Source organism: Carassius auratus, chromosome 28 (genome assembly GCF_003368295.1).
Source record: "Carassius auratus strain Wakin chromosome 28, ASM336829v1, whole genome shotgun sequence".
Taxonomy (NCBI): Eukaryota; Metazoa; Chordata; class Actinopteri; order Cypriniformes; family Cyprinidae; genus Carassius; species Carassius auratus.
In genome coordinates this window covers 6,809,881-7,098,238 of record NC_039270.1, presented here as the reverse complement: position 1 = coordinate 7,098,238, position 288,358 = coordinate 6,809,881, and the positions used below count along the sequence as shown (strand labels likewise).

The window sequence follows — 288,358 nt, the reverse complement described above, 5'->3', positions numbered from 1 at the left end:
AGTATAGGAACCAATTCTCAGTATTATCTGGTTACTTAAAAGAATGCCTATTATTAACATATTTACTGCTTATAAGCACATATAAAGCACATATTCTGCATGACCATATTCTACCCAATACCTAAACTAAACAACTACCTTACTAACTATTAGTAAGCAGGAAATTAGAAATTTCAGTAACACTTTAGTCTAGGGTCCTATTCACACTGATAACTAGCTGCTTATTAGCATGTCTATTATTAACATATTGGCTGTTTATTAGTGCTTATAAAGTACATATAATGCATGACATCCATAATCCTACCCAATTCCCTAAACTTAACAACTACCTTATAAACTATAAGTAAGCATCAAATAAGGAGTTAATTGAGGTAAAAGTTATAGTTAATGGTTAGTTAATAGTGAGAATTGGACCCTAAAATAAAGTGTGATCGAAAGTTCATTTAAACAAAAGTCGGCAAAAGTTATTATTACTTCTCTTTTTTTTTTGACAATAATAACAATTTCCAGTTTAAAATGCATTTCCAAATTCTTTAAAATGTAATATTTTTATAATTGTTGGTTATGTATTGTTTAGAAAAAAAGGTAAAAGGGCAATATGGGACATATCATAACACCAGTATTATGATAAAACTCTAATAAATTATCTACAGTAAATGAACATCTGATCGCCTCCATGTATAACCGTTATCAGAAAATGACTTCTTTTTTTTTTGTCAGTGGGGAGCTAATCTAGTGTGATAAAGCAAGGAGCTTCTAAACGAATGCTATAAAGACCACTTGCTTGTCTGATATGAGGCATATTAGACATAAACTGAGGGAGCGATAATGAATCTCAGCATACAATCCCATGATCCAGCGCAGCTTCCAGAAAAATTGACCTCAGTCATTAGCCACCTGGTGCTAACTCTTCCTATGTAATTAACTGCAGTTTATTTGCCCATTTTGTGTTCCTCACCAACTCTGGGCTACTTTCCACATTCCCTCCCACTGCTCAAGTAATTGACTGTGTTGCAGTTGTAATGGGCAGCAATACAAAGCATTTTATCTTGGGAATTTCCCATGGTTCCATCCTAGAGAAAATATATCTGTTTATTATTTAATCATAATCCGAAAGCAGAGGCTAAACCAAACTTGTAAATTTTCAAATCATAATCATGATATTAGCAACATTAGTGATATCAGTCTGTTCAGAGAGATGTGAAAACCAATGACATTTGGGGCCCTATCTTGCACCCAGCGCAATTGACTTTGTACACCGACGCATGTGTCATTCCTATTTTGCACCCGCGCAAAGCGCGCTTTTCCCTCCACAGAGGCACGTCGCTAAACTAGTGAATGAACTTGCGCTCTCTGGGCGGTTCAGCGCAAAAAAAGAGGCGTGTTCCTGCGCAAACAATCCCTGGTGCTATTTTGCTGTTCCATTAAACAATTGCGCCACTGACCAGAAAAAACCTAGTCTAAAGTCAGTGGCGCGTTGCGCGCTGTCCATTATGCTATTTTAAGGGCGCATGCTTGACCATAATGTATATAGCGTGCACAACGCGCATACACTTTGCTCATATAATCTACACAGATTTTATTAAGATTCATAAATTGTTACACTAAAAAAATATTAACACATGAGATTACGGAAATCATTGTGGTGTGCCACGAAGATGTGAAAAAATAGGCATAAATCTAGCTTACAAATTATTCAGGCTAATTGTAGTAATTAAGGATCAGACCCGTTTGCCCAATAGTGGCAAGACATATATGTATATAAGGACATCTGACAAATTGGTTTGTCCGTCAAGAACCAGGAAAAAAAATCGATGAAACAGTTGTGGCTATTTCCTCCCACGCCTGTTTAACCGACGCTATTTTGGGTGGGTTTCTCCCATCCCCATACAACACAACTTCTCTGTCTTTCACTGCTTTTACAAGAACATCAGTCTCCTGGCTGTGAACCGCTCCTGGCGTGCGCCTGGTAAATACGCCATAATAATAGCAATCCATAATGGAACTTGCGCGCCTGCTTTTAAAGGGAATGTTGGATGACGCTCTAATTGGTTTATTTCACGTTACGCCCAAACCACACCTATGAATAATGAAGCTACTTCAGACCCACCCATTTTATATTTGCGCCGGGCGCAAGAGCCACTTATCCCGCCGGGAAAATAGCAACAGCGCCGAGACCCGCCCACAAACTTACTTGCGCTTCGCGCTTTGACACTTGCGTTTCAGATCGTTAAAATAGGGCCCTTGATGTCATTAGATTTAAGAAATACAGTAGAGGCCACATTTTTATGGAATAAAATTCAGACCTAAATTTGATCTGTTTGCCACATAAAGCTATTTTATAGCCAGTGTTGTTACTTTAAACTACGAAGAGAAGAGAAGAGAAGAGAAGAGAAGAGAAGAGAAGAGAAGAGAAATTAAAAATATTAGATTAAACACTTGAACTTTAAATAAAAACTAGAAGTTAACTGAAATAAATAATATTATTCTTGAATTTGTTTTCATTACTAAATTGCAAATACTTAAAATGAATCTAAACAGAAATATACAAAATAAAATGAGAAAAGCACATAACAAAATAAATAAATTAATACATAGATTAATAAATGAAACGAAAACAGAAAATATAAAAAGAAAAGTCTATTTGGAATTTTAATAAATACTTTAGATTTACAATTTGTATATGTATGTATATCTCTCACTGCAAAACATGTTTTCCACAGAAGAAAGAAACCCATTTGGGTTTTAAGCAACATAAAGGTGAGCAAATGATGACAGAATTTCAATTCCTGCGTAAACTATTCCTTTAACGAAGATTTATGTGGCTTTTAGTCCCTGCAAGTGTCCCTTTGTCTGGGTAACAAATGGATAGAGTCATCTAAGAAAACACTAATAAAATACCTTCGCAAAGATGAATGTGCTCTTCACAGTGGCACAAGTTACCCCTCCCACAAAAAAAGGCTCATTTTAAAACCAAAGGAGACAATAACAAAAATGGTAGGTTGCTGCATGAATCATTTGAACAGCAGCAGTGGCAGCTTAACATTTGGCTTACTGGAAAAAGACCAAGGATCAACACTCATAAACCTGTGTTGATGCACATTAGTTGTTAACACATGTCTTCTGTAATTTAGCCCCTGCCAAGGCTCTGGTATAATCGATCCTCTCATTATGAAGGTCTAAAGTTTGGTTTGGTCCACCTCCAACGTGCTGTTGAGAAAGGAGGTGTCACCGTGTGACCCCCCATCTGCCTAAAGACAAATTAAGCCATTGATTTTCCTTTTTGTACCTCAACTGCTATTGATTGCACTGTGTCGTCTAAAATTACCCGAGCTGACATCGTATCCATTTCCACTAGTCAATCTGAGACAGAAAGCCGCCTTTCCTATTCACATACACATATATAAACACATGCAGGGATCATGTAGCACTGTGTTCCACATTTCACTGGTGGATGATGTACGTGACAAACAAAGCGCCTGAAAGCTGCAGGATGCTTTAAAATGCTGCTGCATAATAAGAGACAGCCGGGGTATATAAAGCACACATCAGTCATACAGAAACAACTGCGAGCTGTGTGTATTAAGCATTGGTATTGCTGTACAGCCCTTGTTCTTGCTGCTCAATTGAAGGTCTGGATCATTTAACTGAAGGAAATATGACTTCATGTGATGATTTTTCTCAGGTGCTGTTATCTACTAATGAATCCCCACCTCACTGCTTATTAAACGTGGAGGTAAATACAATCTGTTCTGCATTTGTTTAATCTCCTGCAGAAAGTCTTGTTCATATATTCACTGTGAAGCCGTTGTGTGACTCCCAGCACCATGCACACATGAAGACACTGCAGTGTTTAGTTAGGAGCAGAACCACATGGAATCTGTGCCTGCAGATTTGGAGGGAACTGGAATGTTTGTCATTCACAAAGTTCTACACCCCCATCCCCCTCCCCCCCCACACTCTCAGGTAAGTTTCATTATGCTTTTAGGATATAATAATATCCTAAAATAGAAACTTTTTCTGCAGATTTCTTCCCAAAAATAAATCTAAAAATATGGCCACGCTTAACAATAAACTCCTAATCCACTGCTTATTAATAGTTAGTAAGGTAGTTGGCTTAGGTATTGGGTAGGATTATGGATGCAGAATATGGTCATGCAGACTATGTGCTTTATAAGTGCTTCTAAACAGCCAATATGTTAATAATAGTTATGCTAATAAGCAAAGAGTTAATAGTAAGAATTGGTCCTTAAACTAAAGTGTTACCAAAAATGTCGGAGAGTACTAGTGACAATGCATCTATTTTGAATGCTTACAATTTAATACGACACATATAAAAATAAAAAATAAAAAAAAACTACTTCACATTTACTGATAATGTACTACCAGTATTAGTAAACTGGACTATCACCATTTCAAAGTCGGAAGTACTTCTCATCACCAGAAATTCCCATATTAATAATTTCTGCTACATTGCAGTATTTGTCTTTTGTTTCGGCATCTGTGCAAATGTGCCTTTTCCACCAGACACCAGAAGGGGCTTTTATAGCTCATGCTTTGTGTTCTGTAATAATTGGTAATCTCACCCACGCTCCCTTGACTGCCAATTAGGGCTCAGCCTCAACTGGGTCTATTTACCCAAAGTGCTTTTGGCTGAAGACGTCTCCTTATAATGCATTACAGAAGCCGAGCTCCGATCCACAGTCTCCCTACACACTGAGCACTGTAGATATCCTGTAGAAACTCATAATTCAAGGGATCAATATATCTACATACTGTAACTACCAGATAATATAATTGTATGTGGCACAAGGATCTCAATTAGAGTGACATGATTTAAATACGTATATTTACACTATGCACAACCACTAAAACTTAAAACACCAAAATTAACTCAAAGCATAGTGACGAACAGCAACTAATTATTATTATTACTATTTTTAATTGGTTCATTCACGTGAATTGTTGGTATTGTCCAAATAAACCAATTCACATCATTAGCTAATCCCCATGCCATTCCAAACTTGTGTAATTACTTCTTCTGTGGAACAAAATAGATGATATTTTAATGTTAGAGGTCTGTTCACTCCAAATAAAGGTTTTAATCCATGTTCTTGTTCTCGGTTCTAATCGTGTTTACTTGTATACACAAAACCGATTGAAAAGCAATGAGTACTGAAAAGATCTCAGCTGTTTGGAAGACAAAGTGTGTCGGTTTGCGTTCATATGGAACATAATTGTGTTCCAGAGCAGAACGAAAAAGCTGACAAGGCTTATAAAACAACAAGAAATTCTTCGATTTTCCTCTGTTGTAAGTGGCGAGGCTGGGCTGCTTACAGGTTATTGGTGTGAAGGACCTTGGACACACAAGTAATGAGTAGATATCCAACACTGCAGCCACCCTCTCACTCATTATCCATTTTATTCCATCCCAAACTGCATCAGTTCCAGTCCCTAGCAAAATTTGCTCCATCTTCGATAGAGTGGGCAGCAGGGGATCTTAGCAAACACAACATCCTTCTAAAAAGACTTTAATATAAAAGCTTCTTTCTTCAATAACGGAAATACAGTATCACTTATCTGATTTGCAGAAGCGTGCACAAACTTTTGTCCGATAAAATGCTCCCAAGGATGAAAATGTTCCTTTTGATGGAACATCAATGCAACTTTCCATGCTGTAACTATGCCATGTAGGTATAAAACTTAGAACTTAGAACTTAGAACTTCCAGTTTCATAATCTTAAAGTCAGTGGGGTTTCTGAACAGGTTTTTGGGTTAAATTCCTGACATAAGGTCTGTGGTGAACTCAAGCTCAAGATATTTCATGTTTTATTCAATAAAATACATCAGCAAGACCCTTTTGATTTTTTTTAAGCTTTTACTTCTCTTAAAAGAGGTGGTGGCAAACAAGTGGCTTAATGGGAATACATTAAACGTCAACAAGTCCACCAGATTAAATCATCCACTCAACAGTCCACTTTCACAGCCTTGTTGTGTTTATAATCACGCACTCGCAAACTCTTCTAACGCAAACGTCATTGAAACTGTTGGTGTTTAGATTTTCTTTAATCTGGCAATTGTATTATTTAGGCTTTAAAATTGATAAAGGTTTTTGATAAACTTGCAAGAATCATAAACATTTGTTGGTCACAGAGCTTATTTTCTGCAATCATCTAAAAGATCCTATTGTTTTTGGTCGAGAGAACCAGGATGATGCTAACTTTGCAGTTTGGCCTACAAAAATACATCATCACTGCCACGCTCTATACCTTTACATGAACAAAAAAAGAAATCCATTCATTTCACATGGCCTTTAAATAATCTTTAATTCTCATCTAAAAAGCCGTGTTCTGTCATCATCCAAACTCTCAACAAATTACCACCGCCGATCAATTCCACTTTAATCGCCTTGAGAATTCTGAGAATCCATCAAGCGGGTCTTTGAAGCTCAAGGTGTTAGAAGCATCAGCAAAACAGGTGAAAACATCACAGGCACGAGGAGGAACAATGCCGTTGAGTGTAGGCGAAGATTCTGTAACATGCATTAAACTCCATGGGGACTATGTTTTCATCAGATGTCAAGGTTTGAAATTGTTGATTCAAAGTCACTGAATAGGGCATAATCATCAAGGACAGATATACAGATAACAATACCTTCATATAACCCAACATTTCTTCTCTATGAATGGGGATGGATGTGTTTTGTTACTTTTTTGTTGCATGATTTCTTTAGCCAGGAAACAATTGCTCAAATGCTGTATTAAGGAAAATTCACCTGAATAATATATTTTTGGTAGTTGCCTACCCTTTTGTCACTTTGAATATGTTTTACTTCTTTATTCTGTGGAACATAAAAGGAAAAATACTGAAAAATGTTCTCTTTAGCTTTTGTTCACCTGAGAAGAGACAATGCCAGCCCTGAAACCACATCCAGAACTATCAAACTTCGAGTAAGTTTTATTGCAGCATTAAGAATAATTGCTACCTCTTGAATTGGTTTTTCCATACAATTCTGCAATATGCACATTAACTGACACTGATAAGCTACTACTAAATGTATTGTAGAAACTGAATTTTCTGTAAAGTTGCTTTGCAGTGATTTGTATTGTGAAAAGCGCTAGACAATTAAATTTGACTTATGTGCAATAGAATAAAATTATACAGGTTTGAAAAAAACATGACAGAATTTAAATACTACACCTTTACCAGCAGAAACGTTAGCCGATAAGGGGTTAACAAATACTAGTAGAAACACTGAGTGCTTGTTATGTTATAAACACACACATTCAAATGCATGCACACACATTGTCACCCTTGATTCACTGTGACTGCAGGGCCATTAGGGAACCAAAGCAGATATTAAGGAGGCCACATAATAAGTGCATGTTTTCTCATATCTTTATAAAGTACTCAAAGAGATTAAACAGCCATTGCAAAGTGAAGGGCAATGAGGTTGCCTGGAGTGTGAAGACTCACAGCATAGCAGGCAGTACAGAGGAACAGCTCCCTCTAGTGTAAAACTGCACATCAGCACTGAGAAATACAAGGCCTTGGGTCAAATACAGACACGGTCAAACATATAATGCAGTCAAAGTGCGGTCATAAAACTTTGTTGTTGCTTTTTTAAAGCATTGCTTCATCTGAACATTTCTTATTGTCCATCTAGTCAGAGACTGGGACTGGCGACTATTGATTTGGGATTTACTCTCAAGTCTGACTCTTAAATTGCCGGCTCATACAACAGCAGACAGGAGTGCATTAAATAATGTCAGTCAGTCTCTGAAAAACTGTCAAGCGCGTGTCCTCTAACCTGCAATAGCCTCAATAATACCTGTGACTGTAGCGGAAGATGAAAAGAGATATTTCAAGACACTGCTATTATATGGACACATCTGTTTAGTTTCCATGTTTTCATTAACAGAAGTTTTATATTTATTCTCCAACCACACAATATCCCAATTTCTGATATTTTTTTGTGATCTGGGTGTTGATGATAGCATCTGTGATTGAGATGTTGACTGTGTTTGTGTTCACACTGTTCAGTCAGATGTAACTGTCAATTTAAAGATTGATTGCATTTATGGTGGATTTTTTGTCCCACTAAACGCATACAGTTGCAACTATTAGCTAAGTTTAGTAAGCCAAAAGTCAAATCTCTATAACATACTCAATATGACTCACATCACTCAAAATTAATCTATGGGATTTTTTACCCTTTTTATAATTTGGAAGCTAAGAACCTGTTTAATCATAACAGTAAACCTTAATTTTATTAATCATAATAGGACACCTTTAGCAAGCGGTGTGATTAGAAACATAACTTACGTCGGTTTCATAAACAGTGAATTTTGAACTGACAAGAAAGAAACAAAATGTGCTCGTAGCTACACTTTGTCAAATTATATTATGTAATGTTGTTTTTTGTACAGTTTATGGTCATTCCGAGAAAAAATTCTATTGCTTACCTCACAAACACAATCAGTTTTCTTTAAAACAGTTGAATGAAACAGCGAAAATTACAGCAAATTAAATGTCACCAAACTTTACCTTACACAATTTAAACATTCTGAACACTTCTATCGAGTGTTGTAACTTAAGTTTCAAGGGACTTGCACCCAATTGCTATACCAGCTACCGAGCGTGTTTACCAAGTCTGGTTAAGTGATGCAAACATCCAAATGTATTTTCATTTTCTAGTCACACTATATGATACATGCTTTAAGGTCAGAACATAGAATTTGTGCAAGGAGCAATGCAAGTATAAGTAAAAATAAGACATTAATTGATAATATGCCAGTATAAAAGTAGAAGAAATACACGTTTTATTGCCACTAGTGTTCATTTCAGCTGGAAAACACAACACATTTTTACGTACCGGTGTTCTGTCGATTTGTCCTACGCTGTCAGATTTTCCTACCTCCAACTAAAACAGTGGGTATACAATTCAAAAACGAAAAATACTACTGTAAAGTTATGGTTTATTAACGTCTACACCTACCACAACTCTAATCCTACCATTACAGTACTGCAAATACAGTAATTATGTGTTATATTCGCGGTTGTAGCTAGAAGGGATAGAGCTACAGGAAACCAACAATAAATGCGTTTTATTAAAGTCTACACCTAGGCCAACCCTAAACATACCCTTACAGTAAAGCAGATACATTAAATATCGTTGGTTAGCATGAGAAAATGGATGCAATATTGATGTGCGCGTGCGCAGTAAACCCGGGTAGGGAAATATGACGGGTATGATAAAATGTCAGGACACCGGTATAGTGTTTTTTTTGGAGTTTTATTGGGGTTTCAATAATGCAATAATGTGGCTCATTGGAAAAGGCTTGTTGCAGTGTTATTAATGACAGTTCTCAAATATAGCGTTGCTATAATTACACATTTTATCAACATAAATCCATATATATATAATTTAAGATATCAGTATTAATATCAATATCTGTGACATTGGCAGTTGGATCAATAGAATAGTGGTAAACTCACACCACTGGTTGAGCCAGTCTTGCTGTGTCAGGCTTATCTGGATCACTGTCAGTGTTACATTTGTTTATTATCACCCCAAAAAAGTCAGACAGCAGTATTCTGCTGCAGTCTGCGGATATAGTAAGAGTCTCAACTCTTTTCTCATACAAAAGACTAATCAGATCAGACCCCTGCCATGCATCATCCATCGGTATAAAAGGCAAAAGCAACATATCTTACACATCTCACGAATACAGCAAAGAGAATCATCCTCATTCACTTTGACCTTGGTTCCTCTCAACAAGTACACGTTTCAGTGAGAGCACTAAAGAGATTGACTGAAGAAACTAATTGGTTCTGCGTTACTTTCACTGACCTCGATGGGACTATTTTCTCAGTGGTTGGTGTTTGAAATGACTCCACTTTAAAGGTCTGTAATTGAGTTCTACCTGTGGCGGCGTGACAGCGAGAATAAAGCCACATGTGGTAAAGTACCCAGTGCTGAACGCTAAAACCGTATTATTTCCCCCCATCAAAACAAGGCACAGTAACTTAAGTCTGTCAACTTATGAAAAAACAAAGAAAGTGGATTCAGAGAGTGACAGGATGGCTAATATGCCAATGCACTGAAAATTGCTAGTGAAAACAAAGTCGCCTTCTCTTTACCTGAATACAAAGTCTCACTGCTATATGGACCATTCTTCAATCGATTGAAAACCACCACGCATCCAACCTACAATCATGAAACGGGTGAAATTACACAATTAAATACATTCAGTCTTGTCCAGACCACCTGTCAATGCTCACCGCTTTTTTCCTCTGGCTTCCACTGTTTTTCAGGACTATTTCAGACCTCCAGTGGCGGACACCGAATGACCTCATGTTGTGCAGTCAGGGTTGTTAGAGCTCTGGTTTCTTCAGGCTCTAGCACATTTCCTCATTAGTGGAAGTGCAGGAGATTCACAGTGACTGTGGAGTGTGTGACACTGCTGCCCACCGCCGGCCCGAGACCTCGGGTCGGGGCAGAGCTCATCAGAACCTCTGCGGGAAACAGTATCAGGTCGATGCTCTGAGAGTGAAGCATGTGGGTCATGGTGAAGGGTGCAGTGTGGGCAAGAGCATGGCAGGACTGTGTAACTGAGCAAAAATCATCCCAAGTGTTGTGAATATTCAGAGGAAGCAAACGTGTAGTACAACACACACAGAAGCTCACGTATCACCCAGAAACCCCTATTAATGTCCAGCTGGAACCAGTGAATCTCAATTAGAGGGAATAATGCTTTTTGTTAAAAAACAGCCGCTGCTTTTACTGCAGAGCATACCCATAATGCATCATGTTCTGTAAGTGCAATTGATTTATCCTGCTCTGGAGAGAGAGGGAACACAGATAAACCAAGAGGCAAGTTCATAACAGGGTGATATTTCACCTGATCACAAACAATTGGACACTGGCTGAGATGGCCAAGGCTAACATGTTTTAAAAAAAAATAATAATAATTTTGCAAGAAGAAAGAGTTATTGTGCTTGTTTGTTTAAAAAAAAACTCTCCCTGACTCTTTCTTCCTTAGCAAACCTCACTAATGAGATTTGCGGGAGTGAAAAATAAAATGATTCGCACACGATGATGTAACGTCAGCTTTTACAATCAATGTTCTGCTAAAAGCATCACGTACAATCAGCCAGCAAACTGGGGGATAAAAGAGAACTCTGTGGCCCACGAAAGATTATTCTGATTATCACACAACATGGCAGATTCATTGTCACCTGCAGCTTTGTGAGACTGAACTGAAATATTTCCACCTTGACTGAGAGATGCTATCTCCTTGTCTTCATCTTGTAATTTCCACACAGGTTAACTCCTTTAAATAAGAGGTACAAGGTTGGATGCACGCACAGAGTGATCTAAAAGAGGAATTATGGGTGACGAAGATGGTCAAATGGAAATGAGAGTGATTAAACAAAGCGATCACTTTAATGGCTGAACTCAGTGGAGATCAAGAAGAGTATTGTGTGATCAATGCCAAACCAAATCTATCTTTTGCCAACACACTGGCTGCATCCGAAATCATATGCATATAATCGTATGCATCACTATTATGTAGTATGCGAAAAACGGCATGTGTAAAAAAATAAAAAACAGACAAACACAGTTTAACAGTATTAATAAAATAATAGGTGAAAATGTGTATGGTATGTACGATCGAACGACATATCTAAAAGATATTTTTACAATCCCATGAACCCACAGCAGAAGATTTGTGAATGACAGTGAAGCAATGCAACAGAAACTAGCAGGACAATGACAATATGTTGTATCTATCTAGTATATTTTGATTGCATTCATACTACACACCCATTCATACAACTGACTTTTTTAACTGTTGGGAAGTAATTAAAAGATGTACGTAGTACGTACTCATAGAATATGCTATTTCAGATGCAACCCAAGTGATTTATGCAAGACACATTACACCACACCTAACGACAGTAGGTTTGTCAGGAATTCTAAAATTTGAACAGGTCTTGTCTTTTGTTACTGAAAGTAAAGGAGGCAGCAGCATCATTATCATCTCTGAGGGTGTTCTCACACTAGAGACGTCATCATGAGATCCAAAAATGAACCGACAGAATTTTTTTTTCACCTTTTTTACACTTTTATGTGGGACTGAAATGTCAATTGAAAAGGCTTTTAATACTTATTTTTTTGTTTTGTGATTGTACTGAATAGAATAAGTTATAGTATATCCCCCTTGCCCCTTCCCATTACTGTATTATCGTTTAAAAAACATGATCAGTATTTTTTTGTCAATGCTGTAAATTCCCAACAATGTCTCCAATAAACTTGAATAAGTGACTCGTGTCCTCTGTGCCATTGCTTGTCATCATTACTTTTGAACAGACCCTGAAACATGCTAAGTGTAAAAACACCACAAAAGCAAAAATGGCTCTTGCTTTAAAGGCCATGGCAGGCAACACAGAAAAAGTCAATGTGTCACCAATCACAGGGAGCCAATAATGCAAATGTCAACAGGCCCCTAAGCAGCCTCGTGTGAAGTCATCTGACTGATTGGCAAACTCAATACTTTAGACAGACAGATGGCACAAGTGATACTCAGTCACTTCTATTCTATATCAGGGAGAGGATAATATCATGGCAAATCAATAAGAGGATGTTCTAATGGTACTTAAATATTTGGGCGTTTTTAACCTAGCTGAATCTCACTTTGACCAGAGAAAGCATAACAAGGACACTTTTCAAGACAAACATGCTGGACTGAAAACTTTACTTATTAATTTGTTTTCCTGAAAAATCTTTTTTCCTTAGTATAATATCATCCCCTACTTTCACATAGTTATACGAACACACACTCAATCTTCCCTGCTTATCCATTCAGAGAACGAGCTACAATCCCAACACACTGGAGTCCTTGGAGAAGAATTCATTTAGGAGGGCATGAAATAAGAAATTTCATCGCTTGACTGGCCACAAGGCACAATCCAATCACAGCACACATTAAGAGTAATGTGGAGTTATGCAGATGAGACGACCTTTCCCGTCAACCCCGCGGCTGGGTGGTGAGCCGCCTCTACGGCAGCAACAGATACAGATTTGCATGTAGAAAAAGTCGACACAGAGATGCCTGAAACTCCACTCATTTTAAAATGCAAGGCCAGAGCATGCGGCCATATAGAAACAATGCATCTAGTGTTAATAATAACACAATAGTGGTAGCCTGAGCACTTGCCAAAGATATGCATATAATTGCATCAACTGTGAGGTAAATGTCACTTCACTACAAAACACTCATACCTTTTGTAGTCCCTACTATTGCATGGCCAATAAAAATTCTCGTTTTATGTGAAAACTTTCCCAAAGTGTTTGATGTTCTGTGTAAACCCACATAAAACTAGAGGTTTCGTTTACCTTACCTTTGTTAAAAAAGAAACGATCACATCAAATAACACTCTACAATTAAAATTATAATCAGTAGTTAGTATGTTTGTTAAAATGAGTGTAAAGTGCAACTAAAGATTAAAACAGTGCTTTAATGTTAAATGTGCACTCATTAAACATGTGCTTATACTGCAAATGTGTTAAGAAACAGTTAATGTTAATTTGATTATTATTATAATATCTGCAAGTGTCTACAACCTTTTCAGGATATGCTATGTCACTACGTCACTTAAATCTAGACATTCTTCATGACTTCAAAGCTTTGAGACCATCTGTTAATGTGACTACACATTTCAACTCCTCAACACTTTTAGGAAACAAAGATTTCCAACAAAACTAAACCAAATTAAGAGGCGCTTAAACTCATTGTGTTAGTTGACCCAAAACCTTTTCTAATTTTTCACCCTCACATCATTCCATATCCAACCATAAGCCCTTCGTTTATCTTCAAAACACAGGAAATGTTTCCTCAATTTAAAGTCAATTCAAAAACACATTGTGCAAGCTCAGTAACAAAATACAAGATGATGGAGTCAAATTTAATGTAAATGAAAAGAAATACAGGTTATGAGAATTGTTTACATAATATGCCTTAAATAAGATTCTTTACAAAGACAACTTTCGATTTTACCCAATAGCAAACGTGTGGCAAAATTCATACGGTGTAAACTGGTTTTAGGATTTTGCCTGTACAGTACCTTCAGTTTTTTCTCAGGTAACAGAGCTGTGGCATTTCCCAACACTATTGCTCCCTCTGAGTCTCTCAGAAGCCTCCACAGCCAATCAACATGTTCAGATTGACATTGCAAACTGTTACATCTGTCCCAACCTCAAGCCTTGCCACATGACTCACAAGAAAAAATGAAAAGTACAATTTCTTTCCATGCCTTCTCATCGCTCCCTCATTCTTAACAACCACTTCAAAGCAACTTTGACGGCTATCTCTCTCTCTCTGTCCTCTCTTCTCATAAGCCATGAGAGGTGTTGCTCATCAGAAGGTGTTGAAATGTATTATTGAAATGATTTGGAGTGGGGCACGCAGACGTTGACCTCACTTCGGCGGGGTGAACTTAGGGCATGGCTGAGTGCACACAGCACACCTACACAGCTGCCATCAATATTTAAACCTGCAAATATCTCTTTGGCTAAATTCACAAAGTAATTATTAACAGCTTTGACTTCTGGTATTCATGTTAGCTCTGAAAAACTTTTTAGAAAATATTTATTCAATTTTAAAGAAAAAAAATCTTAATGTATAAGGTGTTACTTTTAAATAAAACTAAACTTTTTTTTACATCATAAATACTGTACATGTCAAGGTACACATAATACACATTTTGGTGTATAAATATATACACTCACCTAAAGGATTAGTAGGATCACCATACTAATACTGTGTTTGACCCCCTTTTGCATTCAGAACTTACTTCTACGTGGCATTGATTCAACAAGGTGCTGAAAGCTTTCTTTAGAAATGTTGGCCCATATTGATAGGATAGCATCTTGCAGTTGATGGAGATTTGTGGGATGCACATCCAAGGCACGAAGCTCCCGTTCCACCACATCCCAAAGATGCTCTATTGGGTTGAGATCTGGTGACTGTGGGGGGCATTTTAGTAAAGTGAACTCATTGTCACGTTCAAGAAACCAATTTGAAATGATTCAAGCTTTGTGACATGGTGCATTATCCTGCTGGAAGTAGCCATCAGAGGATGGCTACATGGTGGTCATAAAGGGATGGACATGGTCAGAAACAATGCTCAGGTAGGCCGTGGCATTTAAACGATGCTTAGATCATTCCTATCAAATAGGAGTTTTTCTGTCATCATTGCTCTGACTTCTTCGTCCTCTGTACCACTTACAGGCGAGGTCCCTCAAAGGTCTATTCTCTGACCTATTTTATTATCATTATATATTTTACCTTTATGATCAATCTTTCGTAAACATTAAATTGCTTTCCATTTTTATGCTGATGACACACAACTTTATATGCCCTTTAAGATAAATGATGGAAATCCCCTTGATTCTCCTATGAAATATTTAATTGAGGTTAAAACCTGGTTGTCGTAAAATTTTTATTTACATTTTAATGAGAGTAAAACTGAGCTTGTCTGGTTTGGGGATCCTGCCCAACTGAAATTTTTTAAATAAAGTTTCTTTCACTTACGAATGTTGGCAAAGGTTACGTCGTTTCTGTCTTTTAGTCATCTTGAAAAGGCGATACATGCCTTTATTATGGTGAGACTTGATTATTGTAATTGTTTGTGGGTGGGTGTCTGCCAGTCTGCTTTAAACAGATTACAATTAGTTCAGAATGCAGCTGTGGTGGTCTTGACAGAGACTCTTAAGCGATACCATATATATCTCCTATTCTGTCTTCAATGGGCTGGTTGCCAGTCAAGTTTAGGATTGATTTGAAATGATTAATTTTGTTTATAAATTAAGTCTCCAAATGGGTTGGCACCGTCTTATTTGTCAGATCGTTTACAGGTGTATAAGCCCTTTAGGTGTTTAAGATCTTCTGGTCAATCTGCTTTAATTGTACAAAAGACTAGGTGTAAGCAAAGGGGCGATCGGGCCTTTGCAGTTGCCAATACAAAGCGTTGGAATAGGCTTCCACCTCATATTAGACATGCTCCAACTCTAGATGTTTTTAAGTATCTTTCCTTAGCATTTGTGCCAGCAAATGAAATTATTTGACTTTGCAAGGATGAAACAAGCTCTGAGTCACTAATTTAAAAAAAATGCATGGATGGAGTTTTGAAATTGCTTTGAATTGGTGGACAAAGATTTTTTTTTTTCAATATTAATCAACAGTGAATTCTTATTTTTAACCAACTATGCATGAAAGTCACTACATTTAGCACATTAAAACAAAACAGATAACCACATTCAGTTCCTTAGTGAACGTGGCCTTGGATAAATAAAAGGGTAAACATATTCACAGGTTGTTGAAAAATTATTATTTGCACAATCATAATAATCAAAGAAAGAGGTCATTTAAGTTTACAGTAATTTTCTGAGGTGGTCTTATGAAAAAGTGTTTGGATCGCAGAATGTTGTTTTACAAGACGCTTGATGGAATATTTTCTCCCCTGGAGACTAGGTTGTCCTTGGCAGTAACTTCATCCTGAGCGTAATCCACTCTGCTCAAATCAATACATCTGTGTGGATGTGTATCCGGGCCTCTCAACTCATCTTTGCACAATTTACAGACAGATACACAAGTGCATGTACAGACATGCACAGATTTACACGCTCACACCTGTCTCTGAGTCTCCAAAGCCGCTCAGTGATGCTGGCTTGACTACAAACCACTAACTGAAGAAGACCTGCATAGACCCTGTCAGTCAGAGTAATGGGAGCTGATTAGGCATAAAAAGATCTACTTACAGTGGGAGGAATTCACTCTGAATAGACAGTATGTTTAATATGGAGTGAACTGATAAAAGTCTGTAAGGGACAGACGTACAATTGTGACAATTGTTCAGCAGGTGATACATTACAAAGTGTCTAAAAAGCCCCAATATATTTACAAAGAAAATTAATTGTAAGTATATCCTTCAATCAGGGGTAAAAAGCAGTTTTAATAAAAATTCATAATTATTGTATGCTATGTTGTATTGTATGGGGGTGTATGACGGCGCTGAATACCCTCAAATGAAATCAATTAAAAGAGCTGACGAACTATCTAGCGTTGAGCAATGTAGCCAATCAAAGACATATCTGGTTTCTTCAAAGCAATGGGCAATCAGAAACCTTAGAGTTTTCAGAATTCACTCACAAATGAAAGCTCCGGAGAGTTGCATGCTCGAGAATTATCTAGTGAATAACTAAGTGCAGATGCGACGTAAATAATGTTTCAAAATGGACATTTCAAGTGACATGAAAAAAAAAAAGAAAGAAAACTTAAATGAACATTAGAAACGCATCACGCACATTTCTGGTTAAAAAGAAAAGGCCATCAACTGACACTTAAAATGGGAAGCATCGTCATTCAAATCAGCATAAGGAAAAATCTAAGTTCCAGTTTAGTAAAATAAGGCAACCTCTTTAAATTATTCTTCACTGCACTGTATTGACAAAATGGATTGCAATATGATAGCACATTGTTTTGATGGATATGCTACATCCAAAAAAAAAAAAAAAAAAAAAAGTCCCACTATTTTCCATAGTATTTTTCCCATACTACAAAAGGCCATAGAACAATTTTTTTAATTAGTTGCAAAATCAACATTTTTTCATTTAGTTTAAATTGATGCTAGATGCATTAATAATGTAAATAATACTTTAATAAATACACAAATACAAATAACAAAAACACAACAAAATGACTTTCTAGGGCTGCACATTTAATCATATTATGTTTGCCACAATAACGTTATCGTTCAAAGCGGCAGTTAATCATTTAAAGTCCGCTTACGTTATTCTGCATAATTAAGATGCTTTTTTTTTTCTTTCTACCTGTTATCTTAAGGGTTTTTCCCATTATTCAACAAATATTTTTTTCCACGACTGCCTACAATAGTTGAAAAAGACTAAAGACAATTGGCCTGAGAACAATTTGCTTCAACTGTAATTATTTTCACACAATTTATGGTTATTTTCAAGAATATGCTGCAGAAACCGAGGGGGGGGGGAAATCTGCCTAAAAACTAAACCTCACCACTGTAAATAAATCACTTCAGAATGTACTCCAGAATATCCTCTCTCTTCTTGGCCCCTTCTCTATTAGTCCAAATGCATGAAACAGCCCAGCCATGCATGGAATGAATTCTGTAATACAAATTGTTGCTGTTACTTACAGCACCTCCAAAAAGAAACAAACATGACAGCGAATAATTGCAAGGCCTTTGAGTGCAATGTACCTGCAAAAGCCACTGCACCTTGAACTGGACTATAAATATGGATAGAGAACAAGAGAAAGATGAGTGAGCAAGACAAGAAATAGAAGGAGGACAGGCCAGCAGCATATTGTATTTAAGAGCCCATTTCCCTGAGTGATTCCATTAAAACTCTCCATCAGGCCAATTACAGCTTGAAGTGAAAAACGTCCTCCCTCATTAGGTACTGATGGGGGGGTGCTTAGTCCAGTCAGTGGTGGAGAAGAGTGTGTGTGTGTGTAAGAAATGAGCAAAAGGGAAATTTGTGTGATAGATGCACTTTGAAGCCAGCAATGACGCCAACACACTAAGGCAGAATGCATTTTTTGTATCCACTGATCATTAGTCCATTGGAAAAACATGTCTAGACTGACCTCAGAGCAAATGGCTAAATGTCTAAAATGTGCTGGAAATGACATATTTCCGGGGCAGCTGCCGGTTGATTTATAATATGACATTTAGTCACTGCTACTTTGCCTTTGGTATCATCAATTTCTCGCTAGTAGTGTTTAATACACCATAGTTAACATCTGACCTTGATAAATTAAACTGCATACAATTTCTTCATCAAACAGTGCGGCTCATGATGTCAATTTGTAGATCGACCTGGAAAGCTAATTCACCATGGGTTCCCACAGGAATTAGGAATGGGGTTTTACAATGTAGCTTTTTTTGATTTATGAATAAAATGAGTCTGAGGTGAACATTAATTTTACAAGTCTTTTATGCAACGTAAATTATGAACAGTTGTACATCAAACAGTGCAGTGTCTGCTTCAAAACTCAAATCCTTGTGGTTGTACTCATGTAGCAACTTGTTAGGAAATGTGTATCCCTATCCCTTCTTTAGCATGAGTGTCAGTGGCCATTTGGTATCAATATAATTTAATTTAGCTTATACAACAAAGTGATTAGTAATACTAATCATTGTCGCTATTCACAAAGAAGAAAAGTGTATTATGATTTTTCGCTGGCCCGATGCACATCAGAACTGGTTCGAACTTTACGCAAGCATTTAAAAAAAAAAGTCACGCTTAAAATAAGATGAAATTATAAACAAATTCCGCATTCTGTTATATATAAATAACAGCTTACCTGCTAGAACAGCTGGAGTCTGTGGAGCTTACTCTCGTTGAACCTTCTCAGTAGAGTATCTTTCCATTCATCCCGAAAATGTCTAGTCAAGTCACTTTCAAATGCCAGTTGCTCTAAATGGGCCTTTCACTGATGTAGCATGCTCCTTTGATTGTCTGTGAACACATTTTTCAGAGTAGAAAATTAGTTTTCGCATGAAGCTGTGGAAGCTCCAAATGTCAACGCATATTTCATTGCAGCGAGTACATTAGGCATAGCTTCAAGCATGGTACTGTATGATGCTCCTGGATTATTTGTGTTAAATTCTCACCACTAGAAATCAATCTAGCCTGTACTTTATGCTGGAATTGTTGGGCCACAACAAATTCTGAATGAATCACTTCCGAATTAGTTAAGTTCATCATATCTTGTACAAGTTGTGCATACAATAAAGTGCTATCAATCTGTGGATCAAAAGTAGAAAGAGCTTTAATTAACTTGCTATTTCTTTCTCCGAAACGCTCCGAGATTTCTGCAAGCACTGTGTACAAAGTACTATAATATAATAGTCTGAGCTCTTCTTGTATTCCCAAATCACCTTGAGCCTGGCCAATGCTTTCCTTCAGCATATATTCTTGAAGGCATTTGTTGATGGCCGGTTTCATTTGGGAGGTCTTGTCATTTCAGTTTTGCCTGCCTTCTCCCACAGCTCTAAGATTCACTGCGCAGTTTTGTAAGGCATTCTGAAGCACATGTAGCTAATTTTATTGCACCTAGAAGGTTCATGACCTCTGACTGCATCAGTTTGATTGGAGCATCAAGCAGCTGTAGAATCTTATAGACCATGTGGGCAATGAAATTGAAGCTCGTCTTTGATAATTCCCTAATCAGGCCAGCTGCTTCCATGCGCATCTCCATCTTGTATCTGCGGTTTCCATTGATCCCGGATAACAATTAAGTAATATCTTGAAAAGAATCGCAGCCCTCTGTACAAGACAGCAATGGTTGGCTTCTTTATGAATTTATAAAGCAAATTACACACATTAAAGAAGTCTTCACACGCAGGCTCTGTGGATATTGCATGAAATACTACAAAATGAAGCTGAAGATTGAAGCATTGCACGTATAGAATCACTCAAATGTATTCCTCAGTTTTTTTTCTGGAAATGTGAAAGACCCTGTTGTACACCTGGCTCAATATTTTAGAAGAACTGACCCCATTCTTTTCAAGCTCTGTAATTATTGCGTTGGTCCAGGTCAGAAGTTTCACATTTCTTGAGAACTGAATGTTGCATTGCATGGTATTGTCTTCATAACACTCCTTAAAGGCTTAGTTCACCCAGAAATTAAAATTAGGCCATAAATTACTCACCATGAAGTCATCGTAGGTGTATATGACTTTCTTTTTTCAGACGAATCCAGTCTGAATTATTTTAAAGATTGTCTTTGATCTTCCCAGCTGTTTGATGCCACTCAGTGGGTGTTGCACTGCATCAGTCTGAAAAAAAAAACAAAAAACACATCCATTAAGAAATAGGTGTCTCGCACAGACTGGATTTGTCAGAAAGAAGAAAGTCATATACAGGCGCTGGTCATATAATTATAATATTATCAAAAAGTTGATTTATTTCACTAGAATGAAAATTAAATGAAATCTTCATCTCCATAAAGTTGGTCAGCAGCAAGAAGCATGAAGTGCTCTAAAACTTCCTGGTATACAGCTGTGTTGACCTTTGACCTCAGAAAACACAGTGGACCAACACCAGCAGATGACATGGCACCTCAAACCATCACTGACTGTGGAAACTTTACACTGGACCTCAAGCAACGTGGATTCTGTGCCTCTCATCTCTACCTTCAGACTCTAGGACCCTGATTTCCAAAAGAAATGCAAAATTTACTTTCGTCGGAGAACATAACTTCTGACCACTCAGCAGTAGTCCAGTCCTTTTTCTCTTCAGACACTTCTGACGCTGTCTGTTGTTCAACAGTGGCTTGACACAAGGAGTGCGACAGCTGAAACCCATGTCTCTCATACGTCTGTGTGTAGTGGTTCTTGAAGCACTGACTCCAGCTGCAGTCCACTCTTTGTGAATCTCCCCCACATTTTTGAATGGGTTTTGTTTCACAATCCTCTCTGGGCTGCAGTTATCCCTATTGCTTGTACACTTTATGTCTACCACATCTTTTCCTTCCCTTCGCCTCTCTATTAATGTGCTTGGACACAGAGCTCTGTGAACAGCCAGCCTCTTTTGCAATGACCTTTTGTGTCTTGCCCTCCTTGTGCAAGGTGTCAATGGTCATCTTTTGGACAACTGTCAGCCGTCTTCCCCATGATTGTGTAGCCTACAGAACTAGACTGAGAGATCATTTAAAGGCCTTTGCAGGTGTTTTGAGTTAATTAGCTGATTATAGTGTGGCCCAGGTGTCTTCAATATTGAACCTTTTCACAATATTGGGATTTTCCTTAGTTGTCAGTTGTAATCATCAAAATTAAAAGAAATAAACTTTTGAAATATATCAGTATGTGTGAAACGAATGAATAGAATATACAAGTTTCACTTTTTGAATGGAATTAGTGAAATAAATCAACTTTTTGGTGATATTCTAATTATATGACCAGCACCTGTACACCTAGGATGACTGCAAGATGAGTAATGCATGGGCTAATTTTCATCCTCAAGCCACCCCTCCTTGATTCCAGGCTTGCATCCAGGTACTCTTCACCTAATGTTTTTATTTTTTGTTCATCGTTAACTAAAACTATAACCAAAAAAAAATAATAATAATAATACTTGAAATAAAATAAACTATAACTGAGAAAAAAAGAAAAAAAAAGCGTTGAGCTTTTATTGCAGCTAGTTGCCATAAACTCATTTTATTTAATTTAAAGAACTAAAATAAAAATAAAACTGTATCAAACTATATAGACACTAAATAAAGATTTTTTTTTAATTATATGAATGATAGTTGTGGACATTCTGGTCATGTAATTTTCTTCTCACACACAAAAAAAAGAGAAATAAGAGATGTTATACATTTTATTCATGAACCAATAAAAATAAATAAATAAATAAATAAATAAATAAATCTTACCATTTCTCATTTCTCCTTATTTAATTATAAAATCAAATGACCAGAAGGTACACAGGCCAGAATAATAAAATATAATTGACACTTGTATATATATATATATATATATATATATATATATATATATATATATATATATATATATATATATATATATATATAAAAAACTAAGTAGAAGAACCCAAGATGGTTCTTCTACTTAAACGCCCTTTCAGGACCTTTATTTTGTTTGTTATTTTTGTTTCCTTTTCCCTTGCAGGTATAAGGATACAAGGACAAATGAAATGTTGAAGGCAAAAGGGCAGGTAGGGGAATCCAGATAAGTACTTCAGATGAGTAGACATGTTGATGTTCACCCAAACTCCAGAAGACATAAAACTTCACCATCCATACACAATGTATCCTTCATTTGGCAAGTATGTGGACTGGAGAAGTAAACAAATGCAAGGTTGGAGAACTAGAGCAACTGCAAAGAGACCTGACAATTGTGATGTGAGTGGTGTCTGTTTATATAGCATGGGGAAATTAGGTGCTCAGTAACAGGTGTGCTGATTAACGACAGGGTGCAGGTGTGAACCAAACAGGCTGCTGGGAAATGTAGTTCTGGGCTGATGACAGCTGGTGAGAGGGCTGGTGACTGAGAGCGTGACAGGTATACATAGGGTGACCATAGGGTGACCATATCCCAGCCAAGATTTTAATAATGCCTAAAATATCCAGGTTTTGGCTATTTGCACTGTGCAGGTCGATCGTTGTGTAACATTCATGAGAGCTATAAAGAGCAGAGCAGAGCAGACGCCTCCTTATGCTTTCGAACCGCTTTCCCTTGTTTGTTCGTTCATTTGACTTGAAGCATTGTGGTGCACTTTGTTTTTGTATTTTTGGGATTTGTGCGCAGCGACGCTTCAAGTCAATCAAATGAACAAACACGTGCTCGTATTTGCATGGCTTTGATCATTCCCTCTAGATCTCACCTTCTCACACGCAGCCCCACGATTGGTCGATTATGTACAATACCTGCATGTTATTGGTCAAACTGCTCTGGATGTTTTAGGCAATTTAAAAATCCTGGCCGGGACATGTCCCGTATTAACGGCACATATGGTCACCCTAGGTATACATCAATTTTCATGATGTTGGGTTAACTTTGCTTTTTGAACTAGAGGGACAAATTTGCTAAAAAAAAGGGGGGAAAAAAAACAAAGAAACAAAAAACACTTTTCCCTTAATAATAGACATAATGAGTGCTTTTTATGTTTTCACTGATGTGCAAACCTGTTCATATATGTTAACATTTAAAAAAGGGTTGCATGACCTTTTAAAGCACTTTGTGTCAGAGCACTACTCTCCATGGAGCACACTTCACTCTGACTTTTATTTTTTGGCGTGAAAGACATCTCAGGTGACGAAAAGTAATATCTGTTCTTGATGAAAAACTCCTCACTATTTCAGTTAGAGGTGATGTGATATCTGAGAGTCCACTGTGCCCTTCAGCAACATACTTTACCCCTGGGCTCTTCAGAGGACTCTTCAATTGGAAGCAATATGTGGTTTATAGCTTGATGCCACAGAAGAGCCCCTTTTCTACTTTTTTTAATATCCAGTTTCTTTATAAAGCCATCTATGTTCTTTAAACAGTTCAGATTAGCATTCATTTGATATAGTGACATGGGGACTCACAATTAGTCTCTAGATAGCAAGCTAATTAATAAGTTAATAGAAGTTCCTTTAATAACTCAATATACTCAATTAACAGAAAAACTAAAAAGCAGAAAAGCCAGAGACTGTGTTGGCTTGTGTAGTAGTGAAAATTCAACAATCCAACTTTTCTCAAGCCAGTCTCTGGCAGCCTAAACAAAGTCTGGAAACTTTTTAAAACTTTAAACATACCCACCGAGTATTAGTCCTGATTTCACAACACCGTAATGGAAAAATAATACGTGAAATCCTTTCAAAATTCGGGTTTGAAAATGTAAAAAAAATTTGAAAATTGCGTCTTGCAAATATAAATGCAGACGTCAAATAGACATCTCCATGTTGTATGTGTCCTATCAGGGAGCCTTTTTCTCAGTTACCCTCTTATTCACCCCTGTTTGAGACCACCTGGAAACAGATGCTGAAGACCGAAGCAGTGAATGTTCTTGGGACAATGAATCACATCTCCTTGTGGGAGATAAGTCCAAAAGTAGAGCCAATGGGAAGATGTTCCAGTTACCTGGGTTAGGAATGTCCATATGTTTTCAGCGTTCTCTTGGGATTGCTGACACATGTCCCAGGAGGAAACCTTGTCCTCGCAAATCCGGTCATGTGCAGGTATTCAACGATAACAGCAGATGATACGAGCATAAACATCCTCTCCCTGGGGGGTAACACCTACACCCTTCAACACTTACTAATATCAGCAGGCTAATAGATGCTAAAGAGCCACATAAGACAGTGGGCTAAAAGGATGAAATGTGTGATTTTCATATGCTAGATTATGGTTATGATTATTATAACAGTTTAAGCATTTTCAGTTTTCCTTTCATTTGTAGGAATGCTACTACTACTTTCACACAAATGTATGCAAAAATATCGTATGACTCCTTGAGACATTTCACTCTGTAATTTACACCTGAATAAAAAAATTTAATAGTAATGATTCAGTTGAAAACACACAGTGCTAAGTTCAAATGAATACTGTTATTCAGCAAGGTTGTATTAAATTGGTCAAAAGGGAGTGTCAAAACTTTTAGCTTTCTAGGTAAAATAAATGCTATTCTTTTGAACTTTCTTTTGATCAAATAGACAACATATTTCAGAAAAATACTGTTTTTGTTGTATATATATATATATATTTGTGATTGAATAAATGCAGCCTTGGTGAACACAAAAGACTTATTTCAAGCCGAAAATAAAAAATAAAATTATGTTTCCCTTATTCATGATGCTTGTCACGAAGCAATAAAAGCCTATTATAGTGCGGTAACAATGAATGGGTACAAGTTTATTCATGAGAAGTTATGAAAGTTATGAAGGTATGAAGTTATGTGTTCAGATTCCTTAGTAATTTTTTTTTTCTATTCTATTTATTCACTGTTCTGTTGACAAGATGCCCCCACCCAAAAATAAATAAATAAAACAAATCTAAATTAATAAGTAATAGCACATCACAGCATATCACAATGCAAAGCATTCCAGACTATTTAAATGGAAAAGCAAGAATAAACCGTGCACACGTCTCCACGTGACAGAACTGGAGAGGCAGGTAGAACTGTTATATGATGAACCTAAATAAAGAAAATCTCAGTTATTAATTTACACTTCTTTTAAAAAATACCGAAGTTACCCAATGGTTTAAGCAGTTTTCAGTCCTTTAACAAAGGGAAATTCATCGTAAAATATCAGTGCTTTATTTAGACACTTGGATGACCGTATTTTAGCACTAATTTGATCCTGTATTAGCAAGAGCTTGCTTAATTAATTTCATCCACCAGGGGGCAGTCCTGCCATATGTTTTTGTGACCTGTAACTTCCTCTAGATAGATAGATAGATAGATAGATAGATAGATAGATAGATAGATAGATAGATAGATAGATAGATAGATAGATAGATAGATAGATAGATAGATAGATAGATAGATAGATAGATAGATAGATAGATAGATAGATAGATAGATAGATAGATGTACTTGGTGGGCTCTTCACCACAGCTGAAGAACTAGGTTAGCAAGAAATCAGCGTTTATGTTAGTCTCATCTTTCAAACTTTGAAACCTCAGAGTGAAAAGTACTGTACACAACTTCTTTGTGGAAGTTCTCAAAGCACAAAGCTGAATCTGAACCCATATCCAGTGCTTAAATAAGTTGTTAAGTCTGTAAGTTTTATTCCGTTTTATTCATTGACAATGAACAGAGCATCCTGTTAGAATATGAATAGTTTATTTCTTCTCGATTTACGTAACAATATCTTTCCCTGAACTTTCCCATCATTCTTTTCGGTTTTCCAATTTCCATCTCTGTTCTGAGTGAAAACTGTTGACATAGTAACTTTACGGAGACACTGGTGTTTCTGAAAAGAAGTCCTTGATGCTCTCCTTTCACGGCAGCGTGACTGTATGCGACTGGAACTTGGCTGTGGTTATTTATGCCAACAGTAATCATTTCAAGGGACTTTGCTGTCTATTAATTTTTACATTCGATTTGGAGGTCAGATCTATTTTAGTTCATTACGTCCATCATGGATTCTAGGCAGGTACATTCAGTTCTAGTCTGTGAGGTTTTTAACAGTATTGCATTTACTCTAGTGAAATTGGCGTATTTAATGTAATCACCCTCAACCTGCAGTGTGTATGCTTTGTGGAGCAGCATTAACAAGCATTAATAGATTTGCTAATTGAATCCTTCCGAGTCCATTGTGGAGAGTTTCTCCTGTTGCAGCGTCTGCTGTGTCTGTATGCTGTGATCACGTGTTGTGAAGAAGTGCACAAATGTTCCCTCTAGCCATGCACACACACAGACAAAACAAAAAAAGGATTAAATCAGCCTGGCATGCTAGTCATAACTAGTTTAAACTGCTTTCAATCTGACCAAACCAGCTGGTTTATAAGGTTTGCCAGCTGATCTCCCTGCTTAATGTGTTCTCTAGTTACTAAATTCAGAGCTAAATGAATAGAAAATGAGTTTATCCGCTTGTCCATTGATTTTCTGAAGCTGTGAGAAATCTTGTGTGTGGAAATAGCGCTGATTAATTAAACAGCCGAATTCAGAACGCTTGGAAAAAGTGTCATGTGAATTACTTTAATGGTGTTTTTTGTCTTTTAGAGCATCACAGCCCAGATCCCTATTCACCTTAATTATAGGAAAAGAATGGCCAGCACACCTTTTTTATTATTTCCCCTTTTTAATTTCACAGAAGTACGGAAGTCATGCCGTTTGCAACAACATGATGTTGAATAAATGATGACAGAATGTTCAGTGGAAGTCAAAAGTAACTAAAACTTTTTGGTTCGTCGAAATATCAGCAGAAGAAAGTCAGTCACACAGGTTTAAAACAGCACAAGGGTATATAAATGACATAATTTTCATTTTTGCTTGCATAAACTCGCTTTAAAAACAAATTACACACAGACACACATGCACACACAAAAAGTTTTTATTACTATTTTTATTATGATATTCTAGTGCCACAATAATAATAATAATAATAATAATAATAATAGTAATAATAAAGATTAAGATAAAATGTGGTGGGGAAAAAAGTAAAAATATTTCAAGAATAAAGTTGAAATTATGAGAATAAGTGGAAATATTTTGAGAGTATAAAGTCAAAATTATGATAATATAGTTTTATTTTGTAATTTTCCTTGAACGTTTATTTCCAAAATACATTTAGCCCTTTTCTATTCTCAAAATATTATGACTGTAATCTTGTAATCGTAAGCCTTTTTTTTACTTAGCACTTAAACGTTAAACATTTGCAATAAGGCCATTTTTATTTGATAAAAATACAGTAAAAACATTCAAATAAAAACAGAATACAATTATTACTGATTCACTATAAAAAGTGAACAATATATTGAGGGTGAGTAAATAATATAAGTAAATATATTATTTACTCACCCTCAAATTGTTCCAAACCTTAATGATGAGATTCTTTCTTCTGCTGTACACAAAAGAAGATATGCTGGTAAACAATAAAGTATAGTATAGTTTTTATTTACTTATTTATTGCATACTATGGAAGTTGAGTCTTTTAATAAAATAAAATCATTATATTTACTAATTAAATACAAATGTGAACCCCACATTTTTTAACCCTAGTGTGTCTTTGTGTATATGTAAATTTCACGTAAACTGTGATTCATTTGTGTTGGCATTTATTGACGTCTGCATGTATCCTCTGCCAAGTGTTTAGTGAGTAGTTGAACACTACCTAGGAACCCTGTGAATCAGATCTGGGCTTACACCGGTTTGAATCCAGCTGCAGAGTCACCTGACCAGCCGTGTCATCCACCTACACGTCCCGGCAAAGTATGTGCTTTGCTCATCATAATCTCTTAATCCAGCCAGCCAGCGCTACACCAGACAGAGAGAGAGAGAGAGAGAGAGAGGGGATGATTGCATGAGACACAAGTACAGGATCCGAGAAAGATGAGATGGAGGATTAAACGGCTCACCTTTATCTTTGTGAATGATTTGTTTACTAAAGTCCGACACACAATGAAGAGAAGCCAAAGAATGCATGAAACAGATCCACTGCTCTCGTTTCTTCAACCCGAGGCTATGTGTAATAATTCAACCATTTGATTTCACAAATCCATAAAACAATTTCTAATATGCATGCTTCTAGCTGGGGGAGATATTGATTTATTGCATTCGACAACAGAAAAACACACATTGAATAATGGATGGATTGCTTTCTACGCACTGTGTGCTGAAGATTCACTCGGTACTTGTGAGGAATTGCTGAGTAACCTCATGGTATTGACCTCGGTCAGTTTGATTCGTCTGCTGTGCGTTAAAGCAATGTTTACACAACGCACACTAACTCCTGAAAGTTTCAAAAGTTTTTTTTTTAAGCTGTGGACACAGGCAATGACGCGCTGGTGAGAAAACAGCTTTGTGTATGACAGGGCTGGAGATGAGGGATAAAGAGAGAGAGAGAGAGAGGGAGAGAGACAGAAAGAGATCAAAGCGCATGAGAGCTAGTCTAGCGATGTATTACGGCCTTCATTCCCCGCCCGAAAATGTTGGGTTGCCATGGAAACGCCTGTTGAAGGAGGCTGCTATGAATCTTTCAGCAACTCTTCGCTCGTGTCTAGCAGAGGAAGAAAGTTGGCATTACTTATTCTGAAAATACACTTGACTCGGCGCCGCTTCCAAAATGTAATAATAATATTATTGTCTCACTCAAGCACTCATGTCAGAAACAGGAGAAATTATAGATACGAGGAGCACAAGATTGAGATGCGAAGAGAGAAAACAAGACCCGAGAGGCTCTTAGCATCGGGCTATGCTAAATGTGAGTGGATGGAGCAAGGACCCTTGAGGTTATGGTGTGCGAACAATACAATTACGAATTTATTACGCCAGCATCTCATGAAGAATCAAGTATGACAGAAACACGAGGTTAAAGCGCAGATTTGATTCAAAGATCTAAAAATAACAACTAAATTGTCATCCTGTTCAGTACTCAAAGCCTCGTTGAGTGTTAATTTGGGATTTTGTGCCCATTCTGTTGTCCTTAAAAGTACAGTTAAAAATAGTAGTATTTTTAAGAAGATCTTGAAGTGTTTTTTTTTTATTTAAAAACATTTTTACCTATCATGTTTCGAACCCCCAACCTTGCGCCTGATAGCGATATATATTATTAAATTTTTTTCCCCACTGAATTATTTTATTATTTTAAAGCAATAAACAGATATATACTGATTCTAAGGAATGAGAACAAAAAGATCTTAAAAATGTGATTTTATGATAGTAAATAGTTTCAGAATAATCTATGATTCTCAGTATGGAAATCATCTTGGTTACCCTTTTCCTTAATGGAGGGAACAGAGACATTGTCGCGTGTACTAAATGCCACAACTGCGTCACGAATCCTCAGGGGGCACAGATGTTGACAAACCAACATGTCACAACAAAATGCACCTCTCCTCCTTGTAACCTTCCAATGCCCAAGACTTAAGACCTCACTCTTCAAATTTTGGGAGAGCCACCATAGAGGCAAAGGTTCCCTCAGCTGGAACCTTTTCCCATAGTTATACTTACCATAATATAACAGCTGAAAAGTCTTGGTTGTAATGTTAGGACAGTGACTATTCCCCCTAGGGAAAAGGCATTATGGAGATCACATCCTACCTGATGGGGAGGTAACATGTGAATATCTACCTATGGACTTACAGAGGAAGGTACTGGGGTGGGCTCAGTGTAAGGGAAGATGTACCAAAACCTGAAGCTATCGACAGAATGTCTGTCTAGGGCAGTGGTTATCATCACAAATTCAAATATGGCCCATCATGCTGAACACAATTTTTTTTTAAAGTTCATTCTTCTGTTCATTTTACATAAAAAAAATGTACTAAACAAATGTAAGTTATAATGTTTTTGTTATGTAAAATAATTGTTCTTCATATATTATTTTCAGACACAAGCAGACCTTTACTCACGTAATTAAAGGGGGGGGTGAAATGCTCGTTTTCACTCAATATCCTGTTAATCTTGAGTACCTATAGAGTAGTACTGCATCCTTCATAACTCCAAAAAGTCTTTATTTTTATTATATTTATAAGAGAAAGATAGTCTGTACCGATTTTTCCCGGAAAAACACGAGCGTCTAGAGGCGTGACGTGTGGGCGGAGCTAAAGAATCACGAGCGCCAGTAGGCTTTTGAGTTGAGAGCATGTGGAAGCTGTGACACAGATCCAGAGGCTGAAATTTAACAAGAGCAGCATCAGCAAAGGCGGTATGCTATGTGGTATGTACTGAAACTGTATTTGGTTAGCGGTTTTGGAAAATGACTAAGTTCCACTTTATGTCGTCTTTTTTTTTTTTTAAGCTGTACATGTGGAAAGTGCAGTTTGATGACAACATCGCATGTTGTTTACTTGATGTGCTTACGCGCTGATAGCTAAGTTAACAACACAGAGATATTTGAAGCAGTTTTACTCACCGCATGTGGTTCCAACACACGATCGTGACCCTTTTCCGTTGGGACTGCATTATCCTTAAGAAATAAACGATGTGCAAATCCGAAATGCAGGGAACAAACAAAAACACTTGCACAACTCCGTTGATGCTCTGTAAAAATAAACTCCATCCACTGGTCCCTTAATGCTGTTTCTCTTTTAGTAATCTGTGCAGGGTTGTCTTGCCCTGGCAACCAAAAACACACTTCTTTTGTGACTTTTCGCGACGCTCTCGCTCTGATCAGTGAAGTCTGTTGTGCTCTCAGTGCTCTGCTATACGGGAGCGCACGCTCTTCCGGCAGAAGTGCCTTAGGACCCATATAAGGAAATTCCGCTCCAACTAACGTCACACAGAGCCATACTCGAAAAAAACTTTCCGAAACTTGTGACAAACCGGAAGAGGTTTTTTTGGAACAGAAATACTCCTTCAAACGTACAACTTAATTTTTGAAACTTTGTCCATGTTTAGCATGGGAATCCAACTCTTTAACAGTGTAAAAAACTGAGTATGCATGAAATAGCATTTCACCCCCCCTTTAAGTTTAGGTATGGGGAAGGGATAAGGGATCTAGAATAAGGTAATACAGAAGAAGGCATTAATATGTGACCCTGGACCACATAATTGTCTTAAGTGTCAATTTTTAGAAACTGAGATTCATACATCATCTGAAAGTTGAATAAATAAGTTTTCCATTGATATATTGTTTGTTATGATGGGACACAATTAGGCCAAGATACAATTATTTGAAAATCTGGAATCTAAGGGTGTAAAAAAACTAAATCTAAATATTGAGAGAATCGCTTTTACAGTTGTCCAAATTAAGACCTTAGCAATGCATATTAATAATCACCAATTAAGTTTTAATGTATTTAAAGTAGGACATTTCTAAAATATCTTGATGGAACATAATCTTTACTTAATATTCTAATCATTTTCGGCATTAAAAAAAAATCTATAATTTTGACCCATTCAATGTATTTTTGGCTATTGTTACAAATATACACCAGCGACTTAAGACTGGTTTTGTGGTCCTGGGTCACATATGTGCTAAGGACTAATAAGATGCTAGTAATATGCATAATAATAACCTACTATAGTAGTTAATAGTGAGAATTGGTCCCTGAAACTGAAGCGTTATCAATATTTAGTATAATAATGTTTGTTAAAATTATGACTATGAGCAAAATAGCTTAGCTATGCTTGCCTTAGCAAATGCCATGGACTATATAAACCTAACGTAGACACCATAATCTTCAGACATCAATAATGTATGGGCTGTAGAGATTTCCCAGCAGAAGCCATCATTGCATTAACTGTCAAATGAATCTTAAAACATGTGCAGTATTTACAAACCGCCTGATGAAACCTGCATGGAGAAAAAGCATAAAGCGGACTGATGCCCTGTGTAATTAAGAGCTAGATACTTTTTGCTATGTTTGTATGCCCCTCTCCAGCAATTATATGACTTAGTTTGATCATATCGCTCTCTGGCTTGATCTTGTATTTCTGTCAGCGCTCTCATTTTTATTTCTCCTCTCCGAAGGAGGGGTGAAGGCTCCAGCTGATTTGGGTGAGGCTTCTTCACAATCTATATTTCAGCACTGCACGGAGCGTGCCGAGTCTCATCCATTCTGGCTAAACAAACAGTGGGGTTGGCTCATTAAGGCACGCTAAGGCTACGCCAGTTTCCATGGTACCTTTAGCATAAATGATTCATCCGAGTCGACTTTTTGAAGTGTCCCTTTAGAGCACCCCCGCTCCGGCTCATCAACTCTAGCCGACATGCTTTAATGACAAAGGGGTTTATAGATGAAACACTCAGAAGTGCAGAAGACCTAAGTCAAGCACCCTGAAATACCAACACTGATGTCATCATCATGAAATGTGGATCTTCGTAGTACTACATCTGAATATAAAGCTTGTGTTATCTTTTTCTGGTCAAAAATATATGACCAGCATGTTGGCGGCTTGAAGTGGAGGCTCTGGATTGGTTTCTTTCTTCGCCTCCTCTGGTGTTCAGTGAGTCTGTGATCGATCTGCACAGAGACACTGATGCAGTTCATATTTCTGGGGCGAAAACCTCAGTCCAGCCTGTTGATTTCCAACCCTGCTCACTTTACACTTGTGATCAAGGTGATGATCCAATCTGAAGTGGTGCTTATTTCTCACCTTCCAGGATATCAGTCTTCAACACCTTTTGCATTGCTGCAAGGCTACCAAGTGTGAAGGCAATATATTTTTCAGAAGGGTTTTCTTAAACCAATATACTAGGGTTAGAGAAATATCTAATCAGTAGACATGTGGTGGATAAGAATTAATTTGTGGATGCCTGATGTAGGCAAAAGGTGACTCAAATAAGAAACTTCACCCACCTGACTTTGATTTTGTTTACACACAGGAAGAAATTTTCACACAATGAAACCTTTCCATACAATAAGATTATGAAGGGCCCGGGGCCTGTCAAGCTGTCAAAGACAGAAATGCACCATGCGAGTGGTCGACATGAAATTACCCTTCTGAAAAGAAGTAGACTTTGGCATGCTTTGAAAAGCTTACTTATAACAGAAAAATATTTTAAGGAAATATAATTTTACAAAATGAATGTCATTTTTTGGAAGCTTTCTTGAGTGTTAATTGCAAATAAATAAAAATGTGTTATAGTTGAGATTTATATCTGTCGGGCCTTTTTAACTCGCTTAAAATAGAGCTTATACAATATTAGGTAACATTTTATTTTGAGGTATCCTTGTTACATATGTTACACACTTTTATTATAACAATAAATTGTGCATAATTACATGTAAGTAACCCTAAGACAAATCCTAACCCTAGCCATATGGTTAGTACATGTAGTTAATTTATTATTATTATTATTATTATTATTATTATTTATAATTATATTACTCAACACTTAAAAGTATAATTACACTGTAATAAGGGCACCTTATAAAAAAAGTGTAACCCAATATTATATATAATTTCATAAGTATTCTATTGCTTGACATACTGTATGGTAAATGTTACTGTTGAATGTACCGGTACTTAAATGAGGTAAGCTGAAAGATACATTAATGACATTTTTTATTGAAACCTGTATGTTATGTATTTAAATGTATTTTTAATTATGTTGCAATTTAAAATATGTCAACTAAAACATAATATTGGATAACATTATAAATCATAATCAAGAATTTTACATAATTTCTTTTTTTAATTGATTTTTTTTTTTTTAAGTCTGATATTATAACTAAGTGGGCTTTGCAAAAGTGTACTTAAATGTTTTAAGAAACAGTATTGAAATGTAAAAAAATGTATTGCATTAAAATTATCTGCAAGTACAGCTTTTAAAAATACCTTTAAGATGTGAAGTACACTACAAGTGCACATTCAATACAGTTATACACAACTTTTTCTTGGGGTGTGCTATATTTTTAGTCCTCTGAAGCCATAGTTTGTTTTATATATATATATATATATATATATATATATATATATATATATATATATATATATATATATATATATATATATATATATATATATATAATAAAAAATCCCACATGACATTGCTCTTGAATCTTATTCACACTTCTGTGATATGATACACTCTCTGAAAAAAGACCTTTGTACCTTATTTACTCCTAAAGGTACATATTATTACCTAAAGGATGCATATAAGTTCCTTAATGGCTTACAAAATGGTACCTATTCGGTTTATAACAGAATGAGAGCAAGAAGATTATTTCATTTTTGAAAACAATTCCTGTATGTATGCTACCGCTTACAGAGGCACTTACAAAATAATGACACCATTTAATCAGACCAGAACTCATCATTTAGTGAATATCTCTGTGTGTGGTGTATCTGAGAGTAAGTTTCATGGCATTGCTTTCAGATATTAAATCTCTGTTTCTAAAGCCACAGCATTAGTTTCTGGCCCAGTGGACTCATAAGGTATGGTAGACTACAGTGTAGATGATATCACACCACAGTGTTGCACAGCCTTCTATTTGTTTCATCAGAGAACTTTTGTAATTTACACTGACTTATGGCTGAACCCTCCACATGGTGCAATATCTTTATGTTCTAGTTTCATGCAGAGGGAGTGAAATGACAGGGAGGCTGGTGGAGAAGAAGGGGGTGTATCCCTGGAGAAGAGCTTTCTGGAAGCCCAACTCATCACTGCAATTAAAAAATAACAGAGAACCGTTTTCCAGGGCGATTATGTAGTATATAATGAGCAATTATGAGGATATGTAAAAACCAAAGCAGACTGCACCACGCAGATGAGTTTCCTTCTTGGGAGAAATAGTTATATGATTTGTTGAGTGTCCTCAAAGAGCCAATGAAACCAAAACTTTTTGTTTTGAGGCCTTGGTTTATGTCAGTTGGCTTTGAGGTAATTTGAGGGATAGCTTTGAGGTTCTGAAGTTGACTAAATGCATTTTTAATGTATACAATTTATAGTCTTTAACTTTTTCAAGAAAAAATGACCAGAAATACTGGTGACTCATGCTGCTGTAATGTTTTGCTGGAGGCAAGGAATGGAAGTTGAGCTGTGGATCTAATTGCAAGCACTTTATTAAGACTTAAGGATCTAAAGGAAAGCAAAACACAGGGAAGACTTTGAAGCAAGGGAAAAGCAAACGTGAAAAAAGTACATCCAATGTAAACACACATGAACTCAACAAGACTAGACAATGAAATCATGAAACAAGGGCTAGGGCCCTCCTGGGAAGTTCGTATTGGGAAACTGGAAAGTCATAATTAAGATGATTTCAGGTGCATTCAAGTCCTTTTGGTCAGAGCAAGATGGCGATGTACCTAGATTGATGTTCTAGATTTTTTAACTCTAGATTTATAAAATGAGTAACCAATCTGCATCAGTTTTTTTATGTTGTTGTTGTTGTTCAATTTACAGAGCCGTCGTAAATTGTTCTATCATAAGTGTACAATGCAATGCTATTACTTTATTAATGAATAATATTAATTAAAACTATGTGTTGTTAATTTATTTTTTATCTTTAAAATGTTTTACTATTAATACAGATACTACATTCATTGCATCTTCCACATTTACTCAGAAATTCGCTGTTTACTGAAAACTTTTCCCAAATAAGGACTTTATGGCGATGTTCATGTGCGTTCAACTCTAAAATATAATATTTCTGACATGGATTGAAAACTTTCTCTTTCCACCTTATTTTGCAATGCAGAAGTAATTTCTGTGAATGTGGAAGACTTGGACCTTACTTATAGGTAAATAACTAAAAGAATAACAAAGAGCTGGAATGAGTTATTTGCTTTTATGAAGTTAGGGTTAGGGTTAGGGTTAGGGTTAGAGTTAGGGTTAAGGTTAGATTAGGATAACGATAAAAAAATATGATAACAAATACCAATATTTGCAGTATCAAACACCATAACATTTTGTACAGCTGTAGATAACTGGAAGTGAATGGCAATGGAAGCCTCACACAGTGAAGTTACAAATGTTCAAACTTGCTCGTACATTGAAAAAACCTACTAAAACATGAAATGAATCAACAGGAAATTACACTGCATGGTCAGAATAGAAGCCTTTGGAATATAACACAGCATGAAACCTGCACTTATGCACTTTCTCATCCTTATGTCATCCCAAACCTCTATGAATTACTTTCTTCTGTGAAACACAAAAGGAAAAATATTAGTTGCTCTTTTCGAAGCAATGTGTCTCCTCATGGGGACAAAGATTGTCAAGCTTCAGAAGGAATGCAAAAGCACCATAATTCATGAAAAAAGCAGCACATGTGAAAAGTATCATTCAGATGTTTGTGTTGGAAAAACTAAATGCAAATAAAGGTATTATATATATATATATATATATATATATATATATATATATATATATATATATATATATATATATATATATATATATATATATATATACGTTATTATATAAATTATATGATAATATATTTTCAATAGGATAGCTGTTAATGCATAAAGGGAAATTTATAGTGATTTATAGCATGCATATATATGCAGTTTACAAGCATCATTTTAGATAAAGAAATTACCTATTACCTTACCTTTCAAGTGCAAATTCAATCTAGTTGAAGTGGCAGGGTTTGACATCTGTGTGGTGCATAGTCCCGAGTGAAGAAAGATGAACTCAAGTGTGTCTTACTTCAAACCCAGAAACAATTCATCCGTTTGCTGGAAAGGAGGAATCCCACCAGCTTTCATCTGGCCTTGAAATCGGTCCTCAAAGCCAGTGTCTTCATTAGCACCCATCCGTTACATCAGCCTTTCAATAAACACGGCCTGCCCTCGAGCTACGGTGGGTTCGTTTCCTGACGCAAAACTCTTAGCATCACAGGGGAAATAAGACATAGTTATGTTTTGTGGAGGAATTATTTTTATATTCACGATTACTCATGCTTATGCAGCACAATTATATTTTTAAATGATTGCTTATGCAACATTTAATCTTACGGTAATTCAGCATTGTTCTGGAAGAAACAAATAAGCTTGAGAAGAAAAAGCATTGTTTGGTAATAATGGACAAGGCACGTCCAGATTTTACTGTTGCTTGAGTTAGATGTGTTCCTAGATCAACATATTTGTTGACCCATGAATAACATTTTAATCCAAAACTTTAGTCTTGACCATATCCCTACACCTAAACCTAACCTTAACCATGAGTTATACCTAAAATAAGAGGAAATGATAGATGAATGACGCTGATGTACAAAACACTGATTGTAAACCTAAACTTATAAACTATACACTGGTTCTTCAAATCTGATTGGTTAATCACAATTGTATTCCAGGGTCAACAAAGATGTTGATCCAGGAATATGTCGCACTTGGTCAAATCAGATTCTGCAATGGACAAGTGTTCAAAAAGTCATGCAGGTCAGGAATAACATTGTGTGATTAAATGATGACAAAATATACCTTTTTGGTGATCTATCCCATTAAAGAACAACATCGAGACAACTTAAATTTGTATTTAATGCAAGCACAGCATCTTTTTGCAGTCTTGTTAGCACACCCCTTTTTTTCAGACTTATTTCACAGCCTTTCTTCTACAGAGGAAGTTGTTGTTCTGCCCCCCCAGAGGCTGCTTTAAAAGCCGAGCTTGCGCGCCTCATCCATTTTTAATGATGCGGCTCTTCCTGTAATTGTGAAGAGGGCGAAAACCACAGGTAGTTTGGCGGTGAGTTTACAGTGGGATGTTGGGATGCAGGTCTGTAGTACTGATTCTGAATCACCTTTGAGAAGATATGAACATAGGTGTAAATCCCAGGGGGGACAGGACCACCCCAAAAATTATGATTAAAAACCACACGGTGTATTGTAAATAACAATGTTTTATCATTTAAATCATTGTTTAAGTAGTAAAACTACACAAACGGGGCAAAAATGCATTTTAAGTTTAGAAAGATTTTTAGTCTCCCCCTCCTTTGCTTCACAGTGCTTGGGGCCAAATGCCTGCTTTGCTCTTTTACGTCACCTACGCACACACAAGTCCAGTGAGAAAGACGTCAATTGACCTCCAGTAAGTAAGGCTGTCAGCTAATTTTATTCACATCGGATGAAGTGATTATTTTCACTAGAAAATTAAAGCTAGATTTTCACTAGAACTAAATTTTCAACAGTGAAGAGGAAAGCCCAATTCCATTGGAAAACCACGGACTTGGCTACACTGTGATGGATAGTAATATCTACAATGGACATGAGTGCTGTCACGGCACGACCACAACAGCTTGAAACAGGAAGACAGGGGCGGGACTTATCACACAGCCCACCCCTTTTTTAAAATAGCCAATAGTGTTCGTTTATACCAGAGATTGGCCTGACCATTCAGTGCCGTTGAGCTCTGTAAAGCCACATTTGACAGGATATGACAACCACAATCACATCCATATTCCACTAACATATAGCATTCTGTGTAGAATTAAAATAGGTCCGATAAGTTTTGTGGTCTATTCCGACGCGCCCATGTGATCTGCTCCATGCTATTGTGCCTCTGGACCGGAGTGGTGGTTAGCATGACAGTGCGAAACCAGACTTATTTTTCCTCATTGGAAAGCGTATTTACACTGTCTGAATCATTCCGTCCCTTGTATAGTGCATTATGTGCCGTTCACCGTACAGAAAATACTAATTCTGTCAAAAAGTGACCGATTACAGCCACGGCTTCAGCATATATTTCAGATTCAAGAGAGCATTTGATTTGACAAAAGATTTGATGAGAAGATAAAGTGCAATGGGATGTCGTGAAAATCTGTGATCCATTTTAGCGGAAGTGAGAGACTGAACGTTTTAAATGCTTATATCTCCTAAATGTGAATTGTGTCATTTTTTTAGAACACACCATCTTATTCATAACCTTAAGGCTAACATATTAATACTAAAACCTAAAAAACTTACATTTTGATTTCATAGGGACTAAGTGAGGAACAGAACAAAATGTGAGCTGTTAACTGATGAACAAATAATTTAATCAGAGTGAAACTGAAAAGAACAGACATTGCTCCTCTCTCATAAACTCTTATGAATCCACATTTGAAAAAATACTTGAAGGGATAGTTCACCAACATTTTTTTAATTCTGTCATGAATTACTCACCCTTATGCTGTTACAAAGCTGTAAGACCTTTGTTCCTCTTTAGATCACAAATTAGTATATTGAAACATAGATGAAATCCAAGAGCTTTCTGACCTTCCATAGAGAGCATTGTAACTGAAATGTCCCCAGATTCAAAAAGGTAGTAAAGACACCAGTAAAACAGTCCATGTGACATCAGTGGTTAAACCATAATTTTACAAAGGGACGAGAATACTTTTTGTGCACAAAGAAAACAAAAACAATGACTTAAAGGGTTAGTTCACCCAGATAGCAAATAACTTACCCTCATGTTGTTTCAAACCCATAAGATCTCAGTTTATCTTCGGAACACAGTTTAAGATATTTTAGATTTAGTCCGAGAGCTCTCACTCCCTCCATTGAAGCTGTGTGTACGTTCTACTGTCCATGTCCAGAAAGGTAAGAAAAACATAATCAAAGTGGTCCGTGTGACATCAGAGGGTCGGTTAGAATTTTTTGAAGCATCAAAAATACATTTTGGTCCAAAAATAGCAAAAACTACGACTTTATTCAGCATTGTCTTCTCTTCCGTGTCTGTTGTGAGAGAGAATTCAAAACAAAGCAGTCTGGATAACCGGTTCGCGAACGAATCATTCAGTTCACCAAATCGAACTGAATCGTTTTAAAAGGTTCGCATCTCTAATACGCATCTAAATCTAAAATATCTTAAACTGTGTTCCAAAGATAAACGGAGGTCTTACGGGTTTGAAACAACATGAGGGTAAGTTATTAATTACATAAATTTGGGTGAACTAACCCTTTAATTCAACAATTATTTTCCTCCAACTAACAGTTTTCCAACGTTATCGAGAGTACCATAACATAAAACATAAAAAAAAAAAATTAACTATCCCTTTAAATTTCATTCTTTTCCTTTCACAAAACTATCTAAAACTAACTTTTCCTTTCACAGAACTAGGGCTTCTGAAGACTACAGATATACAGTTCAGGAATCATATCTGCTTTTAAGATACTTCTGTGGTGTAATTGCAGATTTTTGAACACTTGCCAAAACTCAGCTGGGAATAAAAATGGACTTTGGTATGAAAATAAAATAACTAGTAATTTGCCTGTAATTTTGCCACTTTATTAGGGACTGCATGGTTAATCAAACTGCAGGTATCTCGCATGAGAGATTCAGAGACATGCATCTTGATTTATGAAATGCTCAGTAATTATTTTTAAATGCCCCTATTATGGGAATATGAAAGGTTCATATTTTGGTTTTGGGAGTTCCCAACAATGGGTTGACATGCATGCAAGGTCATAAAACATTTTCATTGTCCTATAATATGCATTCATTTTTAACTTCCTTGCTCAACGGCTCCCCAACGATTCGCTCAGTGATTAATTTTTCCACACTCCTTTGCACGACGTTAATCTGTGGCGATTGGTCTCATTTTCATTTCATCATGCCTGTAATGTCTAAAACAAGGTCATTTTCAGAAAACCATAACAGGGTCACTTTGACAAAATTCACTTTAGTGGAAGATTTGCCATCAAAACTTAACCTAGGACAATGAAATTGCATGAAATATTAAAATTAAAATCTCTTAACTTTTTTCAAGATGTTGGACCATGTATACAGGTACAGTATACTTACAAAAATTTGACTTCCACTTGAGGAATTCTTTTTGTCCCTATGGATTTCTTAGATTTATTTATTTTCCAAGTAAAACCGATTTCTGAAAACGTTTATTTAGAGGAAGAGCATGTCCTTTTTCTCTCCAGGCTGAGATCTGACGCAAGCAGTTTTCAGAAATTTTTTAGGAAGAAGGTTTGCTTTTCATTGAAACATTTAGCCACTTAACCCAGTCGTGTTTGCAATAGAAGTAATATTTAGATTTCACCCTTGAGGACCAAGGACAGATCATGCTGCACTGGATTACGCATTTACAAATTTCAAAGAGATTGCTTTAACATGTATATTTCTTAAACATGAGTTGTTGGAAATGGCTTTTAGCATTGCCTAAAACATTAGGTGGTATAAGGACATTAGACATTAGTGGAAGTACTGTATTCTTAAGCTTTTGACTACTCTAGTGCTCAGTCACGTACTTCGTTTTTCATCATCTTAAATTAACATTTACCCTTGTCCTTTGACTATGACAGCATTGACGAACACGGTTTCTTCATCAGCCTTACCGTCGCTCTCCTCAGTGGGCATCGCAGAGATTAGAGGCCCAGTGATTTATTTATTACTCCTCCATGCTGCATTTAAATAGCAGTAGAAGGAGACAAACATTGTTTTATGTCCATCGTATCTCATTTGGAGTTAATTAATGCTTGTCTGGGGAGACAGGAGGCGGATGAAAAGAAGGCCAGTGTATAATGGGAACCAACCCCGCAGGATAAGTGACTAAAATACAACAGTTTGCATAAATTAATTTTTGTCCTGCTAAAAGAATTTGTTTTGCTCCACCGGGGCGAGCTTGGAGCCATAGGTATGGGTGTATGCATTTCAACGCATGCAAGAAGTCACCCACGAGAACAGCCATCTTGCAAACATTTCACAGCTAAATTGTTAGAATGAGCGCAACTAGAAGTGAAGAAACTTTCAAGTCTCTGGATCTCCATGGAGATTAATAATGCAACAAAGCGGTGAGTGAGTGAGAAAGGCTGGCATACACAGTGGCGCTGCTCAAATGCTTGCTTTAATGGACTTAAGGCTTCTCTCAATGAAGCTAAATGCACACTCTTGTGGAGTCTTGTTCTGTACAATAGATGTACTGTAGATGCACCAGTGCTAACAGGAAAACATTTTCAGAGAATGGATCCTGGTTATGGAGGCTATTATATTTAGAATTTCTATGCTATGGTCTTAGCATCCCAAGCATTTTATCTATGATGTATGAAGATTGCTGTAATTTGTGAATATTGATGCTGCTCCCATTTCATTTTTATATCAAAACAAAAGTTTAGCCCTTGGGCATGTTTTGCATCACCAGAACTCTCCAGAGATTCCTCTTTACATAAGTGGGATCTTCAGATCATCAAACAAAGATATTGGCAGAATAAAAAACGTAATTCAAATGTTTCACCTTTCTCAGAAACTCTCTGAAGGATAAACAGAGAAAACACATTATGAGTGGTTTAATGGAGAACGATCTTGTTCAGATTTGGTAAGCTGGTTCTGTGTAAAAGCTTTGCAACAAGCTGGACACAAACGTCCCCATGTGAAACACTCCAAACCCTTGATTTTGACTGTAAGTTTAGTGCTCATACTGACTACTGGGAAAAGACTGACCAACTTTGGCCAACCGTACTTCATTTATTTACGTGATGTTTTGAGACAACAGGTACATTTGAAATTGAGTATAACCCTGAGATCGAAACAGGGAATAAAAGTGCGCTCAAGGATATCTTGTTTACATGTTCCTGAGTGTCTCAAACAAAACTCTTCAACATCTTTCAAAGATTCAATACCATGAACCTTGCAAGCACTTCATGTACCACGCTGAAATGACCCACATTACTGGTCAGCAGAATATGGTGTGTTTAGGATGCTGGTCCCCGGAATGGGATCCTAGTACACATGCTGGTTTACCCACGATTTGTTTCCAAAATCAATACTAATCAGTAAAGATTGTGTTGCTGGAATAATGTATTTTTGAAGACAAAAACCAGAAAGCAGTTTGAAGTATGCCAAGATACTTCACTTCATTCACTGCTTTAGTTACTTAATTATTGATCCACATCTCAAATACAAAATTTGGGAGGAGCACGTTCAGATAATTAACACAGTTAACACGAGAGTAGCACAATCAGTAATCAACCCAAATAACAAGATAAGAGGTGTGTATATATTCACAGAACACTTACCTCTGTTCCTTGAAATTTTTCCACCATCCCTCTGCCACCCCTTCTTCACACTTACAACTAATTCTGTCCTAAACTGTGTGTGGGGTGGGGGGGGGGGTACTGTTTCCTTAACATTAATAGTTAAATGAGACAACTCAAGCCAGAAATACTCTGTAATGTCTGTATCCGGTGCTCACTTGCCAAGCTGGGTGCTGTAGTGGATATTTGGGTGACCTTGTCGTCAGCATACATCTGACAGTTGACTCCTGGACAGCAATTTGATAGGTCACTTATGTATATTGTAAACAACAGCGGGCCAAGTACAGACCCTTGTGGTACTCCCATGTTGTTGGCATTTCCTTTACATACTAACCTTACTGCATGTTTTACGACGGTACGTATTTTGGTGGTTCAAATTTCACATGTCCAGAAAGTGTTGCTAAGGCCTGGTTCACACGGGACGATTTTAAAATTGTCGGCAGATTTTCCAAACCTGAGAGACCCCACACACGGCGATAAAAAATCACGGGTCTAACAGTTTTGGTCGCTCCGTGTGTGGTGTGCAGCCACACGGCAATATCAACACATCACACACGAACCGATTTGACTCCCGAGCATTCCCAGGTCAGACGGGAAATCTCGCAAAATCCCTCGAGATCAAACGTGACTTTAGAGTAAACAATCATGGCGGACGAAGAGGATGCAGTGGCCATAGTTTGTGCTTTGTTTTTAACGGGAAAAAAAACATAAGAAAAATAAGAAAAGGCGATGGTCAAAGAGGTGGAGACGACGCGAGCATGGACTATACTTGCTATATCATGATATGGAGATAAGTTATTGTTTTATCTCATAGAAATGTTGTTACGTACTACACAGATTAATAACCGTTGAAATAAACGTTCATATATTAGTTTCCATGTACTCTGGTGGACTGCAGTTGTGGATGTAGTTATGCCCATCGACTTTATTTGTATTTGTTATATTATATACGCCGGCTGTTTTGATTTTGTTTCCCGGTACTATCACTGCCTCGTCACCTCGCGTTCTGATTGGCTACACGCCACAGTCCACAGGCTGCGTGATTGTTTGTCCTCGGGGGACACCACACACGAGAAGAAATCGGGCAAAATAAATCCAACATGTTGGATATCCCCGATTTGAGATCGGAGCGGTCCCGACATTCTTCCAAGCAGAGGAGATTAGTCTTAACACACCACACACGGCAGGAATATTTGATCAGATTATTTTACGATAATCGGAGCATCCTAAGATTGTCGGAAGGGCTGAATCGGGGCTAAAATCGGCCCAATTATCCTGCCGTGTGAACCAGACTTAAGTGTTTAATTTTCTATCACACATACACACGAACAACTCAGGCTCATTAGAAATATATGTGCTTGTTGCAATGTTTCTGCAACACTGATATTTTGTGCCTTATTGCAAGTTTTGCATCAGTTTCAAAGTGAAATGTCCAGTCCATAGCGCTCAAACGAGTGTTCATTACGTGACTGTGGCCATGCATTTATTATGTTGGTATAGGGACATATTGTTGCATTTTTATTACACAGCTTCAGGCATGTGTTGTGATGGTTCAGAATTCAAATGTCGAGAGAGAGTCGCTTAAAGGTTAATGATCTATCATTTTAGAAAAAACATTCACCCTACACCAAACCCAATCCTAAACCTACCCTATAGTGTTAACGAATACAACCATGCTATTTTAACTTTCTTCTATGTGGGATTGAGCCATTTTGCCGAAACCATAGTTTCACAGGATTCATACCGAATTACTTTACCTCACAGATGCAAGTGTGTGAGCTACAGAACAAACCTTCTAAGTTAGAAAACCCATACATTTATGGCTCTGGGCTATGATTTGGGCTTCACCAACATTTTTACCAATGGATTATATCCCCCAGATTTATAGGTGGTTATTGCTGGGGTTCAGGATATTACAGGGGACAGCATTGCTTTGACAGGAGTTTCATGCAGACATATGTCCTATTTGTCAACATTAAGGACTGCAACTTTTCCATATTTCACACTAAACCTGAGAGAAAAGATGTAAGCCAAACCAAAGCAGTGACTGGTTTGTACTGTATACGAAGTTGACACGGTCTTCACAAGTGATGCAGACGCTCTCAAGTGGCTTTCAGGCACAGGTTCTTCTGACGGATCCCCACACACTGAGAAGAGTATCAGAACAAATCGAAGTAAAACTAAAACAATATAAAGTGAAATAATGCATGTTAAACAAGTTTGTAAGGAAAGATTGTCACCCAGTTTTAATTTCTTCCCACCATGTTCTACTCCTTAGAAGAAACCTCAGATACATGTGGATTTTGCATGGTTTATACCGGTCCTCCATTGACAGTGCATCAATTCAATCTCCTCTGAACATCAATTCAGTTTCCGTCACAATGGGCAGCCCACCTTTTCTCCAACACTCCCCCTCACATGGAGACAAGACTAAAATAGACTTGAAAAGAGTGATGAGAAAATAGATAGAGCCACATGAAAAAAGAGAAAAACAAAATAGAATTGCGCACGAATGCATCTGTTGTGTACATTTGTGTGTGTACTGAATGTTCAGGGAGAGCGAGGCCTGACGATGCAGTCTTTTGTTGTGTCCTTTTGAGAGTGCTTGGAAAGACCGTCATCTGTGTATAGAGCGGCAGCCAGCGAGAGAGAGGGGACAAAAGGAATGAGATATTATGGCAGCTGGGCCTCAAGGCCTTTGAAGGCTGCTGCATCCACAGACCTGTTCTCTAAACGCACGCTCCAGTTCTGCCAGTCCAGGTCCATTGTCATTCACTACGTACGGCGAGAGGCTGGCACACAGAAAGGCCATCCTAAACCCATGCATTATAAATATACCACAATTTCACACAGTGCTCATTGCAGCCTTAAAACTTCACATTCAACCTTAAATTTATCTCCATATTAATCTGATATGGGGGTAACCTCCAATGAATAAAACAACCATGTGCTGGATAAGTGAACTGGACAAGTCAAATGATACCTTACGCAGAATAATGGTGTAATTGACATTCACATTCAATGGTACCATTTCAATACATGTGTCTGGGTTGACGTCAGTGCTTATTATGTGACACTTTTGATTGTTTTAATTGGATTGTCACTGTGAAAGCTGTTGCTCTGCCTTGATTTTCAAATCTGGGCTTAAATCTGCAACCTTTTGGCTACGAGCCCAGTATTTTAATAATGTTTTTCACATATCATGGCTTGCTCCTTTTGAGGCTTGAACTAGTAACCCTCTAGTTATAGAGTTACGTGAAAACCCAAAAGCCATGGGTTCCCTCAAGAATTTCAACTGTTTTTATTTTATTTTTATTTATTTTTTAATACATGAGTAACTAGTTCTGTGTTAAATACAAATTGCTGATATACTTACAATGAGATGTTGTCCTCTACACTGTAAATTAAACACACATGCTAAAAGTTTTAATTATAAAGCAATAATGCTTATTTTTAACTTTGGAACTGATAAATCTTTATGTTTGTGTTTGGAACTTCTGGTTTGCGAGTGTTTGCGAAACATCTCAGTATCATCAAGTCACATTTACCACAGACCTTGTTTTACTCATGAATTATTAGCACTCTAGTAACTACTATTCATTAAAAAGGGACTCTGATTATGGAATCAGTACATAATATTGCTTAGTCGAATCTGATTCATTCACTATTCGTTTTGTTAGCTAGTTGCTTGATAATTTTTAACACAGGGTTATTTTTCTACCCAACCATTGGATTGAGCTTGTCTCTGACGAAACAACGTAGCCACTGAGTCAGAGCACAGGATTTTTGAGTCCTCCACATGAGAAAGCAGTTCTCATCACCGCTGATTTGGTGCACTTTTTCAGGGAAATAAAGGTACTGTATGTATAGATTTTATTTAATTTATAAAGTCTTTACTGTGCTGTAAATTGTATTATTTTATGCAATGCAACATAGGAAGGAGATGTCAGTCAGCTGTGTCAGCAGCAGTCACTATGCATGATGGAAACTCCTTTTGCCTTGCATAACATAACTAGATTTTATTAGTTCTAATACTGAGTTTAATTTCATTTGATGTTAAAATATGTTCTCTAATGTCAGTACTGTTTGTTTGAGTTAGGCGATTATAGCGATTACAGAGAACACAAACTAAAATGCTACTTTTAAATGTTACATTAATTCATATCTAAAATGCTTGTTAAATGAGTTTAAATGTAAGCAATATTGTAAACTATGCTGTATACTCCCAAATTAATTATATTTGTTTTGCATTTTGTCCACACTTTGTTTGTTTGTTTTTAACTTCCAGTCCATCTTAAAGGTACAGGTTGTAGGAGGTGCCACTAGAGGGCGCGTTACCTAAACAATAACAATCGCGTGGTTTGATGATGCTAAGAAGGATCGCGGAATGATGGAATTTGTTGTCTTCTACCCAACCGCTGACGGCCATTAACCAGATGGAGAGATAAATCATGGATTTAACGCAAGTTCAACGATTTGCGCGAGTAGATTACATACAAAATCAATGCAAAGACGCGATCAGTTGATGGATCAGATGCGTCCTCGCACGGGTCTAGAGACGCGATGCCCCGCGTTTGCCGTGTATGCCCCATAATACTAGTCTTGATGATCGTTATAATAGCATATGTTTTCTGTAAAGATACGAATCAAATCACCTTTCGAGTAAAACACAAGCTAGATCGGCATCTCTTTCTAGATGAAGTTTGTCACAAAGCTACTCCGGCATTTGTCCATGAAACTGTTGTCATGTGGTTTCTACATCAGTAAAGGCAGTAACAAAGGGTAACTAACGTCATTGACAGGCGAATGCACTGCCACGTGTCACTGTTTAGAATGGGAATTTTCTCATGATTTACAAGTAGTTGAAAACATTAAAGATATTGTTAGTAATCAGCTGGACAAAATATATAAAACAAGCCTAGTGGTTTTTGGATATTTTACTGCAAATATCTTACAAATTGTACCTTTAAGCCAGCAATATAATAATGTTTAAACAATATAACTAACATAAATAAAACAACCCAGCATGTTTAAAAAAAAAAAAAAAACTTTACCCCAACCACCTGGGTCAAAATAACCCAGCATGTGTACAGTCCACTCTTTACCAGTGCTGAAGTTGGGTTGATTTTACTCCAGCATTTTTTAGAGTGTATAATTAATTCTAAAGTGAAAGTCATGGTAACCCACTAGGAATGACTTTAGTATTAACAAATTCTTCAGAAGGAATGATGGTTGTGCTTTATTTTACAGTACATGTACTTACCATTTACCTATTGTACCTAAGAAAGTTCTGGTAATATAAGGTAACTACATGGGGTAGGGTTAGGTTTAGGGGTAGGTTCAGGATTTAGTACTAGTTATCACAGAGTTATGGTAATTACTATAATAAGTGCATAGTGTGTACATGGGGAAAAGGACTGTAAAGTAAATTGCTTTTGAGGTTTTTGTAAGGTTCTGGATAGTAATTAGTTCCCATGGATTTGGTAACACTTGAGTCATTATTAGGAGGTTACCATGATCTTGACTTTAGAAAAGTGAACCAAATAATTAGCAATTCCTTTAGAAGGATGTAGCAACACTTGAGTCATTACTATACCAAACCTTCCATACACCTCAAACACTAGCACTGACTTCAGAAAGTGTTTTCATCTTATTCACTTCAGAAATCTGATCCAAATAATTAGTCATTGCTTCTGAAGGATTTGGTAATACTTGAGTCATTATTAGTGGCTTACCATGATCTTCACTTTAGAGCTAATTATACATTTAGCATTATTCAAATTCATTCTGAACCTGTATATAGCAGTTGTTAGTAGTTCTCTGGGACATACTGTATGAAAAAAAGGTAGTTACTGATTAGCTAATATTGAACTACAACTTCCAACTGAGCACTATTACTGCACTTGAGTTTCTTGAGAGTAAATATTAGTTATTAGAATGTTAATAGTGCACTATTTTTTTTTCACCCAGTTATTCATTAATATTAGAACAGTATTCTTAAGTGTTATCAAAATTATATAAATGTATGAAACTCACCAAAATAAGAGAAAGAAAATAATTACTCTTGCAAAGTTTGTACCATATTCTGTTTTGATAAATAATATGATTTTTGTTTTGTTGATAATGGTACTGTCATTAAAAATGTTTTCTTTGAAAGTACAGTACATAAACTAAAAAAAAAAAAAAAAAAAAAAAAAAAACATAAAATCTTAAAGCTTCTTAAACTGCTTGAAGGACATCCCGTAATAATATAATATGGTTTTACAGTATAAAAAACAAATATGGTATTTTATAAAAATATTTTCTTCCAATATGTTGGTTTGATTATAAATATGGTAATTATGGCTAAAGAGGACACTTAAATGATATTAAACATCTTAATCTAACTATGTCATGTCAACAAATGGAAGTCTTTGGAAGCTATTTATTATTAGGCCAATTATTGTGCCTCTATGACTGTAGGGGTGCCTTTTAACTGAAATACCATAATTGTACATATTCAGTCTTTAAATAAAGGTTCCAAAAGTTATTGCAGTTTTTGCAACATTCATTTTTGGTTCCCCAAAGAACATTTGGAACCATAGTTACCAAAAAAAGAACAGTTTATGTTTAAGAAAGTGGATAACAAGCCCTTATTAATTTAGTGCAGAAATGAACAAAGATCAGTCAAGTTCACATGTGCAATAGTGAAACGTGGTTGTTTATGAAAGTGTTGTGGTGTGTTTCTGTGCTATCTAGTAAAATAAAATCATTACAGATTCACTGTGATTCCTATTCAGGCTCACTGAGAGTATGTTGGAGCCAGTAGAGAAGATTCATCCTCTCATTGATCCTGCAGTCAGACTCCCTCAGCACCGAGCTGCTGGATCTGTATTCCGGCTGCCTCTGAGTGACACATCCTGCAGAAAAAAGAGAGAGTCTGAACCCTGTCTGCAAGGCAAAGCGCTGCAGGCATTCTGCGGCTCTGGGCCTTACTGATGAAAGGCGATGAGTAGATTTAGAGAGCACTGACAACACCACAGCAGGACTGCAAAACAATAACCAGTCGCTACAGGACAACTCTGAACTTTCTTGGCAAACAGGTCGTGCCAATGGGGCTATCTTCACAAGCTCTACGACCCACAATGGAGGCATTGCTGCCTTTGGCCAATTTTGGTGCCTTTTAGTCTAAATCAGAGTGAACAGAGTTTGACACTTCTTTTTGGTCTCATATGTGATGAAACCTAGGAGCAAACACACTTAGCAGTTGTTGCACTTCAGCTTGAGGTATTTCAGCACAAAACTCTTAATCAAATACCAGCCACTTCACAACAAGGAATAAATCACAAAAAAAGAACATTTTGTTATTATCTACACCTCTCTCTCTCTCTCTCTCTCTCTCTCTCTCTCTCTATTTATACATATATATCATTAAAGATTCACTTTAAAATACATACAAAATAAGCACAAGAGAGTTCTTACGAAAAACAAAGCTATAATATATATATAGTTATATAAATATATACTGTATGTATGTATGTATATATATATATATATATATATATATATATATATATATATATATATATATACATTTTTAAGAACCCTTTTATGCTTATTTTATATATGCTTTATATATGCTTTTATGCTTATATATATATATATATATATATATATATATATATATATATATATATATTAATGGTCTTTACTCCAGACTTTAGTGTCAAATGATCCATCAGAATTCATTCTAATATGAAACATTTATAATTTTCATTGAGAAAATGTGTTGCTTTTTTGGATGAATAGAGAGTTTACATTTTAAAATCTTTTGCCTCTTCTGGCACTTTTAATCAATTTAATGTATTCTTGCTACATAAAAGTATTACTTTTGTTTTAAAAATGTATGCATGCATATATATAATATTTATACACTGTGCATACATGTTTGTTATCTTTATGAATCAGGTGCAACTGTCCTGTTATCTCCTTTAATAATTTGCCTGATTTGGTTAATTCAGTTCTGAAAAAAAAGCAGACAGTGCAAATAAACAATCCTCTCATTCTTACGCAATTCTAATGCAATTAGTTCTTCATCTCAGTGTGGACCTAACATACCAAAGAAGCTTAACTGATGGTGAGTTTGTAGACAAATGCAGTAATGCTGTGCTAGAGTGTTACAAGACGCTAGAGCGAATCTGGATTTGCCAATGCCAGATGTGGAGTGGTACAGGCGCACATCGTATGCGTGACTCTGCATGGGCGACAGCTGAATGTGTCTCGCTTTGACCACTGCGGTTTAGTTTTTTCCTGTGACCGCTGACAGCGCTGGCTCTGGTGTTTCTGTTAAACAAATGACCAGATTACATAATCAGTCCGCCTTCTCTCGCAGAACCTGGCAGGTGCTGTTTACATGTAGCTGTGAGCGCCACATCAAACCGAAAAGTGCTTTATAGTCATCCTCGGGGGTGGCCAATCTGTCATACTCAATCTGCAGAGCAACCGAGTGGGACAGGAGCGCTGAAGCTCCTATGGCTGTCATCCCTCTGTAATGGTGTCTTCCCAGGCGGCTGCCACAATTCCCTTCGGAAGTGTTCCACACACACCGCATACCAGCACTTTACTATATGCAGGAGATGCTCTTCAGCATACTTTTAAAGTGTATTACAAAAATAATAATATTATAATATATATAATATATAAATAATATAATTTACACTTTGCATTTACATCGTTAAAATAGGGCCCTTAGTGTGAGAGTGGTTTTACATTTACATTTTAGTGTTAAAAACAAACAGGAGAGCCCAGCCAAGATGCTAAAATTTATAAGTAATGTAATGCATTACTTCCCATTTATAATGCAATTGGTTACTTTAATGCAATATTTGAAAGCATCATTTTTAAAAGTAACTTTCCCCAACACCGTTTGCAAGTACAGTTCTACTTTTTAGAATCTGAAGTTCACAACAAGTGCACATTTAAAACAATTAAAGAGCACTTCTTTTTCACAAGGGCAGGGAATCCAGTTCAGATTGCCATCGTTTGACTCATGATGTTTTTGGGGCACCTTATGACTTATGACTTATTACGCGACAAATACATCCAACTGAGTTCTCTAAAAGAGGCCAAAAATCTTCCAAAGCTGGCGTTCGTGGGAATTATATGATAACATTTGGCAACTCTATTTTTGAGGCAATATTCTGTTGATTGTTATTTCTCTCTGTGACCTGCCATCATCTGTTAAGCAGCAGATCAAACACGCGGTATCTCTTGCTGTGCCTTTCAACATCATGATAAGTGTAGCGCACTCTTTTAATGAGTGCTGGTAGATATCTAAATCACAAATAAAAGGTTGACTGATGTCAGAAATGTCAAAACGTATTAAACCGACTTAAAACTGAACATCATTTCCTAGTTAATTGCATTTAAAAGGTCCGAAAGTTGCAATCAGTTTACTGGGTCCCTATCAAGTGTTCACTGCGCCCTATACACTGAGCAGGGCTTATCTGTAGAAGCTTACTTAAGTCAAAAAACAGCTTCGTCTGGACTACCCTGCCACATCATCAGCCACAGACAAGTCTAAATCGCACAGATTAAGGGTTATTAGTAGGATGACATAATGTACTCCTGTATATAAATATAAACAACAGTGTATTCATGGGTATAAATAGATTTAAATAAAACTAGGTGTGTTGTATAAAAATACATATTTCATTTAATATAAAATGTATAATTCATGATACTTGATTGCTCTTAGTTTAAATCAATAAATGAGCTTTAAAATGTTTAAGAAGAAAAGATAAATGTGTGCTGTTGATTTACTATTATATAACCTATAATAATGGCATTGCAATGGTCACATAACTGATGCTCTTTATGCTTGCACACATCTGCCTGTAATCACTCCTGAGGTAATTTAAACTAAATTAAAATGATGTCCACCTTTTTTTTTTACACAACCATCTTCAATTTGTGTAGTTTGCAGACACGCTGCTGAGTAAATGTAGGCCAGAACAAATGCGGGGTTAATCTAACCTGGCAGGCGGGTTTGCTAATTTAATCCAACGGCATGTTTACACGTTAATCCAAAGTAGTAGCTCATATTAAACAGAATTCAGGGTTTGATTTTACCTCATAAAATGATTATGGTTTTCATTTGTCGTGTGGAAAATCTTACAGTTCAAACCGCGGCTTGAAATCACATAGATGACAAAGACAGTTGAGATAAAAATACGATGGCTACCATCAACTCTTTGGTTACACACATTTTTCTTTGTGTTCAAAAGAAGAAAGAAACTCATACAGGTTTGGAATAAGTTGATAGTGAGTAAATTATGACAGAATTTTCATTTTTGGCTGAGCTATATCTTTAATAACCGAAAACAGGACTAGGAACGGGGCTATAGTGCTGGAATATGTGGACAGAAAATCTATAGCGTTCGTACCATATTGACCATTGTAGCTTTATTTAGATGGTAATTGTATCTCATGGGCACATAAGGGATTTTCAGCTTTCGCAGGGTCTAGTCAATGATTTTTCTGCCATCTGAATCAAGAATGTTGGTCTTTTTCTCACACCACCCACGAAAATAAAATTCCCAACCGAATTACCTACTGTTTTTTGACAGTTTTTTAAAGTTTATTTACAAATCATCTTGTAAATCCTTTTTGACCACTGCCAAGCACAGTACAGTATCTTTATTTGCATGCATTTTAAAAATAGACACCGTTATTACTGAAAGAGAATTTAAAGGAAAAATAACTAAAAACATTTTATTATAATTTTGATTATTACAATAACACACATATAAATCAAGTATCGGGTCAAATGTTTAGCTTATGTAAATAAGAGGATGCATTGGCTCGCATTTTTAAAATGACATCCATCATCATGAGATAAAATGCAACACAGAAAACTGTGTCCATATGTTGTTATTGAATAGGCTCTTTAGATTTAGATTCATACACCTATTTATTATTTTACACCGATAAGTACATTAAATATAAATGTATTAACTGTCCAAGCAATGTGCCTGAACATGTGACTGAAGCGCTCGTCCAAATTTGTAGGATCACAAACTCACATCTCCACTGTGGATTTACCTCCACCCAAAAACGAGGAGCAATACCCATTTATTTGTCACAGACGTCCCCCTGAGAAACAATTACCATCCAAATAGTGCTTATGGGATCAACAGTATGAACTGGCCATGCAGTGATTATTTCTGCTGATTAAATTCAGTGCAGTTTCATAAGAATTTAATTGTTGTTTTCAGAGAGTGTTACTCTCTGAATAATAATGATTAGGGCTTTGTTGAAAATTATGGGTAATAAGACATGATCTACAGTAGTTTCAAAGCATTAAAGTATTTTTGTCCTATTGTCTTGCCTTCTGATTTAACACTTTACTTTAAGGACCAATTCTCACTTTTAACTAGTTGCTTATTGAAAAGCATATTAGCTGTTTATTAATACTTATAAACCAAATATTATTACCATATTCTGCATGACCATATTTAAGATGTCTTGAACATACGCCATACCTAAACTTAACAACTACCTTACTAACTATTAATAAGCAGGGAAAAGTCTTAGTTAATAGTGAATATGTGTTCCCTATTCCAAAGTGTTACTGAACTGTTAATATCATATTTTTTTTCTATTAATCTGATCTTGTTTTAAGCAGTTTTTTAGATGTTTGCACTGGAAAACATGATAAATTTGCTGTGTGATCGGTAGAGACACAGAACAGCTCTATCTGACCCCACTCAGTCTCTCATAAACTCATAAATCACTGCACAATTTCACGACAATGAGGTGACTCAGCCTATTTGTCTCAATCGGTGGCCTCGTTGGTTAATGTGAAGTGACACTTCAGCGGAAACAACAGTTCCATTTACCTTGATAAATATAAGATGTGTAAATCGGTTCTTCAGACACGAGGCTCCACTCTGAATAATGCAGGGTATTATCAGGCGCTTATGAAATCTCTGCTTCCCCATTCTGTCACCAAACTGAAATGTGTAGCAGCCTACACAAGGAATTGCGCCCTTGTTTATGCATGTTTAATAATGTATAATGTTTTCGTTTAACCACAACACGTGTTGCGCTATAATGATATTACATTCGGCTTGTGAAATGCGAGTAAATAAAACATGACTGGATTCATTTTGCGTTCACATTACTGGATTGTTTTCTGGATGTGATGCTCATTCCAGAAATATACTGTATGTGTGTTGCCAATATTGTTTGATTTGCATATAAATGCTAAGGGACTGAAAATATGAGCATCCGCAACATAAAAGAATATCAGCATCAATTTTGGATGGCTTCACTGTCTGTTTTGTCCAAGAATTGTCCACTTCTACATGTAGAGCGTCCAACCACAGTTCATTTTTGTCAAGCGATGCCTTTGGACTACAGATCTGATATACATCAGACTGTCCATGAATGTTTAGTGAACTGGAGGTCAAATGTTTAAAAAAAAAGCATGCTCGGTGGTTCCTCATTTAAAAGGGTGATTAAAAATATGTCCCTCGTGCTTCCCAATGCAAGAGCTCATTAAAAGTACATATCGAATTGATGATTAGGTCAACGGACTCCAGGTGACATTGTCATCTCACATTCAAATGTATATTACATATAATGTAAGCATTGGAAAGACTTTCCACTCAACATCAGTGAGTCGGCGGCATTAAATAGTGATATCACACCACACATGAATTTGATTACACGATAATGACCACACGCTCACGCCTCCAGCCTTTACCACCGCCAACACCTAACGCCCAGACATGTGTTGTGTGGGACGCCAGTGCCCGTGTTACTCAATATCTCCACCAACATTGTGTAACAACAAGCTGTTGGGGCCATTGTGAGAGTGTGGAGAAGCTATAAGACCATAATCAGCACCAACTGAACAACACTCTTGAAAACATGCATGTAGCAGTTGCCCATGAAGAAATACTGAAAACACGTGGTCGGCAGTGAGCCGCCACGAGCCCCGAGCGATTATCAGAAGAGGTCTTGTGTAAAAACAGACTGCTGCTGTATATGTCAGACTGATGAATTATTAAAGCGGGAATGGGAAACAAACAGACCTACAAGCACGGACTGATCACAGAGACAAACAGATATGACGAGAAAGTATCTGGAAAGAATTATTGTGTTTTCATAAAAATTATAAACTAGATTTTGACATTCTTTTAGAGAAAATGTCAACCGTGCTTGTTGATGCTAAACGTGCTGCCAGCATATGGAGTTTGCATTCAAGTCAAAACAGCCAATCTATACCTCCATGGTATTGTGGTGCAGAAAGTTTAAGGAGTTGCTGGTTGGTTAATGCTGTTTTCATTGCACCATTTATGCACCATTCATTGCCCCCCTTAGTTACAGTTGTAGTGGACAGCACATTCCAGGGCCTAGTTTATGGCAGGGCCCCTCTCTGATTACAATAGTGGACAAATATTTGCTATATTTTGATTGGATCTTGGTAGACTAACATAAGCAACCTGTCCAACACTATCAGATGAAGTTGCCAGGACAACAGCCAGATACCTCTTAGAGGGCAAAAAGAAGACCTTTGGTACAAAGCCTGGGAAACACAGGACTTCCTATTGGTCAAAATGCAGTTTCTGCCCTTCACCCACCAACAGGCTGTTTCCTAACTGTGCGTTCACACCGCCGGCGTCGAGAGCGTCAAAAATCGCTCTGGCTGCTCTGCTCATGACGCTGCAGAAAGATTTGTGAGCGCTCAGATGCTCTAACATAGATCGAATGCTTATTTTTTATTTAAAGTGGCCGCAAAGCAAACAAGCTTGTTGATCTCGTGCAGACTAACCACAAGTAGAGTAACGTTATAAGTTAACCTCAATAAATGTTGTTGTTGACGAAATATTAAGATCCTTTACTTAAAATGAACAATCTCATACTCCTTGGTCCACGTATCACTTTTAATTGATTTTGTATGTCCCTGTACGCAAACAGGGACAGATCATAGATTATTGCAAACGCGAAACAGTAATAATCAACCTGTCCTCCATTGTGCTTGGGAACTAATGGTCAGAGCTGCGTTCTCTGGAATCCTCTCAAGCGGTGGACTTCTACGTTCCGATTGGTTGCTGCCCAACCGCGTCATAGCTCATTACCATAAAGTTGCCTTGATTTCAACTCTCCTCGACGCTCTCAACGGCCAAGTCGCGCCGCTGCTTGACGCCGGCTTACATTGAAAATGAATGACTTCCGGCCGCTTTGACGCTCTCGACGCCGGCGGTGTGAACGCACAGTAAGGTTTTGTCGTGTAACTGCCATAAAAAGTCCTTAGGACCTCTAGATGAAGCATCAGTGAGTGAAACAAAGAGAGATCACAGAGATCCATCCAAATACATCCACACCTACTCTATGTTCCCTAGCATTAAACTGACGCAAACTACAACACACATATCTTTTATCAGAGAAAGAGTATTGTCAGTGACAGCAACGTGTAGTGCAACATCTTAAACAAACTCAGCTGTTAATGGACAAATGAATGCCAGTCAGTCACAACCTGGAAATGGAGAAGCGCCAGATTGCGATCTCCTCCTCATCGGAAAGAGATAATGGTACTTCCCAAAAGACACTCCTTGTTCTGAGACTCTGGCTCTTAAAGAGAGACTGTAACAGAGTCTCAGTCCTGTAAGGAGAGAGACAATAATAGGTATCCTTGTTCTGAGTCTCAGGCCTGCATGGTAGGAGATATAAACATATCATCCATGTTCCGGCCTGAGTCTCCGGTACGTCTAATGAGACAACTTCTGAGTCTGAGTCCCATTAGAGAAGAGACAGCAACAAACACAACCGTTCTAAGTCTCCAGCCTGCAAGGGAGAGACACTAGCAGATACACTCGTTCTGAGTCTCCCGAGAGACAGAAACATCAACATCTTGAGCCTCTGGCCCATGCAGGAAGAGGCAAAAACAGTCTCCAGCTTGTGAGTCAGCAACAGATATGACCACGTTCTGAGCCCGCAGCCTGTGAGAAGAGAGATAATCTACATTTAGAGTCTGTGTCCAGCGAGACAACAACAGATGCAGCAAGTTCTGAGTCTCCATCCTAGAAAGACAAAGGGAACTGACCAAGTTCTGAGTCTCAGAAGACACACAGACATCTGCAACAAGGTTAAGCTCCGGCGAGCAAACCTACACTTCCAGGTACTTTTGCTTGCATGTTCCAGGCAAGGACCTTCTCCACTTCAAGGCCACATCTGCGTGTTCAAGATTTTAGGACACTATGGTGCTCCAGGAGATCAGCATCCTCCAGCGCTTCGTGTTCACGGCTGTCAAAACGGATTCCTGCTTCCTTCCCCACTGCATTGCTAAAGACGTCTTTACCTCTGGACTGCTCACTCCACCAAAGAGAACGTAACTATCACTCGTCCCAACATCTCCCAGAGACCTTGGCATTGTGGTATATTATCAGTAAATGATTCTCTCTTTTTCATTCATGCTAATCATCAAGTAGTTATTGATTACTCTTGTCTATCTTTTGTTAATAAAATCTATTTTATTACACTTGTGTCTTCCTTTTGTTGATGATTTAGAAAGAGATTCTACAAGATCCCACCAATATTTCTTATGTGATGTACTCATAACAACATTGGTGACGTGAGTACACATCACTACACTATTTCGCCTCCCTAGGTTGGTTAAAGCAAATTGACTGCAACTATAATTTTGCAGTTTTGCATTAATAAAAAAAAGTCTAATACATCATAGTATAAAATCATAGTAAATCATGTTGTACTTAACTGGCACTGCTAATGAATGATTTCAAGAAAGACTATAAGGAGCTGATGCTGTTTAGAGTCTCAGTGCTGTTTAGTTGACTACAGGTCATGACTTGTTGTGTGGACATCAATATTTGATGTAAGCCACAGAGTCAGTGACATAAATGTCAGCACAGATGCCCCTCTGAGGAAGATATTTCACATTTTCAGCATGAGAGTATGAGAAAGGCTGTAGTTTTTGCCTTGTACTCAGAGAAATTGGTAATGCTGAAACTTCTTTATTGACGGCGCACTTCACATCAAAGCATACTGGATGCTGCATGCTTTTGAAATTTCAATTTGATTTCATCCAAGTACTGCTACCTCTCCTGCTATTTTATCTTAGGAACGGAAAACAAGAGTGACAGGTGGATCATGATTATACATTATAGAGAAACGGGATTTATGTTCAAAGCTTTTTTGTCGCATCTGAATCTGCTGTTTTCAACAGAAGAAATAGATATTTGGATAATCTAAGCTATGTGTGTTCTTGAGATAAAATCTTTCTGTGGAGAATACAGGTAATCTTTTGAAGTTGTGTATTTCAGCTGTGTGCTTCATCTGCCTTCCCGCTTCTTTTCCTTCAGTGATTTACTGTGCACAATACTCTGATTTCACAGCAGAGAAAAATCTCTGCGTGGCTCCAGTGGCACCGGTACCTTATAAAATATTGATATCAATTTCTGGGTTGCTTTTGTTGGCCAGTATTCTGACACCATCAGGACATTGTGAAGGGTTGGTTCACCCAAAATGTCAGATCTGTCATTGTTTCTTCACCATCGTGTCATTCTGAACCCATGTGGCTTGCTTTCTTCAGAGGAACGTGTTTAGTTCTCAGTTCTATACTTTCAGACCGTGGGTTTGTCTGGTTATGAGTCAAACGAAAAGCAATAGGAGGGTTCCCAAGTTATGATCCTGCTCATTTCTCCATTGGGAATTAGGGGTTCAAGAGTAAAACTTTCAACACAGACTTACCAAGCTCAGAGTTTAGAGACTGTTCAAGAATTTACTATTCTTCAGAATGTTATCTTTTATGTTAAGCATAAGAAAAAAAAATGATACAGGTTTGAGATCTGAAGGTTGAACTTGAGGTTGAGTAAATGAACACAGAATTTTCATTTTTGGGTGAACCATCTCATTATCATTTGCTTCTTTTTGAAGAAAGAAGAAGAAGAAGAAATTGCAAAATATGTTAGAATAAGGCTTTTATCTAAAATCAAGGATTTTATTTACTGTCACCTTTCTGGTTTGATCAGAAATGTAATTCAAATTGATTGATGGAATGAGATTGTTAGTCAACTATCACGTTCCTTTTTCTTCAGATTTTCAAGTAGCTTCATGCTTCAAATCAATTGATGTGACGCTGGGATTCATCTAGCTGGTGTGGTTCATTACATACAAATGGGAAAATTGCTTCCAGAATCCAGTCCAGTTCAAAAGTAGATGTTCACTACAATTCGATTTTTTGTAAGGATTTAGTAAGAGTATTGTGGTCTGTTTTTAACACAAAGCTGACAAACACTGAAAGAAAATTGTTGTAGAAAGTTTTTTTCTCCTAGAAACTGGTTGTAAATTTCACTAACAATTGCAAAAAAAATAAAAAAATAAAAGTGTTTTCTTGTAAAACATCCTCCATACTTCAAAAACATTTTTACTTCCAACTTTAAATATTAATTGTTTAAACTGTATATTATTAGCAATATAGAACATATGGAGCTTGACAAGCCATGGTCGCTAAATAATTTTTATTTTATTTTTTTTTTATGGAAAAGAGCTGATTGGACATTCTACTAAACTTCTCTTTTTACGTTCAAGGGGGAAAAGAAACAGTCATACAGCATTAAAATCCCTTCATCATCTACTCGCCCTCAGTTTTGGGTTGAATAATTCCTTATTCAATAAGCTCCATAGACTTACACACAGATAAAACATTCAGTAAACTGCATTTTAGATAGATCTGTCCAAATGCTGAGCAAAACAAGATGAGCATGAACTTTATACTCTGGCTTTAAAAGCAGAGGGTGATTAGAGACACACAGACCATAATCCATTTCACAACCCAGGCAGAATATCACAGAGCGTAGAATGAGCTAAGTCAGGGTGACATGAACCCATCATTACAACTGTAGAAGGAAATCAATTTACTCCATCTCTATAAATACATCTCTCTCTTTATCCCTATTTTGTACTGACAACACTGAAGCTACCACTCAAAAGTATATGGTTTTTATAAGAAGTCACTTCTGCTCACTAAGGCTGTCTAAGTTTGATAAAAAATATAGTAAAAATAATAATATAGTGAAATGTTGTATATCAATAAATTAATATATCTAGTGATATCTCTCTGTGGTGCAAAGCTGAATTTGCTACACCTTTACAAGGCGTAAAGGCACCGCCCTTTTCTGGAAAAGGGGTGGAGAGAAGCAGCAGCTCATTTGCATTTAAAGAAACACACATGAAAATAGCATGTTTTTCACATCCACCCAAAAAGTGGCATTTACAGCATGGAATAATAATTCATCAATAATTCATCTGAAACTAGGACTTATATTGCATTTTGTAAAAAGAGTATAACAGAACAGGGCTGAGTCTCCCAAAAGCTTCTTAAGCCTGAGAAGTTCATAAAAACGAGTGTACAACTGATCTTAATATTGCGTTCTGTTTCCCAAAAGCATCGTAACTTAAGTACTTGAAAATCATCGTAGATCTACGAGTGCTCTGGAGAAATCGTAAAGCCCTAAGTGCATCGTAAGAAGACAGCTTTATGTGGTCACCTGCAGGACAATCGGCAGATTACACCTTTAACTTGATACATCTACGAGCCATTCTATAAGGTGACATTTCAGCACTTGACAAACGGATAGCGGCTCCTACGTAGCACTTAAAGCACAGTTACATAACATTGCTTTACATGTATTTTTGGGAAACGCACGTGAAACAATAACGAACGTTCGTAAAATTACTCGTAGAAAATGTTCTTAAGCATTTAGATCGATAATTATCGGGAAACACGGCCCAGGTTGAAAGTCAACTAAATGTGTTTATTTAAATGTAGCTAAAATAAATTGATTGCAACCACTTATATTTAAAAAAAATAATTATAATAAAAAATAGTAAAATCAATTAATTATTATTATTATTATTTTTGTTTTTATTATTATTATTATTATTTTTTTTTTTTTTTTTTTTGCATTCTTGTAGATGGGACAGTAGGTTACTAGCAACGCCAGGTCATGGGGTCAAATCCCAGGGAATGCATGAATTGATTAAATGTATGCTCTGCATGCAATGTCACTTTGGATGAAAGCATCTGTCAAAAGCATATTTGTAGATGTAGATTATTGGAAAAAAGCATTTAAATACACTGTAAATGTAGGCATTCCACAAAATAGCAATGAAGCTTTTTTTTACAATACACTTCTTGTTGGAAAAAAGGGCAAGGCATCTTCTGCTCACTATTGAAAAACTGAAAGAGTTACTTGAGTTGCTACTGTACTTTTAGTTAATTTTTAGCAGTGCATACTACATTGGAAATAGCAAGTATATGCTGTTACGAGCACAGCTTTTTTTTCTCTCTCTCACACACACATGCACTCAAACACATGCACACACACACTCACTTCAACCAAGCTTGACACACTGTGCCCAAAAGCATTGCATCATGTCTTTGTTGAGATATCTGGGTCTCTAATCCAAATCTCACCCAGTGTTTGCAGAGAAGCAGCATCCTCAGGAACTAAAGGGTTATTTGATCTAGTTCTTTCTCAAATAACCCCGAGCAAATTCAAATGTATATTGTAGGAATTCATCTTAACAGCCTCTGTCAAAAGCCCAGAATGAATGTTTGAATACAAATCAGCATCTTTTAACAGCTGAGACTGTCGCTTGAGTATTTACCTAATAAAATTGACAGCACAGCTGCTGGGGAGGATGATTGGCACAAAATTGCAACAGACAGGAGCCCATCAGTGTCTACCTGTCAAAGTTTGGTAGATTTTTTCTCAAGGGGACGCATAGTTCTGCTGTGAGAAATGAGAAAGCATCAGCATGTTGTGTGCATCTGTGAGACCTGAGTCACACTTGTGACGCGGAGCGCTTATGATCATAGGTCGTGACAATACGCACGCGACACCACAGAGCTGTTGTATGACACCGCTGAATGCCAGCAGATTAATGCCGCAGATGTGATGTCAGAGCGAAGACCTTGGGGCCACTTTTGTAGAGATGCATCACTAACTTTAGATGCTATGTGCTTAAGATCGAATTAAATACATTATAAATACATGCAGCTAATCTCAAGCAAACATTAAAGTAATAGCTGGTTTAAATTGCAAATTATATCATCAGACTTGACGAGGCACTATAATTAAATGCCTTGAACATTAATGAAATATAAGAGCTGTTGTGGAGGACAATTTTTTTTGTGAATAATGGGTTACATTTCTTTCTCTTCTAAACACAGATTCATGGTGTGTCTTCAGAAGACTTGGATTGTCACATAAAACCCACATTTATGGCATTTTCATGTCGCTTTTTGCCATTTTTGAGCCAAACTTCTTCAAAATATATTTATTTGTTAACAGGAGAAATTCACACATGAACATAATATTTGTACTTGTAATTAAATAACACATTTTACAAATAAATATAAAGAACAGAACTGAGTTGGTGTAAAAAGTATTTGTACTCAGAAATTGCTAATACATCTCATAAATAGTTAGAATTGAAAATCAGCAGCTAACGCATTGAATTAAACATGAAAGACTGAAAAAGTATTTTCTTGTACATACTCCAACAAACGTTGTATTATTTAACCTCGAAAAGTCAATTTTTCATTTGTCATTGGGGCTAATTCTTACTCATGAATTACAATTAAATGTTGCTGCATTGTGTACATATTTACCCATCTCTGTCAATAATTTAGTTTTGGCACAAGCTGAAAGACTTAGTGTCCTTTTTTGAGGCTTTGGAGAATAAGCCGTGTGAATACTAAGCTTACAGCAGCCACCTGGATCAGAGAGTGAGAGAGAAACTCGAATGTGTTTTCCAATTTGGGTGGAGTCACAGGAGAGGTGGCAGCCACCCGCTGCGTGTGTCTAAACGAACATGGAAGCTGTCACCAAACCTGTGACGCGGGCCGCCCCACACAGTATTACTTCCAGCAACAGGCCATTAAGCCTCTGCCTCTGTAGCCACATAAGAGGAAGACAGCGGCCACATATAAACTAGGTGTGAAAAAAACAACAACAACAACGTCAAAAGTTCATACAGTGGCCCCTAAAAATAATTATAGAATTTCACCCAACAGTACTCAACCTTTATTCTGAGGAACACAAAAAGAGGATATTTTAAATAATCTTCAGGCAGACCTTTTCCATATAATGACAATACACAATGACAAAAAAAAAAAAAAAACTTTGGTCTAACTAACTAACTAACTTACTACATAACTAACTGTAATGATAAAATCTTCCTATTCATCCGGAAGGAGGCGGGAACCGGCGCACAATCAAAACATCATTTTAATATTCAAAATAAACACAAAACAGCGCACCAGCCCCTCGCGGACGACTGGTGCGCGCAAATAAAAACCAAAACATAAAATAAGGCCTGGTCCTCTCTCGTCCTACACGGTCGTCGCTCCAGTTTTATATCCTTCCATCTCCTACGTGGGACTCGAGACCGGCGGTGGGGCGCAGGTGCAGCTCATCTCCAATCACTACACCTGGCCTCACTCCTCGTTCCCACGTCTCTCGGCCCCGACCCACTCGTCACATACCCCCATCACCCCTGGCAGGCCGGACCCTCGAGACTGCACTCTAAATGTTTGAAAATGTTAAAGTTCTTTTTTTTTTTACTCTTTTTTTTTTTTATTCCTAGAAATGCAATATTAATCAAAAGTGTTTATTTTCAAAAGACATAAAAAGTTCACGGAAAGTACATAGATAATGTATTATAAGACCGTGTCATACTTAATCGATATGTTTTCTTGTCACATAAGTCAAAATGTTAATGTGCGTCAATAAAATAATATGTTAGCATTTAACTAGTTATTTTAATGTCTAAATTAGTAATATTATCAACTATACCCTGTAAGTCAAGCTTAAAAATTGCAATAACCACTAGGGGGCTTGAATAAAACTTATTGTGCAAACGTCTTTAAAAATAATTTCAAATGAATGACATTTTATGTCACTTAGCAATTAAAATGACAGTTGATATATATATATTAGTGCTGTCAATCGATTAAAAAAAAAAAACTAATTAATCGCACAATTTTTTAAAATTAATCGCGATTAATCGCGATTAATCGCAATTAAAAGACTGAAACTTTTTGGATATGTAAATGTAAAATGTAAATAATTAATGTAAACTCAAGACAAAGAAACTATTTAAATTCAAAATATGATTGTTTATTGGAATTTTTGTTTAACTTGTAACACAGATTGTCTCATGTAAACAACATACCTGCAATAAACCATCAATATCCTCCAAATTAACTGTTGGCTTGAAAGCCATATTTATTACAGAAATAAAAACACAGGCATGTAAGTACCATTTGAATTTCAAAACAATCAATGCCAATAAAAAACAAAAATGATTTCCATGTTGAATTCTAAGTGGACTGCAAAAAAATTCCAAAGTATAGTCATTGCCAGTGCTTTAAGTGGGCCAGTATGCACCAGTACTCAGTACCGCCACTTCCAAATATAGCTCTTGAGCGTACCGCCACCTCTCCGTTTGCCCAGAACGTGCTTGTAGCGTACCGGTACGCTCATTTGGACGTCTGTTTTAATAGAGGTTTTAATCTTTTACCTGCACTGCCGATTTTCAGAGCGCCCTTCACAATGCAAGCTTCCTAATTCATCCCACCCAGAGCAGAAACTACATTACCCATTCACCCTTAAGTTATACAAGTGAATAGCGCATGTGTCACTCCCAGCTAACAATTTTTGGTTCCCAGAACGTTAGTTTTTGGTTCCCAGAACGTTCTCAGAACGTTAGTTTTTGGTTCCCAGAACGTTATTTTTTATGGTTTGTTTTTGGTTAGCCAGGAAAGTTTTCTTAACGTTCTCAGAACGTTAGTTTTTGGTTCCCAGAACGTTCTCAGAACGTTAGTTTTTGGTTCCCAGAACGTTAGTTTTTGGTTCCCAGAAAGTTTTCTGAATGTTAGTGTTTGGTTCCCAGAACGTTCCCAGAACGTTAGTTTTTATGGTTTGTTTTTAGTTTGCCAGGAAAGTTTTCTTAACGTTCTCAGAACGTTAGTTTTTGGTTCCCAGAATGGTCTCAGAACGTTAGTGTTTGGTTCCCAGAACGTTCTCAGAACGTTAGTTTTTGGTTCCCAGAAAGTTTTCTGAATGTTAGTGTTTGGTTCCCAGAACGTTCCCAGAACGTTAGTTTTTATGGTTTGTTTTTAGTTTGCCAGGAAAGTTTTCTTAACGTTCTCAGAACGTTAGTTTTTGGTTCCCAGAACGTTATTTTTTATGGTTTGTTTTTGGTTTGCCAGGAGTTTTATTAATCCCAGAACGTTATTTCTAGCATTCAACTAACAATTTAATTTACTTTAATAACATACGACTGTATAGAAATAATCAGCTTACAGTCCATTGTTTTGTCATTTTTTAATTGTTGATTAAAAAAATAATAATACAAACACAATCATTGGGTTGTAGGCTGAGCATCACATTCAAAACATGGCAGAAAGCGAAACAAAATCAAACTACTTCAAAAATTGTATTATTAGTGTAATTGTAGATCCTGCACTCTTCCATCTTCACAACAGTCATCTGTAAATATAACAAAGAATAGTAGTATTATAACAAATAAAAGTGATATTCTTGTTTAATTCAGTCATTGCCATTGCCTAGTACCTCAATTATAACGTAATAACAGTTTACCGCTAGATGTCACTGTTGAAGAGGGTATTCAAAGGGGCGTTTGTTGTAAAATATAGATGTCAGCGAGCAGCGAGATAAAAATTAGCGATAGATGCCATTTACACAAAGTAGGCTACATTAACTGCAAATAGCAATTGATTATTTACGCTAAAAGGGTTTTTGCAACAAGGTCGTTTACCTGACTGTCGGACCATTTCCCGCTGACACAGGGACATAATACGTACACTACGTACGCTGGCAGCGATCAACCATGATGAGAGGGAACCCGGCATGTTTGATGAAGAAAGCTGTTCAAAAGCTGTTGCCCAGCTGTTCAACTCAGACACAGAAGATGAGGACTTTGATGGATCTGTGGGAGAAGATTTATTAAAAAATAATGTGAGTGTATTGTTAAATAGTAGAATAAAGTTCAACTAAACTCACTATTTTGAGACTGTGCCTTATAATCCAGTGCAATTTATGGTGCAGAAAATACGGTAGACAGGAGAGTAGATTAACTTCGGTGGACTTAAAATTTGAAAAATGTTGTAAAAAGACGTGTGACATCTTTTATTTTGCGCTTCAATTAAATATGAATCAATCGGTTCATGTGTGCTGCTTGAACTGAGGCACTACAGCGATCTGTAACACATTAAATCAGCACAAAACACTATTTATTGTTTGAATTTCTTAAAAAAGAAAAAAAGAAAAAAGGGGGGCCAAATTTAAAAGCTGAACACTTGTTTCATACCAGAAGTGACCTTCTCTGTCTTCTTCTGTCTGTGTGTTGTCAGTTTCCTCTTTGGTCCACAAAGAAGAACAAGGTGTGTACTGTGAGAGCAGCATGGCTTGTCAGACATAGCTACAGTATTTAAGGAGGGACGCTTGTTTTGCGAAGGGTCAGTTGATTGCTATGATCAAAGCTGATTTTTCAGCATCATTACTTCAGTCTTAAGTGTCATATGATCCTCCAGAAATCATTATAATATGCTGCTCTTTGCCAAATAAACACTTCTGATAAATATGAATGTTAAAAAAACAGCGCTGTTTTATATTTGTGTAAACTGTTTATAACAGCATAGAGTTTATTTATTTATTTTAAAGCTTGATTGTTATATAGACCCCAGACTTCTAAATGGTAATGTAGACTACATTTTTAAAAAAAATTCATATTTTTATTCAGCATGGACACATTAAATTAATCAAAAGTTAGTGTCAAGAAGAATTTTCTATTAGCAAAGAATTCTCTCTCTCTCTCTCTCATATATATATATTGAGCAGCACAACTGTTTTCAACATTGATAATAATCAGAAATGTTTCTTGAGCAGTAAATCATCATATTAAAATGATTTCTGAAGATCATGTGACACTGAAGACTGGAGGAATGATGCTGAAAATACAGCTGCACATCACAGGAATAAGTTACATTTCACCAAAAACTGCTATTTTAAATTGTAATATTATTTCAGAAATTGGTAAGGATAGCATTAGTGTATGTTTGGGGTAATCCTGCTAGTCATATGGATCAGTGTGCCTTGGAGATGTTGTTGGACAGGAGGTTTGCTCATCATGGGATGCAGAAGATCATCAAGCACTAGAAGAATATAGAAATATAACAAGCAATCTGTCACAGAGACAACAATATTCAGTATACAACGACAGTTTTATCTAAATAAACCAAGCAACTAGAAATGTAGAAAATAGAAAGAATATGTATTTAATAAATATCCTGAACAGTTTTTATCAATATTTGTTTATCATTAGACTAGATCAAAATGCGTTTGAACTGTGACTCTAATTTAATGACGTCACTGATTAACGGTAACGTTAGTGTATATTTAGGTTAAATAAATAAAAAAGCCTATTTTCAATCATCCATTGAAAAATGACCAGAAAATATTTTACAGAACTGTCAATGCCTCTCATCTACACATACATGTGTTATTAAAATCCCAAACTCTTCATAAAAGCTTAGTCTATGGAGTTAGCATACATTACCTCCTCTGATAAAGGTTCAGATGCTCACGGACTTGTTCGAAAACACTTAACCATTTCTATGAAGTAAATTCAACAGATGCTGGTCAAATACAAGCAAAAGAGATGTTAGGAACAGTGGCATATGATATTTGTGCAATTTTAATTTACTAAACTTACCGAAATCAGTGAAAACAGCAGCGAGACACGGAGCGTGCAGCTTGCCAGTGTTGTCGACCGCCCGTTTCCATGCCAACTCCCTCCGCTCCAGTGTTTGAATCTGAATGAACGCGCTCCAATGTTCAGCGCGCGCTCATTAAAACACGCAGAATTTACAGTAACACTCAATCCCCGATTAGCTCATTACAAAATCGGCTGTGTGCTCACAGTGTGTGTGTGTGTGTGTTCACTGCGTGTGTGCATTTCGGATGGGTTAAATGCAGAGCACAATCTGAGTATGGGTCACCATACTTGGCTGAATGTCACTTCACTTTCAAATTTGGTTTGTTTTCAGCTGCTATGAAAGGTTACATTTTTAGCGTGTTTTATCAGTTTATTGTAATTTCAAATCGCTTACATTGTATGTCTTATGAATTTCTGCAGCAACTCAGTTAACCAAAAATAACCTGCAGGGAACGTTCTAGAAACGTTCTCTTTAGGTTATAAAAAAAGCCAAAAAAAAAATAACCTGCAGGGAACGTTCTGGGAACATTCTCTTTAGGTTATAAAAAAATGCCAATAAATAACCTGCAGGGAACGTTCTTGGAACGTTCTCTTTAGGTTATAAAAAATTGCCAATAAATAACCTTGAGGGAACGTTCCCAGAACGTTCTCTTTAGGTTATAAAAAATGCCAATAAATAACCTGCAGGGAACGTTCTGGGAACGTTCTCTTTAGGTTATAAAAAAATGCCAATAAATAACCTGCAGGGAACGTTCTGGGAACGTTCTCTTTAGGTTATAAAAAATTGCCAATAAATAACCTTGAGGGAACGTTCCCAGAACGTTCTCTTTAGGTTATAAAAAAATGCCAATAAATAACCTGAAGGGAACGTTCCCAGAACGTTCTCTTTAGGGTACTAAAAAACAACCAATAGAGAACGTTCCCAGAACGTTCTTATTTGGGTCCCCCAAAAAATAACCAAACGGGAACGTTAGGGGAACGTTCTGTGTTAACTGGGCTTTTCCCACTGTTAAGTGTCAACAACTCAACGTGGCCGGAGAAGGTGTGTGAAACTCGTTGTGAGTTATACTAAAGCAAAATCTTGAATATTTATTGTCTGATAAACATTAAAAACTGTCTGCGGAGGTTGAGTCGTCCTGCAGCCCCCGCTGGCTGTTCATTGGCTGCAGCATCTTTTTTTCTAAGTTCTAAAAAAATACCGTAGACGGCAAGGCACAAATTAAGATATTCATTTATCTAATTAATCTATAGCCTATGCACAAAGACAATATGATCTTTTTGTCCCCTTTTTGTTTTAAAGCTTGATGAAGAGAGCGCAAGTTGCTGCAGCTCAGGAGGACAGTGATGCACGCGTACAGGAGTGATTGACAGTTCGCGGCACTGTGTACAAAAAATACTCCACTACACAATTATTTCGTTATTTTCGTTTAAGCTTATTAACAACGTTAGCGTTACAGAAAGGTCTGATTTACGCACTGTTACAGTCACTGTTTTTTTTTTTTTTTTTTTTTTTAAACAATGACATTTGAGTTCATGATTTTAATGTTGCTGTTTCTTGTGGCAGACTAAATGAAGAGTAATGTTTCCTGTGGCAGACTGAAGAGTAATCCGGCAGAGTTTTATACTGGAACTTTCCGTCTAAAAGTCCTTCCTTGGTCTTATCCATATTTCTTTGCACGTTGAACACACATAAGCCACAACTGGAAATAAAAAAAACTGCAACCGCGTTAATTGCGTTATTTTTTTTTAACGCGTTAAATATTTCAAATTAATCGAATGCGTTAACGCGCTAATTTTGACAGCACTAATATATATATATATATACACAATATAAATTGTGATTATTTCATTATTTACAGTGCCAGCCATAGTTTCTGTATAAAGCAAAATGTGCGTCCAAATGCACAATATGTTAGGTTGCCCATACATCCTTCTTTTCCCCAGACATGTCCAGGATGGGATTTCTAAATAGGTCACACTTTCTTTTAATGTCCAATTCACACTATTGACAAAACATTAACCGTGACTTTTACCTCAATAAACTTTTAAGTTGCTGCTTATTGATAGTAAGGTAGTGGTTAAATTGAGCTATTTTAGTTTGACCAACTGCTGTCAATGTGGTTTAACTTGACATATGAATCATGTTTGGACCCAGACATAAGCTGAAGAACGTTATCTCTCCAGAACACGAAGGTTAAATTGGCCAGGAAGCAGTTATTGGCTGAAATTGCATATTATTAAGGAGCACTCTGCATCTGCTTGGCTCACTGTTTGTACAACGCGACATTCACGGGAGGCCAGAAAAAAAGCCACGGCAATATGATTTACAAGCGTGACTCGCATCAAGCGTGAGTAAGTGACGTAGATGCAGCTCAGTCAATCCGCGCGCTTCTCCAGCGGAGCCAAAGTGCGCGCGCCTGAGTCTCTATATTAATCCGGTCCAGCGCCGCTGTCCGTTCAGCACCACCGATTGTGTTAAGAGACATTAAAGCGCTGACATTCGGCATTTAACGCCAGAAACCGCTCTGGAAACCGCTCTTCGCTTGGACAGCTACTTGTTTGTGAGTGATTTTGTTAAAGTGGTGGAGTTAAATGCGTTTGACGCGTCTGTGAGAAGGACTCCAACAGTTTGTTTAACACATTCACTGACTGTGCGAAGAGAGTAGCTCTCGGTTTGTACAAGAAAAATCTTTGGATTTCCTTGCTAACTACAGCTATTCTGTGTTTTCTCGCTCTTGTGCTTGTTTTGAGTGATTTTTATTAGCGCAACGTGGTGGAGCTATATTCGTTTTATTTAAATAACACACTCAAATGTTTTTCTGAAGATCTGATTTTACTGTGGAATATTTTATTGTCTTTTTAGTCTAACTAACCGAAATTTACTCAAGTTTTTAAGAGACACACGGTCGTCATGAGAGCTCTTTTTGTGGCACTGCTGCTTTCATATGCATCGGGGAGCGGAAAAGCGGCTGGCGCGAGCGGCGCGAAGGGAAACCGCTTCGTGTGCACCGCCGTGCCAGCGGGCACCGACCTCAGTTGCCCGGTGGAAACGACCAACCGGGTCCAAAGCACAAGTCCCCAGGAGGAAGAACTGCGGAATACTATCATTCAGCTTCGAGAGACCATCCTGCAGCAGAAGGAAACTATCGTCAGTCAGCAGGGCACCATCAAAGAGCTCAACTCCAAACTCGCGCGCTGCGAGGCGGACGCCAGGTCGCGGGGCAACGCGCGCAGGAAGGATTATAGTAAAAACACGATGGGCGATCTGCCGCGTGACCCCACCGAGACCGTGGAGCAGCTGGGCAAGACCATGCAGAGCCTCAAAGACCGTCTGGAGAACCTGGAGGTGAGAGTTTATGCTGATGAGTGATCACGGGCACTTAAGAGCCATTTGTAATGCTTTAAAGGAAAATAGAGCTCTAATGATCTGTGAAAATTGGTCTTGCTTATTAGTGATGCTTGATTTGCGCCTGTCAAAACAAGGTCATAAGAGCCATGTCACGTAGAGGGGGGGACTTTTTCTGTTTGAAGATGAGAAGTAGTGAGCAGATACAGATTAAGCCGTTATTTTAAATATATACTGGCAGTGCAAAGACCTTTAATCGTCACTTTAAAAAAAATAAAAATTAAGATTTGATGGTTCCACTAAAAGTTATTTATAGTGAAAATTATAAAGTTAGTTCTTAAAATGTCCTTCAAAAAGCGGCTATTTTAAGAAATGTAAACTGAAATGTTCTTTGGGGAACCCAAATGGGTCTTCTGTGGCACTGATGCACAAACCCCATTTTGGAGCCAAGCTGTTTTAGGTGAAATTGCAATCAGTGACCACTGCGTTTTTCAGAGACTCGGTGCAGATACGGCATAGCTGCATAGGAAATACAAAAAGAGCAAATGATACATTCACAGAACTGCTGAAACTAAAATGCACCAGTTGACATGGCTGTTGGAAGATTTTGGTGTATTACTCAACTGACATATCACTTCTCGTTAATAGCCAAGTGGATATGGAATATCACTAATATGGAAAAAATGAATTCATACAAGGATCACTGGATAAAAATTAATAAAAAAAATTCACTCTGGTTGGGTTAAATTAGTTAGTAACAAACCAATTTAATAAAATTACAAACTGAATAACAACCATTTTGATTAAAAACAAATGGACCCAAATGGTGTCTTAAGCTAAATTATTGTGTTTTTTTACAGTGTGCTTATATTTAAAAATGCCTTCTTGTAATTGCATCTGTAACCAATTACTGTAATTACAACTACAGTATAATTTGGTAACACTTCATTGTCCTCATTACACATTTTACATGTACTTACTATTATAACAACAATTAATTATGCATAATTACCTGCAAGTAAGCCAAACCCCTAATCCTAATCATATAGTAAGTACATGTATTAATAAATATTATTCAGTATTAATATGTATAAATACACTTTAAAAAGGAAATCTTCAAATAAAGTGTATCCTATAATATCACTGTTGACTCTTGTTCTTAACCCAACCTTAAACCTACCCATACTAATAAACCTGTCCCTAACATTACATTCTTTACACTTCAATAGTCGAAAGTGTTTTGTAGTACACCACTGAATACAATACGTACATTGTATCTACAATGAAAAGGTGGTAACCTTCCATTTTTAACATAAAGAGATGTTTCTAATTGATTCAACCCATAATAAATAGTTTGTTTGGTATACATTTATATAATTAGGTTGATTCGGTGATCTTACATTTTTACATACATCTAAACATAATTTAATATTAAATATAATTTGATGGAAGTACATAGTAGTTGAAGACACTTAATATAAAGTGGGACCCCCTTAAAGCATTCAACATTAATTCAGCATATCACAAATCCCCAGCAGTTAATTATGAACAATTTCTGGCTATAACAGCAGGAGGCAGATTAATATTTGGTGTCTTTTTGTCCTGCAGCAGCAGCTGCGTGCCAACACAACAGGTGGGATGTTTCCCAATGAGCTGAGAGACCTGCTGAAGCGCCGTCTGACTGACCTGGAGAGCCAGCTGCTGACCAGAGTGGCCGAACTGGAGGAGGAAAAGAGCCAGCTGTACAACGAGACGACCGCTCACCGACAGCGCACCGAGAACACGCTCAACTCACTACTGGAGAGGATCACCGAGCTGGAGAAAAGTAGGGTTGCTATCAGACATGAATTATTCAGTCAGTCATGTCAAATGAAATAGAATCCATCATTTTCTCTCACTGATGTGGTGCCCTACCAGTTCAAAACATCTCTTTTTACCTGCTGTCCCCAGTATGGGATAGGTAGACTAGTCAAAGCCCTTTCTCACTCAATGTAAGCATCATACACTTTGAACTCCACGTGAAACCATCGCAGAAAGCGCCACCGAAGGGCAACGAGCTGGTAAAGAAAGCAAACATGAAATATACACACATTCACAGCAAATTTTTTTTTTTTTTTTGAGCTTAGATGAGAAAAAAGTGCTTCTGATTGTTTTGATATATCACAGAACAAAAGCAGTCCTTGAGGGGGAAAGCAAACTAAACAAACATCGCATGACAGCAAATAAAGGATGAGAAGGTATTGCAGAAAACAAAACAATAAAACAAACAATAAATCATTAATTAAATAAATATCGCTCAACACTTTGAAGTCAGAAAGAGGCTTTAACGGTCTTGAAAGATGTCTTTGTTCTCACCAAGGATGCATTTACTTGATTAAAAATATAGTAATAATGTGAAATGTTATTTCATTTTAAAATAAACTGTTTTCTGTTTTTATTCGTGTGAATAAAATTAAAAATTAAGCTGAATTTTCAGCGTCATTACTCTAGTCTTCAATGTCACATGATTCTTCAGAAATCATTGTAACAAAATTTTACAATTTTAGACGTCACTGAACCTTCTAAATCCAGCCCAGTCTCATAAAAATACGTATCCCTGGGTACGTTTCTGCAAGACCATTTTTATGTACCTCACTTCACGTTTCGCAACAGTTTAAAAGAGAAATGTCCACTGATTGGCGCTAAAACACAGGTTTCATACATGACCCCTGGCACTTTTGATTACGTTAATCTAGTTACGTATTGCTGTGTTTTTATTATGTTGCTTCTGGTACGTATTGCGGCAGTTCAGAATTCAAATATCCGGGGACCGTCGCTAAAATGTATGCCCTACACCAAACCCAACCCTAAACCTACCCGATAGTGTTAACAAATGCAAAACTGATATAAAAACGCATTTGTTTATATCGTTTCAACTAACTTATATGCAGATTTGAACGGCTTTGTCAAACTGTGGTTACATGGGATTCGAACTGGAGCTCCTCGCCTCTGAAGTCCATCTCCGAACTCCGTGAGCTACCGAACAAACCTACCGCCTCTGAAAACCCATAGATATAAAGCTGGATATGTGCGATATCAATGTTCAGAAGCATTAGTTTTCAAATCTCCCAGCATATTAACATTGTTTTGAAGTCGCTACATGATATTCTTCAAGTAATTCTGCGAAAAATACGCTTTATTAATTGAAACTCTGTAAATTTGTCTGAAAAGGAATAAAAGGTGTCAGAGTTTTACTGCCTCTAGTGTTCATTTCTTTTGGAAACTGCAGTGATACATACTTATTGGTACATATTTTGTGTCTTGCTAAAATGTGCACTCAGGTACGTTTATGCAATGAGCCCGGGTAGTCTAAATCCCATATGTGGGACCGTACTCCCAAGGGCACAGAAATAAAAATGGCACACGTGGGACCGTACCGGTCAAAGGGTTAAAATGTCACAGAGCATTACTCTTATAGCACCTCTCAATGCATATTACACTCAGAACTGCAGTGACGCATACAAAAGCGACGTCACATAAAACACACCATATATACATTCATCTGTTCCAGAGAAAAAAAACGAACACTCTTTTAGCATCACTCAGTGGACATTTCACATCAAATATGTCACGAAACATACATGGCGCTACGTATTTCTCATATTTTACGAAAAAGTTCCCACACGTAAGTTTTTGCTATAAAGTCAATTTGTAACTGTCACTTTAACTTAAGTTAATGCTTCCTTAATGAATCAAGGTATTATTATTGTTGTTATTATTATTATTATTTGAATCTTACTGATCCCAACATTTTGAATGGTTATATAGTATAAACTAAAAAAACATGGGTAAATCTCAATTTAGGTGCAAAGACATGGGGAGCCTTCATGGCAAAGGCAGCATGGAATCCATCATGCAGATTGCTTGTAAATCATTGGCTGCTCTTTGAAAGGTCACTGTGGAACTGTAAACACTTGACCAGCGCTCAACACAGCGTCAGGGGAAACCTTTAGCTAATGCTTCACTGCATAAACTTCAATGCATTGGGCCAATTTTATGTTTAAAGATGAAACAAAGCTACCACTATGGCAGAATGTGTTGCCTGTGGCAGATTTAGTTTTGTGTGAGAATATCTGCATGTAAATGAACTGGCTATTTACAGTCATTTGATTGGCTTTACCGCTCCTTTTGGTCTTTTGGATATGGGATTTATGCAGCCCCCATCTGTTAGCACTGGATGGACAAATTTGTGCTGTTGTATTCAGAATGCAAACCTCTCCCTTGATTCTCTTCGCAGGTAACAGTGCATTCAAATCTCCAGAGGACTTTAAGGTATCTCTGCCTCTGCGCACCAACTACCTGTACGGCCGCATCAAAAAGAGCTTGCCAGAGATGTACGCCTTCACTGTGTGTATGTGGCTCAAGTCCAGTGCCAGTCCTGGAATCGGAACCCCGTTCTCTTACGGCGTCCCGGGACAAGCCAATGAGATTGTGCTGATAGAGTGGGGAAACAGCCCCATGGAGCTGCTCGTCAATGATAAAGTGAGTGAGACTTTATGAGATACAGCAAAGCTATTTGTGTTTTTATTCATTGTGTTTCTTTGGAATAATTATCAGATTTCCCCCTAGTACTGAATAACAGTCTCGTTAAATGAATAATTGTTTTGTTGACAATTAATACAAGCCTGGCATTATATCGTAAGTGCTTTTGTCTTAAAAATAGCACTCGTCTAAATATGATTCATAGAAAAATATGCTAGTTCATTTTAAATGGTCCCCAAAGGTTTGTTAAATAAAAGGTTTTCAGAGCCTGATTTTTATTTTAATACAAATTACACGAAGGGGCTTGAAGATCAAATACTAATTAATTAAACTGCCATGTGGTGTGAGATGTTAAATTTCATCTAATACTACTTTAAACAGCATTGTATCAAGTGGATAATTGTTGTGTAGTTTTCTTGAATTTATGTTAACTGAGGCTAAACTGAATATTTGTACTTAAAGAAATTAATTTGTCACAGCTCAGGATAACTACTATGCTCTCTCTCTCTCTCTCTCTCTCTCTCTCTCTCTCTCTCTCTCACGCACACACACACACTCACACACACACACACAATACATTATTTTTCATTCATGCAACAAAAATTTCAAAAAAGTTTTACCATGCATATTTCAGAGACATATTTCAAATTCGAAAATTGCTCATTACAAGGACTAAATGAATGAAAATTTTAATCAAAGATGTTAATAACACAATCATAACAAATGTTAAAATTTGATTACTATCTAATTTTAAATAATACTTTTATATTTAATTTTACATCATTTTACACTAGGCTTGAAAATGAAAAAAAAAAAAAAAATGAAAAAAAAACTGATCGGTATTTTAACTTTTCTGTTCCTGCAATTCTCTGCATTATTATTGTTCTGCAACCAGTTTGCCTAGATAAAATACCAGTTAATAACCGTTTTTTTTTCAGCTTCTGCTTTGCCTATAATAATAATGATAATAATGATAATAATAATAAAAATAATAATAATAATAATAATAATAATAATAATAATGATGATGATGATGATAATAATAACAACAACAATAGCCTATTAGCCACATTTCCACTGCGTGCCAGGACCAGTCGCGTTTCCACTGTCACTTCCAGGGCTTGATCGTGCCTTGTCGGTGCTTCCTTGGGGCCAACGGCCAGGGTTTTTTGGCCCAACGAAAACCTTGGGCCAAAGCAGGCCAGCCAGGGTTAGAGAAGTGGTTATGAACAAAAGCAGAGTTTCTCCTCGTCTGGAGAGCTCAGCGCTGCAGATAATTACAGAAAGTTAAGCTATAACACCAGAATTAAATACTTTTTAAAATAAGTTGAGCTCAAAATTTACTTTCAGTTGGCAGCGAGTGTTTGAAATAACTTGATCCGATGTGGATTATAATCACTAAACAAGGCAGAAATATTTTAAGCAATGTAAAATAATTTAGTAATAACATTACCATAGTAAACATGGTAAATATGACCACTTGAAGAAATCAGACGTCAGCTTCTTATTCTCTATCACAATCGTGTATTTATTTAGTAACTTATTTTATCTGTCATAAGTCTCATCTCGAGAGTTTAGATCTGCGTAGCCTATGTCATACAAATATAATAATTGTTTTTGTTTGGGAGCTTTTTATAAAAACATAAATAAATGTGATGTATATAGGCTATTGTGACTTCAAATAAACAGAAATAGACTCGACTGAATAAGCAGGATAACGCTTTTCTGTGTGACATTTTCAGTTATGATAAATTAATTCATCATGATCAAAGTATCACTTATTCTATAGTAAAACATTGATACTTTTGGATTTAAATATTTAACAAAGCATGCAAACAAATGGCTGCTTTTATCATGTTTGTTTTGTGATCACGCATGCTCCAGTGACTTATTTCTTAGTTTCCAGATAACTTCTCTTTGTTGCTGAAATGATGGGGTTTTTTAGGCAGTTTTAAGCCCTGGCTCGCACTGGCCCAACAGTGGAAAAACGGCTAATGATAATAATAATAATAAAGTACAGCGGTTTCTACACAAAAAGAAAAACAGGAAGAGATCTGGTATCAGCCTTTTAATTTTTGCTCAAATTATAGGCTACTAAACATGTAAAAAGCCCCAGCCCGCCCAGCAAACATAGTAACATTTCTTGACCCGCCCCGACCCGCCCCGCTCCGCGCAATGGGGACATCACGGAAGTTATGTTGCTACTTACCTTCATATTGTAACCTTATCAAAGAACCTAGTAAAATATGAAAATATATATTCCAAATATTTAATATAGCCTATAGGGAATTACACTAGTGATGGTTCATATGTGAACAAATATTTTAGGTGAATGAATCATTCTCGTTCACCGAATCCACTGACTCATATTTCTCATTCACTGGAGTTCCTCCCTCCACAGCAGCACGCGAGCACGGCGTTATTAGCAGCGCATGCGCAGCTTGTTTCATGTCAAAGAGTTACTCAAGAAAGATGTGAAGGAGCATGTGATTTGTTGAATGTAGTGAACGAATACGATCTTCTCGTAGGTGAACGAGTTGAATGAACTGATACATCTTGTTTGAGAACGAAATGAATGAGAGCATACGGTGTCAGTCGGCCAAACATGTAAATCTCGATCAGCAATCGGCAGATACAAAGCGCAGTTATAGGTAGCCTTCTGTGCACATACGCTTGTTTTCATATTTAGCATACAGAACATAACTCCACGTTTAAACCCCGATTTATTAATGTGAATATATTATGTATGAACTGTCTGACCAAACAATTAAAATATTTAATTATGCAAGAAAACCTTATGATATTTTCATCGGAAAAACAACTTAGCCTATTTAGGCAATTTATTTATTGCGATTATACACACTTTAATAAAGCCAAATCAGTTTTTGTCACAAGTTAATACGTTCGTTGACTTAAGACATAATACAAGACACTCTTTTTCACCTCCTGCTGTGGAATATTTGTGTGATATGAAGAAATGGTCACTGAATAATCAGTGAACGAATCGTATTAATCATTTTGGTGAATGAACTGAAAAAATCAACGAATCTCTTGAAAGAATCAAAATTTATGAGGTTATGAGGTTATGGGACAACCCGCGCATTACTACTACTCGTGAATATATATATATATATATATATATATATATATATATATATATATATATATATATATATATATTAGTGCTGTCAATCCATTAAAAAAAATTAACTAATTAATCGCACAATTTTTTAAAATTAATCACGATTAATCGCAATTAAAAGACTGAAACTTTTTGGATATGTAAATGTAAAATGTAAATAATTAATGTAAACTCAAGACAAAGAAACTATTTAATGATTGTTTATTGGAATTTTTGTTTAACTTGTAATACAGATTTTCTCATGTAAACAACATACCTGCAATAAACCATCAATATCCTCCAAATTAACTGTTGGCTTGAAAGCCATATTTATTACAGAAATAAAAACACAGGCATGTAAGTACCATTTGAATTTCAAAACAATCAATGCCAATAAAAAACAAAACCACCTCTCCGTGCGCCCAGAACGTGCTTGTAGCGTACCAGTACGCTCATTTGGACATCTGTTTTAATAGAGGTTTTAATCTTTTACCTGCACTGCCGATTTTCAGAGTGCCCTTCACAATGCAAGCTTCCTAATTCATCCCACCCAGAGCAGAAACTACATTACCCATTCACCCTTAAGTTATACAAGTGAATAGTGCATGTGTCGCTTTTCCCACTGTTAAGTGTCAACAACTCAACGTGGCCGGAGAAGGTGTGTGAAACTCGTTGTGAGTTATACTAAAGCAAAATCTTGAGTATTTATTGTCTGATAAACATTAAAAACTGTCTGCGGAGGTTGAGTCGTCCTGCAGCCAGCCCCCGCTGGCTGCTCATTGGCTGCAGCATCTTTTTTCTAAGTTCTAAAAAAATACCGTAGACGGCAAGGCACAAATTTAAATATTCATTTATCTAATTAATCTATAGCCTATGCACAAAGACAATATGATCTTTTTGTCCCCTTTTTGTTTTAAAGCTTGATGAAGAGAGAGAGCGCAAGTTGCTGCAGCTGCGAGGAGGACAGTGATGCACGCGTACAGGAGTGATTGACAGTTCGCGGCACTGTGTACAAAAAATACTCCGCTACACAATTATTTCGTTATTTTCGTTTAAGCTTATTAACGTTAGCGTTACAGAAAGGTCTGATTTGGGCACTCTTACAGTTATTGTTTTTTTTTTTTTTAAACAATGACATTTGAGTTCATGATTTTAATGTTGCTGTTTCTTGTGGCAGACTAAATGAAGAGTAATGTTTCTTGTGGCAGACTGAAGAGTAATCCGGCAGAGTTTTATACTGAAACTTTCCGTCTAAAAGCCCTTCCTTGGTCTTATCCATATTTCTTTGCACGTTGAACACACATAGGCCACAACTGGAAATAAAAAAAACTGCAACCGCGTTGATTGCGTTATTTTTTTTAACGCGTTAAATATTTCAAATTAATCGAATGCGTTAACGCGCTAATTTTGACAGCACTAATATATATATATATTAGGGGTGTAACGGTACGCAAAAATCACGGTTCGTTACGTACCTCGGTTTTAAAGTCACGGTTCGGTTCATTTTCGGTACAGTAAGGGAAAGAAATGCAAACATTAAACTGCAGGTTGTTTATTGCTATAAACTCTTTTTTAACAATTTGTTTACACTTTTTTTTAAAATACTTTTTAATAAAATATATATAAAATAAAAAAAAAGAAATAAAATACTGCTGCAAAGTTCTCCACTAAATAAAATACTCTGTCTCAAACCAATATCATATAATAAAATATAATGAAAAATATAAATAAATAACTATGATTACAGTGCAGCATTACCAATCCCAGCTTGTAGGCCTGCTCATATTTAAAAAAAATATATAACTTTTCTAAAGTGTAAAGTGCAGCATCAACAGTTTCAGTTTTTAGACCTGCTCAGATTTCGTTATTTCGTTGGACCGATCAGAATTAAGAGCAATGGTCTGTTTAAATGCCGACGGGAGCTGCGTTTGAATTACAATCATTTTTTTTTTCTAGTTGTAGTGAGAATCAGCTGCAGGGCGGGATTTATGCTGAACGCGGATATATATTAGGGGTGTAATAATACCGTATTCGTATTGAACCATTGGGTACGAGGCTTTCGGTTCGGTATGCGGTACGCATTATGTACCGAACAGTTCGTTGGACTAATTAATTATATTTGAAAAAAAAAATAAAAAATGGAAATATAATGATATGCGTTCAACAAGGTAGCCCAATAACCCAAACGACGTAACAGGCAATGCCCCTGACACCCCCGAAGAAGAAAAAAACACCAACTTATAGTTATTGTTTATGTTAGGCTACTCAGTCAGGCGCTCGCTCACTCAGTATGCGCTGAAGGCTCGTTGCAAAATGGCCAATGCGTTTAACAGACCAGAAATAGAAGATCCTCCAATAACCAACAGGTCTGGTGTTTGGGTGCACTTTACCAATCGATCGGGGCATCCAAACAAGCATGAAAATCAAAATGGACTAGTACTGAACTGTGTCGGAATTTCCTGAGCAGTATGATACAATTAACAGGCCTTACTCTGTAGTGGAAAACGCAGGTTTTAAGAACATGCTTAATGTAATTGAGCCCCGTTACAATATTCCTTCACGAGCCCATTCCAGCCAGACCGTAATTCCTGCTTTGTTCCAAAAAACATAATAAGCCCTATAGAGAACCAATTGAGTAAAAACACACTCAATATAAAGAGTTATAGAGTTCCATAAAAGTTACATCTTTGTATTTGTTCATAACTACTACAACAATATAACGTTTTCGTTTTTGTTTTATACAGTATGCTGCTAAGAAAACACCACAGAAGATGGGTAAAGAATAGCTCCATCATTGTTTAATGTAAAAAAAAAACATACTTTGTTAGTTTTAATAAATAAAAAAATGTTTAAAAATAAAGGAAATTTATCTGCCAATTTTTTCTTTTTGCTGTATCTAAAACATACCGAACCGTACTGAACCGAACCGTACTGAACCGAACCGTGACACCAGTGAATCGTATCGAACCCCGTGAATTTTGTGAACCGTTACACCCCTAATATATATATATATATATATATATATATATATATATATATATATATATATAGGCTATTTATGATAAACACAGTCATTAGCAGGGGTGCACATAAGTGGTCTGCAGGTCCACAGGTCCGCATGCGAGACCAAAAATAAAAAAGCGTTATATAAATATGTTCTGACAGCGCATTTGCTTACCAACATGGTTGACAGCTGTTAATACACAATTACCATTTTACATCACAAACTGTACTATATACGTTTTATTTTCAACCCGAAAGCATAAACCTAGGCTATGCCATGCAATTTTCAAAGCACAATGCAAAACCGTGACATTCATCCACTGACGCTCTTTAATCAGCAGTGCTAAATCCAGGAAGCGCATATACTTACTTGCTGGCAACCCGCCAAAATAAAAGCCTGCTGATTTAAAGTTTGAATATGATGAAAATGCTTTTATTTATTTATTTTTAGATGCTTTTATCCAAAACGACTTAACATTGGGGAATACATAAACGATTCTTCTTAAAGATGCAAACAAATAAAGTAGTAGTAAATATTAGCATTTTATTTTTAAGTTTACTATAAAATAAATGTATTTGTATTTAATACTAGGACTGCCTTTTATTTTTAATAATATTATCACACACTATTATTTAGTTTATTTATTATTATTATATAAAACTAAATAAATAAAGTGCAATAATATTATAACTATTATTAATTCATTTTCTATAGTTATATTTAATGGGTCACGCTATATGCAGTGTGAAGACCAAACCAAATCTCCAGGTTCTCTTATGAGAACCAGGCTGAAAAAATTATGTGCACCGCTGATTATTAGTTTCCTTCTCTCCACAACAAATCCTCTAAAATCAAGGCTATATGTCAATCCAAAAACAAATTAATTCAAGGTGAAACTGATGCATACCTCGATTGGTACGAATCCAAATTTTTCCAAATTCGCAGGATATCTGGATGCTTAAATATTATTTAGTCTATTATGTAATAGACTTTGTACCTCACTTTCATCGACATCATCTTTCACACCGGATAAATGAGCCCATTGAGGTGTTGGTCACAGATTGTATGGAGCAGTGAAAATGTGTTTGTTTCTTTAAAGGTGCTGTATGTAGGATTGACATCGAGTGGTTGAAATAGGTATTGCAGTCCAAACAAATAAAAACATTGAAGTGTGTTTTTTTTTCTTGTTTTTTTCGGCCCCTTAGGTTGCCAGATTTATGACACAAACATTAATGAGTGCACTTGATGATGAATGAAATAAATACACTGTGTTTTCTGCCAACTGGCAACCTGGCCTGCTGAAATACAATTGGGTAAACTAGCAGTGGGCGGGTTTTTACAAACCAAAACAGAGACCGAAATTCTAGCCCAGAACATACATTTTCAAAGGAGAATAACTGACTGTAGCACTGTTTTTCAAATATACAAGTATGTTAACTTAGCATGTTTTTTAAATATCTGCAAACATATAATGGTATTTTTATGCTTTAGAGTCCAAATCTTACATACAGCACCTTTAACTGTATTTTATTTTGATAACGAACTGGCTGCAATGTCACTAAATATGTCGTGTCTGTGTGTGCATGAGGTGACTTTACATTATCCTTACTAAAATATTTTGAAATAAAAAAAAATGTAAAAATGAATTTTCTAGAAATTTATTTTGTTTATATTTGAAGACTTCTTGATTCTGTAATCTTTTTATGGCATTTTCAAAAACAAAGAAATTGCTAAAACATTGCTAAAACATAAAAAAGGAAATAAACACTGTATATTTAAATAAACCTGTGCACTCACTAATCGGATAAATGTTGAAAAAAAATATACTTAGGCCAGTAAACAACCGCTCAGAACACTGTAGTGCTTTTTGCACTGACACCCATAAGTAACCATCTTTTACGTAACTGTAATATAAATTTATATATATATATATATATATATATATATATATATATATATATATATATATATATATATATATATATATATATATATAACTGGATACTATATATATATAACTGGATACTCTACTAGGACACAGTTGATCCATCCATCAAAAATATGTGAAATACCATATAAAGATAAATTTTGCAAAATATGTACCTAAGATTTTTAAATGCGTAAGGACCTTTGAAATCAGATTTTTGCAATTAGATTGTTTCGGAAAACTTCAACAAACCCATTTCTTAAAAACATCTCATGTTGACCATGCATGTTGGCTGCAGCGAGATACACACAATATATACAAAGTTAGCTGATTAGCTTTCAGAGGCTGTTGTTGCACAAGACTCTCAGTGATTTCAAAGTTTAGTATTAAAGCACACATAAATTAATTAAATATGTCCTTTGTGGTTCTAAATCAAGAATATGAAACTGAGCTGCTTTTCTTTGGGGAAAATTTGCTTCCAATATCTCATTCGCAAATGAGGTTAGCATGTCTCAGTAAACATAGATGCTGTATCTCTGGATCATTATGGAGGAGATTGCACCACTAGTTTTTGTTGAGTGAGGGTCTTGAGAGAGCGAGAGATTGCAAGTGCCGTCAAACGATTAATCGCGATTAATCTCTTCCGAAATAAAAGTTTTTGTTTACGTAACATATGTGTGTGTACTGTGTATATTTATTATGTATATATAAATACACACACTTGCATGTACTTGTATATATTTAAGAGAAATGTGTTATATAAATTATATAAATATATACATGTAAATACAGGTAAATATTTTCTAAATATACACTTCATATATTTGTATTTAGATATCCATAATAAATATAAACAGTACACATATATTATGTAAAGAAAACCTTTTATTTTGGATGTAATTAATCACGATTAATCGTTTGACAGCATTAAAATAGTTCATAAAAATGAACTCTGCTGCCCTGCTAATTCCCCTGATACCTCACTCAGGAAGTGTCAGTTTGGCATCTTCCTTATTGAGAGAGGCATCTTGCCCCGCAGCCCTGCACAACATGCATTATACATGTACAGTGTCTGCGTGTGCTCGTGTGTGTGTGTGTGTGTGAGTGTGTACGTCAACCTGGAAAGAACAAGAAAGTGATGAGAATCGAGAGAGAAGCTGCCATGCTGAATGTGATTACCTGTCGAGTGTGTCTTCAGTGCTTCTTCCCACTCCACTGAATGTATCACACCTCAGTGCTTCGTTACGTCTGTCTGAATGTTGTGTTTTCATACTTTCTGCATAATTCTCAACTTAAGTGCATTAAAAGCCTAGTCTCAAGGTGCAGTATCTGTCAAACTTAATGTGTGTCTAGCTTGGAGATTAACTATATAAACTATGTTAAAGTATGTGGGGCGTAAGATACAACTTTATAGAGGGTAGTTTATGTTATGTTGATTCATCCAGAAACTTCATAGCCTCCCTTTAGCTGCACACTAGACGTTTTTTACAGACATTGCAACAGTCATAATATGAGCAACAGTCAAACCTAACACAACTGAAAATATAAAAATATGCAATCTACTCCACTTTACTGCAATGCTGTAATCCAAACCCTAAGAGGTCACGCGATGTAAAATAAACCTGAAGGTCAGAGTTCCCTGACTTTGGAACGCAGAAAAATTCGCATAAGCTTGTGTTTCCTATTTCACCCATTTGTATGAATAGAAGTCAATGGAACATAGTGTATTCAGGAATAGTTCAACCTAGAATGAAAATTTACTGAAAATTGAATAAATTTGTGGAAATTTAGCATTTCATCAGTTGCTCACCAGTGGATCCTCTACAGCAGCGGTTCTCAATTCCAGTCCTTGCGACCCCCTGCTCTGCACATTTTGTATGTCTCTCTTTGTTAACACAACTGATTCAGATAATCAGCTTGTTAGAAGTGAGCTCCTTGCATGAAATGTGTTCCCATTGACACAATGTTCATTGCTCCCTACTCTCTGAGCAGTGGAAATCTGTTGAAGTTTACCTCACTTTGGAACATTCATTCACGGATTTGCGCTGTACATCTTCACACAAAGTGTGACATCACATACCTTGGTAAATAAATACAATTTAAATTCATGTCTGGCACACTTCAATGCACTTTAAATGGAACATATAAGTTCACTTCAAACTGGAATCACAGCAGAATTATCCTGTGATGTCCACTTCACAGGGCACTTACGTTCAAATAGAACAAATGTATGAAGCGATAAAAGAGACATACAAAATGTGCAGAGCAGGGGGTTGCAAGAACTAGAATTAAGAACCGCTCCTCTACAGTGAATGGGTGCTATAAAAACAGCACAATAATACACAAGTAATCCATACAAATCAATCATTGAGACGTTTTAACTTCAAACCATTGCTTCCGGTCAAAATATGAGTCCATAATCCATAATATTGCTTTCTCCAGTGAAAAATACATCTCCTCTGAATCAGGAGAGAAATATGCACATATCAAACTGTGTACAAGCAAAAACAATCTAAAACAGTATGAAAAACTAAAATATTGAGGGATTTTGATGTGAGAGGACAACAGGGGATTTTTTATTAAACATTTTTATTAGAGGAAGCTTTATTATGGATTATGGACGCATATTTTGGTCAGAAGCAGTCGTTTGCCTGTCTTCAGTAGTCTGTGTCTGAAGTGCAGCTTACACAGAAGTCATTTCCAAACCAAGCAGCTTTCTGTTGGTCAGCATGACAAATACAAGTGACTAACATTTTATTTAATAATATTAATATTATTTTTAATTTTTGAATAAAATTCCAAATCATATGGATTACGATTGAAATTACTGTAATTCTCCAGGTAAAAATAGCTGAAAAACCATACGTTTCTTGCACTTATGCTTAGCAGTCTGAACAAACCCACGCTCTTGAGTGTTAAATTTGATGTGTGACACCCTGTTGTGTTACGGACATGAATGTCACCTCAAATTGAGCAGCTTGTTGAGCAGAGGTGTGATATTTTAGTTTTAAGCAATCAGACTCATAGACTTGCATGTAAAGAAGAACTTGAGTCATATTTAGGGATCGAGGATGAACTCCACCTTGATAGGCCACCCACCCAGAACAGCCTTAGCAACCACATAACAGCTCCAAACACCTTAGCAGTGTAACAACGGCTAACACACTCACACTTCTTCTTCAGCAAATCTAGTTATAGTTTTGATGGGAAGTGAGTCAGAGTGAGGCATTTCAGGATTATGTCTGTAGGGACACAATGCAGGATTACTGTGAAAGCAGTTACTTCTTCTTAAATATGCACTTTTTACCCTCGGTTTCCGCAGTAATAACCCCCTACGGTTTGGTCCTTTCTGTTACAGGTAGCTCAGCTTCCTCTCGCTGTGAGTGACGGCCGCTGGCATCACATCTGCATCACCTGGACAACCAGAGACGGCTTCTGGGAGGCCTATCAGGATGGAGAGAGACTAGGGACTGGGGAAAACTTGGCCCCCTGGCACCCAATTAAACCTGGAGGAGTCATTATCCTGGGCCAAGAACAGGTGAGTGCATGAGGGTGAGGGAGAGCGTAAAAGAGACATGCAACGATAATAATAAGTCTTCACACGCGATGATGAGAAGACGTCACCTCTCAGCAGCAATGAGAGCTCAGGGACTTCTTGAGAGAAATGTTACATGTGACACAGATAGCAAGCACACAAAATCCACATGTGACACATAATCTGCCGGTCACCTACACTGAGCTACTTTGATCATTGAGTGCATTCACGCTGCTTAACAGGGCATAAAAAAGCACAATCTGTGACCTAAATTGCAGGAAGTGATAGAATAATAGCTGTTAGCTGGGTCAAATCAAGTCACATTTGTTCATATAGCCCTTTATACAATACACATTGTGTCAAAAAAGTTACACATTAATAAGAAGGAAAATATAACAGGGTTACTATTGTGTAATTCCTCATTATGAAATAAATTAAATTTCAGCTGGAAAGCTGCTCTATAAAAGAGAATAGTGTCATCAGCATTATTCAGCTCATTATTCAGTTCAGTGTTGATTCAGTTTAGTTCAATAAGTGTCGATGTTGCAAAGTTAGTGTCAGTTGCATTCAAACTTTTACTCATCTAATAGTGTCAGTGCAGTTAAAGCAGTAATCCTGCTGAATATTAATTCTCTTTTAAACCCCTGGGCCATTCCTGTTGTGCAGTAAAATTGGAACTCTTTTAAAAATGAATACGCTTGTGTTGTAAGCTACATATCTATTTAAAATACTCTTTAAAATAAAGGATCCAAAAGGTGTTTTTTTTCTTCATATTAATGCCATAGAAGAACCATTCCCAAAGAACCTAAAAAACACTTTTCTTAATGAGAAGAACAAAGAACATTCTAATAAACTTAAAAGGGTCATATGATGCTGCTAAAAAGAACTTTATTTTGTGTATTTGGTGTAACGAAATGTGTTTATGCGGTTTAAGGTTCAAAAACATGTTATTTTCCACATAATGTACATTATTGTTTCTCCTCTGACAAGCCTTTCTGAAAAGCGTTGTTTTACAAAGCTCATCCGTCTGAAAAATGTGCTCTGATTGGCCAGCAATCCAGTTTGTTGTGATTGGCCGAATACCTCAAGCGTGTTACGTGTTACACACCTCACCATACTGTGATGCCCTTTCCGGGAGCAGCGAGACAAAAACATTAAAACCCATTATAATCTAGGCTTTCCTTGCATCCAGTGGTGACATTATTATGGGTCTTTTAAAGCGTTGCATTGTGTTTTGCACCACATAGAGAAAACCATGTCTGCATTTGTGATCTGAGAAATGACAAACAACAAGCGCTACTCTACACTCAAAACTCGCATTTGAAAACATACTTATACTTATTTTGTATATTTGTTATTGACTGCCAACAAAAATGGATGCGTGATCTCACCCATGCCGCACTGGGTTACTGATTATGAATGATTATCATAATTATAATTATAATTCTTAAGCCAAACTGGGTCATATAAACTTAGCTTCCTTACCCAGCAGGCTAAACCCATGGATTTGGCTGATATTGGGTTGGCTGGCATCAAAGGAATATCAGATGTCTCTAGAATCACACCTAATGTGTTTTATTCAGCCAGCGAGCTACAAAGTATGTAGACAGATTAACTAACTTCAGGTCTCAGCAGAATTTCCCATGCCGAGGATTTTAGTGTAGTCCCCTGTGAGCTTCCATCGGTTCGCATTAGACGGTTACATACTGTAGCAGACAGCGAGGCGGCTCATTAGAGTCTGGATCAGAGCAGAGTCCCAGTTTGCAGAGTTTTTAAAAACACTGATAGTCAAAGATTTTAGAAATGTGTAAACCTACGCACAGTATTTCCAAAATCAGCTGGTAATACAGTTTGTACATTGCCTGAACACTTAGTTGATTAATAAACCTTTCCTGAGTCTAATTAGGAGGATCTTGGTTTCTAGGGGTTCAACATAGGACTATGATCATATTTAAAAAGCAGCCCTTGTGACAGTACACTCAAAAACACCACGTCTTCTGCCTGAATGTTCTCTTAATAACAGTACTTAAATCTGCAATTATACTTCAACAAGGACACATTAAAATAAAGTGTAACCCGTATTTATTATAGTGATGGCAATAACTGGGAACCTACTGTACCTAAACCTAAAATATTCATAATCATAATTAAATAATCATAATACTACTGTTTGTACTGTATCCCTAGTTTAGTGACGTGTGCTGTTTTTCCACAGGACATCGTAGGTGGACGATTTGACGCCACTCAAGCCTTTGTAGGAGAGTTGAGCCACTTCAACATGTGGGACAGAGTCCTGCGTCCTATAGACATCTCCGCTATGGCCAACTGCTCGGCCTACATGCCCGGCAACGTGGTGCCGTGGGTCGATGCCAACGTGGAGGTATTTGGCGGTGCCACAAAAGCAGCCCTGGAGATTTGTGAAGACCGTCTCTTTGATTCCTAAGGACACGTCTGTCAGTTTGGAAGCATTCTCGCTGTAGAGGTAACCCACGTCCCAGTACTGCTCTGGGAACTTACAAAGATGGTTCAAAAGAAACACACGTTTACATGTTTTCAAATAAAGGATTATTTCGTCCTCTACTTTGCTTTGTGCTTGTTGAGACTTCGCCGTCAGCCTGACCAATAACTAAAATGACTGAGATTAATTAGAAAAGAAAAAAAAGAAAATAAATCAGTCTGCGCATTCAAGGTCAAAAAAAGAGTATTTGCGGCTCTGGCTGAAGCAACTCTTGTTGATATTATGTATGCTTTTCTCTGTGTTGCGTCCTTCAAAAACTTCAAACTCATGGGTATTTTAAGAACTGCAGTAAAAGATGGATTTTTTTTTGCCATTTTCGCTTTGAGCTTTTGTCATGTTGTGTATAGGCAGATGCCCTTCAAACCCCTGAAAAAAAATTCAACTGCATAGTTTCAACAAAAGCTTTATTAAAAATTGATGGATGAGTTCGACTGTGACATTGCACATATGGAGAGGCATTCAGACAGAAGTGTCTTTATGTGATCCAGAGATTAGTGGAGGGAACATTCGCATTTGAAAAATCTTCTTTAATGTCGCCGTCCCTCACCAGCTGCCGTCTCCAGCAGATCTGACATCCCGAAACCTTAAAGTAGCAACGCCGCCAAGGACTGACCTGCAGCGCTCTGAGGCTCCCAGGAGGAGGTCTGGCTGCAGTGCTTCACCTCCTCAAGCTAGTTTGATTTCATTCAGTTTGTGAATCCCTAATTGTGCTGTCTTTGAAACGTTTATGAAGGATTTTATTATGAACAGATCATGGCGTTATGAGATTAACTGTGAGAACTCGACCGGGAATGTGTGCTATAGCTTTAAATGTTTCATTGAAAAAAAAAAAAAAAAAAGAAGAAGAAGAAAAACATTTCGTTGAGATGAAACTGATATGCTGAATGACGTTGAGAGCGTTTGCACTTGGCAGTTGCACTTGCGCAACGTCAGGAAGTTTGATTTATCTGACAGTTTGATGCTACAAATGGGTGAATCTCATGAAAACCTGGCAAGGACATATTTCCCTCTGAAATCAAAAGGAAAAAAAAGAGAAAATATATTTTGCATAAGAAAATTAAGCCTATTTTTAATCCCATTTTTGCATTATAACATTATTTTAATTAAAATTAAGCACATTTCCCATATATATATATATTGTTTATAAGTGTTTATGGTAGTCCTGGTAGTATGTGTAGTACTGCCTTCATTGCTTTTTTACGTAAATATTATTTTACTGTAATTTTCTAGAAAACTACAGTATTACAGTAATTACAATAATGAGAATCAACTCCGAGAAGTCCAAAAAAAATTTTTTTTTTAATGGGAAATGTGCTTATTACCAAAAAAATAATGTCACAAAACAAAAACAAAAAGGTAGTGGTCCTAAAGAACAGACCTGCAGATGTTTTCCTGAGATTCATTTGTGTGCGCTCTATTTTATTTGTGCTTCATCTATTTAGACGACTTACATATATTTGTAAGTAGAGCAGTGCAATATATATATATATATATATATATATATATATATATATATATATATATATATATATATATATATATATGGGACACTTTATGTAAATGTGGTCCTCAGCATCGTTTCTGTGTTTTCACGTCTAAATGCACTGCTGGGCCTGTCGCTCTCACTCCGTCTCGCTGTGTTACATGGATGTTTTCATTTCATCTTTTAACTTGTTGTGCACAAAGGCCAGATCAAAGTCTGTGAAATTCACTGTGGTGCAGGGTTCTTACACAATAGACACTAATAATGCATTAATGTGTTTCCCTTGTCGACACATGTTTGTGTTTGGGCTACAAGAGCTCTACCGCTCTACCGAAATGCACTGGAATGAGAGTACTCTTCTGAATACTCAGTTTCTTTCATTTAAATGCAATCTACTGCTATTTTGTGTCATAAATGTACCTAGAGGAACATAAGTCTCGTATGTAAATGCATTTTGATCTGTTATGCTGCCTTCAGGTCCTGTTGAAATCATTATATGTTAAACTACAATGTCGTAACAAGCAATGGGAGCCTCCGAGTTTGGGAATTAAATAATCATGGTGGAAGCTGTGCGTACATGTTATTCTGGCCGAATCATAATTATGAGCCTCATTTTGGATTTGAAGGCAGCATTAGGGCAAAATGTTTACTTGTTTATAATCTGACCTGATTTTGTTCAGAATGTAATATGATATTTTTGTCCAAAATGAATGGCCTTTTCTGAGCACCAACTGTGCTTTCTGGGTTTTTCAAGGATTCAACCCCTAATGTAAGACCACGGTGTGAAATGGCAAGAGCGAGGGAAAATAATAGACCAAAAATGGGTTTTATGTGAAATCTCTCTTTCCTTGTATACAGAGTAACCTGGGGATGTTGTTCAGCATGAAGGAACGGTTGAGTGTCCTTCTTCACCCAATAAATGATTCTGAAAACCACACATCAGAGTTCTGCCTCGGGGAATATTTGAAGCTTTTACAGTTGCTACACAGTTCACTTTCTTCATTAGGGTAAACAGGATCTCTGTTTATCTGCAGTGTGCTCTCGATCAGCTTCTGAACTAGCTTACAATATTAAAAGTATATTAAAACACATATCAAATCACATATCTGACATTTTTGTCTAACACAGACACAATTTACGCTACTTTTCTGAAGTTTATGGTTGGTAAGATTTTTTGTTTGAGGTTTTTGTTGAAAGAAATCTTTTATTCCCAACAGTTCTCCATTTATTTGATTCAAATGCATTAGAAACAGTCATATTCTGAAATTTAGATTCAGTTTAAAACTGAATTTTCAGCATCATAAATCCGTGTGATCCTTCAGAAATCAGTCTAATATGAGGATATAAGAAACTTTTCTTAGAATTATCAGTTGAAAACAGTTGTGCAGCTTAATATTATTTTTATTAATAGAAAAATATTTTACAAACAATATTTAGTTATAATATATAACTGTACAGTTATCTGAATATAATTATAAAAGATTGATTACAAAAAAAATTATTATTTAAAAAGTAAACTGTTTCATCCTCAAACCAAATAATTGCCTCCAATATAGACCACTTTCTGTGGATCAGCCAGAAATAGAAAAATCTGCTAATGAAACATTGGTCTCATAATTTCCATAAGTAAATAAAAATGTATTTATTTCAGAAAAAAAAAAAAATCCTGTGTCTGAGCTCATAATGAATTGTCTACTCGTTTTATTACCATCATGAGTCGGGGTTGAAACTAGAGCCGTATGGTTGAACACTAACAAGGTCAAATGGACACATTAATGCAATATTCCATTCAATGCATTATAATAGAAATATCAGTGTCTATTCAAAGCTGTAGATGCTGCCCTGCTGCTGTTTTCTTTTTCCCCTATTGTCTTTCTTTTGCAATGGGAGCCTTTGAAAGCCCTGCAATAAATTTATTGAGACTTGTGAAGCCTGGCGCAGTCCATTTATCTTTAGAAATACATTTTCAAAACCAGATAAACCTTCTTATTATTTTCCAAGTTTTTGTCCTGAAGTCACGTGTCCGGTGTCAAACTGCCATGTCTCTTTGACATTTGGCACAGCTGTAGGTGTTGTGGATAAAACCTCATACAGTAGGTTGTGGGTTCAAACCCTTTCTATGTTTCACCTCTGATGTGCTTGAACTCTTAGTGAATGAGTGAGCTTTGCAACTTACAAAGTCTGACAGAGTGAAATATAACTGGAATGACCTGTAATAAAATTGTCTTGTGTGCGTGTCTCTATTCTGGACATGTCTAGACTCTGCTTGTTATCTGACGCATCACTTCCCAGATCACACAGAAGATGGGTTTTCTGGGAAGTTCTGTTGATTTTCTTTTTTTCTTTTCTTTTTTGCGTCCACACAAGCCTTGAATAGACATAAATGGCAGTTTTTTTTCCGATCCTCTGTTTTGGATCAAATTGCTTCCAACAGCTGCAAAATCCTCATCCTGGCGAGACGCCAGGTGGAAATGAAAAAATCTGCAGATTATGAGCAGAGCGATGTAGGTCGTGCTTTTCCAGGGCTCTCTGTTTTAATTTGCACTCTCGGGGTTGTCACTGGCGTTAATTCATGGGTTTCCTTTTCCCAAGGCGTCCCGTTGTAATAGCTTTAGTGCTTGGCTGAACTATAGCAGAATTACACATACAATAAAAAATAAAAATAAAAACAAATGACAGGAGGAAGATACTGATGAAGCGTTGTGAGTATCTGACAGCGCTATTGTTGGGTTCAGCTGCAGCCGCCCCATAGGAAAGAAACATTACAAATGAGATGCTTTATATTATCTCAGTTTTTCTCCAAGAAAGATGTTAAATTGAGAATCTTATTAATGCTTGCGTCTCATTAACCTCAGAAATTTCTCCTGAGTAAACAACCCCATTAATCACACATTACTGAGAGAGATCTTGAGAGTGTCTCAAACTGAAAATACTGGCCAGTGAATTAAAGAAGAAACATTAGGTTTATACTGATTGAAAGTGCTTTATTGTATGGAATATGCACTTGTAATGTACTTTGAATCTTAAAAAGTATTTTTTTTTTTACTGTATATATAATATTAATGAAATAAATGGCCACAGTAAGTGTACATAAAATATTTTTTTAAAGCTTGATTTAATATTATATTTTAAAATTTATATAATTTAATTGTAACTACAGATATATTTAAATACATGACAAAAGTATCAATATAATTGACATTAAAGTACACTGAAAATGGCATAGAAACAGTTTTTTACTCAGAAAATGTTGGTAACTTTCATACTTAATTACAAAAAAAAAACTAACATTGAATTAAACTGGAAACATATTTCCTTGCAATATTTTATTTAGTTTATTTTCAGTTTATAGTTTCCAAAAAATTATATATATATTTTTTACAATGTACATATTGGTTTACCGTAAGTCTTAGTATTTAAAAAGCACTCTATAAAGTTTATCTAATTGCATTTAAAGGGACCCAAAAATGAAATTAACTATGAAATTTAATTTATGCATTTAGCAAACGCTTTTATCCAAAGCGACTTACAGTGCATTCATGCTAACATTTTTTACCTAACATATGTTCCCTGGGAATCGAACCCACAACCTTTCACTGCTAAAGCAATGCTCTACCACCTGAGCTACAGGAACACTATGTGACTTATCAGACGAATACAATTGGAGTTAAAATTAAAAACTCCTGGCAGTGAATGGGTGTTGAGATTTTGAAGCCCAAAAAAGTGCATCCATCCATCATAAAGTATACTCCACACAGCTCTAGATGATTAAAAAAGATCTTCTGAAATGAATAAATGCATTTGCGTAAGAAAATATCCATATTTAAAACTTTATAAAGTGTAATCTCTAGCTTCCATAATATTTCGGTAAGCAAAAGTCTATTTCTTTTTCACAAGTGTCTATTAAATATATACTACACAAGGGGGAAAAAAACCTCTCAGGTGCCATTGAACAATTTTATGTCTGCTATTAACCTAAATCACAAATCACACTGCATAATTGCTACTTCATCTGTGATTAAAATAATGCTACATAAAATATGATATGCACACTACATATGCACATATGGTGAATGTTAAAAATATGAAACGACAGTCTTATTTCAAACGCTGTAAAAATCATGGCCACGGTTTTTGTTTTAATTTCCCTTCATTATGCATTCCCTAAGCGGGACTTTACAGCAAGAAGAAGGAGCACAAGTTCTCGCTGTTGCCTCCAGGTTGTGTTGAAGCTGAGAGTAGCAGAGTATGAACTAGTAATTAGCACACACAGTTCTGTATCCATTTGGAAAAGGGCAAGTTTCACAGTTGCGGGGGCAAATTAAAATGCCACAGTTTCGGTTCTGCCCTCAGACAAAGATCTGAGAGTGGAAATCTGGTCAGCTAACATGTTTCTTTGTAATTACAGTCAGAGAGAATGTGGAGCAGGAGGATGACCTCTTCCAGGCACACAGAGTCTCCACTCAACAATCCTGTTCCATGAAAAACTACTCACAAAAGCCCTTTCAGCTCAACAACTCTCATTAAATTATGAAACCTGAATGTCATATCCTCGCTTCCGCACAAGCCCTTCTTCACAGCCCACGAAGCGCTCTTGCTCATCACTTCTTCGGTAACCAGCGTCTCCAAAAATGTCATCTTTATTTTCCTTCCTTACATAATTTATGTTTTTGAAATTTGTTGCTCACCCTAGGTGTTCTGTTTAAAACAGCTTGTGTGGTTACTATTCTGTTTCATGTTCAGTTCACCCTTAGAACATCAAGTTAACCCAATTTAGATTTTGTTTCGGATATATAACAGTTCTGGTCTCACAAACACACGACTAGGTCCATTTAAATTGCAGAATCAAGACCAAATAGTGCAAATGAACATGTAAAAAATGGAAATGAAGCCTACTTTAGCACCAGAATATTTTAAGGATAATTAAGCTCAGGTCCAAGTAATTATCATTACAGTGCACCCAGAATCTTATATATATATATATATATATATATATATATATATATATATATATATATAATTTTTTTGCAAAAACCGATAACTTACGCATTTGCAAAAAAATTCTATTTTTCATTGTGCATTTCTGTTAATCTCAATCAAGCTGCAATTGGGTTATTTTGATTAGGTTAAATATACAGCTAACTAACACAATAGCTGTGTCCAGAACTGAAGTGAATGGACTCGGGTTTGTGCATTTGAAGTTTGATTGCATCACAGTGGTGCAACAAAGGCTGTCCCTAACTGAAGTGTGTGGACTCCAAAGTGTGGATGTGAAGTGCGATTGCATCATGGCGTCACAACGTAAGATGTCCCAAAGTCAGAATGCGCCCTCCGAAAACTGCATTCTAAGGCCAATTGCGTCACTGGGCGCAATGAAGGCTGCCGAATTTTAAAAGCAACTTCAAATGTGCTCTTCTTTTCCAAAGAAAATTAAGTTTACATCTGATGGACACTTTGCACCCTACTATATCCCAGAATCACTTGTGCCCACAAGACAGCGGGTGAGAGTTCTGTAGAGGAATTCACATTGAAATGTAAGTATTGTGTTTTCATTAACTCAAATACCTAGTGAAAGTGTTAAAAGATGCTTTTTTTTGTTTGTTTTTTTACATAAAGCCCTAAAGGCAAGTGTCCTGGGCCAGGTTAGAGGGTGAGTGTACTGGGACGGGAAGGGTAGGGGGGCGAGTGTGCTGGGACAGCTGGGGGGGGGGGGTCCTGGCACAGGCGAGGGAGGGGAGTGTTCTGGGACAGGTGAGGGGGAGAGTGTCCTGGGACAGGTGAGGGGGGTGAGTGTCCTGGGACAGGTGAGGGGGGCGAGTGTCCTGGGAGTGTCCTCACTTTGGATAAAAGTGTCTGCTAAATGATTTAATGTAATGTAAATGTAAATGTGTTCAATTTAAAGTTGCCTACTAAACAGAATCTACAACAATGCATCATGTTGTAAAAATAAAAAAAATGGTGTTGTTGCTGTCCTGTGGAGAAAATAAAAAAGCTTAGTACTTCATATGTGCATGAGTATTCTTAACGAATGTACTTCCTTACAGTCCACCTCTGATCATTTTGAAAATGAAAGTATCAATATTTTGTCTGAATATTAACAAATTCCTGCTAACTATAGGCTATCAAAGGCTGCATCTGTAGAACTCTGACCAGTCAAACAGCTTCCACTGAACACTATAAGCTGTGCTATATTCTTTTTTCCCCCTGAGTTTTATTTGTATGCCTAAAAACGCCTACATATGATCACCATGGTCAAGACCATAAACGATATAAATTGCACCTGTATAAGTCTGCATTAGAACTGCTGTGTGTGTGTGTGTGTGTGTTGTCATTTTTCATATGTACCATTACATTATTGAAGTAAGCTCCAAGCCAATACCTGCATTTAAAGTTGTACTCGAACAAAGGACCCAGCAGTAACCCAGTGTAACTTACCAGGCCTCGGTCTTGGCTAAGCCTAAGTTACATCAAATGTCCGTCTCAACCATTATGTGTCACAGTGTTTGGTCTGTGTTTCCCTGAGTCTCCACTAGTGGTCTCACTTCCCCATAGGCACCTCACCGCAGGCACTACAATTCCCACAAGGCCTTGTCCCTTCATCACAGTAATTCCACTCCTGTTAATTGCACTCTGGTGTCTTCACGTAATAGTCATTACCCTGCCTATTTAAACCAGTTTGTTTCATGGAGTCCTTACTTTCCGTCACCCAGTTTCCTCGCGTTCCTTGTGTTCTAGTTTCTTGTTTCCTGTTTGTTTGTTTTGGACTGATGTTTGGTTATGTCCCCTGCTTGTTTTGATTCTGATTTTGGATTACCCAACAAAACTCATACTGCTCTTGGATCGCTCGTCTCCTGTGTTCCAGTCGTTACAGAAGGACTCCATCATGTCTAGATCCAATGGTGTGGGACTTCGTGTTCGTTCCTCAGCAAATGTTGAGGAGTGGAGGTGCGAAATTCTTCAAATTAACCACCCTCCGTCAAGAGGGGAATGAGGTGGGTAATGTGGCACATGTGTTCTGGACCCTGGCGGGTGGTATGGGATATAATGATGCAGCCCTGAAAGACCTTTTCAACGGCGGTCTGGATAACCCTGTGCCAGAAAGGGAGATGGATCACCTCCAGACTTGGGTCAGGTTCCCATTGACCCTCCAGAGTCGAGTCAGGTTACCGTTTACACTCAAGAGTCGGGTCAGGTCACCATTTACACTCCAGAGTCAGGTCAAGTCACCCTTGACACTCATGAGTTAAGCACTACCACAGTTAGACCTCAGGAGTCAAGTCAAGTCACCGGTGATCTTCATGGGCAAAGTCAGGTCACCATTGATCTTCATGGGTAAAGTCAAGTCACCGACTATCTTCATGAGCAAAGGCAAGTCACCATTGATCTTCATGGGCAAAGTCAAGTCACCAATGATCTTCATGGGCAAAGTCAAGTCACCAGTGTTCTTCATGGGCAAGGTCAAGTCACCAATGATCTTCATGGGCAAAGTCAAGTCACCAATGATCTTCATGGGCAAAGTCAAGTCACCAGTGTTCTTCATGGGCAAGGTCAAGTCACCAATGATCTTCATGGGCAAAGTCAAGTCACCAATGATCTTCATGGGCAAAGTCAAGTCACCAGTGTTCTTCATGAGCAAAGTCAAGTCACCAATGATCTTCATGGGCAAAGTCAAGTCACCAATGATCTTCATGGGCAAAGTCAAGTCACCAGTGTTCTTCATGAGCAAAGTCAAGTCACCAATGATCTTCATGGGCAAAGTCAAGTCACCATTGATCTTCATGGGCAAAGTCATGTCACCAGTGTTCTTCATGGGCAAGGTCAAGTCACCAATGATCTTCATGGGCAAAGTCAAGTCACCAATGATCTTCATGGGCAAAGTCAAGTCACCAGTGTTCTTCATGAGCAAAGTCAAGTCACCAATGATCTTCATGGGCAAAGTCAAGTCACCAGTGTTCTTCATGGGCAAGGTCAAGTCACCAATGATCTTCATGGGCAAAGTCAAGTCACCAGTGATCTTCATGAGCAAAGTCAAGTCACCAGTGATCTTCATGAGCAAAGTCAAGTCACCAATGATCTTCATGGGCAAAGTCAAGTCACCATTGATCTTCATGGGTAAAGCCAAGTCACCGACTATCTTCATGAGCAAAGGCAAGTCACAATTGATCTTCATGGGCAAAGTCAAGTCACCAATGATCTTCATGGGCAAAGGCAAGTCACCATTGATCTTCATGAGCAAATGCAAGTCACCATTGATCTTCATGAGCAAAGTCAGGTCACCAATGATCTTCATGAGCAGAGTCAAATCACCAATGATCTTCATAAGCAGAGTCAAGTCACCATTGATCTTCCTGAATCCAGTCAAAACACCACATATCTACCAGAGTTTCTCCTCGTCTCTGCGGAACTTCCAGAGCCTCGTCACATCTCAGCTGAACTCTCTGAGCACTCAACTTATCCTGTCGTGGCCACGGAGACCACCCTTAACCTGTTCATGTTCTCTGCCACGGATGTGGTGGTCTTCTGCGCCGCCCTGGTGGGTTTCTGTCTCGACCGCATGGCTCCAGTTCCACCTTGCTCCACCCTGGAATCCTGCCCTGTCGGTTGGGCGCTGGGCCCCTGAACTTTCTGTTCTCTCTTGGCCTTGTGTTTTTTGTTGTTTTGTTTTTGTTTTTTGTTTTCTCTCTGTTTCCCTCTATGGACCTGGCCCTTCGTCCCTCCCACCTGGTCCTTCGCCAGTCCATCTCACTCCTGGTCTCCTTGTTTTTGTTTTTTGCACTTCCTGTCTCTGTTTCCCTCTATTACCTGGCCCTCTGTCCCACCCCCTGGTCCTCCGCCGGTCCACCTTCCTCCTGGTCTCTGTGTTCCTTGGGTTGTTCTTATGTTCGGGTGGAGCATCTGGTAGCTGCTCCGTAGAGGAGGGGGTAATGTCACTGTGTCTTGTCTGTGTTTCCCTGAGTCTCCACTAGTGGTCTGACTTCCCCATAGGCACCTCACCGCAGACACTAAAATTCCCACAAGGCCTTGTCCCTTCATCACAGTAATTGCACTCCTGTTAATAGCACTGAGGTGTCTTCACTTCATAGTGAGAGAGAGTGAGTGAAGTGACATTCAGCCAAGTATGGTGACCCATACTCAGAATTTGTGCTCTGCATTTAACCCATCCGAAATGCACACACACAGAGCAGTGAACACACACACACACACTGTGAGCACACACCCAGAGCAGTGGGCAGCCATTTATGCTGCGGCGCCCGGGGAGCAGTTGGGGGTTCAGTGCCTTGCTCAAGGGCACCTAAGTCGTGGTATTGAAGGTGGAGAGAGAGCTGTTCATGCACTCCCCCCACCCACAATTCCATCCGGCCCGAGACTAGAACCCACAACCCTTCGATTGGGAGTCCAACCCTCTAACCATTAGGTCACGACTTCCCCATAGTCATTACCCTGCCTATTTAAACCAGTCTGTTTCTGTTTGTTTCATGGAGTCCTTACTTTCCGTCACCCAGTTTGCTCGCGTTCCTTGTGTTCGATTTTGGTTTACCCAACAAAACTCATACTGCTCTTGGATCGCTCGTCTCCTGTGTTCCAGTCGTTACATTATGACATAAAACATAAAAACAAAAATGAGCAATTCTGGCCCAACCTATCCTGGCAGGATTGTCCTTTCGTCACCCATCATCTCTCCTCTCGCACTGTTGCTATGCAACAGAGTGCTAATCTGCAACCTCTGGTGTCGCAATTAGGAAATCCTGCGAAGGCGGAGCAACCTTCATGCACTTTGGAGGCCTGGTCTTCGAAGTCCATGGCCTTAGAAGCGTGTACACTCAACTTTGGGACACAGCAAATAAAACACAATTAAAACATGATAACATAATAAAAAAACATGACTTTTGAACATTTAAAATCATTTCAATGAATCAAATTATTGTGGAAATGAAATTAAATGAATTCAGTTAAAAAGTAAGAACATGGTTAAAATATGGCTATTAAACAAGCAATATTCAGGAAAAATGTATGAGACTGAAACAAATTGGATTTATTTATGATAAATATAGACACCTTACATTTAAAAAAAGTCAGTTTATTAATACTTTTACAGAAATAATATCTGTGTTTTACATGTTTCATTTATGTATGGCTGTCAAATATGTATCAGATTAATTTCTTCATGCTAAAACTGTATTCCAAATAGATGGATTTATCATATGCAATTCAAATGCATAAACCTTATGCCTGAATATGTCTTGAATGTGAAATAAATGCAAACATGATGTATGAATACCTTTTTAAATACAATTTATTTAATATTATGGTCATAAGAATGAGATCTTCATGCATCTCAATAATGAAAATATACTGTAGGTATTCCCATGGAAATAAAATAAAGCATGCAAACAGTATTTTATCATTATATAAATAAAATAAATTATCACCTGCAGATGGTATTAAGTGACCAAAAACATTCAGTTTTACAGTGCATGAATTTTTATAGAATCTTAATGCATTCATCACAGCTGCTGTGTGTCATGCTTCAGTCAGCTGTCACAAGAGCTCATCTCCACAAATAGCACACAGCTAAAAGTATCATAGTCCATTTTGATATTCCGACTGACATTAATCCTGATTGCCGGATGTGGAATCCAGCCGCTGTGTGATTTCCCAGATGAGAACTAATCAGAAATGATCAGGGACATATAAGGACATTACCTGGATTACAGATCCCTGCGAGGACTGAGGCACTCGCGCTCAGATGAAGAGCTTCTGTGTTTGACCTGTGACCTCCACGTGTTTAAAGCCTCTCCGCTGTGACATTTCACCAACATCAGACTCACAGCAAAGACGCAAAGCCTACTGATGCAAAAACGTTTGATGTTAATGTCAGCACTGTCAAAGCTGCTCAAACGAGTGTGATCTGTCCTAAAATCAGCTTGTCATTGTCGCACTGCCACTGGTTACTGATTAGATGATCAAATAAAAGCCGCAATCACTTGGAAGTATAGAAACAATATACCATAAAACTCACTTGTTAACTCAAGTTTTCAATGCATATAAAAAAATATGCACACGTAGCATGTAGTACAATATTACATCAGATTTCTCGTCAAGAAATGCCAAATGAACACAAGCTCAAGCTGACTGCACGACGCGGCCTTGGTGACTGAAAGACATTAGTTTCATAACTTCACTGAAAAAGCATCTTTATAAAGCCTAAGAGTGATGTGACAAAGATTTCTAAATCTCTATTTATGAGAAAGATTAAAAGACATGTACTCTAAAATACACTATTCGTGCATATGAACTCAAACAAAGCGAAATAAAAATAACTCCTGATTATTAGTGGGTTCTGGCCTCTGGCTCAGCAAAGTTTAAATGAATTTAAATCGAGCTCAGACAGTAAATATTTAACGCAGTACTACAGTAACAAAGAAAAGCCTGCTGAAGGTGCCTGTGTTTGTGTAGAGATCGATATCAAGGCCCATGTGAGCCTAACATGAGTACCTTCATTGTGCAGCCTAAACTTTTTACTGCATTCGTAATGCAGCGTCTCTTTCAGATAATCAGTATGTATAGGTAGTTAGGCTAAACTACTCAACATCTGCCGCCGCTCAATGCCTCTGTTCATCCAGCTGCAGGACATTGTTCGTTTATTGTTCATTATTCAAAAACCAAGCCTTTCAAATGTCCCCTTGTGCGGGCTGAATGGCCATTTGGTTAAACCTTGGGTTGCTCACAGTTACACTAAAGATTTGTTTAAAACTGCCGATTCGTTTAGAAGCGTAGCTAGTGACTTTATAAATGGGCCATTAAATCATTTATTCAAATTATCTGTTCAAAAACGCAGATTTATTTAGTAACGAAACAAAGACGCACAAATGTTCTACTCTAGCTGATACGTTATATATATATATATATATATATATATATATATATATATATATATATATATATATATATATATATATATATATATATATATACGTTTTTTATATATATATATATATATATATATATATATATATTTTTTTTTTTTTTTTTTTTTTTTTTTTTTTTACTACAATGTAAATCACTTAATACTAACAAATTGTTTGTTGAACTGTTGTATAAAATAAATTCATTTGTAATCGGGCTAATATTCGGGAAAACAACAGTTAGGGTTAGAGTTTAGCACCATTTACCGCCATTTTGGAGAGCGTCCCAAAACAACGTCTGTACACGGATACATTGTTTACTGTCAGATCAAAGCATAAACAACGCAACTGACACGTTGTATGCTCTATGTATGTGATACTCTCCAAAATTGCGCAAAAAAAGCGGAGGAGAAAAACTGTTGAATAAGGTCAAAATTTAATTTTTCTTTGCACACAAATAGTATTTTTGTAGCTTCGTAAGATTACAGCTGAACCACTGATGTCACAAGGATTATTTTAACGATCTCCTTACAACGTTTCTGAGCCTTGCTGTCTATGGAGGGTCAGAGAGCTCTCAGAATTAATAAAAAATATATTACTTTGTGTTTGAAAGATGAACGAAGGTCTTACAGGTTTGGAACGAGATGTGGTTAAGTAATTAATGACAGAATTACATTTTGGGGTGAATTATCCCTTTAATATGATCTGCAAGTACAGTTTTTTTTTTTCATTTAGAAGTTCATACAAGCACACATCTCTTCAGGGGTTTTAGTTGTATATATACACAGGGGGTGCTCAAAATCCTAAAATATTTATTTTTTGATATTTGTGTTTTAAATCTCTGATGTTTCAGTGTGGATTCAGAGAGTTCACTGTATGTATAAATATATTGCAGCTCTTTGCATCAGTTGTGCTGTGAATGAGGCTCTCTTGGCTTCTGAAGCTGAGCCTATGATCAAAAGCGAAGCCATATCAGTAGCTAAGTGAATGCATTTGTCCATATACTGTCCTATATAAGCGACAGCCAGCCAGTATGTTGTAGTAAGACGGCTCCAGGTCACCAGGATTGATGGTGCCATGTGTTCTTCATACGAGGGCTCAGGGGGGAGGTCAATAACGGGTGCTGTTTTCTTCTGACACTCATTGATCTGTCCCTCTTGGTGTCTAATGACTGAACAGTGTGTCAGAAACCTGAGACAATATGAAGTTTCAAGGTCACCTTGGGAAATGCTTCTCACTTCAACTGTTTCATAACTTTGCTTGTGGAGAATCCATTGAGAGACTCCACTGAAGCTGTTGTTGTGAACATGAACCATGTTAGCGAACCAAAATAAACCTTGACACAAATTCCCATATCGAAAAACCCTAAAGGAATGCTGAGGAAACACTGATCAGATTTTTGGAAGAGCTTGAATGAGAAAAGAGCATCCACCTGTTCAGAAAATAAAGCAGATTTGAGTTTATTTCTGAATAAACTTACTGTTACCAATACTGTTGTATTTTTTTATATTGTTGCATCCATATCCATGTTATATATAGCATATGTAGCAAGCTTCCATATCCAGCATGTGTGTGTGTGTGTGTGTACAGTATGTGTGTGCGTGCGTGCGTGCATGTGTGTGTGTGTATAGTATATATAATATGTATTGAAAACTGGATATAGACGCTAATTTAATAAAAGGCTGTTGCAACATTGTAAAATGTAAACTCAGAATTTAGTAGGTCAGAATTCCAAAATTTAAACTCACAATTCTGAATATAAAAAAGTTAATTATGTTGCAATTATGTTGTAAAATTAATGCAACTAAGCTACTACTCTTTCTTTTTTTGTATTATATTTTCAACATGTTTAAAAGGCTTGATGATTAATACAAATGTTATCCAACTGCATTATCTAAAACAGAACTTAATAATTTTTTTGTTTGGTTGGTTTTATTTATTTATTTATTTATTCAATTATCCAGCCATGTGTACTTGATTCAAAAGCAGAAATCTTGTTTTACCCTGTGACAACAGGTTCAAAATGATGAGAGAAATCCTGTTATTTTGTTTTGTTTTTTGACAAGAACATAAGTAATTGAGGTTTGTTAGTCCGGAGTTCAAGGCAGAAGTTGGCAATCGATGCTTGTGAAGAGCAGATCTGACCTCAGAAGCCCACGGTGTATCCTGTGAGCCTGGCTCACGGATCAATCAGCTGGCACCAGGAGAAGACATCAGTTAGTTTGAGACTTGATATGGGCCCTTCCACTCAGGAAAATATATTTTTAAACACAACTTTTCAGCACAGGTGAAGTTATTCCTCTGGCTTCATGCTTCTGTAGCCCGGTGACTATATATCCAGACATGAAACATCAATCCAAATCTTTTCGCTTCCTCGCTTTGGCATTCTGTTGTACCCCTCTGCTCTCCCCTGTGGCGGTGTGTTTGTAGATTGAGAATCAGGCAAGAACTGGCTTTGGAACCGGCCTTCGTCTCGACAGCCAATCAGCACGCAGACCAATGATCTCATTTCGTCTTGTATTTCTGCTCTAGTTGCAGCATTGCCTCCAGAGAGGTTCAGTCCCAGGAAACACACTCAAATACAATTCACATACTCACGCACAGACACACACACACACACACACACACTTACACACACACGTAGGCGAACATAGAGATCAAACGCGAAAACATGAGCGCGTATGGAGCGAGGCTGCGCATGCAAAAGCAGACTATTGGTTAATTTAGTCAAACTGTGATTTGTGTTTGTGGACAGGGTTTGCATCAGAAACACCTGCAGTGTCGTCCGCTCCCTTCTGCTCCACACACCTGCACTTCACTCATTTCACCTCAGACTGAATGACACATTCTGTGCTACAAGGAGAATATTTCATGACACATCAAAATCAAACATTAAAGGCAAGAATCCTTTTCAAATTCTGACATCCTCACATCAGTTCTATGACAAAGCCATGTGTGATTCATCTCCTGACGTCTTTCCAGACTCCAAGAACGATTCGCTAATTTGTCTAGCCATATGACAGATATAGTTTGACCCCAAATTTGATCTATCATAAGGATAATATTAAAGTTCAATCACTTTTACATTTTACAATAAAAGATAATGCAATTTTACATGATTTGCATTTAATTACCCCTTAGCAGATATTAGCCTGGTTTCCATCCAAAGTTGCAAATTTAACTTCTTCGCAAAACTGGAATATCGCATAAAAATATTTGCGAACGAGCATCGTTTGCATCCAAGTCAAAAGACAACAAAATTGTCACTTCTTGATAAACTGCCACTATAAATTCTAAAAAGAGTTTAATAATGTTAATATATAATAAATTATTTGCACCTCAAAGCGAGCAGACGAAACTCAAAGAATGCGGTCATTACTTTCGTAGGCGCATGCTGCTGTTTGGGACATTTCTGGGAGGCAATTATACAGAAATACTTTGGGGATAGATTTTGCTCATGCATTTCCGAATTACCGTTATAACATATCAGATGCTGTGGAATGAAATCGGTCCACTGGTAAGTCAGGTTATGCATCATGCATCAGTGAAGCAATCATGCATCATGAAGCAATTTCTGTGATTGTGGCTACTAGTCAGTGCTCCTATGCCGTACAGTGAGCGAGGTTCAAAGATGGCTGTTGTCAAGGTCTTGCGACCAAAGATAGCCTGAAATCATTTTCTGACAGTGTCAGAAATACAGCATGATCATGACACAGTGTGTTTGCTGCTACAACCCACTTCTACTGACCAGCCGATAAAACGCGACATGAAATCAACGCGACATTGCACTTAAACATAAACCTACTTACCTCAAGCTCTTATCACTTCCTTTTGTACCACTTCCACTTTTTTTCAGCATACACAAACACTACAACTGTCAAAGTTTTTTATCATGCTCTTTTTGTTTACCACTAGCACATGCTTATTCTTCTATAGTAATGTGCATTGCATGCAATAGGTGTCATCATCGTATACGTCTGCACACATGTTGTCCCCAAGTTCATTAGATCCATGTCGCATAGTGTGATGTGCAATGATTTTAGGATTGCTAAAGTCATGCAGTGTATAGAAGGCTTAAGTTTGGGTGAGTAAGGGCAAAACACACAAGATATAGTACCTTCAATGCCCTGTAGATGGCGATATTACGTCTTTAGTAGCAGAAATAAACTGCTCCAGAAAAAGTTAGGTGCCATGCAAAATGTTAGGAGTAATTGCATTATAGTCATCTCAAATGTTTAAGAGTAAAAAAGTGCATACAGTATACTTATTCAAAGTGTAGTCAAGTAAATGTACTCAGTCTTCACCTATCTAAAAGCAAACGTGCTTCACCAGTCCAGGCAGCCCTCTCCATTGCTCCATCGTCCAGCTCTGACACTAACATGCATGATGTAGGCACTATACTTGCAGTGGACAGGGGTCATTATGTGCACTTTAACCGGTATACACAGCCCCATACGCAGACCAACTATGATGCACTATGTTCTGACACCTTTTATTCATGGCCAGCACTTTTCAGCAATTTACCCCAGCAGCTCTTCTGTGTGATCAGACTAGATGGTCTAGCTTTATTGCAGCACTGCATCACTCACCACTGCATATCAGGACACTCTAAGACTTGGCATTTTGGAGATACTCTGACCTAGTCGTCTAGCCATCACTGTCTGGCCCTTGTCGGAGTTACAGATGTTTTCTCTTGCCCATTTATTTATTTATTTAAGTGTTTTTTTCTTCCAGCACATGAAATTCAATATCTAACTGTTCACTTGCCGACCAATATTATATCCCACCCTTGAAATGAGTTTTATAAATGACCTCACAGCAACATTAACTTAACATTAACAGTTTTTAATGCAAAGGTAATAATTATAGTGCTATAAATGTGCTTTTTTAAAATAAAATAAAATATAGAAAACTTTGCAGGATTTACACACTATATTCAGACTACAGAATGCATTTGTGTCATTTCTCAGAATTTATTGGTGATTATAAATACAACACTAACGTCTATCATAATATAAAAAGTTATTTTGAGTATCAGGTTATTACTAGACGCAATAATGGATAACCTATGTGACATATTATAAAGAATATAGTATATCCTGGGGCTCTGCTGAACATGTTTAGTTTGTGAACATGTCCTAAAGACTAACTGCTCAATATATGGATATGCATTTTAATACTTATATTATTATAAGTGGTTTTATGCTATTATTCATATGAGTGCAGAGTAGCGCCTGTGGCATCTCTATGGATTATTTGTCACATCTGATAAATTCATGCTTTGTGTTTGGACCCCAGTCCTCTAAAGGTGACACTATGAGATTGTGAAACTTTAGTAGCAATTATTAGGAATAATTCTGGTAGTTATTGTACATTGGTATGACATTCTTGCATTTTTCTCCTTTCTCTCCATTTTAAACATCTCTATTTTGCATAGACACAATCAGTCAATCTCCACAGCTCACATTTGTGCTCTTAGGCTAAATTCAATCAAATGAAGATGTGACGCGACTAATCAAATTGTTGCTGCACATGTTTTTTAGACGCAGAAAATTGCACACATGAATCCAGCTTCGAAAGCTGTGATTTGTTTTTGGTTTACAGATAATCATTCTTTTGCTGATTATTCTTCCATTCATTTCTTACGTCTAATAAACAACTCTCTTGACGGCAAAGTCAGTAAAACAGTTTTTGAGGAGACTGGTTAGTTGTGATGTCACTACATGCCAAAAAACTTGGGTAATAATACTGAATATTAATAAGGACATTCTGATGTTGCTAGGAAACCTTCCTGATCCATCCGGTCACGTAACCTAATTAAAACGGATTCGATTTCAGCAAATCAGTGGGGTGCATGTCACGTGATCTAATTCATATTCATGAGCCACACATTTACCTTAGGATAAAATTAATAGAACTATGTGCAATGATGTAGTTTATGTCAGACCAACTTTGTAATTGCTTAGATATTGAGGGGTATGTGACATTTTTTACTCTTTTGATGAATAATTTGTCCTTTTAAGTGCATATTTATGTCTCTATAGATAGATAGATAGATTTTAACAAATAGTGCAGTAGTGCAGTGGAATACATTTGAGCAATATTGTAAGTGTGTGTGTGTGTGTGTGTGTGTGTGTTTGTAAAAGATCCTGTTCCACCGAATAACACATTATCATAGATGATGCTCACCTTATATAATGAGAGGTCAGGGTCAAACATAGCCGTTCATGCTGCTCCATCACATGCCGCGAAATTCACAGAAGCCTCCAGGCACAAAAGCACCAAGGCCTCCTTTTATAGTGTGATACAGAAACACAGAGGTCAAAGTTCAAGGACAGAGGACCTCTAGAGACCTTGCTGCTCGAAGAAACTGAGGCATCCAGAGTCAAACTACAGATAACCAGACAAATGAGACGCATATATTAAATTAGACATTTTGAGAATTTGTAATACATGTGCTTGGTGCTTCCAGGATAAAACTCCTCTTCAGATGAAATTCAGAGTAAGTCAGAGTTAGAGAGATGGCTACGACATACTTCAACTAAATGCAGTTACTGTTTTTGGAATGAGAACATTTATGTTCTGTAAAAACAAAAAATATTTAGGCTTACATTTAAGATGTACAGTAAGTATTTGAATTGCATATCAAATTTTCATCTATTTGGATCACACACCGTTTTAACACGAAATAATAAATATGTGATGGATATTTACCCGTGATACATCAATGAAACAGATGAGGCACAGTTAAGATTATCTATTTAAATAATTATTTATTTCATAAAATCATTTGATTCTATTTAAATAATCATCTTTTTTTATGCTCTCAATAAGAATCAGCATAAATCTGTTAATTATGTTCATTTTTTGAGTGGCGTTTTTGTGCACTATTAATAAAAAAAAAAAGAAATGACATTCAGATTTTCAGTAAATATCTCCTCACACAAAAGAATCATATGATTTCAAAAGTCCACTTCATGTGAAAAACGACCAGTGCATTATTCAAAGAGTCTCCTTTTCTGCTCCACAAAAAGAAAGAAAGTCATAGTAGTTTGGAACGACATGAGGGAGAGTAAATGACAGAGTCTTTTATGACACTGGCTTAATTAGGAGTCGAGACGTGTCTCTCTTCTCCAGGAGGAGGTACTGGCAAATCACGGAGTCGGTGGTAGGTGTATTGACTCATTCGCATATTTTGACACCAGTCTGTCTTTCTGCACCGTAGTTGCTCCCGGCGGCCCTGCGGTAATGAGATAAACAAAACACACCGCTTCTGTCGACTGCAGTTTACTAATAACTGCCAGACGTTCTATGTCTCCAGTCACTAATGGGGTTTGGGTCAGAAAGCTAACACCAAACTGCTGGCATCTGTGTTTGTTGTTTACAATCTCGAGAGTCGAGACCCCAAATTATGTCACTCACCACAAGTTTTATTCTGTACACAAGAACCAAATTGAAGCAAATTAATCCCTGCATTTAAATGTTATTGTCACTCGCACAGTGCTGCCATGACCAAAGTTAATGTTAGCCCTGTGCCAGATATCTAAATTCTCATTATCTGAAATTAAATAGTAAAAGAAAGTGTCAAATTGCAGTACTAGGGCACTCAACAGTAGCCAAATGGCCTCACTCAGCATCCATAATACGCTTTTGTTATTTTCAGATGTAAAATGCATAAAGCACTTGAATGGAAAAAGAAAATGTATATATAATGTATATTCAACAACTTCTATGCTTTTTTTTGGTCCATGATAAATACAAAAACAAAAAAGCAAAACATAAAATATATATGTATATATAGGATTTAATTTATTGTTCCATATGAATTTCTTTCATATGTATGTAAGAAAAACACAAGAGTGAATCTGGGATATACGGATACACTTATCAGAATTTATATATATATAAATATATATATATATATATATATATATATATATATATATATATATATATATATATATATATAGATAGATATATAGATATAGATATATAGATATATAGATAGATAGATAGATAGATAGATAGATAGATTTCCATTTATATATTTAGATATCTCTAATGAATGGAGTTAAGTTATAAAAATGACATGCATTTATGATGTGCTGCTTTTAGAGCACCTTTCCCACATTGTTTATGCACTTACTCAGGCGGGAGTCAAAAATAAACCTTTGAGTACTTACTTTGAACCAAAAAAAAAAAAAACTCAAAAGAAAACAAACCTAAACGTATTTTTTTGTATCATTAGGGTGAATGTTCAGGTTATTTCCCTGAGCTGCATCATCCCCAGTGAAATGTGCACACCTGAAACAAGCCGGTTTAGGCCTTAGGATGATTAGAAACTTCAGAAATCTTCAAACACAGAAACAGAACGCCCCTTCACTAAAACAATTTAAAATCAAGACCAACTGATGTGTTGTGTGCTCACTTGACATTTTAGATTCCTAAACCAGATTCCTGCAGAGACCGCTGTATTTCAGTACACTGAGATTGCAAAGACACTGACCTTATTGTGCCGATATTCAAAAGCATCTGGCTCAAAGGGCCGCTCACACTTCCTGATAATTCCTCAGAAGCAGAATCTCCACATCATGATAGCTGCTCATCCACCTGTGACAATCGAGAAGAGACGTACACAGTCTGTTTTATTCTTTTCTCACTCTGCTGTACAGTCATAAATGATCTCATTTGACCATTTTACAGAGAACTCTTGGTTTAGTACCTGCTGAGGAGCCGCTGTCATGGGAGCTGTTTGATGCTCAGAGACTGAGACGCTGCAGGAAATGAGAGCGAGGACAATGAGGAGCATGGGGAAGTTTTATGAGTTTAAAAGCTGGAGGGTTGGTTAGATTTCTTTTTCCACTGAAGCTGCATTCATTTGATCAAAAATACAGTAAAAACTGTAATAATAACTGTTTGAGTATGTCAAAAAGTAATTTATTGCTGTGACCCAGTCTTCAGTATCACATGATCTTCCGAAATTATTCTAATATACTGACTTGCTCATCAAGATTTTTATTATTATTGTTATTATTATTATTATTAATGTTGTGCTACTTCATGTGGAAACGGTGCTAAAAAAATTATAATGCTGCAAAAAAATCCATGTTTATACTGTAAATGTTTTCTATGTCACTTTAATGCGTCAATTTCTTTCAAAAGTTTCTTTTTTTAAACAGTAGTGTGTGTGTGTGTGTGTGTGTGTTTTCTCACCTGTACACAGAGGATTGTGTATATTTACTCCTGAAGTGTGTGGGAAAATGTCTGATTATAGGTTAATATAGGTTTTATCAACTTTATTCACAACGCATGCAATGATGTTTTTATGACCTCCTCGACAGCTTCAAAGGTGGAATAATGGATGAATCCACATCCCTGGAGCCATCACCACCAACGTCCTTGATGTATATGTGCACCTGAAATAAACATGCACGTCAACTTTGAACCTTATAGACAAATGTGGCTCAGTCTCCTTTATCTTTTGGGACAGAACATCACAGAAGAATGAGGTTGGGTCGTAAATGGCACAGCTGTCAATGGTTGATGAAGACGTTACCGGTCGGGGTACCATCACGCTGAGAGCACATGATCTTTATTATTTTGCCCAGTTCTGGAGGATGAGGGTTCCCAGGGCATGTTCAGCTGAAAGAGAGGTTTAATAATACACAATGAAGATAAAAGAGAGTTGATTGATTGGCTTTCATAACAGATGCTTTTAAATTACATTTTACATTGTTACGCAGTCAGTACATGCATCTGATCAAATTTACTTGCGTGTATAACCAAATATAAATAAATCCCAATTAGAGCAAATGTATAATGGGGGAGGTTAAGACATGTCCTGGGGCTCGAAGCCATGGGGGCCAACAAAAAGATCCCATGAGGGACCTTCTGAGCATGATCTCAACTGAGGATGCTTGAAGCAACACATAAATCCCTTTTTGTGAAAGACCATTTTTAATTCAAATGTTTTATAGTTTTAGTTTAATAGATAATAACAGTAATACATCAGGCTTTTATGGCTCATATAGTCTGAAATAGTGAGATTTGAGCAAAAATATGCAATTTGGTGCAGCTGCTGATATTTATATGGCGAAAAAGATGAAATTCTCAGCTGTCATCATTATATTTTTATGCTCAAAGCTCTGTAGGGCAAAACAGTGATGATTGAGAGTTAAATAAATGTTCCTCAAAAGCCTGATTATCATATTTGATTATCATATGTTAACATGATTTTCTTAAACCTTAGTTGCTCCAGTCCAGTTAATGTTTATCTTAAAATATCTGAAAAGCTGTTCTTACTTTCACTTATAACAATCATTAAAGATACAGTGCAGCATAAAGACAAATATGTTTTACACTGAAAGACCTTTTACTTGCTACTGTTAATGAATAAAAATAAACAAAATATCAGACGACAAAATGCATAAAGCTAATTGTGTACAAGTTTCAAAGTTTTGATAATTTTTAGAGATGTTTGAAATTTGCATATCAAATATGATACAGTTTTTATATTTAGATATACTTTATGGTTAAATAGATTACAGCTTTTTCTTCCACATTATGTTGTTGGATAGGACTCATATTTCACAGTTCCAAGATTCTGTATTTATTCCTTGATGCTTTCTCTAGCCAGTGAAATGTTTTTGTTTTGTTTTTTTGGTCGTACAGGAATATTTTTTGTTTGTTTGTGTGTGTGTGTGTGTACTGAACCTATCTTTGCAAGTTTTTTTTTTAAGTGGTGATTCATTCAGTGCACACTTTCAGTTTCTTCACCCTCACGCTTGAGTTTTAGGTTTCATCCCAGAAGCTCTAGAATGTGACGAATCTCTCACGTGTTGGAGCTGCACGGCCTCATAGCAAAATATTCTGCGTTAGAAAAGCCATTCGGTGTTTGGCTGTAAAAATCTGATTGCTCAGAGGCTCTGCATCTGGTGGAGCAGAACTCAGCAGATGTCCTCCCACCCATCTTCTCACCACTTACGACTTAACACTGGTATGAACTCTTCTCTGAAGCCCATTTTAACAGCATATCTAAGATACGACTGCAACATTCAGATGATTAACTGGCAATAGACGACATAAAACCTGTAAAATACAGACAGCAGTGAGTGGTTTTATTCCTTTTAGCTGCACGAGCAAATGTTTCAAGTGTGGAAGAACCATTGGCTTTGAAAACTCAAGGCTGTGCAGAATTTAATAAACGTTTTTTTCCATGTAATTGTTTTTGTGACTATTAAGGTGCGATCACACACACACACACACACATATGTATATGTCCTGATATACAGTTCACACACAAGTCACTTTCAAATGAAACAGCTTTCTGTTGGTCAGTGCTGACAAAAAAAAAACATATGTACATATGTAACCATGGAACCATGTTCCAAGGGAACAAGAAGCTGTGTCGAATGCTTTTGGAATGCCATCGGTGACAGGAGGCCAGAGGACTTGTAGGCCATTGTGATGGTCTCAACCTCCTACCGACTTATGGTTTGCTTGTTCGCTGGAACCCATATCTTAGGTGAACCGAAGCAAATTAATATCTGAGCTGCCTTATGCCACTGGGCAGCATTGTGGACGTAAGCAACCATTACTTGCACTGGACAGGGCATATTGAGTCTTTGCTGGCCTACTTCCTGGTCTCAGGAAAAGAAACGCACTAACCGGGGTCTCCGGGGTGAACATACAACACTGTGAGTGCCTGAAGGTCCCCTGTCCTCTTCAATAAGATATAGCAATGAGGAAGACTGTCTTCATCATAAGGAGCTTGTCAGAGACTTCATCAATGGGTTCAAAGGTAGCATTGCACAAAGCCTCCAGAACCACTGCCATGGCCTACAAGGGCATTTTGGTGCGCTATTCTGGGCTCTGCTTCTGGGTGCCATGGAGGAAACGTGTAACTAGCAGGTGCTTCCTCAATGATTGACCACCCAGAAGGGAGTAGTAAGCAGCTAAGGCTGCCACGTAAACCTTCAGAGTGGAGGGAAAAAACCCTGCAGAGAAACGCTCCTGCAGAAACTCCTGAACTGTACCAACTGCGCAGTTGACTGGCCCTTGAAGTCGCTGTCCCCACCAAGAAGTAAAAAAGCTTCCATTTCAAGGTGTAAAGTATATTTGTGGTGGGAGCTATGAACTGGAGTATGGTCTCAAGAACCTCAGTTAAGATACCAAATGCAAGGAACTGTTCCCCGTCAGGGGCCACAAACACAGCTCCAATAACAGCTTCCATAACTCCGGGTCAGGGTGAAGGATGGTGGCTTGAGACAGGAACCAAGGTTTCTTCCACACATCTAAGACATGTAAGCATTGCCACATGACCTTGATTGTGTGGAGCAGGTTGCCCCTCGGGATAACCCGTTGGTCCTGAGCCACCATTGCAGGGGACTTATATACACCAGGCTAAAATGTATCATGTTGGATGCAGCTGCCATCAGACCCTACAGTCTCTGAAACTGTTTGGCAGTGAGTGAATGGCTTTCTCTCAATCCCCTCACGGCTGTGAGAATTGCTTTGATACACGAGACAATTGTGCCTTTGTTAATAACTGGTCCTCTGTAATGGACAAATCACACTTTTCTTGGTGTATAGCCATAACCCCAGCTCTTTCATATGGGCGAGGATGATATCTCAATGCCAAGCTGCCATCTGCTTTGAACTAATATCAACCAATCGTCTATGCAATTCAGTCTGAGGATGCCCTGGAGTCGCAGCCGAGCCAAAGCAGCATCCACACACTTGGTGAAAGTATGGGTGAGAGTGGCAGGCCAAATGGAAGAACCCGATACTGCTATGCTTCACCTCCGAAAGCAAACCTCCCAGAAAAAAAATCCTTTGTTGGGGAAGGATGGATACAAGGAAATCACTCATTACAAACAAGTCCTCGGACCTGATTTGAGACACGATTTGTTCGTTCATAAGAATCTTGAACCAAAACCATTTGATAGCGTGGTTCAGAAGACACAGATCTATGATCAGACACAACCCCCCATCCTTCTTCAGAATGATGAAGTAATGGCTGTAGAACCCTGACTCTCTCTCTCTCTCTCTCTCTCTCTCTCTCTCTCTCTCTCTCTCTCTCTCTCTCTCTCTCTCTCTCTCTCTCTCTCTCTCTCTCTCTCTCTCTCTCTCTCTCTTTCTCGGAGGAGAAACACTTCTATGGCCTCCTTCCTCAAGAGAGTGTCTGCTTTTACTTCTATTTCCAATACCAGATCCTTCTCGGGGACCACCAGTGTGGTAATCACCCCATTGAAACGAGGTGGACGAGAACCGATCTGAATTCTGTAACCTCGCTCTACAGTGCTACAGTGTGCAGGACCCATTGTGAGACATTTTGTAGAAGTTTCCATGCTACCAGAAAGTCTACTAAGGGAACCAGTAATTCAAGATTCAGCCTCTGGTGTCGCTAAGGGAGCCACTTCGGTGCACTGAAGTGGATGACCAGCAGGGAACAACCAACCTGACTGACTCATGCCCTCTCTTTAGGGGACGAGCTTTCTCGTGCCGTACCATTGCCAGGCAGCAGCTGAGAAATTCACTCACCAGAGCACGTTGAGCCCTGAAGCACAGAGGGTCAGGCTGAAGAGTTGGGACGAACATGGTTTCTCCCACGACCTTGACACCTCAGTGTGGAGATCGGGAAAAAATGGAAAGCCTCGCCGTGAAGGTTGCTATCTGGCTTTAAGGAAGTGCTCATCCAACTTGTGTCCCTCGTGTACATGGCTGCTGGTTCTCTCTCTGGGGGGAAGAAACTGTGGGGCGGGCTTCCGATCCCTGAGGGTGAGCCATCTGCTCCCAGACAGATGACACACAATTATTCTTGAAATGCTGTCCACTCGCCACACTTGATTTGCTTTTACACTTTTAAAATTCTCACTTTCTATACAGAGTAATATCTGACTGACTGACTGACTGAGTGCTTTTAGCACACAGACACACCTACAAAGATGCACTCGCTGATGCGCCTTTATGCTTCCTGGTTGCTTACAGTACGTCACCAGGCACGTGATTTTTACTGGAGTGATTTCACATATACTTCAATACAGGGTCTCACCGGAGACATTTCCAAAGCGTCCAATACAGCACGAGTTCCTGAAGGGGAACTCACAGTTGTGTAGATTCCTGGAATACTGTATTTTGCAGAGCATGGTATATGTGTCCTTAAATAAAGATACATTTTTCCCTTGAATTTCCTAAAAATTCTGGTGATTCTTGGATTAGATTGTATTAGATCAAGTCTAATGCAAAAGCAATTTGTTGTCTTAAAAAAAGTTATATATATATATATATATATATATATATATATATATATATATATATATATATATATATATGTATATATATATATATATATATATATGTATGTATGTGTGATTGGTCCTTTTGATTTGTTCTGGATGGGCTCTGTTACATTCACCCAAAATAGAGATTATGCAGAAGATTCACAGAGGATTGAGAACAGATCGGATATGATCTGAAGAAAATCTACTTGTTCTTTTCAGAGCTGATCAAACAAAACTTTGGCCTGTGTGTTATTATATAGTATGGAGATATAATGCATAATATTAAAAGCAAATGTGCTGTTCACAATTCTTAGCTTGTCAGATTATATGAATCGTAATCGTGTGATGGAGAAGAGCAGAAAGAGCAGTATGTTTTACTTCAAAGGAATGAACCATGTGCTTGTATCTGTTGTCTGGTGAATGAGGGTGGAGCTTTTGATTGGCTGCTTTGTTTCAGATCTTAATACAGATTAATACACAGACCACTTATTACAGATATTAAACATTTATTTTATTAATTGTCTACCATTTTCTAGTATGTTTGAACATTTAAATATTTTACAGAGCATTTGAGGCTCATAAAAGAGTATTGAGGTGGAACATGCCAAAACCAGTGACAGATGCTGTAGAAATACCACAAAGTAACCTTTGTGTGACCTTTTATTGCCATTTATTTTCTCTACTTTAGATTCAGTGACATTCTGTATGGATGGACAGACGGATGGTTACACAGACAGAGGGATTTTTCATCAAATGGGGGAATGTCTTATTTTCTGGAAAGTTCTATGAAGTCATTATAGCTCATTATAATGTGCGCTATGCAGTAACATTAATGATTCCACAAAATGTTCTCTTGATTCCAAAAGAAAAAAACTAAATCAGATTGCAGCCTTGATCTAAATAGAAATGCTGTCAAATGGGGTCAGCAGTTTCTTTCTTTCTTTCTTTTTTTATGATTGTAAAAATCATTTCATTCTGTTCATGGTTTCTGCTGATGGAGAAATGTTCTAGAATAGATCATTACAGCAGCAGCACACATCACGGTGCCATCAGAATAAGGCTATGGGAAAAATTATGTTGATGCAGTGTAAACATATTATATAACATCAGCTGTAATGTGAAAGCATTGCTGCATCTGGCTCTTAATCTACAGTTATTTTAGTTTGTATGTTTACATATATCTTAACCATTTAAAGGAACGTCATAAAATGACACAAACATAATAGTGACAACAAATCTGTTCAAATTTCTTGTCAATGTCATGCACTGCCATTTAAACGCAGAGTTTTTTATTCGTGGTTGTGGTGGCCTCTTGTGGTAGGAAATAGAAACGCATACATTACATCATAATTAAAGGCATTCAGCTATATTAAACCAACTGATATAATAAGATAGGTTCATTTATCTTCAAAATATGTTCCACAGAAGAACTCTTCCACAGAAGGTTTGGAATGACAGAATTGACTTTTTCATGGTGAAATAACCCATTAATGGTTTTAACATTAAACATGTTCAAATGATAGAACTTCACCAACACCTGTAGCTACATAACTTTAAAACTATGAAGATCCACGGATAACGCTCAAAATGATAAACGCAGCAGATTATTAATCAAATGTAAAATAATAATTTGCATACCATATGAAAACTTTCATTGCTTGATGAAGGCGAGATGTAATTTAAAATTTTAATGAGAGCTTTCTGCCGATGGCTGAGATGCAGCTGGGTTTGAGGTTTGAGCGACTTGGTCGTCATGGAAACGAAGTTCAAGAGCACCGCTGAGCTACTCTTTTGTCCCTTAAGAGGCTGAACAGTGGATTTACAATGGCAGTGAATTTAACGTTTGGGTTTACACATAGTCTAGGCATATTAAGGGCTGAAGAAAAATCCCAAAAAGCGGCTAACGCAGTGTATCCCCTTTGCATTAGGCTGCTGAAGAATCATGGTGAGACCTGCAAATAGGCTCACAAATGTCAACATGATGAACATAAACTAATCATTCAAGAAAATCAAAACCACAATAGCTCTTTAGAATCCAAAACAAAGGGGACGACTTCCTCCAGAGAACTGAGCACCTTTGGGATGAACTGGAACAGAGCCAGGTCCTCTCGTCCAACATCAGTGACTGACCTTACAAAGGCTTTACTAGATGAATGAGCAAAAAAGCCCACTGAAACAGCCCAAAATGCCTTCCCACAAGAATAGAAGCTGTTATAGCTGCGAAGGAGGGACCAACTCTGTATTGATGTCTGTTTATTAAGAATGCAATGTCATTAGAGTCTCTGTTGATGTAATGGTCAGGGTTCCAGATTAAAGACTTTAATTAGAAATTAAAAATCGAATTAGTTAAAAAGGAAAGAAGTCTTCTATAAGCAATACAATGTTGTAAAATTTATATCCTGAATCAAATCACAGTGCAAGAGATCATTAAGGTCATCTGTTACTTTGAAGTCACTAATCGTCTGGTCCAATTTAATTTAGATGCAGTTTTGAATTATTTGTTCATTGTTTTTAGAGTTGTGTTTCAGTGGAACATCCGTCTTCTTCTCTAACAAAATGTGAGTATTTCCGTGTTTTGAAGGATATAATTTGCATTATTAACAACAGCCATACAGAATGACTTCAAGATAGCTAACAGGCATCTGCTTTGTAATTTATTCTGTTTATTCATCTGTAGCATATACTTCCATACATATGGATCTCTCGCTCTCAATTATTAATTTTGTATAGCTTATAACCTTGTTAATTTAGGCCTACTTAATTAACCTTGTTTCATTACCTCTTAAAAAATGTTCATCAGTATGTAACTTTATTTTTATTTTATTTTTTATTATTAAGGAAAGAGGTTAACATATTAAAGCGTATTTGGGTCTTTCCATGTTTTCTAAAAAAAAAAAAAAAAAAAAAAAAGGAAATCGAGGGATCTTTGGCAGGTCTCTATGGACACGGTCTGTGTCACTAGTTAAAATAGCTTTTTTTTCTCTGCATTCTTCTACATTCTTCTAAACATTTGGGATAATGTAAGTACACAGTTCAGCAAAATATATAACACTGTTCTAGTGGTTTTTGGATATTTGAATAAAAAAATCTAACATTGTGCCTTTAAATCGACACTGATTAATAACAAGCACTCATGCACCAAACAATCAGCATGGTATCATGATTTATTTATGTATGTATGTATTAATTTAGTTGCAAAAACATAATAAGGTAAAAGCCACAAGCTACCAGAAGCGACTACGCTAAATCTAAATCTGCTAAATCACTTGCAGTTAGTGGCTCATTCAAGCCTTTCTCATTTTGCAGCCTACAGTTGTTACTCTTTCAAAACAGTACTGTTTACCTTACTGGGAGTAATTGCTTTAATTCAAAGAGAAAGAAAAGAGTCAACAGTACGGTGGTTCATGTAGGTTGTCTACAAACTGGAAGGTTGGTGGTTCAATCCCTGGCTCCACCTGACCAAGTGTTGAGGTGTCCTTGAGTGAGACACCTAACCCCATCTGCTCCCGACGAGCTGGATGGCGCCTTGCATGGCTGACACATCGCCGTTGGTGTATGAATGAGTGTGTGAATGGGTGAATGTGAAGCAACTTGTAAAGCGCTTTGGATGGCCATGGGGTCTGTTGAAAGCGCTATATAACTGCAGTCCATTTACCATTTTACTGTCAGGAGTGCTGATGATAAGTCAAATGTTATGTCCATGTTATGAGAACATGAAACTCCTTTTACTTAAGACTGCACAAACTTTTATATGAAAATGTTTTTGGAGATCACAGTAAATAATTTAGTGAGCACAGCTACTGTTCAGTTTTATAACTAAATACAACACAATAAAACAAACATGTATAAGCATAAATTATAGACTGAAATTATACTGCAGAATTCAGAAACAAACTTGACAAGATACAAGACATTTCGTACCTTTACCTTCACACTCATACTTTAAAGCTAAAGTGAATTTTAATTAAATGAATATTAATTACATTATATTAATTACATTGTGTCACATTTTAATTCAGTGTGATGACATGACACCTAATTTAATGACTGAGAGAAGGATCAAGATCTAGTCACATAAATATTATTTTAATAATATAGAAAATTGTTTGGCTCATATTGGCTTTTGGCTCATTTCTCCCTTTAGGTCGAGAAGTCAGTGATGACTTGATTGAAGGGCAATCACTGGATGGACATATAAGTGGTCAGCTTGAAACTCCAGTTCATGTTACACCTGACTTAAGTGTTGATGACCCACAAGTTACAGTCTGTGCCATAGACGTCCCCAAAACTACAGTGTGTGTCACGTCCGACTGTAGTGCTGACGTCTCACAAGTTACAGTCTGTGTCATGTCCAATATTGTCCCTGAAACATTTTTTTGGACACATCAAACTACTACCCCGTCCCTGAGCCTAGGATATTTAAGAAAAGTAAATAAATAAAATAAAATAAATAAATAAATACATTTAAAACACATAAAACTTAACAGACACATTTAAAATTTAAATAATACTATTACAAGAACAGTACAATTCATAAACTGCTTAAAAAAGGTTTTTGCTGGCACTTTAAATGCCCAGTCTGGTAGGAGAACCGTGCAGCCCACAAGTAAACAGATGAAAGCAGTAATGAAAATAAGGAATAGATTATGAAGAAATATTTTTTTGAAAAAAATAATAATATTTACTTTTTAGGTTAAAAGTGTTGTGTCCAAGATGTTCATATGGCTGCAAGAAGGACCATAATCAGCAGATGGCAGCATTTATCTTGTTTCTATCCAAGTGCACCTGTCAGAGCGGACCGTGAGTGACGTCGCACACCTCACCTTATCTTTCCCGCCCCTGACGCAGACTCTTACATTCACGCGCTCATAAGTTTGAAGCAAAGCCTCTCTCAGCTCAACTCAAGCCGCCCGTAATTGAGTAAGACCGCGGTCACTTTCTTTCGAAAATCTATAACACGGCTCTACAGACGGCCGTCTTGCTATGAGGAGTTGAGGGAGGCAATAAACGGGCTGTCTGGGTTATTATTTGGGAGTTTTGGGCGATCCGAATTAACGTTAAGGATATCTGAGTGCGCGAGCTCGTCGCGAAAGGGGCATAGGAATGTCGCGCGATCCGGACGAGGTGAATAAACTGACCGAGAGCACTTACAAGGTGAGAAAAACCACACTTAACTTGCGAAAGAAAGGCTAGTAATATTCACATGTAGAGAATACAGTGGCTGGGTTAAGTGTGGAACATCCACCCGTCAAGAAATGTTGACAGTTTGGAGATTTCTGGATTGAGCCGGTCATATTCTTGGTCAGGAAACTTTAGATTAAACTGTAGGCTGTTACGGGGGAAAGGCCATCTTATGTTTAAGCTACTAAAGTTGAAAAAGACAGACACGATTCTCTTCAGGTTATTCAAATTTCGGGTTTTGTCGTTGAGCCACAGGTGGGTCTTTACCGGAACACAAATTACACTTATGATTTATTGACACACCCAAATGAGTCGTATATGAATCCCAGATTCAGATCCAGTGATTTGGACACACACAAGTATACAAGTATAAGTACACAGACACACACACACACAAGTATTCATGTTAACAACTAATTTGTCAACATGTTGACGTCACATATGTGTGTACACATTCATAAATACACATTTATACACACACACACACACACACAACCTGATGATACATTATTTTGTTTCCTCTGTATTTCAAATGTCCTAGTCATAAAAAGTACCATTTAATTTTTTTTAATTCATATTTGAATGCATATAATATTCTTCCTTTTGGAATGGAATATGACCTGGGCTTGGTCATGACAAAAGTTTGTGTGTGTGTGTGTGCTTTACTTTCACTCAGGTGGTTTACAGATAGTGAGTAATTTTCCTTGTAGAGACATAGATCCCACATTGTAAAAAAGAAATGATTAGTCTGATTTAAACAACTATTATCTTATAAATAATTGTAATAGGACATTTAATATGCGATGTGAACTAAAGAGCAATCGTCTTATAATGCAAGGGATTTCAGGGAAATAAAAGTTGGACATACCCCAACACTAGACAAACAATACTCAAGAATAGTGTGTCAACAAATAGTAAAAAGAGCTGTTAACATCACGACAAATAACAAAACGGTGAAAGTCAGCAAACAGTGAGACAAGACAGTAACTAACAGTAAATGCGTAATTTATTCATGATGCCATGCAGTGCATTCTGGGAACTCCCAAACCACTAACATTCAAATTGTTTTGCAGTCTGAAATTCTTGGTTCAGACTGCTTTTGTTTTGACTAGTTGAATTCTTTTGAACTAACATGGATTTTTTAAATAAGTAGTTCTTAGTATTTAGGACTCAAAGTCTCATAAACGGAAATGAATGAATGCTTTGATTTGGAGGACGGCTCCCACATGTCATATCCGTCCATGAGTGCGTCATTCCAATATAGTCTCATTCCAGTATAATATCAGCTGTGCCTCCTGTCGTACAATCTCAGGCGGTTCGATACGTGTCAGGGAGTGGGCTGTCTTCATGAATTGAGGATTAGTAAGCATTAAGTAAGCACACGTATGCCGCTTGAAGTTCAGTAATATGACCAAGCCCAAGTGTTCACTAGTGACTCATTCATATCTCTGCCTCCTTTATTCTTCGGAGAAACCAGGAACTGATGTAGTGCTGGCAGCTGTTCAAACGCATGGTCTTGTTGCTCAGTTACTGATCTTGTTGTGAAAGGCAGTAGAGTTTCCTGTAGTTCTCCACTCGAGTTCGAACTTGATTCTCCCGAACTTTGTCATTCGCATGATTTCACCACCAGACGGTCTCATTGACTCCCAATACTTACACTGAGAGGCGCACATATGAATGTCAATTCAAGATCTTATTCGGTCCTGACGGAGAGGAGAAACGGGAACAGCACCTCTACCTTGAGATGTGCATCCTGTGAGAACATCTACAGGAAGTGTCCTGGAAGAGTCGAGAGGATCAACTCAAGAATTGATTATTTCTTCTTGGAATAAGGTTTCTGAGAGGTTATGAAGATGACTGGCTCAAATCCAAATAGATCCACATTGAAAGAGTGATGCCCACAAGTCAAGATAACCGTGATTGGATAAATCGCCATGGGAATTAACTAATTATTAGCATATTAGTTGTATAATACTATTTGTAGGACATTAGTTGGCATTTGGCAGCCGTCTTGGTAATGGCCCCAGGCAGCTATTTTCTAACTACAACTCCTGTTTACAAAGGATTACATTCTAACAACAAATCAACAAAACCTTCTACAAATTGCTTCTTTGGGTCTTATTACAGACATTGATCTAACTAATATGCATGTGCTTTCCAGAGTAAACCTAGAAGCAACATCACAAAAAAAATATTTGATAATATACTGGTGATGCACAAATATTAATCAACAAATAAATATTCAGCCAAAACCGCAAAATTAAAATAATAATAAAAAAATTAATACATTTTGGTCAAGATATGGTTTGGAGGGGTTCACTGACTAAATTTGTGATATTTAATTAGTGCTTCTCTGATGACCAACAATGATGCAAAATTTGTTTGGATGAAACATATCACTTTTTTTATTATTTATAAAAATAAAAAAAATCACTGCTTTGATATATCTCTGAACAGCATACACAGTTCAATTACCCAAGTTTATTTACCAATATTTAACTTTTTTTTTTTTGGCTAAATGATCTTGAATTTTGGCTTTAGTGTTTGGTAAATAAAAAAATAAAAATAAAACTTATGGTGTGTCACTAATTTCATATGAAATATTTAATAAAAATGTTTGAAATGTTTACTTTGGGGAAATGGTAAATAATATGTTTGATAGAACATTTGTAATATTTAAGACCAATCCCAAAACTGGTCTAACAGCTTGTTGTTTGTGCGCACTTGGACAAAATTACATTGATTTTAAAACAATTTGTGTAACCAGTTATTATAAAACCCAGTTATCCATGAAATTCGGACCTGAATCAGGTTGCAACCCAACAGTTTGTAGTTAATGTTGTTATGGCCTGAAGCAGAAGCATCTTACACTTTGAAATCAAGTAAGTCAAGTCACTTTTGATGTAACCCTGCATGCACAGCACATTAAAATGGCACTGAAGAGGTTGTTTTATGAAAAAGAACCGTGTCAGTCCACACAATGTCGTGATCGCTCATGCCAACATTTTAACCTCTGTTTGAAATCCCTCCTAGAATGTTATGGAACAATTCAACCCCGGGTTGCGTAACCTCATAAACCTGGGAAAGAGCTACGAGAAAGCGGTTTCAGGTGAGCCTCACCTTTTTAAGGCTGCATTGCTTTATGAAGCATTTGGTATTTGTGAGTCCCTATAATCTGTTTTTATTAGTGATTGATGATAAATAATGGGTTTTAATGGCCCATGCCGATATCTAGAGAGCAGATTGTTTATGGCTGCTATATATACACATTAAAATTGCACAATACCGAGGGAAAATGTAGTGTGATCAACTTTGGATAATGAGGTGTTATAAGCACATATTAATTTGTCAAATCGGTTTCAAGTATTATCAATTACAGGCAGGAAATAATGAAACATACGATATCAACATCTCTTTTTCTGGGTAGATAAACATCAGTCCAAATTAACTTTGTAATGCCAGTAATGTTGAAATCTAAACAAAGACTTAACATAACGATTTACACGTGCAAAATGACATCCAGATGAATTCTGAAGGGAAAGATGGAGAATTGAGTTAGCTTTTTTCTTTTTATAACATCCCTCACTCCCACGTAACCCTTTCCTCAGATTTCTTATATTGTTACATATCAATCTGGAAAAAGTAGGTCTTCTGAACAAAGGGTAGATTTCATCACATCTTGAACAAATGGATTTCTGCTGTAGAAAGAGGGCAAGATGTAGTGTAATAACCAAACTCACAGACTAAACCCAACACCTCTTGTACAGCTTGTTGTTCCTGGACTGACTGAAAAGGTTTGTCGAATTTGCCCTCTGAGTAGCTGCCAGCAATCTTCAGGTCTTACAGACTGAAGCTCTCTTGATTGAGCGTGCTTCTAAAACCATTGTGTCACTGTGTCAGGCTTTAAAAACATATCTGGAGACATGGGCATTCTGTTGTGCTCCATCCAAACATCTCCTTCTAGCTGCTTTTGAATTACTAATTTTATCTGTCACTGATAACAAATGCAGACTGAAGGAATTAAATAATTATTATATTCAAAAGTATTTAGAAGACATTAGAAAGCCTTTTTTTTTTTGGTCATTAAGCCAATCAGGGACAGTCATATTATTAGTAGGGTTGCAAAGAGGTGGAACATTTCGGGAAACTTTCCAAAAATCCCTAGAATATTCCAAAAAATCCTGGAAAAGATTCCAAAGTTTCTAGAATGTTTCCTGGAAATGTTCCACCCTTTTGCAACCCTAATTATTAGTGACAATACTGTATACTATCACTAGAAAACCTAGAGAATGTGTGGCGAATTCGACCTTAGTAAAATAAGATGTATTCTTAACCTTGTTTTGCAGCCATGGTTCTGGCTGGGAAGCAGTACTTTGATGCTGTATCTAAGATCGGGGAGAACGCAGCCGTATCTCCAGTGTCCAGGGAACTGGGTGAGTCACGGCTAATTTAATTCTTTTATTAAGAACTGCACAAGCACTTCTCCATTTACTCTTCCTATAGTTCCATTTGTCACTTTTAGAGATAGAAAATGTTAAAGGCAGTTTAGGTGCTTTGTTCAGAAACGTTTTTTATTATGCTGGTTGAGTCTTTTCACATCCCAATAGCAATCACTAAGTTAAATGGTCTGAATGTATTTGTGTATTTATATTGTCTATGAAGGTGTAGGACCATAAAATGTTCATCCAATCATATCCCTCGGACCGAGGACTGTGATGGGCTGTCCTACATGCCTGACAGCGTATATATTTGCATACTTATGTGCAGCCTGTTAACACAGACATGATATCAGAGCGGTCCATTATGCTATTAAAGAATGTGCAAGAATGAAAGGCATTCATTATTGTAATATACACTTTGTACTGTAATGTTTTCTCATCTGTGAATGAGACATGAGGTAACCTGACCTGATCATTGCTCCACCAACACGTCTCCCAACTTGTCGCTGGTTAGCCTCTGGTAAACTCGCGTTCATGTGTCTGGCAGAAGGAGTGGCTTTGGAGAGTGGTTTTGCAGGGAGAGTGGGATCTTATGCTTTAAAGCTAGCTTGCTATTGCTAGCCTTTCTGAAATTGCTTACCCTATCTTTTGAGGAGGAATATATCATGTCTTTGTTATAGAGTTAACAAAAAACAGTGTAGCAATCACTGAAGTAGAGCTGAAGATCTTTGCCCGAACCCGATGGGACCCGTCGGAAGCCGACGGGTTCGGGCTTAATTTCTATCATCTTACGCGGGCTCGGGCCGGGCTCGGGCTTGCGCTCCGGTTTGCGAGGTAAACGAGCAGTCATGTGATGTGTTTCGATTAGCACGAGAAAGATGCGAAAATGAATGCTGAGCAGGTGTAACGGAGGCTTGTCTCTGGAGATTACGTTTTGGTTGCACCAGCAACTAAAGCAAACTCTGAGGTGTGGAAAAGTTTTGACCATGCTTATGAGAATAATGAGTGAATAATGACGCACCATCAGTGAGCGCAGGAACGCGCTGAAGACATCTACAGTGGATTCAATCATTTTCCTCCACAAAAACATGTAGACCTAGCCTAATCTCTGTGAGTAAAGGTTTTTCAAATGATAACTAAATATTCATTGAGTCTTAAATGCCTAATGTTGACAGAGTATTTACGCTAATGTTGGCATTATTATTTTATAAATAAAGCAAATCCGGCGGAGCCTTTATCTTAATTTCATTATTGCCAAATACCCATCTTAATTTAAAATTTATCTTAATAATTTTTTTTTTAAATGACTCGATTTATTGGTGCGTTGGTCTATTTATAGGTTAAATGAGCCTATGTCTAGAATGCTGAGATGTTACGATGTCACAGAGGACTTATTTTATTTCTTTATTCCAACTTCCAAGTGGTCTAGTCTATGTTAGTTATGAGTAAATTATGTTAAAACATGAATAAATTACTCATTGTTGACAAAAGGCAAAAGAGCTGTGTGCGTGCGCACATTTGAATAATGTCAGGCTGTAAACGGGTTCGGGCTTTAAAAAAGCTGTCAATCAAAATGTACTTGTCGGGCTCAGGCCGAAACCTGTCGGGCTCGGGTCCTGTCGGGCCTAACTTTTAAGGCCCGATTACAGCTCTACACTGAAGCTCATTTAGTCGTCATTAGCACTGAATACTGATAAACACTGTCCTGTAATCTTTCTTATCACCATTTCCTCTATCGTGTCTAAGATTACATGGGCCATAATCTGAAGTTGTGATAGCGTGTGGGAATGTGCCAAAAATGTGGCCTGAAATCACGTTTCGGTTTCATGTTCCGTTCAGCATGTTTGAAACAATTGACTTTGAGCTGTTTTGTTTACACAGCATTGTATCTGCTGGGCCATAATAATGGTGGATATATTGTGTTTATTCAATCATGTCATGTTTGTGAACTCGGGGGTTCAAAACGCATACTGTATGTCTTTTTCTGCTTCTGAAATTGTCTTTGAAATGGAATGCATTATGCAACTGTATTAAAATTCATATAACATAATATACACTTCTGACACATGGCCTGCATCCAAAACAAAAAAGCTTCTGAAATCAGTGGGGGGTACTTCAAGTGCAGACGTAATATGTAGGTAAATAATAGCAGTATAGGAGGTTGAATTAATACATTTGTTGCTTGGGCTTTAGTGGTGTGTCATTATTAGGGTTGGGTATTGTGTTTTAAATTGGGTATGTGATTTAAATAATGATATCAGACATTTATTCTGTGTCTCTTTTTTTGTAAACCATTTAGTTGCAGCTGAATATCATGAACAAAAATCAACAGGTTACATAAAAACTGGACTCTTTAAGAGAACTTGAACTTGATTCATGCATGATGCATGATTCTGGAAAAATCAAGGGGGGTTCACAATGGAAGTTGTGGTTCTCTCACAACTCTGAAAAAAAAAGATAAGATAAGATACTTGTTTCATTACTTGAGTTGGCATTCTTGAACAAAGGTCTTGTACGATACAAAGACATACATTTTAACAGCCCCTTTTCGCCACCTACTGGTGTAACAATGTAATTGATAAATCTTCATTTGTAGTGTCAAATTACTTTCAAAATGTGATTTACCTTAATGTAATTGCTACGGTATATATCAGAGTCTGTATCAGAACTATAATCCCAGTACTTCTGTGATTTTTAAATGTTTAAAACACAGAAACAGTGATACTGTGTGCTTTGAAAAGACTGCAAAATGACAGATGAACCAAGTGATAGGGCCGTCACTTTTAGTTCGAAAATCGATTGCACAATCGATCAGACCAACCAAAAAAGATTCAAAAATGAAAATAGAGAATCAATTTTAACCAAATATGTAAACCATAAATTTAAAAAAAATAAATTAATTTAAAATATATATATGTAACAAAACTCACAAACAAGCAGAAAAAGAAAATAAAGAATTCCGAAAGTGCAGTATGTGTTGCGAAAGCTACACAGAAAATACCAGCAATTTTAGACCCAGTGACGTCGAAAGCGTCATGACCTCTTACGCTGCTATCTCTCTCTCTCTCTCTCTCTCTCTCTCTCTCTCTCTCTCTCTCTCTCTCTCTCTCTCTGCCCTGTCAAAACTTTCACTCATCATTAATCCACGAATCACATTCGTCAAGGGCCGGCGAGCACCTGGCCCGTACAGTGAATGAATAACGGATCAACTACGACAACCTACATCCTACTGACGCGAATTCGCCTCATTCCCGCATCTAGTTGCAGGAGATGCTGAGTTATGAAAAGGACCATTGCAAGCTGACCGCGACCAGCTTTTGTGGTGGAAAATTGGCAGTAATACGCAAACCTTGTGCAGCTGTACCTGAGTGTGTCCCTGGGACATCAGTGCGGTCGGAGCACGTCTTCTCAACAGCTGGACATCAATATAGCATATTTGAAGTACTGAAGAAGACCACAGTTCTTATTCATTCATTAAAGGGGGGGTGAAATGCTATTTCATGAATACTGAGTTTTTTACACTGTTAAAGAGTTGGATTCCCATGCTAAACATGGACAAAGTTTCAAAAATTAAGTTGTACGTTTGAAGCAGTATTTTTGTTCCCAAAATACTCCTTCCGGTTTGTCACAAGTTTCGGAAAGTTTTTTTCGAGTATGGCTCTGTGTGAGGTTAGATGGAGCGGAATTTCCTTATATGGGTCCTAAGGCACTTCTGCCGGAAGAGTGCGCGCTCCCGTATAGCAGAGCACTGACTGAGACAGACATTCACTGATCAGAGCGAGAGCGTCGCGAAAAGTCACAAAAGAAGTGTGTTTTTGGTTGCCAGGGCAAGACAACCCTGCACAGATTACCAAAAAAAAAAAAAAAAAACAGCATTAAGGGGCCAGTGGATGGACTTTATTTTTACAGAGCATCAACGGAGTTGTGCAAGTGTTTTTGTTTGTTCTCTGCATTTCGAAGATGCTTGTTCACAAGGCCCAGTTTGACGCCGGATTTGCGTATCGTTTATTTCTTAAGGATGATGCAATCCCAAGGAAAAAGGGTCACGATCGTGTGTTGGAACCGCAGGCGGTGAGTAAAACTGCTTCAAATATCTCTGCCTCCTTGTTAGTGCGTCCCCTCCCATGCCAGAGACCCGGGTTCGAGCCCCGCTCGGAGCGAGTCGTTGCTGCTGCTGCTTTCGTTCAGGTTCAGCCTCTGGATCTGATTCTGGATCATAAATAAACGGCTGAATCTGACTGTTAGCCATGGTTTGTTTTGGATGATGGGTTTTCCCTCACGGTAATGTCACAGCTTCTACATGCTCTAAACGAAAAAACCTATTCGCGCTCGTGATTCTTTAGCTCCGCCCACACCTCACGCCTCCAGCCGGTCGTGTTTTTCCGGGAAAAATCGGTACAGACTATCTTTCTCTTATGAATATAATAAAACTAAAGACTTTTTGGAGTTATGAAGGATGCAGTACTACTCTATAGGTACTCAAGATTAACAAGATATTGAGTGAAAACGAGCATTTCACCCCCCCTTTAAAGGATGTGTGGGCGGAGCTAAAGAATCACGAGCGCCAGTACGCTTTTGCGTTGAGAGCGTTTGGAAGCTGTTACATTTACCGTGAGGAAAAAACCATCATCCAAAACAAACCATGGCTAACAGTCAGATTCAGCGTATATTTATGATCCAGAATCAGATCCAGAGGATCTAACTGAACGAGAGCAGCAGCAACAACGACTCGCTCCGAGCGGGGCTCGAACCCGGGTCTCCGGCATGGGAGGCGGACGCACTAACAAGGAGGCAGAGATATTTTAACCCCTTACTAGTAACCCCCCTTTTTTGGCATGGAGACCGAAATTACATACCCAAAATAAAAAGGTTTCTGCTCATGATTCTTTCTGACTAGATACATAATCAACCTTTGTTCACAAAGCTGACACTTTAAAGTTTACTGTTCAGGAATCAGAATCACTCAGACTGTTATGATAATAGAGATATATAAGCTCAAACATAAAAACAAAAATAAAAATATTAAAAACATATGTTTTAAATGTATTTAAAAAAATGTTGATGTAGGAAATGAGTTTGAAAACACAGTGTAGCTAAGGCCACAAGTCTTCCAAGACTTCATTAAAAATTTCATAATCGAATCTGTAAAACTGTGAATTTTATGAAATATTTTCTAAGGCCATGTCATGTGTGTTTTTAGAGAAGGCTAATCAGATTGATTTATGGCCCTTGTCATCTCTGTAAGATCTCACATGTAAACTTTCCTGTGCTCTTTGTGTATGTTTCACTGTTGAAAACTGCCCGAATCATGATTGTATTGTTCTCACCAAACGGTTCTTTCACACCTCCGCCAAGTATGACACATTATCCGCATTATTCTTTTATCATTATTCTTTTGTTTTTATTCCACCTTTATTAGCCTTGATTGTGGTTTTTCAGGCTTTACAAAGCAACAAAGCAGCGATCTCACTTCAGTCTCTCTTTGCATTTAGCCCTTATTTATCAAAAGTCTTACTATAAAAATACAACAAAACATTTTCTTACGACCTTACGTGAATTATTGAGACAAAAATGCATTATGAAGAAGAAAAGCACCTGCTATTAGTAGCATTGGTGCTAACGTTAGCATCAAGCTACATCTGACAATTTATGAAATTATTAGTACACTTTTACTAAAAACTCACTTTAAACCCCGATCGAGTGTTTATAATAACTTCCTTTAGCGATCAGGGGTGGAATTTGGTCGTTTACTGTTGTAAAAATATGTTATTTGTAGCCTTTTTCATCGCTGCACAAGTTAGCATTTCCGATGTACATTTTCGATTTTTTTTTTATAAAAACGCCCCAGATCTCAAGAAATTCTCATACCAAGCTTTACTATCGTAATCGCGGGTTTATTATTCGGATATTTTGTGTGTACAGAGGTGTTTCAGTGTTGTTTTGGCCAGATAACTACCAGGAAGTGTGCAGGAAGCATGTGACACGATGGGGCGGTGTCCAGATATGAAACTCTAAGATTGACGTTTGAAAGACCCAATCAGAGTCTGAGTCACACACCGCACGAGCTGTGACTACTGCACGCACACAGAGATCGCTGGGAGAGGCTGTTTATCATCTGATCGCGTAAATCCGTGGAAAATGAATAGAAATGACGATTCTGTCTGAAGAAATATGAAGTAAACATCAGTAAATATATCCATATATCTCCACAGATATGCATCTTTGGTCTGTAAATCCTTATTGACGCTGTTCAGTGAGTCTATGTGAACACAAATAAACCGCTCTTGACGTGACTGAATATGAGTGAGTTGTGAATTTCTATTCAAAATGTGGCATAATACGGATTTATTATTTTGCACTCCTGACATAAATCACTAAATATCTGTCACTGCAACAATGTTTTATCAAAATATTGGTCAAATATCGAAGCTTGAGTCTTTAAACTTTCCATTGATGCACAGTTTGTCCAGATGAAGTAAGACAGTGATGTTTAATGTGCTGTGAAAGTGAAACAATAATAAACTGGGGCCGTCAGCGATGTTTGCACGCAAAGGGGTTAAGCAGTTTTACTCACTGCCTGCGGTTCCAACACACGATCGTGACCCTTTTTCGTTGGGATTGGATCATCCTTAAGAAATAAATGATACGCAAATCCGGCGTCAAACTGGGCCTTGTTTGTAAAACAAGCATCTTCGAAATGCAGGGAACAAACAAAAACACTTGCACAACTCCGTTGATGCTCTGTAAAAATAAACTCCATCCTCTGGTCCCTTAATGCTATTTCTCTTTTGGTAATCTGTGCAGGGTTATCTTGCCCTGGCAACCAAAAACACACTTCTTTTGTGACATTTCGCTCTCGCTCTGATCAGTGAATGTCTGTCTCAGTCAGTGCTCTGCTATACGGGAGCGCGCACTCTTCCGGTAGAAGTGCCTCAGGACCCATATAAGGAAATTCCGCTCCATCTAACGTCACACAGAGCCATACTTGAAAAAAACTTTACGAAACTTGTGACAAACCGGAAGGAGTATTTTTGGAACAGAAATACTCCTTCAAACGTACAACTTAATTTTTGAAACTTTGTCCATGTTTAGCATGGGAATCCAACTCTTTAACAGTGTAAAAAAACTCAGTATGCATGAAATAGCATTTCACCCCCCCTTTAATTATTTTTTGCTTACATCTTCAAACATGCCGTGGAGAATCACAGAGAGTGACCCAATTAGGTTTTATTGTGGACAGTTTTTTTCTTTTCTTTTTATGGCAAGCGAAAATATAGTGAAATTCGAATATCATTTTTATCGAATAATTAGAGCAGAAAGAATATTCGAATGTTCGACTATCTGTGCACACCCCTACTAATTAGAGCAGAAAGAATATTCGAATGTTCGACTATCTGTGCACACCCCTACTAATTAGAGCAGAAAGAATATTCGAATGTTCGACTATCTGTGCACACCCCTACTAATTAGACGTACTTTATACATACACTACTGTGCAAAAGTCTTAGTCTTAGGCAGTCTGTTGTCAGACTGCATGTGCATCAGTGTTGGGGGTAACGAGTTACAAAGTAACGGATTACAGTAACTATATTATTTTTTGGGTAACGAAGTAAAGTAACACATTACACTAATAATATTGGTAACTACACTACTTTACTAGACTATAGGAACAGGTTTTCCTGCGTTACACATGGCGTGTTTCCCTGTGTGTAAAGTTCTGGACCGGGTTTTCCGATAACGATTGATCTTAGCGCTTAAGAGTGTTTTCTACGAATAATTTTACGATCGCTCATTATTGTTTGACACGCGTTTCCCAACATTGCACTTAAAGCAATTGCACAGCTGTGCTACGTAGGAGACGCTGTCCATTTGTCAAGTGCTGAAATGTAATATTATAGACCGTTTCATCGGGCGCACATGCCTGGCCCTAAGTTAACTTCCGGTTTGTGTTGTGGTCTGTGTTCGGTCTGGCTGCGGTGCCTTTTACAAACGCAGTTAAGGTTAAGGTGATGAGTAAACTGAAGTTGGGCTCAGGTGGTTGTGATGTGGGATGTGTTTCGCATACATTTATTTATTTTTGGAGACTCGCCACGATTTTAAAACAATTTTCCATAAGGCTTTGTTGGATAAACATGAGCACGTACTGCACGTTTAATAATAATAATAATTCTTTACATTTAAACGTTTAAATATCAACACGAGACACAGGTGTTTTATATCACTGTATTTCTGAAGGAAAAATTGCATGTTATATGTCTGATAAAGCAGATGCGCAAATCCACGTTCATTTTCAGCGTTTTTTGGAGCTTCTTCTCAGTTAACAATGGCTCTGTGTAGTAACAGCTGCTCTATGTGAAATCACGCACCTGATGGAATTAACCGCTGATTAGAGAACCGGCTTTACTGACGAGATGTGCAATAATGATCGGCCGATCGTGATCCGTGCACCACTAAGAAAATCTAAATGAAAGTTTTATTAATTTAACCCTTATTTGCACATGATTTATAGCATAGCCTACATATGTTAATAATGAACAGATTAATCCATACTTAATTTATCAAAATTATTTTAATTGGAGCCCTGTTAAAAAGACTGAAGACCTCAGGTTTACCATTTGCATGTTATATAGTGTTCCGAAAATCTGAAAGGAAGAAGGAAGTATCAGTATGGCAAATACTTTGTGGAGACCGATTGTAAATACTTATGACCTTTTACTTACTTTAATTAGCTTGTTTTAGTTTGGGTGCTAACATAACTCATTTTAATTCATGCATTACAAAATTATATTGTCACTTGATTTAAACCATAAGTCTCGAATGTAAACGATAAGATACCCAACCCCCCCCCCCCCCCCCCACAATACTTGTTTCTACTAATAGTTAGGCAGTGGGAAACTGATCCTGCACCATTATAGGCAGCTTCATCCCAGCAGGAAATGTAAACAACAGATAATTGACTGAGTGAGATAGTTCCACATGTTGGAGAATGGTAGCAAAATACTCGTATTTCACAACTGCAAATTAGGAGACTGACTTTGCTAGAATTACTAGATGCACGATTACTAAACCAGGGATTTTCAGTGCATGTTGGCAGGGACAAAGATGGTGAAATCTGCTTTGCCAATGTAGACTATTACAACTTCAGCTGAGACTGCTCTTTTTATATATATATATATATATATATATATATATATATACATACATGCGCACACACACACACACACACACACACACACATACATACAAAAGATTGACTCGTTCTCGAGTCAAGAACCGGTTTCAACGATTTTTAGATCTCCAGTACACTGAACCGAGAACTGTTTCTGTCAGACGCGTCCGATTCGAGAACTGAGGAGCTGATGATACTGCGCATGTGTGATTCAGCGTGAAGCAGACTGACACAAACCGCATCTGAACCGAAGGCTTGAATCAAGGAGGGTGTCAAACTCAATTCCTGGAGGGCCAGAGCCCTGCATAGTTTAGATTCAACCCTAATTAATCACACTCAACTAATAAATTCAACAGGCTTATTTGAAGCAGGGTTGGAACAAAACTCTGCAGGGCTCCGGTCACAGTGATTTTGCCAAGTAAGACATGTTCCTGGATCAACATTATTGTCCAAAAATATAGACTTAACCCAATCCCTACTTCTAAACCTAACCCTACCCATAATTTATTCTTAAAATCAATGGGAAACGATAGCTGATTAACAAGGGTGTAGAAGCACTCTGGTTGTAAGCTTAAAACCGATATTTTCTGAAAAGTTCTATCTCAATTCTGATTGGTTGATTGGAATGTTGTACTTGCTACACCCTCGGTGCTGGGCTCCGGCCCTCCATGAATGGAGTTTGACACCCCTGATCTGAAGCAAAAGAATTGTAACAATTCTGAAAATCTTTTAGAGCTCCTAATTTGTTTAAAAACGGTTTGTTTGATATTGGTCCAATAATATTGTGCATCCCTATCAAGGCTGCCATTTGAAACTCATATAAATACTAGGTGGAAATGGCAGCACTTCTGGGCCTGCCACAAGTGATCAAATCACTGAAAACGCAATTTTCTTTCCCTTGGGGTTTTTTTTTTTTTTTTTTTTTTACTGTGGGCGACCTTTTCTTGACCTTTTCTTTTGAGGGCCGTAACATTTAGACATGGCCTTAGTGGTTGTTAACACAATGTCCTCCCTATCTGTAGATGATAAGACCCGAAACTTGCCTCTGTGTGGGCAGATAATGTCCAAACGCAGGCCTTGTGTTCCACGTCACTGGTATTCCTCGAAGAGAGGACCCTCTTGAGCTCTGAGTGCTCTGCTGAGATGAAACCAGAGCCGCCTTCAGGCAGATGAGCTGACATCCAATAGTCTTGAGAGTCACGGACAGATTGACATAAGGTCAGGTGTCAGAGACGGAGATGCTTTCATTCTTAACCAGTCCCACCGAAGACAACCATACAGTTGTCCTTTGTGCAGATTTCAGACTAGGGCTGCAACTAATGATTATTTTGATAATCGATTAGTTTGCAGATTTTTTCGATTAATCAATTAATTGTATTAAAACCCCTATTTCCTTTATTTAACTTTTACTGACAATAACACACATTCTGCCCAATATCCTTTAAACAAATGTGCCAACTGAATGCTATGAAAACATAAAGTGCTTAACAATTTATTAGACCACCTGTCTTAAGACAAAACACAAATATTTTAGGAACCTGTCAAAAAAAATAAATTCTAAAAACGTTATTGTAATTTTTGGACAAATAACAACCTGAAACAACTAAATAGCATTTATTCACATAACAAAAATGGCCTCCTTTCATAACAGCTCACATGCTTGCTGGCATCATTTATGTACTATGACTATATATCTGTATAAAAATCCACTATAAAGCACTTGAAAAAAAAAATTCTGCCTTTCAGAGATAACTGCAATAATTATATTATAGTATTAAAAATAAAATTAGCACAAAATCAGTTCAGAATCGATCACCTAAAAAATCAGTTCGGTTCAGATGCTCTGTGTGTCGGTCTGCTCCATGCTGACTGCTCACACATACGCAGTATCATCAGCTGCTCGGTTCTCGAATCGGACACATCTGACAGAAACGGTTCTTGACTTGAGAACGAGTCAATCTTTTGTTCGGCTCGGTGATCATCTTCAGTTCTTTTTATTGATTAGTTGTTGCAGCCCTATTTCAGACTATTGTGTCTGCTATAACCCAACAGGTGTGACGTCCCACCACTGTCGCTGTTTGCGGGAGGCACCTTGTTTTGTTGTGGCATTTGACTGTGTCGAATTTGCAGAATGCCTCGCTGACAGCAGAGCTTCAAATTACAGGTCACTTACGTTCTCATGGAGGTGTGCTGGTACTGTGGAAATGCTGAGTAAGGCATGGATGCATATGTGCAGCATTCCTGCTCCGTCTGCTGTGCAACTTGCTGGATAAAGAGTCCTGCTTGTACACCTGTCATGTTGAGATCAGATCAGGGTCATCCAGATATGTGAGTGTTTACCTGGTTACAGAACAACAACATAAAAGTTGGACTCTGCACTCTTAAATTAATAGTTAGTCTAAGACACGTGTTTCCTGGAGTTGATGTAGTTGACTTTTGCCAGTTTAACCTTACACTGTCGTTCAAAGTTTGGGGTCAGTAAGGTTTTCTAATGTTTTATGATAAACTATTTTCTGCTCCCCAAGGCCACAGTTATTTGCTCAAAATGGGTAAAAACTGTAGTATTTCTAAATATTTGTACAATTTAAAATTATTGTTCAGTTTGAGTGGATTTATGAAAATGAAGGCCAATTTATTTTTGGCATCAACGCTAAATTTTCAAATGAACCTCATTTAAAATAGATATGCATTTTAATATAAATATCTTTTGACAAGATCCAGACATGTTTGTGGGAAGCGGATTGCATTTGCTTGAATGACAGAAGTGAATTTGTATGCTGTTTTTCCTATGGTTTTTCCTTGAGCTTTCTGTACTCAAAAATAACTGCCTGGGAAATTGTGATATTACTCTATGCATTCATTCAAAACTGTCTATCTGCTTCCTTATATGACTGTGTTTTATGATCCTACTGTTTAGACCTATTTAAATGCTCCTAGAGCTGGAAAAACAAACAAAGCAGGAGTGAACCACAGCCAGGGGAGATTCAAATCAGCTGTGTTTCGAGTGGCACTATCCTCTGCTTATCATCACTGTGCATCGAGGCATGAGTCTCTAAACCAGGAGATCAGGCCTTTCTTGACTCATTTTATTTGTTCTGGTTTTGCTTTTCTAACCAGACTGCAGAATGACAAGAAGTTATGAACTGGCTCTGAGACTCCCTCTTTAATTATTACTCCAATCCGCTTGTGTTAGCTTTCTCTGTGATTGAGTACACATATTTCCACCTGTAGCTTCCATGGTAAAAGATTAGTTAATAAAAGTCATTGTGCACTCCTATCTTCATGCCGTTAAACTCATATGTTGTCATTTCTCAGTGGGACACTAACAGATAATTTCTGGAGAATCCTCATGCAGCACTTTTCCATATAACCATGACAAGAAGTCCATCCATACAATGTATGCTTTATATAACCGAGTTGTCATGTCATCTTTGCCACCACCAGAGCCCTGAATCACATTCAGGTTCGCAGAAATGTACCACACCAGGTTTGACATCATTGTCAAATTCTAATGTGTCTTGTCTAAATGAGGACAGACCATTGTGAAAATGTGAAATGGACAATAACATCGATGAGCTTCAGCAGAAGGAACAATTTTCCTTGTTATTTCTGTCTGTTCTTTTGTGTGACTTTAGAACAAGACTTCAGTATGGTGCTTTTTTTTGTGTCTTTTTTAGAACTGCTAGATGAGGTCACAATGAACTGTTGTATTTTAAAGAGCGGTGTAAAAGATTATTCAGAAATACTATTTTAAAGGCATTATAGGGTGGACGTGGATTCTAAAAGTCTTAATGTCTTCAGTTTAATATTTTTTTTAATATTGACAAAATTATCCACCAATATATCTTTTTAAAAAACTAAAATATGTAAGTTCAGACCCCATTTACACTAGTAAGTTTTAGTTTTAAAACCCATTACTTTTGCTACAGTTACACTTATCATTTACAACAGTGGTTCCCAAAGTGGGGGTCGCGAGATGATTTCTATAAAAAAAGTGGAAAAAATACAAGGCCCTATATATTTTTGTTGCAATTAACCCTTTCGCACGTACGATCACACTGGTGTGATCAGTCTAGGCTGGTCCCTGGAGTGTACGATCACACCGGTCAGTGCATGACGTGAAATTCAAATGTGCTCTCGTGCCTTGGCTGGTGCTGAGCCAGAGACAGGCGCGCTCAAAGCTGTCATCACAACTTTTCAGATGGAGCAAGATCATTTATTTTATTAGTCCTCCTTCATTTTTCATATGACATTTAAATTTGTCATATTCTTCAATCTCTTAACCTTTAGCAAAACCTTTAACCTTTAGTTTTGAATCTCGCTGGGTCTCTCGCGAGAAGTAAATCAAACTTGCTTTTTGTTGCAAGGCTTGTGATTGGCTGTTCGCCAGTGATGTCACACATTCATGTGGACGCGCTCCACAAACTCAGGATCAAAGCCTGAATTGACAAAGAAAGTTGATGAACAGCATCAGGGTACCAAAAAAGCCGGATTGGAGAGGTTTGGTTTTGTCAACTCAAAACTAATCCTGTAACTCTGAATTTGTTCAGCTACCATCATGGTACAGGCCCCTGAGGGGTAATCCAAGTCTTCACAATTACTTTATGTATTGAAGAGATTTAATTAAGGCTTTTTGCACATATAAACATTGATCACCACCAGTGTTAATTTTGACAGCAAATTCGGATTTAGTCTTAGTCTTAGTCTTTTGAATAACACACCATTTAGTTTTAGTCACATTTTAGTCATCTGAAATGTTTTAGTCTTAGTCTAGTTTTAGTCGACTAAATATCATAAGAGTTTTAGTCTTAGTCTAGTTTTTTTTTAGTAGAACAAAGTCAACTTAGATGACTTGACTAAATGTTTCCATCAGTCTGTTATGGAATGGTATTTATAAAATAAACATAAGGCCTGCTCTCAATGAAAAATATACATGCTCTCTGAAAAAGATATGCATTCGTCCTGAATGATATGCAATGCATATGACATTCTTTCAAGATGAAGTACAGTATTATTGAAATAGACAACCCCCTATATTATATTTGTATTGTATGTTCATTCTATTTCTTTTTTCGTGCTATTTACACAAAGTTTATATTTTTTTAAGTTTGTTTTTGTTCATTTAAAATAGCACTGCATAGTCATCACTGTAAAATAAAATACACAATCAAACCAAAATGTATTCAGACACCTTCAACGTTTCTTACAATATCACAGTTTATTTGCTGTAGTTTAGAAATTGGTAATAAAATATGACAATAACTCAGGGTTAAACTGTGTCAGAACAACAAATTCATCTTGATAATGTCGGATGCAATGCTTAATTTGGTTCAGTCTGTGGTGTGAAAAGGTTGCATTAGAAATTAAAGAAAGAAACACTTGAGCAAAACATGCTCAGGTCCCTAATATTTTTTTTTTGTTTTTTTTTTAGTCACTAGTAAAACAATATAATCTATTCTATCTGATTTTCGGATTGACTTTGGATAAATTCTTGTTAAAACTACAAAGTAATTCAATCAAGAGCAGTGAGTGATTTACTTTCATTTTCATACATTAAAGACACTGACAGCAGAGCTAGTAAATTAGGCGCGGTCACTTTAAGAGACAAATGCATCCATTATAAAGATACGCATCCGATTTCTTTCCAACTCTTTACTTTCACTGAAGACATAACTACAGACTTTTTCGAACACACTTTCCAAGACGGGTATTTCGACATATTTAGTATGTATTTGTTGTCGGTACAAAAGCAAGAAGACTTTGAGACGCGTCTCTGCTTGCTCCCTGAACACCAGAACACCGTGCTGCTGAATTGAGCTCTTTCACTTTTCGCTCTTTTTCTTATGTTTATTTAAAATGCGATTTGTATTAGTTCGTTCAGGTGCAGGAGGACGCAAACGTCCTGAAGGAGAGCTCGGTTCAGTGTTGCGCGAGTAACCAGCTGCTCAGTTCAATTTTCCCGCATCGCGGGGCTGAAGCCAACTTGATGTGTTGAATGCTCGGAGCATGTTATAAAACGTATTCTTAAAATACACATTTCTGTTTTAATAAATGCTCATATTAAAACATAGCATTACACATAAGTAGGTACAAAAATAATCAGTGATACATTTACGACCCCATAAAAATTTGGGTCGCAATGGCATTTCAAAAGGTCGCAGTGTAGTTCCCTGTGTAAACAACTAAACTGTTATGAAAACGTCCTCGAAACTGCGCTAATTTCTGCCAACTCATCGTTGTTCTCTTTTCTTTGTAACTGCTGCTTTGTTTAGCTGTTGCGCTTGCATTTGCCGTGGCTTTTTAAAATGGCTCGGCTGCTTCTGCATAGATCAACCTACCCTCAAAGATTCGCTCTGATTGGATCTCTTCTCCATTCGTCCCTCCCATAAATTTTCGTCTCATTTTTATTCGTTGACTAAAGTGTCAGTTATATTTCGTCACGTTTTTCGTCATCATATCTGACTTTTTATTTCGTTTTTATTTATTTTTCGTCCGTGAAAAAGGTTAGTTGACGAATATTTTTCGTCATAGTCTTCGTCAACGAAATTAACACTGATCACCACACACTCACGCAGAGCTCAACAAATATAGTCATTGGAAGATCAAATGAATGTGGATGTTCATTAAAAAAATCTCCATTATTATTTATTTGTAATTATGTTGTTGTTGTTGTTGTTGTTTCTCTTCCCAGTCAAAGATTGCTTTTATTTGGTGTGAGAGAACTTTTGAATAGAAACAGTTGATTTATGGGCTTATTCACACCAGGTGAGAACATTGGCATGCCAACTGCCCACCCTTTTTTTATTTTATTTTTATAATGGCAAGAAGCAAGCTCAGATTTAAGACTGGCACGTCAATTTAGATGTTTACATCAATATGGAAATCTGCATCAACAGTCTACAAAATAATTTGTTCAATTCTAGTAATTAGAAAAGGATGTCACAGAAAGGTCATTGAGATTCACTGTTTAAAAGGTGTGGGAGCCATGTTGGTGGAAGAATTGTTTATTGAGATCAGTACTATTAATAAATGATTTCTTTAGTACTGCTGTTGACGCTATTTTAAGTCTAGCAGCTTCTTGTAACCATGGAAAAATCACTGCAACGCACAGCCTCTTGTGACTTATAGCTTTGTTAAATCAATCTCAAGTTCTTCTCTCATGGGATCTGCTATCCCTGTACTCGTTGTTTACTATAAGCAGTTCTCATTCATGTAAATCCATCTAGAAACGCAGTGAGTTTTGATTCGCTGCAGACTCTGGGCCTCTGTTTGGTGCTCGTTGCTGGAATGTTTGCTGTTGTTGTGTTTGATAATGCAGAAGCATTGGGTGATCTATGATCTATTGTATCACCGGTACTGTGGACTGTAAAGCTCTGGACATGTCGCTGTTATGTCTCTGCAGTCATTGTCTGCATGCAGCTTTTGTTCTTAGCGGTGGAAGTTTCTGTGTCTGACTGGGCGGCACCTACAGCTGCTGTGATCAAAGTCTGTGGGTGGAAACGCATCACCTCTCCCATCACAGCTCAACCTGACGTACATATTCATTTACTTCCCCTAAACATGTCATAGAATTCACTTTTTAAATCTGACATAATGTGTCACTGTTTCCAGATCAAAATGGCAAATGTTGCACATATAAACTCATGCTGTGCTGTAATACTGCTGAAAAATCATAATCTTAACTTTTAACTCCATGCCAAAATCAAAGTGAACAATAGGGCTGGGCAATATGACGATATATATCGGATGGATGAAATTATCATTTCATATTATGGTCTTTGGTGCCGCAAAATACATTAAGGCAATTCTTTTTCATCATTTGAATGACAGTCTTACATGCATTACACGGGGATGCAAGCAGAAACATGAATAACAGCATGCGCAGTACCATCACGTTGCTGTGTGCATGGCCACAAAAACTTTGCACGCTGTTTCTGTGTGAGAGGATCAGCTGCTAATAGAGCTTGTGAGTATTTTTGCCACTTTATTGGCTTTGAACGAATGCATAAACACTTATATGCATCCAGTTGCAAGTATCCTAATAAACAGTCATATAGGTCTTTTTCGGGTTTTTTTTTTCGATTTTAATTACGATTTTGACACATGCTTTACAGTCATAAATCCATTCAGTGTGAATTTGAAACATATTTCCAAAATAAAACCAATTAGAGCTTTATCAAAATGTTGTAACGTGTCTCTTGAAAAGTGATACTGTATTTTTCAGACTATAAGTCGTACTTTTCATAGTTTAGCTGGTCTTGCGACTTATAGTCAGGTGCGACTTATCTAAATTAATTTGACATGAACCAAGAGAAAACATTACCGTTTACAGCCGCGAGAGGGCGCTCTGCTGCTCTGTGCTCCTGTAGTCTAACCCTGAAAACATAGCACGGCTTTAGACGGTAATGTTTTCTCTTGATTCTAAATAAATGCGACTTATAGTCCAGTGAGACTTGTATATGCTTTTTTTTTCCTCGTCATGATGTATTTTTGGACTGATGCGATTTATACATACTTAGAAGTGACTTATAGTCCGAAAAATACAGTAAGCCTAAGCCAAAATAATCACTAAATATGTGACAAAATGACATGGCAAAACAAAAAGCTGTTTATTTTTATTTATTTATTTTTGGCCATGCATTGGTGATAGAGCTCATTGTAGCAGTGCCTCAGGTGTTGAAATAGATTTGTTGCGCCTGGTTAACACATACTTCGTCTGTAGTGCGTATAGAGTATGTGTTTGTGGTGCAGAAGCAGCATGGACTCGTTTTGCTTTTGCACAGAACGTGTTTGCAGTCTGCTCAAACACATTTATTAATTCATTTGATTTCAAAACCAAACATCGTTTCTGAAAATGTTTTTTCAGCATTGTGATTCTATTTTATCGCAGTACAGTAATACCAACTTTCATAGACATACTCGCGTTTAAACTCAATTATAACTTTGTGTTCCTACCTCCACGAGTGCCATCTATTATTGCCGTTTAACTAAAAGTGCACTTGTTTTAAATCTAGTCAAAAAGACACATGTTGACTGTGAAACAGTAGATATGAATTATATACATTTATTGTGTAATTACCACAATTCGGTGTCAATCCATGTTAATTTTTAACTTGAAACATTGACTGTCACTTTAATTGAGCGTGTCCACTGCAGCACAGCCGTGCGGAAACCATCGCTGTATGACTGCTGCAGATGCATCGCTCCTGGAGTATGGAGTTATTTTAGATATTTAGGCCAAAGTGGCCAAAGATAAAAATCTTTGCCATTGTTTTACCTTTTGTTATTAAAAAATAAGAACAAAGATACACATTACAACTACACATAATATACAAATAAAACAAACAATGCTTTATTTTCAGGTACATAGGTGCATTTAGCAGTAGCATTTAAGAAATTGAATGAACAAATATAAAAATAAAACAATATATAGACTGATTCCTAATACAACTTTTTTTAAAGATATTCAGTAAAGAATAGAGTGATATTTCTCTCTGCATTTTGTTCTTCTATTATTGTTAATATAACAGTGAAATTCCCTAATAGTAATCCCAAATGGTCATAGTCTATGTTTCTCTATTCAAACATCAGCGGTCAAGTAAGTGCATGTATTCGGCGATCACAATCGCAAACAATACAGTCGAGATCTCATGACAGAACACAGACCAGCTAAACTCCAGCTTGTTAATGTTTTCAGATCATCGTCGGCGGTGCTTCCGCAGTAAGCACGTGCAAATAAATATGAATAAATGCACTTACTCGACCGCTGATGTTTGAATAGAGAAACACAGACTATGGCCATTTGGGATTACTATTAGGGAATTTCACTGTTATATTTAAGTTTTCATAATATAGACAGAGAGTTCAAAAGTCTTTGGTATTCACTTCAGCAACTAGCTCCCCATCTAAGAGGGCTTTTATTGTCAGTGGGAACATTGTTTCATGCCACAGAGCTTCTCTTAAAACCACAGACAGCTGACACTTTATGTACTTGTTTTGCACTATTTCAGTTACATATAGGCATACATGCGTTAATTTAATAAAAAGCAGTAATTGATCACTTTGTCTAGATTTCTTTAACTGCTTAAATTAGCTGTTCAATCGAAATGATTATTATTATTTATTTTTATGGGCAAAAGAAAATCATGTTTTTTTTTTTATATTTAAATACAAATCACATCGAGATCTACATCGAATATCGTTAAAAATGTGACTATCGAGATTCATGGGCTATAAGTAGTTATTACGATAAAATCTAGACCAGATTCAGTGCCCAAGCCAGGCCTTTGCTTCAACCTCAAATTGCATGTTTTCTTTATTAAAGGACAGTACTAACAGTATTTGAGTAGGCAATAAAATCACAGAGAACAGTTTACAGCAGTCGACTGCATGTACTGTACTTCCTGAACACTGGGGCAGTAATCGTCTAGAGACGTGGCTCCGGATAGGATGGTTTACACTTTGCTTGGCCTAATCTTTCTTTTATGGCATTGCCGCAGGCACACATAAACAAACTCACATGTCTCTAGTGGAGCTGATAAGACATCCGGGCTGAATCAGGGTCAGAGAGCAGATAAAGTTAAAGTGGGTCAGCTGAGGCAGAGGGAACCCACACCTGCTGCTCTCAGGTGGCCTTGTGACTCATGTGACTCTGGGCCGTGGCTGACTTCATGTTCTGGATCTCTGCCCCCGCCCCGCCCTTTGTCTCAGTCACATAGCCTCAGAGAAAAATAAAAAGTCAAGGTTGAGACCAAGTTTCACAACACGGTCTGTTTAGCACTACATGTTCCTACACAAGGCTGAAGCTGCAGCTTTTGGTGGCGACCGCTGACGTCAGTATGGTCCATTAATCAGTTAGAGCGGTTGACCACTGGGTTATCGAAGTAGGTTTTTTGTGTTTGATATGTTTTATTAGATTATATTAAATAAACATTAAAGGAGTTCAGAAATACACATCCATATCAGTAATTTTTGCAATGCAACATGCTATGTGTCCTTTAATGTTATACTCCAGTACCTATTAGACTCACGATACGACACTATCACGATACTTGTCACGATACAATATTATTGCGATTTTAAATATATTGCAATATATTGTGATATAACAGTGCAACTTGAACTTGTACAACAAAATTGTGCAGACCCTTCAGCAATTGGGGCATTTGAAAGTAAATCACTGTTCAATTTAAATGAAATTAAATTAAATATGTAGTCTTTCATCTAGTGATGCACCAAAAATTCTGGGCCGAAACAGAAACCGAAAATTCTGGTTGCACTTGGCCAAAAACCCGAAAATGCTTTGTAATGATTTATTTATTATTTTATAAAAAAATAAGTAATTTTGTGAGACTTTTTAAATGTAGAATTCCTTGTTTTGTGGATTGTAAAGAAATTGATTTTATTCTACCAAATACTATACTAAACTTTATTTTTGCATTTAAATGTAATCTTTGTCAAGTCTGCTATTTGCCCTCTTGCAGGGCTCCAAATTGCGACCATTTTGATCACATACTGTATGATCCCGAAATGTAGCCTGTGCGACACCAAAATATATTTGGGAGCATTTGATTTTATTTGAGAATAATCGAGTCCTGGGATTTAGGAATCTATATAGTTTCTTAAAAATGAGATTCGATTAAAATCGAGAGATCAATATTTTTACCCAGCCCTAGTATGCACAGCATAATCCAAAGTTCTCCATTTGTTTTGTGAAGACTGATCATTTTACATACCATAACTATTTATTTTGCTGTGAATTTAAGTTCTGTCCGCTGCATTCTCTTTTAAAGTTACAATGTTTTTGCCTTTCCATTTGCTGACATTAGTTTAAAGGGAAACACAACCGTTTTTCCATATTCCACTGTGTTCTTCCCTGAACTTAGATGAGTTGATACGTACCTCTACCGTCACAGTGCGTGCACTCAATTGCTGTAGTGAAATATGGAAAAACGGTGGCGTTTTCCTTTAACATGTGTTTGGTACTGAGGAAGAGTGACCAAAGAAGTCATGTGAAGAGTGGACTGAAGAGAGTGGCAGAGGAAGTCCGAGAGATTGCGTTATTGTTTCTATGGAAAATCCATATCTCCATGCATCAGTCTCTAGGGCAGGGATAAAATCTCTTCCCAGATGTCAGAGAGAATTAACTTGAGCAAGAATTTGCTGTCTGTCCCTCCTTCTCTCTGTCCAGCAATCAAATGCAATTCTTAAGGATGTTTATGAAATTGCCTCTCAAATAAGTGTTGAATAAGTGTCTGGTGGGTGGATCCTTTATATAAAGTGCTCTGATTTATGCCGTAGGATTTGCATTTTAATCCCCATTTGATTACAGCGGGTAGGAGCATGCTGGAGAGGAGAATTCGGCCGATAGTGGAACCTCGGATTCAGGAGGAACAGTGTGGTTTTCGTCCCGGTCGTGGAACACTGGACCAGCTCTATACCCTTTCCAGGGTGCTGGAGGGTTCATGGGAGTTTGCCCAACCAGTCCACATGTGTTTTGTGGACTTGGAGAAGGCATTCGACCGTGTTCCTCGCAGCATCCTGTGGAGGGTGCTCCGGGAGTATGGGGTCGGCGGCTCCCTACTTAGGGCTGTTCGGTCGCTGTACGACCGGAGCAAGAGCTTGGTTCGCATTGCCGGCAGTAAGTCAAACCTGTTCCCGGTGCATGTTGGACTCCGGCAGGGCTGCCCTTTGTCACCGGTTCTGTTCATAATTTTTATGGACAGAATTTCTAGGCGCAGCCAAGGGCCGGAGAGTGTCCGGTTTGGGGACCATATGATTTCGTCGCTGCTTTTTGCGGATGATGTTGTCGTGTTGGCCTCCTCAGACCAGGACCTTCAGCGTGCACTGGGACGGTTTGCAGCCGAGTGTGAATCGGCTGGGATGAGAATCAGCACCTCCAAGTCCGAGGCCATGGTTCTCAGTCGGAAAAGGGTGGATTGCCCACTTCAGGTTGGTGGAGAGTTCCTGCCTCAAGTGGAGGAGTTCAGGTATCTTGGGGTCTTGTTCACGAGTGAGGGAAGGATGGAACGTGAGATTGACAGACGGATCGGTGCAGCTTCTGCAGTAATGCGGTCGCTGTACCGGTCTGTCGTGGTGAAGAAGGAGCTGAGCTGTAAGGCAAAGCTCTCGATTTACCGGTCAATCTACGTTCCTACTCTCACCTATGGTCATGAGCTGTGGGTCATGACCGAAAGGACAAGATCCCGGATACAGGCGGCCGAAATGAGCTTTCTCCGTAGGGTGGCTGGGCGCTCCCTTAGAGATAGGGTGAGAAGCTCGGTCACTCGGGAGGAGCTCAGAGTAGAGCCGTTGCTCCTCCACATCGAGAGGAGCCAGCTGAGGTGGCTCGGGCATCTATTTCGGATGCCTCCTGGACGCCTTCCCAGGGAGGTGTTCCAGGCACGTCTCACCGGGAGGAGGCCCCGGGGAAGACCTAGGACACGCTGGAGGGACTATGTCTCCCGGCTGGCCTGGGAACGTCTCGGGGTCCCCCCGGAAGAGCTGGAAGAAGTGGCTAGGGAGAGGGAAGTCTGGGCGTCTTTGCTTAGACTGTTGCCCCCGCGACCCGGCCCCGGATAAGCGGCAGATGATGGATGGATGGAGCATGCTGGGAGAAAATATCCATGCACAGTGTGTTTTAATTACAGTAGCCACTCTGAGGGAGGACTGTTCTTGGAAAGCAAGGCCGTGGGGGTTTATTGAACAGGGGAATTCTGTAAAGTATTAGATTAAAAACAATGGACGTGTTAATAGCCTTTGTATTGGTGTGAGAGGCTGATTAAAGTGTTTTCTCTGTCCTTAGGGGTCGTCCTGATGGAGATCTCAGACGTCCATCGGAAAGTCAATCTAGAACTGGAGGAGAACGTAAGTTTGTATTTTTCTCAGTGTGTTTGTTTTTTGCTGTAAACACATTCTTAGGCTGTCCGAAAGCACATTTAAACACACCCAAGCAAGAGATGGCCATCTGCAATTTAATCGCATATCAAACATCCCATTTCCCACAAACATCATGGACTCTCCCATTGACGTACAGGCAGTCTTATTAGTGTAAACAACAGGAAAGGGTAGAGGAATACAGCGGACACACCTACTGCGTGTTAGATTGTAGTGTTTTTATCAGAGCAGGTTTGAACATGCCTGTTGATGCACCTGATCCCAGCGCCACATGATGACACGGCCGTTCCTGTCGGTGCAGCTGCTGATCTGTGAATCAAAAACAGGACCGCTTCAGTCAAACCTGATATCATTTTCACAAACCTGATGTGATACCAATACCATTCTTAACAATTATTTATTTAATTATTTATTTTCTGGATGATAGCCAATGTAAATGCCAATATTGTGAATCTATACTAGTTTGACAACAGTAAGGTCTAAAACAAAAACTAACATATTTCGGTTTTACTACATTAGCATACAAGTTAAAAAAAAGTATTCTATATGAATTGTGAATTGATACAAACAGAATAAGGGTTGAATGAAAATTAAAGTCTGGGTGACTGCAAAAATTATAATCATAATATTTATAATATTAAAAACAATATTTGTTTAGCCCCCAAAAAAAGAAAATTGTCAACTTCTCACCATCATGTCATTGTAAACCTTCTTCCATGAGAAAAGAAAGGATACATTTTGACTTTTTTTTTGCTGGTCATTCATCAATCAAAGGTTTCAAAAGTTTAGCTTTCAAAAAGGATGCACCATAAATGTGTTATAAAAGCAGTCTATCCTGTGCGATTTTTCAGATCATTCAAAAACGGCAATGAAAAGCAGATCAGTATTTTTTTAAACAAATATAAATGCTGTGACTTTGAAAGGCCTTTTACAAAGTGAGCCTTCTAATAAAGATATATAGTCAAGTTGGTAACGTTGCTATTTTTCGTAACATTCAGACATCTGCGCCATTCGTCCCTAATCTTAATTCAAGTAGCTGCTCTAAACAGGTTTATAAAATCTTAACTTTTTTGTTACATAGTATTTCAATCATTGATTTTATTCTCTGACATTTCAACATTTATTTAGCATTCATTTTGAACTCTTGATAAGAAAAAGGCTAGTTGAGACATTTGTTTGTATATGACAAATGTAAACCACTACTGCATTCAGTACACTGCACGCTATAAGCAAGTTACGTAAACCCATTATAGACAAGACCATATGTACTTTATTATCTAGTCTAGTCAGCTTTCTTGATTTTGACAAGTCCAGAAGTGTGTGCAGTGAGCACTGAACCTCAGAAACTGTAAATCTGCAGTGACAGCGTCAGTGATTATAATGGGATGGGTGCGTTCTGATAATATTGCACTGCTGCTTTGTGCATAATTTATTCAAAATTTGAAGGTTTTGTTTTCAGGCTTCAAATAGCACATCTGCTGTCATGTTCAACCAAGATAGAGACATTTTTTAAGACACTTTTTTTTCCATCCCATATTGATTGACAGGGCAAAATCAAAATCGGCTCTGAACATTGGCTGTTTTCATACTAATGTCCTGCAGCACCGATAGTTACGTTTCTCGTCCAATACTGATGGTTGTGCAGATTTCCTGATTGTCTCCATAAAGATTATTCATTATTAGGGCTGGAACGATACATCAGCGGTTGGATTATGTGATTAATCAAAGCCCTTTCACACTATGACATTTACAAGTGCATTTCTACTATGCTAGCCTACATTGTACCCAGAACCTAAAAATACTCCTGTATATCCATGAAATGATGAAACCACAATGTCTTCTTGAATATAAGGCAGACACATCTGAAACACAACAGTGATTCCTCATTTAATGGCTGCAGCAAATGAAGCGTTTTTCTGTATGAAGGCGTAATAATATAGACGTGTCAGGAAGTGTAGGCAAACGATGGGAGTGTGTGATCTGACTTAAAAGAGAGCAAAACCGATTCAGTGGGGGAGAGGGGTAGGTGGGTGCACTTGTAACCATGATGATGAGGTGTTGATGTAAGCGTTCTCGCCTCTCGTGCATTAGGTTGATGGGTTAGTGTGTGTTGGTGTGTGGGTATCCCTCTGTTTGTCTCTGACTCATCTCCTCTAGAAGCACTTTAGCTTATACAACAACAGTAAACACTCGTTTTCTGTGCTTGTGTTGTGTGTTTTGTCAGTCTAGGCCTCTCAGCAGCACACTTTCACACCAAAACATTATCGTACACTTTTGTTTTCTTCATTTTCTTTCTCTCTGTGTCTCTACAGTTCAGACTGTTTCATCGGGAGGTTATTGCAGAGTTGGAGAGGAAAACTGACATGGATGTGAAATACATGACGGTGAGCTTCTGTATGTTCATTATTGATGGGAAAGCTGCTTATTGGGAGGATACTACATTTAAAAAAAACTACATCAAAGATAATTAAGAATTTAAAAGTAGTCAGCCAATGGCCAATATGTGCTGCCGATTTTTAAGGCTGATATCTTGTTGTTTTCCCCTTCATTTGCATGCTAAAATGTCAGACTAATAAGTGTATGCACAACATTCCTAAACTTAACATCATCATTTATTGAACACTGACTTGAACTAAGTCTTGAATCTTAATTTTGTGCACTGCACAGTATTAAAATAAAATATTTATCTAAAGTTACCCAAACAAATCAACAAACTGACCAAGTATTAAAAATATAAAATGAAAAAAAGTCAACCATTTACATAAGTTTTAGCAGAAAACTTTATCAAGCTAAATTTTTCAAGTTTGTTGGAACATAAATGTTAACTTAAATCTACATTTTAATAAAATAAAAATAAAATAAAATAAAAACAACTTTATAAATTAAAAATCTATTAAACTGAAAAATATATTTTAAAAAATATTAAAAGAAATAATAGTAGTGCTGCAAAAACACTAGCAACATTTGTGTTTGGTATTGACAGATATTTGTAATGTTACAAATGATTTATATTTCAGATAAATGTTCTATTCATCAAAGAAACCTGAAAAATCATATTCAGCGGTTTTCAACAACATCAATAATAACAATAAGAATAATAAGTGTTTTTGGAGCAGCAAATCAGTATATTTGAATGATTTCTGAAAGATTATGTCACTGGAGTAATGATAAAAATTCAGCTTTGAAATCACAGGATTAAAATATATTCAAATAAATGGTTATTTTAAATAGTAAAAAATCTTTCAAAATGTTACTGTTTTTGCTGTACTTTGGATCAAATACAATCAGGCTTGATGAGCAGAAGATACTGTTCAAAAATGTTTCACTGGTAGTGTATATTGTGAATAAAATTGTTTATCCAAAAATAAAACATCCAATCACTTACCTTTATTTTGTTTATTTTATTTTGTGTATCAAATATATTTATTTGTATAAATTAATTGTATTATAATTGTAATTACATATTTGTAAAGCTGTAGGGATTAGACCATCTTTTATTTATTTGTTATGTTTAACAGTATTTTAACTAATTGCAAGAGCTGAATAATCAATTAAATTCTATTGATTAATCAGTGAAATAATCGATGATTAGTCGATTAATCGTTCTAATAATCGTTAGATTAATCGACCATCAAAATAATCATTTTTTGTAGCCCTTTTCTGCTGTGGCTTAATTGATAATGGTTTTGTTGGCAAAACTGTGGATAAACAGACAATATTGTGTTTGAAATATATTTATATTAACAACTTTACTCTTTATATCAACAAATTTACCAAACTGTCATGTAAGACCACATTTGCACTCATGCTAAAAAGTACTGATGTGATGTAGCTCTTGTTGCTCCTGTGATATTGCTTATTGTGAATATAAATATGAGAGAGAAAAAAAAATATCTTGTATATTAAGGCATAACTGCATTGGAGTTGTTGTCCTGCATCATATGCCAATAGACTACTATGAAATATAAGAAAATTTACAGGTCTGAGGTTGGGGCCAGTGCGTTAGAAACCACTAATTACCACCAGGGATGGAAATTCACTTTTTTGTCCACCGGCCACTGTGGACTCAATGTTTTTACCAGGCACTTTCTTGTTTTTAACTGACAATGTGTAACTGCATGTGAAAATTAATACTACAAGATCTACAATACTCAAGCAGTTTATTTAATCTCAAGTCTCAATGAAATACTGACATTTTCTTTTTCAGTGATGCCCAAAAATACTGCCTATCTAGGTAGCTTACTAGGTTTTTAAACAGCCGATTCTTGTCCCCTGTTCATAACTGTATCACTGAAAAAAATCTTGGCTCGCAAACTTCCACACAGTCGACAATGAACGCATGGCATTTTTAATATATAGTTTTTAAGCGTCTCGTCAGGCCAGAGCTGTCAAACATGTGTAGTGATACAATCTTGTTTCTACAAACAAAAATGAACAGCGTAACAACTTACTAGCCACAGAGCTAACTTCCATTAACGCGACCGATAATACTGTTTGTTAGTCTGCTTATTACGCCGTTAAAAACAAACTGTCCATATAATCTAAAATGTTGCAGAATGCTGGAGGAAAATGAACTTACCGGGGTTTGACAGAGAAGTGACAGTATGCGAAACTTGTGCGCGATAACAAATTCAACTCTTCACGTGATCTTGTATAACATGAGGGCGTGCTATAAAACGTACTGTAAATAACCAACAAATATATCACTCCTTCGGCGGCACTAACTTCAGCTGCAAATACTGCACTGGAAACAACGCCACCATTTCGAGCCCGGTTTACACCGCCTTTCTCCACAGAGCTGCTTCGGAGGATATTACACTTTATTGCGTGTAGTACACACAATAGGGATGAAAATTAACTTTATTGTCCACCGGCCAGGTGAAACAGTATGCAATTTTTATTTACACGCCACTGTGGCCGGTAGGTGAAGCGAGTTTACCCACCACAACACAAAATCACCCGCATTTGGCTGGTTGCCGGTGCTAATTTCCATCCCTAATAATTACCATTAATTAAGCTAACTACATCAAAATGCTACTGAAAGGAAAAATACCATTTTAATTTATTAAGAAAAAAGAAAAGCATGTCCAACTTAAACTGATACTTATATTAATTAAAAAAACTGTTCATTTATACAAACTAAAGTGGTAAACAGCAATATTATCTCTCTTTCTTTATGTTTGTTTGTTTGTTGTTGTTGTTAACCAATCATGTGAAATGCTGTGCAACACTGGTTCGTGGTAACGAATTTGTGAATTGTTACTTCGGTTCTGGCCTCATTTGCAGAAATGAATCAAACTTCCCAGTGCTAGAGAGACGCAGGGAGCATATTTGTATTTGATTTGTTATTTTCATTCTCAGTTATAAGGCTGTATGTGCATTACAAGGTGACCTAAAAAACAACAGTGATCTATAGTGTAATGTCACACTACAGTGCTGCTAGTTAACATAGCTGCTAACAGGAAAAGTTTGATTATTTTGAAAACGACAACTGTCACACCACCGAAATATTTAGTTGTGTCGTTACTTCGTTCCCAATGCTGGTGTCTGTATATGATTCCTTACAGACTGGGAAATGTGCCTAAAATGGCATTATCTTCAGAGATGGGAAGTGAAACTCAGGCACATGTCACACTATTTGTTTCCTGTCTACATATAGCAAAGAAGTCAGTGCAACACATTTCTGCACTGATACACTGTACATGTATGGACACGACTCTGTCAATGATCGAATACTGTCTGTCCACAGGCCACGTTTAAAAGATATCAGACCGAACACAAGATAAAGCAGGACTCGCTGGAGAGATCGCAGTCAGACCTGAAGAAACTCAGAAGGAAAAGTCAAGGAAAGAATGCTTCGAAGTATGAGAGTAAAGAGAATGAGGTACGTGGGTTTGTGCCTAATAAACTGTACATAACTTCACATGCTAATGTTTTTATTAACAGTTTAAAAAAATATATATTTATAATAGAAAACTATTTTTAAAACTATGCCTTACAAGGTAACATAATAGTAAATAAAAAATGAATGGCAGACGTTTAGGCCGAAGTGGGTGAAGATAAAAATCTTTGTGATTATTATTATTTTTTTTTTTTTTGTTATTACAAAATGAGAATAAAGATGCATGTTACAAATGATAAATATAACAATAATGTAACAAAACAGGCAGTGCTTTATGTATTAGGTACAGTAGGTGTATTTATTTATTTTATTTATTTATTTATTTATGCATTTAGCAGACGCTTTTATCCAAAGCGACTTACAGTGCATTCAGGCTATCAGTTTTTACATATCATGTGTTCCCGGGGAATCGAACCCCCAACCTTGCACTTGATTGCTTGCTAGAGCAGTGCTCTACCAGTTGAGCTACAGGAACACTTAGCATTTTGTGTTCCTTCGTGTTAACATTTAGCAGGAGTATTCATGAAATTTAACCAATATAAAAATGAAGCACTATAGGTAGGGCTGCACAATTAATCGTATTTGTATAATCACAATTGTATTGCACATTTTGTCAGTAAAGCCGGTTCTGTGATTAGTAGTAAATCTCCTTCACCTGTTTTCAGGTGGAGCAGTATTTTCTACACAGAGCTGTAGTTCTCTGACAACCTATGCAAAATCGCATTCATAATCACAGACGATATAATTGTAAGATTATGAAATTTACAAATCATTCCCTATAATGACAGCTGTTTGTGAATCTTATCAGTGAACTACAGCTCTGTGTAGTAAATTCTGCTCCATCTGAAAGTACGTGAAAATAACAAATTTCATAACATGTCTTTACTCTAAACTCCCTTTATAACATTATTCGAATGTGTTTGAAATAAATCCTTCTGTGAGATGTGTATTCTTAAACAGAATTATTAAGGCACACAGTATTTCATTGTATTCTAAGCAGTGATAAAGGCCATGTCGATTAGCATCTGATGTTAGTGAACTTGCAACAAAAATGTTTGTCAAAATAATGGAATCTGTGCATTAGGCCTTTATAAGGGTTGCACGATTAATCTGTGTTTTTAGTGTCAAAATGGCTTGGTTTGCAGTAAATGCTGCTCTACAGACTTCATCTCTGCATCTGCTCTGAGTTTGGCTTGCATTAATGATCAACTTGATCCAACAGTCTTAATTTATTTATACTGAGAAGCACTTATGAACCGAAGAGACGCTTTAAGGAGGGCTTCCTGCTGTTTTCCTTCAAAATGAAAGTTCATTGATTCAAGATTTGAAATTATAGAAATTAATATTAATATTTTTAATATTAGTATTGTAATTTTCTAGTTGTAATTAGGGTTGTGACGGTGAGGAAATTTCCGGTAAGTCAACCGGTAATGACAACACCGGTAATACCGGTTCCCTCTTTTTCTCACTTTCCTTTGCTTTTAAATTGCTTGCTTTTACTTTCAAATAGCAGAAATTCGGCTTAAAGCAATTGTTTGTTTTGAGATTGTTTGAATTTTCCCTCTTTTCCTCTCTTTTAAACAGCTTAAAAGTGCCATGTACATTTTAGTTTTATTTTTTGTATAAGTGACATTTATTATTAAAACAAATAAAAATACACCATGCTTTAGGGCAAGCTAAGCCTAATATAAAATAACAAATAACTTAGTTTAAATAGGTATACAAAACTGGAAATAGGCTAAGTATTAGGGTTGTGCCGATAGGCAATAGTATTGTGTATCGACGATAGTCAGAGATATTGACGATAGCAGTCGAGACTATATTAGGCTCATTCTCCTATTAATGTATTAAATTATAATTATAATAATAATAACTATTATTATTTTTACTGTTATTAGATGGCCTTTTATATTTTGGCTCTCAAACTGCCCAGCTATTTCACTTTCTCACACACACACACGCATGAAAACACACACACACACATGTTTGTTTTTGTGAAAAGTGGGTACATCCCATAGGCGTAATGGTTTTTATACTTTACAAACTGTATATTCTATCACCCTTCACCAACCCTACCCCTAACCCTTACCCTCACAGGAAACTTTGTGCATTTTTACTTTCTCAAAAAAACTAATTATGTATGGGTTATAAGCATTTTGAAAAATGGGGACATGGGTTATGTCCTCATAAGTCACCCTCTCCTTGTAATACCGGTGTCATACCCATGTCATTATACAGAGTTGTGTCCTGATATGTCACAAAAACAAGTAACACTTTAACAAGCAGTCTAAAAGACCTATATATGTGCAATATGTTAAACAAGCCCTCGCTAACGGAGTTTCGCATCTCATTCTTGTTTCTGTGGTGGTGCGACCGTCTCGTCATGAAGCGCGCGGTCCAGAGCGCTGTATGACTAAAGCCTCTGTTTATACTTTCCGATATGGACTGCTAGGTAGGCGTGACGTAAAAATCATCATCGGAGAGTGTGCGTGGAGGCTCTGTGCCTCGACTGCGTGCCTCCCCTTTTTTGGCTGTATAAAGACGATTACTGGTGATTCCATATGCTCTCTCTCACGCACCTGCATGGTTTAAAACACCGAATAGTTATGCTATGACAAGAACAAAGAGTCTCTCTCTTGCTCGACCCACTCACGTTAATATCGTGAAACGTCGATCTCACAGGCTGACGATATGACGATTTGAAAAATGACCATATCACCCAACACTGCTAAGTATACATGTATAGTATAAAACCAAATAAATAATAAACTTAGAGTGTTTGTTGGCAAAATGAGTAAGAACGCTTGGAGGCACGGCATACACCCTGATGTCAAATAAAATAAATTACACAAAGTTTAAATAAAGTAAAAATCAGCAAACAATATGGAACCAATTAAATAAGAAACAAATATAAAAAAAATTAAAAAAAAATCCAAAATCACCTTAGATAAATGGTAAAAGTCAATAGGCTTTTCAAAATCCAAAATATTGCCAAACAGGTGCTTTTACATCTCTTTTCGAAACTAAATGATCCGCCATAGTCTTGTCTGTCTCACCTCGCTCTTCTTGTCAGTCAGCTCTCCTCACTGGAGAAATTAAATCTGATCCATGATGCGACTGTCATTCGCCATGCTGCATTGAGCAGCCGTGTTCAGTTTTTAATTGTAGTGTCTGTTCTTTTACTAAACTAAATTATTTTTTATGATTATAAAAGATCAAACCGGTGGGGGTCGGTGCTACGGTGGGCAAGTGACATGCCCGGTGTTGCGGATAAACACCAGTATCACAGTCTATCACGCCAAGCATAGTTGTAATGTAAAAAATAAATAAGTTAAATATTAAAGGTTTTATATTTATTTCATTTAGTAATTTTTATTTGCATTTAATAATAATCATAAATTAAGTTACTATTAGTAGTTTTAGTAGTAGTAGAAGTATTTTATAGCCAGATTGTTTAAAATCACAAAAATATTAGTTAATATTTCTTTGTATATTCAATAGTGTACTTATGATCGAGCATCATAAAATATTGGTATCATTTCAGCACTTTCTGAAATGTGGTACTGACCAATCAGGATGCAGGAACTATTCGCATTATGCTTTAGATTTGAATTGTAGCAATCTTCTGTAAATCCACCCCACCATATAGTTGAATATCTATCACTGGACATTATCAGATGCAGGCTTGTGTTCATATGCAACATGTACATAAAGGAATAGTCGTTGTCTTGTAATACTGAATGAAACACAAACACAAGCACCTCCATAAATATTCTTCTGTTGTGGTGGATCCATCTCTGTATAAATAAAGTCTGCTAGCAAACAACTGTGCATGAAAGCCGACCCTAATCTTGTGATCCGAAACGACTGGCGCATTTATTCATCGGTTATGACTCTCTGCATACAGGCTGTTCATCAGGGTAGCCTGCGGCGATTAATTGTTTTTCTCTGTGTGTTTGCACCCTGATGGCTAATGTCTCGCCTCACCATGAAATTTACTGAAAGATTACTCTCTCTCTCTCACGATGGATGGAGGTGTCAGTCACAGCGATGTCTGGGATAAGAGACATACCTCTTGCGTTTGTTCCTGACAGTACATCATTGACATCCTGACGTTTCACCGCTCCCGTGTTCCTCGTAATCAGTCTCTGCTGATCTCAACAAGCTTTCAGTGTCATTTCACACTAAATAAACTCCTCGTTTAATCAAAGAAAGGTTGATGGGCTTTTTGATAGTGCAGTATTACTGGTTTGTGTTGTCTGTTTTTAATTGTATTAAATTTGACAAGTTGAAAGAAGTGTCGATTGGAAATGTTAATCTTATACAATACTGTAAGATTTGAATAATTTGAAGGAGTTGTAAGGTGTTTAAAATGCTAACCTATGCTGTTTATTAACTTATATTAATGTTGAAAATATCTCTCTTAATATTTTTTTGTGGAAACCTTTTTTTTTTTTTTTTAGATTCTTTTAAAGGGGGGGTGAAATGCTCGTTTTCACTCAATATCTTGTTAATCTTGAGTACCTATAGAGTAGTACTGCATCCTTCATAACTCCAAAAAGTCTTTAGTTTTATTATATTCATAAGAGAAAGATAGTCTGTACCGATTTTTCCCGGAAAAACACGACCGGCTGGAGGCGTGACGTGTGGGCGGAGCTAAAGAATCACGAGCGCCAGTAGGCTTTTGCGTTGAGAGCGTTTGGAAGCTGAGGAAAAAAACCAACCAAAACAAACCATGGCTAACAGTCAGATTCAGCGTATATTTATGATCCAGAATCAGATCCAGAGGCTGAAATTTAACAAGAGCAGCCTCAGCAACGACGTCTCTATGTGGTATGTACTAAAACTGTATATATTTGCTTAGCAGTTTTGGAAAATGACCAAGTTCCACTTTGTCGTCTTTTTTTTTTTTTTTTAAGCTGTACATGTGGGAAGTGCAGTTTGATGACAACATCGCATGTTGTTTACTTGATGTGCTTACGCGCCGACAGCTAAGTTAACAACACAGAGATATTTGAAGCAGTTTTACTCACCGCCTGCGGTTCCAACACACGATCGTGACCCTTTTTCGTTGGGACTGCATTATCCTTAAGAAATAAACGATACGCAAATCCGGCGTCAAACTGGGCCTTGTTTGTAAAACAAGCATCTTCGAAATGCAGGGAACAAACACAAACACTTGCACAACTCCGTTGATGCTCTGTAAAAATAAACTCCGTCCACTGGTCCCTTAATGCTGTTTCTCTTTTGGTAATCTGTGCAGGGTTGTCTTGCTCTGGCAACCAAAAACACACTTCTTTTGTGACATTTCGCGACGCTCTCGCTCTGATCAGTGAAGTCTGTTGTGCTCTCAGTGCTCTGCTATACGGGAGCGCGCACTCTTCCGGGAGACGTGCCTTAGGACCCACATAAGGAAATTCCGCTCCATCTAACGTCACACAGAGCCATACTCTGTGAACTTTGTCCATGTTTAGCATGGGAATCCAACTCTTTAACAGTGTAAAAAACTCAGTATGCATGAAATAGCATTTCACCCCCCTTTAAAGTTCAAAAGAACAGCATTTTAAAAAAATGTTTGTAACTCTTGATAAATTCAGTGCTTCTTTTGCTCAAAAGTTTTTCTTAATTATATATATATATATATATATATATATATATATATATATATATATATATATATATATATATATATATATATATATTAGGGGTGTAACGGTTCACAAAATTCACGGTTCGGTTCGATACGATACACTGATGTCACGGTTCGGTTCGGTTCGATACGTTTTAGATACAGCAAAATGTAAAAACATCTCAACTTTTCAGAATGCCGCAAGCGCACCGCGGGTCATGTGACAAGAACCAACCAATCAGCTTCATCCTTTCCCGTAACAACGTTGAGAGCTCAGCCAAGATGAAGGATCAGCTGATCATAGTTGTATATGGATTGCAATTTTGAAATAAATTTAGTAGCAGCGCTACTGCAAGCGATTTTTAGAGCTGCAAATCCATTTATCCTTCGCTGAAATTTCCGCGTCTCATGGAGAGAGCACGTCATTGTTGCTTAGCAAAGACAGACGCCTCATGAGCGCTTCTGCCCGAGCGCTTTGGAAAGGAGGAGAAAGACGCGCTTAGCGTTTTCCATGCGTTTTTAGGCACGATATGTGAACGGCCCCTAAGGCGCTCGCTCACTCAGCACGCGCTGAAGGCTCGTTGCAAAATGTCTAATGCATTTAACAGACCAGAAATATAAGATCCTAAAATAACCAACAGGTCTGGTGTTTGGGTTGGATTCCCTGTAAGCTATAGTGTCTAAATGCTGCAGGGATAGTTTGCTGCGTGCATGTTTCTCCTTTTTTTCGTCTTTTCCCAGATAGTACTGACGCATATATCCCAGATATTCCCGCTGGGGTTTTTTTTTTTTTTTTTTTTGTAATCCCGCTGGTGTACCCTGTCATGTTGCAGATGCGTCATACCGTTGTTTTTTTATCCACCACTCTCTTGCCATCACCATTATAGCTTAAAGGGAATCCAAAGTGCACCCAAACACCAGACCTGTTGGTTATTGGAGGATCTTCTCATTTCTAGTCTGTTAAACGCATTGGCTATTTTGCAACGAGCCTTCAGCGCGTACTGAGTGAGCGAGCGCCTGCTGAGTAGCCTAACATAAACATATAAGATGGTGTTTTTTTCTTCTTCGGGAGTGTCAGGGGCGTTGCCTGTTACGTTGTTTGGGTTATTGGGCTACCTTTTTGAACGCATATCATTATATTTCTTTCTCTCTCTTTTTTTTTTTTTTTTTCAAATATAATTAATTACTCCAACGAACCGTTCGGTATACATAATGCGTACCGCGTACCGAACCGAAAGCGTCGTACCGAACGGTTCAATACGAATACGCGTATCGTTACACCCCTAATATATATATATATATATAATATTATTATTATTATTATAATTTTTTTTTTTTTTAATCATTTATTCATTAAAATAATCCTGACAGTTTCCACAAAAAAAAAAATATCAGCAAACAACTTCTTTCCAACATTGATAATAGATCAGCATAGTTGAATGGTTATTGAAGGATCGTGTGACACTAAAGACTGGAGTAATGGCTGATGAAAATCCCAGAAATAAGTAAATTAAACTATTAAACCATTCTTTTTAAATAGTAATAATATTTCACAATATAAATTTTTTTTCTTAATTTCTGATCAAATAAATACAGCCTTGATGAGTTTAAGAAACCTCTTTAAAAAAAATTATCAATCTTATTGATCTCAAACTTTTGAACAGCAGTGTATATAAATAAATACACATAAAAATTGTACAGACCCCAATCTTCTGAACAGGTGAGTTTGCCAATATTTTTATGTTGACTACATGTTTTTGTATCATGTTCATTTAGCATCATGCTCATATCAGACTGTATTGGAATCGGTTGTGAGGTGTCTTGCTGGTAAAATTATTAATGGATGAGGTTATAGGATGGTTATAAAGACATCACGAACAGTAGGGGTGTGCACGGATAGTCGAACATTCAAATATTCGCTCTGCTCTAATTATTCGATAAATAAAAATGATATTCGAATTTCGCAAAAAAAAAAAAAAAATCACAATAAAACCTATTTCACTTTCTGTGATTCTCCACGGCATATTTGAAGATGCAAGCAAAAAATAATAAATGAATGAATAAGGCGCCGTTCCCATATCGCGCCTAAAAACGCTAGGCGCCCCCCTTTCTCCTTCTCCAAAGCACTCGAGCAGAAGAGCTCCTGAGGCATCTGTCGTTGCTAAGCAACAATGACGCGCTCTCTCCATGAAGATGCGGAAATTTCAGCTCTGCTACTAAATTAATTTCAAAATGGCAATCCATATATAGCTATGATCAGCTGTTTCTTCATCTTAGCTGAGCTTTCAACATTGTTAAAGGGGGGGTGAAATACTATTTCATGCATACTGAGTTTTTTACACTGTTAAAGAGTTGGATTCCCATGCTAAACATGGACAAAGTTTCAAAAATTAAGTTGTACGTTTGAAGGAGTATTTCTGTTCCAAAAATACTCCTTCCGGTTTGTCACAAGTTTCGGAAAGTTTTTTTCGAGTATGGCTCTGTGTGACGTTAGATGGAGCGGAATTTCCTTATATGGGTCCTGAGGGAACTTCTCCCGGAAGAGCGCGCGCTCCCGTATAGCAGAGCACTGAGAGCACAACAGACTTCACTGATCAGAGCGAGAGCGTCGCGAAATGTCACAAAAGGAGGAGTGTTTTTGGTTGCCAGGGCAAGACAACCCTGCACAGATTACCAAAGAAAAAACAGCATTAAGGGACCAGTGGACAGAGTTTATTTTTACGTGTTTTTCCGGGAAAAATCGGTACAGACTATCTTTCTCTTATGAATATAATAAAACGAAAGACTTTTTGGAGTTATGAAGGATGCAGTACTACTCTATAGGTACTCAAGATTAACAGGATATTGAGTGAAAATGAGCATTTCACCCCCCCCCCCCCCCCCCCCCCCCCTTTAAGGGAAAGGATGCAGCTGAATGTTTAGTTCTTGTCACATGACCTGCGGTGCGCTTGCGGCATTCTGAAAAGTTGAGATGTTTTTAACTTGATGTGGTGCGGACGCGCCTGGAAAAAACGGGCGCGTCGCACCGATTGCCCATCGCGACCACGTCGCTTCCATTATGAATGCGCATACCACGCGCCTACATTGGATATAACGAACTTGAGCGTGCAAAATACGCGATATGTGTACTGCCCCTAAGAACTGCGGTCTTCTACAGTACTTCAAATATGCTGTGGAGAATCAAAGAAAGTGACCGAATTCAAGAACATTGTTGCGGCATCTCTCAAGCAACGAATAAACACCACTCACTTGAAGAATGCAGGGAAAACTCCTCTTCTCGCGTCTGCCCTAGACCCTCGGCACAAACATCTAAGGTTTCTCGATGAAAACATGAAAAAAAAAAAAAAAAAAAAAAAAAAACTCCACAGCATTTTCCTTCATGCGAGTGGTTGGTCATCACCAACAATGAAGAGGATGCAATGCCCACTCATTGGAAAAGGCTGAGCCAGTTCTCCAGCAATGATTACAGAGAGTCCAGTCGAGACGAGTGGGAACAGTTCTTGCTGGAGTCATGTATTCCACCAGATGAGGATCCCATTCAGTGGTGAAACAAAAACACGAAGCGCTTCACAAAACTTAGTCTCTTAGCACACCTTTATTTGTGAGTCCCGCTAGGGGTGGGCGGAATGACCAAAAATTTATTTCACGGAATAAGTTATTTTATTTCACGGTAGCGGTATATATCACGGAATAAAAAATTTTCAGGTAAATCAACAAAAGGGACGTGCTTAATATATTAAATACCACTTTAAAAATAAAGAATAGGCTCTCATCTTATTTTATTAATTTTTCTTTTATTTAGAGCATTAGTAGTGAATGAGTGAACTTTTAGATCAACCTCACCATGACATTAAATAGGCCACATGTGTGTAGTTTAAAGAGAACAGACTTTTTATTAATATCAGAACAGATTATTAATACTTTCTCGGACCATTGAAATAAATAAAACTTCAGTAACATAAAACAAATTTTGCAGAAAGCATAAAAATGTAAACATTTGGGGAAAATGTCAGAATCTAAATGCTTGTTCTAAAAAAAAAAAAAAAAAAAACACTGTAAAAACACTTCCTGAGCAAGAGAAATTTAAACTCTTTTTGAAACATTTTTTTTTTTAAATATCAAATAAATATAAACACTTCAATAAACTAAATAATAAATACAAAATTATGTCAAACAAAACAATTACAAATTGTGTGCAAGAAAAACAAGCTGGTCAACTCTCTCAGGTTTTAGTGCTGATCTGCGGCATGTGACAATATTCCCACTTGTGCTGAAAGCACACTCAGATGGAGCAATTGTGGCAGGGATGCACAGATATGTTTTTGCCAGGCTGGCCACACGTGGAAAATTAGCCTCGTGCTGCCTCCACCATTCCGGGGGGTTGGTCTCACCATCCACTTCAACTGCCTGTAAATAGCTGCTAAGTTCCATTTCAATGGACTCCCTTTCTGACTGGGGGACAGTTTGCCGTTGGCGTGAAGCAATTTTAAAGAAGCTTCCCAAACTTTTCTTCTGTTTTTTAGCAGGACATTCTGAATTTTCTCCAGCATCTTCAGCTAGTGGCACTGAGACTCCCTCGACAGGCCTTTTTGGATCAGCTGCAAGACTCTCCATCTCTGCTGCAGCTCTGGTCTTCATGTAGTCCACTCGTTCTGAATTTATGTATGTGGTTTTGAAGCAAGGGTCGAGAAGGGAAGCCATGTCAAGCAGCTCCTGGGTGGATTCATCTGCATATTTTTCATTCAAAAAGTCAAGAATGTTCACCTTAATGTCCCTGGTGAGCTGCGTGTCATCATCCTGTGGCTTAAGAACCTGTTCATTAAAAAGATAAAGCACGGGTTTCAAGTATGAAACGCTTACTGTTCCCCAGACAGGGCATCTGTAAACTCTACGAGTGGGCATAATGCCTTATTTACAGATTCAAGAACGTCCATGTCCTGCCATGTCAAAGCCAAATGTCTGGTCTTTTTGTCAGCTTGCAGGACTTGTGTTAGGGCTTTTTCCTGCTCAATGACCCTTTCGATCATTTGTTGCCTGGATCCCCATCTTGTTGGACTCTCAGTGATAAGCTTGTGAGCAGGCAAGCCTAGCTGCACCTGAGCTATAGCCAGTTCACGCTGTCTTTTCCAAGTGTTTGAGAAGGCACTCACAATTTTCTTGCACACCCCAATTGCGCGGTCAACTTGGGGCACTTTTACACCTCTCTCTGTATAAATAGAGTAAAAGGGTCGAGGGCAATGTGTAAACCTAATGTAGCAATAGTTGACAAATTACACAAGACAAGTAGCATGCATTTAAAAATGTTTAAAACGTTTATCTCTATAATTAAGATTTATTAGTAAGATTAACAACATAGGTACTTCCTAATAACAAGATGTATAAATAATAAAATAAAAACAAAAATAAGTCAAAGTCAAAGAATTATAAAACTATTAATGTTATTAATTTCTATTAGACACTTACCAATGGCTAAATGAAGACGATGAGCAAAACACTGTAACCGCGTCCAGTCATTTAGTTGCAGTGCTTTGATGTTGTTCGTTGCATTATCATTTGTGACACAGACTTGATGATCCTCTCGTAATTCCCATGACTGAAGCGCTTCCTTAAAGCTTTGAGCTATCATCTCTCCCGTGTGATCCTCGGGAAAATAGGAAATCTGCAGACATCTACTGCACAATGTCCAGTCTTTGATGAAGTGGATTGTTAAGCTCATATATGGCTGTGTAGTTCGACTTGTCCACAAATCAGTTGTTGTTGAGAAGTATAAAGCATCGCGAAGCTCCGCTTCAATTTTCCGTCGGCATTCTCCATACAACCGCGGCAACACTACTTCACTAAAGTGCTTGTGGCTCGGCATTACATATCTCGGATCAAGCGTTTTGATCAGATCACGAAATCCCTTCTTTTCCACTGTGTAAACTGGTGACATGTCTTTACAGATATGCATTGTAATGGCTTGCGTTATTTCTTTCCATCTGCGTGAGGTTTTGTCATATGGAGTGCCTCTGGTAAATGATTCGGCCAAACTAGTTTGAGATTGTTTTTTGCTTTTAGCACCAGAGGTTGACGGAACACCTGATGTGGAGCGCATCTGTTGACTTTCATTGTATTCATTGACATGCTTCACCTTTAGATGATAAAACAAGTTACTCGTGCTACCGTGGCTAACGGTTACATTCGCGTGACACAGTTTGCAAATCACATTTTTCTGCTCTTTGTCAGCCTTTGTAAACCCGAACCACGTCCATACCACTGATGTCGCGCCTCATTTCACAACAAGTTCCTCCTCCTGCTGCTCGGGATTGGTTTGTGGGATTTCTTTATCAGCATGCTTATCTTTCTCCATGTTTTTCTTCTTATATACGCTTGTGTGCAGCTTCTCAATCGTTCTCACGTTCCGGCGCACTACACGTGAGGTTAACCACGCCCACTAATTTAAACTTCACGCTATAAATGGAATAGAAAAATCTGTAACTGTAGACATTTTATTCCGTCGTCACGGAATATACCGTCATACCGCCCAGCCCTAAGTCCCGCCAACGTCTGTGCCGTCAGAGCACGTTTTCTCCACGGCCGGCCTTATTGTTAACAGACTAAGGAGCCGACTTTCCCCCGATCATGTTTACATGCCCATATTTCTTAACAAGAACATAAACAATAGAAAAAAAGCAAAAAAGATTTGCTGACAGTTTAAACGTTTCAAAGTTAAGTGTAGGCTACTATCTACAATAGCCTAATTGCTGCAGGCTGCTTTAAGTTTTTTCTTTGTTCACTTTTTTTTCCCCACTTTTTTATTTGCTTTTAATCTGTACTTTTGTTTGTTTGCACGCATTGTTAATGTTTTCAGCTACAAAACATGATAGGTAATGTTCAAGCTTGTTCAAAATGACGGAAACAATAAATGTTGCTGAAAAATAACGCCTGTCTCATTAAACTTAATTTAAATAAATGAATATTCGAATAATCGTTTTTTGTGAGCTCAAATATTCAAATGTGATATTTGCGGAAAACGCCCATCCCTAGTCTACAGTGCATCCCGTGTGCATCTGTCTTTTGAAGGTTTTCCTGTTTAGGCAGGAATGGAGTATTTCTCATCTCTTCTCCTCCATGTGCGGCATGTCCTCTGTTTCTTTTACCTTTCTCCACAGGAGGAGAATGAAGGTGTCCATAGCAACAGACTTTATCACTGTGATGATAAACAGGACAAATAGCACTGTTACACTCCTGTCTATCTCCCGTGGATCCATCACGGCTCTCTGGGACGCTTTCGCCTGGACAGATAGGCTGGTGCTTTTAACTCTGTGTGTGTTCATCTGTAATGTTGCAGAAAATGCAGCGTTTATCTCTGCTGACAAGACAGTGTGTCTGTGTGCCAGCCAGACAGACAGTGTGTGTTAGAGAAAGCCCCTCATGTGTCCTCTGTGTGCGTGTTTTGTTTTTAATCTGCTTACTTCACACACACACACACACAACTCAATAACTCAAATGATTCAGCTGGTCACATCAGCTAAGAGAGACACCGAGCAGACATCTTTCTCTAATTTGATTTAAAGCACTTCCATTCAAAATATTAAACCAAAAAAAGTATTTGAAAGCTATAAAAATCAAGATAAGTTGATTGTCGGACACCATTCTGACCCTCCCAGGGTTATTTGTGTATCGTGTTGGCCTGTTTTTAAACGCATGATTCAGACTGACTGGAATATTCTGGCACACAGAGGAAGTGGATTAAGATCAGTCATGAGTACCTTTGGTCTTTCCCTCCCCGTAATGACGAGGGGTTGCCCCTGAGTGAGCGTCACCCTGCCCATTCCTGCACCACCAGGCTTTATTGTTTTCATTTGCCATTTATAGCAGTACCTGTGCTTGAAAAACAAGAGAATAACAGGCTGGCCCTTCCTCTTCATTAACAATTGATCCAGAGGTTTACAGCAGACAGGAAATGTCGTGCCAGGTGTGGCGTCTAGATTGCGGTCCCCAATCTGATGTTTACTGTTTTGACCTTGAGTCACCTGATGAAAAATGAAGGGGAGTTATAAATAATGATTTAGATTTTCTACTATACTTTGGGCCTCATTGGCTAAACTTTCCAAAAAACATCAGCATATGGACTTCATAAATATATAATTTGTGTAATGATGTCGCCACATCCTATTACTTTAGTATTGGTTTTGTGTTTTTAGAAGTCCTAGAGGTGACTTTTTGCCTATATACTATATGTTGTAACATGTTTCCTAATGGGTTGTTTACCTTGAGGTCAGTGACTTTTTAGACCAAGTCACTTGTTTTTCACAGGATCTAGACCAACTCATTCACGGTCCAAGCTTCTCAAATGTCAAACCATTTAAAATGAGCTTAAAAAACCATTTATTTACATGCACTGCGGTTCAGAAGTTTGGGGTCCGTACAATTTTAAATTTCTGAAAGAAATGAATGTGTAGATTTCTATTGTTGTTCGTATTAAATTGATCAAAAATGACAGCGTAGACATTTAAGGAGAGTGGGGATGTGGTGTGTTCTTTGGCTTTCATTCACCAGTGAGATCACAGTGTCATCTGTGAGGAGCGGAGATCTTATGAAACCCATTGTGAGATTAATGCTCTCTCATGAGAGGGTGTGTCTGTGTAAATACACTTGCATGCGGCGTGATGAAACCACAGTGTGAGGAACGAACCAAAAGTCAAGTCATTAATTTCAACCTGGCTGGTTCAAATTGGCTGATGGCGATGTTTACATTTTAAGCCTTTATCGGCCGATTCTGATAATGTTACAATAAGACCATGCGTCCCTAATGAAATATATTTGCTTAAATTCCATTTTATTTTTACCAATTTCTGTGTTCCATTAATTGTTTCATTAAGTTTTAATTGATATATTTTTTTCAATCTAATTTATTGATATTGTTTAAAAATATATATATTTAAATATTATATTTTCAGAAATACGGTCTTGTGTATTTATTGGTGCTATTAAATGATAAATCCTGATTTAATTGCATCCAAAATAAGTTTATTTACATGATGTGTGTGTGTGTGTGTGTACTACCGTAATTCCTCAAATAAAAGCCGGGGCCTTTATTTGCCTGAACTGCAGAAGGTAACAGGCTTTTATTTGAAGCAGGCTTTTATTGGAGGCAGGCCTTTATTTCTAATTCCTTCTGTTTGATAAGTCATTGCTTTAAATAAACTGTTTTAAATATAAGTGCGATAGCGTTCCAGTGGACAGAGATCATAACACTAGCACAGAATCAGTTCAGAATCAATCACCAAAAGAATCAGTTCGGTTCAGATGCTCTGTGTTAGTTTGCTTCACGTTGAATCACACATGCGCAGTATCATCAGCTCCTCGGTTCTCGAATCGGACGCGTCCGACAGAAACGCTTCTCGGTTCAGTGTACTGATGATCCGAAAACCGATGCAACTGGTTCTTGACTCGAGAACAAGAAACGCTCCGGCAGTGGCCGTTTATGTTCGTTATCTGGCTCTGCTGCACAAATTTTCCCCCGGCCTTTATTTAAGATCGGTCTTTATTTGTCCGTGTTGACCACGCCCCCGGCCACTATAAGAGACCCGGCATTTATTTGATTACTGGTTTTTATTTGAGGAATTACGGTATGTATATTTTTGTATATATAAATAAATACACAGATATACAGTATATATATAGAAAATATTTACATGAATTTACACATATATATTTATATTCATAATTTATATTATATATAAATATAAAAGTTAATGTACTCATATGTGACCCTGGACCACAAAACCAGTCATAAGAACCCTTCAATTGATGTATGGTCCGTTAGGAAAGGGACAATATTTGGCGAGATTTGGCTTTACTTAATATCCTAATGATTTTTGGCATAAAAGAAAAATAAATTATTTTTGACCCATACAATGCAACTTTGTCTATTACTCCAAATACACCCCAGGTACTTAAGACTGGTTTTGTGCTCCAGGGTCACACATTGAGGCGAGTGTCGCTTGTGCTTCAGTATGTGTGTAGTGAACAAAACCCCATTCATTCACACAGAGACACGCACAACATGGATTCATTCATTTAAATAGTATTTTTGCGGCTTAATATTCACATACACTAGTCCATATGCATTTTAATTTAAGTGTACTGACCTACTTTTTAGGTGTCCATCCAAAATATGGCAAGCTCTGTGACATCCCGCGCTTAACAGTAAAGTCCATTTTTATGACTGGATCTTTCGACTCAGTCTGCATTTTCATAATCCCAGAAATCATAGGGCCCTGAGTATCTGGAGATTTAAATGTAGTTCCTTTGACACGTCTCACAACACCTTGCATTCAATCTGACGGGACACTTTGTTCCTTTCATAATGCTTTTATAAGAAGAAGTGATGTCACCTTCCCAAAGCCGTGAACACGCTGCTTATCGGACGACTGATAAGAGCCTGCGACCTTCTTATCTTTCTCTGCAGTGTCTTGAGACTCTCACTCACCGTCAGATGGACATGCAGAAGTTCATCGCTGAAGGCTGCCGGGAGGCTCTGCTGGAGGAGAAGAGGCGCTTTTGCTTCCTGGTGGACAAGCACTGCAACTTCTCCAGCCAGATCTCCAATTTCCATGAAAAGGTTTGTTACTTCAGTGGGCGAGCAGAAATCCACATTGTTTGCTATTTCATCACAAGATAAGGAGACCTTCCTGATTATAGCTCTCTCAACAGTTAAAACTCCTGCTTCTAATACTTTCTTGTGTTCTCGAAGGCTCGAGAGCTTGTGACAGAGAACCTGTCCACCTGGCAGGACAAATGCGGTGACGCTGCCAATGTTCCCGATAGTGTAATGTCCATGATTGAAGGTCTACGCACTCCAGCGTCCAACACTCCCCAGGCGTCTCCAGCCCTCCAGCACCACAACAGAGTGAGGACACCGGCTCCTACACTACACGAGGAGTCCATAGAGCCTGTTGTGTTCATGAATGCCTCCCTGTGTTTTCTTCACTTGTACAGGCTAACTCAGACGCCATGTTTCCAGCACCTCCAGCTCCGCCTCAGACGAGTCCCCTGGCCAACATGTTCAGTCAAGAGACCTCCAGGAGAGAGGAGAGAGAGTCTGGTAGGACTTAAATATTATGTGGATCTATTCTACCAACTTGTTATCTAACACAAATAATCGAACGGTTCAAACTTGGCATTTTTGCTTTCCTAAAACACGTTTCTGATGCATTGTGCATGGACTCATATTGTTCCTAAATGGCTATTCAGACACTGTTATAGGCTGCGGTTGTAGGTGATGCAGGAATTGCAGCCTTTTTAATGTCATTTAGTTAATGTAATCGTTTTACTTCATTTTAATGCCAATTAACATTGATATTAGCAATTATATATTTAATAGATAATATACTGTAGATATATAGAATAATAAATTAATGGTATAACAGAATAATAGACCTTTCGGGGTTAGTGTCATTTTGTTATTTAGACATTATTATAGTACTTATGAAAAAAAAATTAATTAGCTTTTATTTTTATATTTTCAGCTTTAGTCATTTTAGTTACAGTAATTGTGTCATTCTGCAATTTTATTATTATTATTATTTTACATTTTTTTATATATATATATATATATATATATATATATATATATATATATATATATATATATATATAATATTAAATAATATAAGTATTAAAAACATATCAAACAATTTCTAGTTAATGTATCTAATGTATCATTAGTAATGAAGCTTTGAGGACCTTGGGAGACATGTTGTCTGTCTTTTCTCCTCCAGACTACAACAACGAGGACAGCGGATTGTCTAGGTCTGTGTCGATGGCCACTGGCCTCAATCAAATAGACAGAAGACCCAAAGTGCGTACCATTTTCCCCCACAAGTCTGGAAACAACAACACGCTACTGAGTTTTGATGAAGGAGACATTATCTCGCTGCTGATTCCTGACGAGAGGGATGGCTGGCTTTACGGAGAGCTGCAGAAAAACAAACAGTGAGTGGAGCTGGTCAACGTCTCATTTATATGAGCTTTTCACTCTAGAGATGGTTCATGGACACATGTCTTTAGTTTATAGTTGATAATGACAATAGTAATAATAATTTGGCTTTGCAACCAAACCTTGATCAGTTTGGGATTACCAAAAATGTTATTAAAACAGCCCAACATTAAGAAGTTTGACCAGGTCTCAGGATGTGAAGAGACATCATGTGTGCACAGCTGCAGGTGCCAGTCTGCAAACCAGTGGAGATGAAGAAAACCCAGTTCATTGTGGTGTCACTCAGAGCCACATGAAGCCCTTTTTTTTTCGAGAGAGCAGACGGGGCGGCAGCTTATCTGAGATGCAGAACACAATCCCCCAAAGGACCTGAGGACTTTCAGCAGGTGGAGGAGACGTAATCAGAATAACACAGTTATGGCAGAGAAAACGTTCTGAACGCCAGCGTTCCTGCCAAAAACTAATGTTGTTGGTTTGAGAGAATGCTACCAGATGGCAAAACAGACAGGGTGTGCTCTGAGTGCATTCAGAGCCATCAATATCTTTGCCACAGAAGTCAAGTCAGAAGTAGGACTGCACGATTAGTAGTTCAGTAGTTCGCTGACAAGCTACACAATATCACGTTCATAATCGCAGATGTCTTTGTGAATTAATTAATTTTTTTTGTTCATATATTCTTTTAACCAATGAACATTTTTATCAGAACCACTTTTATTTTTTCATTTTCTAATTTATTTTTTCTTTTAGAATCGTGAGAGAATCGTGATCTCCAATTTATAGGCCTATATATTCTATATACTCTGTTTTCCATTATTTTTCTGGATTCCATTTTAATGGTTTCATTAAATTCGAATAATCAGAAACATTTCTAATTGATTATATATTAATATATATGACGTTTGATTTGAATAGATTCTGGTGAATATTGTTAAATATTTCGGTTTAATTTTTATTAGTGGTAGTATTACTATCATTACATGCAAGTAATAAATTTCTGTCACAGTTTCTTTAAGTTAAACGGAACTTTTATTTTGATAGGTTAACGTTAAAGACTTTTAGGTTTTTGTTTATATGATATGATGATAGTGTTTTGTTTTTTGTTTTCAGAAGAAAATTGTCATGAAGTGACTCTCAGGGCAGCTCTAAAGATTATCATGAGTTAATTTTCTCATAGATTGAGGCGGCAGAGTCTGAAAACACCACAAGCGTCACATGCTTCTGTATTTGTTTAGTAAACGAAACCACGCATTTGCAGCATTCATTCAAACGGAGACTTGCACAACATGGAGGACTTGTATTTAAATAGTATTATGCAGCATAATATCCACAGACACTACTAGTCTGTATCGTGTTTTGATTTAACTGTACTGAGCTGCTTGTCATTCCACGTTACACAGTAAATTCCATTTTTATGACTGTATTTCGTGACTCCCTTCGCGTATTTCATATAAAGGAGATCACCGGGCCCTAATTATTGTCCGATAACTGGGGAACTTTGCATATTCAGTTGATAGAATTAGTCTTTAAAGGAATAATTCCCCCAAAAATTTACATTGTCATTTTCCCACACTTTGCATTCTTGGGTAATCTGTAGTTTGACTCACTTTAGTTGTTTATGTCTTGGTGGTGTTCTGCTTTAAAAACAGCATCCAACTTGTCTGAACCCTATAGGGAATGATAAATGTAGTCAGACTTGTCACCAAGCAGCCCATTAATATGTGCCAAATTACAACCGAGCACCATTTGCTAAACGAGGCATTTTAAAACACTACGACGACCTGTTCAGACAGACTGAGTGCTTCTATTTAAAGAGAACTTCAGCCTGATTGACGGTTGCTATTAAAAATACATTTGCAAGGTCAATTAAAATGTCCTCTCATGTTCTTGAATGCCAAGCAGGAAATGAGCTTAAAATCACTGGTGAAACTTTCCAGCCTGTGTCTACAGATCACTATCACTGTACCGCGGCTCCTCTGTTCTGTTGATTTAAAGTACATTGAAAAGCACAAAGACAAATATTAACATTTCTTCACATGGAGCATGAATACGAGGGCAGTAGTGAAGGGATTTGGCCTGAGATTTGCAGTGTGTGTCTACACCGAAAACAATATGAAAGGTTTGCTCTGCTGTCCTAGAAGAGAGAGATTTTAACATGGTCATCATTTCAGGAATGTAAATACATAAACTTAAAGCTAACAGATGTTGACTAAAAGCCACAAAACCCCACTTTTGATTTCATGAGGTCTTCAAAGCCTCACCGCTACAGCCATTGACGCATTGCTTTTGTAGTAAATACACCACATTCAACCATAAACTGTCCAGAGATTAACTGACGGACTTGAAATGCTGCTCCTGCTGTGAATGACGTTCCCTTGATCTTGTATAATCTGTAGGTTATTTAGCCTGTTTTTTTTTTCAGATGTGCTATTGAAGGATGGTATTTAGTGTCTAACTAATGGTTAAAGAGTCGGACCCGTAAACTAAAGGTTGCAAGTTCAAGTCTCAGGCCGGCAGGAATTGTAGGTGGGGGAAGTGAATGTACAGCGCTCTCGCCACCTTCAACACCACGACTGAGGTGCCCTCGAGCAAGGCACTGAACCCCCAACTGCTCCCCTGGGGCTGTAGCATAAATGGCTGCCCACTGCTCCGGGTGTGTGTTCACAGTGTGTGTGTGTGTGTTCACTGCTCTGTGTGTGTGCACTTTGGATGGGATAAATGCAGAGCATGAATTCTGAGTATGGGTCACCATACTTGGCTATATATCACGTCACTTTTACTTTTTTTTTTTTTTTTCACTATAGTCAATGGTTAAATATTAGGGGAAAAAAACTACTTTTAAAGACATCAGTAGCGGGTCAGTGATACTGGCCTTTGAATAAGATGCCATTTAAACAAATATTAAAAATACATCGTCTTTGATGTTTCTACATTAATTTGAAGATTAAATGTGAAAATATTGCAACATGAAAAGTGTATTTAAAAATGCTTTATGTTAAGTGCAATTAATCACAATTAATTTCAGAAAAAATGTGATTAATTAGTAAAAACTATATATATATATATATATATATATATATATATATGTGTGTGTGTGTGTGTGTATATGTATATGTGTGTATATATATGTATGTGTGTGTGTATATATATATGTATGTGTGTGTGCGTGCGTGTATGCATGTATGCATGTATGCATGTATGTATGTATGTGTATATATATATAACCATTTTGCCTTACTTTTTGGCTATGCAAACATCAGCAACTGCACCAAATTGCATTCAGAATCTTTGCTCAATTTGGGCATCTAAATATTATTATTTATTTTTTTTAACTCTTTGTTTTGAGCTCCATATTCACCAATATCATACTATGTAAACCATACAAGCCTGATGTATGAACTTTGATACATACGCAACCTATTACATATTTGATAAATGTCAGACTTTACAGGGTTATCATGGTCCAGTCTCTGCTGGTACACTTGATCAGAGAGTAGCGCCGCCACATTCAGAGTCTACATAAAACTCCATGCAAGATGTTATTTGTCTTTCCCCATGCCTTTCAGGGGTGGAGGCGGTTGTAGAAACTGAGTTTCCCATCAGTATTCACCTTCCCTTGGATTACAAGAACATAAAGTCCTGAGAAAAACGGCCACACCAAGACAAACACTGCCATTGTGCATGAAGTAAAGACGGGCCATCCTGTGTGCTTTTGATGTCATCGGTCACCTCACACCACTGCACGTTCAGATGACGGCCTTCTGCTTGGATTTAATTTCTAAGAATGCAATGCAACTCTCCGTGTTCAGATTGCTTTCAAAATGCTTCTTGCAGTGTTTTATGTCCCACAATCCCAGACTGTGTTCAGTAAACACTGAGCAGACATTATAAGAGCCATTTATCCAGCGCCAGATAAAAGCATCCGCTCTAACTGACTTGTGTTGTCTGTCTGTGTGTGTTTTTACAGGCGGGGCTGGTTTCCATCATCCTACTGTCGTGTATACACAGAGCTAGCGGTAAATAACAGGTAATCAGATACCACACACACACACACACGAACACTGTTCTTTGTTGTCCTGATTAGCTCTGATACTGATCACTGTGCCTCTGAAGAGAAGGAAACATAAGCTTTACAGCAGTCAAGCCCTATTTTAGGACTATTACATCCTTTATCTCAAAAACCTTTTCAGATATTAGTTTTTTTGTATTGCTTAGGTCAAATAAGTTTGACTGTGTGTCATTTAGGATCGCCAGAAGCGGTTGTTTTCAAGCAGGTTTCCTGAACACACCCTATAACTTCTATTGGTTGGGCAAACCGTTAGTCCCGCCCCAAACTCACACTATTGGTCGAGTCAGTGCAATTTTGCGTGCTTAAACAACGATGTTTACATCTAGCATCACAGTGTTACAGTTTTTAGGGTAATTCATAATTGATAAAATGACACTTCCGCTTTAATGGTTGATTGATTAAATGATATATATTGAGAGCTGCAGATTTTGCACACTCTTTGCATAGAGTGAAACAAATGGTCTTTAGCCAGACTGACGCAGGCATGTTTCGTGAGACTTCTAATCCCTTGTGCTCTTTCCCACTGGTATTATTCAAAGTGTGTGAGGGTCAGATCATGCACCTACCTCTGCTAATGTTTGCTTGAAGAGCACAAGACTTAATGCTTTCTGATGTCATATGAAATCTTATCCTCTTGGACCCTGAGGGGTTCCTGTAATGCCTGATCAAAAAGCCTTTTGTGTTGCAGCTAACAGGGAGAGCACCAAATGCAGTTTGCTGATTATGCATGCTCTCTTACATGGTGTGCTAGCTCTTTGATTAACTTTGTACCATGTGTAGCTTCCAGATATGGACAAGTCATGGAAATAAATGAAATGGATAAGCCATCTAAATTTCTAGACAATATAAATTCAATAAAATGAAAAGAAAGTGTAAAGATAGTTATACTAAAATGCATTTGGAATACATTTCATGCTTATTATTAAAGTCTGCTTACTCCGCTAAATTGGAACATCTTATTTTGTAGTTAATGCACTTATAGTACTTAATAGTGCAGAAGTAGTGCTTACACCCAACTAAAGATATATTGACATATATTTAATTGTGCTTAAGTGGAACTATTATAAGTAAACTATAATATGATATTTTGCATTTAAAGACTGATATTATTCAGACATCATACAGTCCTCATCAATATTGACATTAAAACATTTTAGGCTTAATATTAAGAAATGTGTATTGTGATCAAGCAGTACCCCAAATAAAGTTTAATTTTATATATATGGATATGGAAGAACCTTGAACATCCATGGAACCTTTCAAATGACTAAATTGAACTATGTGTTCCATTTTAGTTGGTTAGTAAACATGTTAAAATGCAATCTAAAGAAAAGGTTTCTTCTGCTGAAAGGTGTTGTGATTTTGTTGTAGTATTGCTGGAAATCCTCCGATGCGCAGTAAGAGCGTGGCCAACCTCATGCAGAAGGACCCCGAGGACGACATGATGGTTCTGCCTCCAGCGGACTACAACGATTCGCCCGTCAGGAGAAACTCCACCAAGAGTCTGATGCAGACATACACCTCCTCATATGAAAACCCGGTCAGTCTTCTTCATCTTCCTCCTCATCTACAGCTGTCACCTACCTGAACGCTGCTTGCGTTGCCTTCTCTTCACGCTGGGCTCCTACAGTCAGATTATGGTTGATTTGTGTTTGACTGTCACCTCACAGGCGATAAAATAGGCCACGAATGTCCCATTTACACTCATTGAACTGTATTATAGAGGTGTAAATAGTCTTCCAGAACACCATAGCAAATGGTTAGCAACACCTTGACATCACACTGGTAATTTTTCCATTGGCAAGCATCACTGTAAGAAAGAGTAAGTCTATTTAAGCTCTAAATGCTATTTGGCATAAGTTGGGTTGTATTTATTGAATTTAGTTTAGCAGCAGTAGAAGCCCATGTGAAGTTCTCTCAGGTAGAGGTGTGTGTGTGTGTGTCAGTGTCAGAGTGTCTAGGCCGTGTCATGACGTGCATGCAGTTGCAGTCCTCACGTCGGGGTGGATCAAAGGATCAGGATCACTTTAAAGAGGATTGCCGGTGGAGCAATGCTAAATCCAAACTGTTCTCTCAAAAGAGTGTCACCTCAGTGACAGCAAAAACAAATAAACAAAAGCTACCCTTTAAAGCCCACCACATCTCACTGGGTTTGCTTTTTGCCCAAAATAAAAACTGTGGAAAAGTATTCACTTTAGTGTACGCTATATTCCACATCATGAGACTTGGTTACAGATCATATTCTAAACTGTAACAGGAGTGGGAGTTAAAATGCTATGAGTAATGTAATTCCCATATTTTTGCTCCAAATGATATCCCAAATGTGTAGATTACATAAGAATGTAGTAACGTCTACATGGTGGTTATGCAATATATACATCAATAATTAAAGTAATAAATTAATAAATGAAACAGACTTTAAATGCTGCAAAACCAGCTTCACATTATGAAACACTTGAAGTGTTAATTCTTAAAAACCGAAGATCCACAATAGCATGATAAAATTACTGGACACATGTTGTGGTTAAACAGCTGATGCATACACACCCAGAGACCTGAGATGTGTGACTAGTACTAAAGCATAATTACTTAAATATGTATTATTATCATTACCATAATAAGGTAAAAATAGTCCATGAGACATCAAAGAACACAAAAATAATGACTTTATTCAACTATTTCTTCTCTTGCACATGCGTGTGTTGCTGCTGACGCAGGAGGCGGACATTCTGACGTAGATCACACCTGCACTGTGCCTTGTTTACAAGAACAGGAATGCACTTGTTATACATAAAACAGTCTTTGTATAAATGTTGAATAAAGTCATTACTTTAGTTTTTGCTTTTTTGCGCACAAAGTATTCTTGTAGCTTCATAAAATTAAGATTGAACCACTGATGTCTATTTTAATGCTGTTCCTACTACCTTTCTGGACCTTGAACGTGTCAGTTGCATTGGTGTCTATGGAGGGTCAGAGAGCTCGAAATGCATCAAAAGAGATCTTAATTTGTATTCTGAAGATGAACTAAGTTATTACGACATGACAATGTTCATTTTTGGGTAAACTATCCCTTTAAATAAACAACTATTTGTCAGTTATAGAAAAATCTTTAATCAGGGGAAGAGCATATGTTTGTTTGCGGATATTTAAGAAGCATGCTCATATATATATATATATATATATATATATATATATATTTAGGAAACAAGTTCACATACTTGTTTCTCCAAAAAAAGAAAAAAGAAAACAATGCTACATCAAGTTACTCTAAAATGTGTTACTTGTTGGAATATCTGTTTTTGTTCTGATCTGTGTGATTCCGCCCACTAATATTTCAACACCATGTGTGTACTCAATCTGGCAACCCCTGTATGTAGCCTGAGTAGGAGGGGGCAAGAGGAACGATTCCTCCAATATTTTGAATTTGGACTGAAGTTCCCATTTCAACCACTAGCTGTCAACATTACATGCTGCACCTTTAATCTCACTAGGGGTGGAAATAGTGCAACAATCGTATGTGAACGTCAGTGATGTTTACTGTATGGTATTTTATAACATGACATTGGATCCAAAACATCGTAGCCAGTTTTATTTGCATGCATGCAAACACATGTGGCAGAACTGTGGGTAGTGACACATGCATGTAAATGACGGGATTTTGCTTATTCCCAGAACTGTTGGACTGTCAGCGATTTCACAGAGCAGCGTGTTACACAAGTCAGACAACGACACAAGGTCACGGCCCGCATCTAATGTATTATACTCATGCTAATTTTAGTGGTAGGGCTAGTCTGATGAGGCACATGATCTCATACCAGGTGCACCTTTTAAATTGATGAGGTCTATTGCCTCTGAAAGAGCCACCTGCATTCGTAGTGCTATTTGTTTGGAGGGTGCCCTGATTTGTGATGTTTGTGGGCTGCGGGTGTCAATGGCCAGGCTGTGAAACTGGATCCTCCTCTCTCTGGATGCGGTGAAATATTAATCGCTCCTCCACCGAGCCCCTGCCTCCCGTCACACACACACATCCGGGCCACGGCTCCACCTTTCCGATGGAATTCCACACGGACTTCAACCTGAGACCTGCCCCGCAAATTCACCCCTTCACTGATCCCGTCGGAAGCGAGAGCTCACCCCGATATCATGCACACAATAGAAGTACAGGAGCCAGATCTGTAGGTGTGAAGCCCTGTTGTTCGGCACCTGTGCTCCCTGCCGAGGGTTGGCTCATCGCTGCGGCCAACGAGGGACTCGTGCCATGCACTTTCTCAAGCCAAGCTCCGGGGGAAATGCGGACACTCTCATATTAGATGTCAAGCAGGAAAGGAGATTGTCCTGTTCAAGAGAAGCGGAGGCTGTGTTTTTCCACCGACCGTATGTTGTATCGGTTTAGGGTGGGGGAGGACGGGTCTTGAACGCTCACAGGTGAAGGCATTGTGTCAAAAATGCTCCCTACCTTGTTTTCTGTTTGCATGAAGAGAGAAAAAGAAAACGGCAGAATCTGATACAGGACTGACAGTAGATGTGAATCTCAGAAGAATGCAAATAGTGACACTATGCATGAAAGAGCTCGTGACATCACAAAAAACATCCAAACACGCTGACTAGTCTTGCTGTTATGTTATACGTGACGGATAAGCTCGATATTTAGGTTGGGAAAATTGGCATTCAGGCCACATTAAATGGCAGGTCTAACCAGATAGCGATGATATACGGCCATGTCAATGTCACGGACAAGATCTTGCTGGTGTCTGGAGTGAACATGCACAGCTGGACGACAGCAGTGGACCATCATGATGCCAGATGCCCAGGAACTGAATCAAGAGGCGTCTCTTTCCTGTGTACATCTACTGCAGTACACAGCTGCCCTCTAGTGGACAGAAGTACAGCTGTTACTGTTGCTCATAATTAAAGTTATGATTTCAGCAATCACTAAACTTCATATTGCTCCGTTTGTGCTACACACATGGGCAATACATTGAACTGTGTGGCTTGTTAGAGACTATTTTCAACTGGGCAACAAAACATCCTTGAGACTTTTAATTAGATCACAGCCTTTGTGATTCTTTAATCGCACCAAAGCCATATCACGATTTGGGTTTTATTCCCGACTAATCATGCAGCCCTGGACTGAAGTCATATCTTGAGAACAGCATATCATAAAGACTTGAGTCAGGAAACACAGCGGTGCGTTTTAATATCTGCTTTTAAATTTGCATGCGTGACGCATGCGTGCATGTGCATGACAGTGACTGAGATATGAACAGATAAGCGTAATCAGCCCATGTCTGCGTTTATATCATATCATGCAGCATGAGGTTAACTCGACTGGCGTTTCTAGCAGGACTAGATTCCAGAGCGTCAGCGAGTCGACTCTTCCGTGTGATCCACATCAGACCCGTGTGACTGCTGGATGTAGGAACGTGTATGGAATACCTACATGAAACCATCATTCCAGCTTCATTCTTCTTCTGAGCATTATTACATCTGTGCAAAATTGGATTAATGATCAAAATAAGCTTTTTTTTTTCTGAAAAACTGAAAAAAATTAATCCACTTGCTGCTACATTAGGGTCAAATAACAACAAGAGGGAGTATAATACTATTTGGTTGTTGTTGTTGCACTCTTTTAGGGTCTAGTAAACAAGTATATTAGCTGTGCAGTACTGCTAGTATAAGTGTCTGTTTTATTTAAGGCTTTTAGCCACTGAACTTCCTGCTGTCTGCTCTGTAGATGTGACCTGCTCTTTGTTTCCTGTAGGTGGTGCCTCAGTCAAACGGGCTGCCAAAGCATCCGCTCCTAGGGTGAGTGTTAATGGATCAGGCTTGATGTCGGTCTTCAGAGCTTCATGTGACTCATCAACTAGTGAAAAGACATATATATACTGCAGATTTGTAAAGTTTTTTTTTTTAAACAAATCTCTTATGCTCATGAAGGCTTCATTTATTTGAACAAATATACAGAAAAAAGGGTAATGATGTGAAATATTTTTACTGTTTAAAATAATGGATTTCTGTTTTAAGATCCTTTAAAGTGTCGTTTATTTCTGTGATGTAAAGCTGAATTTTCAGCATCATTGCTCCAGTCTTCAGTGTCACATGATCCTTCAGAAATCACTGGTGTTTTCTATATTGATAATAAATCAACATATTAGAAGGATCATGTTGCACTGAAGACTGGAGTAATGATACTGAAAATTCAGCTTTGCATCACAGAAATGTATTATATTTTAAAATAGAACAAAGGCTTGGATTAAAAGATATATTGCTGGAGAACTAAGGTTGAGGATGGTGATGGTTTTATACAAAGATTCAAGATTTCTGGAGAAGTTCATGAACACATCTGCATGGTTTTAGAGATTTTTGTTGTACTAGGTCCTAGATTCTTTGTATTAGGCAGGTGGACAGACAACAAAATAAGAGACAAACATAAAAGATCGGGTCCAAACTAGTTTAATGATTGACAGACAGATAATTATCTGAAGCTGGAAGACAGAGGAGGCCCTCTCCTTTCAGGAATGGATCTCAGATTGTCTGCATTTGAAAAAAAAAAAAAATAGGGTTAGTTTGTCAGTCAGTCCTGTGTCAAGATAGGTTTAGTCTGTTCATAAAAAATATTCCAAACACCTAACCTATTTAGAAATATAACTGTTCTTAAGTAAAATAGAAATTCTGATGAGTTTATTTATTTGATTTGATTGTATTTTGTTTAAATAGCAGCTGGAGTAACAGTGTGTTGTGTCTTTAGGGGAGGGAACCCATTCGCTACTGTCAAACTCCGGCCCACAGTCACCAATGACAGATCAGCACCCATCATCTGATCAACACCGAGGATGCTGGGATTACTCACACACACACACCACATACTGTTCAACCACTATTTATGTCAAGTCCCTTTTAAACCTCTCTCTCTCTCTCTATGTATTAATGTATACACACTCACACACACATGCATATAGAGAGAGAGGGAATCAGTGTATATGCATTTAGTTGTAATGATCCATAGTCAGATGCTTAACTTTCAGAGTATCATTCTGTAAATATATGAGAAGATGGGTGTGATCTTAAGTTTTTTAAATCATTGTCGAGATCTTTCCTAACACGTACACTAGATGGGAACCTGCATAAGCAGAAAGGTCCTGATGATAGTGATGTGAACCGAAACACTGATGAGAAATTCCACTTACTGTTGATGCTGTCTGAACTGGTGTCTGACCCTCAAGCTGGTAACTCGTGTAAGCCGTGTTCATGTGAGCACGTTTACCAGGGTTAGCTGACCTCCAGGGCCACAGGCGAGACAGAAGCCCTTTTAGCTCATTTTGTCTTTTAGATCATCGATGCTTTTAGAACGAGGGAGCTTTGCTTTTAGCAGCGTAGTTTTAACACTGAATAATGATCCATTGTCGGTCAGTGGATAGTGATTGATTTATCTTCTGCTTGGGGGAACTATTCATTTGGCTTTGATTGTATCAATGCACTTTTCTGTTGATGTTGGCCTGAGATCTTGTAGATCACTGCTGTATGAAAATAAAAATATTTTATTTCTAAATGTGTGCTTTTGTTCAACTATTAGAGTAACATTCCAACTCCAGAAGAAACTATGAATGATTTACGTTAGAATATTGTGAACGAGTATGAATAAAGTTATTCTTATTCATTCATGTTTATGTAAATCATTAAGAAATCAGGAAACTTATACTATTTAACAGCAATGTATTAAAAGTTTCACAGAAATGAAATTAATGCACTATGAAACTTTTTTTTCTTAATATTTTTTACCAAATTCTGTTTTTCATTGAATGGTTTTATTAAATGTTCATAATCAAAAACACCTAAATCGATTTTATAAAAAACTTTCCAAGAAATGTTCAGTATTATGTGGCTTACTATTCACAGACATTAGTCCATATTACATTTTGATTTAAGTGTACTGAACTTCTTTTGATTTATTCATCCAAAATGTAGAAAATTCCCTGACATTCTGCATTATACAGCAAGTTCCTTTTTGATGCTTTTATTCTACATATTGGGAATCATAGGGCCTTGTTTTCTACTGGTTCCTGGAGGAACTGTTCACTCAAAAATAAAAATGCACATTCCTTTTAGGAACCAAGTTGTTTTGAATGCATAATCCATTTGAATAATTACAAACACGTTCAATAGAATATGAATGAAGAACCGAGTTTATTTGAAATCGTAACATAAATGTTTACCGTCACTTTTGATCAACTGAAAATTAAAATAAATTCACAATAGATAAGATCAGATAAGTTTGAAGAGGAAGTTCAAAATATGCTAATGCACTGACGTTTCTAGAACATCCCGTATAAGCAAACGACACAAATTCTACAAGTTTTGCTCTTTATTTACAATCTTATTAAATGTAGAAAACTGATCCTAACAGCGCGTCTAGTGTATGGCATGAGCACATCATGAAAAAAATCACACCAGGTGTGTGCGAGACTGATTGTCGCTCACTGAAAGAAACACTATTCTATTGTCAAAGAGTTTATTACATTGCCTAGATGCCAACTTCCCTTGTTTATTGCAGGTTTTTAGTTTAACCTGGAGATGGCTGAGGTCCAGCATATTTACCCTAAGATGCTTTCAGAAAACCCAGCACATATAACCTCAATCGATGGAAACATGGACCCCAAAATAATCGAGAAAGAATGTGGTTTAGAACAGATCCATAAATCCAAAATATACAAATAACACCGTTTGTTTTTAAATCGAGCACAACAAATGAATACAGAAGATGCATTTTGATCTGAACTGAGATGTGACTGATTAGGGAGCATGTTATAGTCAACAACAAAAAACAGAAACATCAGTGATGCTTATTCCCAGACGGGAGGGAAGTGAAAATACATGAGTGAAGCGAATCGAATGTTTCAAAGTGAGTCGGCGTTAGTCCAGAGTCGTGTGGGGGATTTCCCCTCAGTGAGTCCCGGCCCGGATCAGTTCATGATTTCTCTGCCATCATAAAGGCACTAGTGATTAGACGACTGGAGACTGGCTTTAAGATCTTATATAAAGAACAACAACTACAACAAAAATGGCAAATAGTGCTTGCGAGGCATGTAAAAAATAAAGCCACGGCCAGCTCGTCACATGCACCCTCTTAAAGTAATCAAAGAGTTTGTGGCTGGTTACTATTGTGATCTGTCATATATCGCAGTTACGTAAGCGACGTTTGGCACTGATGTGCGGTTGATTAGGAATAAACTATGCTGATGCTTAAAACTGATTTTTTTTTTTTCAACAAAATAAAAGACATGGATGGGGTTTTGGTCCCTCTAGCCGAAAGTGGCTCCACAGTTTGGACATCTCCTCTGACGCAGGGCCAGGCAGAAGAGGATTCCCAGCGGAAAGAAGAATATGGCACACAAGATTCCCAGACAGGTGAAGTCATCCTCCAGCACGCCGACCCTGAAGAGAACAACACCAGAGTCCCGTCATTCATTCCTGGAGCACGGACACATTTGTCATCCACTGAAAACGCCACACGACCAAAACGTTCAAGTGAATGCAATGCTTTAAACACTCGTGCTTGCTCAGACCTCATGTTTACAAGTCAATAAAAGCCTCAATGAAATATAAAGCAATCATGTCTCTCCATCAAACGCCTTTGATTCATATAGGTTACTAATAATGATGTCTTTGTTATCTTTAATCATGAAACACATGAAAAGTACATTAATGTGAGATTTAAAAATAATAATACAAATCTAGATCTTTAGGTAAGGGAACAACTATTATTATCTTTAGGTAAGGGAACAACAATCCCTGTTTGTTTGGTGGTCACGCTCGCTAAACTGGTCTGATCCGGTCGGTACATGAGCCAAAGTTCAGCATGAAATCAGCATGTCATGAGTGGCTCTCTGTGAATCACATGAGCAAACAGGAAGTGACTCTGGATTAACACAGACCAGAGTCCAACGTAAAGCCTCAGTCCTGAGGCTAAAACACATGCTCTTACTGAACGGTTCTAACATAAACACCGTGAAAACTCTGAAGTCACATTCACAATTGAGGAAGAATGCCCCATCTTGCATCTAGACATCACATGACTCAAGTTGCATGAGTTTTATGCAGTCACAGGGGAACAGGATGACAACAGGGCGGATACAGAAACCACTGAGTTCAGTAGAACTACGTCGGGTTTATTTCGGTCCTGTACTTCACAGATGAACATTACACAGCTCGGCTGCTGAACACCAACAGCTTCAGTAACCTGTGTTTAGAGGGGGAACTCTTACAGCCGCTGGGGTGTGTTGTGGCTCACCTGCAGGCGGGACATCCCCCCACCACCACCACAGAGGGCTGGACGATGGTGTAGGTGTTGGTGTAGGCCGGCTGGGCGGCTACGGCGACAGGCGCTGCTGGGAAACCTGCGGGACACAGTTCACATCTGTTTAACACCCCACATCTCCCGCTTTATCAGCTGCGACTCGCTGGGATGAGCACAGTGAGGTTTTAGGAGCTGAATTTGAAAGGATACAACCCTTTTAACTCTACTGAATGTGCACTTGTAGTCTAATCTTAAAAGTGGATATTTATTTGTGGATAAAATACTATTAATGACATAGAAGTGCACTTAAGTGTCCTTAAAGAGAGACACATAAATGACTGTTTAGTAACACACTTAAGTAAGCTTTTAAAAGGTGCGCTTGGTTATAATGTCAAATCAGTACATTTTATTAATCATCGTGTTTTTATCATGTTTATTATGTCGTTGGATGTGTTGACTAACATCCTAAAGTACATTTAAAAAAGTGTTTGATTAACCCTTTAACTGTTGTTAATTACTTTATATAACAGGAAGTTGATTTCGGCTAGTAGACATTTAAACTATAATTCATTCTTTCAATTGTAGATAGCATGCAATTAAAGTGTAGTCTTTTTAAAAAGTATTTGAACGTGTACTTCTTTTTCACGAGGGTATAAAACCAGGGAGGCTGTCAGTGATTAGTTAATAACTAACTGAGCCAACCAAACTGTGTACAGTACGTGACTGCTTTTCACTGTGTTTGTGCTCTATTAGAATAACTACATATACAAACTTTAGTTCTTACCGTGGTACTAAATGAGGATCTTATTCATATACCATGACACTACATATGTGAGAACATCCTATTATTATGACTTATGAAACATGTTGCATAAGCAGCTTAGACTAGTTTTAGAAGTTAGTCATCTGATCTGTTTTTTGTTTGTTTTGTTTTGTTTTTAGGACTGGTCATAACTAAATTAATTTGAGAATGAAAATGAGCTGATCGGACTAGCTCTTTACAGAGAATCACGAAGCAGACTGATTCATGAATCGTGATTTATGAATCAGCCAGACCAATAACTGAATTAATCTGATTCACGCACTGATTTATGAATTTATGTACTGCAAGTTTTTAAATTCACCAAGATAAGTTTGAAGAGGAATAATCTGATAATTATTGTATCATTTTTTTTTTTTTGCTTTTATTGTTGGTGGTGGTTTTATTTTTTATTTTTATTTTTCATTTTATATATTTTAATATTTACTTATGTTTATTAGGGATGATGATACTCAAATCATTGGTGTATTTAAAAAAAAAAAAAAAAAAAAAAAAAAAACTTCCAGTAAATGAGTTACCATATTTTTGTTTTATTTTATTGTTTTTAAATATATAGCTACAGTTAGTAGTTGAGTTTTTAATATATATAAATTCATAATTATCAATTATTGGATTGCTATTCTTTGTAAAATGTGTTATTAAGTCTACCTATTGAAAGAATTGTAATATATTATTTAATGGTGACTGTAACATTTCGAAATTAATAAAATAAGTAATATATATATATATATATATATATATATATATATATATATATATATATATATATATATATTATTATTATTATTATTATTATTATTATGAAATTGCAAGGCTAGTTCAGGTTTTAAAATGTCAACTTTATAAACTAGTTTACCCAAATGTTTCTTCCACAGACGTTCTATAAGAGTAATTCAAGGAAGCAGAATCTGAACCAGTATCGTTGTATTATTTGTCATCACTAATAATAATAAGAAGATCACACATACGTTATTGAGTTATAGCTTGTGATTGGTGATTAATACAGTGTGTTGTGTGGTTCTCTTGCCTTGATACGGCGGCGGAGCCTGTGGCTGGAAGCCGGCGGCGGGTGCAGCGGCGGCGGGGATCGAGCCGTAGTCGTACGCGGCCGGGACTGCGTTGTACGCTGGAGGTCTGTCCTGGAGAAGAGGTTTAGCGTCCATGTTCGGTCCGAGGCGTCCTGTCCACTTCACCAAACTAACATGAAATCTTCTCGAGCTGCTTTAACGTGGATGCTCACAGGACTAACACAAACAAAAACCAAAACAAAGATCGGATGAAAGTTCCTCCGCCCTCCCCATGCGACTTCAACCCGCTCTTACGGCGTCTGTGTGAGGGACAGGGATGTTATTATGACGGTCAGATGTCCTAAAGATGCGCCATGGCGAACTTTTCTTGATTTCTCTCGTCTGTGAGAGAAACCTGGATGACTTAACGACGGAAACTCCTTCTCAAACTCGACGCGACGCTTTTTCCTGCTCGATGCACTGTCACAAGACTGGAATCACATGATCAAGCGGGACGCGGTGGGAGGGAGGACGGGAGGAGGGGTTGGGGCGTCTTAAAGCGACACAGTCTCTTTTTCTTCAAGTGTCTCAAATAAATGATAGTATTTGTATTTTTGTTTACAATCCTGTATACAAGAGATCACGACTCGAGCCCCAGTGAAACACTACTGTGCCCCAATCAAATATTACTTTTATTGCTGATATTATTTATCAGTAATAAAATATTTAGTTGACAAAAAGATTGAATCCAATATTGGGTGAAAATATGGTATAATGAGTGATTTATAAGCTATTTTTTATAGGCCGGTCATTTTTGACCGGGAACACCACAAGTGTGACTATGTGCCATATTTTTTACAAAACAAAAGTTTCAAAACAAAATTCCTGGTGAAACATTAGAGTAGACTAGTGTGATCAACAGTAGCCATTTTTTCATAATTCTTTTCCGATTTCATATTTCCAAATTTACTCATAAATTATTTGTTTTTTACTCAAAAAATGAGATGCCTACTCTCAGATAAATGAGGCCCACGATTAATCAGATGCAAACAGAAATATAAAACCAGTCCTAATTGAAAGAGAACAAGTTGAAAAAAAGATTGAATCCAAGATTGGGTGAAAATATGGTATAATGAATAATTTATAAGCTATTTTTTAGGTCGGTCATTTTTGACCGGGAACACCACAGGTGTTATTGGGTTTTGAACACCACATGAGGGTTAAAACAATAAAAGACCTGAAATATTTCAGTTGGTATGCAATGAATCTAAAATATATGAAAGTTTAATTTTTATCATTACATTATGGAAAATAATGAACTTTTATCACAATATGCTAATTTTTTTAGAAGGACCTGTATATATACACACACACACACACGTGGGCTAATAATTATACCAAATAATTTGATTATAATCTTCACACCTTCTCTCTTTGAGTGACAATCAAATTCTTGCATTGTCCACACTACCACGGTTTATTAAGACACTTGGCACAGGGGTTTTTGCCTTATTTTTCAGTTTTCCAAATCTGGATTTCTTGTGTTTTACGGAGCTCCTAAAGGAACATGGTGATGGAAAATAAAATAAAAAATCAAATGGGGGGAAAAATGCCAATGTTTTGCATTGCATTTACACAAATAACTGCTTCTGTCTGGTCCGCCTCTGATGATTGTGCCAATGTAGTTTACAATTAGTGTTTAAAAGAACTTTAAATTATTTTTGTTTGATATTGACAGCTATTTGGGGAACCTGTTGAAATGTTGTATTATTTGGACCAGTTTTAAAGTTTTGTTCCTGAAATCCACCATTCTGCATGGATCAGAATAATCCCATTTTTGGATCAAAAGTATTTCAATTTTACTAAAACATTTTGAACAACACAGGTTGAGGATTTAATCCAGATCAAAACCAAGATTTGATCTAATCCGAATTCAGAATCCTTTTTTATTTCCTTTGTACAACCCATTTTCAAGGTTTGATCCATCGATGGCCCAAATCTGGAAACCCTGGACTGATCTTTAATCTCTCAGACATTCTTTTATTATTTGTATATATTTCTTTTTTTTTCTATTCTTACCACATAATATATAGCCATAATATATAATCTAGATGTACGGCATATACACACATGTACAAATATAAATATATACAAATAAGTACATATGTAAACACAATATCCACAGGTGTATCACACTCGAGCTTTAATTATTGAGAAAGTAAAGAATGAATAATTGAGCAGGTGAACGTGCACATGAGAAGGCTAGGCGACGGAAAAACATACGTGCGCACACGCTCTGTCCAATCAGAAGCTTAGATTTCGACATTTCCTCGCGCGCCGACCAATCAGAGGCAAGATACCGTTAACTTCCTGCTTTGAGTCTGAGCCCTTAGAATAAAGCTGGGAATGAAAATAAACGATGTTTGTTATGCGCGGAATATATGAACAATCGCTTCAAAGTCATTAAACTACATAGTAGGTGAGTTTATGAGTCTGCTTTCATCTCTTTTGAACAGAATACGAAGCGCTTGTGTGTCGGAATGTGAATACGTCATGTCGGTTACTGTGTTTACTAAACGTAAAGCATATGACAACCACAGCAATGTGCAAAAAAACATAACATAAACTACACGAAGTAGAGAATAATAGGGCTGTAATAATGAATCCAGTCATAAAGGTGCAAGCTGACCAGCTGGTGTCCAGTTACCCGTATCTCTTACTCCATATAAGAGACTACAATACGTCTGCATTATGTTATCATTTCGTATATAATACATATTATTGCAAGTCATCACGATTTTCTCTAACGTAATATTTATCGAATTAAATGAGGAAGCTGTCAAATGCTATTTAATTTTAATCACGAACTTTGTTTGGAGATGAATGCTTGACAGTCTTGTGGTTTAATAATCTACAAAGAGCTGCACATATTCAAAGCTATTTTATCATGTAAGTGTATACGAAATAAAATAGGGTGGATTAATGTAATGTGGGACATTGACTATTGGGACACCTAAGCCTTTTATAGCTTCTTTTACAACATTAAAGTGAACATGACTGGTGTTGAATTCAATCAGGGGTGTCAAGTTATTGAAATCACTCTCGAAATGATGTCAGAAATGTGGGTGTGAAAATCATTAAACCGGAAGTAGCGCTTATGAAGTTCACTTAAATGCCAGTGACATAGGATGTAGCTGTGACTAATGTGGGACAGTATATATACTATGTTATTCAGTTGATAAAATGTGCATTAAGAAAGTTTAAATGCCATACATGTATTTTTGTAACCAGGCTTGATAAATGTAAAATATGAATTGTTTTTAACTATTTCTAACCCAAAACACAGTGTCCCAGATTTGAGCATGGAGTGTCCCACATTAGAAAATCCACCAGTTCTTTTGGCACAAGGAGCACTAATATAAGTGCCATTTCCCCTTTAAGTACAATATCTGAAAAATTTCTTCTGATTTCATGATGATCAAATATTTAGATTTATTGCTTTGGCTTCATGTGGCACAATGAGACACAAGGCAAAATTGCAAAAACCCTAATCCACCGTACTGTCTAAACAGGCTGTCCTCCAGGACCCATGATGTCGGGGTCGCAGCTGTGGGCGGTGGATGTGTACGGGCGGGCGTTCAGTCTGTGGGCCGCTGGAGGCCGCTGGAGGCGCGCCGCGGATCTCCTGCTGGAGCTGAAGCGGGTGACGGGCTCCCATCACTGCTGCTGGGGCATCGGCTGCGACCATCAGGTTTATCTCCATGTGTATCCCAGTCAAGTGCCTATACGCCACCAGGAAGAGACCTATGAAAACCAGGTGTGTTGGAAACATTTCGATTCATCTCTGATTTATTAGCATGATAAAATACAGTACCTCTGATTTGGAAAAAAGCATGCACAATAGCAAAAACAGTTGTCAAGTAAAAGTGTAACATGTAAAACTCTTTGCAAGTGAAATAAACTGTTCATATTCATAATTCATAAGGATTGCATGTTACAAACAGTACACCAGACTCTGTGGGTCTGTTTTACAGAGATGGAACCCAGTTGATGGTTACACAGACACACTCCTCCCGACAGACCGCTGGCAGTGGACCGATGAGTTGGGCTTGAACCCACAACCTCTTCACAGCTTCGTGTTGCCGTCTGCTAACTGGGAGTGGGAGGGCGACTGGTACGTGGATGTCGAAAGCTGCGGGAGAGAGTCCAGTGAGACGGGGGTGAGTGACACTATATCAGACCTCAAGCCATCCTAAACTCAACCCATCCAAACCTGACCTATTGTAAACCTAATCCACAAACCGAACACATTCCTTATCCCTTGGGAAAAAGAAGTGTGCTGAATCGTTTTGGATATGCGCTTGTAATCTGAAATAATAATTACAGTTGAGGTGAAAAGTTTACACCCCCCTTTCAGAATCTGCTACACGTTCATTATTTTACCAAAGAGGGTTCAAACAAAATGAATGTTGTTGTTCATTTAGTACTGGCCTGAATCAAATATTTCACATAAAAGATGTTTACGTATAGTCCACGAATGGTTGAATTTATAAAAATGACACCGTTCAAAAGTTTACATCCCCACATTGATCCCACAAATTCTTTGGTTTCCCTTTCCTTTTCTAAGTCCTGCTTAATTTGGTTTAAAAAAAAGCACTCTGTAGTAACTAACTGAATTCAATTTACATTTAAACAATAAAACGGATTCATTGCATTGTAAATAACATGCAGTTAAGTGACTAAAAACATCACATTCAGTTAACACTTAACTCTAATCCTTTAAAGTATGTCACTCCATGACACTCATGTAATTACATGTCAAATAATGATTCATAAAAAGTCCTAAAACCAAACTGAGAAATCATGTCAGAATGAGTGTGTAATGCTGCTTCCTGTGCTTGCAGGGGTGGGAGTATGCAGTGGACTTCCCTGCCACCTTCACCAAAGAGAAGAAGTGGAACTCGTGCGTGCGTCGCAGGCGATGGCTTCGCTACAGGAGATATAAAGCTCTGGGATCCTGGGCCAAGGTATTTCAAATGGGAATCCAAACGTTACTGTTGTTCCAGTGTGAAACAACCAAAGGTCAACCAGTGTAATGTTTCAGTTTGATGTACACGTATTAGCTGTCCGCATATGTAGAGTCTTTCTGATTATGTGTGTTTTTGGAGCAGGTGCCTCTGGAGAGAGCCAGACCTCCACCAGAGCCCTTCAGTGACATCAGCTGTGGAGGCTGGGACATGAGTGACAGTCCTGAGAAACACGTTTACCTGTGGGCCGTGTCCCAGCAAGGGAAGGTCCAGTACTTATGTTGTGGCTGCTTTACAAGTTTCTGACCATTAGAGGGCACTGCTGCTCTGTTCTTTATTACTATTTTGAGTTGCTTATTTTTATATTTTCAGCTTTCATTTTATGTTCAGTAATTTCCTTATATGCTTCTTTCATTTGTAATATTTCTGTTTTGCTTTAATTTCTATCAGGTTTAGTCATTTTAGTACTCTTAAACTTAATTTTGCCTTCTAATTCTAATTTAACTTTATGTTTGTCATCTAATATACATAGTATTTTATCTCAGGTTTATTCAATGAACAAACATTATTTTTAAATGGTCTTATTTTTAAGTATCAGCACCGACTTGCGGTTGCATTACAGTTTTGTGACCACTAGAGTTCACTGCTGTTCTGTGACGTCTGCTTTATATTTTGAGCTCAGCCAACACCTCTTTATGGATTAACCACTTGCTCACAAGAATGTGAACAATTTCCCTGCCAAGTGGTTAATTTAAACACCCACTGAATGTTTTGTCATTTTTATCACGTGTTAAGAAACTCTTCACGCCCCCTCACAGATCTGAGGTGTGTTTGTGTATCTCTCTACACAGCTGTGGTTCCGCACAGGCATCAGACAGCAGAACCCGGAGGGGACGTGCTGGGAACCCACCCAGGTTCCCCGAGAGGTGGCGCAGGTCAGCGCCGGGCCGAAAGACCTGCTTTGGGTCGTTCTCTGGGACGGACAACTGCTGGCCAGAACGGGCATCAGTAAAGACTGCCCTAAAGGTCTGACACTGACAGATGTATTCCTGTCCTTTGAATTCACACATATAGTATGCACGACATACAGTACATGTTTGGAATGACTTCCACATCGCCGCTATTTAGGGTGAAACTATGATCACGGTCACGGTCATGTCAATAGCATGACAGAGAACATGTGGCCACTTGCGCCACAACTAAACATTTCTGAATGTCATTGCATTAAATAAGGTGAAGTCAAGTCAAATGCTGCAGGAGGTTGCTGCTGTCAATTGCTCAAAGAAACGTCTTTTGAGTCAGCTGGAGTTTTGGGGATTTTTAGTGCATGTATATAGTCAGTTCTCAATACAAGTTTCAATAGAAATGACATTAAAGTAACATTAAAGTGGGGAACAAATTCAGTATTAACTATGACTTTTTCCTTTAGAATTCTAATATGCTGCTTATTAATACTAAATAAGGTTATATTAGTTATGTTTTAGGTATGTGTAAGGTTAAGACATCCAAAATATTGTCGAGCAGAATAAGGCATTAATATGTGCTTGATAAGTACTACCGGTAATAAACAACCAATATGCTAGTAATATGCATGCTAATAAGTAACTAGTTCATCAACAGAGTTTCCCAATCTAATTTTAATTCCCCTTAACATTTACATTCAGTTCACACTTAAGTATATTCTTTAAAAGTGCATAATTTTTGTTTTCAGGCTCATCGTGGGAGCTTGTGCTGCCTCCAAATCAGAAAGGAGCTATTCATGTCGCAGTGGGAATCAATGTCGTTTGGGTTGTTACCAAAGACAACAAAGTAAGATGGGATTTACTCTATGAGTGCTTTCAGTTATTTTCCTTCCATCAAAGGCATTTGGAAGCAACATTATCTTCCAATTTCATCAAGTACCTAAAGAAGGGCCACTGTCCTGCTAAGTTCAGCTCCAGCCCCAATTGAACACACCCGATCCGGCCAATCAAGCTCCTCGGAATCATTTTAAGGAAAGTGTGTTGGAACGGGTTGGAGCTACACTCTGTAGGACGTTGGCGATCCATGAGCAGGATTGGACACCCCTGATCTAGCATGTGACAGTGTAGCATGCTACTTAAAATATTTGTTTCATGACAAGCTCAGTTTCAAACACTTAAAAAAAAAAAGGCAGTACACAGTGTGTAAGAAAATTCAGTAAACGCAGTGTGCAATGTGTAAATGCAACGTGTTTGTGTGTGTGATAGGTCTGGTTCAGGAGGGGTGTGAATTCCCACAATCCCACTGGCTCAGGCTGGATCAGTATTGGTGGAGAGATGGTGATGCTTAGCATGGGCCCCAATGACCAGGTGAGATCAGTGAGGTATCATGTTATACTGCCGTTCTAACAATACAAATATACACACACTCACTTTACAACAGTGTACCGCCAGATGGTCCAGAGCCAAATAGGGGGCTTGAGTGAAATTTCAAAGGGGTGACGAGATCATTTTATTATAGTAATATTAAAGTGACATTAAAGTATTCAGATTAACATTAAAGTACATTAAAGTAGGTTTTGTTGTCCACCAGGTGAAAATCATAAGTCGTATCACCACATGTTTTGTGGTACCATTCATGTCTGTATCACAAAAAGTGCAGGTTGAGTTACATAGGGTTCTGGGTTTGTTCAAATCATTCACCATAAGTACGAGCGATAATAGTGATCTTTGCCTTAGAGAACTCCACTAACAAGTGATGTATCAATCTTGATAAGTTTAGTGCACTCACACCATGCTTTATTACTGTTGCCGATATCAAATTTCATCTGGCGAGATGATTATTTTATTTCCTTGTGGACAACTCTAGTGGTCCCAGTACTTGTCCTTGGGGGACACCCTTCTGAGGTAGGGTGGGGGGGCCAGACAGGTTTAATTACACTAATGTTCTCAAATGTAGCTTTGAGGATTAACCATCATTAGATCCTCAGACCAATATGTGCTCGCTGCACGGCAGGCCGACTGTATTCACTGTCCTAGTTTATACGCACAAATACCCATCGTCCAATCACCTTCTCCAGTTCACACTGGCCCCTCCCTCCTGCCGGGACGGGCATGTGTGGTCTGGCGGAGTCGGGTGTCCGTGGGTGTTGATTACTAGAGCCGCTGAGTCTCAGTGTGGAGTTTGCAAGCGATGCAAACTTTGTCTCTGCATCTCTCTCCCTCTCTGTAACTGGACCCTTAGAGCGCCTGGCCCTTCCTGCTGCCCACTGCCTCCTCCAGCTCAGCCCAGCCATATATATATACACCTCCATTTCTTTCGCCCGCACACAGCCATATGGGAGCATCTAATTTGAGTTTGGCCGCTCTTCACTATTGCATACTTCACATTTCATTACTAACCGCGCGGGCTATGTATCTGTGTGTTTAGCGCAGCTGCGACGCTCATACTTGATCCTGTTCCTTAATTTGGCTTAATCAGAAACAATATCCTGTCTATGAGAACTATGTCAGCACATAAAAAGAAAATTGTCTCATAACATGATGATTTTTTTTTTTTAAGCCAGCTTTATTATGATGCAGTTGATATGAGGGATTTTATTGTTAATGTATTATTGAATGGTTATCTATTGCTTGATTATGATATAACAGGTCAATCAAATATTCTGTCATATATTTCTGTGTAGTTACCAGAAGTGTAACACCCATTCAAACTTCAGTCAGAACTTCAAATTTTTTATACATTAACATTCAAAAGTTTGGCATCTGTAAGATTTCTTAATGTTTTAAAAAAAAATGTCTCAAATGCTCAGCAAGACTACATTTATTTGATCAAAAATACAGTTAAAAGCAGCAATATTGTGAAATATTATAAGAATATATATTTTAAATGTAATCATATTTTAATTATATAATTTAGATTACATTTTATAATATATTTTAAAATGTAACATATGAACTTAGTAAAATAAAGGCTGCAGAACACCAGGTCATTAGTTAGTGATGTTTGTTTTTTTTGTATTAAAATATTTTTTTAACATAAAGAAGATGCATTTAGAAAATACTTGAAATAGGGTAAGTTTGTCCCATTAGGTTGTGTTATCTATTTCGACCCATATGTTTTGATATCTCAGTTTGAAGACGCTATGTAAGAACTGAGAGACTGTGGCTGGTGTGATACAGAAAGTATGAGTATATTTTATGGGTGTTTGTTTGTGACACAGGTATGGGGGGTTGGCAGCGATGACCGGACTGTGTATTTTCGTCACGGTGTGACAGCCACAGAGGTCACTGGCAGGTCATGGGTGGCAGTGTCAGCTCAGCTTGAAGGCAGTGAAAGCACAAATCATTCCAGGTAGGTGAAAAACTTGAGCAACTGACCAATTTTGGTGATCTCTTGCAAATTGTAGCCTCTTTTTCCTGTTTGTAGTGGAGATGAGTGGTGGGGTCTTCTGCTGTTGTAGCCCATCCACCTCAAGGTTGTGTGTGTCGTGGCTTCACAAATGCTTTGCTAATAAATAGTAGTTAACATAACATAACAATTATTCGCAAACAGTTGATTGCACAAGCCTTTACATTTATATTTACATTTAGCAGATGCTTTTATCCAAAGCAACTTACAGTGCATTCAGGCTACACATTTTTTACAAGTATTTTAAAGTATACTTCTTTGTCAGTCTCTGAGAGATGCATTCAGAGTCAGCACATGGTCACTGTCTAGTGGGCCTTTTTCTGTTGAAGGCCGGTTATCAAACAGCGTTGCATTGTTGCAAGCGCCCCCTTCTGGATTGGGGGTGAATTGCCTGTTTTCATTGTAAGGCCTCACGCACCAAACCAAGATATTTATACAGTATATATGACCCTGGACCTGCACAAAACCAGTCATAAGGGTCAATTGAAATTGCGATTCATTCTGTTAGCTGACTAAATAAGCTTCCCACTGGTGTATGGTTTCTTAAGATAGGACCATATTTGGCTGAGATACAACTAATAGTTCCAAATGAAATTCTTAAAAAATTAAGCTTTTATCAGCTGTAAATTTATAAAATATCTCCATGCAACATGATCTTTACTTAATATCCTAATGATTTTTGGCATAAAAGAAAAATCTACAATTTTGACCCATACAATGTATTGTTGGTTACTGCTACAAATATAATACAATTATATATTACATATTATATATTTTTATATTATATTATGTACACACACACTAGTACAGAAGATGCCATTTACAGTATTTGTTGCAGTGTCTTGTCCATCCAGCAGTTGGCGCGTTGCCTGTCAGTGTTGTGAATGGCTCTGTGTCTGTGTGTTTCCCAGTGTCCATGTTCACAGTGATGCCAGTGTCTTCGCTGGTGAGGTCACCGCTCCTTCCCAAGGTTCTGTTCTGGGCTGTGATGACACAGACATTCCAAAGCCACGTGTCCCCAAGATCACGAGTGACAGCTTTATCTCTGCGCTGGTGTCTGATCGCTCTGCTCCAGCGGCTCATCCCAGTGTACCTGAGGACAACCAGGTGACGAGCCAAGAGTCCGATTCCTCTTTCCTGAGCCCCAGCAGCCCGTCCGATGGAAGCGAGACACCATGGAGCAATGTTGACCTGGAGGAGATGAAGAGCTCGGATCCCAGCAGCACTCGGAGCTCAGTGGCCACGTATCCCATTGAGCTGCAGCACAACACGGTAGTGCAGGAGGAGCTGCCGCCCTGGGCCTGGGTCACCGGAGGAGGATGTGACATCAGCTCCAGCTCCAGCTCACACGTCGACTTGTTTAACATCTCAGGTGCAACGCACTTATTCACACTCAACCTCTACCTCATGTTGTTCTTTCTATCGCTGAAGGAACTTACTTGAAGCCTTTACTGTGTGATGCATTATAAAAGACGTAGTACCTTTGATAAATTGTAATCAAAGTTAAAATGCATTATAATATTTGCAGATTCCTTCTGACAGTACATCTGTAATTGGTTATCGTCATGTGCTTCATTATACTTTCTAAATGTTGAACAATGAATAGACAAGTGTAATAACTAATTTCAGTTATTCATTAGAGTAATTGTAAGGTGCATTGCAAAGCAAAATGAATACTTTTATAATTGCATTTTATATAAAGGCTTCAAGTAAAGGGGTAAAAGAAAAAATGTATAATGCTAAAAAGTAAACTCATGCACTATATAAAATTTTACAGTGGTAGAAGTTCAAGAATAATGCATTAAAACCAGTTATACTAGGCTTGATGTTGATAATGCCTTACCAGTTGTTTCCATTGGTCTCATAACTCACCACATGTCCCATTTTAATACAAATCTAAATTACATTTTGTATACATATTGAAATAGATTGATAAGAAAATAAATATTCTGTCAGATCCCGGGCCGCTCTCTCCATCCATCACACCAGCCCTCGGTGCTCTAGACACAGACACTCGGACGAGAGGAGCTCAGCAAGAGAGAGATGCTTCTGTAGAGAAGGTAAATGCACTTTTGTGCATCACACGAGAGGAAGAGTCAATAGGACATCTCAAACACTGATGTGTGTGTGTGTGTGTGTGTCTCAGTCTGTGCGTGTGACGAGAGGTTGTATGTCCTGGTGGAGGGACTGGACCCCTCATCAGTGGGAGGATGTGAGTGTGACGCTGGAGCAGGTCACCGCTGCTGGAGCCCAGACAGGAGACATCCTTTACCTCTACTACACTCACGACCAGGAGAAGAAGGTGCCTCTGCGGAAGAGAAGTCTACTTTAGCATAATAGCACAAAGATCACCTATTGTGGAAATAATATAGTGAAATGCAAACTGAATACAATATTTAATATGAACCTTATTATAGTTGAATCTGCAATACAATACATAAAAAAAAAATATCAACTTTAAATGTAGTATCAAATAACACATGACAGTAAAATCAAGTACCTAAATGTGCTTTAGTATGTTAATCAACACATCAGAAGGAGTGTACTTCTTTAAAGCATGAAGCATTTAAAATGTACTTTAAATAAAAACTTTATTAAGTTTGAAATTGTAAATGAAAAATCACACACGCCACTCAAACTTACTAGATCACTAAATACTGGATCTAATACGCAATGCCTGCATAACAAGTCTACAGAAAATAATCAAAACCAAATCATGAAATACAGTTGTTTTTTAACAAAATATTATACTGTAAACAAAAGAAACAAAACATAATGGAAAAAGAAGAAAAATGACTAATGTCAGATTTGAAGTACACTATTTGATATAATTAAGCACACTTTTTTTTCACAACAGTGTATTCGTATAACAGTATATCCAGAGACACAAGTTGACAAAGTTTTTCAGGAGTAAAAAAAGTTTGTGAATGCCTTTCCAAATGAATGAATTTAGATCAAAATGTGTTGTTGAAGTAAAGTGTTCTCAGGCTGTATTAGTGTAAGTAACTCCACGGTTCTTCTGATGTGTGTGTCAGTTTCTATATGCTGTGATAAAGGAGGTGACGGCCCTGGTGCCCATGTTCAGGGACTCTCTGTACACTGTGGCTGTTTACACGCCAGAGAGAACCAAACAGAGATGCCCCATTTTACTGGCAACACCCTCTCAACAAGACTTCAACACCTGGGTAAAATGCACTTACTGTATGAACAGCACATCTGGTTAAAAGGATCTGTATGTGACACAAAGCACACGCACGATGAACTTTGAACTGTATCCATACATCTTCCCAGTCATGATCCTGTATTTTGATGATGTTCTTTAAAAATTGATAAATTCCTCTCATGAAAAACACATTTATTCACAAAATCAAGAAAAACAATTAGTGCTGTCAAACGATTAATCGTGATTAATCGCATCCAAAATAAAAGTCTTTATTAAATATGTGTGTGCTGTGTATATTTATTATGTATATGTAAATACACACACACATGCATGTACATATTTAAGAAAAATATGTTGTTTATATATTAAATATAATTGTGTAATACGAAAATAAATATTAACATTGAAAATTAGTGCTGTCAGACGATTAATCGCATCCATAAACATTGTTTAAATATTATTTGTGTGTGCTGTATATATATATATAATAAATATACAGAGTACACACACATTTATTATGTAAATAAAACCTTTATTTTGGATGCGATTAATCACGATTAATCGTTTGACAGCACTAACTAATAAATACATGTAAATACTTTTAAAATATATGCTGTTTGTGTGTATATTTACATACATGACAAATATACACAATACACAGATATATTATGTAAACAAACACTTTTATTTGGATGCGATTAACTGCGATTAATCGTTTGACAGCATTAAAGAATAAATCGATATTTGCATATTGGTTTATTGGTTTATTGCATTGTGATTTTGTTTACCCCTAAAACACATTTTACCCAGATCATCAATCTTCCTGAGGAGTTTAGGATGTGTTTTTGATTGCACTGCAGAATGAGAGTGAGATTTGGTGAGTGACGAGTGCTTTCTGTCTCTGTGTGACCGTTGCAGCGGTCTCTGTTGAACGAGTCGTGTTGTGCGTCCAGGGGTCTTGGAGAGCATCCATCCAAACAGGCCCTGTGGGCTGTGACGTGTAAAGGTGACGTCATGGTCCATGATCCGTCACCCAGTCTGGAAGCCCCGGCGCAGTACTTACCCTGCGAGCACATGTAAGGACGTCCCCATCTGTTCTAAACCCAGTGAGCTGCTTCACTCTCCTTCACGTGCCAAAACAAACAGTGCTTCTCTATAAGACTCGAGACACACTTGATTTCTGGCGTTTTGGCATTAGCATGAGGCTAAGCTAACAACACAATATTATAAAAGCATGACAACAAATATTAAGCACAGCCTGATGTTTAAATAGGATCACTGAACCAACCTATATACACCAATCTATACCAGCAAAACTAGTTTTTATGGGTTCGAATCAGGTAGAAATAGCTCTCACAGATGACTGACTGCTTTCACTAATTGCAGTCTGCATTGTAAGTGCCTTAATAGCAGCTCACTGGGTTTCAGACAGAGCTAATCTGCTGTTTCATAATTGAATCATGGATAAAGTCTGGCTTGCATGCCACAGAGGTGTCTGATGCGTTTAATTTGGTGTCCTCTGGACCGTGTGTGTTTGTGATTGTAATTGTGCTGGGCATGCTTCACGTGTCTGTGCGCGTTCCTGCTGTGGGCTCAGGTTCTGGCGTCAGGTTCCTGCTCATCTGCTCTGTGTGGAGTCTAACAGTCTGGGTGTGGTGTGGGGCATCGCTCACGATCACACCGCCTGGGTCTACACGGGGGGCAGCAGGGGACCGTCGGCTCAGGGTAAACATGCACCCTGCTGCTATCCCTATCCTACATCTAGTTTTGACCCTGCAAGATGAACATCTGCTGGTCTGGTTGCTGGTGTGCTGATGTTCCCATGAGGCTTCACCAGCAGATCTTTCTCAAGATTTGCATCATGGTCCACCAGTCAGACCAGCATCAAACCAGCATAAACCAGTCTAGACCAGGATGCAGTTCATGCCGGTCTAAGCTGAACTTTGCAGCAGGATGGGATATTCAGCAAGCAGTATGCTAGTACTGTATTCCAAACACAGTTGCTGATCTTCCCAAACACTGGGTCTCATTCACTAGAATAATTGCACGGATTACTCCAATTACTCACAGTTTGCGTAAAACGCACCCAAACCATCTCCTTTCTCCTTCCTTTAAAGCTTTCATTACTAAAATTAAATGACGTGAAATCTAGTTGCTTCTGCCCGGTGTTTAAATCTAATTCATTTCAGGAAATGAAAACCTTAACCAAGCGATAAGTGATGTGAGGTGCGCGTACATCTACGAGAACCAGCGCTGGAACCCAATGACAGGATACACAGACAAGTGCGTGTCATTTCCCTGAGCTCTGCTGCTTGTTTACTTGTTTTCCTGCTGTAAACGCTCCGTGTCTGCTGTGGTCCTCAGGGGTCTTCCCACAGATCGCTACATGTGGAGCGATGCTTCAGGCCTGAGGGAGTGTACCAAAGACAACACCAGGCCTCCCTCGCCGCAGTGGACATGGGTACAGCCAGGACTCTTTTTAGTGCACTCTACCATTTGGTGTATTATACGGATTATTGTTTACTGACTGATATCTGCATCTCACTCTCACAGGTTTCTGATTGGGATGTTGACTACGGTGTCCCAGGAGGGACAGATAAAGAGGGCTGGCAGTACGCTGCAGATTTCTCAGTGTATGTTGACTTTAAACCTATTAATAGAACAGAAACTAGACATTTCTGTCTCAAACTAATATATGTTTTATGTTCATTCAGGACGTTTCATGGATATAAGACAATGAAGGACTTTGTGCGACGCAGGCGGTGGGCTAGGTCAGTTCACATTTTTGCTGCTTTTGATACATGTATGCAGATTTTTGTTAGCAAGAGGGGCAAGAGGCCCGTTTGTGTAAGAAAAGCTATAGGAGAGTGTTTCTTTGTCACAGGAAGTGTAAGATCAGCCTTAGTGGCCCGTGGCAGAAGGTTCCTCCGATTGCACTGAGTGACGTCACCGTCTTGCCGTGTCTGGCCCAGTGCAGTCCAGAGCAGGTTCCTGTGTGGGCCATCAGTGAGAAGGGAGATGTGCTGTGCCGTCTGGGAGTCACCGCCAACAACCCGGCTGTGAGAACTAAATCCTGTCTCTATCCTGCACCCCACTCTCACAAAACAGGGCCACGCGATCTCCAAAATTTCATTTCAGTTGAAAAGTCAAGAGGAAATCATCTTTTCTTGCCTCAGACCCAAAGTAAATGCCAAAACCACCAAAAAAAGTCCCAGAAAAGTAAAGTCTGGTTCTATCAGACAGTTTCAGTGTGACTTCGACTTAAATAACCCATGACATGGAAATTTTAAGTCAGTGCAAATACCTTTTAAAAGCCTTTATGCATATATGATTAGACACAAATCCCTTGTTTTGACTTCTTGGGGGTTTTATATATTATTTTCCTCAGATTGAATATCCTCCTCTCATCTCTGTTCTTGTATTATGTTAGTGCGCATAGTCTATGGGATGTCCTCTGACCTCTAACTCTCTGAAACCACAGGGTAACTCCTGGCTCCATGTGGGCACAGACCAGCCCTTTAAGTCCATTTGCATAGGAGGAGGCCACCAGGTGTGGGCCATCGCCAGGGACGGTGCTGTCTTCTACCGGGGCTCCGTGTCTGCCCACAATCCAGCTGGTGAGACCACAGGATCATCCTGATGGAAAGGGTGACGTTTTCAACTAGAAAATGATGATGGACATCCTACAATATGTAAACTATTGCTGGTTCTGGTTTTCTGGTTTGAGCAACTTACAGCAATTATTAAATGTGATTTCATTGGTAGTGCGGTTATGTCATTATTAACATGTAGAAAAACGAACAAAGACAGGCACACTGACTTTGTCAAATGACTTATTAAGATTTGATTTCTCAGGTGAGTGCTGGTACCACATACCATCTCCCCTGAAGCAGACGCTCAGGCAGGTATCTGTGGGCAGGACCTCCGTTTATGCTGTGGATGAAAACAGTGAGACAACTGTTCCTACTTGCTTCTTTATTTGTTTTATTTGAATCAAGCTGTATTGGTAATCACAGGCTCTACTTGACTGTTTCTCCTCATTATGAAGTGTGAAGAGAGATATAGTAGTAGGCAGTATGTAGTGAATAAGTAAGCAATAATTAAAATGCCGTTGAGAACAATGTAGCACATGGAAAGCAGATCTCGATCTCCAATCAAGTTCAAGCTAAGTGTGTATGTTTTTTTGCAGGTAATCTGTGGTACAGACAGGGTTTGACACCCAGCTATCCTCAGGGTTCTGCATGGGAACTCATCTCAAGTAATGTGTGTAAGGTGTCTGTTGGACCACTGGACCAGGTTTGAAACCTTTTACTTTGGTTAAAACAACTAATGAAAATGTTATCTTAAATAGACAAACACGGTGGAAAAAAAGGATGCACATTAAGTGTACTTCAAGTATACATTAAAAAAAAATATATATTAATATAACATTAATAAAAAAAACATTGCGGTAGTGAGATAAAATGTTGTGTGATTTCTTATAGACTACCTACCAGATCGCTACCTTTTCATTAGTGTAAATTAAAAGGTATCTGCCCTCAGAAAAGTATGGTGTACCACAAGGCTCGATTTTAGGCCCTTTGTTGTTCTCATTGTTCATGCTGCACAGCTCTGTATACTGAAAGCTTTTGTTTCCTCTTTTCACTATTATTTCATTCTGCATTTCTGTTATAATGTTAATCCTTCCTTTACCCACTTTCTTTGGGATTTTCTTCCTGACGTTTACTAGCTCCTGTCATACTTCGATACACCCCTGTCCAACTACCCAAATATAAATAATAATGTTCCCTCGGTTTTATTGCTTTGATGGTTATGAAACTGTAAAGTGGTCGTAATGTATCTGTCCAGGTTTGGATAATTGCTGATAAAGTGCCAGGTTATCCATCAGAGAGCTCAGGAACGGTGTGTCACAGACTAGGAGTGAAGCCCATGCAGCCCAAAGGCCTGAGCTGGGACTTTGGCATTGGGGTAAGTTTTTCCACATTAAGTCAAATGCTGAATTGTGAATGCATTTTTGTTTTTAAATCTTGTAATAAGTATCAACAGATCTTTACTCTGAGAGTCATTTCTTCAACTAATGCACTAAAACAGGGTGGATGGGAGCACCTGTCTGTGAGAGGGAACTCTATAGAGGCCCAGCGCGTGGCACCTCGCAGTCCAATGCCCAGCCGCATACAGAGTCAGGTGAACGGGAATGCTGTGGGCTGCTAGATATAGTGCCCATCTACCACCATCATCATAATCACCACCTTTATCATGCTTTACTGCATTTCCCAGTTTGCTGTTCTTAACACCCTTCCTGTCTCCATGTCCCTTCCAACCAAATGTGACTTTTTTTATTTTTGACTCCACTTGCCTGAATAACAAACATCACTTTTCCAGGTGTGACGTTTGATTACTGTATGTGTATGATTTGAATCACCTGATCCACTGATGTCTCTTTGTTTTAAGCATGTTATGTTATTTCTTGTTGCTGCATTTGTTTCTGTAACGAGAAGACCATTTTATGTTATTGGTTTGATTATATTATTTAAAAATGATTTTATTTCAGTCCGCTTGCATTGTCAGAGACAATGCTGTAAACGTGGACACAACTTCCCTACTGTGATCTAACAACCACTGACATAGGTTTTTTCCCCTAATAAAGATCTGTTAAAAAGCACCAGCTTGTTATCATTTGTAATATTTCTATGGATTTCTGCGGAATTGCAAAAATAAACAAAAAAGAGCCCAAACGCACACCACCGCTTGCTCCTGTAATGAAAGCACCTGTGAAACATGCGTGACAAAGAATTAAAACAAGACATAGAAGTTCATTGTCATTTAATTCCATAATAAACAGAGCAATTCATTATAAACCATTCCTTCAATGACACTAGGCATGATCGTCATCAATATGAAGTAAAAATATCACAATTTTTGCAAATTTACAAGTTATAAGGACATGATGACCTGCATTTCCCCATTTATTTGATCATTAATTTGTCTTTTTCGATCACTTCGGTCACATTTTAACTTTAAATTACAAAATCAATTGTCATACCTACTCCTCGCATCGTTCCCAATTTACAGACAAAATTAAACATTTATATACAGGAGAACAATTCAACATTAAGTTACACTTTAAAGATGTGCAAGATTAAGCAAAGTATACTGTAGAATAAAACCAAGGAATTTCCTTTCATAAAATTTCAAGTTGAACTGAAATCGAGTGCTGGTAATACAGATATTCAACAGGTCTAAAACATAGAAATCACTGTACTGAATTACAAGGGGATGTAGACACTATGCACATGATTATTCCAGCGATAACCTCTACGAATATTCAGCCTCCCAATTGATTTATATCATACCAAAATCAACATTCTTTCAGACTTAACCTAAGAAATATTCACTGATGTTGAATCCCGTTCTTGCTTATTGTGTAGTTTCACCTTGATTTGATTTCTACTATATACATTAGTTTTTTTCAACCCAAAGCATCATGAGCAGCAAGATTGGCAAATATAAATGATTTATGCAACCTATGACGATTACCTTTCAGGTCCAATGAATAATACATGCGCACCAAAAAAAAAAAAAAAAAAGATGGAAACCTAAATCATTTCCCATCCCTTGAGTGTTCACAAGCTGCTCTTTAATGTTAACACAAGGGAATCAGAACTTTAAGGAGGTTCTTTGTATTGTTTTCTTTGAATAGTATTTCTACTCAATGCTACAAGCAGCCATTACCTTTGGAAGTTCTGCTATCTAGCTAGTCTCTCTGACCACCAAAGCTTTCATAATTACTCGCTGAACATGTAGTTTAATCTACTGCCAACAATGAGTGTCTGGGTCACATTTCAAACCAAAATCTATAAAAAAAAAAAATTGTACATTTTGCAAAATATTAATATTAATATCATTGCCATAATTCTATCTTTCGTATCTTTCAGTTCAGTAAAACAAAAAGTGCAATAATATAAAAAAAACATACCTTACAGTTTAAATATGTTATTACTTGTTTCACATTAAAGTAAAAAAAATTTGTCTCGAAAATAATCCCAAATCTTGGTGATCCCAAAAACAGTTAGTTCCCATTTCTTTCTTTCGATTTTGGGGTGAAATATGACCTGGGTATGTTCTATATCCCCTTTGCATTGAATAAAAAAACAACGCAAACCTGAACTGAAGTTCATTTTGGATGAAGGGCGTCCTCAAGTGGGATGAAAGGGGCTGTGAGGCATCGCGATGGCCCTTTCACTATACAATCCGACAGCTAAAGGACCCTGATGCGCAGCACTCCATGATTTCCTCAAGAACAGACTGCAATGACAAAGAATACTCACTACTTAAGACTTAGCATCTCATAGCCAAAACTCTCCAGCTGCCCGCATCCATATCCTAACTTCTACATCTTAATACAAAACATGTCACTGAAACTACGCTAGTCGTTGCTTGGGTGAAAGTGGTTTGTAAGTAGTCCAAACACTGTACAAAAATATCTGTGGAGACCCATGTTGCTTCTATTGGACATCAAATCCATATAAATAAGCTCGTCACACTAGATTTCACATAAAAAATGAAATAAAATCCAGTGTGTAACAATAAAAGGCAAGTATTACACGATTTCAATTGCACAACTGAGTTGGAGTCTATTGGCTCATTAGTGTTTAACAGAGTCCTCTGGTTGAGTGAGACATCTCATCTTCATCCTTCTGACGTAAAATCTGGACACTATGGAGAACTGCAAATTAGCAAAAGAAGGAAAGTGAGGCAGGGCACTTGGGAAGGGCACAAAAGTTTCAAAAGCATATGCGAAGCAAGGTTCCTCCAAATTGCACTGATGAAAAACATAGCAAATCATAGTTTATGGAAAACCAGACGACTGTTCAAAACACAGGTTGCACTCAGCTCAGTCTGTTCAGTCTCCTTCATATCCCCAAATAAATACCAATGCTGCCTGAGAAGCGATCAAAGCCTTCAAATCAAATACATCCGTGACATATCTCCAATATTTACGTGTCCGATAGATCGTTTAATCTTTCTCTCCATCTTCACCGCTTCCTGAGAAAGAAAATGAGAAACAAGATTGAGAGTTCGTTCAGATTGTTAAGGTTCTACTCTGTTTGTGTGTGGATGGTGGTGCTGGACTTACCCCCTTGCTCAATGTCAGAGTCTGTGAGGTGGGTGAGGGAGAAGCTGGCCATGCTGGCTGGGGAGATGGAGAAGCGGGTGTAGTTGGAGGGACTGCTCCAGCTCTGCTCCAGGGTGCGGTTCGCAGGGGGTGGTGAGAAATACTTGGAAGCTGCCGAGGTCCCACTGGGCCTGCTGGCAGAATGATCACTGGCTGCCTTTGAAAGGAAATTGGGCTGTGGAGATGTGAAGTCATCGTCCCACTCAAATGCACCACCTTTGAAACAAATCAAAAGGTTTAAAGGCTTGGTAATCAGCATGAAGTTCACAAGCCATCCATGGCTCTTTGATGGCAGCATTGAGAGGAAAAGTGTCAAAATTCAGCTTCTTGGTCTTCAAAATGTCATTGGGTTTTTAAATGAAAACATTCTGTGTGCCTAAGACTAGAGACTGCTCTTAAATGTAGCTCTTTGGTCCAGATTGGCCTTGGGATGAGCATCATTGGTTTATAAGGTTTCCAGTAAAACTACAGAGCAGTGGTTTTCATCCCTGATCATGGAGTATACCAAACACGCATATCAATCAAACCTGACTGAATTCATCAGCTTGTTAGTACAGACTCCAAGACCTGAAATGGGTGTGTCAGATAATGGCGATATCAAAAAAGTGTAATGTTGGGAGTACTTCTGTAAAACAGTTGGGCAACACTGACTTAAGGGCAGTAAAATGGAAACTAAAAATGGAAAACTACACGTATTGGCCATTCATTTGCACAACAACAGCTTTTTGGGGGCCTGAAAATACCCACATTTGAAAACTAGAGAACAGGCAAGTAGGAAGCATATGTGCGGAGGTGTGGTGTTTCTTTACAAAGTGACATTGCCAACTATTGGCCTGGCATGAATAATGCATCATAGCTTTTCTTGACAACATTGTCTTCTGTAAGCAAAACTTTTTTAACCTGTTAACCTGACCCCGCATTATGGGACTCACAGCTGAAAGTGCTCTACCTAACTTATAATTGTAATAGTTTCCTACTTCAGTATGTTACAAACACAATGTTGGTGTCTTTGGAAAGAAGACCCTTTGGGCTTTACTTTTTATCAACCAGATTTGATAATTCTCAAAAATATTAAAAGTTATAGACACTGAAGTGCCTTGATTTTTTTTTTTTTTTTTACCACACTTAAATATTTTTTTATTTGATATAAAAATAAATTAAATGAGTCCTGGAGCAATCTAGAAAAGTAATGGGTTGAAAGCCACGTGTCTCATGAGTTTCTATTTCAAATCTGAATAAAATATCATGAAAAATGAGACTCCTGCAAATATTTTTTATGAGACTATGTCTACACCCCCCACCCCCCAAATATATGAAAATATATTTTCAAACAGTATTGAAGGCTTCTACAAGCTATTTAGTCAGTAATCATACCACTGCATGTTTTTTTCATTTATAAAACACTAGACAGAAACTTAGACTTCATATAAGTGATTTATTTGAGCACTAGAAAAATACATTAAGAATAATTGGAGTAAGAAAAATAAAAATAATAAGAAAAATAAAAGAAGATTTAACTTTGTTTGCCAATTACAGAAAATCCTGAGATTGCTAGAAATGCAGTATTTACAATTAATTATGATGCAAATAAGTGCTGATGTGCTGATGGCCACTTATACAGATGGTAATAACACAAATGTGCAAAAGAGTAAATAATCCACTCTCTCTATTCATATAGACGCGTTCACTTTGATAGCCGTAATCATACAGTGATAGCGAGCTGATTTGGGCTGATTTGCACTCAAACAGATGGTAATCATGCAGATACATTCACATTCAACATAAAACACACTCTCACATATATAAAACTGTTGAAAAATAAAACAAACAAAGAAAAAGGTGATTGAGAGCACATAATTAAGCCCAAAATTCAAATATAGTATCTTTCGCCTATTTTTCATTCATTCTTTTTTCCGGTCGATCGCCTCATTCTGTTTGTGACACTGTACGCTGCAAAACCATGCCGTTTTCTTCACTACCAAGATGCAGTTTCTGAGCCCGAGTTGTTCCATAACGGACACAAACAGTTCTGATACTGAAGAACTTAACGTAAAAACAAAGGAATTATGATCCATATTACAACGTTATTGCTTCGTTGGACTAAACGTGCTTCATGCGATGTCGTTCAGTGGACCCTTACCTTCCTAACTAAACCGGGATTTACAGCTGTGGATGTGTTTATGACTCGTTATTACGACGGGATCTGGTATATACAGCGTTTCTAATGTTCATGTTTTTATGTGTACTGCTTACACAAATGTAGCAAATACAGTCTTTATAAGCTTTCCATTGAAAAACAGCAAACTGTCGTCGATGCTCGAGGCTTAGAGCTTTATAATGATAAGATTAAATTTGTCCCGTTTCATTTAATCCATCCATAAACACTGACACGTGCAAGTTGAGGGGCGTTGAGGATGCCCGCGTCGGGGTGCTGGCTAACAGGTTAAAAATGCAAAGGAAAAACTTTTCCATTTTTAGTACAAACGCTGTCATGTAAACATACCCATGAACTGTCAAGAAAGAAGTGAACACAGTCATTACCTTCTTCATCAGTGGAGCTCTCGGAGTTGGTAAATCTGTTAAGATAGCTGGAGGAGGCCCCTGGACTGCTGAAATCAGACAACTGACTACTGGGGTCAAGAGTATGCTCACTAAGTTCCTTTGTTGGGGTCTCCTATTCGGTAGAAAAACAGGCAGTCAGGCATAAAAAAAAAACAATCAAGCTGTATTTAAACAGATTAGTAAAAAACAAAAGGAAAACAACAGACCTGGTCAAAAAGGTAGACGGTGACATCGTCAAAGAATGACACTCCGCGTCTATTATCTCCATTGTTGCCCACTTCTGATGTTGCTTTAGCAGTCTGAAGAGATTTGGGTTTCAGCAGGCTTTTGAGGTTGAGGGAACTGATGTCGTCGGAGATGATAACAGGTACCGGGTGCACAACATCATCCTCACTGCACTCAGAGCTAGAGCTGTGTAATCGGTAGCCACGCATATCCTCATCTGAATCATCGCTGTTCTCATCTTCTTCATCAGCATCCATGCCATCCTCGGTGCCGAATTCCAGTGAGGATCGATCGAGCTTGCCCAAGTATTTCCCCTCCATATCTGGCTCCTTCTTCTTTGTTATCTCCCCAGCATATGTTCTGGTTAGTTTTGCATGGACCATGACCATGTCTGTTGAGGGCTGCACTGAGGTAGTGGATGTTGCTGCATGTTCTGGGGCTGCATGGGGATGAGTCTGGTCAGAGTCATCAACAGTCAATGGTTTTTCCTGACTCCAGTCTTCCTCAGTGGTGAGAACCAACTCAGGAAGTACAGTCCTTGTGGCCTGGACATCACCCTCAGTTAATTCTAAAGTAGGACCTGCGGATTCAGGGGAAGTCTCGGATACCAAATGCTCCTCCACAGCTTCGGTTTCTTGATTTTCGCCAGCTTCTCGGTTCCTCTGGAGCCAAAATGAAGCATCTCCAGGGATGCTTCCACTGATGTCATCACTCTTCTTATCCAGTTCCTCGTTGTCTGAGAAGTAAGCAGAGTCTCGGTAGTTTCCACCTAAGGGAAATTCACCAGGTACTTGTTGGTGATCAACTCTACCACCATTCACCTGAACATCAGGTACAGGGTCCACGTCAGAAATGACAATTTCTGGTGGAACCAGTGCTGCAGGCTCCATGGCGCTTCCCAACTCATTTTCTTCAGAGGAATCCCTCAAGTCTGTTTGAGAGTTCCACTCAGGTGACTCCAGGTTTTCAGTTTCATACCCACTGTCAGCTGCTTTGTATGGGGGTTGAAGCTTATTGACAGGCATTTCCAAAGACTGTCCATGCACCACATCCAAAGAGTCTAAAGAATCTGGCGTTTCAGCCGAATTTTCAATGGTTGGAAGAGTGGAAGAGGAGCTATCATCAAGAAGGCTGTCCTGACTTATTTGGTCAAGACAGGTGTCTGAAACCAACAGTGAGGACATGTCCTGAGTTATTTGGTTGTCCAATAAAGTTTCTTGAACTTGATCGATGGCTTCTGATGGTGGAATATCATTGGACGTCTTCTTGTCCAGCTCTATTATATCACTCATTGAGTCGCTACTTGTTAGACCTTCAGTGAGGCCATCTTCTGTACACTCACCAGCAGGTGAAGTGGTAAAGCTAAGCTCAGCTGCATCGCTAGTTCCTTGATACTGCCCATTCTCCTTTGTGGCTCCGAAGCTTTCTTCAAGGCTGGGGGATTTGGCATTGATGCGCATATATGTATCTGCAGTGGCACTATCAAGGGATTGATGACTATCAGATGGACTGTCAACAATGACCTCAACACTCTCAGAGGTAGAATCAGAAGAGGAGTAGTTCCCAGATTTTGGAGAACGCAAAGAGCCATTTGTGTCTGGCAGGTGGTTGCTACAGGTTTGTCCTGTTACTGATATATCAAAAGGCACCATTGTTTCTTTTCCTTTCAAAGGCGACAGAAAATCATCTAAAATAGGGCTGACTAAGTCTAAGAATTCATCCTTAAGCTGCGCAGAATTCCCAGCTGATTTCAAAGACTCACCTGTGAGGTTTACACTATCTGAGACATCAGTCTCAATGCTAGAGCTCATGGTCTCCTGGATATTTTTTGATTCAGACAGTGACTTGTCCTTCAATAGGCTGTTATCTTTAAGAAACAAGAAGTTTTCAGCCAGTTTCTCAGTGTTAAGAAGCTTCATTACATCTGAACTCTGCTGATCAGAGACCTCCAGGTGAATGGCTTCAGTTCCAACCCCTAAAAAAGACTTCTGAAAACTGTCACTTGTCTCTTTCCCATTGGCTTCACCATCAGATTCCCTCTGTACATTCATCTCCGGGAGCTCCATAAAACCTCCCGTGAATGAATGGGAATCTTCTAGTTTTGCATGACCCTCACCGAAAATGTTGGTATGGTAAGGGCTCTCATGTTCACTTGAGGACCATATGTGGCTGTCCTGAAGGTAAGAGTCTTTTGAGTCAATGCTCTGATGGAAGAAGTCAGCATCCGTACTGGATTCATCCAATCGGGCATCCTGTAAGACTACATACTGATGCTGCTCTGAAGCACTGGTACTTTCAACACCCTGACTTTCCCCCATGCCAATTTCACTCTCATCTTGCTCCTCCAACTTAATAAAGTAGTCATTTCCAGAGGATGCTTTGTGTGCATCAAACACTGGCAAGGTTTCCGGGACTTTGCCATTTTCTCCTTGCGCTACAGTGTCAGGAAAATGAGCCTGGATATCTTGCCGTGGCACTGGAAAGAACATACTGTGGTAATTCAAAGTAGTGTCCAAGGCAGAGCGACTATGACTGTCATAGTGGTCATGCTTGGCTGCCTCCCACACATATTCAAAACTCAGCCCGTGACTCGTTTCAGTGACTGTGAGCACCTCGTCTGGTTCTCGGCCATCATCAAACTGCTCCAAGATGGGGAAGGAGGAATGACTGATAGTGGCTTGACGAGTGGTGGGATTGGGTTTGAGAGAGCTCCAACGCTGCTCGAAGTCATCCTCCACATCTTTTTGACCCTGCATACGGAGGTAGGTGAGCAGGCGGTGGACCTCTTCAGCAGTGGCCCTCTTGTCTGCCGGCAGCCAACAAAACTGTAGGACCTCATACCTGTAGACCAAAGCATGCCATTAACAAGTTTCAACAGAGAAACTGATGTTGTTTATAAAAGCAGAGACCTCTGTGAAAAACGAACCATCTTTCTGAGTATGGTAAGTCCAATTGTGGCTTGAGAAGTCTGACTTGTTGATCCTTGAGCACATGGTGGAGCACTTCTCTATCTGACAGGTGAGGATATGGCTGCTTTGCACCTTCAAACAGCTCCCACAATGTCACACCCAATGCCCTAAAAACAAAAATCTTGTTATGTTATGAACATATTCAATTACATAAATTGTAAATATATAGTACATAAAAGGCAATTGTCCAAAAAACAAGACTTTGAACATATAATATCAATCATCATCAAACATAAAAAGGGGGATGTCTTGTAATAAGACCAGCTGGCTGACATACAAGCCATCATTTGGGCCGTCTGAGTGATTCATAGATGCTATAAGAGTCAAAGACCTTTAAATTCATGACCCTGCATTCAGATAAGTGCAGCGGGAGCTCGCTTTCAGAGGGCTCTGATCTTCTGACTGCTGTGGGAAGGCACAACTTTACTACTGTTTTACTACTATCTTTTCTCTTTACACTTTTTATTCTATTCAGAAGACACAAGCCTGCAAAAGTGCATCCTGTTACCCAACTAAACATAGGGTAACTATGATTAAGAGTTACGTACCAAACGTTGCTGGGTTTAGTCTGTTCTGATGTGATCACACCGCCATGCAGCTCACCAATCAGCTCTGGGGCAAGCCAGCGCAGTGCTACACATTGGTCGTCTTCTGTTATGATGTAATCCTCCTGGCAAGCCCAAAGAAACAATATTGTTACAAGAGAAAGTGTTATATCAAAAATTAACTGATCCTGCCTTTTCAAGCTTTACCTTAAAACTCGAAGGGCCAATGCCATAATCTCCTACTTTGACAGTCAGGTCTGTTGTGAGATAGCAGTTCCTCAAAGCCAAATCACTGTGAAGGAAGATAGGAGCATGACTTTAAAAAATATATTCACATTTAAATTGAATATTGAATCAATTGAATTAATATTGAATTAAATTGAATCAATAACAGGCATTAAGTGACTATGTACGGTTTGTGATTGGGAACCAATGCCACAAGATATAATAAATGGCATGTAAATTTTTACAAGAAAGCCTGAGATCCTGACTTTTTTTCTCCTATTTACAACTAGCTTATATTATCACTCCTAACTAAAATATGATTTGCAAGTTGTCGTGATTTTTTGTTTTTTTAAACTGGCTTTGAGCTAATGACCAGCTAAAAACCCACTGAAAAGTTGTCATTGTCTCTATCCACTATGTGTCCAATTAGTGTAAGTGCATGCTGACAGCGTGGACACATAATTAAGTCATGAGTGAGCCTGTTTTTTTGTTTGCTTCCCAACGCCATGCCAGAGGTAATGAGTGAGTGTGTTTTACAGTGTGGTTTGACCCAAAGGTTACTGGGAACAGACTAGCAGAAGTGTCCATGTTGCTTCATATGATTTTTTTAAATTTGTATTTATTTATTTTTTTCTGGTGAGGGCAGTACAAATCGGAGCTGCAGATTACTAGTTGAGCCCTTCATGGCAGGGCAATAAAAACACTGATGCTGGAGCTTTTTCCAACGCACTCACTCGCACAACACTAGAACATTGTTTCTAGATGGGAACAATGTGTCCACTGAAGCAGTAAGTGGGACGGAAGGACATATGGTGTCTCATTCAGACTGAGCTCTTGAACATGCCAGCTCTGATTTCAGCTTTGGCCATCTTTTGCGTCTCTTTTACACCCTCTCTCGGGAAACCGCTGACACTAGCGGTGTGCTCATACTGCACAGGACTACTGTCATGCTCACTGAAACCACTGCAAGATAAATGGACAGATATTTTAGACGCTACACTCTGGCCTTGGCAAAAGGGGCAAATACAGTAGCGTTGACGGGTCACTGAGAGGCAGAGATGTGCTTTTGACCATACATGGAAAATTCACAGGGTTATTATCCTTAACTAAAACTAAAACCATTAAAAATGTTTCTGTTACTTGAAATAAATGTTAAAATAAATTAAAATCGTTTTAATAGTTGCAAAAGTAACATTTGTCCTTTTTCATTTAGTTCAAGCACTAAAATAACAAAAAATAAATAAACTTATGAATAAAAATAAATGAATAAATATATGAAGATTTAAAGAAAGGCAAAAACACAACAAAATAACTAAAACTTTAACTAAAATTACAATTAAAACTAAAAATATAAAATCATATAAAAATTACTTAAAAACGATAACATTAGACAAAGTAGATATATATAGCATTGGTACTAAAATAACACTGGTGTGGTAGTAAATAATAATATTTAAGAAAAAAGCGAATTCTATCTGCATGATAAAAAAAACAATTATATCTGTAGCACAATGAAACATCAATGTCCGAGCACAATGTAAAAAAGAGAAAATTTCCAGCTTTGGTAGAAGAATACAGTTACAGTCAACACTGACTTTTTTAAATAAATCAGAAAACTAAAATATGCCAGACCTCAGGGAATGGGGGGTAAAAAATTGTTCCCGCTAATACAGTTCTGGAGTTATTAGTGAAACATTTTTTATTAAAGTGCCACCTGATGTTGAGTGGGTGTCTGTGCACTTGCCCGAGTAGAGGGTGAGATTTGGGGTCACTCCACCAAGAGGCTGGACTTTACTGTTCTGATGCAGAGTTACTTCAGTCACAAACAATAAAAATCTCTCACCAAAAACAAAGTTCTTCTTTGGTTCTTCTCTGTTGCTTACACCCGTCAAATTAAGCAATGAGGGTTCAACAGGCCTTTGTGCATATAAGAGATCTTAAAACAGGGCTTCTGCAGGATTTTTAAGCTTAAATTTAAGACTTTTTAAGACCTCTTTTAAGGGGTAGGGCAATGTCTATATTACCATATAATGTACCATAAAATTACTGTAAAAAGCATAATTTACAATTCAGATACAAGTGTTCACAAAAACAAAGTTTTACAAAATGGTAAACTTTACATTTCAGCCTTTCAAAAGTATTAATTAATATATTTAAAACATTATTAAATAAATTATTTTATAAATTAAATAACATACATAAGGGGTGTGCGATATTGATTAAAAAAAAAAGATATCTATAAAATATTCTGGGATAACAATAATTGATAATTGAAGATTATATTTTGCTGAGTGTGTTAATGTGTTGATGTTTCAAGGACTATTCTTTTTTATTCTTCATATTCTGCGTGGGCAGTTCACAGCAATAATAGAAGTTAATAATTTCCATCAAGTTTTAAGGGCATTTTTACTTTTAAGTTTGTTTTTTTCTAAAAGTGAGTACCATCTTTTAAGTTAGATTCTTGCATTTGGGTTGTTCCCAAGCAAATTAAATCAGCATCAACAGAATTTATCTTTGCAATGCAGAGGAAACACAGATGCGGCATTAGAAGTGTCATTTACATGCATTTGGTGAACACTTGTTTAATGCAGCTAAGAGGGACATGGAATACCTTAACCTACAGTTGAAAATGCAGTTATTTAATGTTTAACATAAAATATTGAAAACTGATGTTTGAAATTAAAAAAAAGAAGATACCTTAATTGTGAAATTAAAACCGCCAGTAGCTGGCAGTAAGTTAAAAAGCGAGTTTTGAAGTTTGTCACATTCAGCCCTATCGCAATTGTGCTTTTTCAGTCCCCAAATTTAAGACCTCTTGAAATCATAATTAAGATTTTCTTGTACAATTTAAGACTTTATAACTAAACTTAAGAATTTTTAAGACGGAAACCCTAAAAATAGCCGCATTTGCACATGCAATTGGCTAAAAAGTTATCACTGCTCTTTGGGCTTCGTGACACTCCAGACAGCTAAACCACTTCATGTAGATGTCCACAGTGGGAATGTCAAACAGCGTTTTGCAGGGAACAAACTTTGAATAAAAAAATCTAAGAGCTGCAGTATTTTCATGATAGCCACAACAACAGCAAGGAATCTCCATTCCTCCTTTGGATTTGTAGGCCAGATAACCCCGCCCACCCCCTGCGCCCCATTCGGGGGGATCCTTTTACACTTAAACCGCAGAATCATCATATCCCAGTGGCGGTGGACAGCCAACACCCCATAATCCAGGGGAGCTGTGCAATCAGACACCTTTCAGCATATTCTGAGCATGCGGGAGGGCACAGACGCGCTCAGCATGGCAAGACACCCTAGATAACTCAGCCTTCCTCCAGAAGACTGGAAGGGGAAGAATGAAAGTGCAACATGGCCTTGCACAGCGCCGTGGCCTTTTTTGGAAAAGAAGAGGCCGACTAGTGCAGTGGCAGAAAGGCTGGACAAAAACACACACGTGCAACTGCAACGGACGCATTCGGACTGATGCCACGAGTTGCTTTAAACATGCTTGTGTGATGTTTGCATAAAGGTTAACCAATGTCAAACCAATGAGAAATGGAAATGTAATGTATGTGCATCTTTGAGATGTAAATTGAAGTCAAGGTCATATTTGCATGGTTAACCTGTGCAGGAAGTTGTGCTTGTGCATGTGGGTGACCCCAGCAGCGATCTCGCAGGCCATTTTCTGCAGCTGTAGCAGTTCTCCGTTCCTGTACAGCCATTCATGCTGAGAAACGTAACTCTTCAGGTCCCCCTAAGACACAAAAAAACAAACACGAGGGCAAGAGTTACAGGACATTCATGACCCAGCCACACTCAATAACATTTAACGACCACGGAATCAAACATTCTGCTGAATAGAAGCATCTTGGGAAGCAGATATCACAGCACTCAGATTGAAATGATCAAGTTTGTTTGAAGGTAAATCAATCCTGCACTATATTTTCAGCCAGTGTGTGAAAGGTAACTTGGGGCAGCAGCCACAGAGGGGCAGTATTCTCTCTCTGTACAGATGCCGTTCTGCTGCATGGGCAACTCAACCAAATAAGGGAAAGGTGGTTTCATAGAGACTACTATATGCTGTGTCACGGTAATTTAAAAATAAAAAAGCAGCAGTAAGACAGTGCGGGCAAATCAGGGCTGTTCAGCTCTGTTGGGTTTCTGGGCTGAAGACTACAGTCCAGTTTAACTCAGGGAGAAAAGTGCATTTTTTTAAGAAGCAGCAGAAAAATAAGCTGGAGTGTCTTGTTAGTGTTTTTTTTTTAAAGTCACTCACTTGATTTAATTTGTTCTGTTTTGTTTTGCTTTTTGTTTAGTTTGTTGCCTTTATATTTTGCTTTGCTTTTTGTTTAGATTTTCTTTTTGTTTTGTTTTTTTCTGTGCTTTGATTGGTTTAGTTTAATTGTTTTACTTTGATTCACTTTTAAAAATTTTGCTTTGATTTTCTTTGCTGTGCTTTGATCTATTTCTTTTTTTTTTTTTTTTTTTTTTTTTTTGCTTTGATTTGCTTTATTTTGATTCATTTTTCTTGTAGTTTTGTTTTGATATAATTGTTGAAACTAACTACACACTCAGCCTTAGCCCATAGCCATACATCAATAAACAAATATAGATATATTAACTAGTCAGATGAATCATTCAACCCTTTTCACAATTTTAAGTCTACTCACTCAACGAATGAGTATTATTACGCAAGTCACAGAGGACGTAGACACTGGTCTCGAGAGGATCCTGATATCTCAGACTCCTAGCGACACAGGGCAAAGTACTCCCTTTGAAATGCTGCGGGAGAAAGAGCGGTACAGCTGGCAGCCATGTAATATATGATTAACTTTCTGTTAAATCAGCCAACCTTTATAGCAAGCAGGCTGGTAAGGGAGCTTTGTTTGCACAGGACATAAAGCAAGGCAAACTGTTTTACCTTTTATCTATTCATTTTTAAAAATGATTCCTCTTTGGTTATGATGACACGATTAAAAGCATATCTGAGTTACTAAACATTCACCCAAAAGGTGGAAAATAAATCCAAAGAGGAAAAAAACTAAAAAATGTAACTGATACCTATTTTTAGTATGATTAAGCTTTTTGCACATATGATATGACAGCATTATTATTACTGTATTTTACTTTTAACATAAAACGTAATTCCCGTTATTCTCATTGGTGATGAAAAAAAAACCATGAACGTGGAAAAAAGCCAAGCAAATATTCTCCTTTCTTTCTTTTGGTTTTTGGGTGGTATAAGGCTTACAGATATTACTGTAATTTTTTTTTTTTTTTTTTTTTTTCTAAAGTCATTTCAAGTGCACAGCACTGAGAAACACATGATTACTTTTAGATCTCAGTAAATCTTACCAGGGGCTTGGTCTGCCTTTAAACACATAAACACGCATACACTTAATGCAGCTCCCTAAAGAAAGCCTTTACAGGAGAGACTGTCACTCAATCAGAGAGCAACTGGCATTCTGCAAACCAGCTCCAATTGCACCCTACAGCTATATTTCTCTCTAAAATGCACCATGTCAGGGTTACCAATGGTTACCAGCGATACACAAAGGAAATCATGCTCCAAATGAGCTCCCCTATACCTCCAAAGAGTGACATGTAGAGCATATATTTTAATATAAGGGAAAATATGAGAATCACAGTGATGGGACATACAGTGGTGTTAAAAAAAGATCTTCCTCCTCTGCACCTTACAAACTGGAAATGAGTAGACCAGCAGCTGACTCTCATTAGGAGAGGGGTGCAGTATGTTCAGAATGGGATACTAGCGTGCTTCTTACTGCATACTTGTATAAATATACTACTGCTCAAAAGTTTAGGGTTGGGAAGAGTTTTTATTCAGTAAGGAAGCACTACATTTATCAGTAAAGACAGTAGTAAGACATTTATGTATCAAAAATGTATATTTTAAATGTGTTGTTCTTTTGAACGTACGATTCATTAAAGAATCCTGTTAATTAAATGCATCAGGGTTTCCACAAAAATATTAATCAGCACAACACGGATAGTTATAAGACCTAATAATAAGAATGTTTCTTGTGCAGCAAAACACCATGTAACACTGAAAATGCATTAAAAATAAAGTTTTTGTAATATTACTGTTCCTAATATTACTGCTTTCACTGTATTTTAATCAAATAATTCCAGCCTTGTATAAACATATTACAAACTTTTACTGACCCCATACAGTCGCACAAGCAAGAACAAATGGTGACAAAATGCCCTGACCTAAAGAGATCCATTTAGCTTGGAAATATTGTTATTTTTGTCAGTCTGAGCCAAGAAAGCGACATATATTTGAGGCTTGAAGGAGAAAATGTGGTTGTAAACGCATTGAATTCTGATCTGGTTATATACTGCAGATTTTGGCAAACACTGTAGGTTAAACATCAAGAAAACTGCACTGTCCACAGTAAACATACCACACACTGGAAAATAATACAAGTAGTATGCTATTCTGAATACAACCAAACCTCTCAATATGAATACTCATCCCACACAAACTGGCCTGGGATGATTCGAGGTCACAACTGTGCAGTTAACAGCTGTCTTTAAAATGCCCAAGCTTCTCTGTTATTCTTCTTAGATGAGATTTTGTTGGACCGTACAACTGAACAGCTCTGTGTCTTAGCCTCTAGGTTCGTGTGAAGCTACACTCGGGAAGGAACAGCTCGGGTCGAAACCCGAGCCACAACACCAGCTAAGGAAACGGCCCAGACTGCATTACGCAACAGTGGGCTGCAGTGAGCTCATTCGGTCTCTCTGGAGACGGGCGGTGTGGCTCCAAGCCATCCACCTGCTCAGGCCCAGAGGATCCCAGACCACAGACACTGTTCCTAACAACTGGTCAGGTGTGCAGAATGTTCCTAACCACTGCCACTGTGGGATTAACACACAGCCAACTAATTACAGAGCGAGAGTGGAGTCGACCTCAGCAGAAACTGAAAGGAATTAGAGGATATTGTCTCAGATGGTTTAGTTCGTTTGTGCGAACGCGGAGCAGTGAACGGGCATGTCTCATGTTATTATGCTCCTGCAGATTAACTGAGAGTAACAAGACTCCATCTTTGTGGTCAAAGTGCGTAAAACCATTGGCAAGGAAGTCGTTAGATGATGCCATATGTGTTTTGTTTGTTTCACTTTGCCTTGCACATTTGAGACTTGCAAGCACACAGTGTGTCTTTATTGCAGCACTTTAGTATTTATAATAGCATTTGATATGTAACTTCATGCAGAGATATTCTAGTTAAATACAACTAAAAATGAAACCATAAAGTTAACCTTTGATAACATAGTTTAACTGAAATAAGATAAAACTATTTCCAAAGAAAAAACTTCTAATTTTCACTGTGTTTTAACTAATATTACAAAAAAACTTATATTAAAATGATATAAACTTAAATAAAAATTATATTGACATACTAAAAAAATAACTGATTAAAATGACAAACAGCACAGAAATTATTGAAAATTATGAGAGAAAAAACTAGAGTAGTATCTCTTTGATACTTAAATAATAAACTATGTTTAAAGACATCTTCAGAATAAAAATATTGCTTTTTAAGGTTTTATTATTATTATTTTTATTTAAGCACAAAAACAAAGTTATTAAACGTTATATAAAAAAGTCGGTAACACTTTAGTATAGGGTCCAATTCACACTGATAACTGGTTGTTTATTAGCATGTCTATTATTAAAATATTGGCTGTTTATTAGTGTTTATAAAGTACATATAATGTATGACATACATAAACCTAAACAATACCCTAAACTTAACAACTACCTTATAAGCTATTAATAAGCAGCAAAAAAGGAGTTAATTGAGGCAAAAGTCATAGTTAATGGTTAGTTAATAGTGAGAATTGGACCCTAAAATAAAGTGTGACCAAAAAGTCTTGTAAATTGCACTGCAATTGCAACTGGAAAATCTTTTTCACAATCATATTCTACTAGTACTTTAGCAGTATGGTGATAAAATGCACCAACGCAGCAAGATAAGAGTGACCGTGTCAGTAAAAGAACCCCGTTGCTTTATTGGGATATGAGGGAAGCGGAGAGCTACCTACTGCATTCTCAGGCACAAGCAGCACACCCGAAATAGATCAAGAAAAACAGAAAATAAATCAAAGGGCAAGAAGCAGCCCACTGACAGACACAGGCTGTGTAACTCATGACAGATGCTGGCCTAATGAAGGTGCTGGGAACAGATGAAGCAGTGAGGTGCGCTGGAGTATCAGTGCTTTCATCAGACTTGTCCGATAAGAATTTGAGATTCAGTGTGTGGCTGTGAAACAAGATTCCACAACGGCCAGTTCAGCTGCTTACAAGAGTGCAAGACAAGATGAGCTGGAGCCCAGACAAGATGCTGAAGTATTAAGAACAGATGTTTTCAAGTTGCTGAATCATCATTGATTAAAATAAAAGATAGATAATGAGTACCTAACACAATGAGGTCATGAAGCCAACAAGTAATACATTGTATTCGATCTTATATGAATGACATCTTTTGCTAAAAGGACTAGCATCTGCTTATCCGCTTGCTTCATATACGTCTCATTTCACTGGTACAACAGAGTCAGAACAGATGCTATAGATGGCAATAATAGCACAGAAACAAAACGTTTTAAGTCATTTTGAAAAGTTGTGCTCTTACAAAGCCATCAAATTAAGATACGGTTTGAGTCTCTTGTAAAATTAGCTAATTTGTTCACGCTAGCATCCTCTTTTTAATCTTGAAGAAAAAAACCTACCCAAAATTTATAATATGAACTAAGTAGGAACTTCATCGGAGAGCTAGAAATCAGAGAATATATATACTACCGTTCAAAGTCAGTAACAAAAAAAAATGTTTATTCAGCAAGAACTCAAAGTGACAGTAAAGACATTTATAATCTTACCAAAGACTTCTAATTCAAATAAACGCAGTTCTTTTTAACTTTCAAATATTCCTGAATGTAGCATAGTTTCTACAAAAATGTTAAGTAGCACAACTGTTTTCAACATTAGCTGGGTTTCTATTACAGATTTGCGCAAAACTTTCGCGCTTTTTTATAAATGTCGATTAAAAACTTGACAGCGTTCATTTGTTTCTCTTGCGGTAAGTCATGCTGATGGATTTTGTCAGGTTTACATACACTGCAGCCACCACACAAGCCATAATTTTATATCGAAGGAGATATATGCTTCTATCTTTTGCGAAGTAGCGTGGAGAGCCACTTTTGAAACATGCGGTGGCGCGGCTGGTAGAAACACAAGCTGTAAATAAGGGGTTATCCAAGCATTAATGGAAAACCCTTTATACTTGAAAGTTCCCAAATATGAGGTGTTTGTTGGAGGTTATAGTATATTTACAAATGATCATACGATTTTTACATATGCCAGGTCAACTGTAAATGTAAAAAAAAAAAATATTTGCATGACTTCCATTGCAGTTTTCCTCTTTTGAATTGCCTGAAAAATAACCTCATGTGAGCGAAAACTTAACAGGCATAATTTCAATTCACAATTTGAAGGGCGATGGAAAAACAGCTATTGATGATAAGAAGAAATGTTTCTAATTTCTGAAGAATCATGTGACACTGAAAACTGGAGCAATGATGCAGAAAATTCAGCTGTACATTACAGAAATAAATTACATTTATAATATATATATATATATATATATATATATATATATATATATATATATATATATATATATATATATATATATATATATATATATATATATATATATAATAAAAATCAGATCACACAAATCGATAACTTACCAGTTCACAGTACTCAAAAACAAGCAGGAAAGGGACGGCCTCCACACACTGACCATGACACTGCAGTATATTAGGATGCTGAAGAACCCTGTGAAAACACAATAAATGAAAAACATGCATCTAGCCATATATATCAGACTCGGCTCACCGTAATAATGTTTATACATTATAACAGCTTTAAAGATAACGTTTAAAATGAAAGTATGATTTTCACTAGAAATTATTCTCTGCTTACTTGGCCAAATGTTACATTTTTTTGTAAGTGCAAAGGTTTTTATTTTCTTTCTCATTTTCTAAGCAAAATATAAATGATGGGATGGTTGCGTTTGGAGGGTTGGGTGAGTTCCCTTTAAGATGTTTGCAGTCTAGATATGATGCAAGTGCCAACCAAATCCCAGTGGATAAACTCAAGTCCACCTTACATTATTTGAATTAGTTTCAAAGTTGATGTGCTTACAGTAGATCAAAACTTCACATATATTGAAATAATCGCTACTAACATTAGATACTCAACACATTTTTTAGATTCCTGGGTGAAGGCGCTCTCACCTGTACGGGTCTCCCTGCTGCAGGAACTCATTCTGCTCTTTGGAGCTGGCGCTGGCCTTCAGCTCTTTGACAACCGCTCGGGCAACTCCGGGGTCAACGTAGATCTCACTGAGCAGCACCTGTCAGAAACAGACAAATGACTTTAATAATGAACCAATCAAGGTGATTCGGAAAGGAAGCGAGTCCTTCCGGCAAACGAGGCCTGCTTGGTGTATCACAGCGTAGCAGGTGGCTCAGATGAGGATGTTCCCATGGCACAACTAGGCAGAAAAAAGCATCAGGAAACAAGGTTTTCCCTTAAGTCCTAATCTCGGTAAACACATCCACACACAGGCTGCGGGAGGAACGTGAGTGCCGTATAACGCTCCCTCGTACACGTCAAACTCTGGCCCCCGAGGACCCCTGGCATAGAGATGGGAGCAAGTACCAACAAGATCATGAGATGTGATTATTTAAGATGATTCCTCAGGAGAAATTGTACATTTGTCCTTGAAAAATACTTCAGAAGTCACAGCTCTGCTTTCACACAATGTATGTAACAAGATTCTACCAATACACCTTCACACTTTCAGTGTGCTGTGTAAATACAGGAAGACAAGCTTACCTTTCCAAACCAGCCGTTCCCGATCTCCTGAATGTAACTGAGAGAGTGTCGTGCCACGTGAGGACCTGATGAGACATCTATAAGACCAAATATCAGACAGACATAGAGATGGATTAATGTGACCAAATAAACAGCAAATGCAAGGAAAAGGATAAAGACACAGTAATGCTTCAGCTACTCTGAATACAACGTTATGTAAGGCTGACCCTTTAGTCATCACAATACAGTTTCTTTCAGAAATATTTTGAAAGTGATTAATCTACTTTATTCAATAAATGTAAAGACTACACACAGATGTTTACTATTACTATATGCTATTCTCACTAGAGGTAATACAATACATCAGGCTTTGTTCATCTGTCAAGTTAACTATCTGTATCATGCATCTTTACACCGCAGCCTTCACGTCCCAACAATACTTCAGATTAATTGCGTTGAGAGCAAAAAATGCATACCTAAATCTTTTAGAAAAAGCTGTAATGTTTCCAGTTTTATCCCTATAATATACACTACCAGTCAAAAGTTTTTATTGTTTTTTAAAGAAGTCTCTTCTGCTCACCAAGCCTGCATTTATTTGATCCAACATACAGTAAAAGCAGTAATATTGTGAAAGGTTTACTATTTAAAATAGCTGCTTTCTATTTAAATATATTTTAAAACGTAACTGATTTATGTGATCAAAGCTGTATTTTTATCATCAATTATTATTATTTAGTAAGGATGCTTTAAATTGATCGAAAGTGATGATTAAGGCATTTATAATGTTACTAAAGATTTCCATTTCAGATAATATGAGAAATAGAAAAGTTTTTGCTGTATTTTGGATCAAATAAATGCAGGCTTGGTGAGCATAAGAGAATTCTTTAAAAAGAATTAAAACATCTCGTGGACCGCCAAAGTTTGAACTTTCACTCCATGCAAAGGAGTGCGTTCGCAGATGTGCTGAGAGGGTAAGGCACGTGTTTCTGACCTGTCATCCGGGGCAACTGGAGGTGAGGGGGTCCAGGGAGGGGCACAGGTGGAACAGCGAGTGTGTAAACCTCCGCAGGCGACTGCATAGAGGGGGTGTCCTCTGCTGGGGGGGTGAAATCAACCTCATCCTCAAAGTGGTCTTCAAACTCCTGACACGTCACAAATCACATTTGAAATGAATACCAGTGACAATCAAGAAATACTCTTCAACTGTTCAAACTTTTCAGTCAGAGCAGGTACAAACAACAGACTTGATTCCACTCACCTTAAAGTTGATCTCTTGCTGTTTGCAGCAGGAAGCACAGTTGAGCAGCAGGACCACAAGGGCCACCAACACAGCCAGAGACAACAGCAGCGAGACGGTCAGAGAGAAATCCACATACCCAGCAGCCTCTGCTGAACACAAACACCCGATTAAAGCTCAGATCATCTTTTAGAGGGAATCCCTTGGGTAGCAAGCAGGATTATTTGAAATGAGAGAGACCACGCACTCATTTAATCATTCCTCTGCTCCAGGACACTGATCTGCTTAGCTTTCTAGAGTAACAACACAGCAAGCTCCCATCAAGAGAGGTTAAAAGCCTAGTTAACACCAAGAACTGGTTAGAATGGGATCCATATATTTATGACACTTCACACTAGAACACACACATCTGATGTAGACAGTGTATGTGCAGGTTATTTAAAGAAACTATTAAAGGCCGTGTAGCAGGGTTCATTTTTTTATTAATTTGTGCAACTTGCTTGTTGGTAATAAACATTTAAACTGTTATCCATTGTATTTTATGTTGTTGGGTATCACAAAAAAGAATATAATACGAAAAGTAGCTACTATCTTACAGCGGTCTCCTTTCCCCCACAATGCATTGCATCACGTCACGTTGGGGAGAGAATTTACCAAAGCCGCCTTGAGAGCATTGAGAGTGACTAGAGAGACGAGAGTATTCAGATAGCGCAGATTATAGATAAATAGATTAATACATAGATATATATAGATAGACTACATCTATATATATATATAGATAGATAGATAGATAGATAGATAGACAGAGAGATAGAGATATCGACCAACAGCGACTCAAACGCACTCACTTCCCTACAGCACAAGCTTTCCAACGCAGTTTCCATGGGACAGCACCGCCCACACAAGCACCTGTCCAACACAGCGACACACACGTGGCTATGTTTGCATAAACATTTTCACCGGAGGAAGAGATAACACTTAGAAACGTCCATATAGCTAGCATGATGCCTTCTATTTCTAGATGACAAAGACAAAGTTTACCAGTTCTACGACACTATGACAAATGTTACCGATACTTATCTGAACTAACGTCATGATCACTTGCGACTACGTATAAAGAAAACGTTGATTTTTCACTCTGTGCTATTCAGTGACAGTAAAAAATATATGTGTCGTTATTGTGCACTGCTGCTTGTAGACTAGCTCCAGTGCTCATTGCTGCAATGCTAAATGATAGCAACTCATAAGGACACTTCACCAACTCGCCACTCATTCTCCTTGGATCATGCATTTAATTAGCTTTGACGGACATCAGTTCTTGGCTTTTCCTCATTTGCCCTCTCACGTCTGGCTGGTTTGAAATTACACGGCTGCGGGCCATCCATATATGTTGGCTCTTGCCACCTCTTCCTCATCCCAGTCAGTCGCTATAGCTCTGATGCTGCTTTCCAGGTAGGTTTTTGAGCTTGTAATCACTATTTCATACCACGACTAACGACTTTGTACCGTTCCAGGCAAGTTACGCCAAAATTTCTGAGCGCAATGAATTGTAGCTAGATTATTTATTTTATTACAACGTTACATTGACCTAAAATCATTTTTTCAATGTGTACCACTTGCATAAACACTGCATCCGCAAGGAGTATTTTTCGTAGGCGCTGCCATCGTTGTTTCGCGTGCTATGTGACCTCGGAACTCAGAGTATATCGATCTAGTACGAGTTCACGGGTGGGAAGTCACGGGTTTGACTGCCGTTCCAGTGCACATTCACGGGTTTAAGGTGGGAAAAACATGGGTTACAGGTTGCCTGGAATGCGGCATCATACTAAGCTGAGGCTACTTTTCTTCGACTTCTCCCCAACGTGACGTCATCACTGAGTTGCGTAAAAAAAAAAAAACGTTAATACCAAAAACTTAAAAAACTGGAATTGAAGATATTTTTAAAATGATATACATATCTTCACATTCTTCACTTCAAAACTAACTCAAACCATTTTCAGTAACCATAATTATATCTTTTTTTCCACTTGAGTTTTTATAGGCCACATTCTCACAGCTTTGAGCCACTGAATATGACTATAAAACAGCATAATTTGTTTATTGTGATTATGAAAACAGTAAACAGAATAAGAAATATTGCAATCATTTTGCTGCAGCTTAAAATAAAATAATAAAAAGGAGTGTATATCTTATAGTAAAACTGTAAAATTATAATTGCATCTTGATTTCCTCAATTTTAAGCATTGAAACGCGCTTTTATTTTATGCTTCCAAATAAATATGAGCAGCTGTTTTCAAAGTGAAGCCAGGCACGGTGTTCATTTGCACACATGCAGCTCCTAAAACAGTGTTTCAGTGTCCAAGAGCAGCTAAGGCTTATTTACTATGCATTTATTTAATTAAATCACAATCACACTTTTATCATTTGCATCCCAATATTGTTAAATTCTGATTTATTGCAAATCCCTCTTCCCTAGTAGATGGCTGTATTGATTTATAATTCTAATGAAGTGATTTCACACATTTTGCAATAGTTTCAAACATAATATATGTTTCTTGTACTTCGAGAGACCAATATTATGAAAAGCTCAGCAGACAGATGCATGACTAAAAGAGTTGCAGGGTGAATACTTCATCTAGATCTGAAGTGGTCTATAGAAATACACTGCTCCGATCTGCCATGTTTTGCAAAGAAAAATTATTGTTCGGAGCAAAAAAGCCTTAAAAACCAAACAACAAAAATCTCCATTCATGTCTCTCTTTGGCAGATCACAGGACGAGCCTGATCTCGAAGCGGCCTACATGCAAACCATCCTCAGGACATTGTGCTCTGGACGGGTCTAACAGCAGTTCAGATATCAAGTGTTGAAAGCATGGATGTTCTTCAGCACCTGTTCTGTCACTACAGCACTATTAACACCGCTCTCCATTCCTCTCATCACAACAAAACAATCCTCTGGGGTTCAGAACAGCAGGCAGCATAATTAGTTACAGCAGAGGTCAGGAACACAGATCTCAGATCAGATGAGTTGGGTTGCCAGCGTCACATGTGTCTGTGCGTGTTTGGCGTGTTGCTAACCCAGTAGTTTGTCTTGCACAATTAGCTGACAAGGATGTGTATGTATGGATAATATGCTAAGACTGATCTTTCACCAGTGGCTGGTATGATCTCCCATAATAGTAATAAATGTGACATCAGTAATCCTGCAGGCCACACACAAAGCCATGAAACTTGAGGAGCAAAGATGGAGCTATTTTGAACACTTAATCATAAAAGGTGGTTTGCAGTAAACGTCTTTGACTGGGTCGTGGCTCAATAGTAACCTTCATTCTGCCATAATTTCACTTTTAAGATTCAAACCAATTGATCCCTTGTTGATTTGTGAGTGTAAGTGTGAGATTTTCCCTCCACTTTCGCAGTTGGTCACACGAGCACATGATTTGGTCGCAATTTTAGTTTTTTTGCGCTTAACATGGGATTAATCAATGCATGCTGAAAAACTTTTACCGTAGTTTATAGATGTATGGAAACAAAAGTGGTTAACATTCAACCCATTCCATTCCATCAGTAGTATTATTTGTGATTTGAATTTTGTGAACGGGAGATCCTCTTTTGCTATGTTATAAGCCGTGGGCTTATATTTGAATTCACAATCTTGTCGTCACGTTTTTCAAGAAAAGATTATTGTCTGTTTTGCTTACATGCATCTACACTAGGACTGGGTATCGATTCAGATGTCTTGATTCAATTCGATTTCGATTCACATGCTCTCGATTCGATTCTCGATTTAGTTTTTTTATTATAACATTTAGTGAATGTAGTTTTAACACAAATGCTCTTGATATTACTAAAAATTTACAGTAAACATCATTTTACAAATGGTGAATTTATAGAAATAAATTAATAGCCACAGGCCTGTATTTTAAACCTTTAGCCATTGGCTCCTATAAGAAAAAAACTAAGCCACTGAATAAACGTGTTTTATTTTTTACATTTCAATCATACGGTCATTTGTGTTTATGTCTCATCTTTTCTTCAATTTATCAGCATTTTAATACATTTTTTAGATGCCCTAAGACTAAATGTCTTTTCCAACTTGAAAAATGCATCATGGAAAAGTTGTCATTAGGGCTGAAACGATTCCTCGAGTAACTCGATTACAAAAAATGATCGAGACAAATTCCTCTGGCTCGAAGCCTCTTTTAATTTATTTTAAATCTCACGTCAGGTTCTTTTGCAATGATTTTTTTTATGTGACACAACGTTTACGTCAACAACAAAGCGGAAGGAGACACAGGCGCTGCTTTGATTTGAGGGCGCGGGCAAACGTAAAGAGAACATCGTGGCGTGTGTCCTTTGCAAGATAGAGCTGGTATACCACAACTAGGGCCCTATGATTTCCGCGATGCAGAAAATGCGGAGGGAATCGCGGAATCCAGTCGTAAAAATGGAATTTATAGTTTAACGCAGAATGACACGGAATTTACCAAATTTTGAATTAATTCATCATAAATAGGTCATTGCAATTACATCACGATATGGACTAATATCTGTAAATATTAAGCTGGAACAATCTGTTTAAAAATGAATCCTGCATGTTCTGCGTGTCTCTGTTAATGAATGGAGCAGAAGCGGCTTCCTTTATTAACACACACTGAAGCGCGTGTGACGCTCGCGGTAATTTCTGTGTCCGCTGTCTCACTAAATAAGGACGTGAACACATAAACAACATCTCCAGCACTGCTCTGACAGTCACTTCATGAGCATTTGACTGTTTGATTTGAGTAAAACTAGCGTCACATCACATACACAGAACTGTAAAGGTACATCAACCCGTCAAAATAAAAGTCCGGTTAAAGACTATTGTTCAGCAGAATCTACATAGCCTACTACTAAAAAAAATATATAATAATAATTTAAGGTTTAATCACACAACATTTCTTCCATGTTTTAATTTTTTTATAGTAAAAAATATTTAAATATTTTAAATTTTCAATAATTAAAAGATAATTAAATTAATGTTGTGTTTAATGTGCTTTATTTAAAACCCCAACTGAATGGAACTTAAAAGCACTTAATTCATCTGTCAACTTTATTGTCATTGTTCACAGTACCAGTACAGACAGAGAAACATTGGGTAATAATTAAATGTTTATTTTTGATGTATGCATTGCATTCTATGCATTTAAAAAATACAAATAAAAATTCTAAAGTTGTTCATTGTTTATTTTAAGAGACCCAGGAGTAGGGCTGCATGATATTGGGAAAAAATGACATTGCAATATTTTTTTTTTCTGCGATATATATTGCGATATTTTTTCTTACAACCAAAAATGGGGTGAGCACACTTACATTCTCATTTTAAATGATTTAAACATCGACACCAGGGAGAGAAAGCAAGACAGCGCTCGTGTTGTTTGAAGACTGCGCTCTCTCCCTCTCTCTCTCTCGCGCACGCTCCCTCTCTCTCTTCTGTCTCTCTCGCGCTCCCTCTCTCTCTTCTGTCTCTCTCGCGCTCCCTCTCTCTTCTGTCTCTCTCGCGCGCGCGCTCTCTCTCTTCTGTCTCTCTCGCGCGCGCTCTTTCTCTCTCTCTCTCTCTCTCTGCCCTGTTAAACTTGCATTTGGCTTTCAGTCCTGTCAATGATAAACTTTCACTCTATGATGGTAAAGCTGTGCAATTAATCCGCGAATCACAATCGTCAAGGGCCGGGGAGCAGCTGGCCCGTACAGTTAATGAATAACGGATCAACTACGACAGCCTACATTGCACATTCTATCGCACAACGCGATATCGATGCTTAAACGACACATCGTGCAGCCCTACCCAGGAGTCTTATTTTCTTTTGCATAATTAATATTGCATTTTAATTATGCAAAAACACATTTTATCTGATTACTCGATTAATCGATGGAATTTTTGGTAGAATACTCGATTACTAAAATATTAGATAGCTACGGCCCTAGTTGTCATATACTCTTAAAAATAGAGGTGCTTCAAGATGCCATAAAATAACCTTTTTTGTCTAAATGGTTTCCATAATGAACCTTTAACATCTGAAAACCTTTACATTACACAAAAGTTAAGAAAGAGATGATTCTATGCAGAACTAAAAATGGTTCTGTGTAGAAACTTTTAAGCACCTTTATTTTTAAGAGTGTATGTATTTCACACTTTCAGTATGTTTTTCTTAATTTGTAAAATGCAATTTTATAGGATTCAATTTTGATGTGCATCGTCTCCATTTAAAACATGAACATAGCAAATGATGTGCTCAAAAAACGGCTTCGTTATGCTTTCAGTTTGTTTGCCTTTTGATTTTTCTAATATGCAACAGAAATGGCAGTGCTTACGAGTTGAACAAAGTGGTGATTGCACCTGTTCTGCTCATGAAATCTAGTAGCACAGGCAGAACATTTTTCAAAAATGCAACAATTTGACGATTAATTGCATCAAAATTTGTGAAAATGGTGAAGTCATGTGCATGCGTATTACGTGTTCACATTGTGTTTTTTTACAATACCAACTACTGGTCTGGCATACAGAATAATGCATTTAAAGTCGTTTTCACAGATTCATGTGAACAGGGCTTGTTTTGACAATGTTGTCTCCTGTATGTGAAAAAGGAAAAAAGGAAAAACCTTTCCATTTTTAGCACATCATTTTCGTGTAAACGTGCCCTTAGCCTCTAGCCACATCCCTTTGAATGAATTGTACACCTGAACCCTTCAGTGCATAGGCTAATGACAATATGATCTAACACCACTGCAATTACACAGAGAGCTCAGGGATGTACATGAGAGACCTGTTGCTAGGCAGACACCAGAGGCAAGACCCAGGCTCAATATAATACAAATGCCAAGTAGTCAGTGACAACTGACTGTATAGGAAGAATACCCACCTGCTAAAAAACAAGAGGATAAATGTAACCGTTACTTCCAGAATTAACAAATTTTTAGATCATTACACTTTAATTTCAAGTAATTATCAAGTAATCTACATATGGAAAATCTGGTACTGGTGGTGAGTTGAGAAAAAAAAATGTTTGCAAAATATTTGCAATGTATAGACATCATAATTTACTTCAAATGACAAAGCATTACATGAAAGCCAATTTTTGATTTTATCAAAAAGCAAACAAACAATAGTATACTCTAGGGCTGTAGCTATTGAATATTTTAGTAAGCGAGTATTCTACCAAAAATTCCATCGATTAATCGGATAAAATGTGTTTTTCCTTAATTAAAGTGCAATATTAATTATGCAAGAGAAAATAAGACTCATGGGTCTCTTAAACTGAACAACTAAGTTTCCTTTCTTAGAAAAAAAAAAAAAAGTAATTTTTTAATTTATTGGGGTTTTAAATAAAGCATTTTCTGAGATGCACATTAAACATTAAACATATAAAACATTAATTTAATTTATCTTTTAATTATTGATTATTAACTTAACTCTTTTCTAAACAAAGGGGATTTACTATTAAAAATAGAACATGGAAGAAATGTTGTGTGATTAAACCTTAAAAAAAAATTATGTTTTTTTATTTTTAGTAGTAGGCTCAGTACCGCAAGCGTCACGCATGCTTCAATGTGTGTTAATAAAGGAAGCCGCGCTTCTGCTCCATTAATTAACAGAGAAACGCAGAACATGCAGGATTCATATTTAAACAGATTGTTCCAGCTTAATATTTACAGATATTAGTCCATATCATGATTTGATGTAAGTGCAATGACCTACACACGTCACAACGTTGTCTTTACGTTTGCCCGCGCCCTCAAATCAAAACACTGCTGACTCCTTGCAGTATGCGACTTCGGACGCAGAGCTTGTGTCTCATTCCGCTTTGTGTGTGACGTAAACGGGTTGTCACATTAAAAAAAATCATTGCGAAAGAACCTGACGTGAGATTTAAAATAAATTAAAAGAGGCTTCGAGGCAGAGGAATTTGCCTCGATCATTTTTTGTTAATCAAGTTACTCTAGTAACTTGAGGAATCATTTCAGCCCGAGTATACTCATAAATATTAAAAGGTCAAAGCAAAAATACTTTAGTACTTTTTATTTGATCATTACCCCACATTTTCAGAGTCAATAATTTGAAACATTTCTAAGAACTTGTTGCTTTAAATTAAATTAGATTTTAAATTAAATGTTCCTTTTATCATGCACCCTCTTACATGTCATCAACCCACAAACAGAAGTATGCGTCTTCACACTCTGACACCAGTCTCACACATTAATGTGTCTCCAGTTGCTAGTATTTCTTTCATGAAAACCAGTTGACACCAAGCGTGTTAAACTGTTGATATCCATCTTTCTTGGTTACATTCATATCAAATGCCACAATTACTGGAATGGCCCATTCACCCCTTATACATACCCAATGAAAATTTAGAAGATTTTTGTCCTTATTTCAATATGGTCACAAGACTTACACATATTATACAAACAGTCTTAATCTTCAGTTTCACAGGGACAACCCGAGGTTAATCAAGAACTTGATCAAAGGCACAGCAGTTCATAGACGAGCCCTTGCAGGGTGTGAACGTACAATTTTACAACATGCAATTGTGCAGAAAGAAGGTCAGATGTTTAATTGTTGATAATAAAAGGTGTCTCATTTAAGTCACCAGATTCAAACATACAAAACGTGGCATGCCTGAGCGAGAGCACTACATTACTTATTTCCTAAGTTGAGAGTAAATCAATAACAATGCTGCATTTTGTGTTCTGAACATTAAACACTGAATGGCCGAAATATCAATGCATCTGTGACCAAGCGAGAGCAAAAGGCGGCAGGCTTCCAGCTCAGTAACTGCATAGGTTATGAGGGGTTGAGAGATGGGTTGATCATTACTGCGGTCAGACTGGACCCCTGCTTCTCTGACGAGTGACAAGCAGCGGGCAGCAGCACAATCACCTCCCCGTTTGTTCTTCTTATTCGAGTCATGAGTTTATATCATGACTTGGCAAGCAGCACAAATTATTCAACTGCTTCTCGGGCCAATAAACACCAAGCTGTCAGCTCTTATTTCGGCTCTCTTGCATAATGAAGTGATGTCCGTTCACACAGAAGTGGAGATGAGCCAATTGGATGAGGTGGTGTTGTCTCGATTTGGCATATGTGTGGACAGATCCTGGTGGAGTTTTAGACAGCCCACTTACTGCCTAATGGGTTTCAAGTAAGGATACGACAAGATTACACTAATCATCTAACAAACTACTCAAATACTGAGACATGTGTTAGCTTTGGGGTCATTCATATCTACCGCAAACTGAGAAATTAGCTTGCATGTGCTTTTTTTTCAGGAAAACCAACATAAAATACTGATGGGAATTGTGAGATGTTGCAACAATCAAATGCTCTCTAGAATGAGGAAGTGCACCAAAGAAAGGGGCATTCTCACAACACGTCCCAGGACATTCAGGTTGTTTAGGTGAGTGGGTGCAAAGTAGGTGGAGCTTCAGTGGAATCCAGGACTTGTCGGGCTCATTGGAAAACCACGCCTGTGGCGACATTTTTGCAAAATGATAGTCTGTCGCTTCTTGACAGTAGGGCTGGGTGATGTGTCGAATATCAGTGATAATATCTGAATAATTTTGACAACGATGTAAAATGTGAAAATATCGGGAATATCAAAAATTTCTAATTTAAGCCTCCTTTCCCAAAAGAACATGCCGAAAAAAGGAATATGTAACTGCAGACTACTCTACACGCCTCTACTACGAGAGCTTTCTTGAGAGCGGTTGCCAGATAACAATTGTTCAAATCCCATAATGAGAGCTTCGCTTTAACAAGGATACATTTTCTGCCAGGTATTTGCTTATTTTAAGCAATCTGGCAGCAATGCGCACATGCTCACTCCTCACTGCAGAAACACCGCCAACGATGATCTGAAAACACCAACAAGCTGCAGTTTAGCTGGTCTGTGTTCTGTCATGAGATCTCGACTGTATTGCTTGCGATTGTGATCGCTGAATACATGCACTTACTCGACCGCTGATGTTTGAATAGAGAAACAGAGACTATGACCATTTGGGATTACTCATTTTATATATATATATATATATATATATATATATATATATATATACACACATATACACATATACACACATATACACATATATATATATATATATATATATATATATATATATATATACATATATATATACACACATACATACATATATACACACATACATACATATATACATATACATATATATATATATATATATATATATATATATATATATATAGAGGGTCTGATTTGTGCATCTGCGCGTCACAGAGATCACGCGCTCTGTTTCTTTGTATTCATTCAGAATGATTGCCTTAGTATTATTACACAATAAATACTAAATGGCTAGTATAGTAAAACCATGTTAATGTGTGGTTCCTTTAGTTTTACTTGTTTTCCTTTTATTTATTTTTTTATTAAATGTAATTAAAACATTTTGTAACTGAGTACATAAATGAACGTGAGTAATCTTACCTGATGATGATATTACAATAGCCGGTATTAACAGTTTACGCGATCTTGCTCTTGATTTTATTATTTGTAGTATTTTTTTATTATTATTTATTTGCCGCTAAGCAAATATATCAAACATCCGCGCGGTAAGAGCATTTACGGTAATTCACGTTGGCCAAAACACACAAGGAAACGCGTTGTGAAATGAAATATCACCGGCAATCACAGACATTTGCATTTGGACGGGATTAGTTTTCTCAGAGCATCACTGAGTTTGCTGAAAAACAGTAGGTAACTTGCTCTGGAATTATCACAGAGGTTGTGTGAGAAAAACACAGACGTGGCAGATTCGGATGGGATTAAAATCACCAAGTACGTCTGTGAAACGCAGATTTCTCTAACGACCCCCTGTAAAACTAGTCCCGTCCGAATAGGGCTTAAGAGGGTTTTAGTGTCAGTAGGAACATTGTTTCATGCCACAGAGCTTCTCTTAAAACCGCAGAAAGTTGACAGAGTTTTGTTGTTAACCAAAAAAAAAAATAAACTAGAAAAAAACTAATTAATTAAATACTTATCCCAGTTTAGTTATTTCCCCAGTTGCATAGTGTAAATTATGAATTCCATGCACTACAAAAGTTGACAATGTACTTTCTGCACTTGTTTGGCACTTGTTCAGTTACATGTGTGTTTATTTAATAAAAAGCAGTCAGTGATCACTTGGTCTAGATTTTTAACTGCTTAAATTTGCTGTTCAATCTAAATTGTTTTGTTATCGATAAGTACTGGTATTGATAACAAGTATCATTATCAACAAAAATGTAAACGATATCCATCCCTACTCAGTATGTAGTTTCAGTGACCTGATTACAAGGCCTCATTTACTCCTGTACTCATCTGTGACAACTTGTGATTTAACCACACAAAAAAATTACCTTGTTAATGCGGGTTCTATTCTGGGCCTAAGACAATATTAAAATGTAAAGAATAAAGAGCTTTAATCATTGTGATGATAATTATCTTTACTTTTACTAATATAGTTCTATATTGATGATTTGGGGTTTACGATGTATGTTTAAAAATAACTACATGCATCACAGCTCTCTACTGGCTGACTGTCGGTGCATTACAAATAAAATGCTGTGTGGGTGAACTTCAGCAAATGATAAAAGGACCTCATACATAACTACATTTACAAGATTATAAGGATTATGACTCAAAACACAAGCTCTGCTACAATGCAACAACTAAAGCCCCAAAGCACCAATTTAGTAATAAATCCACAAACCTTATGCATAACACAACTTCGCGCAGACCTTAGTAGTTACGTGCAGTGTCAGCTCAGCTTATACTAATAAGGTCTATTTCTTTGTTGACTAACTGCTAGTTAGACTGTAAATGGGTTGCAGTTCACTTCATATATTAACAATCATGTGGTATGACTGTCATCTCATGCTCATTATCCTAACTAGCCACCTATTTGTTCCAACCCACTGAATAACGGATTTTGAAAATGTGTAGTTTTGCTTACTTGTTAGGGTTAGTCTGTGCAATTGAATCGCTCAACAGAGTGTAAAGGATTAACGCTGTGCACAGGTGTTTTCATTTGCTAAAACCGCTGTCTGACTGGTTTAAGCGCTGCTGCTAGATTACTCATAGTGTTATTGGATAATGACAGCATTACTCTCCAACTGCCCAACTGAAAATAAACAATGATGATTAAGTCACGTTTTGTGAGGAAGGTATACACCCCACAAAGTAGAGGAACAGGGTGTTTCAAAAAAGGCTTGGGCTTCCTGACTTTAAAGCCAGTTGCTGAGAAATTGTGTCATAGGAGCAAGCTGAAACACAGTCCAGTCAACTTTCAAGAGCACTCCTTTCACATTTAGCTCATCTGCACGGAACAATGAGAAGACGCAGCAAGGGTGAGAAACGAAAGATGACACACTCACACTCTACACAGATGACCAGAGGGGAAAAAATGCTAACAAAGCCGAGTAAAACAGAGAGATAGTCTGACTGTGACTAGGGATGGAAACATACATCAGTGCATTGCAATGCATTGATCCAGCAATAAAATAATGAATTACAAAACCATACAAATTGATTGTGCATTATGGTTATGTAAGAGCAGGTGTGGCCATTTGTAACTTGAATGTGCAAGACTTCCTGTCTCATTCACTTCCAGATGTTTCAGCTATATATATATATATATATATATATATATATATATATATATATATATATATATATATATATATATATATATATATATATATACACATTAATAATTACCTATAGCATAAGCCTAGCACATTCACAGGAAACGGTTCACTTCCATGTTGAAAAATAAGGTGGATAATACGATAATAAAATCCAGTGTTCATGTGCATATTTTTGCCTTTTTCAAATGTCTTTACAAACATCTTTAGTATTTACCAATTAACCAGACCATGTGCTTACTGAGAGACAAACGGCCCAACTGGCCTTGTAGAAAGTGGTTTTGAAAATCAAACTCATAACATGTAGATGGTTCAAGATTATAAAGTGCTTGCATTTACTAGGTCATCTTTCTAAAAGACCTTCTAACCACGTAAATCATTCACCACTGATAAGAGTGGTATGCTTGGGTTTACACGCTGGCTTACTGTAAGTCATGCTACCATTTATGAGGGAGTAGTCCTACTCACCTTTGTCCGAACTAGTCTATTGTGTTTGTATTGAGTTGCCCTTATGGTTTGGAGAACTTGGAAATGTATGGGCAGCAGGAAATAGGTGAATACCTGACCTAGAGAAACCACTAAAATGGTTTGGGGTTCCTGTAGCTCAAACACATGTGCATGGCACTAACACCACTAATGTTATCGGGGTGATTCCCTGTGAATGCATGAAGTGATAAAATGTAGACCTTTAATACAAGTTAATGTATGTCAGGTGTTTGATGACTGTGTCACTTACTCACCACATATGCTCAGCAAAACCCTCTCACAGTGACACATACATGGATCATCGTGAAGATTTACCTATTACACAACTCTCACTACTGTCTAATTAAAGCACTCGAAAGACCAAAACCATGAGTAATTTAACATTGAAGCATGAAGAAATTTCCAAAAACAATGGAAATGTTGAATGGGTGCTTATTTGCTGAGAGTTTTCCTCACTATTAAGACGGTTTGTGTACAGACGGTTTGTGTTCAGCTGCCAGCTCACCTACAGACAGCATAACAAAACACTGACATGGTATTTTTGCACATGTCCTATGTCCCTTGAATTATCATGTAAATAGCTGATACCATAACACTATACCATAATAGCCCCACACTGCATTTATAAAGGACAACACGAGTGAAATATGAGCAAACGCATTATAATGTAACTGACAGTGTTGGACATCTTACCTGCGAGTGTATTTGAGACTGGAGCAGCTTGTGAGAGACTGGCAAATCCTAGTAAACACACACCTCCACGAAGAGCCTCCATCCTCAGCACTGCAGCTAATCCACTACCTCAACAAACTAGAAATAGCTATTACATTTAAATAAATAACGCAAATTACGCTTGGATTCGCTCATCTATGTCTACGTTCGTCTATATCGTTATATCCGCCGTGTCAAAGACTCATGTTGTGTGAAATCAGTCATACGTCGCGTTATGAGCGTTAGCATACACGACGGTTCTGTGATGTTTATGAAGCTAAGCTAATGCTAACCGCGACCGGCGTCTTATTTACGATTATGTCTCATCGTTTTAAACCGCTCGCTCGTTTACTACCTCTCTCGGACGATTAAATGTGAGGATGTGTCTTTTCCCAGCATTGTCAAACTTCTGGGTTCGTGGAAAAAAATAAATCAAAAGCGCTGTAAACAGACTGTTCCAGCATCAGCTTTCCGCACGAGCGCCATGTTTCGTGACGTCGCTGTGACAGAAACTGACGGTGATCAGATGTCATAACTGTAAAAAAAATAAAAACAACAACAGTGATACCATCACTGTTACTGAGAGAGAAAAAGAGATTGTGTGTGTGAGAGAGAGAGAACAGGTTTCGACTGTGATGATGAGCGATGAAAAAACTGTATTGGGGGAAACTGTCAAAAAACCATTCCGTAGGCTACTGAGTTGATTTGATTTGTATTATAGCACAAAGGCGTATTATTATATTTTTTTAATCAATGCGGGAGAATAATTATTTTAGCATGTATTATAATTCCCATGTAATATATAATAATATAAGTATTATTATTATTAATAAAATACTACAGGTTACGTTGCTAAAGGGCTAATGCAACTTCTCTGAAATGAGCTTTTTGGTATGTCTAGATTTAATTTCTTTCTTTCCTTATTGCCACTTATTTTGAGGTCATTTGATGAAAATGATGACGACAATGTATGAAGATAACGCAAACCTCTGAAATTAGTTAAAAAAATTGTTTTGTTTAAAGTAGGCCGCATTTAATCAATGGTATTTCAGAAACAGTTTTATAAGTAATTAGGTGTAAAAAAAAAAAATGATTGAAAAATAAATAAACACCTTGTTGTTGAGGCTAAAGGCCACCTTTTTTGTTGGAAATTAATTTGTGATTTGAGGCACATTGTATACAAAAAAATGTATTTATTTATTTATGTATTTGAAAAGAGTAATGCTCACCAAGGCTTCTTTTATTTGATTAAAAATACAATAAGATGCAAGTATATTGCGAAATATTATTAACATTTCACATAAATGCTTTCTATTTGATTATATTTAAAACTAAACTAAAACTAAAACTAAAATTTGTTTATATACATTACGTGTGCTGCAAAGCTGAATTGTCAGCATCATTACTCCAGTCTTCAGTGCCACATGATCTTTAGAAATCATTCTAATGTTAATTGCTGCTAAATTATTAATTTAATAAAATAATAATGGACTAATAATGGTTCTAATTTTCAGTAATGTTGAAAAGGTTAAAAAAAAAATTGGAAATCATGATGCATTTTTTTCAGAATTTTTATGAATGATGAATAAAATCATTTGACTGCATTTATTTAAAATATAATTGTGTTTTATATCCTTTCATGTCTTCACTGAGCAGTTCTGATCTATTCGATGCATCCTTGCCGAATTAAAATATAAATTTCTTTCTTTCTTTTTTTATTTAATCAAAACATACATCCCTAACTTTTGAATGGTGTATCTATCAGGTTTTCCACAAAAACATACAGCACCATAGCTTCATTTAATAACAGCAGAATCATAAAAGGAGCTCTTACAGAATACCTGAGATGTATAAAATAAAAATGAGAATGGCATAAGTACTTAAATGTTATATAAATGGCTTTTTACATCGAAAGTATATGACATTTTGCTCTCTCACTATGGCTCATATATCCACACTATACTGTATCCCCATAGAAACAAACCCACTCCCCAATGCCTTTTCCCAGAGCTCACCAGCACCTTATACAGTATGCTCGCCATAGTCATGTTTCACAGAAATATATTTGTTTGATCTTTTTAAGATATCAATAAGAATGGTTTTGTTCCTCCAGTTTTATCTATAAGGTTATTTTCTGTGCAAAAGCAAAAAGCAAAAAACAAATAAAGGACAGTCTTTCGATAAGTTAAAGATATGAAATAACAAAACAAAAAATATACACTGTTAACGTTTAATCTAATTTCAGCTGTTATATCCCAAGTGTAAATAAATATACTAAAATGTATTTGAAATACATTAAGTATACTACATACATTTACACATTTATGTACTTAATAAAATGCAATGCAAAACTTTTAGTATACTAAATCATACAAAATACAAAAATCATACAATCCTCATGAATAGTGACACTAAAACACATTTTAGATTTAATATTAAGAAATGTGCATTGTCCAAATAAAATTTAATTATAATTTTAAATCGATAAATATGATAACTGATCTGACCTATACTGAAAGAAATGCATTTTACATAATATTTTTAATATATTTCTTTTTTACTAGGATATCTATTATATACCCAGCTTTATTATAAAAGGTTAAATGGATGGGAAAATATTTTATAATAACATTTATAATGGTGTAAAAATTGTGCCTTAGAAGAACCCAATAACATAAAAATACACAATAACATATTATATTTATAACATATACAATTATATTCTTTTTTAAAATATTTTATTGGTGACACTTTTCAATAATCTTTCATTTAATAGAATTGATCGATATTTGTTCATTTTATTATCAATATTTATTATTAATATATTTATTTATTTATTAATTATTTAATTTTTTCGCTTATTTGTTGTATGAGCATATAATTAGACTATCATCCAAAAGTTGATTTATTTCACTAATTCCATTCAAAAAGTGAAACTTGTATATTAAATTAATTCATTACACACAGACTGATTTCAAATGTTTATTTCTTTTAATTTTGCTGATTTAACTGACAACTAAGCAAAATCCCAAATTCAGTATCTCAGAAAATATGAATATAACTTAAGACCAATACAAAGAAAGGAATTTTAGAAATTTTGACCAACTCAAAAGTATGAAAATGAAAAGTATGAGCATGTACAGCACTCAATACTTAGTTTGGGCTCCTTTTGCCTGAATTACTGCAGCAATACAGCGTGCCATGGAGTCGATCAGTCTGTGGCACTGCTCAGGTGTTATGAGAGCTCAGGTTACTCTGAAAGTGGCCTTCAGCTCTTCTGCATTCTTGGGTCTGGCATATCGCATCTTCCTCTTCACAATATCCCATAGATTTTCTATGTGGTTAATGTCAGGTGAGTTTGCTGGTCAATTAAGAAGAGGGATACCATGGTCCTTAAACCAGGTACTGGAAGCTTTGACACTGTGTGCAGGGGCCAAGTCCTGTTGGAAAATGAAATCTGCATCTCCATAAAGATGGTCAGCATCAAGAAGCATAAAGGGCTCTAAAACTTCCTGGTATAGGGCTGTGTTGACCCTGGACCTCAGAAAACACAGTGGACCAACACCAGCAGATGACATGGCACCCCAAACCATCACTGACTGTGGAAACTTTACACTGGACCTCAAGCAACGTGGATTGTGTAACTCTCCTCTCTTCCTCCAGACTCTGGGACCCTGATTTCCAAAGGAAATGCAAAATGTACTTTAATCAGAGAACATAACTTTGGACCACCCAGCAGCAGTCCAGTCCTTTTTGAAGTGAGATGCTTCTGACGCTGTCTGTTGTTCAACAGTGTCTCGACACAAGGAGTGTGACAGCTGAAACCCATGTCTTGCATATGTCTGTGTGTAGTGGTTCTTGAAGCACTGACTCCGGCTGCAGTCCACTCTTTGTGAATCTCCCCCACATTTTTTATGGGTTTTCTTTCACAATCCTCTCCAGGGTGCGGTTATCCCTATTGCTTGTACACTTTTTTGTACCACATATTTTCCTTCCCTTCACCTCTCTATTAACGTGCTTGGACACAGAGCTCTGTGAACAGCCAGCTTCTTTTGCAATGACCTTTTGTGTCTTGCCCTCCTTGTGCAAGGTGTCAATGGTCATCTTTTGGACAACTGTCAGTAGTCTTCCCCATGATTGTGTAGCCTACAGAACTAGACTGAGAGGTCATTTAAAGGCTTTGCAGGTGTTTTGAGTTAATTAGCTGATTATAGTGTGGCACCAGGTGTCTTCAATATTGAACCTTTTCACAATATTCTAATTTTCTGAGATACTGAATTTGGGATTTCCTTAGTTGTCAGTTATAATCATCAAAATAAATAAACATTTGAAATATTTCAGTCTGTGTGTAATTAATAAATATAATACACAAGTTTCACTTTTTGAATGGATTTAGTCAAATAAATAAACTTTTTGATGATACTCTAATTATAAGACCAGCACCTTTATATGACTGTGATTTTTCATTATAATCTGGTTTTGCAATTCAGCACAAACCAATAGAAATGTCCTTTCCAGCATCATCACAGGTCTCAGTGGTAATTCATAAGCATATGCAAAAATCACATCCTTTCAAACCAATAGCTATCAGAGATGATCTGCTTGGATTAACTAATGAGGAGGGAGGTGTTTTGTGGCCTCCTTGGGTTTAAGGGCACGGGTTTCACGCTCTCTGAGCACTTTATGTCCCAGAACAGCAGGAGAGGGTCTCTGTTTCTCCATTGTTCCTGAAGATACACCCGAAGAGGAGCACACATCACATCACTTCCACAGCGCGTCCAACAGTGAGTGCCTGCTTCTTAACCTACTCTATACTATAAAGCTAACATGAAGTTGTTTTTGGTGGAGTCAGGTATCTAAATTTCTAATACAGAAGTTATTTGCATTTTCCCAAGATCAGAAGTAATTTGAACTTAGCAGCATTTATGTTGATGTTTATACTAGTTTATTGGTGCATTCCAATTGGACAGAAAAGCTGGTAGCACTTTATTTTACAGTCCTGTTCCTCAAATACATACTATGTACTTATTATAGTAATTAAAATAACTATGTAATAACTAGGTACTAACCCTGAACCTACCCCTAAACCTAACCCTACCCCATGTAGTTACCTTGTATTACCAGAACTTTCTTAGATAAATACACTGTAAGTACACTATAAGTACATGTAAGTACACGTACTGTAAAATAAAGTACAACAGAAAAGCTTATGTGAAAATGTTACTGTTCAATTAAAACATGCATATGCATATACTAGTATTTTATTGAATCTCTAACTGCAATTCGTATTTGTGGTACTTAGTTTTTTGAGGAAACATGGCACTTGCAGGACACCTGAAGAAAGATGACATTGCTGCTGCCATCCAGGCTTGTCAAGGTGTGACACACATACACACTCACACTCACACACACACACACACACACACACACACACAGACATGCACAGTTCATGTGTACTTACACACGTTAAACGGCTTTGTTATTCTCACAACAGCAACAACATAAAGAGCTGCTTTAGTTACAGCTACACACACACACACACACACACACACACACGTGCGCTCGGAGGGAGACTCCCACAGGCCGGTGAGTCCTGGGCATTGGGGAGGGGTAGATCCAGGTATCCAGGCAGCCGGAGACTGGGGAGCAGCTGCAACCAGGATACCAGTGTGTTTGTGCCGAGCATCCAACACACACACACACACACACACACACACACACACACACTCACCAGAAACACAGATCACAATTATACTTTAACTATTCATCACAAATGACACAAAAATATATCATCCATACCAATGCAACATATCTAATATTCATTTTTGAATCACATGTGCATGCAAATTACACCCTCAGAAAAAAAGGTACAAAGCGGTACCCATAAAAAGGTACTAATATGTACTTATAAATGACTAATTATTTAGCTTTAAAGAAATATGTAGCATTTAGGGGAAAATGAGGTACAGAGACATTTTTGCTTTTGTATCGTAGGGTTTATTAAAAATTATTATCCAGTCATATTGAGTTAGCATGAATGCAACTAGTAGTAGTCCATTGTGCATCAATGCCAAAGTCAGGCCTTTTTTTATTACTATTTTACACTTTTATTATTTTACACATAAAATAAAATAAAAAATACAAAATACAAAATACAAAATACAAAATTAAAAATTAAAAATTAAAAATTAAAAATTAAAAATTAAAAATTAAAAATTAAAAATAAAATAAAATAAAATAAAATAAAATAAAATAAAATAAAAAAACAGGCCTTAATTTAATATGCATTTATCTGAGTATGAAATTTCCATACAGTTTTAACATAAACTAATAAGTGATGCATATTCATCATCAGTCAAACATACATTAAACAGGTAAGAAATTGGCAAAAAAAAAAATCATGGCATGGTTTATAACATATTTGCATCTATTCGATTTTATTGTAAGTAATTATGCATTTGAACGCATTTATTCGTGCATGATCATTGTTAAAACAATTTATTCAGTTAAAAAGTATGAACAAGTTACAATATCACTGAGCAAAATGTGCTCTAGAAACAGTTTTCACTTAGAAGTTGCTTGTACACTTCGCAGCTAATTATAAAGAAATGGCATGGAATCTAAATGGATGGAACTTTCATTCGATTGTGTTCATCATATTTTTGTCTTTCAGCCCCAGGGACTTTCAACTACCAGACGTTCTTTGAACATGTGGGCCTGACAGGTAAAGCTGCTTCAGACGGGGAGAAGGTGTTCAAGGCCCTGGACCAGGACAAGAGCGGATACATTGAGAAAGAGGAGCTGAAGTAAAGCATTCTTCACAACTATGTTTATTCCTGGATTGTAGTGTAAGTGGTTGAACTGCAGCATGCTGTTCTTTGATTGTGTCTCCAGACGCTTCCTCCAGAACTTCTGCCCGAAGGCCAGAGAGCTCACAGAGGTGGAGACCAACACTCTCCTGGCCGCTGGCGACGGTGACGGAGATGGCAAAATCGGCATGGAAGGTAAATCCAAATCAGCTCTTAGGCCCCAGGGAGCCGTACTCCTATAGAAACCAGGGCTCCTGTTTCAGCCCGAGGGACTCATCAGCTCTACAAATGAGAATTAGACCAGTTCTGCTTCCTTTAAAATGTACAGACATACTAATTGTCTTGAAAGACTGGGAATTCACTCTCTCCCTGGTCAATTGAACATGTCATTCCGGCAGCGTGTTTGAGAAAATAACTTAGATTTGCATTTGAGAAGCATCCGCACTTTCATATTTACAGAATACATTTATCTTTTGGGATTATAGTTGATTAGCCTATATTATAACATTTGGGAACTCCTTTAATACTATGATAGTTTTGTCTTTGTAGAAATAACTGCACTTTTATATTTATACAGTGTACAGAAATGTTTAAATATATCTGAACAGTATCAAATATTTAGGACAGCATTTCACTCGTTTTTCTTGCTTTTCTTCTTTTTTCAGAATTCTGCGCCTTGCTGAAATGAAAATGAATGTCTTTGCAGACTTGAACTTCATTTCATGATTCTCCCTTATTTATTTGTATGCATTAGCCTATCTGGGATTGTTTTTTTAATGTGAGTTGCTTATTAAAATATGTTTAGCAAGTCTTTGTAGTAAATGTGCAAAATTGGGAATACATCAAAATTTGCTTCTGTAACTAGTGATCTTGGAATATGTGAAACTGCTGAATAAAATGAAGTCTCTAAATACAGGAATTCTTTTATCCAGCTTGGCCTCATGTGATCTTTTATACTTTTACAGTGTATGAAATACAGGACATGACAACAATAAAACAAAACTAAACTAAACTAAACTAAACTAAACTAAACTAAACTAAACTAAACTAAACTAAATTAAATTAAATTAAATTAAATTAAATTAAATTAAATTAAATTAAACAAAACAAAAAATAAAATACACTCTTAAAAATAAAGGTGCTTCACGATGGCATAGAAGAACCTTTTTTGTTTTTCATCCGAAGAATCTTTCTGTTTCACCAAAGTTTCTTATTTTTTTTTAAAGGTAAAAGAATATTCTTCAGATTATAAAAAGGTATGAAAGAGATGGTTCTTTAAAGAACCAAAAATGGCAAAATAAAATAAAATAAAATAAAATAATTAAAAATAAACATTTGACATAAAAACTTAATTTTACTTTTAGAAAGGGAAAATAAAAATCCAAAGAAAGGAAAAGAAAGCACTACAAACATAAAAAAATAATAATAATAATAGTCATTTAAAAATATAAGGATAAATAAGAAATAATAAAAAATATGGTTTCCAATAAATGTTTTTTTTTTTTTCAAAATTGTAAATAAAACAAAGATTTTCCAGGACACTGAAAATGCCTTTTCTTTGTATCAATTTATGAATTATACCAGCAATTTCTTAATGCAAATGATTTCAAAGTAGATCCTGCACCATTCATTTAATGTACAATAAATATGAAGGGTGTTATGAAGCTTTCATCTTCAGATTGCGTGGAGAATATGCTCCGTGTAAATTGAGTAATATGAACACTATCTCTAAATCCAGCCTGTGACATGAACGCATACTTCTGCTAAAGTTTCAGTATTGATCACAATAAGCCCCTAAATGCCCGTGCATTTTATTCTTATCACACAATGACATGATTTACAGCCGTTTATTGCCCCACAGCGTCCCGAGTTTCTAACCTGGAAGAGAAACCCGATCCGGCTCAATCAAACAAAACCTGTGCTCAGTACTACCAGATGTGTTTTTATCCAGAAATGTCCAACTGAAGATGAAATAAAAGTAATCATCTCGTTCAAAGGTGGGAACGGACGTCTGTTAAACCCGAGCCGGCTGAGGGAGGAGGGCCTCATGATCTATAGGATCCCACACATGGTTCTGAACATGGTTTGGGAGACTAAAAATAGCCCAACTTGACTACTGGACACATTTTTTCGACCCTGTTCCTAACGTAGACCCTCATGCGGTATCTGTTACTGAGCTTCAAATTCCTGTAAATGGGGAGGCTGAGGGTATATAAGCTGGGACCTCCAGAAGCCCGGGTCACACCTCGACTAACTCCTTCGGTTTTTCACTCGCCTTAGACAAGCGCAAGGTGAGTCCACGCCGCGGATGCATCGGGCTACAGAGGCTCGTCCACATATTAACCCTTTAGGATCCCAGACAGGGCCTGTGGAATATGGCGTGTTAATGGAGAGATTCTCAGGAGCATCCTGCTGTGGATGCAGAGGCTTGAAAACAGGAGACCTTGGACACTAGACTCGACACTGAGGATGACTGCTGTAGATAGATGTTTAGTGCTTTAGTGATATGTGCAAATGTTTCTGTTGCATCTGTATGAGAGGAGAATCAGGCTCTTGCTGATGGATCTGAGTCACATGAGTCTCTGATGCCTTTGTGGATAGATGTGTGAACTATTGAGATATTGATGCATTGGGTTTTGGGAGTTGTTCTCATTGCGTATTTTGCCTGTTTTGCAGCTTAATCCGAACCAGAACAATGGCCGTCGCTGCTATGCTCGCCGCCGCTGATGTGGATGCTGCTCTCGCTGCCTGCCAGGGTAAGACCTCATGTGATGATCTCGTGTTACTGCTGGGTAAATACTGGATGATAACTGCCACGGAGAAGTCATTAGCAACTGCAGAACAGATCAGCAGGTCATGCACAGGCAAATATAAAGACATATTCATCAAATCACACTTCTGACTATGTTAATACGTGTGAACTGATGATCTGGGAAGCACTGCAGAGTTTGCTAATGATTTCAAAGAGGCTCATTTGAGCTATTACTAATAGCTTTAATCTAAAGATTTAATATACATGAATAAACAGACTCAGACAAAAAAATAAATAAATAAATAATTTAACTTAAGATATATAATAACATTTATAAATTATGCTATACTAGTATAGTATTAAAGTAATTTTGCAATTAAATTAAATTACATAAATATTAAATACATATTAAATTATAATCTGATCTAATATTATATTATATTATATTATATTATATTATATTATATTATTAAATTAATTAAATTAAATTAAATTAAATTAAATTAAATTAAATTAAATTAAATTAAATTAAATTAAATTAAATTAAATTATAATCTAACACTTCAGGTATCTGTAAATGTGATCTTAAGGTTTCTGATTATTTTGTTCAAATTTAACTTTTTATTTTTCTTTCAAAAACTAAATAATAAAATTAGATTATAATAAATATCATATATTTAAATAAATTAATTGGACAGTACTGAGAGAAATTTTTCCAGCATATAAGGAAACTCATTTATATCATATCATATCATATCATATCATATCATATCATATTTGGGGTATTTGGAAACATAATCCAATGACTTCTGCTTAGATGCTTGAAATTTGTTTCGTAGAAATTGAGTTTCTTTCTTTTCAAATCAAATGGATCAAATATTAAATTACACAAGGACTCCCTTAATGCTATTTAAAAAAACAAACAAACAAAAAAAAAACGGTAACCTAAAATTGTAACAGCTAAACTGACTGGTTTTATCCAAGTAATAAATATTATTTAATGTTCCCAAATCAAGCAAAAACATGCATTTCTACATTCATTTATATTTTTTCATAGATGAAATCAGATAGATATAGTTTAACAATTGCAGGTCACCACTTAATGATGGTTTTTATTAGTTACATTTTCGGTCAATACACTTAATATTTCTGTGTTTTTGATGACTGACTTTAGATTACTTCTTAAATGTGAAAAATCTAAGTAAGGTAAGTGTGTGCAAACCTTTGAGGAGTATGTAGGAGTCTCTAAAAGTGCCCATGAGCATCACAACAGAATTGGATCAAATTAAATCCGGACATGTGTCTAACCGATTTTACACACGCAGCTGCTGACTCCTTCGACTACAAGAGCTTCTTCGCCAAGGTCGGCCTGTCCGCCAAGTCCGCCGATGACGTCAAGAAGGCCTTCGGCATCATTGACCAGGACAACAGCGGCTTCATTGAGGAGGAGGAGCTGAAGTGAGAATCCTAATAAATCAGTATTAAAGAGCGGCAGTCGCAGGGTTAATAACAGTCTGTGCTCTTCCTGTAGACTGTTCCTGCAGAACTTCAAGGCTGATGCCAGGGCTCTGACCGACAAAGAGACCAAGGCCTTCCTGTCTGCTGGTGACAGTGATGGTGATGGCAAGATTGGAGCTGAAGGTACATGAACTATGCCATTTTAACACCACTTTACATCACAGATGAGACCTAGAAAGGAAGTCAGGAAAGAAAGTCTGAAATCTTGAGTGCTTTTTAGACTTGGTAGAGGAGCTTGAGAAGGCTTGGATATAAAGCTTACAGTATATGACAGAGGAAATCGAAGGAAAATGGCCTGTGGTATTTTTTATTCATTTAGCATCTCTTCCCACGTAATATCACAGCATAACATCACTCAGAGCTCAGCAGATTTTGACAGCAGCTATTTTCTAATTTGACTCGCTCTGCCAGCATTTATACTGGCCTGTTAAAAACGGAAATTTGCATTACTTTTTTTACATATTAATATTTAATAAAATATATATTTATTCCACACATGTATTTATTCTGTTTCTTTACAAAGAAAACGTGCAATTATATTTTCAACCCAGGTGAATAAAAAAAAAAAAAAACATTTATAGATATAAATTCACACATACATGTTTTAATATTCATTTAAATATATATATATATATATATATTAAGTGCAAATAATAAAGCGAAACGTGCGTCACTGTAAATGTTATTTTTACATATATATTTACACATTTATTCATACGCATATTTTATATTATTCATATGTTTACATATATATATTTTAATAATTATTCATTCATATGGACATTTTAAAAATGATAAATTATTAGAACTTTTCCACACAATTTCTTTACAAAGAGAATTTGCAGTAATATTTTCCATCCATTGTTAAAAAAAAAGAATGGGAATTTCTAATTATATACATACTTTTTTAGATGTTTTAATATCTACTTAAATATATTTATTCATGTGCAAATTTTGAAATAACATTTATTATTATTATACATTTTCCACACATAAATGTATTCATTTTTCATCCATTAATCTATATTGCAATAACATGTTCAACCTTTTAAATGGATGCCACTAAGTGAATTAAAAAAATTCTAATAATAATTTCCAATTCTATGTTATTTTTACTTATATATTTAATATTTACACTTTTATTCATATGCACGTTTATATTTATTACTCATGATATTCTTCATTATTATACGTTTTATAATTCTAATTGTACGTTTTCTTTACAAGGACAATTTGCATTAACATTGTTTAAAACCCATTCTTACGGATATTTATACTATAACAAGTCATTCTTGCGATTTTAACAACATCTATGATAGTCCGTTAGATGACTTTACCTAGCTAAAAAGCTGACTAAAAGAATTTACAACCAAATATTACAAAAAGAAAACTGTAGTGTAGGAAGATGAGCAGTAGTGCAGTTTACCAACACTAACGATATTTGGAAATGTAACTGGTGATATTTGCAGAATTGCCTAACGCTAGTCTCATCTCTGTCTCATCTCACAGAGTTTGCTGCTCTTGTAAAGGCTTAAATTTTCATCTGACCAAGACCCTTCAAATATCAAGGAACCAGAACTCACAACAGCTCACACCTTTCTCAGCCGAACTCTATTTTTTATATATGATCATATTTATGACTGGCTTTGGACAGTTGACTCAGTTCTGTGTCTGGACGAGGGTACTGTTTGTGTTAGTTGGATGTTGTATTTCGAGCCCACTGGCTTGTGCACATGTACAATCTTGAATGCACTTCTGGGGAGGAGTGAAAAAACGAGGAATAAATATAGTTTTGGTGTAACATGTCTTTGAAGCTGATTCTTTTTGGGTTTGGCAGGATGTCCTCCCGGGCAGCTCTCGTGATAATGCACTCATAGTCAGGGATGTCCTGCGGGCCGCTCTTGGCACGAGGTTAGCCGAGGGAAGGCCTGGAGATATGCTGAGATGAACTGGAAGGGATTTGCAGAGGATAGTTTTCACATGCCCAATTAGAGTCCATGGCAGCTTCTTGAATGCTCAGAATAGCTCATCGAACACTCAAACTAAGCGCCAGCCAAGCTCAGTCGTCCAAAAACCATTAAATGCCCAGCAATGGCCACGTCTTCATTAGAGCAACTAGCAATGCTCTTGTAATAATGTGCTGTTAACCACAATGTATCATGAATCAAACTGATGACGTTCTTAATACGATCTTTAAATTCTTCAGCTTTTAGGCAACTTATATAATTATACTTAATTCTAATTTAGAGTGACCATTTGTGACCAGGAATTTCAAAATTACCTAAAATTTTCATATTTCTCTCTCTACATTATATGTAGGTTAACTTAAGCATATTTGTATAGTTTTAACCGTTCTCTATAGATCCCGCCTTCTTGCACATGATTGGTCGCTTATGTATAATACCTGCGAGCTATTGGTCAAACTGCTTGTCAGTCATTTTTCCATCAGAAAGTTTGAAAACAACAGGAAAACAAAGCCGAAACCCGGACATTTTAGTATACTTAATAGTATGCGTCGAATATAAAACAATTTTCAGTTACGTTTTAGTGAAACAGTTAATCTTTCGACGGTGTAGAAGAGTTTCTGACTGTAAAACCAGCCATAGCCGGATGAACTCTGCTGCTCTCTGCTGCTTGAACGTTGTACGCAACTGTCAGGAGTGAATTAATAATAACACGCTTTATAATATACTGTGCACATTCACAAAAATAGCTTAAGAGAGGCGAATATGCTCCTTTTTTCAATGAAAAAAAGTTTCAAGCACATATTCATTTAGCAACTTTATATTAGTACATTTCAAGTTCAAGATTAACATATAAATTCAAGTAGGCTAATGAACATATAAATGCTGATAAATGAAGAATGGAGTGAACCAAAACAGATTTTCTGTTTTATTACCTTTTTTCTTTTCATAAGGAAACAGCATAAAACAATTTTTTTTAATGTGCTAAAATCTAAGACAGCAAGCACAAACAAAAATCTCATGCAAACTATCAATATAACTAAATGAACAAATGAAGCATTTTACATGGACCTAATAACAATATAAGCAGTAATACAAGCAAACACAACCGCAGCGTCCATACCCAGAGCACAAACACAAATCTCCCTTTGAAAAGTGTCCCGAACGTCTCTCTTTCTTCATATAACTCTGTGAGCGAGTGTCCATAGGAACATGTCCATGCACTATCAGCAGCGTGTATTATTAGCATGCGAGTATATGATGGACTTTTTTTCAAATGCACCTTTTAAGCATCTTCGTTTTTGAAGATAAATATAGTACAGTGGGCGCATGTGAACGGGCCCCTCGGCCGGTGGGTGTCCATTACATTACGATTCATATTTGGACTGGCTGAAGGTATATAAGGGGGAGACCAGGGCCCCGGAGATCACTGCAGTTCACAGCTCGAGTCTTCTGAAACTACCTTCAGCACCAAAAGACAAAAGAGGTGAGTTTGCACGGGGGAACCCAGTCTATCTCTAAAGAAGAAAAAAATACAAAAACTGGACCAAGTTGGTTTCGGAGCAATCAATAATGGAAATTAAAACCTTGTGCATCCTAAATTTTCTTGTCCTTTTGAGGATTTTTTATTTATTTGCAATTGTATTTTTTTCTTTTTTTGCCTGCTGGTGGTGGTCACACACAACACCGGACTCTTTGGGATTTAACACCCTCGTAACTCATATCCACATTTGACACGGTTCCCCTTGCCGCAGTTTTATGGGATTTGCATGGTTGATGGCATGAAACAAATGAAATGTTATTAGATTAGGCCTTGTGTGTAGAGGAGACGAACTGGATTAAATGCATACGAGCTTATGGAGAACAATCAGTGAAAGAATGTCCTGTTTTAATATCCATTTAGCTAAAGATGGCATTCGCCGGAGTCCTGAGCGACGCTGACATCACTGCAGCACTGGAGGCATGCAAGGGTGAGACAACTTTAACACCATAGAAGAACCATTCAGTCAAAGAACCATCTTTCGCCACAAAATGGTTAACAAATGGTTCTTAATGGAACCATTTAGACAGAAAAGGGTTTATTTTTATGGCATGGTGAAGCACTTTTATCTGTAAGAGTGTGTATTTATCAGGCTCCTGTGTTTCCTTCGCAGCTGCTGACTCCTTCAACCACAAGACTTTCTTCGCCAAGGTGGGTCTGACCAGCAAGTCTGCTGATGACGTGAAGAAGGCTTTCGCAATCATCGATCAGGACAAGAGTGGCTTCATTGAGGAGGATGAATTGAAGTAAGAGCGAACAAATACTTTGTTGAATACTAAAACTGGACTGATTTGACTTTTAGACGCCATAGACGAACGGTGTTCTCAGACTCTGACGAATTGTGCGCTTGCAGACTGTTCCTGCAGAACTTCAAGGCTGATGCCAGGGCACTGACTGACGGCGAGACCAAGACTTTCCTGAAGGCTGGAGATTCTGATGGCGACGGCAAGATCGGAGTTGATGGTCAGTCGCATTCACAGAAAAAATAAGAAATGCACCTCACTATGCTTCCCATGCACTTAGAGGAAATCAATGCATACTATTTTAATTTAAAAACTAAAACTGATTTTAACATTGATTGTTTTGTTTTTCTTTCTGACAGAGTTCACTGCCTTGGTTAAGGCATAAATTGCTTCTGACCAACAACACCTCTTGCTCTGAAGGAACAACTTTGCCCAAGACCTCCCATTTTCATCTTACTATAAATAATTTTTATACACATGATGCTTATGAGAAGTTTCCTCCCATGCAGCACACTGTCAAAAAACGATGACTGTGAATGTAGCGGTTGTGTCTCCTGTCTTAAATATGAACTTTGCTTACTGTAAAATCTGATGCACTTTTACGGGAACGGACGATACGAAAAGAATAAATATTCTTTTTCAATATAGACCTCTTTTCGTTTCTTCTTGTAGATCTGCTGTGCACTCCAGCTGTATGCAGAACGTTTATATCCACATTTCCATTGCAGTCAAAATAAAATCAAATCAAACTATTTGGTGGATTATTTGGGGTCACTATTATTAGCATGTTTTTGTTTTTGTTTTTGTTTTGGTGGATCATGCATTGAATCAGTGTTACTGCACATGTGAAATACCTTGACTCACATTTATATTCACAAACATTATAATTACTCACAAGCCAAAGTCTATCTGTTCAAATAAAAGAACTGATTTGAATTTAAATAGCTGTTTTCTAGTTTTTAGAGCATCTTATACTTTTATCCAGCAAGGATGCATTAAAATAGATGAAAAATGACAGTAGAGACATTTATAAGAAACTTTTACAAACCAACAAGCCAATATTCATCTGTTCAAAATACACAAATAAACTAATCCCACGAGCGCATGTTTTAGCTTAACTCTTCCACTAGATGGAGCTACTTTACAATGATTGAATGGATAGTAAAAGCAGATAGTTTAAGATAATTATTGTAAAAACTATATTGCTTACATAAAATAAAATAAAAATGCTTTTGCATCTATACTGGAAACAGCAACCGAAAAGGTGCATATTAATTCTTTAGAGTAGTAATAGGCCTATGTATCTTTAAGCTACTACTATAAACCTTTTAGGGATACAGTGATGTCCCTTAAAGGGTACTGCTGTTGTACGTCCTGCTAAAATAGCAAGCTAGACTAGTTAGCCTCTGACACACTAAAAGTAGCTGAGGGCTGCCAAAAGAGACACCTTAGTAGAGGTCAATGTAGTGTAACTTAGTGCTTGCAGAGAACACATATATAAGCAAACATAAATGAATAAATGATTGCTCAGTAACTGTATAGGATATGAGGTGTTGCAGGGTAAGTAGCACCTCTGTATCCGGTGTCCTTGGGTCTTGGGTTTCTCTGTGTAGCATCACGCTGGGTCATCCCACGCGTGGAGTGTCCCAAAGCATGTCACAGCAAACGCCTCGTCCTATTGAATTTAAATGGGCCATGTGCGCCCTGCAACTCAATAGGCACGCGAGCATGCATTAACGCAGTCTTTTGTGATGCGCTCAAACATGACTGTCAATGTAAATGCTTATAGAAGTTGATACTAGCAGCTGCGCCATTTGCCAGATTGACGTACTTGCTATAATAATGACAGATGCATTAGTAAAACAAATGAAAAATACAAACATAAAATGTACTATTTACTGATCGAGATGATGTAAAAGCACAGCTGATATGAAACAAGCTAGCTTTAAAAGTTTGGTGTCTATTAGAAGTAAAACCAACAAACAAACAATACTTTTATTTAGCAAGGCTGCATTAAAACGATCGGAAATTAATGTACATTAATTCTAAACTATTAAGAAACTATTTCAAAGATTACTCATCAACAAGCTTATATTTACCTGTTCAAATATATAAATAAATCAGCTTTGTCAAACGATTAATCGCGATTATTCGCATCCAAAATACAAGTTTTTGTTTACATAATATATGTGTGTTTGTATTGTGTATAGTATGTATAAATACAAACACATGCATGCAAATATGAAAAAAACATTATTTTTCTATATTTAACATATTTCTATATAAAAATATCTAAATATAATTACATAAATGTATATACATGTAAATATTTTCTAATTATATATTGTCTGTGTGTTTATTTATATATACATAATAAATATACACAGTACACATATATTATGTAAACAAAAACTTTTATTTTGGATGTGATTTATTGCGATTAATCGTTTGACAGCACTAAAATAAATGAATAAATATTCAAATATACCTTTTATGCTTACAATGTAAATGATTTCTGTGATGCAAAGCTGAATTTTCAGCATCAGTGTCACGTGATCCTTCAGCAATCATTCTAATGTGCTGATTTGCTGCACAACAACCTTTTTTTATTATCAGTGTTGAAAACAGTTGTGCTGCTTCATGTTTGTGCTGAAATCGTGATACATTTTTTCAGATTCTTTGATGAATAGAAATATTTTGTAACATTATAATGTAATTTTGATCAATTTAATGCATCACTTCTAAATAAAAGTAGTCTACTGATTTCTTAGTCTACTGAAAAAAAAATGCATTCTCATGTATTCAGTATTAATCAGAGAAATTGAATATTTCTACCTAAAAAAAAGAAAACCTTATAAAGTTAATGCACATGATAAGTGAGTGATGTGACAAACAGCCAATTATGGTGACCCATTCTCAGAATTTGTGCTCTGCATTTAACCCATCCAAAGTGCACACACACAGAGCAGTGAACACACACACACACACACACACACACACACACACACAGCCGGAGCAGTGTACAGCCTTTTATGCTGCGGCGCCCGGGGAGCAGGTGGGGGTTCAGTGCCTTGCTCTAGGTCACCTCAGTCGTGGTATTGCCAGCCCGAGACTCGAACCCACAACCTTAGGGTTAGGAGACAAACGAAGTCAAATTAATATCTGTGTCGACGTATTAGACACTTTAGGAAAAATGGTCTGTATCTATTACATACCTATGAAGGATGCGCTGTCTGAAACTCCATCGTACCAATGGAAACAACACCTCAAATTAATTGCAACATGGGATTTGGTGACAAAAAAGTTAGGCGGTGTCTTTTTAGTTTTTTTCTTTTCCTGCACTTGAAACCATAAAGTACTGATATATTGCACCCTCTTACATAATATATGCGTATAGCAGGTGCATTTTAAACATTGATTACAGTGTGCTATTGGGCACCAGTCAAAAGGTGACCTTGTATTCCTGAATCAGCAGAGGAAAAATGACAGCTCACTGTTTGACTGCCTATGGAGGGTGAAATGAGAAGGATAAGCTCTCTATAACAACACAGACTGTCCTCAGCTATACCTATGAATTAGTTTAGCATCTGATGACGAATGGATTACTGGGTCCCATCTGTGTTAAACACAATATAGAGCAAGACAGAATTAAAAAAACATCTAAAAACCAGTGCATATTATAGGACTTATAAGAAGCAATGAATTAAAGCAAACACAGGGTGGTTTTCTAGCATCCCCGGGTGTCCCCACCTCCCAATAGAAAAGTGTTGATGTAATATTCTAATGAGGAATTTAAAATGACCTCATGTAAAGCAGAAGGAAAAGAGGGAGGGACGGACTGACCAACCTGAGGAGGATCGGATGTACGTGAGAGAGGTGAACGAGTGTGAGGGCTTTTGTGATATTTGTGTATTGTGATATAGGATGGGAGGGACGTGACAGCAAAGCAATTATTACTTCATTTGCCTTTTACAAGGGCGTCACAGATGTCTGAGGGCTGGCACACACACACACACACACACACACACACACACACACACACACACACACACACACAAGTCAAACAGATATAAATAGTACAGGTTAATTAGTTAGGTAAGTAATTTGAGCCGGGCCCTGGCAGCTAGAATTTGATCCACAGACAGGTAACTCAAGAATTACCTTCAGATCTATATAAATCGCACCTGGACAGACCCGCAGTCACCGCTCAGCCTTACTTCTGTTGACTCACCTGCCGGGAGAACTTCACCGAGGTAAGTGCTGCTCTTTGCCAGCGAATCAGCCGATCTCTCTCTGCGTTTAGCAGCAGACTGCGTACTGCTTTAGGTTCACTTTTATGAGAATTATCCTCAAATTGCATGCATATGTATCCTTTTATAAAATAGCATATTAAATACATGCATATACACGTTTTTTATACTGAAAAGTGCATTGAAAAAGCATGCATATTAACGTTTTATATGTTAAAAATGCATAAGGATATATATATATATCTTTTGTATATTCTAGTATATTTTGTAATTCTAATCTATCTATCTATTATATTATATTATATATATATATGGCTGCTGCCTGTGAAAATCATTGAATTATTTACAACTGTTCTTCTTTTTCTTCTCCAGGACCATGTCACTCTCATCTTTCCTTTCCGCCGATGCCATCGACAGTGCGCTCAAGGACTGTCAAGGTAGGAGACATGAGCGTGATCATAACGTGATCATGAGGTTAGGGTCCTGGACATACTGTAGAAGACAGGTGCTTCGAAGGAGGTGTAAGGGAGGGCGATTTGTGTGAAGGTTGAGTGTCCCTCACTAAAAACAAGAGGGGGTTTAAGATGTCATCATCCATCCGATGTTTAGAAACTATGTTTTAGAAACTGTGCCACGGCGCTGTATGGAGAGAACGAGGGGCTTCACTGCAAGATGAGGAGGGAGACACTGGAATACTGAGTCCTACATGTTTCGCAGGTCCTGTGACTCACGTGTATGTTTTACCGACTGAAGATGGTGTTTGGAAGAACACAGAAATGTCTTGTCTGTTTTTATGTAATCCAGCGGTTTTAAATCAAGAGGGTAGGAGACAGCAGCATGTTTGTGCCTTATCAGCATTGAAGCTGCAAATGCATTTATTTCTTACGGTTTAGCGAACGTCTGTCTTCAGCTGCTCCTTAAATCTCAGTGTCAGATTTCAAAGTCCCTGACGCTGTTTATTATTGGTCTTCTTCCAGCTCCTGACTCCTTCAACCCCAAAAAGTTCTTCCAGCTGTGTGGTCTGACAAAGAAGAGCCCTCAGGACGTGAAGAATGTCTTTAAGATCTTGGACAACGATGCCAGCGGATTCATCGAGGAGGAAGAACTCAAGTAGGAACTTTCACACCAGTCTTCATGCAAAGAGCAGATGAACTTCCTTTAAAGACTTTTATCTTACCGGGCTGGCTTTCCAAGCACATGAATTATTAAGTATTCAGGGATTACCAATTCTGTTTCTATGCATCCGGCTGCGGCCTTTTAATTAAGAAAGACACTTTATCCTCCTGCTTTGAGCGCACCGATATTAAGTATTTTTTCTCTTTCTGATGTGGTTCCAGGTTTTTCTTGCAGCGGTTCTCACCTGGAGCTCGTGTGCTGACCGATAAAGAGACGAAGGGTTTCCTGGCGGCAGCTGACGACGACAGCGATGGCAAGATTGGAGCAGAGGGTAATCATGGCGTTTAATATAATATTTCCGTCATTCATAATTAACACACAGTCGGTCCAGACAGTTTTGTGATTGTTTCCATTTGATTTCTAGTCATATGAACGCAAGCTGTTGATTCACATCCATGTAAAGTTAGATGCAATTAGATGCTCTCATTGTAAGTCGTTTCTGTGAGCAGCTCGTGTGAATTAATTGTGTCTCTGATCTCTTACAGAATTCCAGGCGATGGTTCTGTCCTGAATGATCAGTACACATCTCTCCCCTCTCTTGTACTCAGATTTCATTTCAATTCAGCAGTCCCCGTCACTCGATACACAGGTGTTTTTGCTCCCGGGGACCCCCTGGTCAATAGAGTCCACACAAGGCAGACGCATACTGTACACACTGCAGTTTTTATTTGATTTTTGAATAATGTAGAGGGGCGCGCATGGGCACTGACCAAACATAAAACTACCTGAACATGATGATTGAAGTGAATAAATAAACGGCTCAAAATATTTCACATGCTGTCTGTGTTTTTCTCATCGCGGTCGTGACATGTTGAAGAGGTGAACACGGGGCCTGAACTAAACAAAGAGGTTTGATGAATGAAAACCTTGGGTAGATAAACACGAGAAAGCCACGTTGGACAAAAGTGTCCCGCTAAAATGATATAAAAACACTGAAAAGGACATGAAATGGAATTTAAATGTGACACAAAATTCTATGCAATACTATTCAAATGTAAATAGAATATGTGAGATCACAATAAAATTGTTAATAAAATTATAAATGATTAATCAAGAACAAATAAAGCTTACATGTCATTAATAATAATGGTATTAGAATTACAAAAAAAAAAAATATATATATATATATATATTTAATTTGATCTTATTATATTTATGAATAATAAATTAATTAAAACAATTCATTAATCACTGCTGAAGAACTTTGTAGTAAAATGATATGCTCACATAATTCTAAAAGCTTGGAGCTTTACATTGATAATATCGGGTTTACCTTATAACGTGCCTCATTCAATATGAACAAATAATGCGCAAGGACAATGCGTGAGCAAATATTATTAGGAGAACTATGGCCGCTGTCTTTCATCAGTTAGCACGCACAGTTTGGCCATTGATCTAACCCAGGGGTAGGCAAGTTCGGTCCTGGAGAGTTCAGCTCCAACCCTAAAAAAACCCCTCACCTCCCTATAGACATTGATGAGCTTGTTCAGGTGTGTTTGATTAGGGATGAAGCTGAACAGGACTGCGGCTCTCTAGGACAGAACTTGCCTAACCCTGATCTAACCAGTCTACTTAACACACATTACACACTTCCTTTACAAACGTATGATAGATAACAATATATACAGCTGGTACTTGTTTGTGCTGCATCCTAGAAAAATATGAATAAAATGAACTGCCGTCCCACCTTGAAGCTGATGGAGTATTTGGGGCACAGTGGTTAAACTTCCAAGGAACTGACCTTTAATTGCTTTCTAGTTTAAGTGTCTGCTACACGAACCGTTTAACAATTGCTGGCTTCTAACCCATGTTTAGTTCGTTGCGGTCACCCGTCCTGTTGCTATCAATGGTTGGGGGAGATTTCTCGCACCACGTTCAGCCTACCGTCATCCAGCCTCTCTGGATGGATGCATTTTCCACACAAATGTATGCTTTCCAAACAGTCAGCTCACGGTAGACTTTAATAGCTGAGAATTACACAACAGGACCTAGAATTAGAGGCAGCGTGTTGACCACTAGACACCACACCCTGACATTAGCAGCCTGTGTATGAGTGCAGTTCAGCTTCACGCTCATGCACTGTGAAATATTGCCAGGATTTCACCAGTAACAGTAACACTAAATACTCAGTTTTGCTATACGCTTGGTCGTTTTTGTCTTAACTCAACTCAATTGTGTTAAAGAGAGAAAACGACATTGACTCTAGAGATTTCACAGTAAAATCCAGAGGACAGTGTTTTCTGTAAGAATTATTTGGTGCATTGTCAATATTTTCTACTGTAAGCCCAATGTACCATGTTAATATGAAGGAATTGTGTTATAGCGTTGAAGGCAATGAAAAATAGTCCTGGTAATTTTCAGGTTTTTTTTTTAAGAATACATAACTAATTAAGGACAATTATGAGTTATTTACGATATTAAATATTGTGGCGAGAGACAACATCATTAACAACATTGCATTGTGGATCTCAATTTCAATACCATGCACCTCATGCCACTGAAATGTGGGATATCTCAGGAGATTTCATTTAAATTTACATCAGCTGTTCCAGTGCAGTTTATCGGGACAGTTCAGTAACTTTCCACATCCCTCTTGTCATCTTCCTCCATGATAGCATCACCAAAGGCAATTTTATATATATATATATATATATATATATATATATATATATATATATATATATATATATATATATATATATATATATATGAACATTATAAATATGTTTTTGTATATACAATTATTAATGTAAAGGTTCTAAATGAAATACACTTTATACCTTGGATAAATACATGGGATATACAGTAGAGGGCTGGGAAAGTCATTGATTCCACTATTCAGGGACACAATAGATCATGACCCCTAAATGGTCAGAAAGCATGACTTGTAAACAGGAAGGAAATCGGAGACGTCAGGTTCAGGCAGTATAGTGGGATCATGTGACAAGGGCGGGTGAGCGGGACAGCTGTTATTAGGCCTACTGTACAGTCTCAAGCTGCAGAGGGAGAAACAGAAGAAAAAGCACAATCAAGGCAAAAAGCCATGTGTATGGTTTCCACAAATTACTGAACGTGTTGCTGCTAATTTTAGCATGTTTAACAAGCACGCTAAACAGTTATACTCGTAATGAACAGTCTTACTAGGTTTTACTTTTAGAGGGAGATTACCTCACATGCTAAACATACTAAAAAATGACATACAATAGTGCAGAACTATGAAAAATGAGAGGCATCTACAGATTCAGAGGTAGTCTACTTTTTTATGTGCATATTAACTTCAAATTCTGGGTAGGGTAGTTCACTAAAAATCACAAGAAAACTAAACAAAAACAAAAAAATTAAACAAGAGAACATTTGTAATTCAGAACTTAAAATTAACAGTATTATAACATTATATTAACATTATAAACTTAGCATTACAACATGAAAATCCATGAAAAGGGCATATTGCTTTTTGCCAGCAACAAATGGCAAATTGGTAACCAATCACATTACAGCCTTGCCATCCTTGGATTTTTCTCAAAGTTGTGTGAGTCAATCACTCTTTACTGATACCATAGAAAAACTGAATACTATTCATCACAAAATTATCCTTTTTAGATGTAAATTCTAAAACCTGAACAATTTAAAATAGATGTTTAACAGCGAGTATTTTGAAGATTAGCTCATATTTCATTGATTCATTAAATGATGAGCTGTTTTCCCTCAAAAAGCAGTTTGTTCAGTGTAATGTAGCCTCTCTTCCCTTGACATCCTTTAAAAAAAAAAAAACAGCCTCTGGTCTCCTTCTTGCATACTGGAGCATTATATATTTTTTTGCTAATCTTGGTATAGCTATCCACTGTAACTGCGACAGTGATATATTTACGACTGGATAAGAATTCCAATCATTTAAATGTACGCTGGCGATTTCAGAAAGGCTAGCAATAGCAAGCTATCTTTGAAAGCATAAGATCCCACCCTCCCTGCAAACCCAATCTCCAAAGCCACGCGACCTGCAAATCTCATGAACGCGAGTTTACCAGAGGCTAACCAGCGACGGTGTTGGTGTAGCATTGAACAGAGCACTTCCAGATTACCTCATCTCTCACTCACCACCGAGAAAACATTACAGTGAAAAGTGCATAATATTACAATTATAAAGCCTTTCATTCTCACTCGGTCGTCAGTAGTATAATGAATGGTCTGATGACGTATCATGTCTGTGAGAACAGTTTGCGTGGTGGTATGCTTACAGGAAGGTCAGACGGCCTAATTTAGTGGGGACTATGGGACCGAGAAATATGATTGGACGAAAATGTTATGGTGACACAGTATATAAATAAAATATAAATACATTTGAACCACTTAGATGACTGCCATCGGAATGTGAAAACACTTTCAATAGCATAACAAATAATTTTTTTGAACCAATCACCTACCCTGCCTTTTGGGGCTTCAAAGTAGCGAAAATAGATTAAACATACCGTTCCTTTCACATGCATGAACTTTTAAAAATGACGTCGTGTGCGTACATATTACGTGTTCAGTCTATAGGTATGTGCAAATGTATGTAGTGTTTTTTTATAAAGTGACATCGCCATCTACTTGCCTCACATGTATAATAGAGTGTTTTAGTCCCTTTCGCAGAACTGCAGATGACTTTTCAAAAACACAGAGGATAAACATTTCCATTTTGAGGTCATGATTGTCATGTGAACGTACCCTTAGAGGCTAGGTGAGAAAATGTCATACCACAATCATTATTATTATTATTATTATTTTTTCTGTGCACCTGCCTCTAAATATGAAATACACTGTTAAAAAAAGTTCCGTTAAAAAACAGAAAAAGTGCTGGTAATTAATTACCAGTACTTTTTCCGTTATTGTACGGGCACTTCCGTAAACCTTAAAACGGGTATTTCCGTAGATTTACCTGAGTTTTTCTGTACCATTGACGGACACTTCCGTCAAACCTAAAATGGAAAATTCCGTATTTTCCGTAAATTTTTGCGTTATTGTACGGACAATTCCGTAAACCCTGTTATAGATATTTCCGCAGATTTACCAGACTTTTTCTTTACCATTTACGGACACTTCCATCAAACCTAAAATGTAATATTCCGTATTATTAAAGTACTCAATCAGTACCATTTACGGACACTTCAGTCATCCTAAAATGTTTCACTAGTTCACGCTTACATATGGTAGTTCACGCTGAGGTATGGTATGCGTATTTGGCGTGCTGTCCGGGGAAGGGCTTTGAGCTCGGGAATGGCCCAAACCTAGAGTACCCCCCAAAAAGGCAAATGTACAAGAGGACAGCCGCCAGTTTAAAGAATGCCCCCCCCCCCCCCAAACAGCATAGAGTACTGGCGGGGGCTGATTTGGTTTCTGAGAAGTCGTCTCGTTGGCAGGCTGGAAGGGCCTACGTACTCCGGAGGGAGCGACTTGGGCGTTTGGAGAGTAGGCCCTACCGGCTGTAGCTAGTGAACTATGTGGTTGTTGGCGCCCGGTCGGTAGGGCTCGACCCGATGCTCAAATTGACCCACGCACGTCATAATCATGATAAAAAAAAGTCACAAAATTAGAAGAAAATCATATTTAACCAGCATTTTCCAACATCTCAAAAAACGCTTCGGGTCAAATTTGACCTGCAATATAATAAAAGGCTTAAAAAGAATCATGAGAGAAATCTTCACAGATAGCTGTTGAGATTTGTCTTCCAATATCATTTTGGCACCACTAGCACATTTATTCAAATATCATCAATATTAAACACTATTTAATACAAAACACTACAGTTTTGGCTTTTCTCGTGATATACTGTACTATAAATGTGTAACTTATTATCTCATTTTCACTGTAAATTAAATATGCCGGCTACCGTTATTAAGGTCTACAGTATAAATAAATGTCAAGTTCACACTTTAAACAGTCATGCAGCTTTTCAGCTCCATTCTTGCTCAGTCTAATGCATAATTAACCACTGCACCATTGTCACCGCAGTTCAGCGTGACTATAATGCACATTTAATGATAATCGCATGTAATTAACTACGGTATCAACAGTATCAAGTGCATTTTATCAATAGATGCGGCCTGAGCACTTGACATCTCATGCATGGGGCCATGAAGAAACCTCAAGAAAGAGGAGAGATCGGATGCTCTGGATTTGAATTGGGGGTGTACCATGGGTGCAACTCGAGCAGGGCTCCCTAGAAAGATTTGATGAGCATGTCTAATCGTAGCAGTTAAAAATGATGTAAATAAGTAATGCTGGCCAAATTTCTTTTGTCCTGACGTGACAATGAACTGGTCTGGTGGTGTGAGGGCCTTAGATAGATGCGCTGGTTCCTGCGTCTTGTGCCTGCTGTTTCTCGGCTGGTCAATAATTGATGCACCTCGCCTCATTGTCACCAAAAACTCATAGCAAGGAAGGAGTGTCAGGGTCGTCTTACTTATTAAAGGTCTCTGAATCTTTAATGGGCACCTCATCCTCCGTGATAACACACCGTTAGCGGCGATTTCACAGCTCCAGGGTGTTTGTTTCAGATAGATGGTGTATGAAGGATGAAAAACAATAATTACAGATTCGAATAAAGGGGATAACCTGCTGCAGGCCGTGTTATTATTCAGATCTGATTCGATTTAGGCTCGCCCGAGGCCTGAAAAAGCATGAGCGTCATGAAAGTTTGAAGTGTTGTGGAAGATAAAGGTTAGGTGGATTCTGCATGCCGGCGGATCATGCATTATGCAGCACGGGTTTCTGGCCAGCGAGTCAGCTGCTATTGTTTAATGTCTGCGTAGGGTTACATGCTGACACTTATGCATTATGAGAAATCTCAGACAGGGTTGAGAATGACATCAGCTCTGATACGTGTCAGTCCTGTGATGCAGGACATTTCGTGTGTCTTCATTCAAAATATGGAAATCAGAAGACTCGTGATTTAAGTAAACACAAATAATTTTACCACTTGGGCTTGAGCTGATGTTGCCAACATGAAACATGAACATGAAAAACTGGCAATTTAACAGTTTATTATTTTCCTTTCTTTAAATGTTTCAAACAAAACATGAATTGTTTTAATAAATTTTGATCATTTTCTTTTGTAAAATTCCTTCGAGGACCAAAAGACAGTTGCTTATGACATCATTCTCTAGGAAGTGACCTCATTTTGGCACGGTCATCAGTAAGTACTGGTTTTGATGAATTCTGCGATGTTTTGTGGTAAGAGTTGGTTTGTGTCACCATAAAAAAATTAAGTCAAGTTTAAAACATTACAGAAATCGGTATAGTAACTTAAAAGAGCTTAACTGAAACTTCCTCATATAAGCTATAAGCTAAGTGTGCTTAATTGTGTTAAATGTGCTCTTGTAGATCTGAAAAGTATTTTTACAATCTTATCTTGCAGTTAAAATAATATTAGCAAAGAGAGACACTTTCATGACTGTTTTCTTAAGTACAGTTTTAAAAGTAGACTTTTTAAAAATGTCAAATTAAAAGTTTTCTTATTACATTTAATTATTTGAACTAAAATATATGTCCTGATTGCAACTTTTGCTGTAATTACAAACTACTTATAAATATATGACATACTAGAAATGACATAAAAGTATATTTTAGTTACTACTAATATACATCTAGCAGTACACTTTAGCCATATTTCAAAGACAACAGAAGTAAATATAACATTATGACAATAGTAAATATAACAATACTTAAGTCCTACTTAAGTGGGCCAAAAAATAAAAAAATAAAAATCCTACAAAGCTAATTTTATTGCCATTATCTATATAAAGAGTGTTGGTTCCTTTGCTTTTATAGAAATACTAGAATATATAAATGTATTAACACTTTATTTTAAGATTTTACTTGTTACATATGTACTTACTATTATAATAACAATAACGCAAGTAACCCTAAACCAAACCCTAATCCTAAACCTAACCATATAGTAGGTAGGTAAATTAATATTACTCAGTAATTAAATGTATACTTATACTGTAAGTGTAAGGATACCCTAAAATTAAGCGTAACCAAAAATACTTACTTGAAATACAACAAAAGTGCAGTATAAACTTAAAAGTTACTACACTTTCAAAAATAAAGGTCCCAAAAGAAGATTTTTGAAGGTTTCCCAAAGAACCTTACACTGACTAAGAACAATCATCCACTGAAGAATGTAAAAGTTTCATGGATGTTAAAGATTCTTGATGAAGCCATCAATGCCCATAAGGAACCTTTATTTTTGTGAGTGTGTGTAACGGGAATGCATACAGCTCAAAGGTTTTGGCTTCACACGTTGATCTTTGCGTCAGAGAAATGCAGATATCCAATTACTTCAACTTGACGTCCCTATATTATACGTCCAGATCAACTGCAGATCACCAGTGCAATACTTTGGTTTGGATTTACCCGCCTTTGCAAAAGCAAATACATGCAAAGTGACCTATTTTTTGGAGCCGTAAGGCTTTTCAAAAACACGTCAAGCATCTGAGCCATGAGGTTTTGTCAGTCTCGTGTTTAGGGTTTTCTTTGTGGAAAAGAAGCTTACTTTTAAAAACGTACAGGAAATAATATTCTTAAAAATAATGCACTTAAGTGTGAACTGAAGATAATGCTTTTGAACACTAGCTATTTAGCATTGAATTAAAATAGTTTAAATGTATAAAGAAAGCAATTAGCTGTACTTTAGAGTGTCCGACCCACTTAAGTAGACTTGAGTAGCCTACATCTTTATATGTAACTCATAATCAAGAATTTAAAGTGTGCTACAGAATTCGTAAGCATGGGGATTTTTCTCCAAGGGTTTGATTGGTTCATTTACATACTTAATTTTATTCATATTTCACATGGAATTGATTTGTTTTTCAGATTTTTTTGACTGTCCTCCATGACATCTTGCAAGTGAGGAAATCATATCTGTTATTTGTAGTCAATGTGTCAGCACGTTCACTGCTGACTAAAGATGGGCTCATTTTTCGTTTGCACTTGTACAAACAACTAAATATGTCTTTCTTTCTTTCTTTTTACCACCTGAACTGCCTCTTGCTTGGCCTGTTGGTTGTGGCAGTCCCAGGTCATCCATTCATGTTCTTTAGGCATTCAAATGTTAATGAATGCTTCATTTGACAATGAAATACCATTCAAATGTTGAGGGATACTTCATTTGATAATAAAAAACCTTGTGTTGGCATTATAGTCATCCGAATGCACACAACACAGATTGCATGTGCCATGAAGATTTAATGTAGGCCAGGAGACTGTGACTAAATCGTCCCTTCAGTTCTGGTCAATATTAAATGCCGCACTCTTAAACGGCTAGACTTTGCATGAACTCGATACATGTGATCAGTCGCCGCTCTAGGAGTGATTGTGTTTATCAGAGATGCTCCTGACACAAACCGGTCCCAGAACCTCGCCAAGCTCCGTTTCTCATCTCCGCATGATTGCAGGAGTCACTGTTGGGTTCGATTTCGGCTCTACAGCCACCAGATCTTCTACACAACATAGCCGTCACGTCTCCAGGGCCTCAGCGAACAGTGAATAATTAAAGCATAACAAGCTGTCGGGACACCAAGCACAATTGTGCATTTTAATTAAACGTCTTTCCTCTCTCGCTCCGTCCGCCTTATTTTCAGCTGACAGTGAGATGGTGCTGTTTGAGATGCTCCAGTGTTTCCCCTTGAACAGAAGGGGAACATGGGAAATTGAGCGTTTTTATCTGCACAGTCAGCATGTTGAAGTTTATTATTGCTAATGTTTTTTTGTTTTTGTTTTTGCCAAACGAATTGTAATGTATTGTACTAGTTCAGGTTTGAAAGTCTAAAACTGTACTTTAATATAATATTCATTAAATAAAAGGCCACTTAAGTGACCTTAAAGACAGACACTTTCATGGTTAAGTTTCATTATACACTTGTGCTCTTTGTAATAATGGCAAGGATATGTAAAGCACTTGATTATAATTTTAACTGTTTTTTGAAATTTCATTTAAAAGTTAAGATATTTCTAATGCACAAAATTGCAGCTTCATCATAATCAGTGAGTTTCAATATAAATTGCATTCTAGCATGTTTTAGTTTACCATAAATGATTGTTAGTACAGTAAGCAGTCCGTATTTTAAAGACAATAGAAATAAGTATAAAATTACATACAAAGATTGACTTACATCCTGTTCACTAAACCACTCTAAAATTCAGCTAATTGCATTTGCAACTCTATGCATTTAGGCATCTAGACGTGGTGAGAACGACTTGTTGAAGTTCAAACCGATCATCAGAATGGGGAAGAACGAGGATTTAAGTGACTTTGAACGTGGAATGGTTGTTGGTGCCAGAGGGGCTGTCCTGAGAATTTCAAAAACTGCTGATCTGTTGGGATTTTCACATGAAACCATCTCTAGGGTTTACAGAAAATGGTCAGAGAAAGAGAAAATATCCAGAGAGCAGCGGTTGTGTGGACAAAAATGCCTTGTTGATGTCAGAGGTCAGAGGAGAATGGGCAGACTGGTTAGAGATGATAGAAAGACAACAGTAAAGGGGCTGTCACACTAGCCTTTGAACGTGCGAAATTATTTCGGACGCCGATGGGAATGGGCAGGAGCAAGATAAAACGGTCTCTCCATAGTTATCACAACATGGATTAATATGTGTTTGTACTGTGTCTTTTGCGACGGCGCGTCGAAAGCGTCTTATTATATTGCACTCTCTGTATCTCTCTCTATATAAATATAAACGTCCTCATTCAAATGTACCATCTGTTCCTGTTTCCACTGACACTACGAACTATGCAGTTTTTATAATCTTTTAAATATGTATTATATAAAATAGGACGCCGGCTACAGCTAAAGTTATATATTGCTTCCTTCATTTTTGAATTTCTGTACAGAGAGGTAACGCAGTGACGTATCGATCTTCTACTGGTCCCACATCTTCACGTGATGCGAATTCGCAGGTCAGAGTTCACCAAACTTGAACTTTGGAATGCAGCGAAATCAGGCGGCAAGGAAGCCGACCGGAAGTTGAAGTCGGCTGCGTGCTGCCATCTTGTAGCAGAACTTCACTTGCGTTAGCATCCCATTGAATCCCATTCATTTTGGCGTCACTTTGACAGTGAATAACTTTACATCTGAGGCGTTTAAAGACTCTGTTTGTCCATTATTTATTTCTAAAGATACACGACAATGTATAAAGGGCTCCATTACCTTCTATGTTACATTATGGCCCCGTAGAAACAGTTTTTGTAAAAAATAGGCTAACGATTGCGTCATAACCACTCAACGCTCTGTCGCATTACCGTACAGACAGGAGGAGAAGCTCGCAGGCAATTAACTTAATATGGTGTACTGGCTTTACATTTTAAAATACTATACAAAATAATTAATCAGAATACTTACTCCTGCTCACTCATGCCAAAAAACTCCCCGCTCAAGCTCGCCGTCTCTGCAAGATTAACGATGGCAGTTTGCACGCACAGCTACTAGAAGATTAACATCTGTCAGACAGGTTGCTGACGTCGTCAAGCTTCGTTTGAGTCTGCGCATCAGAAACGGAAGTGCTAAAATGATAAAAATGGGCTTCAATTGTCTCAGTTGAGTTCCAATGGGGTCGCTGTGTCAATTTCTTTTACTGTTTATGAGCGACATGCAAAATTTTTCGCATGAGCTTGCGTTTCCGGTCTGACGCATTCGCATGCGTATGAATGGAAGTCAATGGAGAGAAAAGTGCAGTGTGACCGCCCCATAACTCAAATAACCACTCGTTACAACCAAAGCATGCAGAAAACCGTCTCTGAACACACAACACGCCGAACCCTGAAGTGGATGGGCTATAGCAGTAGAAGACCACACCATGAGCTGTTCCTGTCAGCTAAGAACTGGAAACAGAGGCTACAATTAGCCCAGGCTCACCAAAATTGGACAATAGAAGATTGGAAAAACATTGCCTGGTCTGATGAGTCTCAATTTCTGATGAGACATTCAGATGGTAGAGTCAGAATTTGGCGTAAAGCACATGAAAGCATGGATCCATCCAGCCTTGTCTCAATGGTTTAGGCTACTGTTGGTGGTGTAATAGTGGGATATTTTCTTGGCACACTTTGGGTCCCTTAGTACCAGTTGAGCATTGTTTAAACTCCACAGCCTACCTGAGTATTGTTGTCCATCCCTTTATGACTACAGTGTAACCATCCTCTTATGGCTACTTCCAGCAGGATAATGCACCAATGTCACAAAAATCAAATCATCTCAGATTGGTTTCTTGAACATGACAATAAGTTCACTGTACTCAAATGTTCTCCACAGCCACCAGATCTCAACCCAATAGAGCATCTTTGGGATGTGATGGAACGGGAGATTCGCATCATGGATGTGCAGCCGACAAATCTTCAGCAACTGCGTGATGCTATCATGTCAATATGGACCAAAGTCTCTGAGCAACGTTACCAACACCTTGAATTCACAAAGAATTAAGGCAGTTCTGAAGGCAAAGGGGGTCTAACCCAGTTCAACATAACAACAACCACTTTTATTAACAACCACTTGGCATTACCCTACAAACCACAAAGTAACTTAAAAGCACTCAAACGCATAAAAGCAACATTTTATAGTAGGCTACTTAAAACCACTCAGACCACCTTAATGACATCCTAATTAACACTCCTTGGAAATCACATAGCACCAGCCTGGACACCATTCACACATTAGCAATAGCATAAACCACATTAGCATTTTCGTGGCAGCAGGTTTTCTTTGAAAAATGTAAATATCTGTACTGTTTTACTTGTAGTAAAATGTAGTAAAAGTCCTTTTAAACCCTTGAAATGTTTTAAACACTGATGTCCTGACCCTGCTGAGGTTAACCTCAACAACTCACAAACACCTAAACACAGTTCCTCTCATCACACACAGCAGGGCAGATCAGCAGCTCAGCAGTAAATGAGCAAACGCAGGGCTTTGGGTGGCAGAACAGATCACAGGTGTGCTGACAGAACACAGTCACTGTCCCAGAGCTGATGAGTGCCGGGACAACACACAGATTTACTGCACAATAACATGCACAGCAGGTTGCATGCTAAGGGAATTAGTCCTACACATGACTGAACACATCCCAGGCACACTATTCCTGTTCATGATTGTAAATTACACACAGTTGTTGTTACCGGATAAAGATTTTCAGAAATCACTCACAACTTACCAACTAAACATTTTATGGTCAACAAAATATTTTAGAACTGATTATAACGAAAAAATGTCATATGAAATTATTGTCATATTAAATTTCTTTCCCGGACCTGAAATTATAAAGTATATGACATAAATATGGCTTATCTATAAGGCGTGCTACTTGTTTTAATTTGGTTGTAATTGATATAAAACTTAAAACTGTGAAGTATCAAGTACGAACGGGTATATGAATAAAATAAAGGAAGTGTATTTAGAAGTGTGCTATACAGACCAAACATGTTTCAGAATCCATCCACTGAATCAAAAGCGTTGCACTGAAACAAAAGTGTTTGACTGATCTTCCCCTGTCAGATGTTGTAGCGTGCTGCTCTCTACTGGACATGAACATTAAACTTCAACGCGGAAAGACAACGTGTACAAAAGCTAGTTCCACACATATATCAAGTGTGTAATTAAATATTTAAATATTACATCGTCAGTAACCACAGAAATAACTTCTGCTAATCCTCAATATATTGTGATAAATCAACAAAAATATATACATTTTTATAATATAATAATGAAAACATAAATTTTACATATAAATGTACAAGTGTGTTACAAGCATATTTAAATATTAGCTAACTAGTTAATTGTCATAGTTAGTAGGTGTTACTACACAGTAACTAGAACACTGCAATATAAAGTGTGACCATGAATGCTGAATATATAATGGTAACCCCAATATACTGTGATAAAACCTTAATCTTATTTACATAATTACATTTTGTAGGCCTATAAATACATAGCCAATAAACACAGAAAACTGTTATATTTCCCAAATAGAATAGAAGTATATTATATATAAGTATAATTATTAGATGCAGCGTGTTAGAGCAAAAGCAGAATTTAATCCTTTTCATATTTTGCTACAGACCTTATTTCTTTTTTCTTTTTTTTACAATAAGACTGAGCCAGTAATGAATTCGCTAAATCAGGTCTTCAAAGACTTCTTATATCTTAGATTTAAAAAGAAAAGCTCATAAACTCCGCACACAGATTCCATCCTCTGGCGGCAGTGTGCGCGACCCGAGTGCACGGCTTCGATTCTCACCGGAAATGACGCACGACGGCCTCTTCTCTCTCAGCTGCTGTTAGCTGGCTGCTAGACGGACTGTCGAGAAATCGACCAATCCCGTCAAAAACTAACATATCTGGATTGCGTGCGTTTGTCACCCGACATCATGCCCATGTACAAGGTAAAGCCCGTCAGTCCCGGGGACATAAAGATTGATTTGCCAACGTGCATGTACAAGTTACCAAATGTCCACGCGCAGAGAATGAACTGCGGAGAGCACGCGCTTCAGGTAATCGGTAACACAATTCCGTTCACCATTCAAACCACACATATGAGCAGAAAATCATAAAGACGCGCGACATACACTTTTATTAAGTTGTTAGTATGATGCAGTGGGCGCGCGCATGTCCAGTTTGATGATTGACAGCTGCACTGCTTTGGTCCTCCAGTGAGATGTTTGATTTCCTGGACTCACACTTTCAGTTTAATACACTGCAGTTTACCAGCAACTAACAACAACAACGACTCCCTGAGATACTTAGGAAGGAGATGGATCATTTCAGAAAGGATGTTGATGATGTTATTGGGGAATTGACATACCTATTATTTATAGCAGGGTCCGCTTGCACTTAGTTATAGCTAGTTTGATGCAACCAAATGCTGTTTTGTAGTGAAGGTATCCATGCAGATCTTCTCATCTGTCTCTCTTTTGCTGGTCTCAGAACGGGGAGGTGGATCCTGCTCTGAAGGCGCTGGAGGAGCGACAGGACGAGGTCTTGAGAAGACTGTATGAGCTAAAGGCAACGGTGGACGGGCTGGCTAAGACAGTGACCACTCCTGACGCAGACCTGGATGCCAGCACACTGTCCCGCGGACCGGCCGAGGCTGTGTTCAGAGGAACGGCAGATCTAGACTCCTTACTGGGCAAGGTGAGCCACTACATCAGCCACTAGACATATGGGTCAAAATTGCATTGTTGATAGAAAAAAAGCACGGATCACTTCACACTGCAGTAGTTAAATTATGATACTTAAGTCTTAATATCTTTACTTGCAAGAGTTAAACCCTTGAGCTTTTTTTAATTTGGCAGACAACTGCAGGGAAGCCTTTTAAGTTTGTGTGACAGCAGGTTTGCAAACGCTTCCCATTACAAATCTGATGAATACTGTAATCATCTGTCTACAAAAATGTTGGAAATGATGCAAATGTCAAAGAGCTTGAATGGCATTCAATGTCTATCAAAGGCATGTTGCAGCACATGCAAAGATTGAGTGCTGTATTTAATAAGAACCAAGATGCTGAAAACACTGGATCACGAGCTGCGCATCTGTAAATGAACACGCGCGTCCCACACGTAGCGTCACAGACTGTATGCTTATTTCATTAAAATACACACGGCGATGTGTGTCCGAGAGAAAAGAGAGTACATCTGATACCACAGAAAATGAGCAGTGAAACATTTCAGATATTTCAATATGGCTCCAAAAAATGTGATATTTTTGACTTCCATTCTAAATACTTTACTAATTAGAAATATTTAATCTGGATTTTTATTTGAAAATAGATGATGTCAAACAGGGCTGCACAATTAACCGAATTTCTAATCGCGAATATAATTATGGATGCCACAATTACATAATCGTTCAAAGCAGCACTTAATCGTTCGGAGTCCACTTATGTGTTTTTTCTTTCTACAGGTTATCTTAAGGGGTTTTCCCATTATTTTAATTTTATTGTTAGTATGATTATGATGATGGTAATAATTAAAAGAAGAAACCAATCCGATGTATATTTGACATTTGAGGCTTAATAATATAGAAAAGCACAAACTATAGAAACTTTTTTTCATCTTGTTTATTTCATGTAAAAATACGGCATGCAGTTGAGTTAAACAATGGTATAAACATCATTCAGTGTAAATTGTGGTAATTGTATTTAATAATCACAATTACAATTTCAAGGGAATAATCGACAATTATGATTTTTGTCATAATCGTGCAGCCCTAATGTTAACCAAAACATGAGATTCATACAAACGAGTGATAAATTTGGTGTCAGTTTGAAAACAGCTTTACATTTTGTGACAAATTTTTTTGTGCTGTCAAATGATTAATCGCGATTAATCGCATCCTAAATAAAAGTTTTTGTTTCCATAATATGTGTGTGTACTGCATATATTTATATATAAATACTAACAATATTTAGAAAATATTTACAAGTATTTACATCTATGTATAATATAATATTATATATATATATATATATATATATATATGTAATATACAAACAACATTTTTCTGAAATATAAACATGCGTTTGTATTTATATATACATAATAAATGTTAACAGTACATACACACATTATGTAAACAAAAACGTTTATTTTGGATGCGATTAATCGCGATTAATCGTTTGACAGCACTATATAAAACTGATTATTCAGACTCCTAAGTTGTGATCCAACACTATTTTAAGATCCACACACACCTCAGCTCAATTCCATATCAGTGTCGCAACTTACAAGGTTTGCTCGCTCATCTGGTAAACAGCTGGACGTATTCGCTGTTAAATGTTGCTGAATTGTTCCTGGTTGTCCTCCAGGACCTGGGTGCGCTGAGAGACATCGTGATCAATGCCAACCCTGGCCATCCTCCTCTGTCCCTGCTGGTTCTCCATGCTCTGCTGTGCCAGCGCTACCAGGTGCTCTCCAGCGTGCACGTGCACTCCTCAGTGAGTGTTGTGCCCCCTCCGCTGCTGTCCTGCCTGGGCCCGCGCCACATAGACAGCTACGTCCGCCAGCGCTTTCAGCTCGGCTTCACTCTCATATGGAAAGATGGTGAGAGGGTAAAAAGAGCGCAGCACTAGGGTTTATCAGAATGTGTTTTCCTGGAGGGCCGCTGTATCTTGTGCATTCAAGGAATCATGGTTCTCATGATGACCAGAGTGAAACTGATCTGCTTAACACTCCTCTAGAGGATGTTCGTGGAAGACTCCACTAGGAAAGAGGCCAAAACCAGTAGCTTGAAAAGCTTTTGTGGAGGTGGCGTTTGAAATGCAACACTTCACAATGCCTGGAACTGAGCTGTTTTTGGTGTTGCAGTGGGGTCTGGTTAACAAAAAATTTGCCAGTGTTTGGAAAATTTTTAAGGCAACACCCTACATATTACTGTGTAGGGACATTTTGGGTTTCTATCTGAAATTTGGAGACATAGAAACCAAAATTGGTGTGATTTCAACACTATTTGCTTTGCATTTTTGAATGATGCTCAAAGGCTGCGTTTGTTTGAGCACAAATAAAGTAAATTAAGTTACATTCAAAATAACTTTATAACTGCTTTATAGTTTATTATATTTAATAAATCAAACCATGATCCGCACTCACAATAGTCTGTTGTTTTGAGCATTTTATTTTACATTCATCACCAGCAGCACAAAACGTCAACCTTTTGATTCAGTTCATTGAATAATTAAATCCAACACACTTAAAAAAAAATTAATTATATTGACGTCTTCATCATAGAGGATCCCATATTTATAAAAGTTACATAGTTAAAAACAAAGTTCATCAACAAAGTACCCCGATTAAATGTGATTAAAGTCCTCAGAAATAATCACTTCTTCACTTTATAAATACAGTTACATTCAACAAATATTCAAATTGATTCGACCAGTTATGTCTCATTAAAGGAAAACAGAAAAAACTGGTGTTAAGCAGATTCTGACTGGAATGCTATATACATATATAAAACGCATTATAAATACGAATAAATGTCTGTTCTCTGTACTGCAGGAAGACTGGTGGTGTTACATTTTTAGCATTTCAGTATCGTTGTGGTCCAGAAGTATGGGTGCTTTTGGCAGTCAATATAAAAACAATTAAAATAAAGCAGAAAAGAAGAGTGCGTTCATTTAAGGGCAAAGCGATTTGTTACATTTTGACAAACAATTACGAACACAAATAGTTTTACTTTGTAATTATGTGCAATGATAAGTTGTGCACAATAATACACGCACACATATATACACACAAACATATATATATATATATATATATATATATATATATATATATATATATATATATACATATACACATATACACATACACACACACACACACACACACACACACACACACACAGGCATTCAGAAGTCTGGGATCGGTATTTTTCATGTTTTTTAATGGAGTCTCCAGTAGGCTCATCAAGGCTGTATTTATTTGATATAAAAAAAAAAAAAAAAATTATATTTGTAAAATTATAGCAATTTCTAAAATTGGTTTCATGTTTTCATATACGTTCTTTAAAATATCATTTATTTCAGTGAAACAGCATAAGATTTTCAATGTTTGAACAGTAGTGTATTTTGTAACACAATTTCTATTTTGAATAAACACTGTTCTTTTGTGTTTTTGTATTTATCAAAGTATCCTGAAAAAAATAATAAAAATAATGCATCAAAGGTGCCAAAAATATTAAGCAGCTGTTTCCAACATTGATTATAAGTCCGTATATTAAATTGGTTTCTGAAGGAAATCATAAACCTGTAGTTGTATTAGTGTTATAAAGAATGTAGTTGGAGTATTAACATTTGCCTCCACTCCAGATATTTCAGCATGCTGATTGTTGTATCATCCGTCTCCTTTCAGTGTCAGAGCTGCAGATGAAGTTCAACACGCAGAGCATGTGCCCGATTGAGGGCGAGGCCAACGTCGCCCGCTTCCTCTTCCGTCTTCTGAGTGCCGAACCCCAGGACCCGGTCACCGTCACGCAGATGGACTCCTGGATCGACACGGCAGTTTTCCAGCTGGCCGAGGGGGGCAGTAAAGAGCAGGCGGTCACGCTGAGGTCACTGAACTCGGCTCTGGGACGTTCGCCGTGGCTTCTGGGTCAGGAGTTCTCTCTGGCAGACATCGTGTGTGCCTGCTGCGTCCTGCGGGCCGGCCTGAACACCTCTGCAGCAGCTAACGTACAGCGCTGGCTCGAGTCCTGCCAGAACCTGGGCCACTTCGACTGCGTGTATCCATTACTACAGTGACGAGAGCTGGGAGATCAGTGCAGGTCGCACTCCACAAACTGATACACCACAGTAAATCAGATCATGAAAAGAAAAATGCAACGTGACGTCACCAACCAACTGTAACCTGTTCTGACAACAAACACGGTTACATCCCAGAATCGTGTGTTAACTGAGCTCAGGTGTGTAATATGGAATGTCTAGAAGTGATGTCACTGGTGATGTCATGTTTGAACTGGAGGCGATCTGAAACTGATCCCAGGTCAGCGTCATAGATGCAAACACTCAGAGAGAGGGCATTTAGGATAATGATACTGTAAACACAGCTCCCTCCCGCCTTGTGCCTAATAAAACGTTGTACTGGAAGATGTTGTGTGTTGCTGTGACATAATATGAAGCGTTTGAAATGTGAACCCAAGGACCTACTGGTATGTGATGGTATGAGAGGTGATACTTTGTAGCGTCTTTTTCATAAAGCTTATTAAACATGTTCACTTGGGGTTAGACGTTTACAGATTGTTTTTTTTTTTTTCTAATACGTACATAGACATATAAATGTGTTAGAAAAAAAAGCATTGCACTGTAATAAAAAAAAAAAAAGATCATGTGACAGAATCCTAAAAATGCTGAAAAATCAGCTTTTACCATCACAGGAATAAAGTGCATTTTTAAATATATTGCAATCTAAAACAATATTTTACAGTTTTACAAAAACACTTTCCAAACCAACATTTGAATAATAGTGCCGTTTTCAGCTTATTCGACTAAGTAAAGAAATTCTAGTAAAAACTAGATTTTTATATAGAATTGTTTAAAAAAAAGTGATCAATTTGTAATACATGATGTAACCTGTGGATGGCAGCACAATCCACGACAACAACTGCGTTAAAGTTCAGTTGATTTCAATCCCTTAGGCCAAATATTTTTAATTTCACAGCTCTCGGTTTTTACTTCCTCTCACACGGGAAAGGACTCGCACCCAATACAGATCAAATGACACTTGGTCAACAGGGTGAAAGCTTTAAAAATAAGGTTTAAGCATTAATTGGGATCCTAAATGTAACCCAGAATGTAACCACGTTTTAGTTGAGAATCAGAGTGAATTAGGTTAATAAGTGTATGTATTGAATCACAAAGCACAGTATACACACAAAACAGATTTAAGCTGATATGAATGATCTAGAAGGATGCTGATCCAGGACCTTGCCCTGCTTTGGCTTGGTAAAAGCACTGTCGTCTCAAGTCTCTTCACTGACGGCTAAACAAAGCTCATAATGCTGTTTACAGTAGTATTATAGCTGACGATGACAGGCCAGTCAGCCTATATTGTAGTTGTACAAACATATTGCTCACTTCCCCCATTAATAGAAGATTATTCGTTTTTGTTTTTCACTGAAGAGCACATTTCCAAGCTGGAGAGGTTAAAGAATCGAGGAGGATATTATCAGCCCGGCGTCGATAAAGCCGATATCGATTTTCTCTCGGATGTTAATGAGAAGACTCCCTTTAACGCCTTCAGGGACGCGTCACAATACTCAAACCGTCTGTGTAGTGCGTCTTCACTTGAGTTATTACGCCTAGAGGTCTTGACATCTGTGCTCAAGACGCTTTTATTTACATGAAAGCTGTTGTGGAAATATAAGGATTCATATATGAAGGAAAGGGTTTGAAAAAAAAAAAGACGATGCTTTGATTTCACTAACAGCATTCATCACTGATGTGACCTGAGGGCTTAAAACGAGTCATTCGAGTCACGTGTTCACTAGTATTGAGAAATATCTGATTATGGATTTGGGTTTCTGGCTTCAGTGCAGTGTTCCAGCTGTGTTATTTACACACACACACACACACACACACACACACACACACACACACACACACACACACACAAGATCACACAAAATTTGCTCAGCATGTCTCCAAATAACTCTCTCTCTCTCTCTCTCTCTCTCTCTCTCTTTGTCTCTCTCAGAATGATCTTCCTTCCAAAACAGAGCTGTTGGATAATCAGTTTATACACTATATCCTTTGTTTAATCATAGTCATTAAAATAATCTTAATAATGTGGATGATTAGATGAATACGTACATGTAATATTTTCATGTAACATATTTAGTTCTCATTGTATCACAGTGTACAGTTCATTTCTTCTACTGACCAGATAACGAATCATTATTAGATGAGATACACATTCATTGTCCTTGCGCAGAGTACAAAGCCAATGAAACACATTTTTTGTTGCATAGCGGCAATCCGTTATGCCAGGGACTATAACTTCTGGCGGAAGGATATACACTTATGAATATGCTTGATAAAATATTATTTAGATTAGTACGTATTTTGACTCATTATTGACACTTATTGCATGAGATTTAAGATCAAAAAGTCCTACCTGCCCCAAACATTTGAGCAGTAATGTGTGTCAGTTTTTGTAACAGCAAACATAAACGTATAAGCAGATGGGCTTTCAGTTCTGTCCTTCATGGATAGGTCAAGGTGAAATATGCACAGAACATTGTTTCAGCGAGTGCTTTCTAAAAATGATGCCTTAGAAAGGTCAGAGTGCTGACCTTTGTTGTGTTGGTCCACTTGTCAGACAATGTGGCCTCTCCTTGAAGAGCATCACGCTCAACCTGCAGTCATAATTGGTGTTAACATCATGTTTTAAGGCTTATTTCACACCTACCGCTCTTTCAGTTACCACAGATGCATCCTGACAACATAATCTCCAGTGTTTTAATTTACACGGCATACATCAATATACAGCTGTGAAGACACATGGGGTTTGTCTGTGACTATGAGGCTATAAAATATGAAACAAAGGCAATAACATATCAGAAGAGTTTGTGTTGTCATCATCTCTCCATTACTGTTGCTTGTACTTGGGTTAGGTTTATTCCCCCATACCCCTGCTCTAGGTATTAAACTACAATGTGTATTTCATCCCACACAGTTTGTGATTAAGACATGAATGATACCTCAAATCACGTAGCATGCTGAGGAGAGGGGTGCTATTGCTTCTTTTGTCCAATCAAATGACCAAAAGATTCCTATAGACTTACACCAAAGGATGCCCTTGTGCCATTTCTAGACAGCAGGATATCATAGAGACTTGGAGGTGGGCTCTTTTGATTGGGCCAGTGAGCAACTACTTAGTGCAGGAGCATGTAAACACACACTTTCTTTTGTGACCCAGTACATACAGCAGTGTGTATGAAAAGTGTCTAGTGTGCACAGAGGAAAGTTTCCCAAAAAATATTTGAATTGCACACACACACACACACACACAAAGAATATTTCAGACAGTTTTTCTGTGATGTTGAAAGGTTGGGTGGGTGTTTGGGGTGTTGGGCAGGGGGTGTGCTGGGTGGAGGAGGTGAGATGGTCCATGTTTCTGGATCTAGGGGGTTTGTGTGTGGTGTCAGAGGAGGATGGGGTGATTTAAGTTCAGGGTTCTCACAGCCTGGGGTAAAAAGCGGTTGAGCAGTCTGGCGGAGTGGGCTCTGATGCTCTGGTACCTTCTTCCTGATGGTGGGAGCTGGAAGAGACCGTGGGAGGGATGGGTGGGGTCCTTCATGATACTGTTG

At 37.5% G+C, this 288,358-nt stretch overlaps 10 protein-coding genes and 1 long non-coding RNA gene across 16 annotated transcripts; 8 read left to right on the top strand and 3 right to left on the bottom strand.

Annotated features, from left to right (window-relative positions):
- Window positions 1-67,019: 67,019 nt before the first annotated feature.
- Window positions 67,020-69,939, bottom strand: LOC113046620 (uncharacterized). 2 transcript variants are annotated; one of them, XR_003276130.1, is made up of 5 exons: window positions 69,443-69,939; window positions 69,287-69,365; window positions 68,039-68,882; window positions 67,487-67,657; window positions 67,020-67,197 (listed from the first exon to the last, which is right to left on the bottom strand). It is a non-coding gene; the product is annotated as an uncharacterized LOC113046620 (long non-coding RNA). The 2 variants fall into 2 exon arrangements; XR_003276129.1 differs by having other exon boundaries at window positions 69,287-69,342.
- A 1,673-nt stretch (window positions 69,940-71,612) lies between these two features.
- On the top strand, window positions 71,613-92,526 carry nptx2a (neuronal pentraxin 2a). Of its 2 annotated transcripts, none has more exons than XM_026207471.1 (5): window positions 71,613-72,791; window positions 74,403-74,616; window positions 77,068-77,312; window positions 88,723-88,902; window positions 91,115-92,526. In XM_026207471.1, exons 1-5 carry the CDS (start codon window positions 72,357-72,359, stop codon window positions 91,340-91,342), a joined length of 1,302 nt encoding a protein of 433 aa, XP_026063256.1. In that variant the 5' UTR covers window positions 71,613-72,356; the 3' UTR covers window positions 91,343-92,526. The 2 variants fall into 2 exon arrangements, with proteins under 2 accessions (XP_026063256.1, XP_026063254.1); XM_026207469.1 differs by having other exon boundaries at window positions 74,400-74,616.
- A 31,407-nt stretch (window positions 92,527-123,933) lies between these two features.
- baiap2l1b (BAR/IMD domain containing adaptor protein 2 like 1b) lies at window positions 123,934-186,905 on the top strand. Its single transcript, XM_026207467.1, has 14 exons — window positions 123,934-124,242; window positions 127,303-127,378; window positions 128,616-128,702; window positions 151,682-151,743; window positions 154,086-154,157; window positions 157,523-157,657; window positions 173,761-173,913; window positions 174,046-174,201; window positions 174,291-174,396; window positions 175,073-175,286; window positions 179,255-179,314; window positions 180,728-180,896; window positions 185,118-185,161; window positions 186,105-186,905. The coding sequence occupies exons 1-14, from the start codon at window positions 124,192-124,194 to the stop codon at window positions 186,175-186,177; spliced, it is 1,458 nt and encodes a 485-aa protein (XP_026063252.1). The 5' UTR covers window positions 123,934-124,191; the 3' UTR covers window positions 186,178-186,905.
- Window positions 186,906-187,516: 611 nt separating this feature from the next.
- bri3 (brain protein I3) lies at window positions 187,517-191,978 on the bottom strand. The gene is made up of 3 exons (XM_026207468.1): window positions 191,498-191,978; window positions 189,645-189,750; window positions 187,517-188,788 (listed from the first exon to the last, which is right to left on the bottom strand). Exons 1-3 carry the CDS (start codon window positions 191,631-191,633, stop codon window positions 188,656-188,658), a joined length of 375 nt encoding a protein of 124 aa, XP_026063253.1. The 5' UTR covers window positions 191,634-191,978; the 3' UTR covers window positions 187,517-188,655.
- A 1,844-nt stretch (window positions 191,979-193,822) lies between these two features.
- tecpr1b (tectonin beta-propeller repeat containing 1b) lies at window positions 193,823-209,700 on the top strand. Of its 2 annotated transcripts, none has more exons than XM_026207466.1 (25): window positions 193,823-193,956; window positions 195,050-195,294; window positions 195,512-195,697; window positions 196,382-196,504; window positions 196,649-196,771; window positions 197,356-197,530; window positions 198,216-198,313; window positions 198,733-198,834; window positions 200,688-200,818; window positions 201,787-202,247; window positions 202,832-202,935; window positions 203,022-203,177; window positions 203,911-204,060; window positions 204,957-205,114; window positions 205,636-205,763; window positions 206,228-206,321; window positions 206,403-206,499; window positions 206,592-206,671; window positions 206,753-206,809; window positions 206,923-207,097; window positions 207,520-207,655; window positions 207,894-207,986; window positions 208,228-208,334; window positions 208,887-209,006; window positions 209,130-209,700. In XM_026207466.1, exons 2-25 carry the CDS (start codon window positions 195,067-195,069, stop codon window positions 209,247-209,249), a joined length of 3,402 nt encoding a protein of 1,133 aa, XP_026063251.1. In that variant the 5' UTR covers window positions 193,823-193,956; window positions 195,050-195,066; the 3' UTR covers window positions 209,250-209,700. The 2 variants fall into 2 exon arrangements, with proteins under 2 accessions (XP_026063251.1, XP_026063250.1); XM_026207465.1 differs by having other exon boundaries at window positions 196,646-196,771.
- A 144-nt stretch (window positions 209,701-209,844) lies between these two features.
- On the bottom strand, window positions 209,845-245,294 carry lmtk2 (lemur tyrosine kinase 2). 2 transcript variants are annotated; one of them, XM_026207463.1, is made up of 14 exons: window positions 244,760-245,294; window positions 230,905-231,035; window positions 230,638-230,788; window positions 229,668-229,744; window positions 229,064-229,182; window positions 228,515-228,602; window positions 222,361-222,491; window positions 218,723-218,807; window positions 218,519-218,640; window positions 217,928-218,077; window positions 214,983-217,842; window positions 214,756-214,888; window positions 212,176-212,430; window positions 209,845-212,084 (listed from the first exon to the last, which is right to left on the bottom strand). In XM_026207463.1, the coding sequence occupies exons 1-14, from the start codon at window positions 244,839-244,841 to the stop codon at window positions 212,056-212,058; spliced, it is 4,413 nt and encodes a 1,470-aa protein (XP_026063248.1). In that variant the 5' UTR covers window positions 244,842-245,294; the 3' UTR covers window positions 209,845-212,055. The 2 variants fall into 2 exon arrangements, with proteins under 2 accessions (XP_026063248.1, XP_026063249.1); XM_026207464.1 differs by having other exon boundaries at window positions 230,905-231,032; window positions 244,760-245,293.
- Window positions 245,295-249,415: 4,121 nt separating this feature from the next.
- Window positions 249,416-252,504, top strand: pvalb5 (parvalbumin 5). The gene is made up of 5 exons (XM_026207462.1): window positions 249,416-249,561; window positions 250,080-250,154; window positions 251,451-251,583; window positions 251,672-251,781; window positions 252,252-252,504. The coding sequence occupies exons 2-5, from the start codon at window positions 250,094-250,096 to the stop codon at window positions 252,272-252,274; spliced, it is 327 nt and encodes a 108-aa protein (XP_026063247.1). The 5' UTR covers window positions 249,416-249,561; window positions 250,080-250,093; the 3' UTR covers window positions 252,275-252,504.
- Window positions 252,505-253,736: 1,232 nt separating this feature from the next.
- LOC113046612 (parvalbumin beta-like) lies at window positions 253,737-257,657 on the top strand. Its single transcript, XM_026207461.1, has 5 exons — window positions 253,737-253,877; window positions 254,263-254,342; window positions 255,664-255,796; window positions 255,870-255,979; window positions 257,366-257,657. Exons 2-5 carry the CDS (start codon window positions 254,282-254,284, stop codon window positions 257,389-257,391), a joined length of 330 nt encoding a protein of 109 aa, XP_026063246.1. The 5' UTR covers window positions 253,737-253,877; window positions 254,263-254,281; the 3' UTR covers window positions 257,392-257,657.
- Window positions 257,658-259,138: 1,481 nt separating this feature from the next.
- On the top strand, window positions 259,139-260,855 carry LOC113046611 (parvalbumin beta). The gene is made up of 5 exons (XM_026207460.1): window positions 259,139-259,306; window positions 259,724-259,790; window positions 259,974-260,106; window positions 260,214-260,323; window positions 260,463-260,855. The coding sequence occupies exons 2-5, from the start codon at window positions 259,730-259,732 to the stop codon at window positions 260,486-260,488; spliced, it is 330 nt and encodes a 109-aa protein (XP_026063245.1). The 5' UTR covers window positions 259,139-259,306; window positions 259,724-259,729; the 3' UTR covers window positions 260,489-260,855.
- A 3,306-nt stretch (window positions 260,856-264,161) lies between these two features.
- Window positions 264,162-266,302, top strand: LOC113047608 (parvalbumin, thymic CPV3-like). The gene is made up of 5 exons (XM_026208972.1): window positions 264,162-264,356; window positions 264,726-264,790; window positions 265,331-265,463; window positions 265,691-265,800; window positions 266,015-266,302. The coding sequence occupies exons 2-5, from the start codon at window positions 264,730-264,732 to the stop codon at window positions 266,038-266,040; spliced, it is 330 nt and encodes a 109-aa protein (XP_026064757.1). The 5' UTR covers window positions 264,162-264,356; window positions 264,726-264,729; the 3' UTR covers window positions 266,041-266,302.
- A 13,476-nt stretch (window positions 266,303-279,778) lies between these two features.
- On the top strand, window positions 279,779-285,272 carry aimp2 (aminoacyl tRNA synthetase complex interacting multifunctional protein 2). Of its 2 annotated transcripts, none has more exons than XM_026207459.1 (4): window positions 279,779-279,936; window positions 280,478-280,684; window positions 282,357-282,591; window positions 284,404-285,272. In XM_026207459.1, the coding sequence occupies exons 1-4, from the start codon at window positions 279,922-279,924 to the stop codon at window positions 284,790-284,792; spliced, it is 846 nt and encodes a 281-aa protein (XP_026063244.1). In that variant the 5' UTR covers window positions 279,779-279,921; the 3' UTR covers window positions 284,793-285,272. The 2 variants fall into 2 exon arrangements, with proteins under 2 accessions (XP_026063244.1, XP_026063242.1); XM_026207457.1 differs by having other exon boundaries at window positions 279,780-280,044.
- The last annotated feature ends 3,086 nt before the right edge of the window (window positions 285,273-288,358 follow it).

What these genes read in the sequence shown, in the direction of transcription:
- nptx2a (XM_026207469.1), top strand. Translation starts at nt 72,357, where the DNA reads ATGAGAGCTCTTTTTGTGGCACTGCTGCTTTCATATGCATCGGGGAGC. An exon ending in GATCACCGAGCTGGAGAAAA is followed by an intron (nt 74,617 to 77,067) that starts GTAGGGTTGCTA and finishes TTCTCTTCGCAG; the next exon opens with GTAACAGTGCATTCAAATCT. An exon ending in TTATCCTGGGCCAAGAACAG is followed by an intron (nt 88,903 to 91,114) that starts GTGAGTGCATGA and finishes GTTTTTCCACAG; the next exon opens with GACATCGTAGGTGGACGATT.
- baiap2l1b (XM_026207467.1), top strand. Translation starts at nt 124,192, where the DNA reads ATGTCGCGCGATCCGGACGAGGTGAATAAACTGACCGAGAGCACTTAC. An exon ending in GAGAGAGGAGAGAGAGTCTG is followed by an intron (nt 174,397 to 175,072) that starts GTAGGACTTAAA and finishes TTTCTCCTCCAG; the next exon opens with ACTACAACAACGAGGACAGC. An exon ending in CCTCCTCATATGAAAACCCG is followed by an intron (nt 180,897 to 185,117) that starts GTCAGTCTTCTT and finishes TGTTTCCTGTAG; the next exon opens with GTGGTGCCTCAGTCAAACGG.
- bri3 (XM_026207468.1), bottom strand. Translation starts at nt 191,633, where the DNA reads ATGGACGCTAAACCTCTTCTCCAGGACAGACCTCCAGCGTACAACGCA. An exon ending in GGCTCCGCCGCCGTATCAAG is followed by an intron (nt 189,751 to 191,497) that starts GCAAGAGAACCA and finishes TGTGTCCCGCAG; the next exon opens with GTTTCCCAGCAGCGCCTGTC. An exon ending in GGGGGATGTCCCGCCTGCAG is followed by an intron (nt 188,789 to 189,644) that starts GTGAGCCACAAC and finishes TGTTCTCTTCAG; the next exon opens with GGTCGGCGTGCTGGAGGATG.
- tecpr1b (XM_026207465.1), top strand. Translation starts at nt 195,067, where the DNA reads ATGATGTCGGGGTCGCAGCTGTGGGCGGTGGATGTGTACGGGCGGGCG. An exon ending in CAGGGGACCGTCGGCTCAGG is followed by an intron (nt 205,764 to 206,227) that starts GTAAACATGCAC and finishes AATTCATTTCAG; the next exon opens with GAAATGAAAACCTTAACCAA. An exon ending in GCTGGGACTTTGGCATTGGG is followed by an intron (nt 209,007 to 209,129) that starts GTAAGTTTTTCC and finishes GCACTAAAACAG; the next exon opens with GGTGGATGGGAGCACCTGTC.
- lmtk2 (XM_026207463.1), bottom strand. Translation starts at nt 244,841, where the DNA reads ATGGAGGCTCTTCGTGGAGGTGTGTGTTTACTAGGATTTGCCAGTCTC. An exon ending in AGCAAGAGATCAACTTTAAG is followed by an intron (nt 230,789 to 230,904) that starts GTGAGTGGAATC and finishes GTGACGTGTCAG; the next exon opens with GAGTTTGAAGACCACTTTGA. An exon ending in TTACCATACTCAGAAAGATG is followed by an intron (nt 217,843 to 217,927) that starts GTTCGTTTTTCA and finishes TTTGGTCTACAG; the next exon opens with GTATGAGGTCCTACAGTTTT.
- pvalb5 (XM_026207462.1), top strand. Translation starts at nt 250,094, where the DNA reads ATGGCACTTGCAGGACACCTGAAGAAAGATGACATTGCTGCTGCCATC. An exon ending in TGCCATCCAGGCTTGTCAAG is followed by an intron (nt 250,155 to 251,450) that starts GTGTGACACACA and finishes TTTGTCTTTCAG; the next exon opens with CCCCAGGGACTTTCAACTAC. An exon ending in TGGCAAAATCGGCATGGAAG is followed by an intron (nt 251,782 to 252,251) that starts GTAAATCCAAAT and finishes TTCTTTTTTCAG; the next exon opens with AATTCTGCGCCTTGCTGAAA.
- LOC113046612 (XM_026207461.1), top strand. Translation starts at nt 254,282, where the DNA reads ATGGCCGTCGCTGCTATGCTCGCCGCCGCTGATGTGGATGCTGCTCTC. An exon ending in TGCTCTCGCTGCCTGCCAGG is followed by an intron (nt 254,343 to 255,663) that starts GTAAGACCTCAT and finishes TTACACACGCAG; the next exon opens with CTGCTGACTCCTTCGACTAC. An exon ending in TGGCAAGATTGGAGCTGAAG is followed by an intron (nt 255,980 to 257,365) that starts GTACATGAACTA and finishes CTCATCTCACAG; the next exon opens with AGTTTGCTGCTCTTGTAAAG.
- LOC113046611 (XM_026207460.1), top strand. Translation starts at nt 259,730, where the DNA reads ATGGCATTCGCCGGAGTCCTGAGCGACGCTGACATCACTGCAGCACTG. An exon ending in ATTGAGGAGGATGAATTGAA is followed by an intron (nt 260,107 to 260,213) that starts GTAAGAGCGAAC and finishes GTGCGCTTGCAG; the next exon opens with ACTGTTCCTGCAGAACTTCA. An exon ending in CGGCAAGATCGGAGTTGATG is followed by an intron (nt 260,324 to 260,462) that starts GTCAGTCGCATT and finishes TCTTTCTGACAG; the next exon opens with AGTTCACTGCCTTGGTTAAG.
- LOC113047608 (XM_026208972.1), top strand. Translation starts at nt 264,730, where the DNA reads ATGTCACTCTCATCTTTCCTTTCCGCCGATGCCATCGACAGTGCGCTC. An exon ending in TGCGCTCAAGGACTGTCAAG is followed by an intron (nt 264,791 to 265,330) that starts GTAGGAGACATG and finishes GTCTTCTTCCAG; the next exon opens with CTCCTGACTCCTTCAACCCC. An exon ending in ATCGAGGAGGAAGAACTCAA is followed by an intron (nt 265,464 to 265,690) that starts GTAGGAACTTTC and finishes ATGTGGTTCCAG; the next exon opens with GTTTTTCTTGCAGCGGTTCT.
- aimp2 (XM_026207457.1), top strand. Translation starts at nt 279,922, where the DNA reads ATGCCCATGTACAAGGTAAAGCCCGTCAGTCCCGGGGACATAAAGATT. An exon ending in GCGGAGAGCACGCGCTTCAG is followed by an intron (nt 280,045 to 280,477) that starts GTAATCGGTAAC and finishes TGCTGGTCTCAG; the next exon opens with AACGGGGAGGTGGATCCTGC. An exon ending in TAGACTCCTTACTGGGCAAG is followed by an intron (nt 280,685 to 282,356) that starts GTGAGCCACTAC and finishes GTTGTCCTCCAG; the next exon opens with GACCTGGGTGCGCTGAGAGA.